Raw genomic sequence first — 282,622 nt, forward strand, 5'->3', positions numbered from 1 at the left:
TAGCTGTGGATATCTCAATGGCCTTTGTGAGTAATCAATGAGTTGTGTACCTCTTATTTTAGAATGATAAATAATAAATATTAGTGGTTTTACTATGGCTCTTAAAACAGTTTGAATTAAATCACAGACAGTGGCTTAAATCTGGAGCACTGATGTTAAGGATTCACTTCTTAATGCACACCGCCTGGTTTGGATTTTGCTCTCTCCTGCAGTTTTCTTTCCGCTCTTCCGTAAATTGCTTCTTCCTCTGCATCCAACCCCCATGCGAGGTGTATTGATCGTTCCAGTGCACTAATTATCCGGCTTGGCCTTGGATGTCTCTGTGAACTGCCTTTGATCGACACGTCTGAATGCCTTGAATCGCTGTTGAAAAAGGAGAAGGGTCCGTTGGTTAACAGGATATGTCGAGTTTAGACTTTTGATATTTGTAAAACAAGTGTGACGCCTCCTTAAATAACCCGTCTGATGAATCTGCAGTCACTTCCTGTATAAGCTCCTGACTTGGCTGATCAGCACCTCATTTTCTATGTATGTGTGTGTGTGTGTGTGTGTGTGTGTGTGTGTGTGTGTGTGTGTGTGTGTGAGGACAGTATATAGGCATCAGTGCATATGTGATCATTCTGAATGCATGTGTGTTTCTGTGTGCACGAGCATGTGCATGTGGACATGATCGCTGGTCAGTACTTCCTGCTCTGCCACCATCTGTGCCCAGGCAGGCAACAGGCCACTTCATACACTCAGCCGTTCCACACAGCCACATATAGATCTGTTTATGTTTGTTGGTTTAGCTTGTTTAAACTGTGAATATATCTTAATTTTACCAAAAATATTAAATATCTACCCACTATACAACTTTAATATGGTTGTCAAAGGACAGTCAATGTCAGTTATTGCTGAGTAATTAATATTGTTTTAATATGCACTGTGCACTTTTGAAAAAGATTAACGTTGTAAATTTACCTCCGCTTTTTTAAAGGTGATGTTTAAAGGCAGGGTTGTTGAAATCCTCTTCACTTCTCATTCTAACCGGATCAAACCTGCCTGCCTGCACCCTGCAGAGTAATCTAGTTCACAAACAAATAATATATAACAGATTATTGCTGAGTAACTTTAAAGATAATCTCGGCAAACCAGTTGATTTAAAGCTTAGTTTAAGTTTGAGGCCATGTTATTGAGGTATTTGAAATATATTTCTTGGATTAATGTCAGTTTACCTCCACTTTCCTCTCCGGTTAGCTTAGTTAGTTTAGCGGGAACAATGCAACACCGCAAGTTATTTTAAACATTATAATTGTTAGCTGAATGCTGAGTGTTTATTTATATTGCTTCCACTTTAGCAGTGCAGTCATAGAGACAGTTATTTTGTAATCACGTCCCTTTTTTGTTTGTTCATATGCATGTTTTCATCACCATTTTTACATTTAAAGATTTGCCATGAATTAAGCTTAAACGGATGAATCAATAATAATAACATTAAATCACAGCAAATGTTGACGCAGCAGTGAGCAAAGTGTCCGCCAACACTGGAGAATCCCCGAAGATAGGCTGAATTATACATGTGTTGGTATTACATTACAATTTCAGATTCATGCTCACGCTGAATTTATTTCCACGATTAGAATTTCAGATCCATCTCTGACTGCCAGGCATAATGATGGTAGATTGGGAATCAATACGGAGCTGTGGAGCGCGTGTCACTGGTGACCTTTGTGTGCGCTCACAGGAGCCTCAGCCGGTGACATTTTAAGCTCAAAGGTCCCCGTGGATTGGGCGGAGTGTAAATGACACTCTTGGCAATTTCTGTGTGTCTCTAAACAGCGGTCATTGTGGCAGAACGTATAGATGCACAGAAGCAGTCGGCAGTTACGTTCAGCATAAGCCGCAAGTGAAGCATAAAGCCCGTAAACACTGCACAGGGGTCAGAGACAGGCTAGTGAGGGACGCAGACATTGCAGAAATGAATAATTCAGTTGTTCAGAGAAGTGTGCAGGTCAGTGTCGTGAGCCCTGCTGAGTTGAAACATCTGTCTGCCTGGGGCATGGTGTGACCCCTCTGCAGCCCAGTCCATTGGAGTCCCTTTGCCCAACACCCACACCACCGTCCTCTGTTTGGCCCTGCCTCCTCTCCTCACCTGCAGCCTCCCTCCCTCTTTGCACACCAAAAGCTTCAGGACCATCTGCCAGCTCCTAGCAGGCCACCGGCCAGGTGCTGGGCACGCTGTCACCCCAGCCATGCCACAACAGCACTGCCTGCTGGGATCTGCCTCGCCGTGCCAACTGTTGCTCCTCATGTCCTCTCAATCCGGCCCAGAGACACTTTAATTAACCCAGGGACAAGCTGTGCTTAATAAAAATTCACCACGGATTCAGAGAATGTTTTAAATTTTTGATGAATGCAGATGATCTTTACTGAAAATATTCCAGCTTTCATCATAAACGGCTTAGTCACAACAAAACATTAAAATTCATGACTCAGCGAGAGCAGGGCAAAATGATTTGTTTCGTAAGTAAGATCACGTTAAAATTAAACTTGTTTGAAGGACACAGTGTGAGTCGGGGAAGAGCACATTAAATTTTGAGGCAGATCCAAATCAGATTATCTCTTATTTCACATTGTATAATACATTTTTTAACATTTCTCCAGATTTTCCCAAAAGAATTGTTAAATAAATGGATAAAATTGCACATTTAGGGGACTGATTTGAAGCAACTTGATTTTGGATTCTAAAGGACTGTTGGCGATGGTATTAACTCTCAATGTATTTCTAGGTGTGTTCCTCTATTCAGCAGATGCATGTTACCGCAGGAGCCACAATGATTTTGAAGTGAGTCATTAACCTTGTATTCAATAAAAATATAATTAGCTAGAAAAACATTTTTGTTTTGCAAAGTCTCAACTATAACGATAAAATATTCATACTACTTTGTCACAGGTCAATTGTCATGGCATTTCTTGTTTTCTTCCACATGGAGCCTGCACCCAGACACCCCGGCCTCATTTCACAGCTCAGTTACTAAAAATATATATGTACCACTTGCCTTGAGAGTGCACTAAACGTCCTTTATTGCTCTTTAATAATTGCTTTTCAACATTATTATCTTAATGCATCCTCTTTTATGGGTTCCCGCAGAAATACCATTTACTGGCACTCGGGAGCAGAGTGGCAGTCTTGGATTTGATGTATCTTGTCCCCGATGTCCCTGCTGCGACTCTCTGCTGTTTATGAGGCCTGATTCATTGGAACGCTTTGACCAGATGATATTAATAGATCTCCGTGCAGCAACGGCTCTCCTGTGTGTTAAGCTCGTAAGTATTATATCCCTGGACGAAGATTTGTAAAAAAAAAAAAAAAAAAAAAGGTATTGCCCAATCTGTCGCTTTTACTTTTCATTGCAGGTGTGAACAGAATCTGTCACCTTGAAGCTGACTAGGATCCTCTCGTGCACTGAGAGACGTGAAAATAAAATGCCGCACTCTGAACTTGGCCTTGTCCTCAAGGTCACAGTGTAGCTGCGCAAAGGGGGATCTCATACATAATGCATACAATGTATAGCATTCATTGCTAATTAGCACTAACAGGAAAGGATGCCCCCTGATTTCCCCTGATTTTAGTCTCATTTGCATAAATATAATGGGGCACGAGAGAGTGTAAAGCCCGATGTCTGTCGTCCCCCCGGGGGAGGGAGGAGGAGAGGTGTTACTGGGATCTGCTGCAGAAGTGATAATTGTTAGAGAGCTGTTATTCTGTCACCCAGACCATAATGTACACAGTGTGAAGAGAACAAAGAGACAAATGGTCGGTAAAAGTAGATTTATAAAAATGTTTACATCAATTAGTTTGGTTCCAGAGCACGGGTAACATTTACATGTTTATTCAAGTTTGACAGATGGTGATTTTTCATTGTATTTAATGAGGATACAGTGAGTAAATGCTTGTTTTTCGATAGATGCGATAGCAGCACCAGATGAATGGCAAGGCAGATGAGAACGGATTGAGATCTGACACCAGGGATTCATCTTTCTGTATAAATGTGAAAAAGGCGTTAATGGTCTCTTTAACAGATAAACTGCGAATCATATAAAGAGGGCTGAATATCGGTGATTGGGGAATGGAGGGGTGGCTTGTGGTTTGGCAGAACGCTGATCCATTATTCAAAGGGGTGGGGGCCTTAAGTGCCAAATTAATTTGTTTTTTCTTTCCAGTTGGACGGCTGAATAAATGGGCCGCTGTCAGTTGTGCAGTAAAGTGGTGTGCATTCATTTAGACGAGTGTGAGTGCCGGACTGGAGCAACACGGTTTGAGCGAATCAGAGCAGGCTGGTGGGTGGAAGCTGTGTAATTATCTCTGGCTCCTATGATGGCAATGATTGCTGAAACAGCCGAGTGGTCCCCGAGCACAGCAGGTGTGAGTGGCAGACCGCAGGATCTGTGGATTTGAATGTGACCGAACAGACATGTGCAGAGGTTTATTTCTTATCGATACATTGACACACTAGTGGTTTACTTGGACAAATCCCATTTCCTTTTATTCTCTTAGATTAAAAGGAAATGGCTTGAGCTTGATTTATTGCATGGTGGTTAATTTAGCCATGAAAATCTAAAGTCTCCTGAGGGATCAAACACCATAAATCACATTGGTTGTGTCCTAACATTTCAAACCTTGTGTCTGGCCTGTATTACTTACACCTACACATTCAATCACAGCATTAACATGTTTTTTTCAGTCATTTCTTTTTTTGTCTACAGACCACAGTAGATTGTTTTTTTAAGCTCTGTGATTTTTCATATATACGTAATGATTGCAGTGCAGTGTTGAGTGATTTTAATCATCAACTAAATCCATTTACTCAACCGTGTTTCGCTTCGCTGTACAACGATCCTGTAAACATTAGTGTTGACAGATACGTCATGGCACTGATTAAAACAGACCCAAGCAGATGTCTCCATTTTTTTTTCTCCTGTAAAATTCGTCCATTGCTTCGGAGCAACTCTGACAACGTGCAAATGCAGAAACACAGACATCTGCTGCGTTTCAAAGCACCAGTGTGTCTGTGCTTTGAAACAGCATTTGCTGCACACAGCGATGAATACTAATGTCGCCGGACCACATTTATCTGTCTGGTATTCAAAAAGATCTAAATGCTTCCCTTATTCTCTGTGATACAGAGGAAACTTTGAAATGTTCAGGACTTTCCGAAGCCTAAGTCAGCGAATATGACAGATGTTTGCAGAGAGATATGATTTTTATTGATGCTCTCTCGTAGCTCAGACTGACAGAGATATTGCAACTGGTTCATTTTCTCATTCTGAGTTCCTGTATCAATATCTGCTTGGGCTGCAGGGGCTCAACAGAAACATGTAATAACTTTTACAGAAAAGTAATTTTAACTTCCAATCTTAACACGGAACTTACAATATATTGCCTCCATAAAATGAACAAAATAGGGGTCTTTTCCTCGTCCGTTGTGCAAATAATCACCTGTGCAATGAGAGTTTTTTTTCTCCACCAGGTTACTTCAGCCTGACAGAATCAGAAGAAGATCTGTCCTCCTCTCACTGCTGTGTGGTGAGGACACTCTTCGTGATGATCAACACTTGCTCGGCCGACTAATGAGGTGGATTCATTCGGGGCAAAGGGGTGGGATGAACGTCTTTGTTAGACAGGCCTGCAGCCCCCTTCTCTGCAGCCTGCTCCCAGGGGAGGCCTCACAGACTGCCTAATTGAATCAAGTACACATGGTGCCTCCCCCTTCACTGCTCGGCCCCTCCCCGTACGAGAGGAGCGAGAAGGAGAGCTTCGGCTTTGATGCCTTTGTTCTCCTCAGAACCATGGACAGCGCCATGGGGCTGCGCTGCAACTAGTTGCCTGCTGCTGGATGGAGAGCCCCTTGCTCGCTGCAGCTCCTTGACAGTCGCTGTCTCCGCGGCTGCTCTCGTCACACTCTTGTGCTGAGGCTGCAGACTGGTGTGTTGTACTCTACATCAACGTAAATTACTTATCTCTAGACTGTGGCAACTGGCCCACTCTTAAGATCGAAACATTCAATACCCCATTTAATCTGGATTTGAAAGAAGACAGAGTTAAATCCCTGTAGTATGATTCATGTGTCAGTGTGCAGGTGGTGCCAGACAAGCAGAACAAACAAATGTTAAGAAGACAAAGACAGGACAGTGTGCCTGTGCATATCTTAGTGCCTCATATTTCCTCTGTGACTGTCTCTCTCAAACACGCCCAGGCACAGTCCACACAGCTCTGCCCCTCCTCGCAGCTCAGCTCCCTCATTTCAGACAGACTGGAGATTGGGGTTGCGCTTCAAGGAAAAGTCTGTTTAAGAGATGACCTCCAGATGCCGGGTTAATGAAGGATCCGTTTGAGAGCCAGGATTCAAACTGCAGCATTCAGAGGAGCAGGGTCTGTCTCTGAGCGGCATGCAGCCTCATCCTGATGTGATTTGATTCCTGTGAATGTCATGTAGTCGGTTTATTTTCATGATAAATAACATTCGTATACTACTATACCCTGTCAAATGTGAAGCATTATGAGCAATTGCTATAGATGTGAAACTATTTTCTACATTCTAGAGCGTTTTGACTTTTAACTGTAGCTTATGTAAATAGGATGAGTTCCTCCACCTACTTTCATCAATGATTAATTAGTCGCTATTCTGATAATAAATCATTTGAATCGGTTTAAGTTCATCAAATGTGAAGATTTGACACTTCATCACATGTGTAATTTTAAGGTCTGTAGGTTTTAGTCTGTTCATTAACTAGTATTAGAAATTATAATCAAGGTTTTATATTTTAGAGAAAAAATAAATGACTCAACTATAATCAAGTCAACAATCTGCAGATTCCTGATAATAGACAGTATATGAGTGAGACTCATATGTTTTGGCTGGACTCCCACTGCAGCCAATAACTGAATCATTATGCACTGCCAGGAAAGCACTGCTGCAATAAACTTGGGACAGATATGTCTAAGAGGCTAAAATGTAATTGTGGGGAATAGCTGGATTAGTCCGAGCGAGGTATATCCGCTCTTAATGATATTAGATGGGAGTCTGGAGAATTTACCTTCCAGCACACAGCGCTCATTCTGACGAGCCAGAGGGAAACTGAGATCATTGCAAAACCGACATGGACATGACTCAGGCTGCATCTGCTGTTCTGAAATGTTCGGTCGGATACTGAGAGTCTGTCATTTCAACTGAATCAAGGATACATAACCACTGAAGACTGACATTAATAAATGTGGTATTACCATATTATCACAATTTAAAATACTGATATCACTAATGGCTGTGGTAGAATAGTTTAATTGTTTAAAGATGAGTCACTGTCCAATCTCTTCCTTTTGAGACGGACCCAGAGGAGGAGGAGGAGGGGGCCTTTACTCATCCTGCAGGCAAGAGCACCACGCCCAGCTCGCCTCTCTGTATGTCCTCCTTCCAGACTCCCTGCGCTATTGTATGTGATGTCTTCACTGTATCTGTTGATGTGAAAGCTGCAGCAGCCCTGCATATTGCATACAGCATGTTCAAGCTAAGATTCTTGTGTTTGAGTAATATATTCCTCTGCAGATATTACTACATGCAATCGTCTTGATGTTGGAGTTATATGTTTTAAAGTACATATTGATTACAAATCTACATGGGCTTTCAAAAGTCTTTGACGGAGACTGATCAATACTCACTCTGAGTACAAATTTCAAATTCATCAGGCCTCCTTATGTGGTATTGATTTTGTGCAATGGCTGCCCAGAAAAAGAATCGGATTACTTTTTCCTCCAACAGTCAGAACAAACAGAGGTCTGATAACAGCATTGAGGCAGATCCGTCGGGCATTAATACTTCCACTCAGTCATTTTGCTTTATTTGACTGAAAGGTGTATAGATATAAATGTAAAGAAGCCCTTTGTGTGTGTCCTTTTTCCGTCTCCTTACATGTGCTTTCTCTCTGCATTCTATCATATATCTCCTTACGGCCAAAGGGAAATTAACCTTGCACATAATATTAGTTAGCATCGTATTGTAATTCTCAGTCATCTGATTTTCAAACTGGTTCTTCAAGGATCATCCCCACTCCAATTGTTTCAGCAGTAACACATGAGTGGAATCCTCTGGGTGTTTTGTTTTTTATTGGCAGGGCTGTGGTTCTCCCTGAAGGCAGGACCCCAGGTTCAGATGCAGCATAATATATGCAGTCCTACTCCACAAGAGCTGCAGCGTACAGTAATTTCCAAGCCCCCCCCTCCACCTCCGGCCTCTGCTGTGGTTTGAGAGTATTGCAGACAGAAGGGAAAGAATGTGTGGTAGTGGTCCTGAATAGTAATAGCTGTATGGGCCCTTTCCACACAGCTGTGCAGTTCAGACACAGCAGTGTGAGGATCCCATCACTGAGAAGGTCCCTTGAATCTCTGGCCCTAAGGGAAGTGTCAGTTGATCCACTCACAGGAGGGGAAATGGGGCCACAGTGACATCTAGTGGCTTTGTGTTCTCATTATGAGGTGTCTTCTGGATTGAGATCGGAAAGATAGAAAGAAGGATGGATACATGAGTGTGATGATCGAAAACACACATCGGTCTGTGTGACATGTGACATTTGTTTAAAAAGAATACATATTTTATTATGGTATTTCCTTCACTGTTCTTAAAGTAAAAGTATTTTACAATCCAATTTATGTGGATAGATCCTTTATGATCCCATAGGAGATGAAAATGTTTTAAGACAGTCGTGTCAGGACACTGCTGGTAACAAATTTGAATGAAATCTCTCTGTTTGAGCTTCTTTAATTGAAACTATTCAATCTTTTATAATGTAGAATCTGTTCTTGTTTGTTTGTCTTCTACTATCTCTCTATTCTCTGTTCTTTTTTTCTCTCACTGTTGTGATTTTCCATCTTTGTGTTGTGTCTGAGCTGGAATGTAGACACCCCCTCCCTATTATTTAATTTGTCCCAGAAATGGAAGACATGCTGTAACTAATGTAATCAAGAGGGGACACCAGGAGACACAGTCCAGTATACATATAAGTCTTGAATTGAAATGTAGGCAAAACCGATGAGATACACGCTGGCCTTGACAGACAAAAGCAGGAAGAGAGAGAAAAAAAGGAGCTCTGGAGCATGGCAGGCCTGTGTGGGAGGAGGAATCATGAACGTGGGCGGTTCAGTCTGACTCCAAATACAAGAGCTGAGAGCGTTAGAGACCTTGAACACTGAGGGTCATCATGAGCCAAGGCTCTGACGGCTGGAGGAACATGTCTTTATTGTTACTGTCACATGGAGAGAACAAGAAATCCTTTTTTTTCTCACATTTAATCAGTGTTTGTAATAAATGATCTGGCAAGAAGGAGCCTTTTATGTCAATTTCCAGTTTAACTTACCGCACAGAGCTGTAATGACCGAACTCTGCGTACCTCACCTCATGAGTCTACATCTACCAGACAGCGGAATCATTAAAACGGCACTTACAGGGTTTATTTGGGGCTAATTCCTCAGTTGTTTACCTCATTCTGCTGTTGCTCTGTGATAAGGGCAGAGTGGAGGATGGTGGGGAGCTCCTCTGCTCCTGCACGGCACCCAAAGTCGGGCCCGGCTGCTCTGTTTGAAGTGCCATGTGGAGGCCTGTATCTACACCCTGCAGCTGGAGCAGAACAGATTTAGAGCCGCTCTGTTATTCCCGCCTCAGCTAAATGTGTAACCCGCACAATCACCTCTGAATACAGATGTGCTGCTGCCGCCGCCGCACAATGAAGCCGTTCGAACGATGTCAGCTATTGTGTTACTTGCCTTGTGCCGCTCTAATGGCCTGTATCGCGTGTCCATCTCTGCAGGGCTGTCCCTAATGAAACCCTGCTGAATAGCTTGGCCTGGTCATTAAATATGTGAGCATTGTTCTGGACAGAAACGTTCAAGAGGTTAACTTCTCTATTCCGTGCTCTTATCTGATTTTACAAATGTGAATGATGCACCCAGACTGAAAGAATCTCGCCCTGTGCCTTCACTCCCCTCGGTCGATATGAGGCTAATGCTAGTCTTTAACCCCCTGATGGACCCTTGGCTAATGCCATTAATTCCTCACTGCACATGATAAATGGTCTCTTCCAAGGTTGCATAGAAGCTCTGTGTGATGAATGCATTGCAAACAGCCATCTTCTCCACAGCAATGTACACTGGAATGGATATAATTTATATAGACGTCATTGGGATCCATTGACCCTTTTCTGTATAGCTACTGTTTCGCTGACCTGTTCTCTCACAACTGGAATAATCTAAACATGTCGGTGGCTTTCACACACAGAATGTTATATGACGTTATCCATGTCCTACTGTAAGGTGCTGTGGAAGCTGGCATTTCCCTCCCAATTACAGCAGTTGACTGTGTGTGACCTCAGGCCCATGTTTTCAGGAAGGGGTGTGTGTGTGTGTGGGTGTGTGTGGGTGTGTGGGTGAAGCTTCCTGGGTGTTGACATCATTGCATCACTTGTCTGCCCTCTGATGTAAATTCAATCCCTGTCACCGTCCGGCCAAAAGAGCAATGATGCATTAGACTGCAGTGCGTGCCAACCACTCCCTCATCAATCTCCGTGGCCTTTTCACAGCCTCAGACAGAATAAGGCGTGCCGATCATTTTAAATATGTTTAATTCATTTAGCTTCGTTTGTTGTCTTGTTGTGTTGTTGTTCAGGTTTAATTTCAACACTGACATTGAATCATTTCTGCTAAACCCGTTGAAAAGTTTGTTGTGAAAGTTTTTCATCAGACACGCGACAAAACTCTCCACCTTTCCCTCTCGGGGGGGGAGTCCCCCTTGGGTACAAGCAACATTAGCGTTTTAATGTTCGACAGTAAGCTGGCTCCGGTAAATGTCAACTGATGTGTTAGTCATTAAGCTGTGGTTGTGTAGCATTTTGGAAAGGTCATGTGTAGCCAGCGGGGGAAAAGCAGCCACTGATACTGGCTGTACTGCGGCTGAGAGTGGCATGAACACCACAACCAGCTGTTAGCATCACAGGGCGGGTCTGGATTGCCTCAGTGTCCCATGAGGCTTGATCATACTTCAGTCAATGAAAACACTGGAACTGGAAAACAACAATCTTTTCATTGATTGGTTTTCTTGCATTTTATTTACATACTCAACTAATGTACAAATTATGAGTTTAGAGTTAAATGAACTTTGCTAGAATATTTCAGCCCTGTGATGAACTCGGACCAGTCCAGGTTGTAGCCGCCTCCCACCCAATGTCAGCTGGGACTGGATGGATGGTCGGATGGACGGACATTATAGCTCCACTTCAAGCAGCTATCACAGTGTTGTGTATATTTAAAATCATATAATTCATACTTTTCTGCAAAGCATTTATAAATATTTCAGTATACAATCCCTGATCTGTGCGGAACATATTTTAAATGTTGGACTTATTTTTGTAGTGAAGTATTTTTATGGGACTGGTACTATTACTTTAAGGATCTGAAAATAATCCTTTTTACCACGCCTGTGATAGACTATGCATCTTTGTGTTAAATTTTTTTCTCTGGATCGGGGGGAGATTAAAACATGACAATTATATGGCTTTTTTTACCAATTTAGCTATAGAGAAACGTGATGTTAGGCTCCTAATTAGTTGTATTTGTCACAACCAAATCATCTATTCAAGAGATTCAAACAATTCAATACTCCTCAATATTCCTGTCAAATAACCGAAATAATTTCGGTGTAAAGTCTGGAGGTTTTATTGCAGCTTTATCTGAACTGCCCCGCTGTTGTTGATCTGTGTGTTTGCACTCCCCGACCTCACTATTCATTATCTTCAGGGCCGACCCTGCTTTTACGTGTGTGTGCCATTTGTTTATGAAGTGTTGTGGTTCCACGGCAGTGTCACCGGAATTGACAGATGTTGATTTACTGATAATCCTTGGCTTTGCTCTCGGTGTGGAACTCGGAGGGAGTGGTGGCACTGGCTCTTCGCCTCACACGTCCTTGAGTCAAAGCTGCTTGTTGCCCTTGACACTCTCTCTCTCTCTCTTTCTTCCCCCCTCCTCTCTCTCTCTCTCTCTCTCTCTCTCTCGCCATATTTTAAAATCCTTTATACCCACAGTCCACTAACGGCTCACTGCAGATGTGATTTTATTCTGCTGACAGAGCACAGATGTGATTACAAACTGAGCATAATATCATTTTTCTCAAGGGAGCCCAGTGATTAAAATAGCTGATGCCTAAGGACACATTTTAGTCACGACTGGTCGAAACAACAATTATCTCAAACTCAATTTGACATGTATAAATGTTATTGAATCTTCAGCATGTTGCATCTCAATTATTACCAATTCCACCGAATTAGAATAAGAATGGAGAATTGCCCACGTACAGCATCTTTAATGTAGGTTTTTATTGTTTGGTGCATCACGTAGATTAGATTAGTGTTGTATTTACCATCATGCATAGATTTCAATCCAGTTAATTCATTTAACTTACAAACTCAATTTAATATGTGGTGGCAATTTCTGTGAATCAAGCACAAAGTCAAACCCTTCTTTCCCCCAGATTGAGACCCCAGGTGTGAGATCCCAACCATTTGTAAAGAGAAACCATAAAGTTAAGGCTTCAGAAGTCTCTGAGCAATAATCGTAAACCTGAAGTTGCCCTTTTGGAAAAACAATTTGGTTTGGTCAATCTTCCAAATACACGTCTGCTCATGCATATCAAGAGACTGTCCGATTAAATAAACACTGAATAATTATAGAATTAAAAAAATATATGAATATGACTGAATATCAATATTAATGAGCGGGCTTATCAAAAAAAGAACCATCTGTGTTTACATGTGTATAAATGCGGAACACTTGTCCTGCTGTTGCTTCTCTCATCTAATCCAATTATTGCTCGACTAAGATCTGCACTGTATCAGCACAGATATGAAAAACAGACCAGACAACCCACACTGCTTTGCTAAATTCCTGGTGACTCAGAGACCATCCACCTCTGTATCCTCCTTTCTGTTTTTTTTTTTTTTTTTATCTTTCAGCTTCAGTTGCTATCAGTTCTCCAACATCCCTTTTACCCCAGCGTCCATTAGCACACTACAAGTATTTCCGCTCGGCTTGTCGTGAGTAGACAGCGGCTGAAGAGACGGTAAGGATGCTGAGGCCAAATGTGGGAGAAAAAACAGGAAAAAGGACTGACGTCTGGGTCAAATGAAGGACTGAAGCAAAAAAAGAAGAAGTGGAGGACAGAAAAGGTGGGATCTGTAGAAGGGGGGCGGATGTGTAGAGAAAGCTCCTGGGAGCCGCCTTGCTCTGGCAGCCTAATTGAAGCTCTGTGTGGCAGGCGCCTCACAGCTGTCACTCCAATGAAGAGGCCATTTGCAGCATTTTGCAGGATGTGTGCTGAATTCTGATGATGTTACCTGGGGCCCAGGCCACAGACCTGGAACACCACTGACACACACACACACACACACACACACACACACACACATCCCTGACTCCTCCCCCGCTCTTCACTGATTACATGTAACAGGGTCAGAGCCATTCTGAACACGACCCGCGACCAAAACAGAACATGTGAATATGAATGATTGTGTTCTGAGGATTGTATAAATTTGTCAGCCGGTTTCATACATGTTAATGTGATATTAGAGTCCGCGGGAAGCGTTTTCACTTGCACAGGTTCTCCCTCGTTGGATAACATGAGAATATGTCTTCTAGCAGAGCACATAGCTGCAAGCACCCAGTGAATTATTCATCATGTATTTAAGCAGTCAGCTGTGGAAATATTTATACTAAAACTGAATAGAGAATGTTTTCTAAATGATTCAAACCATTTACTTTTTTTAAACAGATCCATGCACATGCTCATTAATAGGTCATTTGTTATGAGTATGATAAGTATGATACAGTTCAATCCCTGTTAAGGTTGGATCAGAACATACATGTATTGGCACAGTCTGATTGTGGCGTGTACATGTTTGAAAGATGGGCTTTTTAAGCATATCTTTTTTTCTGTGTCCAACAGAATATATCGCTAGTGAAACTACTGAAATTATAAGATGTTTAAGAAGTGAACCTTTTACCTCTCAAATGTTTAAAAAGAGTATTAACATCATTGTTTCCATTGATGACTGATGACTCTTCCTGGCTGCCCCGACCCTAATCATTAAGTCTCAGGCAGATCCAGTTCCATCAATGTTCGTCAGCCTCATTCTCCACCACTAATGAGACACCTAACCAGGGAGAGATATTGATCTATTGAGGGTTTTCCCATTAGAATATAAAGACGTGTACATAAACACTTTTAGCAAGTTTAGCTTTTCTTTATTTACATTTTATTCACAATAGGCCAAAAAAGCACTCACAACTAGTCGATTATTTATTTGCTTTAAGCTCAGTCGTTCAGAAGCTGTAATTGTCCTGAAAGAAGCACGTGGGGCGTGGATTTCAGATTATTCAATGTGGTTTAAAAAAGTTTATTTATCTTAAGATGAAAAAGAAACATTTATTCCGAAAAGGGCATATTTTATAGACATGGCGTTTTCACATGGAAACAACAAAAAGCCCTTTTAAAATTCAAATCTTGCTGAGAATTAATGAGTTGACATCAGACCCTAAGGTGGCAACAAATACCCGGTGGGAGCCACAGGTGCTGCTCAGCATGTCATTTAAAAAAATCATTAATCAATCCTCATCAATCTGCTTATCCAGGCCGAGACAGATTCAACCCGTCTTTGCTTCCATTGTTTGTCACATGCAGCTTCCAGCAATAAATATAAGGCCTGATTATATTATTTCTTGATAATGTAAACAAAGTAAAAGTACTCAGATTTTTTACTATAAAGCTTTACTTTAAGAAGCAGTACCACAGAGTAATAATACTCTAAACTCAGATTTGGACTAAACAACAAGTGCAGCGACAGCATCAAAATACACTCTAGGCAGCAAATGTGATAACATTTAGCAATTTGGTGTCAAATCTTGAGTTTTTCAGTTCATGGGAAAGGTCAAAGATACACAGATGTTTTAAGAAGAACTTACACCCTATGTGGGAGTCTTTAAATGGAATATGTACATATTACACACAGTTATACACACATATTATATAATAAAATACATAATTTAAACATTTTAAATGTTTACAACCTGACTGTACGATATAAGTTCATGTATCTCAAAAATGAGCTTAAACCTATCTCGAGCACATAATTATTTTCCATCTCTGCAGCCTGTACATCAACTCTTGAATGTGAAACCCGATAGTGCGTTTGATACACAACCGAAATCTTTTCCTCATGGGTCTGAAAATGTTGCTATGGTTTTTGTTGTGGTTACAGGTGGATCGTCCACACCCAGACATCAGTGTGGTGTTTATTTCTCCTAACAAGGACACTGACATTTTCTGTTCGATGAAGGCCTCTAAGAAGACCAAATCTCTGAGTGGCCGTGCAGCTGCAGTGAAGGTAGGGGCTCTGACTGAGTGGAGGTATTTGTGTTAGAACGAGAGCCTGTGGGAAGATAATAGATAATGACTCTGTTTCACATTGTTTCTTTGACTCCGTGCTACCTGGCAACCACGACCACTGACAGTGTGCATTGTATATGCAAGGCTCATACTTCAAGGACTATTGACTAAGAGCTCTCTAGATATAAAGTGCGTACTGTGTGCATAGCAACGTAACAGCCTTTATATCCCGGAGATGAAGAGGAGGAACAGGCCACATAGAAACACACTGAGTGATGTGAGGTCAGAGCTACAACATTTTTTGGGATGAAAGCTTTAATTTTCTGTGAAAACAGGGCTGCTGTGTTTAATGTTACCATAGAACATTTGTCCTCCCACACGGTTATTGGAAATTTCTGAACAGTTTGCTTCTCGGACACATTGCTGTTTGCTTGGGTTGTTTCGGCTGTGTATCTAACCCTTGTGTTTACTTGAAATTGGCTCTACTTCTATCAATATGTCGTTTTTTCTTTTTAGTATTTTCCTTTCATTTGACCTTATTAAATCCTAATATTTAGGAAAGTACTGACATGATAAACTTTACCTATTTCACAAAGGGAGATATCATGTAGATGAACCTTTTGTTTAGGTTCAATTAGAGAGAGGCAGTTGTCTTGTGGCAGAAACTTGGACTATGGGCAGAGAAGGTCTCTGGTTCGTCTCTGGTTCGACTCCACGGAGAGACAACAAAAGACGAACCTGGATTGATCTGTCCAAAAATCCAAGAGTCTCCCTACCCTGTCTAGTGCCCCTGAGCAAGGCACCTTACTCCCCCAACATCTGCTCCCCGAGCGCCGTACATGGTCGCTCACTGCTCTGTGTGTCCTGCACCAGATGGGTCAAAAGCAAAGGTTAGAATTTCCCTACCTGCATGAGTGTGCCTTTGCATGTCTGTGCATGTGTTTGGGACTAATTAATGCATCTTAATCTTAATCATCTTAATCCTAAAGGCCAACCTCCACAAGTCTGAACCCGGAGAGACTAATATGGGATTTGAGCCGGATAGAGCAGCAAACTAAAAAGTGCAAATACTTTATTTATAGAGCACATTTTTAACCAAAAATGTGTGTTTACTTCAAACAGAGGTCATGTGTCATTTATTGTGTGAACCCATATTAACAAGCAATTTTCATTAAATATCAGTATCAACATGGAAAAAGTTTTTGCTTGCTAGCTTTTGACACTGAGGACATTATTTCCTCTGCAGCCTCAGAAAGATGGATATCATCTCCCATCCCATGATGCCCTGGCACAGATCCTTCCTGGTTACCGGAGCCACGACAACGAAGCGAAGGCTGAGCTCCAAAATGCAACCCCACAGCAGCAGAGGAGAGAAGCTACACAGGCCAACAAGCCCAAGATAAACCAAACATATCATGTGCATCATCCACATAGACGGTGAGACAAACCATGTGAGAAACAGCCTCTGCATACATGGACACAATCTACTTTAGTGAGTCTCTTTTATTAAATTTGTCCCTGCTTCAGACCCCCACTGCATGATTTTGAGGGGGATCCCATCATGGCAGAGATCAACGACCTCCAAACTAAGGTGAATGGATATAATCAATACATAAACTGAATCAATCAGTGAGCCAATCCCCACTGTCAGGATTAATTAGTGAACAGGGAAATGGAGACCCTTGTGAGATAAGGCACTATACTGCCACAGTATACTGGGACACAAAATGGCAGCTCGTGGATCAGATTAACATTTCATAGAGGGACTGAGGGTAAAGTTGATGTGGTTTAAACATCTGCTGAAGTCTGAGACTGTTGTATTACATTTTCTCCTGTTGCTGTGAGCTTTTCTTCACAATCAATTCTTTACCACTGTCACCCTAAAGAATGGAACTGAAGAGTGGCCGGTACTGTAGCTTCACAGCGAGGAGGTTCCTTGTCCTAATCTCCGTTTGAGGGTATTTGCATGTTCTCCCTGTGTTCGTGTGGGTTTTTCATCGGGTACACCGTATTCCTCCCACAGTCCAAACACATGCAGATTGTAGACAGTTTAATTAGAGACTTTAAATTGATCGTGAGTGTGAATGGTTGTTTGTCTTTAAGTATCGGCCCTGTGGTTCGCTGGCGACGTGTCAGGGTTGTGACAAGCCTCTTGCCCAATATCAGCTGGGATTGGCTCCAGCTCCCTCCTAGACCCTAGAGGATAAGTGGTATGGATGGATGGACAAACAATACTGTTTAGATCTGAGGAATTGAATGAGATTGGGTTCTAACTGCATACATTTGTGCATACCACTGCATGTGCATGATGGTATTGATAACAGATTCCAATATTTAAACTTCATTCTTCAGTGCAGCTTCAGTTTGCTGCTCTTGGAGAGCAGTGGGAGTGTTCACCGGCAGAAGCACAGACACTCCTTTCTTTATTTTTGACACAGACTCATCACAGGGAGCCGTCTATCCCATCATGCCTGTGGGGGACACCCCTCGGTCTAACAGAGACACCATCTCATCTACAGTCATGATTGTCACCTCCCGCCTGCCCTTTCAATGAGATGCTCGATTTCACCATTGTGTCCCACGGGAGTAACAACCGCACCATCCTTAGATTGGAATCCCCTGATATATACCCCTACACCCCCCACATGCCCAACGTCATGCCGCTGCAGGACCCTGCTCTCAATTCAATTCTGTCTATTCAACTGGATGGAGAAGAATGTGAACAATGCTGACACACAACAGGCACACACCTTAAAGCAAAGCCTTGATAACCGTGTGGTCTCTAAAAGACCAAAACAGCTCTGGCTAAAAAGTAATAATTTAGTAATAGTATCATTTTTTATATTTATAATATAATGTTCAGAGCAAAATCGAAGCCACTCCCAGACTGTGTACAAAAGTTTTTTTCAATACAACAGAAAAAATAGGATCCAACGGTACTCGTTTATGGTACAAAAAAAACAAAAAGTTATTAAAAAGAGATATTCAAAGGGGAAATGGTATAACATGGTCTGCCCTGTCATATTTTATATTGTTTTAACTTTGTAAAGCACTTTTTAAATTTGTTTTGAAAAGCGTTTTATAAATAAAGGTTCAATATTTATGTATTATATTATTATTATTATTAGAGCGTGAAGATTCAATTGAATATTTGTTTCTTAATGAAGGGTAGCTTCATTTTACATACATATACACTATATGAGCATTTCTCACTGAGCCTTTTCAGTCAATACAATTTATGTATCATGCAAAGCTTTAGTTATTTTTTATAATTCTCTTTATTACATTTTGCCACATAGTGCAGTTAAATAATCTCACTTTGTGCATATACATTCCCTCCCACTCTCTTGACATTTCCTGCTACAGTTCAGCAAATGGGTTTATGCAAAATCCTCAGTTAAAGCTCCTGTGACCAAACTCCTTCTCCACAGGAGAGGGTGTTATTGTCCCTCTGGATTTGAGGAGCTGCTGAACACATTGTAACTCACCCTCAGACAATTGATTAACACTTCATGGATTAGTTATCTTTCTTTTTGGCTCAGATATGTCCCATTTGTAAATTATCATGTTATGTGCTTGTCCGAAACCAGAAGAAATCAAATCTTTATTGAGACCATGACTCGACTACATCCTCCTCGATTTAAAGATGGAGCTGAAGAGACATCTAGAGGTGGAGATCTTGTAGAACAACGAAACCAAACTGTGTTTACAGTCAGGCATGGGCCCTGTTTGATTCTTGAAATTTGTAGAAACAAAATAGACAAGGTTTGTTTATAAATGACCTTGGAGGGAAGCTGAAGCTAATTTGCCTGAAAGGGTAATTCTAAACAAGGCAGGAGATTAATTTACAATGTAACAAGTATCCAGCCCTTAGTGTGAGACTGACCAGCAACACTTCTCCATCAGGAGTTGGAGAACTATCGCTCGGCTGTGAGTCGGATGGCAGAAGACATCATAGCATTGAGGACACAGGTGGTGGCGTTGGAGACAGAAAACAGTCGGCTCCGCACCGATCTGTCTCTGCACCAGGACCTTGGCCGAGATCTGCTGGATGACGCAGACATCGCCGTCATGACCAAAGCTGAGATTGCTGACCGTATAGGTGAGCCACAACAGAACATGTAGGTAATTACTCAACCATTTATTTTCCAACTATTACTATTCCATGCAAAATAAATGACACGTAAAAAGAAGTAAAAATACCCGTAAAAAAGTTGGACAGTTTTCTTCCCAGCCAGCAGTTGCTAAAGCTTCCCTCTGTGTTGTTATGGTTTTAAAGACATTTTGTGGCACATGAAGTAATGGTGTGGAGGCTGGCCCACTTTGTGTTTGCTAATCCTTGTGAGTGTCTCTGCCCATGCAGACTGTGCCATTTTGTGATAAGGCAGCTCAGTTAGGCCACAGACCCTGATAAGCTCCGCGGGTATACATCCCTTATCTCCTGAAGGACATTTTGTGACCCTCGGTGAAAACGACGCTCCTGAAGGTTTCTCTGCTGGCATCCGAGCAGAGGGCCAACATTTAAGTCCATTCAAGACACAAAATCCTTTATATTTCAAAGGACTTATCAATCTGTATTTTGATGGTTTATCGTTCAAATGTCCAAGCCTCGAACTGAACATGTTTATCATTCAAAATATGAAATAGTTCCACTGTATATACATCTTACGTTAACTCTCATCTTAGATTTGATTCATTGACAACGTACTTTTCTCAAGTTAACACAATTCCAAAAACCAGTTCATTGAATGGGCACAAATCAGACGTAAGTGTATCTTCACACAGATTCATGCTTCAGAGTACGATTTGTCCTGCTATTCTTTTCAAAGCTTCTCTCAAATTCAAGCTGGCAAGTGAGACCAGTAAAGGGGCGACGCAGAGAGACAGAATCCAACAGCTACAGGATGAGCTGATCAAGGTTAGAACAACAAACACTCATAATAAAAGTTCAATTCAAACAGTTTGGTTTGATTCTTTTGAACTGTTTATGAAGTTTCCTACTTTACCTTATTTCCATATGTGTTGTGCAGAAGAACGACAGAGAGAAGGAGCTGATAAAACTCACCAGAGGTCACCAGCTCCAGCAGCACCAGCACCACCAGCAGCACCAGCACCAGCAACAGGAGGATCTGCAGCATCAGAGTTACGCAGCAAAGATGGCCACTTTGGAGACAACAGTGAAAAAACAGGAAAAGGTGAATAGTGAGCAACACTGTCTCTTCTGCAATGATTGATACTTACACGTTGTTTTTCAATGGGGAACACTTCTGTCTGGATTAAGTTTTTATTTGTGCTATCCCAATTTTCCAGGTCATTGAGAAGATGGAGAATAAATGCAGAGAGAAGAACAGACCAAGTATTGACAAGGGGCTGGTGATTGAAAAGCATAGAGGTGAGTGCAAAGGTTAAAATACACTCACAGAGCACATCAGTAGAAACACCACATGAATACTGGGTAGTGCCTCCCCTTGCAAACAACCTGAGTCGGTCGTGTTATCTGGAATCTGCTCCATCTCATCAGGACTGAATGAATGTTCTGCTGGACACAGGTCTGGTGACTGAAGTTCACCAAACACATTGTCATGCTCATGCTTCTTCTACTTTTTGACGTGGAGCAATATCATACTGTGGCCGTAAAGGATGCATATAGTTAACGGCAATATTCAAGGAGGCTGTGACATACAAACAAGGATTCATCGGTATTCAGGGTGCCATCAGACATACCATTACTCCATCACCACCACTTTGGACACAAGGCAGTGTTGGTGTTTATCTCGGCTGGTTCAATCGGTGTGCCTCAGCAGAGATTCAGATTCATTAGACCAGGCTTTTCTGGTCTCTAATCTTGATCGTTTGTTGATTCAGACCATTCGCCTCAAAGTGGATATGTTTATATTCTTTGATGCTTTTCTTTTCAATACTGCTGTAAATAATGGTAATCTGAGCTACTACAGTTGTTCTGTCAGCTCCAAACATTGTTTTTTTGGCCGGTCCTGCAGCAGGATTATGCAAAAACTAATCCAGGGTTAAACTTAAAGGTTAAGGTTTGGGCCAAGGAAGAACTCTTTAACCTTTGACACAGATCCGGATAACAGATCAGAGCCAGGACTCTTTTTTAAATAATTTTCTTCAACATATATATTGAAGAAAATATTTCATGGATCACGATGAAAACAATAACCAGTCATGTTTAGGAGACTGATATTTATGAGTGTGTGCAATTTGGTGCAGATCCAAATAAAAACTGGATATAGTGAATTTATATATATTTGATTTCATTGGGGGACTGTTGGGCCTTGGTGGAGCTTTCAATGTTTTTTTACACCATTCAGAGAAAACGCATGATTGGCCGAAGTGGATAATTGATTTACAGTTGGTGTATATTCACACTTGTCACATCTCTGTAGGTTCGACTGACTGCAGATCAGAAGACGTGCAGTCAGTCCTGGCAGCTGAAAACTCTTGTCTACATGAAGAGCTGGACAGGATTCACAAGCAGCCCTTCCCCGTCATTACAGCACAGGTACAACCACGGAGTCAGAGTTCAAATACAAGACTGACTTCAGCCCAGCATAAACTCTCCATGTCCACTAGAATGTGACAATATCTTAATTTTGTCTCATATCTTATATGTATATCATGTATCCCTCAGACAAAAGAGGTACTATCACTCAAGGAGAGACTGAGTTTACTTAATAAACTGGAGATTGCCGATGCAAGAGTCCAAACACTGGAGGCTCAGGTGAGATACTTTGGAACTAAATTACACGTTTTCATTAATGGTTTATTGCGTTTTTCACCTTTTGTTTGCATCTGTCACAGCTGGAGGAGAACTCTAAAGTGTGGGGGAAACAGAAACAGGAAATGTTGACTAAGCTAAATGAGCACAGGCACGGCTTCATCGGAACATCATCCTCCACAATCCTTCATAATGTGTCTTCAGTCCGTTGAGTGTAGATCCGCCTCCATTTTACCCGTTGTGCTGCATTTTAAAAGGTATTTAACATGGAATTATTTCCCCCAATGTTTTCTACTGCTTACAGATGAATGTATCAGATTCTTACATCAGCAAAACACACAGGAATTTGAAAAGTAAATTAAACATTGGGTGAAGGAATGGGATAAGAAATTTAAATAATAATCAAATTAACAATAAATTATATTTATAATAAATACGGTTTATCAACTATTTTCTTCATTTGTGATTGTTTGGGGCATTTACACCTGAAATAAAAGTACATGTCAGTACATTGTACTGAAATTCACAGACTACACATTTCAATCATTACTAAGTAATGTAAGTATAATACATAAAATTGCTTTATTCACCAGTTCAAATGACTGAGGTAATTCATACATGGAAATTTATGCTGTTTTCTTTCCTAATGCTTAATTCCTGCTTTCTGTCAACATATCAGATTGGAAGATTATATTTAGTATTTATATTGTATTGTATTATAAGTTCTTTACAATCATTTGTGATAAAGATCTACAAAAATTAACCTGACTTTATCACACTCCAAAAATGTTAAGTAAGTAAGTTAAGTAACAAATACAGTGTTACCGACTCGTTTGCAGTGGTTTCAAAGTCAATATAATAGGCTTCTCTGGTAAGATAATGAGTTCGAAGGTGCTCTGCACGTCCACGTGCCGCTGTTTCTCCACTCTGAAGTTCTCCAGCATCTGCAACAAAATAACGCAAATGGTCAATGTGATGTGTAAACGTGAAACAAAGCAGTCTGAACCTGCTCTTCATTCCCTGTGTGTCTCACATGGATGAGGAAGAGTTGCATCTCTGTCTCTGCTATTCTGCGTCCCAAACATTGACGGGGGCCAAAGCCGAAGCTGAGGTTTCTGAAGTAGTGCATCTCTGTCCTCAGCCAGCGGGACGGCTGATACTGCTCTGGACGAGGAAACACCTTGGGGTCTCTTCCCATCGCATAAAGTCCCAACTGAACTAAAGTCTAAACACAAACCAAAAAAAGGACACCAAATACAAAACATGAAATACAGTAAAAACTTGAGAAAAACATCTGCAAGATTATTTCTAATTCCCGCAGTCTCTTACCCCGGCTGGAATGTGATAGTTTTGAAGGATGACATCTTCTGCGATGTATCTTTGCAAGCTCACTGCGACTGGGTGTATCCTGAGGTATGAAAGTGAACATCTATTATCTTTGTGGAAGCGGATAACAGATGAAAAGTCAATATCAGAGCAACAACAGATATGTCGAAGTGGAAAATGTATTATTACAAATGTTAAATATTTATCCAAGATCTTATAAGTGGGTCTTATATCCAAATTTTTGTGACAAATGATGCTGTGATGTATTGTTGAATACGTCTAACGAAATCAAAGTCTTCTAATGCATCTTATGCCCACTGCCCTCTATCTCTGTAGTATCACTGTTATGCAACTATGTCAATCACCTCAGTGTTTCCTTCAGAGCTCCTTTAACCAGGGGAATCCTCTTCAGCATCCCAGTCAAGTCTCCCTGGCTTTCAGCACGAGCTGCGGCCACCTCCGCCCTCAGCTCCTCCTGGAGGCTGGGGTGCCTGGCCAGTTCGTACAGCGTCCACAGCAGCGTTATAGAAGTCTGAAATACATAGAAAGGGTTATGTGGTTTTAAAAAGTCTGGAAAGCGATGATCTGCTTCTCACCGTATCTACTCCTCCGGCCATCAGCTCAGTGACGCTGGCCTTGATGTCCTCGATGGAGAGCTTGTCCTGCATTAGAAGTCTGGCTAGGACCCCTGGGTACTTCTGCTGATTTCCAGTCTCCTGTCGCGACTGCCTGTAGATGTTTTGTATGCATCGGTCCGCTGAGGCAACAATGGGATGTAATTGAAATGTAAAGATTGTGGTTTTCAAATGACCTAACCAAAAACACTATGATATCAAAGCTAAATATACTTGAATGTTCATCCTGATCGTCCTCCGAGTCTAACCTTGGTTGAAGATCCCATCCCAAGCCGCCACATGGTCCCGCCACACCTTGGCTCCAACCAGTCTCAGCAGACCGGGGGGGATATACAGCATGGGTGAGGTAGTCTTGAACATGAGCGTGATGCAGTTAATGAAATGTTGGGCTTCAGGGTCAATGTAGTCCTGCATCAAACCCAGACGCTCGCCGTACAGCACCGAGCTCACCGCTGTGGGTGAGAGAGACAAATGATGTGAGGAGAAATATAATGGCACAAGCCTTCACAACGAGAAAAATACATAAATATAAATTGAGATTAAAAGATACCAGTCTTACATTCTAGTGCAAATTTAAAGAGATCTTGAGAGAGGTCGGTTGTCCATTTGTTTTGGCCACTTCGCTTTATCTTCCTGTGAACTCTGGCCACAAAATCCTGTCCGACTTCATCCAGCAAAGGCACAAAGTTTTCCATTATTTTGGGGGAGATCACCTCCTTGTTGAGAACCACTCGGTTTGATCTCCAGTCTTCTCCGTTCCTGTGTAAAGACAAGAGCGTTAACTCAAAACTAGCAGGGACAGTCTTATTGCATTTAATAAAACATGGATACAAATATCAAAACAGCTGAAATGATACAGTTAGAAGTGGATAGTGATGATACAACCTACTTGAGTAAAACTCCATATTTGCGATTCCTGTAGTCTCTGTACGCTGTCCACGCTTCAACATTCAGCCTTTTTGGATAATGGCCCTCAGCTTTGAAGAGGATGGCAGCGTCCTCAGGATTGATGATATTTACACTTTCATAATTACCTATTTTTTCTCTGACGCACACAAAGACAAAACAAGGGGTGAAAATGTCATAGCAGCTGGTTGTCTTTAGAAAATGTGACCTTGCAGAGGATTGTTGGCCACAGATAATCTTCATGAATAAAAACTGGTGCATTTGGACTAGGAACATTTCATACACTCACATTTCAGCCATTTAATATAGTTTCTTACTAATGACAGACAGTATATGAGAGCACTATGCAGTTATTTATACAAACGGCCTTGCGTTTTATACCTGTAGATGGGCCCAAACTTGTTGAAGTTTTGCACCATAATGCGGTGAAGGTTTCTGAAGCCATCTTGTTTCCAGAAGTTGTACAAGTTGGCCACTCCATTCTTCCACAGCCCAGGAATCTCACCGAAAGGCCTGACGACGCTGCCGCTCCCTGGAAACACCTCTTTGATCACTGGCACACTGCTGCTGCAGCGCAGGCCTAATGTTGCCTGAACTTCTCTGCAGGACAGGGGCAGCTTCACAGTTCTGCGCCACACACTCCATCTGGCCATCCTCCCAACAGAAAGGCTCACCCTGCTCTACCTTCAGCAGCTACTCCGGCTCTCCCAGGGACATAGGCTGGGCAAGGAGGCTGATCTAAACACTCACACACACCCCCTTGCTGCTCATATCAAGGTTTTTGTTATGCAAGAATAAAAATCCCTGCAGATCCAATTCCGATGTTGCTTCTGATGTGTTTGAGTCACTTTGGAGACTGAAGATCACAACAAGGCAAGTCAGGATCGGCCCTGGCACTATTGGAGACCTAGGCGAGAAAAGACATGAATGCTAAATCCTTCCTTCCATCTATCGTGCCAATTTGGCAATCCCACTCTGACAACGAGAAGAGACTCAAATCGCTTACAGTATTTAATATTATAATATTAAATAATAAAAATATATATCCTCAAAAAAGTACTTACTACAAATTTGGACCTCTGATTAACTATAACACTAATAACTATAACCAAAATTACCATATAGATAGTTAGCTAAGTTGAAGGATATAGAGTTATTGACAGTGTAGAGCAGTAGATCTCAACTGGTCTGGCTTCGGGACCCACCATCACCCCTTACTGACAAGCCGCGAACCAAATCAACGAAATTGTTCAACTTCTTAAAGGTATTTAATGAAAATGTGGTGCAGTTTAAACCTGAGATAGTACAGAATATCACAGTATGACTATGTCAACACAAAAAAGAATTCAACACTCAATTAGCTGCATTTTAATTAAAGACCAAAAAGTGCATTTTAAGGACACAAGGTACTACAACATACATAACGAAACAGTAACTTAAGTAAGTACTTAAATAACTTAAGGAGAGGAAATAGAAGGCACTATAAAAAATCCCCTTCAAAATAAAAGCACAGGATTTTTTTATTTTTTTTTGCCCAGTGTTGTGACTGTTCCAACAGAAAAAGACCTTCAAAAATGTGTTGTTTCTGTAAACAAGCATTTGCTTTGATTTATAAAGGAAGACAAGGTCATCACAGAAATTCACTTTAAAACAAATATAATCAGTGCACACATGAAAAGCATATATTTTACAGTTAAGTTTTAATAAATACATTGCAGCATTGTTAAGATCTCTGATTCTTCAGTAGATTTATGAGTTCCTCCAGCTTCATGGCTGTCGTAATGTCTCCCTGGATTTTAAGTCTGCCACTGGTGTATGCAGCATATGGTCGGAGTTCGCCGTGGAACATGGCCAAAAGGTCTCTGTCGCTCATACTCAGTGTCACATCTGGCTCTCGGCACAAGGATCCTGCACCAACTGCACCACTGCCTACAGATCACACACACAGAGTAACAGAGATATTTGATAATGTAAATACAATTTTTGTTTGCTTGATACGTTTACTTTACTTGGCTTACATTCAATTAAAAGATTTATCTCAATAACAATGATTACTGAATATTTACTACAACATATGAACCATTACCTTGGCTTAAATCCACAAAGTAAGTCCGATGGTGTCCATCTCCTGAGCTGATGTCAAACTGGAAGCAGGCCCCAACTCGGCAAACCAAAGATTCAGAAAGCAGGGGCTTTACCTGGCTGAGCAGCTCTTCGACACAACTTGAAGTGGACACAGCAGCCTCAGGGACATTGCTGAGCTCATCTGTAAATGTAATGCCGTCTTCTGAGGAGAAAAATTCATAGGTTTATTGTTCACGATCACTATACGGATACAGTTTAGCAGTTTATATAAAGTATTGTGTTCTGGGGCTAAACCTTGTTGAGGATGTGAACTCCCAGTACGGTTTAGAAAGTGCATGGCCAACTGCTGGATGGGGCCAGTGAGGCCTTCAAGTCCAGGCACAGATGGAGGCATGATGAGGGATCCAGATCCAGAGGGGTATTCTTCTGGGGCTTTCAGGAGAGAGCCTATAGTAAGCTCTACCCTGTCCACCTCCAACCCCCAGGGCTGAGTCATCTCATTAATGTCCATCTGCAGACACCAAGAAAGGATTAAAGTCTGAGCTGAATCAGTGAAAAGCCAGCACAGAGTAGCTTTGATGTTGTCTCACCCCAAGATATTCTCCCAGTTTAAGCCTCTGCGTTTGGATCTCCCGCACAGTCTTCTTGGCCAGGCTTTGGGTCAGAGCGTTCTGCGCCGTCATCCTGGTCGAGGTGTTCAGGTCCTGGACTGACACGACTGACAGGACAGGGTTCCAGATCCTGAACTGGATGTCTGCTCCCACTGACAACAAACCGTCATCTTGAGTGGCAACCTGCAACAGCAGAAGCACATTTGAATCAAAATGACAGCAGCATTTACTTTGACCTAATACTTTTAACATTTGCCACAATTTATGGAAAGAAACGCCAAAAATGAATCACTGTTTAATACCAAATAAATTGTTTGAGAAAATTTGGAACAGAGTGCCCAGAAGGAAAGTCTTACCATCATCTAAAAAGTGACATAAGTGACACGATGGTAAGTGAAGTATTTCCTTGATGAAGCTGTTATTGTGATATATTCTTATAAAAAAACTAAATGTTGGCTTGATCCTGGCATTTGCATTGACTTGCATTGACAACTGGAAGGCTAAGCAATGTGAACATGAGAAAAAAGACATTGAAATGCTGCTGACATTAAAGCATTGTCACATTAATTACTGGCAGCATGATGATACACCTTGAAGTATCACACACTAATCAGAGTTATCTCAGCATCTGATTACTCTCTTGACCCTCATACTGAGCAACAGTGTACCCCTACTGCCATCTGTAGGACAAAGTAAAAAATACACAACCAACGGAAATAAAGGTGTAAGTTGTATGAACCAACTCTATGCATCTATGTACATATAGCATCTATTTCACCTGTTTGGTTTTCAGGAACACAAGTTATTTTTGGTTGTTTACCTGGCAAGGAGGGATGTTGAAAGCACGGGTACGCAGGTCAACTTTCTGCCACTGGTCAATGAGAGGCAGCACAAGGACAATCCCAGGGCCCTTCGGAGGACAAACTCGCCCCAGACGAAACACTACCATCCTCTGGTAGTTAGACACCGTCTGCAGACAAGATCAGTAGCAGATGATTGGTTGCTTTTATCCTCAGAGAGCAATTGGACATGCTGGGGTGAGACTGATGAGGGGATCATTTCAGCTTACTTTCAGTACAAACCATCCTGTGATAGGGAAGGTCACAAAGGTGCCGATGTAGATGAGAAAGATGACAATCATGTTGCAAGTCCAAGAGATCCATCCTTGGGAGTTATCTTAAAGAGAAGAAACAAACAGTCAATCTAAAGTCAATGTTATTAAGGGTGTTTTCAGAAAACCAGTCGTGGAGAGAAATAAAAAATTGTTGTAAAATGCAATCTGCTGCTTTGAGAGCCTTAAGATTAATGACCCAAACTACATATACTATCTATATATCAATATATACTTAAGTGACTTTGATTTGGAGAGTATCAAATTTTACTTTGTTTTCCAAGAAGAAAGGGTCTTGTAAAACATTACACTACCTACTTGTCTTCTGAACTGTATTTCAGGATGTGACACTTTATTTAACTGCCTCATGTAGACATTTACAATCATATTAAGTACATTTAAATGTAGCTTGTGATGTGGCTCTACATATTTGACTCATAATATATCTAATGTATTTAGGGCCCGAGCACTGACAGACAGTGAGGCCCTATTGAAATTGAAAGAATTATTATTATTCAGGAGAATTAATTGCCTTTTTGAGGGCTTTAACATGCTCAAATTCTTACCAAAACTCGAAGAAACTTAGAAAGTAGTGCCAATTTACGTTTTTTTCTTTGCTTTTAATTTTATTTCATTTATATCATGTCATTATTTTTGTGGACTGCGCACCTTCTGCCCAGAAGTGAACTGCACATGGATACTTTTTTTTTCTTAATTTTTTTATTATATATATATATATATATATATATATATATATTGTTTTTTTATTTTTATTTCATTTACTTTGTGATCTTGAGTTTTCCTTTAATGAAAGAAATGTGAAAATACAAACAAATACACGTATACAACGTATATATACACACAAAAACACAAATATATATATATTGTATAAATAATATCCAATGTATGTTAGTTATAATATATTTTCCAAATAGCCTAATCGTGTGTCACTGTCACGGGGTTGCAAAACCAAGTGTAAATGGTGAGTTTGAAACAAAAACAGTGGAAACCTTAACATCTACTGTTCATGATAAACGGATATACACGGTTATTTAAAGAGCAGAGGGAACTCTCTCAGTTACTTAGATCTGGTTGTTTGATGTTGGGTGTTTTGGACGGTCATTACAGAACAATAACATGTGGTAGTTACCGGTGAAGTCGTTTTCAGACACATTGGGGATGTAGTCGTATGACAGTCCTCTGTGGGAGCTGCGCTGCGTGTCTCTGTGCACGAACAGACCCGGAGTCCTCACGGAGTCTCCCTGAGGCAGCGGCTCGTACTGACCGAACATTGTTATGTCGAACTCACGCTGTTTCTAATGCTGGGTCTCTTCGTACTGTTTACCAGCGGTGAATACGTTGTTATGGAGGCTTTAGGTCGTAGGGCTAAGCTAAGCTACTGTGACGTTGTTCCGTGTTTTGGTGCAGCTCTTCCTCTCGCTGTTTACTGACTTACCAGGCAAATCCGCTCACTACCGCCACCCTCTGGTCATGAAGTCAAGGGCAGTTTCCAGTTGAGGACCATATACTGTATGTATACATTTTGTTTAACATCTGAGGAGAAGAGAAATCACCCAGGGCCGCGGCACAGTATCCAGGAGCCATGTTTGTAGAGAAACATTTGATTCCAGAGAGTGAGACAGTCAGAACAACCAATGTTTGGTTTCTTATACTGCCAACATATCTCTGTAAGTTCTGTAATAACATTTAAATCTTACATTTTGGCTGTGACGTACAACAACATTGATAACTCTGTAATGGGTATAAATTAGCCCAAAATTGCAACTATACCAGTTTACGTAAAATTTCCTAAACTATATTTTCTATGTTCTGTATAGTTTATATTCTTTGTTGCAGCTTTATGTTTCGTTTCTGATGACCTAATAGATAAAATAAGAAAATGTCCAAAATGCAGGTTTCAAATAAAGCAAATACAAAATTTATTTAGGACAAATACATTGTACGATGTATTTTAAAGAAAAACATTTATCTACATAAATGATTTGCTAAATCTGTGAATGAAACATTTAAAAAGAATTAAGAAATTACCTTTCTTACATCAGCATTTCAGAAACCTTTACATGTATTTCAAATGATATAAAACGATGGTTGAGTTCCCAAGTGAGTCAATATCACAATGACAGACATTCTTCCATTTTAATTCATACACACTTGTTCCTTACCTACTGTCTATTATGTTGAGTTTAAAAACAAGTCAAAAGTAGGTGTAATTTATACTCTGAGGAAATTTGTTTGAGCTGGTGTATTGTGTTCTTCTAGAAGAGTTCAGCTTCTCTTGATGCTTGTTCAGTTTTTGAACATGTCGCACAGCAGCTTCTCCATGGGCGTGCTGCCGATCGTCTTGTGGAAAAACAGCCGCTCGATTTTCTCTGAGCTCACGAAGCGAAGCGACGGCAGCAGAAGCAACATTTTCCCAAACCTTGATGGACAAAGAGCAAAGTAGCGTGAACTTAATGTATCTATATTTCAATTTGCATGACAAGATTCACAGACTCCAGATGAATGATTGAAAATCTTTGCATGCCGTCAGAGAACAGAATCACAGCCCGCTCACCTGGTGCTCTGGTCGGGGTAGATTGAATGGATATGCTGACCCAGCAACACCTGCGACTGATCCTGCAGATTCTCCACCTGCTCTGGGTCTTTGAGGCTATGTGTCTCTGTTCCAGGGGGTCAAAAACCAAACATTAGTCACAATGTCCATTAAAAAAATGAAAATCGATCACTGGATGAACAACCCCTTACCTGGCTTGAATAGTACAATGGCCTTAAGGCAAGCAAACTCAGTGGGGTCAACAGCCAGGGCCTTGAAACGATTGAACGCCTCCTCCAGGGTGCTAAGGTCAGCGATGGGGAGGCCGATCCTGCTCTGTTGGGTCGGGGACAGATCAGGCAGAGAGAGGAGAGGACAGCTGTCCATGGGTAGAGACCACTGGATGGCACACAGGAGGAACATCTCACTCCAAGCCTCTTCAAGAAGAATCACCTGAAGAGATCACAAACAATGTCCCCTGTGTGGTAAGTCTTGCCACTTCAGTCATATGTCATTTTTTTCAGTAAACATATGGCAGTCCGTCTCACCTGGTCTCGAAATGGCAATTGAGCGAAAACCGGCAAATTCTTTGCCCACTTGACCGACATGAAGAGGAGCCTCGCTGATGTCTCATACACACCCTCTGAGCAGCTGGCAGTGTACGGGGACATACGGAAGTCAGAGGGAGTCGGATCTCTCTCTGAATCGTTGGTTGTCACATCGATATTCTCCTCCACTGCAGATTATAAAAAGAGAGTCAGTCAAATTAAGAGGCAATACTAAAAGACCATAATTCCTTTTTTGACTCCTTGTTTAACTCATGTAATCGCTGTACCCGTATGATCTTACCATCCTCGGGTTCCAGTTTTGCACAGGTCTCAGCCGTCAGCAGGCTGACCATGAAGCGGTGGCTGTTGTTGGGGTTGCTGCAGGGCTGTATGGAGGCAGAGGTGGTGACGGACGAGCTGACCAGAGGTCTGCAGACGGCCGACAAGTAGGCAGCAGAGGATGTGAGTTCACGTGTGGTGGCCAGGTGCTCCTTTTTACTGTCCACGCTTATGGAGTCAAGACTGACATGCGCTGTGCTCCTGGGCTGTCGCTCATTCTGCACAGCTGCCAAGGCGACAGGTAGATAGCATGTTATGATTTACTCTACATATTAAATAATAAATCATGTAGGTCAACAGTCAAAACTACAGGATTTATATATTTTACAGTCAATTGTTTTTTCTCACCATCTTTGTTCATGCCTGCCTGGAGACATTTCTTTAGTCGACAAGCTTGGCACTGGTTCCGATGAGCCTTGTCGACGGGGCACCTGCCAGTTCCAGCCTGACACCTATGATTTAGACAAATGTATCATTTTAAAACACAAAAATGTAGATTTGTTTTTCTCTTATTTACCCGAGCCCTCCTAAGATATGAAGCTTTATGCGTTGAGTCCAGCCCGCATCTCGCTCACCTGTATATGAGTCTACGTCTAACACTGCGCTTGAAGAAGCCGCTGCAGCCGTTGCAGGCGTAGATGCCGTAGTGTTTGCCACTGCTGGAATCTGAACACACTTGGCAAAGCAGGCCTTGGCCAATGGCTTTATCTGGGAATGTCATTGTTTCTGTCAAGAAAGAATACAAGCAATCAGTACTTTCATTTTCAGACAGAAAATAAAATATTAATTTAAGTTTAGGTTATTGAAAATTGTGTTTTTTCTACAGCTTATGTTGCTGATTATCTGTTTTGTCATTATTACTTTTTATCTTCAAACTAAACTAAAGTTAGGTCTTCATTTTACTGATTTTAAGGAAATCATATATACATTGTCATATCTTCCTATTCACGGTCTTCCTAAAGAATACACAGTAAACACAAACATTACGGACAACATCATCCTAACAGTACAATATAATAAATATTGATAAATGATAAACATATTACGATTGGCGGCTCACCTGAGTTCTCAGTTGCATCTGTGCAGTCATTGGAGATGTCCGAAGAAAACATGTTAATTCTGGTCCTGTGATCCTCCATTTTGAGATGAGTTCTAATAGCTGAACTTGATAATTAAAGTTTTAAGTGTCCTCTCCTGTACAAAGCGTATTTCTGTAGTTGCCTGGCTGAATCAAATCATTTTCTCAAGTCATGTATTGACCCAATGCAAAGCCCTAAAAAACAAAGAAATCGAATAGTTCAGATGTAGTTTCTTCTCAAGTCATGAGAGAGTAAACCTAAATTTACTCAGACAATCTTTATCTGGTGCTGACTTCCTCTCTCTGTGGTTTTTGATGTAATGTTGGGTCCCAGTTCGTCTTGCTTCTTTCTCTCTTGCTAGAGTGAGTGTGTGAGCCTGAGTCGTATGGGGGCTTTCTGGAGGAAGACAAGGAGATTAGCAACATGCGCTGTGTAAGCAAATGCTGATTTGCCATCCTCTTAATCTTTACTGTCCATAAGGATGAATCAATCAGTCACACCCCTCACAAGTATGACCATACTCCACAACAGGTGAACAATGGAAAAGCAAAATAATATATAGTTTCTTCTCACCTTCACTTCCAATAAACAACTCCTGATGGAAAAGACTGCTGCATATTGATGGTCGCCAGTGTCTCCTGATTACAAGTAAAGTCAACAAGTAATGTCACAAATTGTGTGCGACACAAAACATATTTTGTATGAATGATTATTATCATGAACAAACCTGAGGAGAGATGTTTGCCTGTGTATAAATAAAGATGCTTTACATGTTATCTAGCTTATTTAAAATCTGATGATGCTGGTTGAAACCATCAGTGAGTCCACGACTGCATCAACTTATCTACCTGTTGCTTACATTACATTACATGTCATTTAGCTGACGCTTTTATCCAAAGCGACTTACATTTTTAGAACACTCATCATTTTATGAGGGGCCATCTAGGGGTTCAGTATCTTGCCAAGGACACTTAGGCATGCAGATGGGATAGAGTGGGATTCGAACCGGCAACCTTCTTGTTGCAGAGCACCCACTCTATCCCCTAGGCCACGCTCTCCCCACTGAAAAATAATGTATATATGGTATTACTGCACAAAAAGATATGTCAATAGACTGCTTATTGATTATTTGTCTTTCTCCTTATACACATATGTTCCACACCATCCTATTAACAGTGTTACTCTGCAGTCTGTGCCATATTGGCCCTGTCAATGAAACTAATGGCCTCGGGAGCATTCACCCCAAATCAGCAAAGTAGCTTAACCTTCCGTGAAACGTGGGCCTCCTCCTGTCGGGGGATCACAAAAAGGGGGGGTGATGAGAAGAAAAACAATTAGTGCAGAGATTGAAAGACCAGCAAAGAGTTGACCCTTAATTCCATTCTTCGGCCATATGGTGGCTGCTCTCTGAGGCCTCAGTCGGGCTAATTACTGACCCGAGTACAATTTACTGTTAATAAGGATTTTCTCTCTTTCTTTTCTTACCTTGAGGTATTAAAACAGCAGGTCGCCACAAGGCAATGTCAGAAACATCAGCCGCTAAGCTTGCTCTTTTCTTTCCCCGTCTATCAAGCAACAGTCGTGGCTGAAATCATTACTGGAAGATGGGGTTCTGCTCTTAAATCAGACTAACAACCAAGACGCTGAAGTGACTGTCTGCATTGTCCTCTGTAGTTTGATTTCTATCACATTCGTAATCCCTATTAAGTCACACTTGATTTTAGGAGGACTGCTTAGTACTAAAACAGAGCTCTTTCTGTTGACTTAAACTGGTGTATAAAAGGATTACAGATCACAGGGGTGGAGCAGAGCCGCTTGAATTCAGAACATGTTGTCACAATCAAATGTTTTAAATGTGCCTTTAGCATCTACTCGTAATTTGAATTCTTTCCTCAGCTATTTTGTCCATTGGAAACGGTAAAAATCTCGAACTATTGCACATACCTCCAACCAAGGCCCAACAGTTTCCTTAAATTCAAGCTGCACCAAATTCCAAACACTCATGGATATCAGTCCCCTTAATTAAAAAAAAAAATTAAGATCCATGAATTATTCCTTGGGAAAAATGTGAAAATCTTGAAAAATACAATGTCAAAGAAAATGAAAAACAAAATCCTGGATCTGTCCCCTCTTCCTGATACACTACAGATGTTGATAAACTCTTTGTCTGTATTCCTGCTTGCAAAGAAACATACACACAGACAGGGGTGGAGGTAAGAGGTAAAATGCCCTTTTGCATTTCGTTACACAGATTGGGATGAGGAATGTGATGTGAAGTTAATGCTTAACAGACAATTATTCTTTTACCTTATGACTTGGGTTGATTTAAGAAAGATTTAATGTAAAATGATCTTGAACACTTCAGAACTTTTCTGTATCAACGTTTTCCGTTACCCTGTAAGTGTTTTCATTCATTATCGCTCATTATTTGTTATGTGCACTTGTTAAAGCTTGTTTGATGGACCATGGGATCACTGGTTTCAGCCAATAATGTTATAGATGTGTGCTTTATCTGTTTGAGTCTCACTCTGTCACTCAACACTGAGATCCACAACAAGAAGAAACCGCAACCAGAACCAGACTCAGTGTTGGCGGCCGTCTGCCTCAACTAGTTGTGGGGAGCAGAAAAAAATATTTTCTTCCACAACACTGTCTTTCACAGGAAAACAATTGCCTTTACATTGCACGGTCAATATATATACCTTCTCTGTTCCTTCTCTCTGATAAGCCTGAAATACATTTGACACTGACCTAAGCAACACTGAGTATTGTAATCTGGAGAACCATGTCAGATTACATAACACGTATTACTCACATGTCAGAAGGAGCTGATTATCTTGTGCTGCACGTTAGCAGACGAGATATTTACTTTAAGGTGTACACTCACAGGTCAATTCTGAGAAAAACAATTGGATGGTTTCATATAGGGTAATTTGTCACTGATAATAACTTAACACTTATATAATATAAGGGGTCTAAACAAGTCACACATAGTAGAGGTATCAGTAACAGTGAAACCTGTTGAGGACCTCCTTGTCTTTTTCTCTGATGTCTGACTGTCCAGGGGTCAGCACAGGTAAGATGCTGTCGCCATCAGAAAAATGCTGCATTAAGGGGGCAGGTGGATTACTGTCACGTTTCTTTATGCCTCATCCCTCCGTGTGTCCTACGCATGCAGCCAATCTTTAGCAGCCCGCTGCCATCAGCCAACTGGATGATTATGGATTTAGCTGAAACAATTGTGATGACAGAGGCCTGCGGGCGATTGAACACACGTCACCGGTAAAACCCCAGCTCAGTTTCTTGGCAGATCAGAGAGATCTCCCGTTCACTCGTCTGAGAGCCACTAGCCTTCGAGACATTTCGCATATGACAAACTTTTCACTGTAATCAATTGCAGCTCATAGACAGTTCATAGAGAGTTCTATTGTCCTTCAGACGATGCCCTTGAAAGCTAGTTCACATCAGTCTAAGCAGCTTTTTGATATAATCTCTTTGAATGTCAGCTTTTGTCAAAGAGTGAGATTAACTTTTAAAGTGGTCACTGTTCTTTTTAGACACAGGGGCGGGTGCCTCAAGTATCTAGGGCGTTACATATGTCATAGACAAGACGGTTTTATACATTTTGGTCCAAAAAAGGTCATTATTAATTACGACTTTTCATCACAATAAACGTATTGTTATTTTCTGTTTTTGCACAAAGTTCAAATTTAAAGTTAACCAAAATGAATAAAGGCGGTCAAATGTTTGAGCCGGATAATCCTCTTCCAGCCTTGTTATCAAGTCATGGCATAAGCTTCTATTACACTGCACTCAGCATGTCTATCTGATTCCAGGTCGCTGCAGAGAGTGGTTAACGGAGCTTTGTTAGGGTTAGCTTCAGCATTTCCAGTGCCCCCTCCGCCAACCCCCCAAGTTAGATGAAGAAGAAGGATTGAGGTGTCAGCACTATGGCTACCAGGGATCGCCCCGCCTTGCCATCTGCTGCCACTACCCTAATCCACACATGGAGAAAATCTCATGTCTCAGTCCACATCAAAGTCATGTCACATCATTTCAACAGGTAAATTAACATCGCTGAGGCCCGCTGTAGATCGAATCGCTGATGAAGGGGTCGGGAAGCTTATTTAGTTCTAGAAATAAAAGCTCTTAATCTGTATAGAGATGATGTTCCGAATCATTTACCAGAAATCTGACTGACTGCTTGAAGTCAATCAAGGTCCCTGAGTTACTCCCATATTAATGAAAATGTGAAAAAAAAAAAAAATGAAAAAGTTACAAAAATATATTGGATCTTTGTCCAGATCCACCAGAAATACATTAAACACAAAAGGTCAGGAAAGAACCCATTACACTTTGGTGAGGATTTGGAAAACATTGTGAAATAACATTTTCAACATTTTCCCAAGGAACAATTCATTGATATCTTGATGAAAGAGATCAGACATGTTCAGGGGACTGATATCTATGATTGTGTGAAATTTGCAGCTTGATTGAATTTAATGGGACTGTTGGGCCTTGGCAGAGTGTCCTTCTGGCTTATAGAGGTAAAGGGAAGGTATAGATACGAAGGCATATATTGCCGATGGTGTACATGAAGCATGTAACCAGACATAAATTAGGTAAATTAGAATGTAACCTTTCTGGCCTTTGGGGCAATCAGTGGTCGTCTTATTACATCTGACAGGGAAGTTATGTTTTCATCTGTGTTTCTTTGTCTCTCTGTAAATTAGCAGGATTTCGCAAAAACTACTGAAGGGATTAAGATGAAAAGTGTTGGGAGGATGTGGAATGGATTCGGAAAGTACACATGAAATTTGAGTGCGGCGGCAGATTCTTAAGCATTGTAAGATAACCTGTGTCGTTCTCAGATTTCTCAGAGAATGATTTATTTATTTAAAAAATCAGACATGTTTAGGAGACTAGGCTTGAAAACTCAGATCTAGAGAATTTAGATGTGTTTTTTTCCTAAGGGGACCGTTAGGCCCTGGTGGATGTTTGCACTCTCCTGAATGCCATTCTAGTTAAAGCTGTTCTTGTGTTCATTAACGTTGTCGTTCCCAGGTTGGCCTCTAGAGAGAGACAGACGCCTTCTGACTGTATCACAACAGTTTGTTTACAGGGTCTTTGCAGCAGCTGCTGAGTCTGACATACTGTTTGAGCACGGAACATGTATAGGTTTACATATCACAGTACAATCACCGTAACCACATATCCTGGGCCACATCCATGCTAATTTAAATCCACTTGCATTACACTTCTATTTGCTTGGTATATAAGAAGGTCAAAGCAAAATCAACATATCAATCAAAGAAACTGAAATTGATGCGGAAGCCCCCTGACCATAGCTTATTTTTATTTATACCAATATATTCAAAGTGATTTCCTGTTTTAAAAAAATACAACAGTTTGAGATGTCTGAAATACTTTTATTTGGTCATTTTCAGTATTTTTAGGTCATTTAATATAACATTAGACCAACAAGAGCAAGCTTTCAGCTGGACAAAGTTCGCAGATTTTGTACACGTCATCAAGTAGATACCTGAAAGTGATTCTGATGCTGCATAAGAAGGTTCAAATAAATTGCAGGTGATGGTGACACCACTCATGAAAACCTAAGAAAATATAAATTAGTTAACAAATAATTGAAAAACGTGTTGCCGTGACATCGTGAAGTTTGTTTGACATGCATCACGGCTACATCTTGCAAACTTGAGTGAATTACATTCTTTATACAGTTAGAAAAACAACGGGGAATGAGGACACTGAATGTCTGTAAAATGATTGCATTGACAGCCTTTACTGTCCTCTAGTGGTGATGCTAAAAACGTCTTTGCATTAATTGCCAAAAGGTTGTGCCTATCTTATATTTAACAGGAAATCAAGATTTGCCTTTAAATTATCACAGCAGCATAATCACAGCAGTTAAACTATAGCCACAGCTCATATGTTTTTCTCTTACTTTTGAAGGATGGGGCCCTCTGATCAAAACGGGGAAATCCTGGTTAAAATCACAACACACCGAGGCATTTAAATGATCTCTCACGTGTGAGCCTATACCAGCAGGAACAATCAGCCTCTTGCACTCTTTTGTGGATATAGGAATCAGGAAACACTGATAACACTTCCTTAAATAGTCTCATCTAATAGTGGATGGAGGCTTACATGGAATTAGTTTGGCAATAAAGTTCTTGTAGGGGTTTCCCCTCTGTAGCAGAGCGTCAACAGCTCAGATTGTCCTGGTGGATGAATAGAAATGGATACAACTTTCAAAATTTGTAGGGACTGTTCAAAGTGAGTTTCTTATATTGTGATATTGAGCTCAGAAATGTAATGCAGCTGATCAAGCCCCTTAGATAAGAACGATCTGTAGATATGGTGCACCTTGTTACCATTTGTAGTTTAAGAAAATCAGAACAAGAGCATTTTGTGTAAGATCACACAGAGATTATATGAATCTTTAGTAAATGTGGTTCATTTGGGTTTTTAATTTGTCCTTATTCTTGTGATTTTGCAAGACCAGAAAAATAAAACCGCAGGCAGGACCTGATTCCCTTCAACCTGGCAAATGAGATCACCCTTCTCCCCTCTGACTGAGTTGATGTGAGTCATTGGAAAACCCCTTGAATTACAGGAGGATGAGTTCAGTGTGAAAGCAACTTTGTTTTCCATTTGTATTAAGCCACTTGACGAAAACATTTTGGATACTAGAAAGCTGGGTTTCGTCTCATAAGATGTAGATTAAAATATTTGACATAGAAATTATAGCACATGTCCAGACAACTGTTTTTGCTCCTGATTATTTTACAGCTCACTTCATCTGGAGAGGTGCAACTCTGACAAGGGCTGATCATCAACAATGTGGCAATGAAACACCTTGATCACTATTGGATGCATATCTGTCTCTCTCTGTGTGTGTGTGTGTGTGTGTGTGTGTGTGTCTTTTAAATTCTAGTATGAACATTAGAAGTGATCTGGTGATATTTAGGAATGTACATTGTAAAACAAAGCTTGCTTTGATTTGACAAGTGTGTTTGTAATGTTGGCTTTTACAGTGGATCAATGGGCTTTGTAGAGATAACAGCTCAACAGTCAGTCAGTGTGTGTAAGCCTATACCTTCCCTAAAACCCGCAATGACACTAGAGCAGAGAAGCACAGCCTCGAGTTTGTGTTTTGAATGGTAGCTAGTAGAATAATTCATATTAATTATTATTAATTGCGTGTGAAATCGTTATGGAGGCGTGTCCGGGTGAAATGAAAAAGTTTTCCATGGAAATATCCTTCATCTTTGTGGAGTCTGGTCTCGTACAGTCCGGCTGACGTCAGGCCGCCGTCAGCGGATGACGCTGTGTCTCTTTGTTGGCTGAGCAGCGGCGACGTTTTGTTGTTGTTTCAGAGACAGCGAGCTCAAATCGTGGCAGCGGCAGCTTGTAGAGGCACTTCCGGTGGCAGCAGAAACTCCCGCACGTTGAGGCAGCTGTCACAGTTGCCACTGCTGTTCGTTCGGGGGCAGTTGCAGCTGCTGCCCTCTTGTTTTAAGGCAACTACCGGTTTTTGTGACTCAATCAGGGAGATTTGGACTAAAAAATTAATTCAGTCATAATAACTTTGTTACTAGGATGATAAAGCCCAACCAAAAATTACACATGCATGTGACTGGGGAGTAATGTTTCTAAGTGTCCTCTTAATTTGTAGGGTCTCATAGAGTTTTCACCTTTCAGACATAAAATCCACACTGGTCTCTCCCCATGTCCTACTCCATTGACTGTGAACCCAAGAGCAAGATATGCTTCCTCGTACTTCATTTTCAACTTGTTTTTTTTGTCCCTGACCGACTGCTGCACGTGAACGAGCTCTGATCTGGTGTCGTGTGTGTGTGTCTCTGAGAGAGTGAATGGGTGCGGGACGGAGCCCCGGGGCCTGGCTACGGCGAAAGAGCGCTTTGTTTACTGCTCCACCGTTAAAGAGATGCGGACGTCAAAACATTAGCTCGAATATAATATTAGTTCCGCCTAACATTTCCCCTTCCTGGTCACGCGCCACACCTGTCATGCCGCCGCACCACACCGTGTGGCAGCCAAAGCAGCTGCCTCTACAAAGGGTGGCAGCCAAAGCAGCTGCCTTTAAATCAGTGGCAGTTGGTGTTGACACCGGAAGTGCCTCGCGATGTACCGCTGCCACGATTTGAGCTTGCCCTTACTGTGTTATTTTCGCTGCAGCTGAAATCAGGCTCGGATAATTTTTGGTAGAGTTTCCCGTATTGTTCCTCGGTCGACATCCCACACACCGCAGAGCCTCTGGTGTGCGTGTCGCGGGTTCGATAACCACCCCAGGAATGGACTCAGACGAGGGTTATAACTATGAATACGACGACGAGGAGGAGGAATGTAGCGAGGACAGCGCCGAAGAGGAGCCCGAGGACGACACCCTGGAGCTCGGAGAGGTGGAGTTGGTCGATCCCGTGGTGGCCGGTGGGGATCGAGACGAATGCGGGGAGACCGGCGGAGGGAGCCATGGTCCCGGCGAGGAAGAGGAGGAGGACTACCGCTTTGAGGTTTTGACCGCCGAGCAGATCCTCCAGCATATGGTGGAGTGTATCAAGGAGGTCAACGAGGTCATCCAGGTGGGTATTTTGTTGTGTCAGTGGTAGGAAAGACCGGGGTCCAGGCTTGGCTGGAGCGTAAACAGGCCGTGGACGCTAGCTTAGCCATTAGCATGGCAGGAGTAGTTTACTTGCTGGAAGTTGGCAGTTTAAGTGACCCGATTTACTCAAGACGAAAAAATATATTTATTCCTAACATAGCCCCCCGTTTGTGTGCGGCTCCATTGAAACCAAGACGTGGAGCACTTTAAATTTGGACATTATAGCAACCATTTGTAAACCAATAGTGTTCCAGGAAGTAGTCTCATCCCTGCTGAGAAGTTGGCATTAACGGTTGCTAAGCTAATGATGGCTCACAAGTTAGCTAGCTTGCTAACTAGCTCACTGTTACCGTTTAAGTAGCACCTGGCTTTAAATGCATTACGCCGGCAATTAGGTCACTGCCAAGTCGGGCTGGGTGACAATTGAGGTGTGTTAGTCGAGCAGATTTAAACTGAACCTTAAGAAATGTACAGAATCGAATGTCCGTGGACGTTATTCCAGTGTTGGACGAAAGGCTTGGTCATCGAGTTGGTTAGCAAGTTCCATGCTAGGTGACTTGCGTTTATGTTAACAAACTATTTCATTGCGACTCTTCTAGTAAAACGGCCGGATAAGTGGATCGTAAAGAAGACATCGAAATCTGTTGGCCATTCAAATTCAGATTTGAGGAGGGGGGGACTCAATGGAGTCCTTCAGGTTGGCGTTTACTTGATGCCTCCATTTCCTTTCCTTTAGCTTCACTTGGACACAGAATAAAATGGAAAGTGCTCCTGATAAATCTGTCACGTTTGACCATTGTAAGAAATTGCGTTGCCTTCAGCGTGTATCACATACATGTGAGTGTCATCATTCACTATGAGAAGCCCATATAACTAGATTATATCAGTTCTGTGGAGACAGTGCAGCCACATGGGAGTTATTTCTACAGCAGAAACAACAGACATCGTGATTCTGCTATAAATAGTATTTATTTGTAACTCCTTGATTTTCAGGGTTTTTGAAATACTAACTATTAACAAAAATCACTGTCTGTGTTCTAAATCAAAGTTGTGAGTGTGGAATAATTGACAAGATAGTTAAATTCACTTGAATGTTATGTTCTGGTCTCTTGTGACTCTGCACGTGAAGAGATTTTGCCTTGTGTCTGAAAACGCTGTCAGGAAAGATAACTAAAGATCAACATCCCCACAAACTACAGCCCCTAAAAATCACTATGAAATTGAATCAGCACCTTACCAATTCATAACGAAAACAAAATGTACATTATAACATTTATTTCACTGCTGTCATATTTGATCAGTTTTAGTTTTCATTTTATTATGCTGTCACACTGTCATACGTTATGGATACATAGACACTAATGTCATTATTGTTTTTTTAATATCTTATTTAAACTCTAGATGTTTTTATATAAGTACATGAATCTCTGATAAACAATTACAAAACTGAAGGCTCTGAAGTTTTTTGAATTAGTATATTTCCTATTGACAGCTGCACAGTGAGAAAGTATTTAGTCATTTGAATTTATTTGAGGATTTGTTTTTATTATTTATAGTTTTACTGAGCTTTAACGCTAATAATCATTGGCAAACAACAGAAAACATTCAGCTGCAGCCTCACATTTTTAGCTGGCACTGATTGTTGCCTCATTGGTTTAAATTAGAAACGTGCTGGTGGTTTGTTTTATCAGTTGTAACTAATCAACTCGATAACGGGCCTGAATTAAACTTGTCTGTTGTCAGTCTGTCTGCTCTCTGCACACAGTTGTCACTACTTTTCAAAGAAGACACAGCCACCAGGCTGTTTTGTGGGTTCCATCTAATCCAACAGAGTGAAACATCTTAGTGTTTCACTTCATGCCACCGTCTGAGATGTCATTTTTCAAATATATATCATATGAACAAGTCAAGCTTGCAGACAAACTATTTCCTGTTACAACACACAGAAACTAGTACATGTATATGAGCATATGACAGCCCTGACTCAGAAAAATAAACATTTAACAGAAGCACTACTTGTGTTTCTCCTGCTGATAATTTTTCAGCTTGAATGGATGCCACAGAGAAAAGCACCAGCTCCACTCTCATCACATAGTCACACATGCAGGTCAAGAGTTAGGCATTGTATTTGTGTTGCTCCTGAACCACGAAACTGGTGGTAGGAGCATATATTTATTGTATCTCTGCAATATTATATGGACCTATAGTATATATGCCAAGGTACACTGATGCTCTTTTAGTGGCTCTTGTTGGCCAAGCACTTTACTAACTTACTTTATGTTGGGTTTTTCTTTTAATTTAAACTATCAGGAGAGAGTAGGTTTGCATAGTTAATGGTGTGGTCACTACCTAGTGGTGTAAATAGGGAATATGCAAATAGAGCACAAATCCACAAACTTAACTTTAAAATGTGCCACTTGCTAGCTCAACATTTCCATTAGTGATTTTCAACTGACTCCGGCTTCAGGTAGTGACTTCATTAATTCACCAATGCTCCGTATTCACTGCCTTCATTCGTGTTCACATAATACAGCAATATGTTAAGCCTCATACGCACTGAAAATACCTTGCATACAGTGTAATGCAATTGTGTTTGTGACATTATCTTTATTTGCAGCATCATCAGCAATAATTCAGGGCTCTACAGTATGGTGTGCTTCTTTAAAGGTGAACTATCATATTCACATTGTAGAAACAATGCGACAAATAAAAAATGAAATTTACTCAGGACTAGTTCATTTCAAACCAGAACTTGTGCAAAAATGGATCCGATGGAACCTTTAAATTAAATGTTGCTATTGACCTGGTTCACTTTAGTTTGTTGTTGCACTGTCAGTTCAGAATCCCTTGACTTTCTATTAGGCCAATAGCACACTCCCAAAAAGCTATTTATATGTATTTCCACTGCGAACAGAAAAAATATATCTGAAACTATACCCTGCAGGGAACATTTCTTTCTGTTTCATTTAGAAAATGTCTTCAGATGGTTTCAGAAAATTTAATTGAACATTATGTTACTTAAGAGGCTGTCATTTGTGATGGTTTAGCAATGTATTTTACTCTAATGAATGATGTTTCACATGTTTTTTTAAAGCCAAACATCATTCATGGATGAATCGTAATGTGAGAACTATTAAATCTACAACTATTATAGGAGATTTCATTGACTTAATTTATTGTAATGTTGGACCAGTCTTGACTAACAGTAGTCTTAATCGATATCTTACTTTGAGAGAGAGAGACAGATCATCATAGGTTCCTCTTTGTTTATTTCTGATCAATCCTTTTTCCCTTCTTCAGAATCCTGCAACAATAACACGCATCCTTCTCAGTCACTTCAACTGGGATAAAGAAAAGCTTATGGAAAGGTAACAATCTCTGCCTTACAAATTATAATTTTTTCCCCATTTTTGCACTTAATGCTTTTTTTAAATTCTGGTTTGTTTTTCATCTATACAGGTATTTTGATGGTAACCTGGACAAGCTTTTCTCTGAGTGTCATGTCATTAACCCCAGTAAGAAGCCTCGGATCCGTCCTCCAATCAACACTAGGTCATCGGCACAGGACTTGCCATGTCAGATTTGCTATCTGAACTTCCCCAACTCTGTGAGTCCTGTTATGACACTTGTATTACGCTGCAGGAGCTGAACGTTGCTCGGTTGCAAGTTGTAGTTTTATGATGAGATTAGGTTGAATTATCAGATGATTTAGCTTTTTTTGGCACAATAGCACAAAATATTTGCTTTTAATTTGTTTCATTTAAAGGGGTCCCCTAACTGACGCATTGTCACAGACCTTTAATCATATTTGGTAAGTTATGTGTTCATTAACCCATTATCTATTATGAAGAACCAGGATTATTGTCTTCTGACACCTGTGATATACAGATATCATTTAATTTAAAGGTACTTGATTTAACTCAGTATTTAATACTGTGGGTTAGATTTATAAACAACGTTGCGATTGATTTTAGTTCTAATGCTGAAAGTAAAGTATCATAAAGTTTTTTTGGACTTTAGCCTCAGGGAGTCACACCAGGAACCTCGCTGCTGAAGGAACAGCGAGGTTCCTGGTGTACCCATTTCTTGTGTTTATAGGGATGATAAAATTCTTTGATGATATCAACCAAGACTGAGCCTGTAAAGAGCTGTCTACCTTCCTGCTTTTTCAGTCAGGGTTACAATAGAAAAATGTCAAGGCATGTTTTTTCAATTACAAATGTTGAACAGTAAGTTGTTCCAATTGTAAGTAAAGATTATTAATACAAAAACAACTTTGAAAACGGTATTATAAGTGTTACATAACTGTTTTAAGTTTAATGCTTCTATTTCCCTCTCACTTGGCATTACCTGAACAGCTGTTTATTAGCAATGCTATACGATTTCAGCGGGAAATAGCAAATGATTGTCTTTCTACCAATCATAGCAAATGATTGTCTCAAAATTGGTTTAAAAAGTTATACAAGATTTTATGTGGACGTCTCCAAAAGTGCAGGGTGTCCATTATCAATGGGTACATACAACACTGTAATGTATGAACAGGTGGAGGAAATATCTGTTGAAAAAGCATTCTGCCGGAAGTTACAGTTTTCATTAAGATATATATATATATATTCATGTGCATCATGTTTTGAAGCACATGGTTCCCTCCAATGAAACACTCCTCCCTGTGGAAGAGCAAGAGGGTTCCTGGGAAACAATGTTATTAAATCCTTTATCAGCAGAAGAAGCTTAAAGGTCAAGGTAAAAACAAATCTCTACAAATGAATCAAATTTGTATGGTTTCACTCATATAATACTGCGTATTATCTCAACAAATATTTAATTTGTGTAGGAGCAGGTTTAGAATATTAAATTAGGTATAATATTTTTACATAGGATTATCCGTTTTTGTTATAAAAACAGTTTGTGAAAACAAAGCTGTTTTGTCAACTCAAGATACTTTTTCTTTCAATATAATCACTTCGACTATCCTGGTCACCAAAGTTTAAATGATTATTATAATGTGACGCCTTGTATGTCTTATCTGGAATCACAGTAGAGGTTTCTCTCCTTCTCTCTTACAGTATTTCACCGGCCTGGAGTGTGGACACAAGTTCTGCATGCAGTGCTGGGGAGATTACCTGACCACCAAAATCATAGAAGAAGGAATGGGACAGGTACCTACTGAGATGTACTGAGATGTTTTCAGTCATTTAAGTAAAAGCTGTCTGACTAATGATTTACCTGCTTGTTTTCTTCTCAGACCATTTCTTGTCCCGCTCATAGTTGTGACATTTTGGTCGATGACAACACAGTCATGTGAGTATCTGTTTTGTGTTGGTATTTGTTCCTATGTCTTTTGTCATTTTGTTCAGCAATGATCAGCACAGGAACATTAGTACGATTGTCCTTTAATTTGCATGCTGTGTTAAAGGAATATAAACTGTAAATTGGATTAATTTGAACCTGACGTTTCTCTGTCTTCGATCAGGCCACTGCTTTACTGCTTCACAGTACTTATGTTCAGTCTGTTGTCCAAAGAAACGTACCTCCATATTGGAAGCATCGACACTAATCTCATGTACCAGCTTTTAAGCTGACAGTAATTGTCTTAGCCTACATTCTGATCTCACAAGCTAGCAAGAGACCTAAACGTGCTGTCACTCATCAGTTAAGGGTGCAACATGCACTGACACACATGTTCCCCATGTCAACATATAATGTGCATGTTGGTCCGGAATTAGTAGCCTGCGTCCAAGCTCTTAGTTTTGTTATAATATAAAATGCAATGTTGGTGCAATGTTAACTCAAGGAAAAACAAAGTAGTGTGACTCTTTTTGGTTTTGTTTGTTGCATTGCTGTTAAGAAGGTGCAATTCAGAATAAAAGTTTTTTGATCAGTTATCCATTTTCTGTAATGATCTAATTGTAATTGATTTGACTTTTCTTATAGGCGCCTCATAACAGATTCAAAAGTGAAGTTGAAGTACCAGCATCTAATTACAAATAGTTTTGTAGAGGTAAGCCTTGATTTGTTGTTTGTCCTCGAAATGGATACGAAAACGATGTGAAAAACCTGTAAAGACATAGCATCCATGAAACAAAGTTTATATACTGTCTCATTACTTCTGTCTAGTGCAATCGACTGTTAAAGTGGTGCCCTGCGCCAGACTGCCATCACGTTGTCAAGGTCCAGTACCCAGATGCCAAACCAGTGAGGTGCAAGTGTGGTCGTCAGTTCTGGTACGAGAGTTTGTTTTAAAAAATTGTGTAGAAGACAATTGAGAAATGACAGTAAAAGTACTCTGCATTTAACAGTGATTTTTGAATCTGACTTATTTTTCTGATCTGTTGTTGCAGTTTCAACTGTGGAGAGAACTGGCACGACCCTGTTAAGTGTAAGGTAAGAGATCTTATCAGATAGAGCTAAACTATCTCTTCATCTTGAATTAAAATCCCTATTTGCTGTTAACATGATTATATCCTCTTCATTTTATTTATTTTGTAGTGGCTGAGAAAATGGATTAAGAAATGTGATGATGACAGTGAAACTTCAAACTGGATTGCAGCAAATACTAAGGTATGGAATCAACAAGGTCTCCTCAGATACTTGTTCATGACTGTAGAGAATCCATGCTATGGAATCAGAGAAATTTTAAGTGTGGCAATACTGAAATGAGCACTAAGGTGTTTTTAAAGGTTTTTAATCGTGTATTACAGTCAAATGACTTGTTTGATTGAATAATGTTCCAAGCTACCAGGCCTTAATTACTCTTTTGGACAAAATGTCCGACTTAGCGTCATTAAAAGTAAACATCTACTGGCCTTTAGGTAATTTTTAAGTATTTCTCTTAAATTCCTCTTTGCTTTAAGGGTTGTATATGTTTACTTTTCCAGATTTTTGTGAAAAAGAAATTGCTCTTGTGCAGATGTTTACAAAAATCATGATCCCCTCTCCTGACAGGAGTGTCCAAAATGCCATGTGACCATTGAGAAAGATGGTGGCTGCAATCATATGGTTTGTCGGAACCAGAACTGCAAAGCTGAGTTCTGCTGGGTATGCCTTGGTCCATGGGAACCCCATGGCTCAGCCTGGTAAGAACTGACAGCTTAGAGAGCAAATTAGTAAATTACTCTTTCCATGTTGGATTAAACCTCTAGAAAGTCTTGATGATGGTATTGTCACTTAAATTAAAAGCTTTAACTTTTGTTTATCACATTTAAGTATGTGGAAAATAGATGATCGCAGTACATGTATATCCTTCACAGGTATAAATGTAAATGGTCATGCAATTTCGTATCTTAATACATAAATGTAAACCAAGGATATGGTAATTTTTCTTATTCATCCTTATTTGCTTAATCAGCCCACTGTGGTTGTGTAAAACATACCAGGAGACTGCAGACCTATTTAAGTATTTAAGGAAATATGGTCTGGCTGGACTTAAATGAATAGTCAGCCACTTGGCCAGCAGCCAGTGTTTATGGAAAGCTCTCAACAGTAGCAATGTGCGTTATCCTGCAAAACATTTTGAATGGTCTTATTGTTTCAGGTACAACTGCAATCGCTACAATGAAGATGATGCCAAGGCAGCCAGAGATGCACAAGAGGTATTTAATGATCCTGAAAGACATATTGAAAACATTAGCACACTGTATCTTTGATGTATATTTGCTACATAATCACTTAATATCAGTGTGCAGCATTCAGTCTTATTAAAAACATGTAACTTCCATTTATAAACACAGATGCAGCAGCACGCTGCAAGTATTGTTTCCATCCTTCTGCACTGGCTCACACGTGCACATTCATACAAGAAATCCAGAAGAAATTTATACAATTTGATAATCTCCAAAACCATCTGTTTAAACTCATCAGTTCCTTTTGTACAAAACATTAGTACAGTGAATGCTGCTGCTTTGGCCTGAAATGACATTGATCAGCCACAACATTAAATCCACCTGTCAAATATGCAGGTCTCACCAAAGTACCTCTGAACTGTCAAAGAATTGAATGCACAAAATCTTTTAAGATGTATCATAGCATCAGATTTGAATCTAGTGAATTTGGAGACCTATCCAAGCCCAATCATTATGGCATAGTCGTTGCAGAGTGGCAGTGCAGGTAATCCTAGTTTAAGATGGATTCCCTTGCCATGAAGAGATTTAATTAATTTGAAACAATGTCAAGGTGGGTGGTACGTTTCAGGGTAACATCCACATGAATGCCACTACCCAAGGTTTCCCAGGTGAACATTGCTCAGAGCGTCACGCCGTGTCCGTCGGCCTCATCCTTTTTAGATTTTTTTCTTCCCATGGCGCATCCTGTTGCCATCTCTTCCTCAGGTAAATGATGCACCCCGACGATCCACATGGTGTAAAAGAAAATATGACTCATCAGACCAGGCCTCCATTGCTCAATGGTCCAGCTCAGCTCAATGTGCCCATTGTGCGCAATTTCGGTTGTGGACTGTTTTGCGGCTACACAGTGAGCTGCGATGCTATGTGTGTTCTGACTGCTTTCTATCATAACCACCATTTCTGCTACAGAAGCATTTATGTGGGATTTGACCACACAGGCCAGTCTTCCCTCACCATCTACAGCTATGAACCAAAGACTCACATGACTGTGTCACCAATTCATCAGTTGTACTTTATTGGTTGTCACATTTGCGAGGTACTGACTGCTGTGTACCAGAAACATCATTCTACACCTGACAGTTTGGAGATGCTCTAACTCATCTCGTGATCACAATTTGGCCCTTGTCACAAGTTGATCAACTCCTTACTTGCCCATGTTAATGCTTCCAACACACTAACTATAAGAAATGACTAATATATCCCAAAATCTAAATTGGTCACTTACTGCTTTAGTGCTTTGTGTTTTGTGCCTGAAAACATAAATGTCTGTTACATCTCCAACAAACATGGTTAACTGTCCCACACTGATAAATGATGTGTTGCCTGAAATGTTTGCCTTTTTAAAATCTAGATGTATAATTATTTATAGCTGGTTATCCAGTACCTGTGAGCTCGACTGGAGTAAAAGCTAAAATTTGGTTCCATACTCTTTGTGTGTGAGCAGCGTTCCAGGGCGGCATTGCAGCGGTACCTATTCTACTGCAACCGCTACATGAACCACATGCAGAGCCTGCGCTTCGAGCACAAGCTGTATGCTCAGGTCAAGCAGAAGATGGAGGAGATGCAGCAGCACAACATGTCTTGGATTGAGGTGCAGTTTCTGAAGAAGGCTGTGGATGTGCTGTGCCAGTGCCGCTCCACACTCATGTTCACTTACGTCTTTGCCTTCTACCTCAAGAAGAACAACCAGTCCATTATTTTTGAGGTATGAGCTATATAATATTCTTAAGTTGATAAGATTTATATTAAACTTGGAACTAATTCCTGTTTTTATACCAAAGATTCTGCCTCAAAACTTAACAAGGAAAGCAAAAGCTTACTCGTGAGGATGTAATTAGTGACCACACAAGGTTTGAAATTGATTGGTTGAGTGGTTATTGAGTGAATCACAATAATTGCCTCCAGAGATTTCTCTACTTATAGTTGGGAAAAGTAATGAAAACAATTTTATATATATCTATATATAGATATATATGATGACACTCTTGTTTCAGTCTTTTGAGATATAATTTTTTCAATTTTGGTCTAACTCCGATAACATTTTAATATAACAATTGTAAAACCACTTTTCATCACACAAAATGTAGAATTTTGCTACAAAGCACAACACTATTGCCACACATAACAAAAAATATCATCCTACATATTATTAGATTATCTTGCCAACATTAGCTTTCTTCTCGTCTTACTCACACACACTCTTGACTTGTTTGATCCAGTCCCAACATTTCTTTGTACAGTCATCATTTTAAAACAGATTATACCAGGATGTATACACATTTCCATTCATGGTTCTGCTCTGGCAGCAGATCTACTCCACTGGCAAAGACCAACACAGTCAGCTGATTGTTGGAGGGGGGAAAGGGAAGAAATGGGCCCATAGTTCCTGAAGTCTGAGCTGGGCCTTATGCAGGACATCATGGATTACTGACATTTCTCTAGTCTGTGTTCGGACATAAACCAATATTGTGTGTCACTTTTTGTTTGAACAGAACAACCAGGCAGACCTGGAAAACGCCACTGAGGTGCTGTCTGGCTACCTAGAGCGGGACATATCCCAGGATTCCTTGCAGGATATCAAGCAGAAAGTACAAGATAAGTACAGGTCAGTGACGGACGAATGGTTATCCACATCGTCCACTGTTTGTGCATTCTTGGACTAAAATGAGTGTCTCTTGTGTCTGTAGATACTGTGAGAGCAGGCGAAGAGTGCTGCTACAGCACGTGCATGAAGGCTATGAGAAGGACCTGTGGGAGTACATTGAGGATTGAGGACACATCCCAATGCAACGGACTCTTGAGTATCTTGACAAACTAGAGCGCTGATGCAATTTAACAGGGCAGCACTGGCCTTCTGCCGCCTTCCTTTGGCAAAACAACCACTTTTGCATCATTTTTCCTGGATTTGTTTAACAAAATCTTAAAAGTAAATTATATTTAAATAAAAGGTAGAGTAATAAAAAGAAAGTGTACTTCAGTATTGTTAGCAACAGAGTGGAGTCTTGGGCAAGCAGAAAATCCATCTTAAACAACTACATCTTTTTGGCTTGTATTGTAACACCTCCCCTGAACTATCTTATTTTCCTGTTTTTTGCTTGTGAATCCTTTCTGTTTTGATTTTGACTTGTTTTCCCATTAGTGTGAAAATGTTTTCAACACAGCTTTAATTGTCCTGGCCCTGTCTGCTATATGTGATGAGGTCCTTGTCTGGGTGGCTGAATGTTAAGAGGCTGATTGCAAAGGGGCAAAGACATTTCAGGGGAGTGGGGAGAAGAAAAAAAACCATCAAAAGAACAAAATGGCAAGTCTGTATTTTTCAATTTGTAAATAGTCCATATGCATGGAAGTAAAAGAGCAAGAGTGGCACGTGTTTGCATAATTTTTCAATTTTGAAATATTTATTCTTTACCAATATTGATGAAGGTGTACTTGCCACATAGGTTGAGTCTATGTGATCCCTCCACAGTTTGTGGGAGTTTGGTCTTTGGCAAGAAGGCATTCGCCCTATCATCCTCAGTCTCTTCAGAGCGATGCACAAGCTACACCTTATCAGTGGATCTCAATGGGGACTGATGGAAAGGATTTCTCTTAATTGCCAAGTGATCAGATAAAGGATTCCGTTTTACAGTACAAAGGAAAGGACGTACGCACCAGTTCTGTGCCGCTCTATTCTAACCGTTTGCTGTACCCTCTTAGATGTTGTTAAAGGTGTTTAACATTTAAGAAGATTACTAATTATTTGCAAGAGCCAAACTGAGTGACATTCACTCTTTTTTTTCTTTTTTTTTTCTTTGCTTCTTTCGTTTTCTCTTTTCCCAACATGGCTTGGAGTAGCCCTCTTAAAGCATAGCTTGCACCTTGGGGATTGAAGGAAGGTAATAGAATGTACTGACAGCACAGCTTTGTAGTGCGGCTTATTGGGCTGGATCACCGACAAACAGGGTCAGTCATTTTGCATTACTACGCAGGGAAGACTTGGACGGGACGGGGCTGACGATGGCCGCTCCTCTTTGAAGCGATCTCTAGCCTTGCAGTGAGACTGAACATTGCTTTAAACAGATCTACACAGATGGACTTGCGTGATTCTTTGGCAGATGAGGAATATAGGGCAAACTTTCAAAGGTTGTAGGACTGCTTTATAACGCTGATATGCTTTTGCATTAAAGACTGTATTATTATTTTTTTTCGCACATAGGTTGAGGATTCAACATTGAAATGTCAGTGCCCCTCCAGATTTTGCATTCTTCAGTGTGGTGGTTGCTCTGGTTGTCAAGCTCTCTGCTTGTGGATGCTCGTCCATGTCGCTTGAATATGGCAGTCTTCACAAGATTGACTGGAGGGGACATGTATACACAGGCACTGATACAAGTCAGGAGATGACACCAAAGTGTCAGCCATCATTAAAACACATCCTTTACCCCAGTGTCCGATCTTTGGGGTAATCTCTCGCAAATGCTTCTTATGTGTTAAAACTCATTATTTTATCCTAGCAAATTATAAACTGTATTGTTTATTTGAATAAATGTCATGAGAAATCTCGTTTTGGGGAGTACTGTGTGAGTCATTAGAGTAGGTTTTGTCTCAATCATATTAAGAACTCAAACATCCATGATGCATTTCTGCGCTATGTGTTTTGCGACTTTATGTTCTACAGAACTAGATAGTCTTCCAGAATAGCGTGAAATTCAATTGGTAACTTATGGAATCATTCAGATTTTTGGGCTAAAATGTTTGCTTGTTTTGCACCACTTTTACTTTGCAGATTGTACGATAAACAATCAAGTGGTTGTTTGTTTGTCACTTTTTTTCAATTTATTTTGTCTCAAGTCACAAACCAATGATGAAAGGAGCTGAATTGATGATATCCAAAAGATCCAAAGGCTCTTTTCACTAATCTGTCTTGCAGGTAACAGCAACTATCGCTACCATCATTAGACTAATAAGCTCTCCAGGGCTCGCTCTGTTTCATTGTGTCTGCTAGTAAATAAACATTTCATAATGATTGAATTAACAGAAGCATATACTTGCATTAATCCGAGACATCCAAAAACTTTTAATACTTTTCTACATATCTTTTCTTTATGCTATCAAAAGGTGTTTTATTTCCTATTAGTGTAAAAATGTGGGAGAAATTAGTTGTCTGTTTTGGAGAAAATATTAAAGTGCAAAAATGTTGCAAACATTGTTGTGGCACGGGTGGTTGTTTGATGATGGACACAATGCTTTTTGTTGTGGCAACAGCCATTTTAATTAAATGAAGCACTTTTGATAGTTTCTAAGATAAAAGGGTATTTTGCAACTCCAAACTTTGCCAATGGATGGGGACAAAGACAGTTTCTTTAAAAGGTAATGTTTACAGAAGGAACGGCTCTTTTTTTTTTAAAGTGCTTTGTCATTTACAGCATGACACCCACACTGATGTGGCGGAAGAGATTAAACTGACAAAGTCGTTATCTGTAGCGTGAGAAGTTAAACGTTTTAAGCTGCATAAGACTTAGTACTCACGCCACATTAACGGTTTGAGATAAGATCGTACGGTCATTGGTAACATCTGTTCGCAATATGTCAAATGTATTTTTGATTGAGACTGTGCAACATGGTTTAAAGAACGTTTGTAATGAAACTAATCAAATGTGTATTTGTGAGAAGCCGTGTCAGAGAGAACATGGAATCACTCCATTTATTTATAACAATTCAGTCTGCACAAGTCTTACAAAATGGTACAAAAATTCAAAATAAAATACAATGAAGTGAAGACTTCAGGTTCACAGTGATTAAGAAAAAACTGGGACATATCATCTCAGCAGCCTGCGTGTCAACAAAGACAACTTGAGCAAATCAGTACAGAATATCTGAAAGTCCGTCCAGCCTCAGTACACATAACCACAATCAGGGTAAAAAAAAGCTTTTGGCTATCACGACATTCAACACTGGCACTATTACTGTAAACCCATAAACACATGGCTTGCACTGTCTTGGCAGTGAATGTGGAGTTAGTATCTGTGACTGAAGTCATACGCAAAACTTCACATATGCTTTTATATATATATATATATATTTGAATAAGGGAGGCATGTTTTTAGTTTTTTTTTTCTTTATGGCTGCTGCCATTTCTGTGACAAACTTATTGGTTAATAAACCAGAGACACCGGATGAGTCAATGATAATAGTTTAGGAACATGATGTTACACATGTCTTTAAAGAAGAATGTGCCCGGTGGCTCAAAGTGACAAAGCTGACCTGCCAAAACAAAAAAATCCATTATCCATTATTCAGGAAGCCAATAAGGAAGACAATTTAAGGCTTATCAGCGAACAAAGCAATTTCGATCTGCACAATAACCAAAACAAAAGTGCACAGTGACATCTGTATGACCGAACTAGTCATCAATTTTTAACCAGCCTTTTTTATAGTCTATCAGCAGTTCTAAGTAGTACTTCCACTCTGGCTCGCTGTCATACCTGACCTCAAATAAAGTCTTTAAAGGGTTCGTGTTGGCCTCATGGACACGCAGCACCTCTCCACTATACCACACTTCGGATTTGTCGTCTTCTTCATAAAGATGGCGGATTCTCTTTCCCACCAGGTCTGGGTAGTAGATCCTCAGGGCCCTCTGAGCCCTGTGCACGGCCGAACGCAGCACCCATCGCCTCCTGTGCTCAGCGCTGTGGCAGGCAGACAAGTAGGGACAGTATTTGATCTTCAGGAGGGATCTATGTTTTCTTTTGGAAGAGCTGCTGAGGGGTCTTAAGGCGTGAGCTAAGCCACCAGTTCTCCTCGACTTGTGGGTCGCTTGGGGCGTCTTCTCGTCTCCCTCCAAACCCTGGTTTTTTGAGAGGCAAGGAATCAATGTCCCAGAGTCTGACACCGCTTGGTAGCGGGCCTTTTTTCTGTTGAGACCTTCGCTAAACATCCTTCTCAGTTTGAGAATCACGCCTGAGCAAGTCTTAGATCTAACCTGAGCCTTGGCTGGTACTAAAGACGGATGAGCAGGCTGCAGAACGGAGTATTGCTCCGTTTCCGTGTCAGTGGGAGACATAGAAATCTCGTCCAAGGTTAAAGGACACATCCATGAATTCTCAGATGGGGGACTCAGTGGAATTAGTGAAGAATCCGGCTCTGCAACCGCAGCGTCACTTCCTCTGTCCTTACTCGCTTCAGACTGACTAGCTCTCAAGTCTTTTTTGCATTCTTCTATTACATTCTTTACTGAGTCGCTTGTTTCTTCCTCATCTGAAAAAGTGTTGTCCAGAAACCTGCGCCTGGAGCTGCTCTTCACCCTGCTTTTTGTTGTGTTGGGGTTCAAATCTGGTTTCATTTCCACGTCCTTTGGGTTGCTCTGTGGGCGTGACTCTGGGGGTGAGGCCGGTGAAGTGCTGATGTCTGAATACACCGGGGCCTCCTCACTACCATCGTCTTTCTCCCCGTTGGCAGGCTCGTCCATATCTAATCCTGCAACACAGGGAATAAGGAGAAGTCAAATCATTACACAAATGTGCCACATGATTAAAACAACTTAATTTGCTGAGAAAACGGGAAGCGTTAAAGCTTGAAAAGAATTTGGTTAGTGCATATTTGGACAGCAGGTGAGAGAAGGACGTTCACACGCTATCAATAAAAAAACACCACGGAGATGATCACCAAAAAGCCAAGCTGCCAACTACAAAATCCTCAAAAAAAACACCTCAGCACAGGTTGACAAATCAAGCTTATTCTGCACAAGAGAACCCCGTTCTATAAATATCAGTAGATATGGTGACTGGATGGCAGAATCCCACACCGTGAATCACCCTTTCTGCAGTGTGAGAGAGAGAGAGAGAGAATAGAAGTCTGTGGGAGGAAATGTGGGGGGACTCAGCTTCCACAAGGGATGCCATCAGCCGAGGACGACACAGCATTGAGTCGGGGGAAATGTTCAGATACCACGGTCAAGAGCTCAAAGCATAAAGTCAGCACCGAACAGAAACCTGATTAAACCCAATGCATTGAGTAGTGATTAGCGTGTGCCAAACAAAATGAAAGCTGACAAAGGACATAAAGTAAAAAGGGTAAAAAGATAAAGGACAAGTCTGGCAATGCTCTACATTTCTCCCTGGCATCAAGGAAAGCACCGAAAGATTGAATTGATCCTTCTCACAAGTTGTGCCTGTGCAACCAAAGACAAACACAACAGGAGGCTGAATTCTGGTCCCATCAGAAGAAACGTCCTAATAGCCAATGAGAGTGAGCTGACCGGGGAAGGGTCACCAACCACAAGTTGCATACTTGTCTTTAGGACCAAAAACATGGCGGCCAACAGTATAAATACTTTTGTCTCCCGCGTCACGTGGACAGAAGAGAAGATGGACAAACTTTTCAATGAAAACCAAGAAGATCAGTTGGTGACATACAGGTACTCCGACCAATCATTTCATTGGTATTGAATGGAATGACTAGTTTGTTACAGTCCTGCTGAGGCCAAAGACAAGTTTATTTATTATTTGCTATCAGGACATGAAAAGGACCTTGACAAATAACCAAATAATAATAGGAGATTTTAAAATTGTCTAGTTTGCAACAGGCCTTATTTGCCTACTGTATTTTTTTTCTCCTGCAGCTTTAAATGCAAACTAACCAAATATTCAACCGAAAATAGTCAAAACAAACTAAAGATTCGTACGTTTCATTTGATTTGACTGTAACGAAGCAGAACACCACCAGTCTCGTCCTTTAAACTCAGCGCAGATGGTGAAACCATGATCACAATCTTCTGAAAACACAAAGGGCTCAGAAACGTGCCAGTGCTCAGTCCGATCCTCTGTGTGCTGCAGAATGTCACTTCCTTCCTCTTGTGCTATGGCCCAACAGCTGGACCCACACTCTGTACCCCTTCCCTCCACCCATCTATAACAATGTAATCATGCAGCCTCTTGTGATTGGTCATTGGCAGTGTGCAGAAAGGGTTTGTGCTTTCCAAATCAGGAAAAAAAAGAGAGCAAAGAACAGGAGATTGAGGGACAACAGAAACAAATTAATATACCTGGACCCTCTTTTGGACGTCAGGTGAAGTGGATTCTGTAAAAAATAAATGGATTTTATATTGAAAATGTGGGTATCGAATGAATATGTTGCTCTGTTCTTTACAAGAAATGGCCAGTAATGCAGAAAATGTGACTAAAAGGCAGCTTGAAGGAAAACTAGTTACAGCCCTCTGTCAAAATGTTTTATTCTAAAGTCCGGGCAGATCCCTAAATCACACCCAAAGGGGATTTCCAAAAATGTGCAAGGGAAGGCAGAACGCGCCGTAGTTTTGGCCGTCATGTTACACACACAGTGCAACAAATGATCACACTAAAGAGACACGTGTCAGGAAACAAGGATTTGTACGTGAAACAGCATCATATGAATAATTTCAATGTGTCTTGTGATCCATTATTAGCAACGTTAAGAAGAAAAGACAGAACCTTTAACTCATGACTTTTATCACTGCCAGTCTAATAAACATGATTTTACTGACAAAATAAGTTGCAGTCTTAACACTGAAAAGCAGGAGTAGATAAATTGTAGTTAAAAAAAGTTATTTGTGTCGGTTACGTAAATGTTTATTCTCTTTCATTTCCTGGCTCCTTCACCAACATTTGTTTGCGTCAGTGTCCAGGATACCCCAGGAGGGGTCATTAACACTGTTGATCATTGTGACATGTCTCCTGAGTGTGGCTTGACAGTACCAAGAGACCAAATGTCATTTTTACATCCCAGAGTGACATTAATATGGAAAATGGGCAAATTTGTTTTTCAAAAAATACCATTAGAAATTTCCATTCCTTTTTTTTTATTTTTTTTTTTTTTTAAATAGGAAGAAATTCAGTAACTCTTAGATGCACTTACCCAGGTGTTTGCAGACACAAGCATAATAAAAGAGGTTGACCACGTCAGTGTATATGTCAGGCAAGTGTTTGAGGGACATCAGTCTCCTGAGGCGGGATGAGCAGGCCCGTTTGTGAAGCTGGATGAGGATCTTCTCTTCGGACAGCGTCGTGGGCCGAAGAGCCACTTTGTGTTCGTGCAGGACCTGGTCGATGAAGCTGACCTGGACCATCGGGAACAGCAGCTCCTTCATCACCAGCATGGGCAGGAACACCGCCCCCGTCCGCATGACGTGCGGAAAGGGACAGAGCTCCTGGGTGGTGTACTCCTTCAGCCTCTCCAGGACCTCGTGGAGGGCCGACTTCATCTCCTCGTTGAGCCACACCTCTCGGGCTCTCGCGCCCAACAGACACGACACTTTCTGGACTTTGGTAGAAGTGGCTGCAGGCTCCGTCAGCGGCAACTGGGTCAACCAGTTTCTGAGATCCTGTTCTGCAGAGGCTGCCACAGACTTTGATATTAGCTTGCAGAGGGAGTTGTGTAACTCAAAGAAACGCTTGCGGACTGGCACTTGTTTTGGAATCATTTCAGTTTCTGGTTTCTCAGGTGGTGGTGGTGGTGGAGCAGGACTGGAATGTTTCATATCAGGGAGAATGATTCTGTAGCTGGAAAGTTTTAAACACTGGGGAGGAATGTTTTTGAAATTGAGCTTGGTCTCAGGTGGCTGAGGGGGAGGAGTGGATTGGGATTGAAGAGTGGCCACCTGCTCCTTCAGATCGCTTGCATCGCCATCAGAATACGAGCTCGTCGGTCGACTCAACTCAACGGTTTTCGACTCATCAGAAGTCTCGTTTTCATCTGCGACCGAGGCTTCAATTTTGGGTTCATCTGGTTCACATTTCTTTATCACCAACATGTGCCCACAGTCGGAAGAAGAATCAGCCTCTTCAGGCTCTTGTTTGATTGTGACTTTGATGCAGTCCTTCTGACCAACAGGAAACTCTTCTGTGTAAGATGGATCGACCTGTTCCACTTTAATATCATTCTGTTCGAAGGTTTCAACAACGGGCTTCCTTTTAGGTGTATCTGGACAGATCTTTGGGGGAACGGGACAGACAACAGAACGCTGTTCGTCTCCGTCTGACTTATTTGCTTTGAAGTCTGGCTTGGGCTCGGAGGACTGGACGCTTCTCACAGGAAATAGCACTTTAGAGACATGCAGGTACGCTTGGTATGGTGCCAGGCTGAAGACGGTGTCAATGACAGGCATAGGAGGAGAGGGAGTTTTATTTCCTGCTTGTACGTTCTCCATTTCCACCCTTTGTCGTTTCTTCATGAGTCCCGCTTCACATAAATCCCTCCCCTCTTCTTTTATTCTGACAGGTGGCGATGGATGAGAAATGTGTCTCTTCAGGCAACCTTTAGGAGCCGAGCTGCCTGAGGTAGACGTGGGCGCGTAGTCCTTACTTCCTGCTGCATTAGCAGGGGAATAAATAATTTGTCTGACATTGGCACTGTTGGTTACGGGTGCTTGGATGCGATCAGCGCCGTGACTGGGAGACTGGGGCCGCCATGGCGGCGTGGAAACAGGATGCTGCGTCGCCTGGGCTTCGCAGGGGGAATAGTCCATGAGTCTTTTCAAGCCACCAGGTGAAAGGAGGTGTGGGTCCATGTGCCAGCTGGCGAGCGAGGGGAAAGGTCTGTTCACGTTTATCATGGGAAGCGAGAGGCCAAGCTGGCTGCGACATCTGGTGGGACTGGTTAGATCCATGCCACGGTATGGTGAGTGAATTTGTGACTGGGAAACATGCAGGCTGCTGTTGGGACTGTCCTTATGGGGGTTGGCAGCAGAGGTTAAGGGGTGATTCATATGTTGTCTGGTTGGGGAGAGATTTATGCCATTGCTGTGAAAACTAGGCGATGCATGTGGCCTTTTTTGGGGCACTCTGATATGGCTTGTGTTTACATTAAATCTAGGGACTGCATAACACGGATAGTCGAAGCCCTGCATGAAGGAATGACTCGGTAAAGTTTCAGTGCTGGGCAAAGGAATTTCACCATTAAGTGACTGAGGCACGATGTAATGCTCTCTGGGGATCGAGCTTGTGTGTTTAAGAATAACAGGGACATCTCTCTGCTTACTGCCCGTGTTTTTACTCCGTGGACTGTTTTGTACCTCCTCATTTGCGTGGGGGTAGTAAAACACTGGGTGATGTGTTATCTGACCATATTTGGACATGGGAGAGCGTTCCCGATAAACCTCTGAGGTCATATGCTCGTATGGAGGAATGGAGGGGTATTGGCTGGGGTAGCCTCTAGGAGAAGACTGTAACCGCTGGCTCTGCTCGCTTAAAGAACCAAACAGAGTGCGAGTCGGGGTGCAGGGGTAACCGCTGTAGTTGGGGTCAATCCCAGCAGGCAATGTCCTCCCTGCACTTGGACTGTACGTCTCCACACTGATCCTCTTCAGTTGTTCAGCACTGGGATCAAACTGTAAGCCCCTCTGCTGCAGCAGCACTTCTTGTGTCTTTCTCTGGACAGCTGGTCTTTCAGCGTAGTGAGCATCACTTTGCATCCAGTCGTGCTTGTATACAGGGTTTGGTATCCTCGGAGAGCCATGCTCCACGCTGTACCGGTGCTCTATCACGCAGCCCAGCTCGTTACAGCAGGGCGTATGTCTGTAAACCGGCTTCGGGATTGCTAGGTAAACAGAGTTTTCGGATGGAGGAGAAGAATTCTCCCCTCCGCTTCTCGGTTTCCTCACAGCAGCTGTGGGGCTGCCGATCTCCGGACTTTTAGTGTACAAGGTAAAGCCCTGTCTAACTGGGCTGTGGCACAGGGAGGAAGCATGAGAATGGCGTTCCTCTGGAGAACTGCTGTCTTGCCTGTAAAATATGTGGTTTTGTCCCTCCATGCCAGAGAGGTGACTCATAGGACTTCGGCCATCCAGCAGCGAGGTCTTTGAGCTGCTCCAAGGTGGAGGGAATCCGGCTCCGTCCTTCCCTCTGGGGTCGTAAGTTAAGTAAGCCCTGCTGTACTGCAGCGTCTGCTTATCCAGGAAGCCAGGCATATGTTGTGGCTTTGACAGAACAGTGGTTGCTGTAGTCCCATCGAATAAAGGCATCTTGCTTTGAAACGCTGGGCCCACGCGGGTATGTATGGCCTGGCTGTTCATCATCTGGTAACTTTGCTGTGATCGTTCAAGGAAGTGGCTCCAGATCTAAAAACAGAAAAAATCCCAAATTACACACCGGCATAATTTTTTTTGAATGTTTTCTAGATAAGTTCAAGGAAATCAGTCTCTTGCATTAGCTGGGATACAGCCACGTCAGTAAACATGAGGGCAGAATCCATAACAGAAAAATAAACACTCATTGTTGAACTACTGGCTTGAGGCCTTTTCGCAACCTTGTGGCTTTGCATGCATCACACGACCGTCCTTATCAGTTCATACACAGTGGTGGTGAAATCCATCTATGTTCCCTTCACAGACACATAAGGTCAGTGATGGTTTAGTGCACAATTTAACGCAAAGAAAGGGACGACCTATTGTCGCTTGGAAGACATTGGTTGGATTAAAGAAATACCTGGGTTTTTCCTGGTTTCAATTTACAAAAGGTCATTAATGTCAGCTACATTATTTTCTATCAGCGCCATATAATAAAAAGGTTATGTTCAATGCAGTGGATATACATTTTTTATTCCATACTTTTAAAGATATATTCAATTATGTTTCAAATGACTAATAATTAAATAACTACGTGGAATCGCAACAAAACAGAAAGCGTCTTCCTATAGACTTCAATTCAATAATAGACTGCTGAGAATTAAAAAAATATGTAGCCCTGAAATGTATGTTTGTCTGCCATATGTACACAAAACTGTGTCTATATTATAAAGACACGACGATGACACTTACTTCAAATAATTCTCATGTACAGTTTTATGCAGCTACAATTTTGGTCCGGTGAAAATGACTTGGAATTTGTTATGAAATTCTTTTGATCAAGGTTCAATTTCACTCTGAACTTCTCACCTGATCATTTACTGGTCATCCTGTGCTGGTCCTGAGACTAAGCTGGACACTCTCTACTCTGCATTTCATTACCAAACAGTTCATTTGCATCGCACACCACTCTCCAAAGAAGTAACTATTGTTTTCTTTTTGAATTATTGTGCTGATTATTTTGTCGCTCATAATTTTCCAGAACACACTGTGGTGTCTTCTGATGTTGGTTTGTCTGACAAACAGTCTGAAGCCTAAAAGTGGCTGGAACCAGTTAATAGTTTTTGAAAACGATGAATGACTGTGCCAATAGCTGCTGATTAATTATCTACAGTTTTTTTTTGTCTCCAATTGATTTTCTCTGGTGCTTTAAACAAATAGTTGCCATGTCATACAATACCCAATACATTTATTTGCAATATCTAGAAAGTAAAATAAAATCATAAAAAGGAAATGTAACTTTTCTGAGCTAAGATACAAACGTGAAACCTTTCCACGACTTTTTCATCTCAAGTTTTCTCTCTTGTTGTGCAGCTGAAGTTATTATTAAAATGACGCATGTGTTAAGTCCTTATGACAAATGATAAATAGATGTTTGGGCTGCTGCTGCTGGTCTCATATTAGTCTATTAAGAAATTAGAATGTGTCAGACAGTACGGAAAACGGAATATTTGTTAAGGACTGCATTGGGGCAAGAGTCCATCCACGCTGACACATGTGTATCCCTGACTGTGCCCCTTCCATCTATTGATTTCTGTGATGTTTTTAATGCCGTTGTACAGCACATTAAATCTACCTCTGAAATGTGCTTTGACAATTAAACCGACTTATCCATGCTTATCTCCCAATTCTGGCTTTTCCCACGGGCACTTGAAGGCAGCGCATGCTATCTGACAGTGTGTCAGCTTGTAGGAGGAGAACTAAAGATGAGCTCATCACGTGATGAACTCATAACTCTGGCACACAAGAATCTGCAAGAACCGGCCGGGCAACCACCCTGCATAATGAATTTTGTGTTGTTAATATATTGGCTCCTCTCTGTGAAACTAATGCGATGGCCTGTGAGAGGCACATTCAAAAGGATGGCATGTGCCGATTCCAAATTCAGATCTCATGAGCATGAGAGCCAAATATGTATGAAGAGAAATAGCGATGATCTATTCGACACCTCTGGAGTTTGCTGCTCTGACAGAAACCCTCGTTAATTGTGAATCCAGTGTGATGGTGAGAACACATCAGTCCTGCCAGATGTTATCAGCTCATCCTGTTGACACCTTTCAGAAAAGTGAGATGGCTTATCTGCGCTCAGCGAAGACATCTGTGGCTTGTATGCGTGTGGAGGAAACTGCGCGCAAAGGTGTTTGCAACAGACTCTCTGTGTGTGTGTGCGTGTGTGTGTGCTTGTACGCGTGTGTGCGCGCGTGCGTGCGTGCGTGGGCGCCTTTGCTCCCAGTTCTGTGGAGACACGAGGGGCTGATGGAGACTTCCGAGGGCAAACCGTCCAAACGCACAAACCACGTGGGGGGAGGAGAGAGTGGGAACAACTTCATTTCCCTGCAGCCTGTCTCTTAAAAACGTGCAAAGCTTTAATCTGCTAACAAGCGAAGTGTTCCAGGTCCAAGAAGGATGTCAACAAGTTCTCATGAAATGGTGTCAAGCTTGACTCAAAATAAAAAACGGAACTTCCAAAAAGTTTCTTGTCAGCTTGTTTTGACAGACAGACCGACAGGTTGTAGAAGACTGTGGCGCGAGTGTACGAGCTGAGCAGGAGTTAAAAACACATGACAAGTAATTTCCTTAACAGTGTCAAAGCAAAGAAAGGGAGACAAAGATATCAAATATTAAAACCAGAAGAAGTGATTGCCATCCAAGCTGAGAAAGTGCCATTTTCACACGATTAGAACTGAAACCAGACTGTGCGTAAAAACGCAACCTGGAGTGGATAGAAATGTTTGCCACGGACGCATTGACTTCTATATTGAATAGTTCCACATGCTTTCCTGTTTGTTGCCCCCTTCTGCTCGTCCCCTCTTTCGCAATCTGCAGCAGATGATCTGCCTCACATGAGCGGGTCCGAGCGGTAAACCAAACTTTTCTTACCTCGCTGCTGTGACGCCAAAAGGTGCCTTCCACAAAGCCTCCATGAACCACCGCTGCTCGGGAGAAGAAGTGAAGGAAACAGTCCTACAGCCTGTGGTCCCGTGTCTGCCTCTGCTCGCCACACAGTGGACTGGGGTCAGGCCCGGATGCACCAGAAGAAGAAAAAAAGAAAAGTCCCTGTATAAAGAGAGAGCGAGAGATAGAGAGAGAGGCCTGGCACGGGTGTGAGGCTGGAGCGGCGCGTCCTGCGTCCACGCTGCTGCAGGAGAAGTTAACAAACTGAGGAGAAGACAAAAGGGAGGAGAAGGAGGATGGTCTTTGATCAATAGGCGGAGTCACACCCTCTGTCTGTTTTCTACTCATGTGATGTTTTTCCTGCTGCTTCACTTTCTCAACTGTATTGGCTCGATCCACTTCTGCGGTCGCCAAAACAAGGGATGACACATTAATGAGTCATGTTTATGATAATTCCTTGGCACGTTATACAAGTTGCGGGCTGTTGTTCTGTTTTTACAGGCTTTCCTGTTCCCGAACAATCTTCAGGGTCATTGTTATACATTGGTAAAACTAGACTTCTTAATAACAACTGATGGGATGTTACAAAGTACTTTTAATTCATCACTGTACTCATGCACTTTTTTCATGAATCCTTACTTTTCTTGGTTGACTTCTGATGGGGTATTGTTTACTTTTCCTCCATTGCATATATCAGCACATTTCTGTACTTTCTATTCCTCTACATTTTTACAAAGTATTGTGTGAAACACCTCAAATGGATCAGGCCATCACCAAGACTCTTAATAACACAACACAAGTCATCTGAAGCGTTCTTAATATTATGATATGAGTCTTGAATTAAACAATATATATTATGCACAGTTACTGATGTAGTAGGCGTTAGCAAATAGGCTAGTAGTATTTATACTTTTAATACTTTATATTTTAAAGCAAGTAGGGGAGAGTGGGGTAATGTGAGACACCACCTGTATCTAGGCAACGGAACTAATTTGTGGTCATGTGACCATTATGTTTGAAGGAGAAGTTGGTGCTGTGTACAAGTATGTTTTTTCACAAAAATGTAAAAGTTAATTTTCTTGCTTTGAATTATTTAAACTTTGTGTCAAAACAATTTGATTCAGGTAGACAAACTTATATCATACATGTTGATGAACTTCCAACATATAAAACCATGTGATTGATGCCAGCTGAAGATTAGCCTGAATTGCTAAGAGATGTTGTTCTTTCTAAAATGGTGGTTGTGGGGTAAAGTGGGACAGTGACTCACTTTACCCCACCATGAAGCACAAGTTAAATTTAGTCTTAAACATAAGTTAGTGTAATATTACATTACATATGTTTTATTTTTAATGTCATAAACATTGTAGAAAAGCTATCATGCCAAGAAACTACACCAGGAAGACAACCTCGGGCCAAACACCCCTCACAGAGATGGAGAGTGCAGCCGCTGAGGTCATGCAAGGAAAGAAGTCCTTAAGAAAAGCTGGAAGGGATAGAAATATTGATAAGACAACCTTCAAAAGATTCATAAAGAAACCAGAGAAAGGGGAAGTAACCTGGGTGCAGTAGCTGAGGCAAAGAGAATATTCACAGATGAGATGGAGGAGGAGCTTGCCAAACACTTGAAACAGCTGACCAGTTTCATGGCCTTGCTCCAGTTAAGTGCCGTGAACTGGCATTTGAATACGCAGAGAAAAACAATATCCCTGGCCCTGCCCATTGGACAGAGAAACAATGTGCAGGTAAGCTAGGGTGTGCAAGAGATCACATGAATCATAATAATCATAAATGTGCTTAATTGACCAAATCCCCATGATTCTGTTACTAGTCCAATATAAGTTTTTGAATGTGTGGTTGTTAATCTAGCTGTCATTTTACATTTTACTGATATATAATGTTAGCTCGCCCAGAGGGGAGCAAATGTAAAAAATGTCTCACATTACCCCGCTCTCCCCTACTTACATATTTTTACTCAAGTAGAAACGGTAATGTAAATCTTTACAGTTTTACTTGAGTAGATTTTTATTTTACTTAAGTGAAACGTTTGAGTACATGTTTCCGTCAATAGTCCCGTTTTGAAATCTGAAACCACACATAAATCCATTGGATCCAGATGTGACGATTTGAATTACTGATAAATCAAGGAAAGCAGTGGAAACATTTACGTCGCCATGTTTAAGAGATAAATAATAATTCCTGGATCTGCCTGGATCTGTTTTGTTTAGTTATAATCCAACTAACCAACAAACAAAAGGCCAGGGGTGAAAACATTACCTCCTTGGTGGATGTAACTATATTCTTACAACAGGAGGTCAGTTAAAACATCACCAAGCATCACAATGTCATCAGTGAGTTCCATTAAGATATCACTAGGACAAAATGATACATGGAAATGCTTAATACAACATCAGTAAAATGACATTCAGAAATATATCTTGATACCATTAGTTTGGACGCTGAATGGGCAGACACCATTATAAAATGACACGTGGGAAATGATTTAAAAAGGAGTAGGTTGAGAACTCTTCATTTCAGGTACCAGCTCACGGTTTATTCAGAGAACCTTACAAACTCCAACGAGACAAACTCTGCCGTGAAAGTCTTTTAGTCGTGTGGATACTGAAGGAGCAGGATTCTGTGACCCAGCATCATCACAAATATGACATAATATGATATCACTCTCATTCTTCCGCTCCATGGAGATTATTCTTGGGAATCAGGGTTCACAGCAGGTTTTAGATACATCCCTCCATTTCTTCATCACTTATCGACTCATTGTTTAGTTTAGGAACCTTGGACCCGAAGCTGCCTAAAACTGCACTTACACAATGACCTGAACCACACAATGACGCAGGGAGAAAGTCAAGGATTAGTAGTACACACATCTGTTGTGACATCTTAGAGAGAAAATTAATTTGAATAAATTCTGAGGACACGATCATGTGTTTACCTTAATTACGCCATCTATATTAATTCATTTAAAAAAGGGAAGAAATAATGAATAGAGATCGTTTGTATAAATGTAATGGTGCTGAAGGCTCTACAGCAGCTCTGACAGAGATTCACCATTTGTTGGACCCAGACTAATATGGTTAATAATTGACTTCATTGACCAAAGTTAAAATTAGGTCAGTCATTGCCTCAGTAGGAATGTGTTTTTCCTTTTTTTTTACCTCATGTCCCAGATCTTAGTTAATCCATGAGCAATGACACACACATGTACAAATCACTTTGTTTTTACATTTTAATAGAACTGGTAAAGTAGTTTAATAAGATCATGAACATGAGACATATTCAGTCCTAAACCTAAATTCTTCCACTTGATTCACTCTCTGAATGAGTTCATCTCCTGTTGCACTTGCATCATTCCAGTCCCTCTTCACCTGTGAGCCGGAGTCTCATTTACGTGTCCCGGAGGGGCTGCAGTAGTTTGGTCTAGACAAGTTGGTGGCGTCCATCAGTCCCCGTGGCCTCGCAGGGAAAGAGATGCTCATCAGGGGGGTTTGACTGAGGAGGGGAGGCAGGGACTTGTCCCCACTGAGCGCTCTTGCATCTCCCCCATTTCCAGTTACCATGGCATAAAGGCTTCAGGCGAACCAACACACGGCGTCGAGGGGCTAACAATATGCCGTATGGGCACAACAACACAGGTCTTCCAAAAAAAGCATGCTTTAAACCTGTACTGGGTTATAGTTAGTTTTAGAATTATGTTTTACAACTGGAGAGGAAAATAGACACAGACAAACAATGCTGCGTTCAAAGACACGAAAGTGAAAAGCTAGAGCCAGGGGCAGAAAACCACAGGTTCTCTATATTTTTTAGAAGCATAAATATATATATATCATTTCCTCTTTGCAACTGTTAAATGTCAAGTACATAAGAACTCAACTCATAACCTCCATTTAGCAGATAAAATATGGTCAAAACAACATATTTAAGAGTTCAGTTGGTTTATATCGTTGCCGTGGATGTGGAATAGTTGTGAATCAAAGATATATGCAGTTTCTAAGGAAATTGGTATATGACTTTAGAACAGCTTTATTCTGTAGGAGACAGTATTCATAACTAATGCAAATGATATGTAAACAACATGTAAATATAAGTACAATGTGTTATATGTTCAAGACACAACGCAATTTATTCATTCCCTCTCGTTCCGGAGGGAAGCCTCACAGTGTTTACCACTTTTATGTCAATAAAGTGAGCGGTGGTCACATGGGGAGAAGCGGCCAGTCTCTGAAGATGGAGTTTCTGATGAAACACTGTTGAACATTCCCAGAGGCCAGAAACTACACGTCGAGCCTTGAGACTGCTGAAGTTGCATCAGTCACATCAGATGCATGTGTACCTGAATGGGCACATATTGGCACAGAGAACAAGACAGCCTACATGAAGTGGTTTGCACAGAAGCTAATGTTAACCTAGGCCATACAGCAATTATTTGGTTACAAACAATGCATTTTTATGCAGTTTGTAAAAAAATCTTAATCTGGTAAAACGTTTTGTATTATATTTATCACTATGTGTGTGTGTGTGTATGTGTGCCTCAAATCTCTCATTTAAACCTTGTAACTATACAGTACACAATACAATAACCTCTGATTAAAAGCATTCATGTTTATACTGACTAACCCACACTTCCAGGTAACCAGGTGTGTCAGGTGTAATTTTTACTTCCTGCTATTGATTTTATTAATTATATTTCCTGACCTGAGATGTGCTGCTCTAACATTGTAGTTAGAACAACGATATAAATGTACCTTGTTCTCCGTTTCCCAGATTAAAACCAGATCACCTGATAAAATAAAGTTAAAAACATTTGAAGGTAGTGAGTTATGTGTGAAGCAGGAAGGCTGCTTTGTGACGAGCGGGAACTGCAGGGTTACTCTCCTCTTGTTCTTTTCATGTTGGGTCACATTCGACTGCATCTAGAATTTGAGGAATGCAGAACAACAACAAAAAGGTTTGATGGAGCTGGTTGGGATCATATTATCAGTGACAATGTTCAGAGATGTCTTGCAATAAATATTGTGTTTTGATAAACAGGAATGAAAGGGTCAGGAGAGAGGAGCAACATGTTTTGTCTTAGAAAGCACAGCCAGAGCCATATCTGCGGTTTTGGTGATTTGACTATAGTTGTGAGAACACAGTGTTTATTCCCATCATGCCCACCTTGCAGGCCACACACCCTCCCCCAGCGCTGCCAAGGCCACGGTGACACTCCCTCCCCTCATCCCCGTGGCTGACGTAACTTGCCTTTCTGGCCTCATTAGCAGAATCACACCTGCGGCAGCCAATCGCAGCAGGACAAATTATGGCTCAGGGTAGGATGCTTTTCGTTTTGCAGAGCCATTCACATGGCTCCATGTGCTGCCAGCTCCACAGCTCAACAATACCAAAGCCCCATGGGTTATTTGCAAACCAAATTTCTCCCCTGTTTACCTTGGAATTGGTGGCCACAGAGATACCGAGATAAGATATAAGAGCACAGGGAAAAAAGCGGAACAAAACTTTCAAGTTTATCCTTAAAGCCCCCTTTTAGATTTTAGTGTTTGCGAATGAGAAATTTGGCAGCTACGTTCTCGTCAACTGTTTTCGGTTTCATCGACAATGTTTGGGGGTTAATGTCTGGAGCTCTAGTCTAAAATGCATGTGATGCTTATCCTTCAAAGTAATAGGAGACATACCTCCTATAGCACTTTCAAGATTCAGCTCCTTTAAATGACACAGTCGCTACTCTGCTTTTTCTCACTGACACAATATAAACAAACCATTGTCTGGTTTGGTTCAACCTGCTCTCGTCTGTCTTCAGGTGACACAATCCAGACTGGTACGTTTCACTCTGTTAGGAGATGGAGTCTTTTCACATAGATAAACATGTCTAACGCTAATGTGAACCATTGGCTTCATCACTTTTCACCTTTGGTACTTGAAGTCATATTTGACTCTAAAGAAAAACCCTTTGGAAAATGCATCTTCCTCCAGGTGGTCCCTCTGTGGGATTATTTCTAAAATCAAAAGATGTCCTCCAAAAGGTATAACACGTGTTATCGGCACAGATGCAGTGCACATTTGCTGAACCACGGCTGAAATTAGCACTGCAATGGTCACTGAGGCATGCGTACCTCAGTCAACAGTTTTGATGTGTCACTGCAGTAAGGCCCCTTCCTGTGAAACTGCCTTAAGGGGCCACCTAACGCTGCTTCCCCTTCTCATAATTAACCCCATAGGCACCATGACGGCAACGAGGAGACGTTGTTCACTATAAAATGACATGCAAATGCATTTAATCCTTTTTTTATAATGACTAGATTGCTGAACTACACCTGCAGTGTGCGACGCAGTGAACATTTGTTTGTCTGCACACTGCAGGATCTAATCTAATCTCATAATGAAACACGAAAACAGTGCATTTTGCTATTCAGGATAGACAAAAGAAGATAAAATGTTCACAAACATGGCAGAAACTTTGTAAACAGTATTTTTAATCCAATGTTTTGTACTTTACTTTAAATAATGACAACATTTATATTCATCCTTCTGTTATAAAAGACACAATTCCAATGTGAAAGCTATAACCACAGTGACCATAACTGCATTGATTATTTCTGTATTGATCAAGCTTCTTCCAAGGAGCACATTACTCCACACACTTCCAAGGCACTGGTTCCAAACCAACTTCTTTCAAGGTGAAACAAGGATGACATGCATAGTGAACATTCTTGGAGTTGGAGTGACAAGACAGATGTGTGTGGCAGACAGACATTTAGACTGTAAACACACTGTAAAGGCCAAAACTGCATTTCTCAGCTCATGTGTGTCAGCTTCATTAAGTCATCAATGAAATTCTACTTTGTATACAGAAATGGAACATCACACAGTTTAGTGTAAATTAGGGATAGACATGTCTCTGTCGAAAAGGGGAACAACGAAAGAGTCAAAGATATGCAAATGAATGGCCGTCGGCTCACGCCATCGCAAGAGGACAAGTCTTGAGATAAAGTGGGGTTTTGAAGACAGGTCATCGTGGTGACTTTGAATTGGTTTTTGTTGACACGTTACTGCAACATGACGTGGCGTTCAAGCGTTCTCAGATGACTCATCTGTTCTCTGAAGATACTGCTTCACAACATCGACAATAGTCGACACCTCTGCCATGCCGCCTTTACCTGAAACGGGAAAAGTGAAGAATTACTGGTTCCACCAACAGCTTCTGCAGAACAAATTATTCCAATGATGATGCAAGCCCTCGTGCACGTTCTCCACACTCACAAACACACTTTGATAAATACATATATTACATTCTGAACCTGCGCAGGGTTTCCATATCTCTAGGTGTGTGTGGTGTGTTTTGATAGAAATTACCAATGAATCAATGAGACAAGGAACCATGAAAACATTGCCTGTGCCAAGACTTACACTTACACTGCTAATAATAACTTTACACTCGCTGTTGCTTCAAAGTAAAAGGCTCCCAGTAATTCCCAATACAGAAAACTTATTTCACATTAGAAATTGCTCTAAGTCACCACTGAATATGTTTGTTGATATATGATTCTTAAATTATTTTTTCAATCTTCATTTGCCTGCATGTCCATATGATTTTATTCAGAAGAATAAGTGTTTTTCATTACTGTGGTTTTTGCAAGCATTAAAAATTGGTTATGATCCTCCATGTACAGGTTGCATTTTTCGATGCATCACCACAAAACATATGACAAAGGAATTTACAAAACTGCTGGAAATATTCTGGCCAGCAGAAGTCTAGACCTCTTTTCCAACTCGTGTACTTTGCTGTTCCTGGAGTCTCAATAGTTGGTCAAACGAATTTACTGGAGACGGTCATAGTTCAATGCAGTAGAGATCATTCTCCCACAAGCTGTAAACCCGAGCTGGTTCGGGAACCCAACTGAAGACTGAGCTTCAAACCTTCTGCTTATATTGCCCTCCCTCGTCTCTGCTCTCATCCTTTCAGCCAATCAGGGGGTGGGTGTCTCCACCTCCTTTCTATTTTAAAACATCTGCCTTTTCTCAAACATAATAGAATCATACTTTTCTAAATTGAATTTGTCTCCCCAAACAGTTTCACATTGGGTCGATTCTTATGGAGCAGCGATCGTCTTGGAGCGGCGTCTGTTTCTGACTTTATTCGATTTCAAACAGGTCTAGCTGCATTTTATCAAAATTATTTAATATCTACTATAATGGATATATTATAACATAATAATGATCTATGTATGGGCTTAACCTGTGTGATGGGTGCTTGTCATCAATTAGTGTAACAAATAATCGATTGAACATGCTTCGCTGAATGGGTGCAATTCCTTTCAAGAGGGACAGTCCCAATGGCTGTTTTTATTTACACAATCTCAATGGTCATAACCAGTGTTTGAGATGCTTGTCAAAGGTTTTTCTACAAAAAAAAACGATTGCACGTTTGAGAGACACCCTTGAGATTTTCTTCTTGTTCTAATCAAATACAAACGATAACAAAACCAGCTAGTGCTTTGAATGGCTTAACCTGTCAAACTATAAGAGTGATAAACCGATTTCCATCACAATATCTAGAGATTAAATTCATATTGGGGTGGGTTAGACTAAAGGCAAGTGTGTCAGGCTGTGTGCCAAAAAGCAGCAGAGAACACAATATAGTTCTCAATTCTATAAGAAGACAAAAAGGAAGTTTAGAGGATGACCACCCAAAGTGGTAACACACCCTCTGCGCAACAATCTATACAGAGCACATACCAGGTTAAACACATGTACTCTGTCACACCAAAATCAGAGCATTTATGCTGATTATTTAAATGCAGGCTGAAAACAATTGTAAGGATAATTGACGTCTTGTCGACTGCCAGTTAATGAGTTGCCATTTACGCTTGTTTTTCTTGTGTGTAACATTCCTTCATCTCATTTTATGAAGTCATGTGACCGAGGACCGCAGGTGACAGCCCGGTTGCTCTGCCTGCCAAAGGCCCCAACCATGTGGTGAGCACTCCTGTGGTCAAACCAAACAGGGGGAAGGGCCAAGAGAATTAGGTGCACTTCCTGCCATGTAGCAGCGGAAGGCTCTTGGATCACTGAGTCTGGGTTATGAGAACAACGGAGTTTGTATCTCATGATAGACAAACCTGATCGAGGCACACCTTACAGAGACTGAAAAGTTCCCATGTAAACTGGGCGTGCACACAAAAACTGTCTTGAAGCAATTCTCAGTGGAGCAGCATGAGTGTCGTCTATATCGCACGTGTAACCACACCCAACGGACGGCATCGCAATGTACAGTCCCCCTAACGATCACACAGAGTACATAAATGCAGCCAAGGGAGAAGTTCAAACACTGTGGAGGAAATAAACTTGGCTTATTTAATCAACAGCAACATGGGGAAACTACCAGTTTTGAAACCTGTTTTTATACAAAAAATGCTGCTGCTTCAAAATAACCACACTGCACTCAGTTAAGTATACAGATAAAAAAACAAATGTTTGTGTCTGTATACTTATCTTGTTATACAACTTTTGTCTATGCAGTTCTGCCTATTTAACCTGTTTACTCACCATTGAACCATGGATGTCGTGGTTAAGGACTATTAAACTATATAACACCTTGTTATTTTAGGACTATAACTACTTTATACTATAACTACTTTACTGTTAAAGTAACAATAAAATCTATATTAGAAGACTACAATGCAGTTACTACCTCCGCCAAGGAGATTATGTTTTCATGTTTGTTAGCAGCATTGCACAAAAACTACAGGACGGATTCCAATGAAACTTGGTGGAAGGATGTGATATGGGTCAGGGAAGAAACCATACAATTTAGAGCCAGGTTTTTGCTTTCTTCAAACATAGTGAGATAAGGCTAATAAGACTGTTAGGCCTTGGCGGAGGTAATTAACATTGAGGTACAGAGTGTTATTTGAATTCAAACTGTTGCAGTTAAACTACAGATGGAATATTGTTTGCATTCTAATATATTTTTTCCTTAGTGTTTCCTTGCATTAAAACTCACCTTCATCCCCACACGCTAACTTCTTAAATATGCAGGGGATTTCCACATATCCAAACTCTTTCAGCCTGGAAACCTGCTGGGCTGTAATGGGATGCTGCCACATAGCTGTATTCATCGCAGTGCAGAAGAGGAGAGGGCGATTGGTATCCCAGGCTCTCACCACACACGTCTGCCAATAACAAACACCAATCAGAAATCAAATACGATAAATAAATATTTGCCATTATAATTTGTAGGTAAGCAGATACAAGTTCTCACCAGCAGATTGTCACAAATGCCATTAGCGATCTTTCCGAGAGTGTTGGCATCCAGGGGAGCAATGAGAAGAAGGTCTGCCCAGCGCCTGAGCTCAATGTGGAGCACAGGGTCAGATCTCTGTGCCCACAGCTACAACAGAAAAAAAGCTATTACCCACAGAACTGACCAGAAACGGACTTCCTCACGTCTTTCATTGAATGTATGAGCATTTAGACTTCAGAGTTTCTCAATACTTCCTGTCCTTTGTGGCTGTTTCACAATTATCTGTAGGCTCAGCATCTGAAAAGCTGTCAAGTCACTATACTGGACAACTGGTGCCACACTTTAATTCACTCAATGTGGTTTCGAGTGTGGGATTAGATTATAATTTAATTTCACGAGCCTGACGGGAGCTTCAAATAATTTAAAAATGATAGATGATATATATAGCACATCCATTCATTTTGAGATTTAATTAAAAATACAAACGGAAAAACTATCAACAATCATGTCTGAGGACTAATGGATTACTAGGATATTGAACCAATTTGTTACCTCCCACTCCTCCTGGTCACTGTAGATTTTTACAGAAATGTCTGCAGGGTTGAAGAAGTGCTTGGCATGCTCCGTAGTGACGACTCTTACTTCCACCTTAACCATAAAACAAGACATTGACAGGGTTTACATTTTTATTTAGCTGTTTCTCTACAGGGTTGAGGATTTACAACTTAACATACCATATCACATTTCTCACAGAATTGTGGGGTTGGATGTGTGTAATAACTCTGGGCACCAAGATAATCCTTTCCTATGATATCTCTTGTCTGCCTTTAGGGAATATCTTGGAATTTGATCAGTTTTGATATGGACTATATGGACTCACAAACCATAATAACAAGACTGTCATGCTGTAGTGTGGCTGCTGTGGTTGTATTTCTGCTCCACAGATACAACACCTCCATCTTGTGGTTCAGATGTGGCAACGTACAGGACAAGCTGAGAAGCTAAGCAGCAATAACTGCAGACACTACAAAGCATCTGTGAGCTGACAACAATGGCTGATCTTGCAACAATTATGCACAGTTTGTGCATATTCAATCAAATCTTTAAATGTGTAAAAGAATCTGCTTCGGCAATAAACATGTTTGATAAATCAGAGAAAGTCTCAGCTGTGATTCATGACATTAAACCTCATTTTATCTATTTGGTGAAGCACTTTGTGATCTTTTTTGTTAAAATAAATTATTTATTATTATTTTATATGTCATTGCAAAATGAACTGTTACTAAACAGCCACAAGGGGGCAATCATAATGCTTTGGCTTCACTTTTGAGAAGATGTCATGTCGCCTATCTCATGTTTGATTAGCTGGGATGGTAATCAAACATGAAGTCAGGAAGACAGACACTTAGAAACAGAGACAGGCGTAAAACAGACAGACAGACAGACAGAGGGGAATATCTCCTCTTACGGAGGTAACAGATATGGAGCCGCTCACCCCAGAGAGCTGGAGAAGCTGGGAGACCAACAGAGGCAGCTTCAATGATGCGACGCTTCCGGTCACAGCAACAAGTACCCGGAATTTCCCGGGTGATTTCACCAAATCAGTAACTTGCCGAGAGCCATGTTCCTCGGTCTGCATGTTGGCACGTGGAAAACTAGACGGACTAGAAGAGCTCGGGCTGTGTGGTGGTCCCGTGAAACCACCTCCACTTCAGTACTTCCGTAAATAGTCGCTGTGACGCGCGCGCGAGCACGTCGCTAGGCTGACGTCCGGTGAGCGCGCTCGTTGACAGAAGCTCCGTGCTAATGAGGAGTTAGCATGAAGCGAGGAGCCTCCATTCCCCTCTAACTCCACGGATCCCACGATGCCGCTCACACCGCTCGTTAACTGGGCCCAGCGACATGAAGACATCTACCTGCGAGTGGAGCTGACCGACGCTCAGGTGAGCGGACCCGTGTTCGGACTATAGACTGTGAATGGAAGCGAGTGCACTGCTCAGCTGGAAGGCTCTGAGCTACAGCTCTGCCTTATGTCTCTAAGAGGAAATATTACACTGTGTTATAAACACACACCACCGATGGTTTTGTGTGTGGTTATGCGTGCGTGCGTGCGTGTCTGTGTGTGTGTGTGTGCGCGCGTGTCTGTGTGTGTGTGTGCGCGCGCGTGCGTGCGTGCGTGCGTGTGTGCGTGTGCGCGTGCGCGTTGAGTGTGTCAGTCAGTCAGGGGTCAAGCTGGTTAGCATGTGTCAGTTACTTCCACAAGATGTTCTCTCACTTCACACCCCAGGCTGAAAGGAGGAACCGCCTCCAGTACATATTTGTATTCTCTTCTCTTCTCTAAAGGCAGGCATCATGTGGTAGAGTTAGTTTTTTATAGCACCATATTTTACTGTGCTGTTCATTATACGTGATCCTAACCAGAGCCGAAACAGGGTTAGTTATGCTAGGAAATTGAGTGTCACTGATATTGCTGGTTAATATGTTGCTATTGTAACCTTGGTTTGACTTATCTGTCTGTTGAAGGTTTGATTATTATCTATGTTCTTTGGTATCGCGCACAGGAAGTGTCATGAAGTGTGAATTCTCACACTTTAGGAGGAAGTAAACTTGTCATGTGTGTCTGTCTTTGCAGATTATCGATGTCCATGTGCGGGAAAATGTTCTTCTGTTCAGAGGTGAAATATGTTTCCTGTACATCTGACTCTACAACCAATGTGTAATTTTTAAGTGTAGTTGTGTCACTGCTCACGTGTGGTGTTTTGTGTGTAGCCCAGGGCAATGGAGCAAAAGGACAAAATGAGTACGAGTTCAGCCTGGAGTTTCTCTCCCCAGTAAAGCCAGAGGTATGAGCCCATTTTTAAAAGTGTTCGTAAACATGTAGTGTACTTTCTTCCTAATGATTTCTAATTTAGCTGACTGTGCTCATCGTATGACCCCCTGTGCTCAGGTGAAATATAAGTCCACCCAGCGGCAGGTAAATATCACAGTGCTGAAAGAGCAGCGTGGCTGGTGGGAGCGACTGACCGCGCAGGAGCGTAAACCTGTCTTCCTGACACCTGACTTTGACCGCTGGCTGGAAGAGTCGGACGCAGAGATGGAGATCCGTGAAAAGGTGATATTAAAGTTGTATCGTGGAAACATCACCATGTGCATTTAGCAGCTTGGTTTTTTATTAAATAGCAAGAGACTGAAGGTTTGTGTAAATGTGTTCTGTTTTTTTATTATGGAAAGGAGGAGAAAAAGCACAAGCTGAAGGCTGCGAGGCATAAAGAGGAAGGTGAATACAAATATTGACCAAAGGGAATGTCTCTGTTATTACGTACAAAGCCTGATACCGGTTTTAATGAAAACCTTTTATTTCAATATCATTTGCAGTTAAATTGTGTTTATGTTTATGATGTTTTTATTATTTGCATCAGGCTCCTGTCATATCAAGTTCCTCTTTTCTAATGTTACAGGGTTTGTCAGTCTGAAAACAGGATATCTGTTTCTATATAACTTGGTGCAGTTTCTCGGTTTTTCATGGATCTTTGTAAACATGACTGTACGCCTTTTCATCTTCGGAGAAGGTGAGAAATTGTAACGCTAAAGTCTTTCGTTATTTCTCCTCCATTGATCAGTTACTTCACAAAAACCTGGCAAGACCATTCATTTACATGACTCCTCTCATTCCAGAGTCTCTCTACGACACATTCAACTCCATATCGGACGTGATGTTCTTCTGCCAGGTCCTGGCTTCAGTAGAGGTCCTCAACGCTGCTTTTGGTGTAGTCAAAACAGGCATTGTTCCAACTCTTATACAGGTATATGAAAATGTTAAGCCTCATTCAAATTCCCCGGAGGGAAATTCAAATGGCCTCACAGATGTGCTGCAATTCATTTCTAGAGTGAGGACAAATGTTTTAATTCTTTTTTTTTTTTTTTTTTTTTTACAAGGTGGTTGGAAGGAATTTTATCCTCTTCATCATTTTTGGTAGTTTGGAGGAAATGCACCACCAGCCAGTCGTGTTCTTCGTGTTCTACCTGTGGAGCGGCATCGAGATTTTCAGGTAGGTCAGCGCCTGATCGTTCATGGTGAGCAGTCATGTAGGGTGGAGCCGTAGGAATGACTGTTATTTTCCAGTCAGAGTCTCAACACACCGGAAACAGAATCCAGAAATCCTCTAAATGCTCCGCTTACTGAATTCTTTCTCTTTAATGTCATGTAATGTAATTTGTGGACAGTTACCAACTATGTGCTTTTAGCATAGATTCTACCCACTCAGCAACATTTGCCTCTAAACAAAACCGGTTATGCAAATAATCAACTGTTGACACAAGAAGCATTGTCAGTAAAACCGTAATATGTAAATTCAAACTGCAGCTTCACATCACGGCCAAACAAAGACTCAGCTTCACAGAGGAAAGGTCAATGTCTACCAACCAACAGACATGAACTGTTATCTCAAGGATCAACGTGTCAGTGACCAACATTATGCTACATCATCATGTGGATGGATTCTTGCAGCACGACTTGTTTCCTGCCTAAAACTGACGTGATGTTTTAATCTCAGGTATCCATTTTACATGCTGGGCTGTTGTAATACCGAGTGGGAAAACCTCACATGGCTGCGGTACACAATATGGATCCCACTGTACCCACTAGGTGTTCTAGCTGAAGGTGAGTCTCTCCACATCTGTCAGTTTATGTAATTCTCCACAAAAACAAACCGAAGGTAATCTCCTCTCCGTTCTCATGCAGCTGTGGCTGTCATACAATCCATTCCCATCTTTAACGAGAGCAAGCTCTTCAGCATTCCTCTGCCCAAGGCCATCGGCACCTCCATCAACTTCTCCTACGTCCTGTACGTTTACCTCGTTCTCATGGTGATGGGTAAGTCAAAACATTGTGTAAATCTTTCTACAAATATTGTGTTCTTATGTCAAGACTTATTGGTTTGATACCAACCTGTTGGTCCTTCGTCTTCCTCAGGGCTTTTTATCAACTCTCGTCATCTTTACAAGCAGAGGAAGAGGCGTTTCCGTACCAAGAAGAGGAAATCAAATTGAGACTCGACATCAGTAACTGTCCTCAAACGCCTCGGCTGCCTGCTTATTTCTGAAGATATCTTTAAATGTTCCTAACAAACGATGATCCCGTCCTATCAGTGATGTTATGAAGATATCTTCTGATTCCCAGCTTGTTTACGATGGATAAAATGACTTCCTTTATAGTCCATGTGAACTTTGTGATGGTTATTGAATATTTAATTCTCACTTACTGGTTATTGATTCTAATAAGAATTTAGTAGATTAGTGAAAAGCTGTAAGCCATAATCTTTGATGTCCTATATTAATGTTTTTTGTATGTTAGTGCAGTGGAATTTTTGGTTTAATACATCGCACAAAGCAGTGATCAGGATATCCTCCTGTCATCATCTGGTTTGTGTATTAATGAAGAAAGCAAAACAATTCTGAAGTATTGTATATGATATTATTTCAGATTTCGAATGCATCCCACAAACCTCAGGGAAAATTACACTGGTGACTTTTAATACAGAAACAGTCTTGTGTCCCTTTTGCTCAATGCTAACTAGCTATGAAGAATTCTTATTTGTATCCCAACCTAATTCTGCTGATCATGTGATTTAGAAAGTAAACATTAACGGTCACGTCTCAGGTTTCCTGTAACTGTGGCAGTTATTCCACACTGAATACAATTTAAATGTGTGTCTTGTTTGTGAAAAAATATCCTACAAACTAACATGTAAAAAAAGTATGTACACTCAAATGTTTTTACAAATACATCATTATCTACATTTTTGCCATGTTCAGAGTTTCTGTAATCCATCAGGACTCGTTTCCAACATCCAGGGTGCAGCAGGTGTGGCCTCCTCGTGGTCCACACAGGCTGCTGTATCTAAGTCCATCATCACCAAGTCACATGTGGTTTAGCTGGAGAAGTCTGTATGCATGGGGGCGATATTCTGATCGAAAGCAGCATACTGGGAATCCCCAGTGCTCGCCAGCTTGAGCTGCTGTGCGGCGTGGGAGAGCTGGAAGGCAGCGTCAGGATGGGCCGAGTCGGGCAACATAGTGCACTCTCTCTCCAGCAGATCAGCCACTCCCTTCAGGAGCTCCCAGAAACCGAACGCCAGGGCAGCCTTCCGCAGGCGGTTGAGCTCCTGACAGGTTCAAATAAATAACGGTTATTTACATTGTGAAGTTCAGCTGGGTTTTCAAGCTTGAGCAGTTTTTATTCAAACCTACCTTGTAGAAGGTTTGAGTTTTATCGGGTAATTTTCTTGCATTCCTCAGAATCTTCTGCACATCAGTCTGTAGAATGAGAAATAACCCACAAAATGTGTGTAATAATCAAGCATTATAATTGAGACTCATTACTGTATCACATCATGATGAGGCAGAGATGAGAAAATTCTTATGTTAACAACTTGCGAGAGGTTAGGTCATCAGAGCGGTTGTTCAGTAACAGTTAACGGTGAGAGCGAAAATACTCTGAGAGGACAATGTAGCACCATATTCATTTGTTTTAGGGGTTATTACATTTTACCAGCGACTTTCCTCATGTGAGGTGTCCGTAGTTGATTAATACATATGAGAACTCAGACATGACTTGTGAGTAAGAATTGCCCAGGCTCCACTGCAGAGAGGTCATGCCTGTGATTGTTACAGACTGTGTTAGACAGCTCGGTATTTTCACACAAGAATCTGCTTGTTTGTCGAAAAATAGACAAGATACATTTTAAACTTCTTTAATTCAGTGACAAGTTCCACACAAAGGACCTTCTTTGATTCATTTTGTTGCGGACATTTCTTGTCTGGGCTTAGTCATTACTGAATCAGGATGACTACAACCAAATCCTACCACCTCAGACTGACCTCTACTACATTCTTCACACCATAAAACCCCCATTGCGGACATCAAACAAAAACAAGGGTAATCCCAAAAAAACGTTTAACCTGAAAAAAAGAGATATATGACTGACGCTGTGTATTACTCAGATAGACCTGATTTAAGGGGTCAAAATAAAGTGTGTGTGTGTGTGTGTGTGTGTGTGTGGGGGGGTTATCAGACAGAGATATCACAGACTCGGCCATGAATCCACATTCCATTTTGAATGTCTGAAGCAAAGAGATAATGTTAAAACTTTCTATAATTTGTTTAATATTGTTTTGTAATTGTTGTCAAAAGCGAGTGTTACATCCATATGTTGCTTAGTTAGACTTGTCCCGGCTCAAATCTGTGAATATATAAGCTGCAATGCATTATGGGAACCCTTGCTCTTAATAATGGCCTCTACAACGACTCTAATCTTGGATATTATGTTATGAAATGGTATTCTCTCCCAATTCTTATAGAAGAATCAAAAGCCACTATTTGTGTCACTTCTCCAAAGACAATAATGCTGTGATACATCAGTGATTTCAGTTTACCTGTAGTCCACTGGCCTTTATCCACACAGTAACGTTCTGGGCATAGCTTCTTTTGGCCGACGGCTGCACGGGAAAGGGACTTTTATCATCCTCTCCATAGGGATTTTCAGGAGCCTCTGAAATAGCAGAGAAGTTCTGAACTGTGAAATCTCCCGTATCGCAATCAAAGCAGCTCACCTTTGTTCTACAACTGTGTAAATCATTAACTGCTTGATTGTGAACACAAATAGTCCCTTAGGAATAGGCAGTTTTAACATGAAAATACAGTTTCACAATATTCCAAAATGTCATAGTACTACATAAAATGATGCCTTCAGGAATGATGATGTTTATGAGAAGTCTGCTAATGCGTTGTTCTCCCCGGTAAATCTGCAGACAACGTTCTGTTTCTTTGTCTGCGACAGTTTACCTGAGATTGGTCCCAAATATGAGATCTTGCCGAGCCAAGGCAGGGGCTCTGAACCAGGCTCAAACAGTGACATCATCAGATTGGATTTCTTCTTACTGTCCGCTTGAGAATACAGCATACCATACCACTCTGGCCTTGGGAGAAAACAAATTGATTTATTCATGAAAATGTATCAACTCTTTTAAAATTCAAATGGAGTAAATCTTGCGAGTATGTTATATATAATAATTTTTGTTGATTCTCACCCCAGCTGGACCAGCGCCACCATTCCCTCAACTTTCAGACTGCCGTGTAAAAGGACACAGAAATTGGGGCTTTTTCCTGCCATCTGACTGGCAGAGGGTTCCTCCTCAAGCTCATCTGTGGCTCCTGTGCCAACTTCATCCACTTCTGAAATAAAGCAAAAATAGGACAGGCTGCTAATAACATATGATCTGACATGTAGTGTACTGAGCCCCTTGATTTTAGTCTTTGCAATAAAAAATTATGTGTATATGGTAAATATGACTGGTAAACATCAGACAATATGCATCTGCTTCGCACACTATTTTAAAGATTCTTTTCCAAAATGTATTTATTCAAATTTTTCTGGTGCAGTATCACTAGTTTATTTGCAGTTTCTCCTAGTTCTTCTTTTAAACGTTTATTACTGAACAATCTGAGCTAACACTGGATAATACCAATTTTGAAACAAGAGCTTTTGAGTGTGGAGGGTTTACAATGCAGGTGAAAAAAACAATTAAAAAGGGATCTGATGATCCAAAGGGCAAGACGTACAGCGGTTTCCTATATGAATATTAATAAAGTAATGAAAGTGTTCAGCACAAACCTTTGTTTACAGCAAAAGGCAGGACCAAGTGTCTGGATATAACAGGAGGACTGGCAATATCAGCAATTTCGATGAACCCCACAATTTCCAAATCTGAAACATACATATGAAAATTACTTTGTAGAATGATAGCTTATTCGACTCTAAATGAATAAATGTGAAGCCGGCTGGGTACCTGTATTGACTGCTCTTGGCATGGGCTCCACCTCATCATCCACCACAATAGGCTCAGGTCGAGGGAACACCTGAACATCCGACGACAGGTTCCCACAGTGCAGGACCGCATGGAAAGGAGAGTATGCATAATCAATCAGCCTCCTGGAGATAAACAAAGATAAAGTGTTATAAAAGAAAAAACATGATATAAGTTAATTTGCGCAATTATATCATACCCAAACATGGCCTGTACACTCTTCATGCAAAGTGGTCCCTCCATAGTGAAGATCTGTCCATCCCCACCACTGAGGCGAAGGAGTTCCTCCAGGTTGTCCATGGCATCAGTCATCTGTAACTGCAGGTGCACAAGACAGGAAGTTTCATTTGTAACAGCAATCCAATGTAACGCATGATTCCAAAATTATACAGAGATGTACATTTGAAAAACTGATCCGCACTGGACACAAATATTAGAAATCTAACACTGTAGACATTTTAATTAACCATCAACATAATGTGTCACTATATAAGTACTAAAGGAATACGAAACATTTACAAAATGCTCTCAATGATCAGATTTTGGCTTGCTTTAATAATTTAGTCATCCTACTCCACCATGCAAACACTGTATTGTAACAAACAGGATTCAGTGAACTAATAGGATGTGCAGATCTTATCACTTTCATCCCAGTTCAGGGAAGTACAATCAGTTTGTCGTCAGCTAATTATTAAAACAGATGAGATGACACATAATCACTATAGTCTCAAGGAGTCACTGACATTTCATAAACACATTCATGAATACTATCATCACTCTTTCTGATTCTCCTTCAAACATGGGGCTTGACAAAACTGACAAACTAACAAAGACTTTTTTATCAACATCTATAATATTTAGGATTTAAAGACCCAGTATAGGCCGTCACTTTAGATCCTGTTTATAAGCAGCTGCTTCAGGATGCATGGTTTCTGATCAAAATTCAAACTGGTATTAACCTTACTGCATTTGGATAAAGATGCAAGTAAACAGAAAAAACTGCTGAACAGGAACCCTAAACAAGGTTATCAGTACCTCTTCTGCATTAGCCACACACATGATGTACAGTTTGGTGGGGAAAGGGAAAGGAAGGGGGAACTTCTTATCATCTGCACGGTGCTTCAGTGTTTGGAGAGCGTGGCGCAGAGAACCCTTTCCAATACCAAGAGATCCATCAGTAATCAGCATCAACTAGAGGTCATCAAAAAGAGGCATACAAACGGAGATCAATATTTGTAGGGTTTCTTCACATTAAAAGTTAAAGGTTCAGTGTGTAGAATGTAGTGACATCTAGTGGTGAAGTTGCATGAGGCAGCTGAATACCCCTCACCCCACCCTCCCCTTCCAAACATGAAAGAGAACCAGTGGCAGCCTTCAGTTGTCATAAAAAATGGTCATAAGGTGTTTAGTTTGTCTAGTTTTGGCTACTGTGAAAGAAACATGGTGGCCTCCGTAGAGAGGACCTGCTCCCGACATAAATATAAAGTGTTTAAATATAAAGGCCCATTCTAGAGTAAAAAAAACAACAATTTGTACAATTAAGATGAAACGCACAGGTGAAAATATCACTACGATTAGTTTAAAAAAAAGAATCTGGCGATTGATCCCTTTCACCTAAATCTTACACACGGAACCTTTAAATGTATTATGACCATAATGAATTAAATCTATGACATATGTCATGTTGACGACAGATATGAAGTAATATCAGATCCTATTACTTGCACATCCTCATTATTGAAGAAAATTAATGTCTAATAGAGAAAAACCCTTGAAACAGCAAGTTATCTCTTTAAACTACAGTCAGAGACGGTAGGTATCCATAGTCTTTCCCACAATCTGAGCGTATTGAGATAAATTCTGACCAGGTTGTTTGTAAACTAACTAATCATTTTAATGTTGATCTTGTTTGATATTTTATAACAGCCTGCTAACATCTTTATCATTGAGAAAGAACTACAACACATGTGGACACTGAACACTGTGCACGCCAAAAACACATTCCTTGAAAGAAAATATGGCATTAATGATGGTTAACATAATTTAGACCTACCTCAATGTATTTCATACCTACTATGAAATATTTAACATATTTAAGACTTTTTAAGGCCCAAAGTTTAGTTAAAATTTTAAACAAAACCTCATGGAAACACCGCATTACTACTCAGAGGTCTGATGAAAGAGAGCTTTCCAAAGTACCTGACAGGGACAGGCACTGCCCCACTCCTGTTGGACAACGTTACTAACGCCTTGAAGAGCTGATTCCACGCAGGTCTTGTCATAGTCTTCCAGGCTGCCCAGAGCCTCCTGCACAGAAAAGGACATATTCAGTAAATATTCCCTCAAAGCTCAGGTGAGAGAAACCTTCTTTTTGACTGATTGGGGCTCACTTTACCTGCAGTGTATTGTAATCTCTGGTGAATGGCACCAGCAGCTCCCACAGGGAAGAGAAGGCCATCAGAGCCGTGAACTCCAGACGGTAGTTGGAGGCCATGTGTTCAAACAACATGTTGAGTCCGTGCACAGCCAGGTTCTTCCTCTGGAACTCCTCGCTGCCATCCAGTGACACCGGCCGTGTCATGGACAGAGACACGTCCATCAAGACGACGGTAGGCATGGCTCGCTGCTTATACACTCAAAACAATTCAGCGGACTTAAAGTGGCCTCCAGTGTGCTCCCACTGAAGGAAAAGACAAGAAGACGACAAATGTGAGAACATCACAAACACTGACGTCAATAAGCTTCTCATAAATTTATCGCGATCGTGGATCATGTTGGCAGCTGATCACGGACTATGATTACAACAAGACTGCTTGACATATACTCCCCAACTCACATATTCTACCATTACTGACAATAACTCCTCAATTCATTCTTCTCAAAGATGTTGTAAATACAGATATGATGCTGATATTCATAGTTACACGCAGCATTTATTGCACTTCCCCTGGTAATAGGGTTGTTTGGGTAGTTTATCCTTACTGTAAAGAGTCAACGACAGAGGATGTCGCACTTTGTTAAGCCCAATGAGACAAATTGTGATCTGTGAATATGGGCTATAGAAATAACATTTGATTAATTGAGAGATAATTGAAATGAGCAATCGTCAGTTATCTGGCTTATGACGCCACAGTAGCGGTATCAATGTCACCGACATGACAAAACAAACATGTAATGACGTTCACAGCTAAAACAGTGAAGGACACATCACAGCGGAGAGCTAGTTGCTAATTTTCGCTAGCGCCCTGCAACAAACGCCCAAAAGACCAAAGTAAATAAAGGCTCAGTTCCTATTGAACAAATATAAGAAAATAAACAGACACAAGCCTCACACTTTGTGTGAACTTGAATTAGCAGAGAGTCAAATCAATAGATAGATTAAGACATATACATGCCATTCAGTGTTTCGCTCGCCATACACTTCTGTGTTGTGCTGAAGTGTGCAGCGCAATATCCGTCCGGGCGAAACACGTGTGCCGTTTATTATAATCATATGGTACCTATGTGAGGAAAAGCTCATGTTTGTGCGCTAAGAGATTTACATAAAAACAATCCGGGAGTATCATCAGTAATTTAAACAATACTTGTGTTTACTCGTGCACGTTATCAGTTTGAGTTTAGGGTTTGGATGCTAGCTCATATTTAAATGTGATGTGCTGGAAAAACAACTGGTCATCGAAAGAATAAACAACATTTTTTTCTTTTCAGTTCAGGGAACATCGGACACGAGCATCAGCCAGTCGATCTCAGCCCTGGATATAAAAAACAATATCTTGGATTGTTGTGTATAAAATACAAATTAGTTGATGAAGTTTGGCCACTTGTTAAAGGTAAGACAGAGCTCACATCGTTTCTGTGTTTACTGCTGTAAATGATAAATAACATAAATAGAGTAAAGGTCTGTCAGGCTGCAGAACCAGTGTGAGGACAAGACTCTGTCATAATCCCTTAAGATTTAGGACTGAGATGATGCATCTGGTGAAGTCTTGAAGAGATTTTTGTTTAACTTGGATCTGGGATTAAAGTGCACTCTTTTTTTATTGCTGTAGCTCTCATGTCTGAATAGAAGAAGCTTGCTCCATCTGCCGTATAAATGATCTCAATTTCAAGCAGTTTTTTTTCTATCCAGGGATCGAAGGATGTAAAAGATCGGTCGGCTGAAGTTTTGGAGTCTTTTGCTGCATGCCCTGCCTGTGAGGAAGCTGGCCTCGAGCTCATGTGTGTATGTTTGGGAAAATGAATTGTGCAACAGGAAAGAGACTGAAGCTGAGCTGGGTTGCGTTTCTCCTCTCTGGGGGTTTCCTCTACCAGCTGACCACCAGTGCCAGACTCTACAGGCCTCAGATTGGAGAGGACCACAGTTCAGCAGAGGCACCGGTGCTGGAGGAACCTGCCACTGCAACTTATGAATTAGAGCCCACTGATGAAACGACGAGTGAGGTGCAGGTAGCGAAACATCCGAATACAACAACGTCAGATTTGAAAGCATCCACCCCCACTGAATTTCCACCAGTGACAACCACAAACCAGACTTTTGTGAACTGCATCTACCTGGCCCCTGAGCCTCCACCAGAGACCCTTGCACCAGCTCCAGCAGCTCCTGGTGAGGCTCCACATATACGAGGAGAATACCCTGAAGATGTTTTTACTATAGCAGACCGCAGACGAGGCTGGGTGGCCCTCCACATATTTGGGATGATTTACTTGTTTGTGTCACTTGCAATTGTGTGCGATGAGTTTTTTGTTCCTGCTCTGGGGGTAATCACAGACAAGTTAGCCATCTCTGATGATGTGGCAGGAGCCACCTTCTTGGCAGCTGGAAGATCTGCCCCAAAGTTTTTTGCCTACGTCATAGGGGTCTTCATCGGCCACAGCAACGTGGGCATCGGCACGATAGTTGGCTCAGCAGTTTTCAACATTTTGTTTGTGATTGGAATGTGTGCTCTGTTGTCTCGGGAGGTTCTTCATCTCACTTGGTGGCCACTCTTCAGAGACGTCTCCTTCTACATACTCGCCCTCATCTTACTTATCATCTTCTTCCTGGATAATGTCATAATGTGGTGGGAGAGCATGATGCTGGTGGCCAGTTATTGTCTCTATGTGATCTTCATGAAGTTTAATGTGCAATTAGAGCGGGCCTTCAAGAGCCAGCTCCACAAACACAAGAACATCGCTGTGGAGGAAGCTAACAAGGTGAGCACGGCTGTGACAAATGTTGTTCAGGTCTAAAATCAGATGGAATGCATTATTTTCTATTTACCATATTCATTAACTAACAATATCATTGATTGTCATGTACTGGGAGAAATGTTTGGAGAAAAGTTAGTAGACATTTGAACAAAGTTGATATACATATATTCCTTGTACAACTCTGACTCATCATGAGAACAAAGCTTTGGAACTTTTAACACACTATGTGTTTTTGAAAGCAAAATGTCAAAAAGATATAACTACTTTATTATTCCTGATCATGATCAACTCACCAAATGTCTTTTTCCTATAGGGTGGGTCAAAAGACTGTGACCGTAATGATGAAGACGAAAAGGATAAAAACAGTGAAGATTCCAGTGAAAATGATGAGAACGAAGTGACAGTGAAAGAAGAGGAGAATGAGGATAAACCTCTGTCTTTAGAGTGGCCTGACACGCCACGTAAACAAGCCACCTACCTCTTCCTGCTGCCCATAGTCTTCCCTCTGTGGCTCACAGTTCCTGATGTTCGCAGACAGGTGAGAGGCACAGACATCTCTGGGATCTTCTGTTGAAATTCAAATACCTGAACACTGTGTGTTTTTGCTTTGGACCAACAGAAATCCAGAAAGTTCTTTGTGGTCACCTTTCTGGGCTCCATTCTGTGGATTGCTGTCTTCTCCTATCTCATAGTGTGGTGGGCACATCGGGTCAGTGGAGGTTGTTATTCTCATAGGTGACCTTTTCAATGAGTTGCCTTGTTTTCTGCAGCAAAATCTATTTTATTTTATTTTATTCTATCATAGCCTGTACTCAATTTTTTCTATTTTAAATCATTGTGTCCAAAGTCCTTCAGAAACAGTGTATCCTATAGGTCATATTAAGAGTGTGTCCTGGCTGTAGGTTATATTGAAGACTGAATTTGATAACAAATTCGCTCCTGTAGATAGGAGAAACCATCGGCGTCTCACATCAGACTCTAATCATCCTGGCTTCAGCGACGTCCGCCCCCCACCTCATTACCAGCGCGATAGTTACACGTAAAGGTCGTGGTAACATGGCTGTGTCCGGCTCTCTGGGCAGTAACATCTTTGACATCACTGTGGGGTGAGCTCTCATAGTCACGACTAGACTAAAAAATGTATCCTGATTAACCTACAGCTGACAGGTTTCTTCCTCCCTCTGTCTTTCTCTCTGGGTGTTTCTGTCTGTTCCCCCTGCTCCATGTTATTCCTTTCACAAGTCTGCCGGTCCCATGGCTCCTGCTCTCATCCATCCACAGTTTGGCTCCAGTGGCGGTCAGCAGCAATGGGCTCCTGGGTGCCGTGACACTCCTCCTCCTCCTCATGCTCCTCTTTGTCGTCATCATTGCGTCCTGCAAGTGGAGGATGAATAAGATGCTGGGTTGCATCATGCTCCTGCTCTACTTCATCTTCGTGCTGTTTCATTTCATTGTTCAGTAGCTCAATATTAACTTGCCCCTTTCTGTATTTCAAAGGCCTGAAATCTTCTGTGCATGTTAAATCATATCCGCTCATGACACAGACAGATGAAAGTATAACTTCTCCAAAGGCTACATTTACCATAATGTCCAAACATATTATTATCACATTACATCTTGAATCTACTTCTGCCTCGGCACACAGACGCCAGCACAGTTTAATTCAGGATTAGCCAATAGGAATGCTAGATATGAGCCAGCTGGTCACTGCCAACACAAAGTGCCTCGAGTGTCACTCTCTGCAGCCGGCAGCGTTATAAAGAAGACAACTCACAGAACTCTACACTGAACTGTTATTTCTCCTCTCATCTTAGACCTCTCTGCTCTGTGATGTAAACCTATATGAAACATAGTAGCTTCTAGAGGAGACATGTTTGTTCCTCTTATGATTAATATTAAAGATTGTATGTTATATTTTTCCAATGAATATGTTTATATTAGAAAAAGATGACCACCTGCTAGATTTTGTTCATTTGATTATTTTCACATGTCCACATGCAAGTTGAGAAACACACACTGCTCACTTGAACATTACTGTATACTGTCATATAAATAAATATATATATCTCTATCAAATATACATCTATAATTAAACATATTATCAATATATTCGATTTTTGATCATTCTGTTTATTTTTGCCTTTCATGGTATATTTCATCTCCCTCTCTACAGCATATATTTTGCCTATATCAATAATTAAATTGTTCACTTTCTCGCTCTGTAAACTGCTTTGTTTGGGTTTTTTTGTGTGATTTTTTTATATTTTTCATTTCATAATGTGATGGAAATCTGAAAATACAAGAGGCTGGAACATCAAATTTGTCTTTGTGTATTCTAATAGGGGCTTTCTGCAGAAAGGATCAACACAGAGTCACAGGGATCTCAGAGTGACTAAGGCTGTTTGTCTGAGCCAGTTCATATTGGTTCGGGTTGAAACAGGAATCCAAGCACAGCAAAACTGATTTATATGTTTCCTTTGGAGAGAGAGCAGACATAAATTCAGTTCTTTGAAGAGTAAATAAGTGTCTCAGGTCATAAAAGTTCAGATCATAAACAATTCAGGTCATAAAAGTATTTAGACAGGTCTGCAAAAAATTACTTTTCATCTACAAAATAGGGTTCAACTACACTTCGTTTTTTTCCAGCACAGTAATAAAACCGGGGAAAAGTACAAAAAAGGATCATATTTGATCCGTCTCATTGTCTGCATATTAAATTATTTAAAACTATTGCTTTTGCCAAGATTTAAATTTCTTCATGCATGATGTGTATAAATCATTATATTTTTATATTGAAATTAAACAATGTTCAAAATTGAGGTACATGGTTTTAGTGTGGGCAGCACCTGATATTCACAATAATATTTCCATGTAAATGCTTGTGCAGTGCAAATTATGGTAGAAGTAGGAATATTACATATCTTTTTCTACACCCAAGCATTTTCTATATAAATAGGGTCTTAATTTAAGCCATAGTCCTTATCTGACACACTAGTCCTATTGTTCTATCATCAAGTTAGAATATTAAGAGCTGCAATTGATTATAGTTTCTGTTGTAAGTCATTTATCAGGGAACTTATACTAAGTTATACATTTATCAGGGAAGTTAATAAAGAGTCAATTTCCCATTTCAAGTTGCCATAACCTAGAAAGACATCTTTGTTATCCTTCTTTTGTCTGATCAACCGTTAAACAGTTTGTCACTGTGTCAGATTACAGAAAAGGATTTTACTCAATAGTCGTGCCTATGTAATACAACAACATCGAACCCAAGCACCACTTTCATTTTGTGCTCAATGAAATATTACTATGGTAGGCTCACGATAAAGTGAGAGTGAGACAATGCACATAATCCTCTTAGAAGACCTCAGGTATTAGGTATTATGCTGATCCACTGTGAAGACTTGTCCTGTGTCCTACATAACCCGGTGGCCACTGTTTGCAATAGTTTGGACTTTTGCTAGTGCAACAATATCCAGCTCTAGAAATCAGATTTTTGGAGACTTTTGCAAAATCTTCAGTCACTGGTAAGTCTGCATTTGTCATTAAACTATCATACAACATTTTCTGCTTATTTGAATCATCACACAGGTTTTATTTCTCTGAGCATGTAAACATTGACTTTGCTTGGTGTTGTAGTTTATTTACTTGAAGTTCAGTTGTAGGCTTACACATAAAACCATGACAAATTTAAATAATATAGTAGCTTATCTATGAAGTGCATTGCATGGACAGTTCAGATGCTTGGAAGCATACATGACTTATCTATGGTGCTTCCTTTATTTTGTTTATTCTTTACCAAGGAGTCGAGGATGTGGCATGAATCCGTCCACCGTAGTTTTAAATCCAGTCACCCCATGGTGTGCTGGGGAGCGAGCAGGACTTGTTGTCTACCAAAGCCCATTTATGCAGCTTAATTCGTCATAGCCAGGACCCGCGCTGCTTTGCAGGACCATGCACTATACAAGAAGGAAGAGGCTGCAGCTGAGCCGGGTGGTGTTTCTCCTCTCTGGGGTTTTCCTACTCACCCTCTACCAGCTGACCATCAGTGCCAAGCTGTACGAGCCCCTGACAATGCCTCAGATTGGACAGGACTTTGGAGAAGGTTCAACCGAGGAGGTTGATGAGGCTACAGTGGAGACTCTGGTGCTGGAGGAACCTGCCACTGCAACTCATGAATTAGAGCCTACAGATCAAACGACGACTGAGGTGCATGTAGTGAAACATCCGGATACAACGACGTCAAATTTGAAAGAATTCACCTCCACTCAATTGCCACCACTGACAACCACAAAACAGACTTTTGTGCATTGCATCTACATGGCCCCTGAGCCTCCACCAGAGACCCCCACCCCAGATCCAGCTCCTCCTTTCACCACCATCACTCCAGCTTCTCCTGGTGAGGCTCCACATATTAGAGGAGAATACCCTGAAGATGTTTTTACTATAGCAGACCGCAGACGAGGCTGGGTGGCCCTCCACATATTTGGGATGATTTACATGTTTGTGTCACTTGCAATTGTGTGCGATGAGTTTTTTGTTCCTGCTCTGGGGGTAATCACAGACAAGCTAGCCATCTCTGATGATGTGGCAGGAGCCACCTTCATGGCAGCTGGAGGATCCGCCCCTGAGCTTTTCGTCTCTTTGATAGGGGTCTTCATCGCCCACAGCAACGTGGGCATCGGCACGATAGTTGGCTCAGCGGTTTTCAACATTTTGTTTGTGATTGGAATGTGTGCACTGTTGTCTCGGGAGGTTCTTCATCTCACTTGGTGGCCACTCTTCAGAGACATCTCCTTCTACATACTCGACCTCATCTTACTCATCATCTTTTTCCTGGATAATGTCATAATGTGGTGGGAGAGCATGATGCTGGTGGCCAGTTACTGTCTCTATGTGAGCTTCATGAAGTTTAACGTGCAATTAGAGTGGGCCTTCAAGAGCCAACTCCACAAACACAAGAACCTCGTGAAAATCATTGCTGTGGAGGAAGCTGACGAGGTGAGAACATGATCCGTCGCTTTTTGTGATGCCTCATATATATTTGCTGGCATCATTGATTTAGGTGTTTTAATGTTGTAAACATCAAACATTGCAAGAAAAAAGATATACACTCTCAAATGTGAAACCAACACATGCACTCATGTATAATCAAAAACTGTTTGTTACTAGAATAGAAAACCATATGAGTCATCACTACACATCTCTCATTCGACCTGTGGAGTCATGTACAATATATGTCAGGAGAGTGAGCAGAGGCCCTGGTGAACCAAATCTAATCAGCTGCAGCGAACTAATCCTCAGAGGAGCTCCAGCTCTGTGCAAGCTGTAGCATCATCATTTGCTATGTGTGGCTCTGGTAAATGTGATTGAGGCTTAATTTACAAAAGGTAAGCTCCAGCATTTGTGAACACTATAGTTTACTTTTTGAACCGAGTCCCTAATGAACTAATTTAATTATCTATAATATAGTAGTATTACAGATACTATTTTAATGGGGTATATGGTAATTTACCAAAATTGTAGTCCATCAACATTATTCAAACATCTGTTTTATTGTCATTTAACACTAGTTGGTGTGAAATAGCAATGCATCAGATTATACTGTTCAGTTTATACTTAAAGGTCCAGTGAGTAGGATTTAGGTGAAAGGGATCTATTGGCAGACATTTTATACAAAATAATCCTAGTGATATCCTTAGTGTGTAATCATCTAAATTGTAAGGATTTTTGTTTTCGTTACCCTAGAATGAGCCTTTTTTATAATGAAAATTCTTTGTGTTAACATCGGGAGCGGGCCCTCTCCACGGAGGCCGCCATGTTTTTTTATACATACATGCAACTACACCACTAGATGTCACTACATTCTACACACTGAACCTTTAAATGCCTTTGGTCTAGCTTAACCAATGAATGATTATCACTGACAAAACATTTTTACATGCAGACAAATGGGAGCGATGAAGACAATGCTCCTCCTCTTCAAAAGGACAAGAAACGGTTAAAGGTAAGAAATCAGTCCAGCATTCAATTAACTAATGTTCATTATCTTTAGCTGATGTTTTTAATAGCTTCTTGTAAACCTTTCTGCAGTCCCATTTATCTTAGCATCATGCTCATAAGCAATCATCCATCACATGCAAATGCACTTGTCGAATGAATTGACAGGGCTGACCTCCACTCTGCCAGGATTGTCTAACAGTGGTGTGTCCCTGTTACTGCCAGTAGCTGTAATGACCTCAGGTGTCTCTCTCTCCCCAGGTGAGGCCGTCCCTTCAGCGAGGGGGAAGTTCCGCTTCATTACACAACAGCACTATGAGAAGCACCATCTTCCAACTCATGATTCACACACTAGACCCTCTAGGAGAGGGTGAGTACCATGTCGCTGTGACAACAAGCCAGATACTTAACTATGTGTCTTTTCAACTGTTCTTATGACTGTCGGATTAGCAAAGAGTCCTTAATGAAGGCAGCACTAAGTACAGATTGGTACTAAACAGATGAATACCTCTGATAATCTATGGAGGGATCCACTCCAATCATATGTATACATATGTATATATATATATGATTCATTTTGGTTGTATCAGTTACAACACAGAGAAGTAGGAAGATATTGAAGTTAAATCATTGTCTGCACTGTTTTTCTCCCAAAGTTTTTTCCGACAGACTTTTAAAGGTTGCTTTACGATGCATTGATCATATTAGAATCATCTCTCAGCAATGTTAACGTTTTACTGTTTTCTGGTCATGGTAGAGAAAACCTCTCTCTGCCTGTGACCGTGGCCCCTCCGTCGCATCCTTCAGGCCTCTGGGCATCAAACTAGCACACTAGTCTGTACAATCTGTATCGACCCAATCCTCTTTATCTGTTGTGGAGATGCATTAAAGCAACTGTATAAATATTGTGTTGCTCATTTAACCTAACCTAAATGTGCTGCACAACAAAAATACACTAACACAGTGGTTTCTCATATTTGGTTAATATGAGCACAATTCAAAGAAAAACAAGCTTTGACTCAAGGTTTAAATGCTGTGAATATCATAATCAAAAAGAATGTTTACAGTTTCCCCCTGGTCGACCATGTTCTGCACAGTAACTAGCAACCTTGTTTTTTCAGTGGTGAGAAGAATAAAGATCCGTTCACTTCCTTTGATGAGCAAATCTTTCTTGTCGTAGCATTGTTCCCTGATGAATTATGCTGCTGGAGTTGTTTCTGATGTTGAACTGCTTGTGTTTTACTTTGTGGTTAATTCATGATCGCTGTTGTGACGGATTCTTTGTCCTCCATGTGTCACTGAGTAACTGCCATCACCACATTATTCTGAGCGTGTTTCTGCTTGTTTGATTGTTCGTAGGGAAATTTATGGATAAGGCTGAGACTCTGAATAATGTGGCCTGCCGGAAGGAAGACAACAAAACTCAAGACAAAAGTGAAGGTAACATGGAAGCATCCGCTGGTGATACGATTCATGAAGCTTTCAGATTCTGTTTCTGTCTGCTATCTGTGCTGTTGCTCATTAAACCATAGAAGGATACGTCTATTAAACACTCCCTCCATTGATGTAATAAGATAACTTTGTTTTTTACGGCACAGTTTTGTATTTCAGTATCTTTCAGTACAGTTTGTTTCTCCATAAAGACCAGTCCTGAAGTTAAATGATATGGGAGTTACTTTAGATAGCGGACTGAGAAGCTTGAGGGAAACAGACTGAATGTTTGGGATTTCTTTTGCAGATGGTGGAGGAAAAGCTGAGCAGACCAAGGAGCTAGAGGCTGTCGAGAACAAGGAGCAGCCGGAGGACAAGAAGGTACACTCCAACCACACCATGGTGATTATCACACAGCCCAGGAGTCAGTCATTGGTCCCTGGAGCTGCAACTTATAGCAGAAGACCTCTTTGGGCTTCTGTGTTCTTTTCAGGAGGATGTGCCGGCAGGAGACGATGGGTCAGGGGGATCGGAGGACTCTGACAGTGATGACAATTGCAGCGATGAAGACAGCGGTGAGTCCAGTGAAGAAGAGGATGATGAGGAAGAGGAAGAGGCAGAAGAGAACGAGGATGAGCCTCTGTCTTTAGAGTGGCCCGACACGCGACGTAAACAAGCCACCTACCTCTTCCTGCTGCCCATAGTCTTCCCTCTGTGGCTCACAGTTCCTGATGTTCGCAACCCGGTGAGATACACGCACATCTCTGAGATCAGCTGTGGAATCTCAGAGGTCTGTAGACTGACTGGTTTTGCTTTTACAACAGAAATCCAGAAAATTCTTTGCAGGCACTTTTCTGGGCTCCATTCTGTGGATCGCTGTCTTCTCCTACCTCATGGTGTGGTGGGCCCATCAGGTCAGTTACTCAAAACATATCTAACATTTTTAAAATGAGATTTGAAACACTTTCTGCTGCATTTTTAAATAACAAAACATCTTCCATATAAGTTAGTGTGAACTTTTTTTTGTATTTCTCAACAATAATAAATATTCATGAGACATTTAGGTATTTCAGACGACAATCCATACACTACAAAGCTCAAGCAGGGGCTGTGTGTGTGTGTGTGTGTGTCTTTGTGAGGCTTGATCAGTTAAGTACAAATCTGGTTGGTTCGGGTTATGAAATCTGTTTTGTATTAATGAAAAGTTGTCAGAAGAAAATACAGTTTGGGTTCCTCTAAAAATCTCAATCCATAACTATGACCTGAAAGCCTGTGGTCTGTTCCTGTAGGTGGGTGAGACCATCGGCATCTCAGAGGAGATCATGGGCCTCACTATCTTGGCTGCAGGGACGTCGATCCCTGACCTTATAACCAGTGTGATTGTTGCACGTAAAGGCCTGGGGGACATGGCCGTGTCCAGCTCTGTGGGCAGTAACATCTTTGACATCACTATTGGGTGAGAACCAGTAGGCTGAAAAACAGTTTTCTTAGTCTTTAGTTTTTACCGCTTCTCTCATTCTGTCACTTTGTTTTCTAAAGGCTTCCGGTCCCCTGGCTCATTTTCTCATCCATTCACGGTTTCGCCCCTGTGGCCGTCAGCAGCAATGGGCTCTTCTGTGCCATCGTGCTCCTCTTCCTCATGCTGCTCTTTGTCATCATCTCCATTGCGTCCTGCAAGTGGAAGATGAATAAGGTGCTGGGTTTCACAATGTTCCTGCTCTACTTCGTCTTCCTGGTGCTCAGCGTGATGCTGGAAGATCGAATCATCATCTGCCCCGTCTCCATCTGAACAGAGGTTCTCCCTTTTTTTCTTAAACGACTGTGAACCTTTACATGCATGGATCTACATATCTGAAGAAACTACAGAAAGCGGCTGCTAGTGACACTGGTCTCATTCTCAGCAGAAGTACATATCATTTACTACAACATTTTCTAGACCTTGTTACATTTTCACTTTAAGTAAAAATGGCAGCTTTTACCTTTTCTATTCAAATCAGGAGATGTAGATCTACTGTCTTATATAGGGCAGAATGTGCAGTGCATGTATATTGTACATTAATAAGACACATTTTTTTTCACTGGTTATGAAACAGCATCCACAGAAGGGAAATAGAAATCTAGAAAATGGTCACGTTTTGGAAAAATGTAGGTTTCTAAATGTAGATTTTGTATGAAATACAAGTTTACACTTGCTCCAACTACTGTTTTATAACATTATAGAGAACGCCACTCTTCTTTCATTCACATCAGATTTTAAAACAAGAATAATCATAGAACATATCCTGGGGAAAGAAATAACTTTATATCCATTAAAAAACGTGTTTATTCATAACTGAAAGCAAAGTATAGATCCAGACAGATTTATTTTAGGTACAAAATCATACAAATTAGTATCTGTGTTACAAATGATAAATAATACGTCATAGACATCGTGTAAATTGACAAATAGTGTAAACAACATGTAGACATCGATCGATGTTTTGGTCATCAGTATTTTCTTGATTCTGGTTACAATTTAGACAGTGGTTAAAATGCAAATGTGCCCCAGTGGGACTGGTGTTTATTCCCAACACAGAGCTGCATCTAATCCAGCATCGTATCATTATGAGTAACTGTGAAGTTCAGCTCTGAGCTGTGCAGCTGCATCACACTGAGGACAGCAGGGTATTTATAGTGAGAGACAATATCAACACAGTGAATAAACACACTCATTGTTGAGCGTGCTCTTGAATCAGGGAAGGTCAGAGCTGTCGATCACACTTAACACCTTTGACACATTAACAGTTCTTTAGATGCTCAGTGCAAAGAGTTCAGCATTGTCATCTGCTATTAACCTTTTTCAACAGTCAGTTTTATTTTAAGTAGTTAAAATGACCATTAGCTGTGCACTGTTGTCCAAATGTCTAAAACTGACATCTACAACAGAGTGAAGATCAGAAAAAAACATTACAAAATACTAGAATCAAATACTCTGTACAATTTCATAAATCTGTTACTAGGTCAATACATGAATCTCTATCAAAACGTGTGTTGATTAAAGCAACAAAAACTTGTATTTTATTTGTCTGATATAGTTTGATTGTACCGTTTTTAAGGAAATTTATCCTTGATGGTCCCATATAACACAAATTATTTATTCTTCATTAAAAAAACAAGGTATTGCATTAAAATTAAACGTAAAGTATAACTCCCCTTTTAGGCTCTTTTGGTACATTGTACAAAAAAATATACATGAATAAACATTGTGCAAATAATTCAAATTAATTGAGTTCTCCCTTTTTGAATTAGAATTTCTGTTTTCAAATGTTTAGATATTTAAGTGTACTCAGGCATATGGACATGACCCTGTCGGCTTCACAAGATGCAGAGATCAGGAGGAATTTCTTTGCTTTTAGTGAACTGCATGTAATGGAAACATCTGACAGCACAATGAGTCCTGCAGCTGCCAAACAGAAAAGTCACTTAAGTGTCGGCTGCTTGGCCACAGAGTCACGTTTCTGAAAATGAACAGCGAGAGCTCATCTCGTCAAAGTGCTTTGTAAAAACATGAATCTCTAAAAGCTAGGTACATACTGTAGACACACACGCACGCACGCACGCACGCACGCACAAATTGCACAAACACACATACTCAACAACAGTCTTAACAAGGTCACCAGGACCACTGAGAACTTTGACAATGTGATCATATACTTTGAAATAATTACTCACAGCTTTAACAGGAATTAAAAGTCATAAAATAGACTGTATATTAACTGTATATATAACTGTCTATAGTTATACTGAAAAAACAGTGGAATTTCAAGTATTTACAAACACAAGTACTGTCCCATCTTGTCTCTCAGGGCTAACAGTAGAAGAACCTTGGTGCAGTTGCTTTACATTAAGTGTAATTCAGCAGTTGTGCTTTAAAGAGCTCAGTGCCTCAGTCAGGTGAGATGGTCCTGAGTCTGAAGATCAGTCCAAAATAAAAGAGCAGAAAGAAGAAGCAGTGACCAGGGTTGAGGAGGAAACATCCTGGGAAAGAAGAAGGGACATCATTTACAGGCTGGGCTCCCTAAATGTTCTCCTGCACTCCATGACCCCTGGTCCAGGGGGCCGGTCGCAGTTGTGCGTCAGTTTAACCAAGTCTGGTGTGAGGCGGTCGTATGCCAACTTGTACTCCCGGTCAAAAGCATCTTCAAAGAGACATAAGTTAGTAAAAAAATCTGGATATAAAATTCACTTGGTTTAGCATATTTGCATTCTAGGACTTAACTTTTTCTAAACAGCACAAACAACCATGGACTGTATAAATAAAGGTGGATGACACGTCTCCTCTGAGAGTGCTAGATCCAACGTATTGGTGAAATTATAATGTTGGCCTGCAGGTGGTGCTAAAGTTTAAGTCAAGCGATCACCAAAAGTCATTCAAATTCTGTCACAGGGTACCGTTGATTTCTGTACCAAAGTTAAAGGCAATCCACCTGATTGTTGTTGAAATCTTGAACAAAGTCCAACAGAAGGACATTACCATCCCATACACTAACGCAAGGATACCAGGCTTTTAAACTTACCTATATTAATGTTGTTCTTTCCCAAAGCCACTAGAGCAAGGAACAGTAAATCTCTGTAGAGGCTCCTGTTTGGGGAAAAAAAGAAGAAGCAGTGTTAAACTCTCATGTCACGTCATCCTCCCTACTTTACGCTGACATCTAGATTTCCTCACCTCTGTCTCTTGAAACCCAGCTCCGGCCCCAGCAGCTGGAGGATCTGACTCATGGGCTGATAGACATCACTCTTCTTAGTGCTCCTCACAAAACCCTGCAGTAGCTCCACAGTGAAGAGCTGGCCCTCCTCACACAGCCCCGAGCGAACCAGGGAGTTGGCACCTGCAACGCAAGAGCGATAAAAGTGTCGCTCATCAAAGACCCGCTCCACTCATTCCCCAAGACTCAACTGTGAAGCTGAAGTATTCATGGGTTTCTAGTTACTTCATATGAACGATCTTATTTGCATGGAAATATCTGACCTCGATGAAACTCTACAGTGTTACCATCACAGTCTGAAAGTTATTATACCCTCTGATTCATGATGTACACCAGTCTGTTCGAGTCACTGCTGATAGGACTTACAGTGTGAGTTCCACAGGACGTAACAGGGTTGAACTCTGTCTTGGTGCAGCTTCAGGTTGTCCCACATAATCCTCACAAGCACCTGCTTACTGTCGTCTGATGAGACGCTGGGAGGAGTCTGAGGAGAGGAAAAGTGCGGAGGATTAATCCCTTGTTCTGGAACTTACGGCCCTGGTGGGCAGAACTTTAATGCTGTTATAGCGTTGAAATGACTTGTTTTTGTTAGTTTGGGGCTTTTTTTAGCAACTTCTGACCACTAGGAGTCGCCAATGTTAGAAATGTTCACATCCCTTACAAAAGTGAAGCCAATATATTTTGATTGCCCCCTGGTGGCTTGCTGATGTATGGATTATAAATCCCATCCCCCCATGTTAATAAATGGGACAATGATCAAACAAAAAAGTGATGTACTTGTTCGATAACAGTATCTGAAAGATGCTCTCTGTCATTTTATTTAGATGTTAAAACGATCAAATGTTTGCATGCCAGCTTTAACATAAGTTATATATATATTAAATATCCTATTAATTATATAGATCCCCATAACAGCTGTAAAAACAAGTTGTGACTAAATGGTGACTATATTAAATGGGTCAATCGAGAGACAGATATATGTTAGTGAGCTTAACAGACTTATTTACCTGGTCACCCTGGCGACAGTGCTGGGAGGCCAGGATAAGAGCCGGCAGGATACTTGGCAGCTCGAGCCGTCTGAAATACCACACAAGGTTCCAGAAGACAATGGGGTGTTGGTCAACAACACTCAGGGAGGAGAGGGCCTGGTCGCCCTCGTTCACCAGCAGGCTCTCTAGCTCCTTCCACAGAACCAGAGGGCTGAGGTAGGGCACTGTAACTGGAGCGGAGGATGGCGCTGCCTTACCAGCACTCCCACTGCTCTCCTGTCTCTGCGAGGGAGCTGCAGATGACTGAGCCGCACAGTCAGTCATGGACATTTTGGCTTCAGGATTGAGTGATGCAGACGTGTCCTCCTCTATAACAGGATTACTTTCTTTAGAGGACCTGAAGGAAGACACACCAGTTATCTTTTTAAAGAGGCCTCAGGGATAAACGATGTCTGGTCAGGATGGGAAAGTGCTAGACAGCAAAACAGACACCAGGGATGGATCCAATGGTGGGGCAAGCAGAAGTCTGTCCTGTCTTGTTTTTAAATAAACTAATTACCAACAACACTAACAAGAACACGATGTGGCTGAAAAGGGAACTATTTCAAAATATATTCATTGAAATGTGGCTTTGCTCAAAGCTTAAGAGATATCAGTAAATAAGGTCTGGGGCACACTGGACTCGGAGTGACTGCTGAACAACTTGGTTTTCATTACCACACCAGCTGCTGCTGGGGGAAGTCATGGAAGTCGTGCTGCTCTTCTAGCTTTCCGCTGTTCTCAGCAGAATAAACAGTGAATCTGATCTTTCACCACAGTTTTGATGCTCTGTCTAATATTTCTGTAGAAATATCTGTATTATCTTTTAAATATGTCGCAAACGTAAATGTTTGCAACACTTCCTGTATCTGCTTTCAAAATGAAGGCACTACTGCGTTTCTGTTGACTGATTCCATTCATTTATAAAACAGCATAGCGGTGGTTCCACGTCCAGTGGCCTTGTGCGTGTTCCTCCCCCCATTGTACTTGTCCATACTCTTTTGTTGTGTGTAAAGGAGGGATTTACCTGCTCTTTGGTCTCAGATCTTTTATTTCCACGTTGAGGAAAGGTAGGAAGGCCGTGCCGCAGAAGGGACAAGTGCTGTTGAGGTTTGAGTCGTTTGCCGTCCAGCCAGCCATGATCTCCTCGTCATACACCAGACAGTCACAGGTCTTACAGAGCGAACAACTGGACATCTGCACCTACAAAGAGAATCATGAGAATGTGGAAGAATTCGGAGGCAGTGCAGAGTCTTAGTCACTCTGAAGACCAGTCTCTAATAAGGGATTTCCATGAGTGAGTAACTTACCTCTATGGTATAATTGGGAGAGGGCTGGAAGCGGCTGGTGTCGGGGGAGGAATCTGGAGTGTGAGGAGTTCTAGAGGGAAGTGCCAAACCACCTGGATATGATGGAGGATTATATAATAAGACACAGAAAGGAAAAAGCTAAATGCAAGATTTATCAAAAATATCAAAGCTGTACAAATCTCAATTAAATTAAAGCAAGAGTACAAGAGTGAAACAAACCAGTACCCTGTTTCTCAAAGTCTGCAATCAGTTGGAGTGAATCCGTGTCTCCCATCTGTGTGCACGTGAGTGTGCATGCACGCGGGTTTGCTCACGTGTACGTGTTTAGCATATAGGGCCTGTGGCGGAGGGCAGAAAAGCCCACACACTGCAGCCATCTTGCCTGCTGGCCTAGATTCCCAAATAACAACACCCAACTCTTCCCATTGCTGAGTCACACTCTCACTCTAATTTGAGTTTGGTGAGGTTATATGGATTTTAGGTGTTTTACAGGGAACCAACACAATGTTTCATTTCAACTACATCACAGAACGGATATTTTGCCAGTGTTCGGACTTGATTTAGACCTGTCATTACACTTAACAGCACTTTTTCTAGTAATTCCAGTTTTATAGGAGACTTAAACTGGTTTTAATGGATGTTGTTGGTTTTTAATATTCCCTTTTATGATATCTCATTCATTTAGTTTTGTCTTGCTTTGTTGTGTGTTGTTATATTTCCATCTAATTTGTAAAGCACTTTGAAACCTTGTTTGGGTAAATCCTACATAAATTAAGTTGTATTATTAGTACTTTTCTAATGGAAACAGTTTGCATAACATTTCTGTGTACATGGTATATGTATCTAATCGCAATACATGTAATATATGCAAGAAGGTGATTAATCGGCCAAGAAATGACTGAAATGATGTAAAAACCAACCAGAGAAGGAGTTGTGTCTGAACACTCTGTTGGGTGTGCTGGGGCTGCTCAGGGTAGCGTGGCCCACAACCGGGCTCCTCCTGAGTCGGGACATGCTGCCGTGCTGGGGGGACGTGAAACCATCCGGGTCCAGGCAGGAGTCACTATCGAGCAGCGAGGAGCAGTCGGCCTCCGCTGACGTCAGAGACGAGACACTGATGCGGTCACAGTTGGAATCCTGAAGGAAAGAAAAAGAGTCATTAGGGACACAATTTCACATCGTCTACACAGAAATGTTTGTGACAAAAGTTGCACTGCTAACCTGTGTCAATGAAGTCTGGGAAGACAGACGAGAGTAAAAGCGGCTGGCCTTCTCAGCCACGCCTTTCCCTGCCGATATGACGCTGCTTTTGAAGATGTCCAGTGTCGGCGTAAAGAGAGAGTCCATGGAGAACGATGAGGTGGAGGGAGTGGGTGATGAGGGCGACACCAATGAGGAAGGCCTCTCTCTGTCTATGTTACAGATACCCAGAGGAAGAGAGGGCGACGGTCTCAGCCTCTCCTTGGATTTGACGGGCAGCGGGAGGTGCGTGTTGGAGCGCAGTAGAGTGGAGGGTCCCGGTGAGGTGTGAGGAGAGGAACTGGATCCAAACGAGGGGCTGGAGGGGTTCCGCAGGTCCATGGTGGGTGTGCGGCTGCTCGGGGGGCTGCTGCAGCTGCTCATGTACGTCTCAATCTCCTTAGCCAGGTTGCGGCGAGTGGTTGGCGTGCTGCAGTCGTCCTGGTCACACTCTTGTACAGTCTCTGTCGCCATCAGTGACAGGGGGTCAAACCCTGTCTGTATACCTGTCCTCCTCACAGTCCCGGCACTGAAGCTGACGCTCCTCTCCACGGAGACGTCTGACCTCTCCACGACTCCGCTGCAGCTCACACTCCTCTCCACCAGAGGCTTGTGTTTATCAGTCTCCAGCTCCTCCTCTTCTACTCCGTGCAGCCTGTCAGCCGCGAGGTGTTGCTGCTTGGCTGAGCCCAGATGAGGCACACTGAACCTCAGGGTTTCCAGTCCATCAGACAGGTCGAGAGATTTTGGCCTCTCTGTCTGTGACACAGCTCCACACAGAACGGTGTCGCCTGATGGACTCGAAACCAGCCTGCTGCCATTACCTGAGACATCAAAACATAGCAAAACTTTAATCTCAGATACACTGAAAATCTGTGGAACTGTTTTACACCACCATCATGGCCTTATGTCAATCTTCTCTCTGGATAAAACTCACCTGAGTTGGCGTCTGGGGATTTTGAACTTTGAGTAGAAGTTGAAATGCTGCTGCTGTTTGGAACCTCGAGCTCCGTTGCTGGAGAATCAGATCATATCAAATTGTTAATGATATAATACATACTTCATACTTCAGTCATAAGAATACATAAATTGGCATTTAACATAGAAAAACATACATTTTGTCACTGCAAAGGCTTAATTACTACATTTAATACAGAGCCTTACTGAATTGGATTTTTTGGGTGTCAATGCCATAATTATGTAATAAACATGTTCTAGACAGATGTATAAGCTGATATATCTTGAATAAGAAATTAACAATGACTCAAGATGCCAGTAACAACAAAGAAAATCAAGAAATATAACTATAGGCTTGATATTTTACTGTTTAACTAAAAACACCTATAAATATAAATATACAAAACACATATTTTCTACATTGTTTATTCTGTAAAATAAAAGTTTTAATATCAGCAAACGTAAATGCAGACATGTCTGTGAAAAGCTCATATTGACTGATATTATCATCTAATCATAGTGATGGGGCTCTATAAGATATTAATGTACAAAGTGCTATTGTTTGTTACAATGAAAAACTATAGCTGTGGGGCAGAGGTGGAGAAACTGGTTCCTTATGGGACGGGTGTTTATCTTAAAAACCAGACAAAATAAATCGGTCTATTATTTTTTGCTAAACCAGTTTTCTGGTATGTGATGACTGTTGCTCATGAGGACTGGGACAGAGAGAAAAGCCTGTTATTATTTAAAACAGGATTTGAAAACAATCCTGTCATGCACCCAATCAGCTGCTTATGTAACACATTTATCCATCAGCCGAATCTGTTTCTCCAAAAAACAAACTAAGTGTATCTGCGAAGCGACGGGGAGAGAATACATTACACCCACTCTGTGAGGAGATGCACAGAGAGTAGTTCATAATGCCGGCACTGAGCAGGGATTCATTTCTGCAGACACGGTCACAATAAGTGATGAAGATTAGAGAGAGCAGCTAATCCATAACTCACTGGACTGCCTCGGCCCTTTGTCTTCTCCCGGCGGCGTGCTGTCGCTCTCCCGGCCGCACATCCTCTCCTCCTCTTTCGAAAGGGAATCGTAACCTTGGTCTGACTGTCCACCTGAAAAAAAGATAAGGGGACTTATTCCTCTGAAAACCACTGAGATATTTTTTTCATACTTCCTCTCGCTTTTTCAATTTCTCTTTCACAAAGAGCCAAGCACAAAGAAAAACTGTCATATAGTCTCCGTGGACCGTTTTTTAGGAGACAGCTGATGTGAGAGTTTTTTCTGAAAGCTCCTAGCACACAACACTCCCAGAATAGAAAAGCAGGAGTAGCAGGAGAGTGAAAGAGGCTTTGAAAACTTGCATCATAGCCACAAGGTCAAACTGCAGGAAGAAGTACAGAGCAGCTAGCAGGTCTATGATTATGTTGAGTATCTAAGCATGCTATCACTGCTGGGATCTGTGTATCTACAGTACACCGGTCATCATGTAAGGCAAAGAGCAACGAAGAAACCATGTCACCAAGTTAAAGTATTTTTATCCTGAGTCCATGTGTAATAAAAGAATAGGGAAGAAGATCCACAGCTTTTTCTGCCGCTGTACAGTAGGGACGGGAATCGGCAGGGACCTCCCGATACGATCCTATCACGATACTTAGGTGGCGATACAATATGTATTGCGATTCTATGGGTATTGCGATTTGATATTAGGATTTATTTTGGTTATTTATTTATTTATTTTTAATACTGGACCATGGAAAACAGTTGAATCATACCTTCAAATACAACAGTCAAATTCACTAAGAGCTTTAAAAGTTATCAATAATCAATTTAGAGACTGCCGGGTAGCCAGTAGAGAATATAAATAAAAAGGTGCCCTATTATTGTATAGTCCCTGTCAACTGCACACAAACTGACAGATTAAGAAATGTATACCACTTAGGCTATTTTTAAACAATAAATTAAAGGTAAATTAAATAGAATGAATAAAAGTTTACTTAAAATATAGACTTTGAAATAAACAAAAAGTAGGCTATGCATCACTTTTGTTTGCAAGTAGGCTATGCAAAGCTAGTAGTCAGAACAGTTGAGTACAGTGACATTCAAGCAGCTACAAAGAGGTTTAGTAATGATGCGGCTCGGGGTCTTTTTATGTGGTTGATCGAATTAGATCTAACAGAAAGAAGCTGAGACACAAGCAGCAGCGCCGACACAGTCACAGTGACACAGTTTGATTAAGAACAAAGCCGGGCTGCTGCCTCCTACCTGTACTGAATCCGTCATCACTGGAGTCCATTTTGGTGAAGTCGGTGTCGATGGACGTGCGCTCGGCAGAGTCATTAGTACTGTCCAAACTCCCGTGACTGACGGTGTCCAGATCACTGCCATCTGACGAGAGAGGAGGAGAGGTTCAAGCAAATGACAGAGCTCCAGCAGGGTTAGGAGACCGGAGCCCAGCTGAAAAAGGAGCACTTTACAATCACTGAACCGAGAAGAAATCATTATCATCCACCACAAAGAAACAGGGAGGCTCTGAGACCACATACGAGGCAGTCACCATCATTACTCCTCATAAGAAGGAATCAGAGCGCTAAAAGGAGGATCAGAGCGATGAATGACTCACATTAAGTCACATATCATCAGGTCATAAATAACAAATAATTTGCATGCTACTCAACATGATCACGCGTCTCTTTCTGGAATGCTCTTTGTACATTGCAGTATGGTAAGAATGATGTTTTCATTGGAGCCCCTCAAACTCATACATCATCATGGTCATGACAGTCTGGGGGCTGCTGTGGGAATTAGGGATTGACATGAAGAGCAACCTGTGTGCTGAGACTGGGGAGGAAACCGTCTTCACACACTTTAATTAACGTCATTACAGGAATGCAGGATGGGAACAATCTGCTGCAGGAGGAGAGAGATGGGATGAACCTTGTTATGAGACAAGGAAAGCGATGACTGCACCCCCAGGATCACACCCGTGTTGATTCACTAAGCACTACAGGAAGTAAGACAAGCTCCTGTCAGTCTATTATGACTGAACTTAATGCAAACCCAATAATTAGGAGCTAAAAAGTCTTGGAGTTAAAGTCATTTTAAGTGTGGGGTATTAGGGGAGGATGAGCCATTTAATTCTAAATCCATGATGCTCATATCTAATTTTCTGCGCATTTCCAAGAGCTTCAGAGAGAATTGTAAAGCTCCTTTCCCGCTTTTGTCTACAGCGGGAATGGATTCAATCTGCGTTCACTCCCTGGTCAAATGACTCGGCAATAGACAAAGGGTTTTAATCGGCTCTGATCGGTAGTGATGAAAACAAGAAACCGGGTGAACACGCTGATTTGGAAAGGTGGCCAGTTCTCAATTGTCGGTGCGCCCGAACATAACGCACAGGGGAGAGACTTCTGGGAGAGGAGTCTCCATTTTTGGCGGGTTTGTCCATGTTAAAAAATCCTGTGTATACTCGCTAACTTTATAAAGTAAAAGAGGTATAAGAGGCATATTTCAGATTATAATAATCACAACATTTGTGAAGGGAAGCCTCGAAGTAGCCACTTGCTAAAAATCTATTTTTTCTAGAAGCATATTTATCAAGATATTTGCGGAAATTATGTGACAAAATAAAAAATATCATACAAAGTATATCTGAGCCAGGACATTGGTCTTCTCACCTGAAAGCTGTGGATCTCTGTGTGGAGTCGGCTGTTTTCTCCCTGCCTGCTTGAACTGGAGCACGCCGAGTACCACGTTTCTGAGCTTTCCCCACAGGAAGTAGCCTCCTCTGGTGGTGGAGGGCCACGTGCTTTCCAACACCGCCTGGAGCAGGAGCAAGCACGTCATGTAAGAATCATGTATTTTTAATTTCCTATTATTTGCAGATGCAGTTTATATCAAGAGCACACACCTTGTTGTAGTAACCATAGGTGATGGCATTGGGTTGGACTCCTGCCTTTTTCATCTCAAACAGAACCCTGACGGCCAGGACAGGCTGACTGTACTGACCACACAACTGCAGCAACACACGGTAACACACCTTTGACAGAACACAACAGGGATTTCATATTAAAGAATGTGCGCAGTGTCTTAAAATAAATAATCATTCATATCATTAATACGTGCACTGTGCATGTTGATTTAGTTTGCTACCTCATCGGGAGCCTGCAGCTTCTTCTCCTGCATCTTCCTCAACACGTCGTAAGCCGTGCGCAGAGCGCGCACTTTAGAGTGACAGGTCCCGACAAATCCCGGCAGGCAGATGAACCACAGGCCGTAGCAATGACTCAGCAGACACTTGGACCACATCTGAGGTATGGATGAGTAGGTCTTGGCCATCCTCTGAGCCGATTTGATCTCCTGAAATTAAAAAGGAACACATTAAATGCACAGATGATTCATTTTCTACAAGACACTGATTTGCATTTTATGTTCAGATTCACACCCCTATTATCCATCACTATGAAAGATGAGTATAGCAGTAAATGAAGCTTACTGAAATAATGCATATACAATTTATCTATAATTAAATGGTTGCAAAACAGCAGAGGCTGATTAAAAAGATAAAAGCAAGGGAAGTTAATTCATATATGGAATGTCTTCTACAATTAATCCCCATTCACCTTTAATACCAAGTAGAAAGCGATTATCTATCACTTTATTATCAGTATATGATGCTAATAATGCATTATTTTTTGTATGTGTTCTTAGAAATCTCGCTGGTCACACGGCTGACCTGTTTGGAGCGTCTGAAGATGGCCGTGGGGCTGGCTGGGCTGCTGTGGCGAGAGGCCACGTGGGCTGATGGAGGGTTTTGTCCCTCCAGTGGCTCCAGGAGCTCAGCGTTCAGTACAGGGAACCCAGAGTAGCTGCAGGGAGACATTAGGTACACATACTCATATCTTGTGACAGAAACCGAGAGAGACATAATTCCACTTCAGAAAAGTCATGCACAGGCATCGCAGTATCACATCCTGGAAGCTCGAGACCCAACACAAGTGTCCAAAAGCGACTTGTTCCAGCTCAATATAAGTGCACAATACTGTTTTGTATCTTTTGCTAAAGAGACTGAGCCACAGTGTGGTACCTATAGCAGAGGGGATACTCCTCTCCCTGTGGCAGTGGAGGCAGTTCCGGGGGGTTGACATAGACCGTGTGCTCGCTGCGGTGGGATTCATCCAGTTCGATCAGCCGGGTGTCCTCTGGCCGCTCACTGTCCATCTGGTTTGAAAGAAAAACACACTTTCATCAATACGTTTTCATCTTTGCTCTTAGCCGCTTGGAAGATCTCAGGCATCTGATAATGGACGAGCTCTCAGATCAGATCAGACACCAGGGTCACTGAGGACAAACAGATGTCCCTAATGAGTCCATCAGCATCAGAAACATGGCCCGTGTCCCGAGGATGCTGCCAAGACGGGGACTTCAGCCTATGGATCTTCTAAGACTAAATTAATCCAGGCTGCAGTGACCTGGACAAGATGCCATGCTGCTCCCAGGACATCATTTCACTTTACTGCTTTGGCAGCGATGCTCGATACTTAGCTGCCACATTTGCTCCATTTCAAAAGTGACCAACTGATTTGCTCTATCCAGACGAGTGTGCAAAGACCCACTACTGTCTGCAAACAACAGCACCAGCATGAAAGAGGAAAGCAGAGGTAAAGTTTACAGAGTTTACAGAGATCCTAAAGCCCTGATATGCTGATGTGCAGTCGCTTGGATCATCCGATTCGATTACCAGGTCTGACGTGAGCTTTAGATAAAAACCTGAATATTACAGCAGCAGCTGAAAAGCTCCCCAGTGACACCACGTTACAACATTTGTTCCACTCAGCCGAGTACATGATTCAGTCAACTGACTGTCACTGACCCGTTTGCCCTCGCTTCCATTTCACTCTGCGTCTCTCCGCTCGTTGCCCTTCCTCTTACACCCAAGAGGTCTTTCCCAATCACGCACTTGTTGTCGACCTCAGCATCAGTGACGCTGAGTGAATCAATGCTTCCACTTCTCGATAACAACCGCAGCGGCCATTCATACAGGAGCTCGAAAAGGTTCACGCAGGATGTAAATGTGACTTCCTGATTTCACAAGTTTGCAAGCACACAGGTTTTTTTGGAAGGGAGGGGGCGGTTTTGTCTTTTTTGTGGGTGTTACAAAACAAATGATTCAACCTCTAACTGAGAACTGAGCAACCAACCCACAGAATTTCAACATCTCAACTAACAATTTGACAAACAAGCCTTATTATTGTACATGACAGTTCACAGAGGTCAGGACAGTGCACAGAATAGGAAACGCAGAAATAATGAATATCTCACAGTCCTTAACTCTCATTCTGGACAACCTCACTGTGTGGATCATTCTAATGGCACCTGGTTCAATAACGCAAATCGCTGACACAGACTAAAGCACATCCTCACATTTAAGACCTCTCTACTTTTAGCTTCATTCCCTTTTAACCTCGCTGTGATTAATCCATTAAGAGTACACACAGAAATGCGGAGCTGAGTCATGCTGTGAGGACAATGGAGAATTATACCCGATTCCATTACTGAAAATGTGCAAAAACATGCACGCAGTTAGCACGGGCTCTAGCAGCTTACCTTGCCTCCACTGGTGAAGAGCTACCAGGCAGCGATCAGGACAAGCAAAGCACCAAGGGAAACGACAAAGGCAGGAAATCAGAGAAGAAGAAAAGACCAAGAGAAAAAGAAAAACATTTTAAAGAGCTGAAAAGAACAGGGGAAGATTATGTGTTAAAAGCTTAGTGCTGAAGGGAGATATTGGTCTGTCAGGTCCTTTTTATTAGTTCCCACTATTTGCTTATTGACTCTTTCAAATTAAATGAGGACCTCAATTATAAATATTAATTAAGAGGACAACAAGTGATTTATCGTTTTGCTCCCGTCCTCAGCATTGTATCTGCAAATGGGTGGAGGCCACTGCAGCAATTTGGATCAATCAGCCCAAACTGATGATGAATTAGCCTCTGGGCCCAGACATCATCTTTCGTTTGTTGTACACAGTCCGACTACCAACAAGAGAACGTTGCTCCACACAAAATACAAACAGCAATACTTTTTGCAGCTGTTTTAAATCTAGACAAAAGCTCTGTTAGCAGCGATCTGTACATAAATGCAGACAAAATAAATAGCTAACAAAATTCACTTGCTCTCCACACGGACTGTTGACAACCAAAGCCTGCGCAAACATGACTGGTCAAAAAGTTCATAAGGATAAGTTCGTAAAAGTCGGACGAGCTGTGGGCCTCACCTTATCAACGCACTCGTCAAAGAAAGCCAGGCTGGCGTCTTTATCACTGACAAAGGAGCACTCCTCTATGAAGCGGCTGAACATTTGAGTCTTGATCATCAGGGAGTAGAACCTCTGGTGGGAGCGGTCCCTGCTCTTCAGGAAGCCTATGAAACAAAGCATCTTATGAAATCATTCACACGAAAGGTGGACATTTATCTCGCAGAGCTGTTGAGAGCAATTTCATTTTACAGGACGCAGACCACAGGAAATTAATTCTGTGCTGTGCAACAACCAGCTCTCTGCCGCGCCGCTTGCATAAGAGCCCACAGATGTGTGAGGACATTGTGCTGTTATTCATGGCTGTTCCTCTCGCTTGTCATCCAAGCCTATTTTCCACAGAGGCTTAAGATAAATCACCAGAGTCATTACAAAAGTGATTTAGGACGAATCTAACCCCATGACCGACCGAAACACTAAATCACACGAAGGCAAGGCAACAACGCCCTGTCAGTGTGCTTTATGATCATATATAATAAAACATGTGACAGACAGGGGTGCCTACCTTGCAGGTCAAAGAGGGAGCTGGCGTCTGTGGTCGTCTCAGAGGGAGCTTGGGTGATGGGCAGCAGGTAGGAGCGGTAGCCTCGTAGGATGGCCGCCATGAAGCGCAGGAAGGCCTCCTGGATCTCCAGCTCCAGCGTGTGGAGGCTCTTCCCCCCGTTGAGCTCACTGTCAGTCACTGTGTGCTCTATCTGCACATCATCCCGGCTCACCTGACCACCTGGAAGCACACAACCATCTCAGGACATGAACAACATGGGAACACAAGCTATTACTACAGTTAAATCAAATCAGTGCTTAAGCTACTTGTTTGGGCTATAGCCAATGTTAGCACTCTTTCCACAATGGGACATAAGATGGGCCCGTTAAAGATACAGCCGACGTGTTTGTTTATTCTTTTATTGGTGCAATGAAAAAATAGACAAAGTGAGATATAGAAGACGTTTTGGCTAACAAAAAGTAAGACAAAAAATTATAAATAATACAAATTAAAATAGACAGTTTGCATAACAGAAGGGAAGTGTATGTTGTGGGTAAGCGATAGACCAAGTGATATAATTGTTATGGAATGGAATAACTTGATGTTCACATTAGCGGTGCCAACATAATCACATTTAGAAGGTGTGTTTAGCATGTAAACTGAGATAAATTGTAAGCATGCTATGCTAATTAGCACAAAACACAAAGCAGACCTACAGTGGTTAGTGGGAATGTCAACAGTTTCGCAGGTATTTGGTCAAGGCAGTGGACCAAACTTAATTATTTTTCTAATCTAAACTTTGATCTCAATTGACCCATCCCCGTCAGTTTAAAGCCTAAATCGAATCTGCTACTTAAATTAATGGGGCCGAAGCCCCACACTTCAACATAATTTCAAGTCGTTTTTGCATAATCCTGCTAACAGACAGCCAAACAGCAATGAAAAGATGGCCTCCTTGGTAGAGATAATCTGCTGCAATCAAAGGACTTTCTTTTTCGAGGATATTGATATTTAACTGTGACGATGACGAGGCAGATATTTCTATTTTCTCTTCAAACAGGCAACATTAGCCCATAGCTCTGCACTGAAATTTGAGTAAATTGCCTAAAGCGATTCTGGGAATCACAGTAGATGACTAATTGAGGTGTAGTGAAAGACTCAATTACACGTCTTCCATAATACCTCCTGGGATATACTAAACATTACAGGGTTTTTTTAATGTAACAATGTAAGGATCTAATGAGTTTTCCTGTAAGATGACTGTGCAGACTGACTCAACAGACTCAAGTAGCCAGCCTGAATTATTCATGAGAATACATATGGAATGACACAGCATCAGACGGGACTCACCCTCAATGAGCTGCTGATAGAGCTTATTCAGAGTGTTCAGAAGATATTTACAAGCTCTCCTGGGCAAGATTTTCCAGGTTAAAGCCTTCTTGTCTTCTTTTCTGAAAGCACAACATATGGTCTTCATTACATGGGAGGACAGTGAAGAAACATTAGAAAATGATGTGAGGAGGGAGATTCATTTACTGACATGAGCACCTACAATAAAATTACAAAATAGCTTTATAAATGTGGGAGAAGAGCGTTTACCACATGTGCTTTTGTGTATCGTGAGAATATTTCACATTCCAACTCTTATCGTTACATAAGAGAGGCTCTTACTGACAGATACCGATAACCTTGGCAGGGAACTTTAGTTGTCAGACCAATAAAAACCTAAACCAGGGGAAGAGGATTTTTGTTTGGATGTCTCAATGTAGAAGAGGGCCATCTATCAGGGAGCAGCCACAGTTAGAAGTCACGTACTGGGAGATTGTGTTGGTGTCCAGATCCACACAGCTGATGTCAGACGGGGGCACGTAAAGGTCAAAATATCTGGAGTCCAGGCCCACGATGAAAGGACAGGGAGCGCTGAGCACGTCGGCCAGGGCCAGCGGGCACAGAGGGATGTAGGGGCACGGCCAGTGGAAGGGAAAGATCATCTGAAAAGGGAACAGACGTGCATCAGAACAATGCAGCAACAAAACTGCAAAAATACAAAAAATTCAAGTGGTTTTGAGACATGGATTTTGGAGATTTTCCACAGAAATGTCCCCCAGCTTTTCTCTGGAGGTTATCCAGAGGTAAGTGCAGGTCTGACATACACTTTAAGCGAGCTAGCCAGTAACTTTCCTTTTAATGAACATTTCGTTAAAAAACATTTTTCAGAAGTAATTGCTTTTGAACGCCCCTAATACCCTTAGAGGTTCTCCTTTGATGTGATTATGGGTGATTCATCGATGCCACAGTCCTGCCCTACCTCATCCACCATTGTAACTATAATCACATTAAATACCACCCACTTTATTATTGTAAGAGATGGAAAGGAAAAAAAGAACAAAGCACTTACAGACACAAGGGCCTCGGTGACACTGGTGAGTACAGCCGGACGCAGGGAATGAACCAGGATCTTGTGCTCTGTTACAGCCAGCACCAGCAGAGTGGCGGCATTTTTCGGGCCCAGATTCAGCAGCAATGTGGAGAGGCTTCCACCACTAGCACACAAACACACACGCATTAATAAAAAAAAACCTTCCAGATAAAGAAAAACAAACAGGGTATGTCTTCATATTATAATTATATATTTCACTGATGTTTCCCCACCTGAGAGGCAGCGGAGAGGAGACAGGTTGGCTCAGTATCAGGCTGTCATGTGGAGACAGCTGCAGAAGAAACAGAAGAATATTACAGCATAAGTGGGAGGAGGATTTTCCCAGTGAGTATAGCGTGTTTACAGATATTAATGTCAAACCGGGTAAAGCACTGAAGAACTGGAGTCTTTACATCACGAGACAAACTCACCTGCACGAGGATGCGTGGTCTCTGAATGGAGGGGAATGGCACATTTTGCATGAACTGCGAGATGTGTCTGGAAGTGAGGAGATAAAAGAATAAATGAAGCCCAGCGACACTAAGAATTAACCAGTTTCTGATAGAATTAAAAACTTGCTTACTTTTCAATAGGCAGAGCGTGTGGTCCAGAGATGGAGTATCGGTAGAGGAAAGTGAGGAAGCTCCTGAAGGACTGGAAGAAGGGCCAATGGGAGAGCAGACAGATGCTCTTGTTGCTGTAAACACTTCTGGTCTCGTCAGGTCCGAGGCCAGAGCTCGGCAGGCTGAGCTGTGAGCGCTGACGCTCAGACAGGTTCTCCTCTGAGAAGGGCTCATAGAACTGGATGGCTGCTCCGTACACCTGCACATAAATGGATTAAGTGTTGATTATATGTACAATCTATTCAAGACATGTACATGCGTGCACACACACACACAAATACTTCAATCTAGCTGCTTTCAGATATGCATTGAACTCTTGATATTCTCCTCAGTTTTCCCAGAAGAGCTGTTTGCAAGAATGCAAATGTCCGTGTCAGTTGCTCTCGACATGTTAATGTTAATGTCTGAGGGAGTCCATCTAAAAATACAGCAAGAAATTGTCTGGAGAATTCACAGCGAGCGAGTGAGCGCTTTGATGATATTGCGACAGAGGCAGAACTGAAAATACCAAAAAGAATATCTTAGGATGAAAAAGAGAAGCAATGAACGAAGAAGACGTAGACGAAGAAGTCAACTTGAAAAGAGATTCGAGAGCTTTTGGCCATAAGGTGTCGATGTGCTGGTAACAAAAACACATGTTATCCGCAGCTGTCTCTTTTATGGTCTACCCAGACGTCACCTCTTGAACATTATCATGTTTTGGTGAAAGCCTCTGACCCAGACCATCTCCTGCTTCGATACTCATATGAGAAAGGCAAAGTCAGGACAATGTCCAGTTTCTGGACATCCTCCAGACTTCATGTGTTCAAAACTCGGCTTGAGACTCAAATCAAAGTGTAGTGAAAGGACCTTTGAAAGAAGTTATTCAGTGTAAAATGTCTTTTCGGAACCGATGATGAATTTTCATCATAAATCAGTGAAATCATCCTCAGTCCCTTGAAGTGGATCCTCCCAAATAATTAAACAAATCACACCAGGCATGAAGCGCCAGGAGACTCGCCTGCAGACTCGAGGCTGCAGGAAAGAATTGGGCACTGAGTCATTCAGCATTTAAAACTTCTGCGAGCCCAAGTGGTGCATGATTTATCCATTATTCAAAAGATGAGCTGCAGAAAAAAAAAATCTTTTATGCTGCAGTGCTTTAAAAGCCGACCGGGCGGTGAGTATTCCAAACACATCCTTCAGACAATTTCTGATTCCAGGTCGACTTGAGAAGTTGATTAAAATAGAGTGCTATTAAATACCACTGCAGTTCATCAACAAACTACTCCATAAGGGATACTAATGCACAGAGAGAGGCAGAGGGGGCGGTAAAGATGGAGAGACCGGCTGAAATGGAGCAATTAAGGGAGGATCTGTCCGAAAAACAGATGCCAACTGTGTGTTAATGGCTTAATTATTGAAGTTTTAAATGATCGCGAGCAGGACTATCAAGTAAGTGGTGGATTTATTTGGCGATATCGACATTCCAGTTTGTGTCGTTTCTGTGTTTTACAAAACAGCCATAAATAAGTGAAAGAGATCAAGGCAAAGGAGCACAGATGCTGTTGACACCCGTGTAAGTAGGTGGTTCTACCTTTCCTCCAGAGGCCCCCGTCAGCACAAAGGTGGAGAAAACAGGCAGGGAGTGTTTGGTGTGTGCCGGCCAGCACTCGACCGTCGCCCCCATGGGCAGGCAGAACATAGGCACTGACTCTGGCAGTGGGAAGGACTCGTAGTCCTCCTCAGGGTACCTACACAGCAGACCTGGACACAAACACACATACAGTATAACATATGAACGGGCAAGATCATATGATGATAACTGACACATCCACAATACAGACTCTCTCACACTAGTTTACCTGCTTTGTATGCAATTGTGTTTGCTTTAGCCAGAGATTTCTTATAACAAAGGTAGACTGAGGATCCCCACTGGAAGAGGAGAAAAGACACAGGACATCACACGTCGGTAAAATCCTAATCTTTGCACATTAAACATAACTGTCCATGAAGCTGTGTCCCACCATGCTGCTGTTGAGGTTCTTGTCCACCTTGCAGAAGGTGTGGGGGGGTATCTCCCCCTTGCCGGGGACGATGATGCAGACATCGGTGACAGCGAGTGAAGTGTGCGGCTGGCTCTTCGGGGCGCGGCGGTAGGTGATGTAGATGCGTTGGGAGGACGAGTTGCTGATGTTGGCAGGACGACCTGAGGGCGTGGTCTGGACGAGGTGACATCCAGACTTCAGTTTCTCTTTCCACTCGTACAGAACACTGAAACACGAGTTTTGAAACAAGACATTCTTGAAAATACATATTTTACTGGAGAGTTTTGATGAGGTATCCATTGAGGTGATGTGAGACTAAAGGATGTGTTTAAGAGCAGATTACAGTGACCCTAGGCCGAGAGGTGATTAGTGGTGCTGGGCAGAGTATAGGGTCAGAGACGCGGGATTATTACTTACCCAAGATCTGTCAGTGGAGGCTTATCTCTGCCTCGCTTGAAGCACAAGAAGATCTGCGGGCCCCTAAGGCTGGCTCCATTGAGCTCCGCAGACAGGCCTGAGGGGGTGCTTTCCACACAGGTGAAACCCGGGGGTACCTCTTCGCCCAGGGACCGGATCACCACCGCTACGTCTGTGATGGGGGCTTTGGGTTTAACAGATTTGGTACCGGCATCGTCAAAGTGGAGCTCCTCCTCCAGAGGCTTGCATGAGTCGGTGAGGCCGGCAACCACAAAGTAGTCGGCTACACGAGGGCCTTTATCCTCCATTATTTCCCATTCCCACACTGTGGGCTGAAGGTAGAGAGAGAGAGAGAGAGAGAGAGAGAGAGAGAGAGAGAGAGAGAGAGAGAGAGAGAGAGAGAGAGAGAGAGAAAAGAGAGCTTCCATTATGCATTTGAAACATATTCCAGAGGTGGTGCAGCTTGGAAAGAGGAAAATGGTCCTTTGCATCAGAAAAACGGACCTGGCTGAGCAGAATGGGCCGAATAGGACTCCTTTAAATTCACTCTTTACAAACGCATTGTTTGAATTATCTCGCTGCTATTGAATTAAACATGGGACTCATGAAACATGTCAATTACATTACATACATATTCCATACTGTGCCAATAGCCAGATATAATGGGAGCATCTGGAAGCATTTAACATGCATTCCTGTCTGCAAAAACACCATATTTCACAAAGAAATATGGGCGGGCCTAAGACCGCTGACCTTGCTATATGACCTGACTGATTATGTAAAGTAAAACACATGCCTGCGTGGAAAGGAAAAGTACCAGAATATAATTGAGAGTAGAGAACTGAAGAGAAGGCGGAATACTAAAAGCTTTTTAGGGGCTTAAGCGAGGTGATATTCCAAGCGTGTGTATCATTCTGCATTAACAATGTTGTGGTAAAGAAAGGTGTGGAGCCGGCGCCTGTGAGTCAGCTTGTTACAGCTTTATCACAGAGCATGGAGCCCGGGAAGCCCTGTGAGCGCCGGGCCAGCTCGTGCTCCAGCTGAAGAGCTTGCTTATCTCACTCAGCAGTTCCTCCACACTCACCAGCAACCTGATAAACAGCTGCCTGCTATTTGCCACACTGGGATATTGAGGGAGTTAGAATAAAGTTACCCCCGCTCCTCCTCCTCCTCCCCCTGCGATATACATGTGTCGCTTCTAGGAACCATGGCACACCAGAAGCGGTGACCGTATCTCGTCCACTTAGGACCTTGGCTTTTAACTAAGCTAAGGGATCTGTGCTGTGTTCCTCCTCAGTGGCCGTATGATGTGACAGAAAGCTAAGCACTGCTTACGGCCTTAGAGGCAGACAATGGCCTTTAACATTTGGAGAAAAAACTAAAAACCTCAAATAATCAATAGTAGCAAACACACTACAGCTTTTCCAGCGTCATGCTGAGGGGTGAGAAGCTGCAACTGGTACAGCCAGAGAAGGATTTACATGAATATCTGAGCATAGAGGCAGAGATATTTTCAAATCATAACTCATCATCACCCATGTTCTCCTCGCAGAGACTTTATTAACAATGCTCCCTGGTAAGCTCACTGCAGTTTGGATGCACGCTATTTCTACTGTTTTGAGGGGTACAAGCAAACATTTTAAGTTGCTTAATTATTTGGTTTAAGTTACTAGTCTCTTTTCCAAGACTTTGACAAGGCTATTTTTACTCAGCAGACTTTAGTTTTTAAACACTGATTTGTCTATAAAGGAAGATATATACTTCTTCTGTAAGAATAAGTGGTAAAAATAATGGATGGATGGATGGACGGACAGACAGATGGATGGACGGACAGATGGATGGATGGATGGATGGATGGATGAATGGAAGGATTGACAACTCATACTACTGTAACCACCAATGCAGCGGTATCATAATCATTTGAGTCCATGCACTATACTGTACATTTAGACAATTTGTTAAAAGGTTTACAAACTCTTCATCCCTGTTTGAGCTTTCACAAGAATTGACACGTTAAGACATTGATTATGACAAAGAGTCAGAATTCTATTTTATTATGGGACCTAACAACCACACAACATTAAAGGCCCAAACTATCCTGCTCATCCACTTTTCATTTCTCGTGACATAACTAAAAAAAGAAATCCCTGCTCTCAGTAGGCACTGCAGGGGTGCAGCTAAATATACAGCTGTTGGAATCGCAGTTGTGTCGTACAATGCTTGGAAGGTTCAGGATTAAATATAGATGTAATCTCCAGCTCCAACTCACACGACATCCACTGCGTCTGTTCCTCCCCCTCAACAGGAAGACGAGGCCTGGCTTAATATCTAATCCTCACCATAGCAACAGTATTAAAATTGAACCGAATATTTCTCCCTGCGATGCTGAAACGAGCCGAGGACGTTGCTGTGGTTCAGAGTTGACTAATTTGGGCTGCGTCGTTAGCACGGAAGTTTTCTTCTCATAATTTCAGAGCCTCGGAGAGAGACAGAGAAAACAATCATTTAGAATAACAGCCTTGATATTAACACATACGTCCTGAATATGACAAGAACACCAGTTTCTGTCTGTGTTTGATGTTTTCTGTGTCATCGGTCTTTATGTTGTGTTGACCTGGAAGCTCCTGTTCCCTTTTTAACCAGCAAAGCTTTTGTGTGTGTTTTCCATTAGTCTCTGAGGTGGGTACTGATGTAGGCTGCTCTAGAGGGAAAGGTTACTGCGGCCAAGTGTCTCCTTCTGTTTTGTCTCTACACTGCATCCCTGTTGTTATTGTGTGTATCGATAGGAAGACTCATCGGCCTCAGTGACCAAAACATCCAAAACAAACCTGATTCTACCAGATTTCCTCATATTTTCTACCTTCCTACTATCACACTTAATGCGTGCGACACCATGTTACCACAACCCTGGAAGTACTACACAGAAGAACTGCAATTATTTCATTAACCACACTTTTCTTCGCACAAATAAGGACATGGCGGATTTCCTCTTTTGCCAGCTTCCCCCATTCACATCCACTATTGTTGGTATGAGTCACCTCTGACCGGCAGCTTTGCAAGAATTTCTTCAAAACTTGTGCAATGTTGTTCCCAACATTTACCCCCTACAGGGAGCCACAAAAAAGTCCCACACTGTCTTAAAACACTACGCATCATATTCTGTATATTTCCAGTAATTAACATATTACAAGATGCCTTTGGTCAGAGGACTTATGAGTCAGTTTCCCTTGTAGTTCAGCTGAACATTTTTTCTTTCTATGAACACTTACATTTAATTCCAATGGATTTAAACAGTGCATGTCCACACAGAGTTACTTTGTTAAAATGGAAGCGCCAAAGGGTTTGAGGTTAAATTTGGATGAAAACTACACAAAATGAAAAGCTGTCCTTGTTTTTATTGGGTTGTGATTAGACTCAAGGCAAATGGGAGCTTTTGTAACTTGAAACAAAGTAAGTGCTTGCAAGAAACTTGCTTTACTACATTTCCCCCAAAAGAGCAGAAGTTCAACCATAAATCCTTTTGATTTGGTGCTTTGCAATAAAAGCCTTCTGACTTTTGCTCTGAGCATCCCAGGCTGCTGGTCAGGCAGACAGCCTGTGCTAAGATTATGGAGGGCTGTGTTAACAGCAGGGGAGGGTGGGCAGTCTGATCGTGTGGAGGGAACCACCACAACATTTCACTCAGCATCTGTTCCCTCTTAGCCATGAAGACAACCCTCACCCACATCAGCCATTTGCATTCCTCACATTTGACAGGGGGGTGGTAGGGGGACCCTGCGGGCTGCCTGATGAGGAAACCACACACGCCCAAGATAAACACAGCAGAAAGATGAAGAGGGTGCACAAAGGTGCGCGTGCTGGATATTAAACACTGGAGGAAGCCTGTGTGATGAGCTTGCAAACGGTTTTGAATTGTTTGAATTGGCACAAAGAAAGCGTGCGGCGATAAAAACACAGCTGACCTCAGCGAGCACAATAATACAGAGCGGTTCTCTCGCATCACATCACAAGAGGCCATCTTACGAAGCATCTACGGGATGCAACGAAATAAGCCTGCGATTGACTTGAAGTGACCAATGCGCGGACGGTGATGATAGTCAACCACACACAGGCAGTAATGATATTAATCATTGAATTATTACTGCAATGCATGCAGCTGTATGGAGAGATTTATAATGGTGTTGTTTTAATTATAATAACCAGCAGCCATTCAGCATTAAAATGAGATTTCACATGATCCCGTTTGTAGAGGGGATCAGCCGTCAGCTCCAATAAAACCAGAGTCACACAATATTAAAGACACGAAGGGAAACCACTTCATTATACAGACTGTATGTGTGTGTGTGTGTGAGTGTGAGCGTGTTTTTAAATCTACTCACATCCCAGATTCACGACGATCACTCTGTCGAACACGAGCTGCGCGTAACCTGCAGGTTCCTCTCGATGAGAACGATTCTCTGCGTCGTCTCCTCTTTGATTTCGATCTGTCTCCTGAATGTGTTCTCATAAAAAGAAGGACCGCTCTCAGTGCGATGGACGCGCACAAGCAGCCTGTGTAGTGGCGAGCTGCGCTTGATCCAGACCTGCGCTTTCACGTGACTGATTACAAACGTCACTGACGTCACTGATGACGCTGCTGGCAGCTGTGACAGAGGAACAACCACTGCAAGCGGAATGATTATGAATTAAGAAATATGTTGGGTATGTTTTACCATTAACTATGGTGAACTAAACCATATTTTTGATTTTTCTATAAACCACAATTATTGTTATTATAATAATTATTTTTGTATTATTATTATTATTAGGGCCCGAGCCGTATGGTGAGAGGCCCTATTGAAATTTTAACGATTATTAATATTTTATTTTTTCCGTCAAATTAATTATCTTTTTGAGGGCTTTAGCATGCTCAAAAGGTTTTTAAAGTTGAAAATTTCCGTATTCTGGAGTATTTGGAAATGGGCGTGGCAAAATGGCACAACAGCGCCACCTGGAACCCAGCCCCTAGGTTTTCACATAACCGATTTTTCACCAAAATCTGGACAAAGGTGTATTGTGACTAATCATGGAAAAAAGCCTCAGGGAGTAATATGAAAAACGCAACATGAAGTCCGCAATTTTGCATTTAGTGGCAATTTTGGCCATATTCCACATTTTTACTTTGACGTACTTGTCCCAGGTCTTTCATCATGTCTTCATGTTGCTATCTCACTCACACTACAAGTGTGTATTAACAGCCCCCCCTTGAAGATATTCATATGGTTGTAAGGCTGTGTGGCCGTGGCGTGGTGTCAAAGTTTGATTACACACCATCAAACCCTAACCCTATAATAACAAAAAGCCAATTAATTTGGCTGAAAAAGTTGATTATCCTTACAATTTCAATAGGGCCTCCCTGTCTGTCAGTGCCAAGGAGCCATATCAACCTTACCAATAAGGATACTCACAATGTTTCCACTTTACTACAACTACAACTATGAACTGTTTTCTTTGTCCTATTCACTCATGACCCTTGAGTTAAGTTAAACTAAAACTGTACAATATCTCTAAAATATAAAATGATTGAAAATGGTACCATCTGATAAGAAACTAAGTTAATAGAATGTTTTTTTTCTGCAGATATGAATATTTCAGTATTTCAAATGAATTTGCTTAATTTTTTTAGGCTTTTGCTAAAAACAGATGAATATGTACAATGCTTCTGCGCAGGAGGTAAATCATTGTTAGTTTTTTTAATTAAATGTATAATAACAAAAAGCCAATTAATTTGGCTGAAAAAAATTGATTATCCTTACAATTTCAATAGGGCCTCCCTGTCTGTCAGTGCCTGTCAGTGTTCGGGCCGTAACTACTTACTTTTATGTGAATATTACTTCTACTACTACTACTACTACTAATACTAATACTACTACTGCTAATCTGAGGAGGACTGTTTTAGACATGGTAAAAGTGGTGCTGTTTTAAATGTGCATCCTTGTGGTATTTTGACAATTTTTTTTACAGACATTTCATTAAGACCCCAAGGAGCCATATCAACTGTGGTAAATGGGCGTAATATGTCCCCTTTAAAATTCAATAGGGCTTCCCACCATTCGGTGCTCGGGCCCTAATCATTATATTTCAGTATATCATCCTCTGTTCTTATTTCGGTGAGAATTTGTGTAGAAAGTGCTAGTCTTGTTTTCCGTGCCGGCCCTGTTTGCGTCTAATCTGCTATCGGGGAAGTTAGGAGACAAGGATCATAAGCAGCAAGGATGGTGAGAAATATGAGGATAGACATAAGATGGAGATACAAGTCCTATCTCCCTTTAGTCGTCATGGGGTATGACTCAACAACAAGACGGACAAATAATATCTGTAGTTTTCAGCCGCCATCGTAGTAGTCACCTCCCCCAGTCTGTCCCCCACCACGCCACAAACTACCCCGAAACTCAAGACCAGCCAGGTGAGATGACAGCTCACCAAAACTGGGATGAAAAAGACTGGAGGTCCGGACAACATGGACCCCAAGGTCTTCAAGGTGTGTGTGGAGCAGCTGTCAGGTGTGTTTTTACATCTATACAACCTCTCGCTGAGGCTTCCCAAGATCTGGAAGATAGCCTGCATCGTCCCTGTGCCCAAGGCGGAGCGGGCCAGTGACTTTGGACAGGTCTTTTTAAGATCGTCTCACCGCACCTCAGGCCCAAAAATGGAAAAATTGCACATGAACACAACTCTGATCCCATCTCTATATTGCCTCTTTTTTTTTTTTAAATAGCCTTGTGTATATACAGAATTACCCCTACTTTTGTATATATTTCTACATTTATTCATATTTTTTGTTTTACTATTTTTCTTGAGCTGCTGCTTTCTTATTGACATAGACCTGCAGTGAAGTAAACTGAACATCTAGTATTCATCTTAACATCGTCAAGGCAATATAAATTCCAGCACTCTATCACAGACAAATAAATACACTGGTGGCATAGTGAGCAGCTTTAAGAAGCACTCAATATCGCCACTCAGATTTCCATGGCTGTTCCTAAACAAAGGTCAAGAAAAATTCTTCACGTTTATGTTTCCTTGAAAAACACACAAAATCTGTATGAATTAGAAAAAAGCGCTGTCTATATCTATCTAGATATAGATATAGATATCAGTGTCTGTATATTTGTATTTGCGTGTGTGCAGGCATACAGCTGATTAATGTCTGTTATGTAGGGATATGGCTGTGTAAACTTCATAAATGTTTATATTGATAAAAAAAAATCTATATCCACAAACATTTTATACAAGATAATAATATGTGATATATATATATATATATAGAGTCTGACATATGCATACCTGGAAAACCACGAGAACCAAACTGGTGGTGCATGCACAGGCCTAAACTGTGGTTCCATGACTCTTGCATGTTTACATCTGGAACCGTTCTACGGCTCTGCAGGAGGATGTATATGATACACTTTCTTGTGCTGCTGTGTCATTTGTGAATTTCCTCTACGGAGGATATATTAAGGTAAATCTTATCTTACCTTATCTTAAATACATCAACATGTGCCAGACATTTTATGTTTTATTTTTTTTAATTGGTGTGAGACTATCATTGTCAATGATCAATCAATGAATCAAATTTGATTTGTATAGCCTATATTCACAAATCAACATTCATCTAATAGGGCTTCAACATTGGTGTGACATCCTCTGTCCTTAACCCTCAACAAGAGTAAGGAAAAACTACTAAAAACCCTTTTAACAGGGTAAAAATACATAGAAACCTCAGAGAGAGCCACATCCCTAACCCTAAACCAATACTATTTATCAAGCAGTCCTGCTGCAATAATAGTCTATGGTCAGCAGCCAGCAAGATCGTGATCCTCCATCCAGATCGGATGACACTATAGTCCACAGTCATTGTCCACTGCCGCTTATTGTGAGGACATTATTCTTTTTTATGATGTTGCTGGGGGATGTTGGCGCCGCTGACTTCTTACACCTCCTTCACAACCCCACAATGTTGCGGACTCTACCACAATGAAGCATTCTCTGGTTTCTCTGTCTTCTCAGGCAGCCCTGTCTCCTTGGGTTTGGGATCAGGTAAGACATTGGAGAGAACATCTTCCTCAGTGAGCTCAGTTATGGAAACATAAGGTTTATGTCTTTGGAAGACCTCATCAGCAGTAACCCTGAACTTCCTCAGATTTTCTAGGAGAACATTCTTCTTCCTCTTCTCCTCCTGGAGCTCTGTGTTTAACTTCTCCTGTTTGGTTGCAACACTTTGGCAAACCTCGTGATGAGAAGCTTTGAGATTTTTCAGCTCTTCTTGGAGAACGTTTTTCTTCATCTTCTCCTCCTGGAGCTCTGTGTTTAACTCCTCCTGTTTGGTTGCAACACATTGGCTGACCTCGTAATAAGAAGCTATGATATTTTTCTGTTCTTCTTGGAGAATGTTGTTCTTCCTCTTCTCCTCCTGGAGCTCTGTGTTTAACTCCTCCTGTTTGGTTGCAACACATTGGCTGACCTCGTAATAAGAAACTATGATATTTTTCTGTTCTTCTTGGAGAATGTTGTTCTTCCTCTTCTCCTCCTGGAGCTCGGTGTTCAACTTCTCCTGGTTGGTTGCAACACTTTGGCAGACCTCTTGATGAGAAGCTTTGAGATTTTTCAGTTCTTCTTGGAGAGAGTTGTTCTTCCTCTTCTCCTCCTGGAGCTCTGTGTTTAACTCCTCCTGTTTGGTTGCAACACATTGGCTGACCTCGTTATAAGAAACTATGATATTTGTCTGTTCTTCTTGTAGAATGTTGTTCTTCCTCTTCTCCTCCTGGAGCTCGGTGTTCAACTTCTCCTGGTTGGACGCAACACTTTGGCTGACCTCGTAATAAGAAGCTATGATATTTTTCTGTTCTTCTTGGAGAATGTTGTTCTTCGTCTTCTCCTCCTGGAGCTCGGTGTTCAACTTCTCCTGGTTGGTTGCAACACATTGGCTGACCTCGTAATAAGAAACTATGATATTTTTCTGTTCTTCTTGGAGAATGTTGTTCTTCCTCTTCTCCTCCTGGAGCTCTGTGTTTAACTCCTCCTGTTTGGTTGCAACACATTGGCTGACCTCGTAATAAGAAACTATGATATTTTTTTGTTCTTCTTGGAGAATGTTGTTCTTCCTCTTCTCCTCCTGGAGCTCTGTGTTTAACTCCTCCTGTTTGGTTGCAACACATTGGCTGACCTCGTAATAAGAAACTATGATATTTTTTTGTTCTTCTTGGAGAATGTTGTTCTTCCTCTTCTCCTCCTGGAGCTCGGTGTTCAACTTCTCCTGGTTGGTTGCAACACTTTGGCTGACCTCGTAATAAGAAGCTATGATATTTTTCTGTTCTTCTTGGAGAATGTTGTTCTTCCTCTTCTCCTCCTGGAGCTCTGTGTTTAACTCCTCCTGTTTGGTTGCAACACTTTGTCTGACCTCTTGATGAGAAGCTTTGAGATTTTTCAGCTCTTCTTGGAGAATGTTGTTCTTCCTCTTCTCCTCCTGGAGCTCTGTGTTTAACTCCTCCTGTTTGGTTGCAACACATTGGCTGACCTCGTAATAAGAAGCTATGATATTTTTCTGTTCTTCTTGGAGAATGTTGTTCTTCCTCTTCTCCTCCTGGAGCTCTGTGTTTAACTCCTCCTGTTTGGTTGCAACACATTGGCTGACCTCGTAATAAGAAACTATGATATTTTTTTGTTCTTCTTGGAGAATGTTGTTCTTCCACTTCTCCTCCTGGAGCTCGGTGTTCAACTTCTCCTGGTTGGTTGCAACACTTTGGCTGACCTCGTAATAAGAAGCTATGATATTTTTCTGTTCTTCTTGGAGAATGTTGTTCTTCCTCTTCTCCTCCTGGAGCTCTGTGTTTAACTCCTCCTGTTTGGTTGCAACACTTTGTCTGACCTCTTGATGAGAAGCTTTGAGATTTTTCAGCTCTTCTTGGAGAATGTTGTTCTTCCTCTTCTCCTCCTGGAGCTCTGTGTTTAACTCCTCCTGTTTGGTTGCAACACATTGGCTGACCTCGTAATAAGAAGCTATGATATTTTTCTGTTCTTCTTGGAGAATGTTGTTCTTCCTCTTCTCCTCCTGGAGCTCTGTGTTTAACTCCTCCTGTTTGGTTGCAACACATTGGCTGACCTCGTAATAAGAAACTATGATATTTTTTTGTTCTTCTTGGAGAATGTTGTTCTTCCTCTTCTCCTCCTGGAGCTCGGTGTTCAACTTCTCCTGGTTGGTTGCAACACTTTGGCTGACCTCGTAATAAGAAGCTATGATATTTTTCTGTTCTTCTTGGAGAATGTTGTTCTTCCTCTTCTCCTCCTGGAGCTCTGTGTTTAACTCCTCCTGTTTGGTTGCAACACTTTGTCTGACCTCTTGATGAGAAGCTTTGAGATTTTTCAGTTCTTCTTGGAGAACGTTCTTCTTCCTCTTCTCCTCCTGGAGCTCGGTTATTAACTTCTCCTGTTTGGTTGTGTGACTTTTGCAAACCTCTTGATAAGAAGCTTTGATATCCTCCAGCTCTTCTTGGAGAGAGTTCTTCATCCTCTTCTCCTCCTGGAGCTCGGTGTGGAACTTCTCCTGGTCTGCATTGGTGTACTTTTGTATCTGCTCCAGCTTTTGCTCGGTTTTCCTTTCTCTGTTAATGATCATTTCTTTCATCTTTTTCTGTCGAAACAGCTCTCGTTTGTGCTCCTCCAACTCTTGGCTCAGATGGATCCGCCAGTGGTACTCGATTCTATGGTAGGCATTCTCCTTGGCCAGCAGGTCTATGAGGTAGCTTGTTTGCTGACTTATATCAATAGAGTTCTGCAGAATCATTGCTGGGTTTTGAATAGTCCCCACGTTTTGGTGAAAAAATCCTTCCATCTCTGGTTTGATCTATTAGTTTTAAATAGAAAGTTAGAAGTATTCTTGACAGATTTCTGATTAAGTAGGAGTTTATCCCCTTCGTCTTATTTAGCTATAAAGGACCTATCAATGGAACCTCTCAAATCAAAGAGCATGATCCTTCGATGTATAGAACATTGAACGTATCTTTAATCTTTAACATTAAAGATGTTTTGTGATCTTTATGAGGAGTCCTTTTCCTTTACATGTACATTTGGGTCTCTTTATAACCTTTTTTTTATAGGACATGGGCTTAGTTGTGAAATGGGGACAGAGAGAGTGGGGGACGACATGCATTAATGAGGGCGGGCTGGAGTCTAACAGGCGTCTTTGGGTTGAAGGCTTTCCTCTTCGGGGCAGCAAGCTCTACCAGGTGGTAGCCACCCCATGCAAATCAGTGAAAATGTAAAATAAATCTTTTGTCTCACAGACAATGAAACAAAACTGTGAATCCACAATTACTGCTGGTTGGAAATGTCTTAAATATGCCCAAAATATTACATTGGTAAAACCAATTCTTAACCTTCAAACAGTTCTTTGAATTTGTGAGGAGAAGCTAAATGTCCTAATAATTATGGTAATGGACCAAATATTGGCCTTCAAACTATTGATAGCCATGCAGAAGTTTATCATAATGATGAATCTGACCCGCGACAAACGAGATCCCTTGAAATTTCCACAGTGGAGGAGGCAGAGTGATTTTCAAATAATCAATTTCTCAATTCTTTTGACAATAATTCATTGAAAGAAAAACCCGTCAATGATATGAATTTCTTTAATTTATCATCTAGAGTAGCAGGGCTGTCATCTGATTGGCCAAATATATTGACACACAGAGTGTGAATGCTATAGCCCATTGAACACCATTTATCGCAGTTTTTGCGCATACACAAACTTGGGCTACGTTGTAGCACTAACGGGGCCGAGCACAGGCAATTTCAAGCCTGTTGCGGTCGGTGAAGAGAGAGAGCGAACGATGACCAAGTGCGAGTCTCCGCATTGCATGCGTTTTCTGCTCTGTGGCCAGGATAAACGCTTCAATTCCTGTAGCGAGCAGGTGGCGCTGTGGTTTTTCAGTCATGATGTCTTTGTGGATGTCATCAGGTCTTGAGTCTTGTCTCACTTTTGGACTTGATTGGACCAAATATGTCTTGGTCATACAGAATTGAGAAATTGATTATTTGAAAATCAGAGATATGACGAAGCGGGGGTCACGTGATGGCGGCGAGCTGAGCGGACGTTTTTGTCGGAGCTCCGTGCCACTCGGTGCTAATTTACCCATTATCCTGATAACATCCAGGCGCTACAAGACATTTTTGTTATGAGCGTGATAGGCTATGTCCTTGGAAAACTTTTGGCCACAGTCTTTCGACGAGATGGGAAGAACAAGAGGTAATAAGGATAAAAAAGACCCCCGTCCGAGCCCGGCGACGACACACAAGATGGCGACCTAGCCGAGCCTGATTCCGTGGATGGACTTGACCCTGCCCTTGCTAAAGCTCTGAACGTAATGACCTCCAACATTATTAAAGTTATTGAAGAAAAACTCGGTCCTTTGGCCGAGACTATCCGCAAACAAGCCACGGAGATCCAGGCAGCTAATGAGCGGCTAGATGAAGCAGAGGCTAGACTATTTGCGGTTGAAAACAGTACTGCACTGAATACTTTTGTCATTCAGGACTCTGAACAGTCCCTTAAATTTGCCAGGCAGAAACTATATGAGTTTGGGGACAAACCTGGTAGATAGCTTGCTAATCTTGCCAAGAAGAGGGCAGATTCTCAAAATATTGTCTCTATTATTGATTCTAATGGTGTTAGATCATTTGATACTAGAACTATTAATAAAAACTTTGCATTATTTTACTCCCACCTATATGGTTCTGAACAGCCTGACAATGCCTTGTCCCTTATGCGTCAGTTTTTTGTGGATTTAAGACTGCCCAAAACTACGATTGATCAAAAATTACAACTAAATGGCCCAATTACTAGAGAGGAGGCGCTACTTGCTTTGAAATTTATGCCGTCCGGTAAGGCCCCAGGGCCAGATGGGTTTGGCTCAGAGTTTTATAAAGAGTTTAGTGGTATTCTTTTAGACCCTCTGTTGTCTATGCTCAATCATTCATTTATGAATGGGATTCTGCCTCAATCCCTTAGGGAGGCCAACATCTCTCTCATCCTTAAAAAAGGAAAAAATCCGGACAGCTGTGCCTCTTACAGGCCGATAGCCTTACTTAACTCTGACCAAAAATTGCTCTCCAAAATTTGGGCCTCGCGCTTGGAGAAGGTTCTGCCCCATATTGTCAAGGAAGACCAAATAGGTTTTGTCAAGGGCCAGAACTCCTCTGATAATGTGAGGAGGCTCCTTAACCTCTTCAACTAACTCAGAACTGCAAGGACCCGGCCCTCGTGTTGTCTCTCGACGCCGAAAAGGCATTTCATCGGGTCGAATGGTCGTATTTATTCTACGCTCTGGAGGAATTTGGCCTAGGTGGCAATTTTGTGAATTGGATTAGGGTTCTATATAACACCCCGACGGCAGTGGTTTTGACTAATGGGCTGAGATCCGATAACTTCCCCCTTCACCGTTGGTGATAAGGAAGACAAAATTACTTTATATGCGGATGACATTTTGATACATTTATCACAGCCCCAAACTTCTGTTCCCTGCTTGATTGAGGTCATTACGTCATTCAGCGCTTTTTCAGGATATAAAAGTTACTTTGCAAAATCCAAGGCCATTCCGCTGGGGTCATTAACATGTGTTCCAGATATGGCTGAGCCCTTCCCGTTCCGCTGGTCTCCCACCGGTTTTGTTTACTTAGGAGTGCATATAACACCCACTTTTGGTCAAATGTTTAAGTCCAATTTCCCCCCCCTATTGGATGCTATAAGGGCGGACTTGGACCATTGGGCTCCTCTCCCTCTCTCCTGGCTGGGCAGGGTTGCTCTTATAAAAATGAATATCCTGCCTAGATTGCTGTACCCACTGCGAATGATCCCTATCTTATTATCCAACAAGGTTATCAAGGTGCTTGAAGGCTGGCTAAACTCCTTCATTTGGAGCAAAAGGAAGCCCGTCTCAAGATGATAAAACTTCAAATGGCAGGTGGTGATGGAGGGTTAGATGAGCCCAATCTTAGATTTTACCAACTGGCATCACACCTGCGGGTGATTGCAAGCTGGCACAATTGTGACCCAGCCTCGATTTGGCACGATATTGAATCCTCTCAGTCACAGTGTCCCCTGTTTAATCTATTGTTTGTGAAATATCCTGAATCTGTTAAAAAATACTGTTCTAACCCTGTCACTCTTAGTACCATCAGAGCCTGAAGATCCATTCGCTCTATAGAAGGCCGGGCTCAATTATCGTCTCCTCTCATTCCCATTCTTGACAACCCGGACTTCCTGCCAGGCTGTGGCGATCAGGGCTTTAAAGTCTGGAGCACCCAAGGGCTGAAGAAAATGGGTGATCTATTTAAGGGCCAGACTTTGTTATCCTTTCAGCAGTTGCAACAAAAATTTGGTTTATCCAATCAGGGTGACTTTTACAGATATTTACAAATTAGAGATTTCATAGTTAAAGACACCACCTTAATGACTAATAACACCACTTCGTGTGTGGAGAGGACCTTGACTCTGCAGATTAGTAAGAAATGTATTGCTGTTTTTTACAGAGCTCTGAACTCTAGTTCTCCTCTTAACTCACAAACCACCAAGCAAGCCTGGGAGAAAGATCTAGGCGTTGCCATAGATGATGCTGACTGGCGGGAGGTCTGGTCTCAGGCCATGAACATTTCTGTGTGTAACCGCACCAAATCCATACAGTTCAGAGTTGTGCATCGCACGCATATAACACCTGTTGTCAAGAACAAAATGGATTTTAATATCTCCCGCTCTGCTGGAAATGCAGATCTGAGACTGGTAGTTATGTCCACTGCCTCTGGTCGTGTGTGAAATTACAAAGCTACTGGTCTAGTATTGTGATTGAACTGACTGGTATCTTTGGTGTCCCAATACGGATGGACCCTATGTGCCTGATACTTGGTCTCCCGGAGGGTAGGATCACTGACAGTAAACACAGGAGACTTTTCAATATACTGTCTTTTGCTGCTAGAAAGAATATTCTGCTCTTCTGGAATAAGAATGTTGTTCCAACGAAAAAGTCATGGCACAACATTGTGATGGACTGCATTCCCAGTGAATACATCACATGCATGGTTCATTCAAAAATAGACTCCTTCTATAAGGTCTGGGACTCTTATTTGCAGCATATTGGGCCCACACTGTCATCCTCCTTGCTTAGTGGATTTCAGCCTAGCCTGTCTCTGTGATTATGTCTTAAGTATTTACGTGCACCTTGTGGCCTTGCTATGTTTGTATGCTCTGTATTGCCTTGTCTTGATGTGGGGGGGAGGGGGGGGAGGGCTGGAAGATGTGCCCAATGTCATTTATTTTTATTTTCTTAATTATTTTGTATCGACTGTACCCACATGCCCACATTTGTTTTTGTTTTTTCCTTTTCTGTCGTGTCTGAGCAGTTCTGTATGTTTTGTGTTATAAAAAAATGTAATAAAAAATATTATAAAAAAAAAAAAAAAAAAAAAAGAGATATGATGGAGCCTCAAATCTCACTCTGCCTCCTCCACTGTGGAAATTTCAAGGGATCTCGTTTGTCGCGGGTCAGATTCATCATTATGATAAACTTGTGCATGGCTATCAATAGTTTGGAGGCCAAATTTTGGTCCATCACCATAATTATTTAGCCTGGATGCCAGACGAATTTAGCCCCGCCCACAACATTTCTGGTCGGGCAGTTCGGTCTGGAGTCGCTCCGTTGAGGAAAAATTATGCCCGACCGGGCCAATCAGATTGTCAGGGCGGGCTTTATACGATGATTGACAGATGATCAACGGTAACGTAATCAACCACGTCATCAAAGTGCCCTTGGGTTGAATTTGTTTTCAACAAACATGCCTGCCGCTGGAGAGCTGAGATGTGTAGATGCTGCCATTGAGTCTGTTTTAGAAGACATCGACAGCGCATTCATTTTGAAAGAGGAACAGAGAACGTGGAGGCGACGCCAAAGCAACACGCTAATCCCTATCGCCCCGGCGCTTGGCTGTTCACACTGGACACTGAAGCTACGCTGAACCCCGGGCAGCGCTAATAATATCACCCGTTGATCCAGTAGATCGCTGCACGGCTTTGTGCCAGGCTGCCTCGCGGAGCTTCAGCCTCCGGTGTGACCGGCACAAATTTTTAACATGGGAGTGGATGGGAGCCAGCTGTTATTTAAGGCTTGACGCTGCGCTGAAGCGTCCGATGTGAACCCGGGTAAATAACTCACAATGCGTTGCTTAGCATACGTCACATACTACGTTGCTCTGATTGGTTGTAGGTCTATCCAATTTAGCGAAGAGGAATTTGACTTCCTGGTCAGTTGAAACACGCCCCATAATCACAGCCCAATGGAGCGGTCTCAGACTCACATTCTGACTAGAATTGTGAGTCTGACAACGTCAGGCTAATAATTATTAGGACATTTAGCTTTTCCTCACAAATTCAAAGAACTGTTTGAAGGTTAAGAATTGGTTTTACCAATGTAATATTTTGGGCATAATTAAGACATTTCCAACCAGCAGTAATTGTGGATACACAGTTTTGTTTCATTGTCATAGAATCGAGTACCACTGGCGGATGCATCTGAGCCAAGAGTTGGAGGAGCACAAACGAGAGCTGTTCCGACAGAAAAAGATGAAAGAAATGATCATTAACAGAGAAAGGAAAACCGAGCAAAAGCTGGAGCAGATACAAATGTACAGCAATGCAAACCAGGAGAAGTTCCACACCGAGCTCCAGGAGGAGAAGAGGATGAAGAACTCTCTCCAAGAAGAGCTGGAGAATATCAAAGCTTCTTATCAAGAGGTTTGCAAAAGTCACACAACCAAACAGGAGAAGTTAATAACCGAGCTCCAGGAGGAGAAGAGGAAGAAGAACGTTCTCCAAGAAGAACTGAAAAATCTCAAAGCTTCTCATCAAGAGGTCAGACAAAGTGTTGCAACCAAACAGGAGGAGTTAAACACAGAGCTCCAGGAGGAGAAGAGGAAGAACAACATTCTCCAAGAAGAACAGAAAAATATCATAGCTTCTTATTACGAGGTCAGCCAATGTGTTGCAACCAAACAGGAGGAGTTAAACACAGAGCTCCAGGAGGAGAAGAGGAAGAACAACATTCTCCAAGAAGAACAGAAAAATATCATAGCTTCTTATTACGAGGTCAGCCAATGTGTTGCAACCAAACAGGAGGAGTTAAACACAGAGCTCCAGGAGGAGAAGAGGAAGAACAACATTCTCCAAGAAGAACAGAAAAATATCATAGCTTCTTATTACGAGGTCAGCCAATGTGTTGCAACCAAACAGGAGGAGTTAAACACAGAGCTCCAGGAGGAGAAGAGGAAGAACAACATTCTCCAAGAAGAACAGAAAAATATCATAGCTTCTTATTACGAGGTCAGCCAATGTGTTGCAACCAAACAGGAGGAGTTAAACACAGAGCTCCAGGAGGAGAAGAGGAAGAACAACATTCTCCAAGAAGAACAGAAAAATATCATAGCTTCTTATTACGAGGTCAGCCAATGTGTTGCAACCAAACAGGAGGAGTTAAACACAGAGCTCCAGGAGGAGAAGAGGAAGAACAACTCTCTCCAAGAAGAACTGAAAAATCTCAAAGCTTCTCATCAAGAGGTCTGCCAAAGTGTTGCAACCAACCAGGAGAAGTTGAACACCGAGCTCCAGGAGGAGAAGAGGAAGAACAACATTCTCCAAGAAGAACAGAAAAATATCATAGTTTCTTATTACGAGGTCAGCCAATGTGTTGCAACCAAACAGGAGGAGTTAAACACAGAGCTCCAGGAGGAGAAGAGGAAGAACAACATTCTCCAAGAAGAACAGAAAAATATCATAGCTTCTTATTACGAGGTCAGCCAATGTGTTGCAACCAAACAGGAGGAGTTAAACACAGAGCTCCAGGAGGAGAAGAGGAAGAAAAACGTTCTCCAAGAAGAGCTGAAAAATCTCAAAGCTTCTCATCACGAGGTTTGCCAAAGTGTTGCAACCAAACAGGAGAAGTTAAACACAGAGCTCCAGGAGGAGAAGAGGAAGAAGAATGTTCTCCTAGAAAAACTGAAGAAGTTCAGGGTTACTGCTGATGAGGTCTTCCAAAGACATAAACCTTATGTTTCCATAACTGAGCTCACTGAGGAAGATGTTCTCTCCAATGTCTTACCTGATCCCAAACCCAAGGAGACAGGGCTGCCTGAGAAGACAGAGAAACCAGAGAATGCTTCATTGTGGTAGAGTCCGCAACATTGTGGGGTTGTGAAGGAGGTGTAAAAAGTCAGCGGCGCCAACATCCCCCAGCAACATCATAAAAAAGAATAATGTCCTCACAATAAGCGGCAGTGGACAATGACTGTGGACTATAGTGTCATCCGATCTGGATGGAGGATCATGAAAAAAACCCTGTTAAAAGGGTTTTTAGTAGTTTTTCCTTACTCTTGTTGAGGGTTAAGGACAGAGGATGTCACACCAATGTTGAAGCCCTATTAGATGAATGTTGATTTGTGAACATAGGCTATACAAATCAAATTTGATTGATTGATTGATCATTGACAATGATAGTATCACACCAATTAAACAAAATAAAACATAAAATGTCTGGCACATGTTGATGTATTTAAGATAAGGTAAGATAAGATTTACCTTAATATATCCTCCGTAGAGGAAATTCACAAATGACACAGCAGCACAAGAAAGTGTATCATATACATCCTCCTGCAGAGCCGTAGAACGGTTCCAGATGTAAACATGCAAGAGTCTGAACCACAGTTTAGGCCTGTGCATGTACCACCAGTTTGGTTCTCGTGGTTTTCCAGGTATGCATATGTCAGACTCTCTCTATATATATATATATATATATATATACATTTAATTAAAAAAAAACTAATAATGATTTACCTCCTGCGCAGAAGCATTGTTCATATTTTTCATTCATCTGTTTTTAGCAAAAGCCTCAAAAAATTAAGCAAATTAATTTGAAATACTGAAATATTCATATCTGCAGAAAAAGACCATTCTATTAACTTAGTTTCTTATCAGATGGTACCATTTTCAATCATTTTATATTTTAGAGATATTGTACAGTTTTAGTTTAACTTAACTCAAGGGTCATGAGTGAAAAGGACAAAGAAAACAGTTCATAGTTGTAGTTGTAGTAAAGTGGAAACATTGTGAGTATCCTTATTGGTAAAACTGAAATGTTGCACAAAACTGGTGGTATGTGAGGTGAGAAACTTGGTCTGTTGTCCTACTCTCTACTCCCCCCATGTGGCGATCAACCTGACTCAAACAGTTTTCTTACAGACGATCATATTTGAACAGCCGCATAGATGTATGCATTTTGCAGTGTCTTGTCTGATTCTGCATTAGGTTCATATCTTCATCATGAACGGTATCTGTGCTGCAGCTTAGTGGAATAATCGTTCATGGCGATCATTAAATCAAAAGTGTTAGACATGGTCTCACCTTTACAGAGATCGAAGAGGTTGTAAAGTGAGGGAGGACTTTTGATGAATAATAAGAGAAATGGCTGGTTGAGTGGAATACATCTATGAATCATGATTACCGCTTGAGCTTAGAAGCTCTGGTTTGCTAAAAAGAAGAAACATATAAATCCAAGAGACAACCCTGAGTCTGAATGATAACTTCAATGCTACAAATTGATTGAAAAGGCAGCAGCAGCCAACACTGTCTGAGTTTTAATTTGACTGCGTGAGATTGGAACATGCACAGATTGAAAGCCCTCGACTTTAGTCGTCAACGTCCGGGCAGAATCGAGGTAAAATCATCATCTGCTTTTTCTTTAAAGGCTTTTTCATCACAAAGAGAGGCTGTCTGCTGTTTGAGATGTGCAGATGACAAGGTTATAAAATGCAGACAGGTCCAATTACTGAAGACTAAATATGACTTATACGAATTCAATCAATCTTTCTTAATTTTCAATGCAGCTTTCATCAGAAATTAGAGCTGGTCATTGATTTATAGTCAGTATTTTTAAGCCACTACATTAAATTCAGAGGCCTTTGATTGGGCAAATTAAGAGTTTCCCTTTACCATCATCTCATGGATGGTTTCAGCACAACCATGATGGTGTCATGTGGAAAATAAATATATAGACAGCACCATACATTTATATAACATATACTATTCTTCCAAGTAGCTGTGACTCGGGTAAATTGCCCTGATGATACGTGCAGTGTGTGGATGGTATATAAGTTCTGCATGACTTTGTGTGTGAATGGATGAATGGGACCTATGCGGTTTTTAAGTGGTTGATAAGATTGGATATGTGATTTCTAAATATTGTCCATATACCTTAAGCTCAAGGCCGAATGAGAATGAGTTTCCCCCTCACAGAGTTAAAAAACATAGACTTTTCTATTGCTCCAGAAAGCCTTTATGGTTGTTACATTAAAATAAATGTTATAATCTCCTTTGGGCGAGACTAATCTGGATTTTATATGTGCATTTAATTGTGCAAATATGAAATATTAAGATCCTGCAGGGTTTTGGTGTTTGAGTCTGACTAAACTACAAATAGCAATTCAGCAGATGCCTCCAAATCACCTCCTGATAATTATGGTTATTTTTTCCCGTTTCCATATATATCAAGATCACTAAGTAATAATTCGGTGTCCTAAAATAACTTACTACTTGAAAACCCCTTGTGGTGCCATTGAAATAACTAAACTATAAAGCTGCCAAAGCTGGATATGTGATTTGAAAGACAAATATTAAATGTGAAGAGGTTTAAGTCACAAGAACTGGGCATCATCTGGACCTGGTTTTCAGATCCTCAGTGTGGAGCATCTGCTCGGTTGAAGTGGCCTGATAAAAAGCTGAACTGCCTCGAGGGTGTTTGTCATTATCTGACTATATGATCCCTGAACCTTGCTGCTGAGAGGAGCATGACACACTTTGATCACAGCGTAAAGCTCAGTGTGTCGCTATAGATCAAACAACAGACAGATTGTGTGGGTGTTCACTCACATAACAAGGATAAAGTCATGATGGAGCCTGGGATGAGGCCTGTCGATAACTACAGCCCCTTTCACACAAATGAAAACAGAGTTTTACAGAATGTTGAAGACAGCCATTGGCTTTTACTTCACCAGCACGTCGGACATTCATTTGCACTATCACAACAAAAGATTGTATTCGTTAGTCTTGTTGAATGCAAAATTTACAGAACAGCATTTATAGAGCAGAGAAAACACAAAGGAGCTCCCATCTAACACGTGACAGACACAGAGAGATTCTTTGGTTTTTATTCAGGATATCCCCAAGCAATTAAAGACAATTAAAAAACATAATGAGTTGTATTATGTATTATTCTACGGTCAATGTCACAAATGTTTAGCTTCCTGACAGCCTGGTGTATGAAACTATTTCCGAGTCTGGTGGTGCGGCAACAGAGGCTCCTGTACCTTCTTCCAGAAGAAGGTACATAGATGGTAGATAGAAAAACGGCTAATAAAAGTGTTGAATAAAAACTATGAAATAGATTAAATTTTTTTTATATAAATAAGTAATAATAACAAAATAGACAAATAAACAGAACTTCAGATAAAAGAGATATAGTGAGAATATGAGCTGAATTTGCCTATAGTAAGATTGGGCTACTTCTTTAATATCGAAAGAACCATAAATTGAATTAACATATGAAGATATTTATTTTAATAAATAGATAAACAAGGATCCACCAGTTGATTAACGACGATAAAAAAAAATCAGGTCCTACCGAGATTTGAACTCGGATCGCTGGATTCAGAGTCCAGAGTGCTAACCATTACACCATAGAACCACGTGATGGTGAGAGGGTATCAACTCCTACATAACCTTAACCAATGACAATCACGTAACCTTTGAATGGTATTTGTATGAAATTTGATGATTTCATTAAACACCGCGGGTAAAGTGAAAACACAAGTATAATCGGTCTCAAATGGTCCTCACTGAATCACTCTGCTGTACACAACCACTGCCCCCTGCTGGAAAACAAGAGGCATGGCAGAGTTTATCCCTGTATGCATGAAGGTTGTGTTTTTAACAGTGGCGGCTCCTGACAAATTTCTCAGGGGGGGCAATTGTTGCGATGATGGCTAAGATCCACGGTACAATCAGATTGTTTTCTGCTTACCTCATCGAACAGCTAAATGGCAACATCAGACATCGACTGCATGTTCTATATGATTTTTTTGATACAGCTAAATCAAGTTTATAGTGAATGTTAACATGCTTTTGGCTGATGAATGAACTATCCCACTGTGGTCATCTAACGGTACATTTTCATCTACCATTTTGCCTCCTTAAATACCTCGGAAAGTTAAAAGAGACTGCTTTACAATAAATCACAATACTCTTTCTCCATCTGATAACATTTATTTTAAGTGCAGCAGTTGTGTTCTGATTTAACAAAAAATGGATGTTAGCATAGCCTAGTAATTATAATATTTACAGTTCTCATCACACAACTTGATGACAGCATATATAAAAACTAGTGGCATAGCCTACTCATTGCAATATTTACAGTATTCCTAAAACAAGAATGATCCAAGGTGATAATCAAAACATTGGGTGCTATTTAACAAGAATTTACCCATAAGACACATGTACATTACAAAGCAAACAAAAAAATTGGCTAATGATATGCAATTAATACAGCTATTTCCAATTCAACATTTGAGTAGTGCAACAACACAACAACATTAAAACAACATTTCTCACTTGTATTGAAATTTTGCTCGTCTCTCTTTCAAAGCAGCAAAGTGATCAATGACCCTCTCATTAAAATCAGGCATGTTCCTGACTAGTTCCCTCTCCATGGAAAGCATGGCCAGAGCATTGAGACGATCCTGTCCCATTGAGTTTCGCAGGAATGTCTTGATTCTCTTTAAGGTCGAGAAACACCTCTCAGCTTCAGCAGTTGTCATGGGAGTGGTTATGAGGATGTTCAACAGAGCCACAGTCTCAGATAGGGTCTCGTGGAGGTTGTTCCTCTGTAGAACCTGGTAGAGTGCCAATGCACCACTGCAGCCCTTGAAATCTGGACTCTCGTAGATAAGGGACAGTTCAGTCTTGAGCTTCGCCTTATTCAGCATGGGGTATGCCTTGGCAGTGGTGTTCAGAGCCTCATCAGGGAACACATGGGAGTACTGCTCAAACAGGTCTCCTTGTAGCAGCGTTGCACTCACAAGGTGGCTTGTGAAAGAGAACCTCTCGTTTGCATGGCCCAAGATGGTGTCACAGACCTGTCAAAATAAAGAGAGTATATCACAAATTGGAAGTACACTATGAGTTAAAAACACTGCCACCATCCATCCTTGAATGTAACTGTAAATACAGAAGGGGTGATTTTTTAACACTAGGTTCCAGAGGCCTTAAAAAGGAGGTCTGCATGACTTTAGAATACAATACAGTAAGGTATGCAATGAAGTGAAGTGAGAGAAAAATAGAACAAAAAAAGAAAATAAACAAACAAAACTACAAAATCATCTACCTCCTTAGACAGCCTCTGCTTGTCTTGCTCTCCCAAGGCCCTCCTTTTTCCTGTAGTTCCTGCTGCTACTTGCTGCTGCTCTGGAGATGAGCTCTGGTCCCTGAAACCGACAGACAAGGAGAGTGTGTGTTAGTATATGAACGTATTCAGTATGTCAATGCAATTACCTACAGTTCCTGTCTTAGAAAACCAGTAATAATAGTATGTTTTGTCCTGTTTTAAGATCTCCTATACGAGCCATTACAGAGCCTATATTAAAAGGGAGTTAGGAAAAAGGCAAATAATATAGTTTCCCTGAATATGAAACGCTGCCATCAGGCAGAAGAATGTGTATTAAGATGCAAATCAAATCGCTTAAAATGATAATTTGTTCTGGCCTCCATTAAGCTGATGCAATAGAACGTGCAATAGAATAATGTGCAATAAATAGGAAAGTACTTAACTTTAGCACTCATACTTTAGCACCTGCACCTTATTCCCAAGTTCAAGTGCAATAGTTATAGTTAATAGTTTTTAATGAATCAATCATTCACTGTGCCCAAGACAGATTTCCCCATGGTGACAATAAAGTGTAACTTATCTTACCGTATGGCTTGAACACTGCTTGTGAAGCTCTGCAGAGCACGTTTGATGAAGACTGCATCAATGTCCTTCTTCTGCAGCTGTTGGTACATAATGTCAACGTGAGGCATGATTTGATGAAATAGATGCAGGAAAAACTTGAAGTCATCGTCCTGCAGCATCCTCAGGTAGCCAGATGCCTCCCTCACTGTGGTGCAGTCAAATGAGCCGTCTGTGCTGATGGCTTCAAAACACTCTATGAGGTCATCTAGGTTCTCATAGACTGTGTTCACGACCCTGCTGTTGAAGTTCCATCTTGTGGCCGATGCTCTTGGCAGCCTTCGTGCAACAACCTGGTCGAGGATGGTGGTGCGTTTGGGTGACCGACTAAAAAAACTAGAAATGCCATTCAGATCCGAGAAAAAAACCCTCACTGCTGGGACCTGAGAAGTGGCTTGCTGCATGATCAAATTCAGCTGGTGTGCATAGCAATGTAAATAATGTGCATTTTTGTAATGCTCTCGCACTTTTTGCTGCACACCAGCCTTCTCTCCTCTCATCACATTGGCCCCGTCATATGCTTGCGCGATGAGTTTACCCCTCTCTTCCTCGGTGAATAGACTGTTCAGTCTCTCCATAATAGCAGTGGCAATCGAGTCAGCCGTTGAAGACGAGAGGGGGACAAACTCAAAAAAACGCTCTTGAACAGCATGGCTCCCATCAATGTATCGCAATACCATGACCATCTGAGTCTGAGTCGAGACGTCCGTTGTTTCGTCAGCTTGTATCGCAACGAAGCTGGCCGACTTCACCTCCTCCGTAATGCGTGCCCTAATGACAGCTGCCATGCAGTCGAGCAGCTCATTTTGGACGGTCTTGGATGTGCCTTTAAAGACGGTGGCCGTTTTTAAATGCTCCTCAAAAACTTCATCTAGGGATGCAATAAACTGTACCAATCCTCGAAAAATTCCGGGGTTGCTGGATCCCTCGCTCTCGTCTCGGCCTCGCAAGGCCAACTCGAATACACCGCAGAACTTAACACCGTCGATCAGGCGGCCCAGAATGTGGCGATTTTTTCCCACCTCATCATTGTGCCGACGCAGTGCTAGCCTGTAGCCATCGTCCAACTGCGTAGCAATGTTGACGCTCCCAAACGCTGACAGTTTTAAGCAGCTGTCAATGTGGATCCTCGATGCTTCATGCTTTTTTATTTTTTCGGACAGATGATGCATATCTTTGAAACCTGTTGTAGTCCAAGGTGTTTCCGTGGTGCAGCCATCAGGGTGGATGAGGACGCAGGGGTAGCAGAAGAGTCCGTTGGCTAGCTCGCATCCTGCTAGCCAGTTTTTCCTCTCGTACCAGCACCGCGAAAATCCCCTGGTGTACGACTTGCCTCCTTTCTTTGATATTTGTTTTATATTTAAATTTGGTCGGGGTGGTCCTAATTGTTTAACAGCCAATTTTTCCTGATTGCTTCGACGACTAAATGGTAATTCTCTAAATGAAATGATGGAGTTGCTCTGAGCTGTAATATTCGCCATGACGATCGTGAACGTGACTGCGGCGGCAGCAAAGCACCACGTGACGTTCACTGTAGTGTACGTATGATATGACGGAATCACGTTAGTGCAAGCACTCCCGGAACCCATAGAGAATGCATTGCAGGGCTTGCAGTTTGAAAAAAAAAGCTTTTACATGAAAGTCAATGAGAGCGCTGGGGGCGATTTCCAGGCAGGCTGAAATCGCCCATAGCGCTCGGTTGGTATGAAACACAACTGCTCAGAGGAAAACAGGCTTAATTTTTTACAAAATGTATTGGTTAGCATCATTATCACTAAAAAATATATACATATGATATATTATTAAAAAAAAATATTAGGCATATTATCTTTTTTTTTTTTTTTTTTTTTTGACTCAAGGAGGGCGGCGCCCTATCGCCCTCTATTGGCCGGCCGCCCCTGGTTTTTAACGTGTGTTGCTTCACTTTAATGGACAATCTGGTGAAATGTTTGGGATATTGAGCTGCGTTACATTCATGTTACTTAACACTGAAACACAAGGTCGTCCATTCATCTCCACTCAAGATGTGTGTGTGTGTGTGTGCAGACTGCAGAGTGTGTTCTCCAGATGACTGAACACCATGTTTGAAATTGAAATGTTTTATAACAAGGCCCACTGAAGGCTTCTGTGACTGTAACCAAGGGCGACATGACATACAAGTGAGACACACCAGATAATAACTTCTTTCACAAGGAGACTGTAAATTCATGAGAGGACCTGGGGTTGGATTAATATTGTCTTTCACGGCCATAAACTGGGTAATAAATAATAACCCCTGTGTAGGCCCCTGTCATGGAAAATTACAGGTTTATGTATGTGAATCTATCAAAGATATATCTGCATACAATACCTGGTAATAACTAATTCTATTCACGTCTCTTCAGTGAATTCATCACCAGCACCTCACCACTAATGTCACCTGAGGAGGCGAGATGTCTGAAGTAAGTTTTTCTCAAAAATAAAAAATACCATTGGAACAGATAAACATCTATATGTACAGCTGCAATATCATTTCACCTATAGTTGTGATGTTGTTGACCTGAGGGTAACTCAAGCAATAATCTTCTGTCTGTTTCATACCGAAAAGAATCCTCTCCGGAGACCTCAGATTTGAACCAATGTGGAAATAACTGTGTAATAGCATCACGTGTGCAACCTCTCTAATTTAGACAGAGCGAATTTTTTTATATTTACTGATCCAGGCAGAGGAGTGTACTGTGGAGCTTACTGTGCTACCAACAGCACTCCTTCTAATATCTAATATCTTCATGTTTGCCTAATGCTGTGCTCTGCTTCAGGTCCATTACATCCTGCTGCTCCAGTTTGCTCCCATAACCCAGATCCTCACCTGCCTTCCTCTCGTGTCAGTCTCTCTACACATCCTGCTCCATCGTCCATCCTGGCTCAGTCACTGAAAACCCTCCCCTTTCCCCTTCAGCTACAGATCTACATGTGAACTTTTTACCTTCAAACGTCTGAGTCAGAATTAAAATCCTGGTTACATCCTGTCAGGATTCATTTTATGCCTGAAATATAAATGTGTTCGGAGACAGCTAAATTAGAAATGATGGCACAGATGTGGCCAGAGGAGGAATTACGAATCCAGTATTCCGTAACAGTTTAGATTTACATTATTTGATGTTGCTCTGCAATTAAATCTGACCAATCATTTTTCAGAATGGCTCAACAATCAGTCAAGACAATTTCAATTCACAGTGACCCAGGAACAGGAGTATTCATGTCTGAATTTGAACAGGAGTCGTGGATTTGGTCAGTTTCCAGGGAAATGTCATGCTGCAGGGAAGCGTCTGATTTTCACAGCCTGAACACGTTTTACCTTTTCATCTTCTGTCCACATCTCAATCTGACATCTCAGAACTTTAACAAAATCCCTGTTTGATCTCTTTCTCCCTGAGTGGTGAGGAATCACACAGTTTCAGAGAATATTGAACAAACGGCCCCTAAATGTAAATCTCTTTGATTGCTCCCGCCGCTGATGACCTTGTCTCTCCCTGTTCCTCTCACTCTCTCTGAAGTACTTAAACTTATTCAGTCCATTAGCTCCGTGACTTAGTGGCTGGATTTCCCTTCCGTCGGGCATCACTCAGGGCTTATTGGCCGTCAGCTGGGCAGCGTGTTCATCAGCTGTGGAGCTAAAAGATCCCATGAACCAACAAGAACCAGAATGAGGGAGCTTACCCCACCCCCCAGAATCAGAATATCCTCACTTTCAGTGGAGACAACTTGTTAAATAATCACTTACAAATCTACTGTGTAACTACGCTCAGGCTTCATTACAGTTTTTACTGCAAATGTCAGATCCCTGAACCAAAACATTGCAGTTATTTGACATACTGTAATATTTAATTTGTTCTCCTATTACATGTTTCATTGCTGCGTGCATGTGATGTCACCCAAAGTCATATTTTTGTTTGCAACCTTGCATGGGGCGATTTTAAAGAGTGTTGTTTAATGCAGACCTGATGGACAGGTTCATAGGGAAATTAAAGAATAACTTAACCCCTCCTAGAACCTTTGCTGACCCCTGGTGCTTTAATCTGTGTACACGCAACAGTGATGAACATGTGTACTTTAGGACCTTGTGACATCACTGTTAGTGTTTGTTATGACGCTGTGCATGTGTCAAGCTGCCGTCTCATTGATTTGAAAGGTGGCTTGGTGTTGAACAACTGCAGGCCCAAGAGCAGTTAATCCTTGTGTAATGCGAACACTATTTCTGTTGTTTATTTTTAACGATGGCTGTGATTAAAGTTTCCGTTGTGATTAACTTCCCAAAGTTGTACAAATCTGTTGGAATTACAAACTGCTGCTTAGTGTTTTCTGATAAACACATCTGATACACAGTTGATAGGTGATAACACACTACACTACTTCTTCGGCTGGATTTCCGTCATCCAATTACATTGTCTCAGCACTACCAACAGCACATAATGTAGGGGTGTAGTTTTGGCACAGCACTGTTATCAGTCTGAATCACTTAGCATAACAACACAGCATGCAGCTCCATGTGTGAATTGGTCCAAAATTATGTGTGAGTGTTTAAAGTGTGGACGTAGCCCAAGATAATTAGAAACTCAATACCGGTGGCACCGTCTCCATGTGGGAAACCTTTCGTTTAAAATGTATGAAATAGGAGGGAGATTCGGAATAAAGTATTTCACAAATGTCCAAAGATCTGAAGAAAAACTTCACATACAATCACAAAGGTAATAGATCTTTGAAAACGAATCGTGCAGTTGACCCCTCTCTAAAGTGACTGTTGAAGGCGACTCATTCATGAATCTGGAAGAAGTTTAACAAAAATAATGTGATTTTCCACATAGGCTCAAAACACTGATATTTTGTAACAAGGGCAGAAGTAGGTCAGAGATAGTAAACACTCGATTATGGACTTGCATAGAATGTGAGTGGACTTCTTCATCCACCAGCATCACTCAGTCTTGTCACCATTCATTGTGTTGACATTTTAATATTCAGAGCATCAGATGAAGAGAGACACGTCCCGTCGAGCTGTAAATTCATTAAAACTCATCTTCCATCCCTCCAGGGTATTAACCTGACTGAAGCAGATTCTGATGGCAGAGAAGGCTTTTAATTTGAAATGTATGTACCAAAACAACAAGCAGCATTGATATGACAGCAACTGGAAAAAACCTTCTTGGGAGGAAAAACAGTCACAAAGTATGATTCACTGTCACCACACTGGTCAAAGATGGTAAGAGATGATGTCCAGCACTAATGAAACGCTGATCGGACATCGATTGTCAACATGTTATTGCTTCTACAGAGGGTGAAATGGAATTCACATAGTGAATTAGTAAATCCAGTTTAATAAATAAGCTAATTAGCCTGATACAAACATAAAAGTTTTTTTTTTTTTTTTTAAATGGACTTTTTACATATGGTTACCCTTTGTAAATACTGCACAGGTATCTGTAGGTCTAGAATTGGTCGGGTGAAATCTTATTTTAAATTTACAGTCTGACAGAGAGAGAAAGAACATGATAGATAAGTAACTTCAAAAACGGTTCACAAAATGACACAGATCATCTCACAAGAAGATAAATTGTGTATTATCTACATCAGTGGGTATCCATTATCTGATCATGCTCATCTTTTTTTTATCCTAGTGTCACATTGATAAAGATTCACCATCACTAATATAAATCAATAAATAAACAATTAGCTTTATAAATATAAAACATAAAAGGTCAAATCAATCCCCGTCTCAACACCCAATATTTCAAAAAACTTAAAGACATTTGCAAGAAAATACTTTCACATAGAAATCAACACAAGATCTGATAACTTCATCAGTGTGGGGCAAAATCCAAACTTTAGACCTAGTGTGTGTGTAATATGTGTGTTTGTGTGTGTGTGTGTGTGTAACTGAAGAACACTGGCGACCTGAAAAAATCTCTGGATACACTGGGCGTCAGTACCTCCGCCAAGTATGTTATCTTTTCACCCATTTGTTTGTTTGTGTGTAAGTGAGATAAAAAAACTACTGGCCAGTAAGTATAAATTAAATATCCTGATTTCCATCATTTACCTGATTCTGAAAATATTCTACAAATGGAATGACTTTTAAATCCCAATCTCTGCGATAACAGCTTTTAATTTTGTGTCTTTTTGACATTTTGTTACCTATGCCATGGCGTCTACGTTTTCACCCCTGTCCCTTTGTTTCTATGTCTGTTTATGAGCAAGATTAAATGAAAAGTAATGAACGGATTGACACAAAACTTGGTGGAGGGATGTGGTGTGGGAGGAGCTCATCAAACCTTGGTGTGGATCCAGATAAAGAGGGGGATCCAGGATTGTTTTCACCTTTTTTCTGCTTTCTTTAACACTGCAAGATATTCCTCAACATTTTCACCTTTTTACCAAAGGAATAAATAATGGATCTTGATGATAAAAATCAGGAACATTTAGGGAAACGATCTCTATGACTGTGGAGTTTGGTGCAGCTTGATTGATCTTAAGGGGACTGTTGGCCCCTTGGCGGAGATATGAGCTCTACCGAGGGATATTCTAGTTCCCACTGCAACTTAAAAAGAATCTCTGGCGTGACACAGATCACATTGGAATCATCAGTGTGGCCATAACAGAATGAAAATGAATAAAGGACCATTACAATATTTCATTATTTATCCATGCTTCATCACACTCGGTTCACTCTCACCTAGGTTTCCATGTTTAACATTAAGAACAGCGTCCTCTACTATATGACTGAATGTTTCTTTACCTCAGAGTAGCACGCAGTGAAGAACCATTAACTCTGTTGTCTCTATGTGATAAATCCCTGCCTGCTTTGATACGGTCAAGGTTTCTGTACCTTCCTTCCAGTGGAGGAAATCACTTTATGGGATATTATGAACACTTGGCTGCCCTTGAATAGTAAACCTAGAGCATTGGGCCAAAATGAGTCGGAGTATAGCTCTCTCACTGTAAATAATCTCTCCAAACAATCCATATATGCCGCCCTTGATGCTGTTTGGAACCATTATGTTCCGCTTCAGGAGGTCCATAAAGAGGCCGGGCAGCAGTTTGAGCAATCAGTTTCTATAAGAAAATAAAACGGACGGATGGTTCGCTGGTGTGTGGGACACTCTTTCCTCCCCCTCCCTCCTTCAGGGCAGAGAGACAGTGAGTGAGGGAGCCAAAGAGAGCAGGGTCCAAGAGGAGCAGTGGCTGTCCCTTCATCTCAACATCTCAGTATCTAAAATCAAACGCACGGAGACAGAGGGAGGGCCGTTGGTTGAAAGTTGGCTGAATGCTGCCTGGATGCCGGTACGCTGTCAGGGCCCGGTGCACGGTGAGCCCTCTACAGCAGGGAGCTGGGGCTCTCTGGGGCTGGAGGAGGTGTGTGTGTCGGGCTGTGACGCATGGGCAGGATGTCGTAGTGGCTTGGGATGTGGCTGCCGCGAGGAAGGTCGTAGGGGCTCTGGGAGAAGCCGGTCGCCATTCCATTGGGTCCCTGCAGGACGCTCACGGTCGGCTCTGTGATATTGTGGGAAAGAAGAGCGTAAAATAGTCAAAGTGTGTTACACTCGAGTTGCTTTCAGGCATGCACTGAGCTCTGGATAATCTCCTGACATTGTCAGGAGGGGCTGTATGTGAGAAGGTATATGTTCCATTATGAGGCTCCAGACTTTTTGTTTCTCGACCCAGACCCCTGGAAATGACCCTGGTTAATATCTTAATGGCCCGTTCGAGTCATTTCTAAGAGACGAAGGTGTCAAGAGAGGTTTTAGTGATAAGAACCGATGCCTGTGTTGAATTGCATTAAAAAACAATACAAAAAAAAGGTGACCTCTGAAGAGGAATTAATATGTATTCATATGCTCCAGAAATGTTTCTGTAGTTAACATTTCTGAGAGGAGAATATCCCACTGCATTGCGCCGACATTCTCTGGACCTCATGTCTGAAAACGTCTGGAGAGTGAAGGGCACAGGCCAAAGAAAAAGAGAGAAAGTGGAGGTGCATGCAATAGAGAGGCAGCTCACACTTCCTCTTATCAAGGCTTACAAAGTCTGTGCAGGCTCCCAGCAGGGGGGGCGTGACCAGAGAGGCCATGAGCTGCAGGAGCCCGCCGAGCTCCACACGTCACAGCAACAACACACTCACCAACATCATAGACATTCCTGCTCGCACTGCCCAGGAGGGTGGCAGTGCCTCCAAAGGGCACTTCTCGGTGGGAGGGGGACTTCATCTCCACATAGCTGCTCTCTGTATGCTTGCAAGCGAGCCCTGGTGGGTCTCTAATGGTGGCGTATGGATTCTCACTGTTCAGGGAGCAGGAGCTGTTGCTGCACATGGAGCCCTTGATGTAATCTGCAGTAGCCACGACACAAAGACATATTCAGCATCAGCAAAATTGAGGAGGTCGCTCGGTTATAGTTGTGGTATTTAAAGCTAGATGGTGATATTGGACCAAGAGTTCAAGACGATGTCACAGTGCGGCCGGGAGAACGGCAATGAAACCCGTCGCCAGCCTGAAGAAGTTGTTCTTCTTCTGTTTCTGACAGGTGACTAATGGCGGTATATAGTAATCACAGTAAAAAGGGGAGAGAGTGGAAGACTCGTCTCATCCATAACAGTCTCATCAGCCTGATAAGAGGCCTCATTAGAGACCACAGCGACGCGCCTTTAGACCCCGGGTCCCTCACATTCACCACCCACTGCAGTGTGGGAGACAAAATGACGGACCAGGCACCGAGCCACAGAGAGCAATTACCCTTGGATCAAAACCCCAGCCCACCATGATCTTTGTCCAGTGGGCCGAGGGTTTCTGCATAAATCATAGAGAATATAAGGACTATGGCTTTCTGGGTCTCGGAGAGGAAGGGAAACCAAATAGGGAAGCATGTGTTATTGGTGCCGGTGAAGCTGATTCCACACTCACACACACACATACACGCATTGTTGCTCTAATTAATTATTTACCTTTTCTCGACCCTCTCTGTGTCTGCGTCTGTGTCTCCCCCTGTTGAACATCTGCAACAAATGTCAAAACATGAGAGTCAGGCATCTCACAAGAATTCCCTTAATGTGCAAAGGTTGACAGGAAATATCTCATTAAAGCACAGCGCCATTTTTTTTCAGGGAGAATATGAGGAATGGGAATTTGAGGCGTTATTGAATGTTTCACTCGCTCATTACCACGTTTTCCCCCCAAGGCGTACAAGCTTATATAAACAATTGTGGTCATGATGGTATATTTCCCAAACAAGAAATCACGAATAGAATTCAAGTCTGTTTAAGGCTACAGCAGTGCTTGCCAGTGTGATTGATGGGCTTTGTGCTTCCACACCGAAATGGGAAAGTACAAATCAATGAGCAGTCTGACTTTTAAGTCCGGCATGACAAAGCATTAATTGTAGATATTTAGATTTTTGCATGTGGTGTGGCTGTAACGATTCTTTATTTCAGAACACAAGCATATTTTTTAATCTCTTCCAGTTTGTTACCACCACAAATCAATAGACCATATGCAGGATCTGTGTTTTTAAAGTGTAATCTTAGTAAAACCTTACCTGAATACCCTCTAATTACATTTATAAAAACTGTATTAACATTAAATTAAGGGTTGCAAAACAAAATGTGGTCATAATAGGACATTTTTGTTTAAGTAGTCAACAGTAATATCTATCCATTAATCATCTGTACCAGTGGTTCACAAAACAGGGTCCATGGTCCGCGAAAAGTTTCCAGATTCATCCATAAAAATGACCATGATATACGTGTGTTGACCTGTTGAAAATATTTTCAATACATACTAACATCTCCCTAATACATCTGTCCGTTGAGATGTGAGTTATTAATATGTAATTAAACGATCACACTTAATGTTCCATAATCCACGGAGCCTGAGTGCACTGTTTGACCCAGTGCAAGTCATCAAAGAGAAATGTGCAACTGGGGGGAAGTGAAAGAAGAGTAACGAGCTCACACTGACCCGCTCTCACCTCTGCTCCACTGATTTCTCTGTCCCACCCGCATATCTTATCACAACCGGAGCAAAGGTCACGTCTAACAAGAGAAACCCCGGGTTCATCGTCATTCCCAGCAGGGTAGCTCTGTCCAGGCTGACGGCAATATAAGGCTTGCGCTAACGACACGTGCGCTTTTGCCCTTGAAGTCAAACTCCTATATACCGGACAGTCCAAATTCACAGTGTATGTGTGGTGTGTCATGACAAGAGAGAGGAGAACCGACCTAGGTCGTTCAGGTTGCAGTAGGCTCTCCACTCGGAGCCGTTTCTGCTTTTCAGGGTGCTTGACTGCGGAAGGAAGAGCACAGTTTGGTGTTGCTTCATTCTGTGGAACGTTACTGTAGAAAATTGTACGGAAACACATGGGACTGTCATACTTTGAGGATCAGGGTACCATCCAGGTTGTTGGAAATGGTTGACACAACGTTACACTGGGCCACAGTGTGATAGCTGGGGTTGGCGAAGCACTGGCCGCTGCCGCTGCCGCTGCCGCTGCTCTGGCTCGGATTGACTTCTGCAGCACTGGTCCTCATTGCTACAGTGCTGCCACACTCTGAGGGTTCAAACGACAGCTTTAGAAAAGTGAAAAACCCAACGTGTGTCCTTGTGCATGAAATATTTGTGTCTACTATCTTAAAAGTACTGATATGGATGGACAATTTAACACGTATTTTTTTTACCGTACACTTTATATAAAGATGGACTAGCTCCCCTTAAGTGAAGCCAAAGATAAAACCCTGCCTCCTTCATGTTAGTGAATGTGACAAACTAAAAAGTCAACAGAAAGAGGGTTTCTGTCATTTTAGGTGGCTCATCACACTATCCAAGAGCTCAATTTTCCAATGAGTTTATTTAGTTATTTGATGCTATGAAAAAAGGGTGATAACTGTTATAACTGACACTTTATCATTGAGAACTGGCGACCGCAGCTCCGCCCCCTGATCACTGCCCTGCAGACTCTGGCTCTCACTGCACAAGATGACAGCTTTCGTATCCAAGATATTTTAGCTTCATCTCTGGATAGTAAGAGAAATTGGAGTCGGGGCGTCCATCTTTATATGCAGTCTATGGTTTTAACCTATATAAATTAAATAATGAATGAAATATATATATTTAATTAGAGGATAAATGTTTGTATACCATTAATTCATGGTAAGTAAGTCTGTAAAAGCATCTTACCGGACAGGGAATAGTCAGTGCTGGTGATGTGCATAGCCTGTGTGTACGACACGCTGGGCTGGATCTCATGACCTTTGTCCCTCTGCCTCTGTCTGTACCATACAAACAGACTGAGCATGGCCATGATGATGAGGAGGAGGAAGATGATGCCCATGACGGCCCCCGCCGAATGGCGCTCCGAGCCTCGCGCGGGGCTAATTTTGGTATAGGGGTTCAGCTCCTCCATCATCAGAGCTGCTACAGAGAAAACGTAGACAGTGAGTAGCTTAAACAGCACGTACACATCTGCACTCGAGTGACCATACACTGGAGAGCCTCCATCGTCTCCATCACCCCTCACCTTGATCACAACGGATGCCTTTATATCCGGCGCTGCAGTAGCACGTTCCAGTCACATAGTCACAGGTAGCATTGTTCAGGCACTCACACAGCTGCTGGCAACCATATCCAAATGTGCCAGCAGGACACTCTGCATGGGAGAGAGGTGCATTACTAAATCCATCAGAATTAAAGCACTTCAAGAGAGAGAGCCAAAGTGTTTATAGAACACAACCACACTGCCCACAGGGTAATTTGCACAGAGCTAAAATGCGCTGGGCCTACTCAACTCTGCTCACAGCTCGTCCCGATGAAACCTGTTCGGCAAGCGCACTGGCCAGTGATGTGGTCACAGTCCGCGCCATTCTGGCAGCGGCAGACCTCAGAGCAGTCTCTGCCGTAGAATCCTGAAGGACAGCCTGGGAGGGATAACATGTAAGGGTGGGAGGTTTGGATAGAAAAAAAAGGGAGGGGACGACAATGTAAAGAGTCAAGGTCATATTGAGGGAACAGGAAAATCAATACCATTCTATCTCAGCATGCTCAAAAAAGGACATTGAGATGAGTGGAAATGAAACGTTTCCTGGTTCAGCAAACAATGCATTTATCCTGTTAAGGTAACATAGAGGTGGAGAGAAACAACAAGACAAATGGAAATAGTAAGATATGAAAGACAAAAATCCTTTAAACAAATCTTATTACCCAGCACAATAACAGGAACGTTGCCCCATTAAAAAAGAGACGTGAATAAACCCCCTTGGGGTGATAGATAATGGGATTCATATTAGTGGACTGATGTTGATGATCTTCATTATTCTTGGGTGAATGACTGGAATGTATAATAACAAAAATAATGAAGTGACCATTAGTTTTATTGTGATGTTGCTCCCTCTAAAATAAACTTGTAAATGAAAACCTAACATCATCCAGTTGTCTCTGCGAAAACCAAACTTGTTTTTCATTTGTCATCCGCAGCAGTTCGGTTGCACCGCCAGTAGAGGACAGTGTGTGTCTACTGACTGGATGTAATGAGACTCACGCTGGGTACAGTAGAGTCCGGTCCAGCCGGGGCTGCACCTGCACTCCCCGTCGTAGGCACTGCACTGGGCGCTGTTGTGGCAATTACACGAGTTGAGACAATCAGGGCCCCAGTGCCCAGAGGGACAGGCTGCAAACACCAGAGACAAAGTCAAGCTCATGGTCACACACTCCATGGAACATGAACACCTACCTGAAGCACATAGAGAAAATGCCTAGATATTCTCCAGACTTACTTACATACATTCAATAATCCACAGTATACTTTATACAGGGAATCCAGTGTTATAATCCCTACAACAAGCCCATAGAAACTGGTGTCAGGATGAATAACCCAAATTAAAGCAATGGTAAAGCATGCGTGAATCTGGTCTCAGGTTAGTTTCCCTTTGAGCAGTTAACACACACATCAATTTCCCACTGCATGGCTGCTCAAAGCATTGCTCATGATCTTTGGCCTACAGTGCTGTGAATCAAAGAGCATAATGCATTACGACAATCATTTAAACAAGCTGTGTTCTACATCTGCCAGGGTGGTTCATTAAATTATTCATGTGTGTGAAGGTAAGTGAGAAATTAGGAGTGGAGACAGACAATGAGAGAGGAGAGAACAATAAGAGAGGGAATTCGGATACAGGGGAGAAGGAGAGAGGCCGTACCCTGAGAACAATCCTCTCCTATCCAGCCGGGGAAGCATTGACAGGAGCCATCGATGGGGTTGCAGGTGCCGTTGTTGGTGCAGAGGCAGATCTCGGCGCAGGCCCTCCCATACCTGCCGCTCGCACACACTACAATTCACAAACGACAAATCCCCCTTTGAGAAAAACAACTCTCATCTCCATATTATCACACACATGCGGCGACAACATCACACTTGGATCGTTGCGAACACTTTCACATAATAAAACTCATTCTGCGAGAGGCTTTGTTAACACATTCCTCTAAATGATGCTGTTGTTCTATGTGAGTGTACATGAAGTGAAGTCGTCTGTAGACAAAACGAGAAGTCGATCACAGCCTCCGGTGGCACAACTGCCCCATTTCCACGCACCATGAGTGATGTGCCACAGAATTAAAATAGACCATGTACACAGACCGCTGTATGCATTTTTTATGAAATTAATATTTCAATGCTCCCTGGCACTATTCAATAAAACATGTAATTTCCTATGAAACCTCCATTGTGTTTTCTTGTTGGACCGTGGGACAAATTGGACCAAGGTGTATCTGAGCACCAGGATCAGGGAGCTGCAGTGCCAGCACATACATCAAACGGTCTCGTATAAAGAGAATCAGAGAAGGTAGCTGGCTGCAAAAAGGATGGGTCCAACTCATTTTCATGCGGGGTGATTTTAATGATTACATTTCAACTGGCTTTCCCCCGCTTTTTGAGAGCTCTTTCAAGCTCCTTCAAGCAGGTTGTCATTAGGCCACGAGGCTGGCTCCCCCGTCCTGCTGCTTCTGGAGAATCGAGCCTCCACCCACCAGGAGAGCTTCATTAGGCCGGGGGTTTGTGTTTGTGTGGACGGAGGACGAGCGAGGACGCCGGTGGGGCTCAACAAGAGAAGAATGTGCGTACTGTTGGCCACCTTCGTCCCTCATGGCCATCACGCCCGCTCACCGGTAATTACAGTCCAGACAAATTAGGACCGGCTCTCGTTATTTCTCTCACCCCCCCCCCCCCTTTCCTTGAGCTAACCTATTAAACTTTTATTTGTAAGACATTGCTCAAAGCAATGAAAGAGAATTCCATAGTCCCACTGCTGCTTTTCTGTAATTTCTTAAAAAAAAAAAAGTAAATTATTAGACATAAAATCTACAGTATATTGTAGGTATCTCTCCTCAGCAGTGATGCTGGTTATTTATGCACTTTATGGCCAATGATGATCAATATTTGATAAAACACAAATGTTGATTACTACAAAGAAAAATCACAAAGAAACATTAGCATTGCTTTATTTCCATTCTTTATCAATAAATATGCAAGCATCTGATAATGGGTGTCTCATATAAAGAGCTTAAGTTACTGATAATGGCACCTAAAAAAAATTATGTTACTGTGAATTTTTAAATTAGATAAAGGAAAAGTATGGCCCGGCTTTTTTCTGAGCTAAACCAAGATACATAGAGAATGAGCTACATCGTTAGAGAGACACTATCATTACTTTGTATCCATTATCAGTTATCAAACATTAGATGATAAAGACAAACCTTCTGAAACATATACATGAATTTGTATTCATATAGCACTTTAAAAGCCTTACTGGCCACTCAACATGACACCTCAGCATGTGGACTGGTGATCTGGGATCCAACCACCAACCTTCTGGTTAGAAAAACAACCAGCTCAAACTCCTGAGCCCTTGATTGCCGAAATATCTTCCATTTAAAATGTATGTTGATTTAAAAGGACACAAATGTATTTTAAAAAACAACCCAATCAAACAAGTTTGGAGCTAAAACCGGGAACTGCACAGAGGTAAGTTTTATGCTTTCTGTCAGCCACGTCTTGTTACCTGGTTAAAACATTACAGAATACCATTAAAAAGAAACGTTTGCCTGGCTGCCTTGAAATTAATTAACTAATGAATGAATTAATGGTGTCTTGCCTCCTCGTGTCTTTGTCTCCATGTTTGTGAAAAGCTATTTACATGCACCTCTTTTTGTAGAGTTAGGACAAGGCACAGATACATTACTTCATGTTTCCTTTGTCTGAAAAAGGGGATCTCAGCAATATTCTGGCTCCTGTTGAAGCTTGATCTTGTTTTAGTTTTTCTCATTTCGGTCGGTCTTGTTCGCATTGATAATAGTCATTATTCAAAGTTTCAAGGCTAAGAAGCCAGAGGGAGAGGCTGCAGGTCGTCACTTGATCTTATTAGAGCCAGTAGGCACAGTGAGGAATAAAAGACAACCTGCAGACGTCTTCACAAAACACTGTTACTGAGAAGGTTCACTATCCTGCTAATAAAACCCAGAATATTAGGAGATATTGTAGCGAACAGCACATCATAACTTTTAAAACTATACAGTACTATACTAAAACTATACCAAACTACACTGTAATGTATAACGCATCATTGCCTTATGTTTTTATAATACAGGCAATTTTCCTACCATCTCAATAAGATTTTCGTATTTTATGACAGGACAAAATGCCAAGACATTTTCAGATATGAACTGTACTTTACCATTTGCTAGCAGCAAGAACAGAAACTTCACAGTGAATGAATTTGACAGTTAGTGAAACTGCAGGGAAAGGTCAAAGGGACACTGAGGGCGACTTGCCTTGGTTGCACAGAGAGCCGGAGAAGCCGGACAGGCACTCACAGTGGCCCGTGATGTGATGGCAGGGCCCGGTGCTGTGGACACACTGAGGACACGACTGGCTGCAGCGGTGCCCGTAGAAGCCCGGAGAGCAGACTGTGGCCATCCGAGCGAGGCAGAAGGGGGGGAAAGGGAATCAGTTGACAATGTTGGATAAGACATTATATAAGAGATATATAGTATTGAAACAAAGCATGACAAGAGTGATCAAGGGAGTACAGCAAAAATAAATCATGGCCCAGAAGAATTAAAAGCAGAAAAGGGTGGGAAGAAGTGGAAAAGTCAGTCTGTATTGTAATCACTTCATTTCCTCTGCTTCCAGAGATGGAATACTTAAAGAGTTAAGAGAATTGTGAAAGTCTGTTTTATATAATATCTTCAGGGTAGCTCTATAAATGTCAGGAAACACACAACTGTGCGTTAATAACATAAATTTTAATGAAAGAATGTGAACCATTAAGGCGTTACACAGATAATTGTGCCAATAATTTACACCAAGACTGTGCAACCATGACTAGGCTGCAATTATTATTAAAGCATATTTTATTTCAGTACAGCGAGAACCCTAAAAGTCTCTGTTATGTTGTTCATATCCGGCTACAATATCATTATTCTCAGGAGTTTCAGGTATTTCAGGAATATGAACCTGTTAGGAACTGACAACGACACCCTGGGTTGTTGTTTGACAACCTACGTTTACCCATTTTATTTAAAGCAGCGGGTGTAATACACTTTAATCAGCCAACGGAGAAGCATGTAATCTTTCAATTTAGGTTTCAGCAGCAAAACCAGAAAATCTGCAGATAAGAAGTTTTAACCTGAGGAGTCATCATTTCCTCCAAGGACACACACACACACACAGGCTACTCTGTTTTAAAATGGTCTCCTTCCATATCATTTTTGCTCCGTATCATGATTAATAGTAAAATGCAAATTAACTACACAACAGCAGTCAGCAGAGTCAACAGGCAAAAGATGTTATTGCTCCTCCATGTTGCGTTCTAAACCGTTAGCTGAGGCCTATGTTGCTTGTTGAGCCTGACGATTCAGCAAAGGCTACATCGTGACCAAAAGGACCCAATCAGCAAGTATATATGTTAACACAAACGTGGTCGTGTGGACGAGGTCAGCCTCACTCTCTAACAATCCTTACATTCTGACTGATTTTCACAGGTTGTGACTTTAAATTTCTCTTCCAATCAGGGAGCTCATCACTCGAGAGTGGCTTCAGACGGACCTCATTCACAAACCAGAGATGGCTCTCCCAGTGAGCACGCCCTCTGATGAGCCTTGGGTGAAGACTGCGAGTCTCCCACTGAGAGTTGGTTGTCGAGGACAGGGTAGGGGGTTCAAGTGTGTGTGCATGTGTGTGCGTGTGTGTGTGTGTGGTGGGCTTGCTGCAGGAGTAAAGGCAGTGTTATTAAGTGATAGCATTGATGAAGGGTTTACACTCAAGTAGGTAAGACCGACAACAAAGTGCTTCTCCTTGGCAGGCTTCAATTCTTCAAAGATCAGAACAAGGTCAGTTCTATGATTGGGTTCGTTGCATCACCGCTCGCAGTCTCGTGCCAGTGTTGCTTAGAAAAACAGGAGGAGAAAGAGGAGGAGAAGCTCACTTCGTTTGCAGGAGGTCCCTCTGTATCCAGGTGCACACACACATGCGCCGTCCTCTGGAGAGCAGGAGCCTCCGTTCTGACAGGAGCAGGTGACTGAACAGTTGGGTCCCCAGAAGCCTTGTGGGCACACATTATCACAGTGGATTCCTGCAGGCACATCACAATGACGGATATTCACAGAGAGCACACCAAGAAGGAAAGACTGGTGTGATGAAATATCCTAGATAGTGTGTGATTTGTAAAAAAAACAAAAAAACACATCATCACAGGAGAGCATTCACAGAGTCTGATCACAGCAGTTCTGTGGAGGGTTATTCACCCAGCATGGATCCTGGATTGATTTTAGTCAGTGTGTTTGTGTGTGTGTGTGTGTGTGTGTGCGCGTGTGCGCGTGTGCGTGTGTATTTTAGTTCCGCCCACCCTTTCAATTCAGTTTCCAAATGTATTTTATTTTTGATCTGACTGGGGCTCCCTGCCAGTGCACTGTGTTGATTAACAGGGTTGGGTCTCCGGAGAGGCCAGGCTTGTCTGCCATTCTCTTTCAGCAGAAACAAGGGTGGTGTGCACAGCCGAAGGGAAGTACTCAGGCTACAAGAGCGCAGGCTGGAAGTGTCACTGTGTGTTTGGGCGCAGCTCCAAACCAACAAACGCAAAACACAGCATCCGTACAAGAGCTCTCGCTGTGCACATGGATGCATGAGCACATCCATCGGAGCATCACCCTCTGCCACACAAAGAACAACAACTAAAGAATAAAAATCATATACTGAGCAGGGTTATAAAATGAAATAGATCGCTGCACACACAGACAATTACACACATGCACATTGACACAAAGTCACACACAAGCGTTCAAACTCGGCAACCTTTCAAGCATCTGCCTGTAGTTCGCAGCCTCATTTGAAATTTCCTTTGAGTGAGAATATCTGAGAATGGTGTGGCCATTAAAGCAGCATTAGTGCACTACCTTTGAATTAAACCTGGTCTTAACTCTGGGGACCAATGCTATACAGTAACCAGGGAGCCTCGATGCTCGAGTGAAGGAGTGAGCAGAGAGGAAATGTTGGTGCTGATGAGGAGGGGGCACGGCAGCAGTGATTTAGTAAGAAGCCAAGAAAGGGACTTCAAAAGGAGGGCAAGGCTTGTGCAAGTGTGTTTGAGGTTCTGCTGGGCCAGGCAGAAGAAAAAAAAACACACACACAGCAAATGCCTTTTACTGTCAGAGAACGAATGCGGACACTGCAACACACTTCTCAGTCTAATGGTGACAAACAGAGGGGCTTTGGATGCATGGTGAGGAATAAGAAGAAGAAGAAGAAGAAGAAGAAGAAGAAGAAGAAGAAGAAGAAGAAGAAGAAGAAGAAGAAGAAGGAGAAGAAGGAGAAGAAGGAGAAGATGAAGAAGCAAGAGTGAGAGAAGCCAGAACTGAAGTCTCTTCAAAAAAGGAGGCTTTGCGCTGAGAAGTGCCAGAGGTCCCATTATCCAGTTTGTGCAGAGTGAACAGAGCAAAGAAAACCTCTCTCTCCCTTTATGCGTGTATACACACACACATACACACTTCACCTGCTCTACAAAATGGACCATAGCATCTCTTCAGAAATAAAAGTCTTATTTAACGCAGACTGGTACGAAGCCCCTGCATCGAGTGTTTACTCACGGAGCCGTGTTTTAAATCTTTGTTGGCTGATGTCAGGCTTACGACAGTCCAGCAACAACTGTGTGGGTCACAGGCGGCTTAGCCACTTACCCGCACACACTCCTAGAGTCAAGCTTCTTGACAGTTAACACAAACCCCACAAAAGCGAGCTGACAGCAAAGAAGATGGCCCTACCAACTCTGGGGCGAGAGCAGGCTCAGTGATACGATAGTGTTTACAACTTTTTTTTATTTATCAAAGTGTTTCTGTAAATAGCCTTTTTTTTTATGAATTCTACTCCTGATTTACTCCTGTGACAAATCCCATATTGTCCTCCCCCCAAGGTGCTCTTTCCTTCAGAGAGTCTACCGTCAAGCCTGGAGAATTCAAATATGAATGTGTTTGTTGGGCCCACTGGGCTGCGCGCTGCCCCCAGCCCTGCACCCCGGTGACTCAATTAAGGCTGACAGATGGTGCCGACCTGTGCAGGATTCAGAGCATGAGAGCCCCGTTTTGCCAGAACCGCTCTTGCAGATAATAAAAACCCACATTGTTTAATAAATGCCCCGAGCTCAGGAGGCTGAATGGAAGGGGCTCCTGAGAACTCGCAGGCTTGACCTTTCCTACCGAATCTATTCCTTCCCTGGCTGCACCTCTCTCCGCCCAGGCACAGAGACCTGGTGCTCAGCTAACCCCCTGCATTTGACATTCAGATGCGACGCTTCCTTTTTTAACATAATGATCCTCGCCCTCGCTGTGACATTCACTCTTCCCTCCCTCCTGTTCTTTCCCTGTATGCAAATGTTTGATATGACAAGAAACAAAGTACAGACATATGTTCAGGTAAGAAAAAGTGAGAATACGGGTCTAGAGGGGATCAGAGTTCAAACAGGAGAGCCTGAGATAGAGCGAATCCTCTAATGAATAAATATGGCAGCAGGTTCAGTGAGAATTCACAACAACCTGGAACTTTAAATGAAATAACAGAGCGGAAAATAAAAACATCGTAAGGCTGCGTTTGAAAGTCTTGAGAGCATTCTGGGCCAACAATTTAATTCCGTCTCCAAATATTAATCTGGTGAATCACATCAGAAGTTGTGTGTAACCAATAATGAATGCAACATGAGCATGACTGCATTCCAGCATGCAGTCAAGGGAATTAATTGAATGCACACTTCTGAACCGCTCTCTTTCACGTACACCTTCGGCTCAGTGGCAAAATAATTGGAACACTTAACTAACAAAACACTGCTCAGACTTTTTGTAAAACACTATGAAACGCACACCACAACAATAACTGTCTATTTTCAGCGGTTGGGGATAATGTTGTGTACATGTTACTACTGCTTTGGAGGTCCACTTTATACTTTAGAGAACGCAGTACTGACCTGTCCAGCCGGGGTAGCAGCGGCAGTAGCCACTCACTGGGTCACAGCCGTCAGCGTGGGTACAGTCACAGCGCTCACGACACTCCAGGCCATAGGTGCCATCCTGACAGTTGTATAGATTCACTGTGTTAAAGTTTCACGTGGGAACAACAAGTTGGACTCACGCGGCATTCTCTCAGTCAGAAGTCCGACTTACAGGACAGGACTCGTGGCAGTGCTCTCCTCTCCACCCTGGAGAACATGTGCAGATGCCATCCATAGGGTCACATGCTGCCCCGTTGCCACACAAGCATGTTTGGTTACAGCCCAGACCCCAAGTGCCGCTGGAACAGAGGATGGAGCAGTCCACTCCCTGCCATCCTGGAGACAGAGAAAACAACTGTACACATTAGTATTCAAGATTTATGGATATGGTTACATTGCATTAAAGTTAATAATTTTACACAGATTGGAATGATTGTCAAGTTTAGTGACTGCAAAGATTCCCAACCTTGAATTCTGAATCCTGAAGATAAATCTGAGTGGTCGATTGAATGGACAAGATTCAAGGGATGTGAAGGAAAGAGATGATAAGTATTTTACAAAAGTCCTGTTATTTGTGAGGCTCTGCTAGGGACTAGATCAGACCTCGGTTCACTCTAAAATCTTATTACCTTCTGGAAGGATTAAGATGAAATGTTTGTACAGGTCTGGAGAACTACACCTTTTGCCTGGTGCCACCACAGGTTTGATGTGTGTGGTTCTGATTTGTTTGGTTGAACACTGTGTTATAAATGTGTTGATACTTAGTAATGATTATGAAAAATGTCAATACTTTCACATGATAAACAAAGATGTGTTAGCACTTAGCTCCCTGCACCACCAAGCCCAAAAATAGGTAAAGCCTGAAAGAGCAGCTAGCATGGCTGAAGACTCTTGGTCTTATTCTGATATGTTTTTGTTGAAATAATCATTTAGTGGATTTTCTTTCTATCACAGCATACATGGAGAAAGAGATTGTAAACAACAGCTGGACTTGACCAAAGGATGTTGCAGTTCATAGATGATGCTTTTATTTAAGAATTGAGGCTTTGCTTTTCTTCTGAAATACAATCAACTTTCTTCTCTTCACGACGTTGAGCTCATAACTCACATCTGAAGGTCATCACAAAAGAATTGTATTTGTATTAATATCATATAGATGTTGACTCATTTGGCATTGCTCACACTGCCTGTTTGGTATCATATATCGCAAACACATTTATGGATGAAATGCATATCACCAAATGTCCCTTTAAGGTCCAGAGTGTAGAATTTAGTGACATCTAGTGGTGAAGTAGCATGTTGCAGCTGATTACCTCTCACCTCACCCTCCCCTCCCAAACTCAAAAGGTGTTTAGTTTGTCCGGTTTGAACGACTGTGATAGGAACCACTCCAGATGTGAATATAAGGTATTTAGATATAAGGGCCCATTCTAGGGTAAAGAAAACAACAATTTGTTCAATTTAGATGAAACACACAGTGAAAACATCATTAGGATTAATTTATATTCAGTTTCTGCCAATAGATCCCTTTCACCAAAATCTTACACACTGACTAATTTTAGGAATATACATTATTCATCAAAAAGAAAACTGAACATAACAAGGAGATTATAGGTCATAAGGCATCAGGGGTCATCTGGAAGTTGTGTGTGATCTAGAACTGTATAAGAACCAATTCATCTTAAATTCAAGTACAGACTGCAGGCTAACTTGGCCCATTAATATGTATGTATATGCAAGTGTTCAGGAGCTGTTAAACTCCACCACAGGACGGTGATACTGCACCTTCTCTGCAGACACAGGAGCCATCGACAGGAGAGCAGGATGCATGATTATGGCAGGAGCAGGTGGACATGCAGCTCGGCCCATAAAGACCAGGGGGACACACTGTGGCACAGTCCTCACCCTGTGGTATAAATAATGCAAAGTCATGAAGCATGGAATCAGCATGCCAATAAATGCTGACTCGGGCAGTCCTAAAACAGAAATAATATAGTCTGAGCAGATGCAGACAGAGAGACTGGGACGGTTCACTGCACGTAACTATATCTACTGTAACTATACCCGTTATATCTGTATACAGGCTGAGGAGAAAAGCAGTTGTTAAACTGAATGGATGTATGATGGTAACTGAAGTTCAAGAAGCAGGGCGACTCCTGATCACCCCACGCTAACGCCTCCTAGCTTCCAATTATGCAGTCAATATAATCTGACAGCGCCTACTGCCAGCCACACTTTGCCTGCAGCAACCCCGCTCCACCCGATCTCTCCACTGCCCCTTCATTCTCTCTCTCTTTCTCTCTCTCCCTTTAGGTGATTCCCATGGGGGGATAAGTTTCCCATTTCAATCAGACAAAATCAAACCAAGAGAACACACATCCCACTTCCATCCCTTAACAAGCTGCTTTCAAGTGTCGTTTTGTCTAACCACTTGTACGCTACCTCCGCCAAGGATGTTATGTTTTCATCATCGCTTGTTTGTAAGTCTGTTAGTTGGCAACATTACACAAAAACTACTGGATGGATCTACACAAAACTTGGTGGCAGGATGCGGTATCAGATCAGGGGGCAGATCTAGGAGTTTTTACACTTTCTTTGACATAATACATTTTTTGTTGATTTCTCATATAAAATGTGTGAATAGTACGACATATTTAGGGGGTTGGTTTCAATGAGTGTCCACATTTTGGCGTAAATTTGTAAAAGGGGCTAATCCAAGCATTTTCACTTGTGTGCATTTTCTACAGATTTTCCAGAGAATAATGCTTGAGTAAAAAAGGTATGGTTAGGGGACTAATAGTGCTGAGAGTGAGCAATGTGGTGCAGATTCAAAATAAATCTACATACTGAATTGAAATGTGGTTTTGGGTCTTGGCGGAGGTATGAGCTCTACTGGGTGCCATTCTAGTTCATTAACACAATAATTTCAGCTCTAAATAAACTTGAGCGGTAATTCTATAGATGTATCCTCTGCAGCGGAACACCAAGAGCAATTCAATTCTAGGATGGAGCACTCTAAAGCCTCGCTTATCACCTCACAGAGCAGACTTAAAGCCTCCTTATATCCCAAAGGACACAGCTGACGGCCGTTAAGTCATGTCATTGTCCCCCCACTGGTTGGGTGAGCCTCAAAGTGAAGCTCTTCATAAAAGCAACTGGTGGTCGTGTACCATTAGTTACCTGTGATAGATGTAAGAGCCAAACAAATTCCATGTTAAGGTGGAAGGACAAAGACATGGAACACGTGGATCCGCAGCCATGCTGGTGCAGCCTTTAGCCTTCGCATTAGAGCGAGCAATCTGTTAGAGTACATGGAGTACTCCTTCCTTGTCCTCTGCAGCCGACTGTAATTAGAATTTCTCTGCTTTAAAGGCTGAGCACAGCCCACCTCCACGATTCTGGTCCTTCCCTAAGCTTGAGATCACAGCCGGTCTATGGATCCCCACATCCTCCTTTCCAAACCCTGCCTTGAGTGACAGGTGACACAATGATTTAGAGTTCCAATTAGTGGCCCAGAGGAGTCCTGAGTGGCTCTCGCTTCACTCACCAGAGCACTGGGGGACTGCCGGCTGCTCACTGCTCTCATTATCATTTTGAACTCAGTTTAAACAGGAGACAGGAGGAGATGTGCCAGCGGACGCCGGGGGCAGAACACACATCTTAAAACATCTCTCCTCCCCGTACATCACATGAAAGTGTGTGTCTGTGGATGAAATTTTTATCAATCGGTTGCAATAACCTTTGTTCAGCTGCAAATGACAGCTTCAAGACTGCTAACAATAGCAGTTCAGTAACAGTGGTTAAGTGCGGGGAGAAGTTCGACCAGCCGGGGGGGGGCTTCGGCCTGTCTACACAGCAGAGGCAATTTACTGGTGACTGGACTCATGGATAAAACGTCATGCAGCCACAAATGACCACATGGATTTTGTTGCATCCATGGCTGCGTCAGACTCCACTTGGTTTAACCCTCAAGGCGCAGAGACCAGCGGTTGGTCTGCTCTCGAGAGTGGGAAAGGCAGCGCTCTCGTTAGCCGACTGATTCATATTCCTTCTGAGCTGTGAAGGATAGAAGTCTGTATGTGAAGAATCATTATTAATACACGGGCTGTCAGTCCATCGCACGAGAGCAGCAGGACCTTACATAACTATACAGCCGAAGGAGGCAGCAACCAGACCCACGCCTATGTGAGACAACCAGGTCATCCGTGGCCAAGCTGATGCCTTCATACCTATTAGTATCTTAATGTGATAGCGGAGGATTTGTATCCCCCCTGAAATCCTCTTACTGACGCAACATTGATCAGCCTGTTACCTAGTGAGACTAGTGGCAAGTGGCACCGCTAATTACCAATCAGTCCCACTCCTTAACAGTTCGTCTAACTGCTGCATGAGCGACTGCAGTTAAAAATTCATGCAAGCGAGACAGAAAATGAACCTCTGAACCTTTCGATGAGGCAAGAAGAAACCCAGAGAGAGAGAAAAATTAGTTTTTTCTCCCGTCTGCAAATGCAGACTGGAAGCCATCGCTTATGTATTCATATTCCGGATACTGCAGTGTCAAGAGAATCTATATAAACTGTCGACATTCGGGGGGGGGGATGCGACTGTGAGTACATGCTGCAAATTGCAAGGGACAATGCCTGAATAGGTAACATGTAATCACTTTGTCCCAGTCAAAAAGAGCATGTCCAATTACTAGAGCTAAATCAAGCGGGCAGGAGCTCAGCCTGCTCCAACACTTTGCTTAGTTTACCCCCTGACGGGGCTCCAGAACAAAGATGCAGCAGAAAGGCTTAGTCCTATCAGTTGTCCCCTGCAGAAATTACTTCACCAGTAATCACGGCCCGACACCATCCTCAGAAAAGATTTAACAATCCCACAGCGTGATAATGATCGACAGGCTCGCACGTGACAAAAGAAAAATACACGCCTACAGGTAAAGAGCTCTGATCACAGCTCTACAGTTCTAACAAGCCACCAGTGTTGCTTGCACAGCAGCTTGGTTGTAAGGGTATAAAAAAAAACTACCAGGAGTTTTCACCTCCTCTCTTTCACACACAACACACACACTTACACGCACACACACCAATCGTCCATATGAGGTGTGTCTGTTCCCATCTGACTGCCTCCTTTCCTATCCAGCTCCTGCCCTCCAGGTCTGTTTAATGGGTCTGGCAACCCTTCCAAGCAGCCCGCCAAAGAGAACAGGTGGAGCAAATTAAGACACAGTCTGCGGCCGCGCTCGGTAGCTCAATTCACCACAGTGCTCCGATGTAAGACACAGGCAATTTCCACTGAAATGTAATGTTGGCAGAAATGTACCCTACCGGTCTCTGTTGCTCTTATACTCCAGATTGCAAGACAAGAAGTACAATGGCAAAACTGATTGAAGTCGCCCAACTAATTTGACAGTTGTAAAAGGGACAAAGTGGCTAGAGAAAGAGAAAAACGACTAAAACAGAAACATATATAGTTCAAAGATTCAATTTGCTCCCAATCGTTCCCGGAATATAGATCCAAACACACTCTCTGCTCGTTTCTCTGATGCTACAATTAAGGCATATCGAGCGTATTTATAAAATAAACATGATTGAATATTAATGTCTGCACGCAGCTGCACCACAGAATGAATCATTTAGAAAGGAATTTCTTGTGGAGCATCGGAGCACATCCATTATGAGACAATAATAAAACATCTCAACCTGCTGCTGCCTGCCTATGTACAAAAAAGTAACACTGGGAGAACTTCCAGCACGTTACGACCACAATGACACAAATAAACGGCCACAAATCACGTGAAGCATAAATCACTGCTACAACCTTTTAGAGTAAATCTCACACTGTGGGTGAATGAAGCGCTTCATAGCATGTGTGATATGAGACCCCCTTACTGGACTCTACTTAAATCGTTATTAAGTAGATCTGCTGAAATTGTAACAAAGATTGCAAAGCGAAATAATGATAATTTAAAAAGCATCACAGAAAACACGAATTAATCAACAATGGCTTAACAAAAAGAAAAAGTCAAGTAACCAATAGCAAATTTAAAAGTTTAAACACCAGAGATTAAATTACAATAGAGAGTAAAGTGTCAATTTTAAAAAATGATTTAAACACAAAGGCCTGGATATTTTAAGGACTAAGGTCTTTACTCGTTTACTCGTTTTGAAACCTCTTTATTTCTCCTCTCTTGTCTTATGTTTCCCCCCTTTTCATTTTTCGTTCTTCTTCTTCCTTCAGTAAATGTTATCGGCTCTGTGTTTAATTATGCATCATAACTCTGCTGACATTCAGCACGATGGACTAGGAAAAAAGGTATAGATGTCATGAGACCACGAGTCCACATAAGGATAAAATAAAAACTAAAAGAAATAACTGTAAAACTAGTCACTTCTTAAATATCACTACGATGAGACCCACTGACCCATGTACAATTAAATAGCAGCAAAGTTAGATGAGACTCACCATGAAGCCAGGGGCACATATACAGGCACCTGTGACCGTGTGGCAGTCGGCTCCGTTGGTGCAGCTGCATGGCAGCATGCATCCCTCGCCGAAGTATCCAGGCGGGCAGGTCTCATTACAGTAAAGCCCGGTCCATCCTGCTGAGCAGCTGCATTCACCAGAAAGTGGGTGGCAGCTACAACATAATGAGAAAGAAAGATGGGACAACAGCGGGGAAGAAAAAGAGATTCAGCTCGGCAGAGAATATCAACACTTGATTCCTGAGCGGGGTCAAAATGTGAGGTCTGCGCCGACAGCAATTCATCCATCTGTGTGGCTACGTGCTTGCTCCTGATGGATGAGATGTCCCGTTTCTCCTTCTTTCTGTAATGACTCCTACGGTCGGTGTGCAACTCCGGACGGAATCTGAGCATTAACATTGCATTAACTATGAATGCGGCTGAGAAAATTATGGATGAGGCAAAGGTTGTGATTAAAAGCTAACTGGGTGACACGGCTAAGAGGCGTCCAGACTTCACAATGAGAGCTGGCTTAGCGCTCAGAGGAGGCAGAAATTGAGTTGGAGGACTCTTTATACAGTTGCAGCTGCGGGGGGTTTCACATCAGGGCTTGGTCGGAGTGAGGCTGTGTGTGGCCTTGCACTGATGTCTCACTTACCTCACAGTGTTGGTGGAATTGCAGGGGCAGTACTTGTCACAGATGAGGCCGTAGAGGCCCGGGGGACAGAATCTCTCCTGGCAATTAGGCCCTTTGAATCCAGTTTCACATAGACAGGCTCCGTTGATATGGTGACACTTGGCTCCGTTCTGACACTCACACCTCTGGTTACACTGAGGCCCGAAGGTGCCCACAGGACAATCATCCTGACACCTGTGGAAATTTACATCCACTGTGCTATAAATTGTCTCGAACAATGCCATGTGCAGCATATAATTCAAAGCCAGGGCTTGAAACATGATATTGAGAAGTTTAACACTTTAAAGGAGCTGGAAATTATAATCTGAGGAATAAGAGCTACAAGATTACACGATGAATCAATTAGTTGAGCTATTTAGAATATAAATGAAATGTTTATTTGATCATAAACTATATCTGGTTCCAGCTTTTCCGATATAAAAATGTTAAAATGTTCTCATATCACCATGAATTTAAAATCAAAAACTAAATTAGAAAAACAACCTTCAATTGTTGGAAACCTTGATGAGTGCTATTTTAGAATTTAGTAGGTCACTTGTTAAACTAAAAACATAACTGTCGACATTGAAAATTCACATTCCCATTTGAAGCCTTTTAAAATTCAACACATTTGATATATTTTTCACCTATAGTATTTTTAGTGTAGGCCTGACAATATGACATATTGACAAACTTTCAAACAACAATTAGTTATGGTGACAAAATTATTAGTTGAATTGCACATGTAACACACAATATCAACAAGACTATTATTTGATTCTTACATTTTTCAACTTTTCTGCAGCTACTGTAATATAGTAAAAATTATTACAGTATTAACAGTATTTTTTGTTCCTTCATTGAAATAACAAATATTTAATTTAAAAAAAAAAAAATCCTAAATCCCAGGCTGACAGTCAAATTCCAACAAGAACATGAAAGAGCACAGAGCTCAGCCCCCGGCTGTCTTCACTCAGGACGTCAGTTTCTCTGCAGGATGAGACTTAGTGACCACACAACCACAGAGCCTAAAACTGCAGAGGAGTTTTACAGAGTAAGACTGAAAAGGGATTTTTTTCTTCACTTACATATACTGTCTTAACTATACAATCCTGGTGGACTATCGCTCTCAGGGGTCTAACAAAGCTATTACAAATAGCTCAATTACATTATAAAGCGGTCCAGTTATGTTTCATGTTTAAATTACCCTGGCTTTAGTTTTATCAGGGGACTGAGGTATTACTATAGGAGACAGGAGAAGGTGGGGGCTAACACAATCTCAGATTATTCCTGGCAGGTTAATTCACCTGCCACAGACAAAACGTATGAGGGCAATTTCACAAAATAATAAAGTAAAGGAAAGGTCTCGTCGAGGAAGTGTTTCCATCCAAGAGACAATTAGTTTAGCTGAACTAATAAACCCAGGCTGCTCTGGGGCGCTCTGGCAGGCATGGGGAACTTAAAAGATCTGTGGATTTCAATGAGGCCTTAGAACAAGCCCATTACTTATAATTAATGAGCGGAATCCAAACAGCATGTAGGCCATGGTTAGATCAATGGACGGGCTGGGAGCTGAGAAGGATGACGGCCGAAGACATGAAACCTTGCCGGCCAGTGAGAAGTATGAGATTAATTAGACATAGACGCTCATATTAAGAGCTTCCCATCCAGCCTCCGATGGACTAATGGGCATTTATGAATGCTCGTTTCCTGTTGAGTCTGAGATTATTCCTGCCTTTACTCTCTTTTAAAAGATCATCCAGGTTTGACTTATTAGGAAGTCAACAAAGAGAATAGGTCAATGAGTGACTGTTTAATGTGTGACAGTTGGCATGAAACCATCCCTTTTCATTAAACACTAATATCAATAAATCATGCCATTGTCTGACCTATTTTAAAAGTGAAAGTAAAAAACTTTGCATGGAACATTTTCAAAGGCTTTGGGTGAATATGAGCAGCGTGCCTGCCAGGGGTGTCAGCTGCGTACCTGCGCCCACTGAAGCCCGCTGCACACTGGCACTGCCCCGTGATGTGGTCGCATACTCCACCGTTCCGGCACGAGCAGTCTTTGCTGCAGTTGCTGCCGTACTTGCCAAGAGGGCACGGCTGGGCACAAACTGAACCCTGAAATGAAACAGCCAAAAAAGGTATGAAGAATCTGTGGCTAAACTCATTCGCTATATATCAAAGTTTGGATAGTTTACTGACCGCTGAGGTTATTTGTTTCTGGCACGTTTCACTAACAAGGACCACGCCTCAACAGTATGTGACTAAAAGGTTTGAAGGAGAAATTAATGATTGATTTAAGGGGTTGAGGTGAAGGTGTGTCTCACAGGTTGGTCTGGTGGCCGGGCGGAGGTATGCACCAAACTGAATGAGAAGGAATGATGGAGGGTAGGATGAAGGGGGGAGAGGATGAAGGGATGAGGGAGGGAGGGGGGGTTGAGAGGATAAAGGAATGAGGATGGGGATGAGGGAAGAGAGGATCAAGGCAGGAATGAGGAATAAAGGATGAAGGAATAAGGATAGGGATGAGGGAAGGAAGATGAATGGATGAGGGTAGGAATGAGGAAAGGAGGTTGAATGGATGAGGGTAGGGATTTAGGGAAGGAGGATGAAGTGATGAGTGTATATGGATGAGGGAAGGAGGATGAAAGGATGTGGGTAGTCTTTTTCCCTTTTTCTTTTCTTCCGACTACTTTTTCTTCTCTTCTTTACTCACTAGGGAAGTGAAATGGTGGGCTGAAGACTTTGAGACAAGTGGAGAGTGATGGGCACATGTCGACTGGACAGGCGATGGCAGGTGTGGTTGAGGCATGGCCCTGCTCCTGAACCTTAGTCAACTAGTTCACTTCATTTGAGAGAATTTAAGAAATAACCTAAACCTAAACCCTGCTCAAAACAACAACATCCAGGAATAACAGCCTTACACCCCAAGCCCACAAGTCCTTATCCTGAAGTAACACTTTCTAATGTAAACTGTGGGTGGCAGTGTTCACTTGACATTAATTTGTGCACTGGGGTTAAAGAAAACATAATCAACCTCTGGAGTCAGAAGTTTTTCTTGCAAGGTGCATGGAATTTCACTCTCATTTATAATTGAACACGGCGTATTGATCTTAAGGTTGGTGTCAGCATGTCAGTCTTTGCGTGTCAGAACAAACTACATTACAGACCGACACGTTTTTTTTCAGAACAACAACAATATTCAGCCTTTTTCTTCTCTCCTGCCTTTGCTCTTTATTCCTTTCCTAACCTCGCTTATTATGTGACTTACCGTCCACCCGGTCCGGCAGGAGCAGTCTCCGGTGATGTGGTGGCAGGTTCCTCCATTCTGACAGGGGCAGCGCTGCTCACACTGAGGCCCGTGACTCCCGGAGGGGCAGCGCTCTCCACAGCTGTCACCGCACATGTCAAGAGTTAAATGTCTCAGACACATAGCTTGTGTTCGCCTGCAGTTCTTTGCATCAACGAAAAAACACTCACCAAAAACCAAAGGGGCATTTTGTCACAAAGAAAAAGTCAAAGGAGTAAATATGCTTCGGGTACTCACAAAGCCCCCGAGTACCCCGGTGCACAGATGCACTCTCCTGTCTCATGGTTGCAGGTGGCACCGTTGAGACACTGGCAGGGAAGTTGGCACAACTTGCCATAGTATCCGTGCTCACAGGGCTCCTCACAACGCCATCCCTGGTACCCATCAGTGCAGACACAGGCGCCTGTGATGGGGTTACACTTAGCCCCATTTTGGCACTGGCAGCGATTACTGCAATGAGGTCCCCAGTAGTCGTTCTCACAACCTGCAGGCACAGAGAGAAGTGGCATCAGACAGGGAAGAGTGACACAGGAGAATTTCCGACAGTAATTACGGAAAGAAAAAGGTCACTCAGAGAGAGAGCATACGAATGCACGTGTAAATTCACTGATCCTTTAATTATTCTCTACAAAAAAATTGGAAAATAAGTTTTGCAAAGAAAAATAAGCCAGGATCCTCAAACTTTTCTGACCCATTCTACATCTTTCCACAAGGTTTTATGTAATCCTGTTTACTAACAAACAAACAAACAAAGGCAGATGAAAACAGCCATGTAATAATAAGACAAATGACCCCCAAAATAATAATCACTGAAATGAATCCTGAATATTACATTGTTTATCATGGGTCGTAAATATGTATAAACTAAAATATATTTTTGTTATGTTGTTATTGTTATATTTTAAACTTTAAATGCTACTTTCTCAAAGTGCTGCGTAAGCTTGATGTTCTTGACATAATTTTCCGCTCATGTCAATTTTATTCATTTTCTATCAATTCGATGAAATGTCACTGTTTTAAAAGTCATTATACATTGAAGTCATTGTTCTGAGAGCCAGAGGCAATAAAGTACAGAGGTCCAAAGGATTGACAGATAGTCTTCGTCGAAGAGATTTATTTTTAACAATAATAAAAAAAACTGTATATAATAATAGAACCTCTCATCTTGAATCCACTTTCTATACTGCTGAGGGTCATTAGGTGCAAGACAGAATCTGAGCATGACTTGAGCAAAAACTGGAGAAACACCCTCCAAAGGCTGATATCCATCACCGACAACCACTCATATTGCATTCACAAACACTGGAAGAACATGCGAACTGCACACAGCGAGGATCTGAGCCAGTAATCTAATTGAGACTGTGTGTATAACCACTGAGCCTGTTTCACACCTACAAACACTCCTCTATCCAGCATGTGAAAAGACGAATATAAAAGAGGCAGCACTGCAGAGCAAAATTAACGTCTCCTGCCTATATAAGTCTGCCAAAACATCAATCAAGCTGTACCCAGTTGGTGTTTCAGGCAAGAGAACGAAGAAAGCTGAACTATACATCATTGAAAGGTTTTCAGTTTCATAATTTTCTCGTCCAAGAAACTTCTCCTTGTCCTCGTCCGCAAAGACTGCTAATGCTAAGAGCATGAATAAATGGTTGCAGCTGTGATGTCTTTGTCACCAGGGGGAAGAAAAATATCAAAACATGCCAACAAATACTCAGTCACCACAACATCCTACTTTCAACACCCGTAGACTGTAAGAAGACATATGAGATGACATCTCCTTAAATGTGAAGCCAAATCACATGGATTGCCCCCCCGGTGGCTGGCTGTAGCATAGCCCATAAACCCTGTCTCCTAAATGTAAGTGGGTGATGGACCAAACAAACAACATGTGAAATATATTTTTCACAAAAGATATTTAGGTAGTTCGTATTACACTGATGTTTGTCAAGCGTTCATGCGGTAAGTTTGGTTTTAATTAGTTATTTGATGCTATAAAAACCATGATCGACAGCTGAGACTGACTCCTAAATGGTCGATTGTATCGGCCAGACGTCGATACAGTGGTTCTATTCCACTATCACTAGACTGACTGTGCTGACTCTGGCTCAAAATGACGTCACCAGCACAGGATGGCTGCACGGTCTCCTGGATATTTTAGCTTAATTGAAAGGAAGTAGACGCAAGTCATCCATCTTTATATACAGCTTTCAGTTTAGCTCCATTCACTCCAATTCTTTAAGGACGAGCTCGACAACTGCTCTCTATCGCTGACAGTTTAGGTACAACAGCATTAATACAAGGTGGACAGGTACTCCGACAATATTTGCTATTTTTACAACCATGCAGCTAATGTGTTAGCAGTGACAGTAGCCTTGTTACTTGGAGTATTTTCACTGTAGATTGATATTCAATATTTACTCCCCCTTTAGTTAACTGTGTATTTAGGAAGTTACAAAGATAACTTTGATGCTCTCCCATACTCAGCAGCTAATACAAGCTTTTTTTGCCTGTCACTGGTGCTTGATGATCAGCTAACAAAGGGTTCAGCAGAGGTTGAAGGCTGACAGTAGACTACTCTTATCCTGTCAGCTTAGATATAGACTACTTGATTGTTTTGTTGGTAAAATGACAGAATGAAGGCAACACGTCAAATGTGGTGGAAAATGTCCACCAAGATTTCCCAGAGCCCAAATCTTCAAACTTTTTTATTTTATTTGACCAACAGCTCAAAAAAGATATTAAGTTAACAATCAAAGACGGATACAAAATGTATGATTTTTCAATCAGCAGTCATTTTATGACAATTTAGCTTTAAATATACTTTGATTATCCATTGGCTTTTTGATTAATCCACTCATAATTTTTCACTTTGCGTAAATCATATAGCAAACTTGTGTGAACTCTGATTTGGCGCTTTATGCAGCCTAGCCACTGAGTTATTAGATCCAGTGTTAATATCAAAATACTTTTTGGAGGTTAAATGTGTTTGTTTCAAATTCCCTGCCTTTCTCTAACTGGAAAATGACTAAAACTCTGCATTATCAAAAAATTAAATGCAACAGCTGAGAAAAAAAATTGTTATGTTAATAAGAAACTTGCAAAGAAATATACTGAGCCAGAGTGAGTCTATGTGATGTTGACATACAACATCTTAGAGAAAGGTCTTAATAACACCCTGAAATTAATCTGCAAAAGGGAAGCAAATGTGCAAGCTGTTCACACCTCTAGAGGGAATAGCCAAAGAGGAGTTAAAGTTTAAGAACACAACGAACGAGATAGTCTTCATACTGTTTGTAACAGTTTGATTCTTGGACGTCTTTTAACACCTTTTTCAGGTTTCTGCTGTCAGCTGTCGAAATGTCCAGGAGTAAAGTAAATCTATACGTACCGGAGGCAGTGAGATTGCTGTTCATAAACACTCACTGTTGCAATTCTGCAAAATCAACTTTTAACTGACTAATTATAGTGAACCTGTTCTGTGGAGAGTTTCATTTTGATGGAATAACACCTGGATGAGACCAGGTTCATCCTCGGTAACGACTCTGCAAGTACCCCAGAGCTGTCATTGCTCAGTAATGAGGAGCAGCAAAATTTGTCTTCCCAGCTTTATATTAGTATTGGCACTGGAGAAAATTTGTTAAGTTATATAACCTAACTGCTTTACATGGGTTAGCATAAATAGCTCAGTGACATTACTAAGTGGGCCCTAAGGGGATGAGGTAAAACAAGCAATTTCCACATTCCTCAAGGGATGGGTCTTTTAGAATAACTCAATAGGCCCCACTAACTACAAGAAAATAGCTAATCCTCAAGGTTAAATGAACAACCAGCTTTTATGTGGAGAACAAGCTGCATTGAGCTGGGGTAGTGGGCTGTCTTCACTCTCACCAGGGTCCTGTGCTCTCAGGGATCTAGTGGTGATTTAAGTGATTGGTAAGGTCTTATATGTCTCTCCATCAGCAGCAGCTGTACTGCCTCACATAAAAGCACAGCTTGAGGTCCAGACCAGCACAACAACCAGGACGGTGACCATTGCACTATTGATTCTCACATCATCGCAGACCCAGTTGTAAATGTAAAGACGCTACGCCCTCTCCTTGTATGCTCGCTTTGTCAGAGCTCTCATCAGCCAGAGCGAGAGCTTAATGAATCCCGTTTCATTCTTTGCAGTGAAGCCTGTTTTTCCATGGGCGCAGCTGGAAGATGATCAGCCTTTGGCTGGTAGAGACAGGTCTGCCCTGAAGGGGGTCCCGAAACACTGGGCGAGTGCAGTATTACTTCTTGCGGCTGGAAAGACTAGAGGCCACATTACAGGGCTCACATTGATTTGATCTAATCTGCTCCCGGCCTCAAGCCTGGCATGAACAAGTTCCCTGAAGGTTGAGCTGCTGCCACGCAAACGACCCAGGAACATTAAATCGGAGGTGTGTGCTGGCGGCGGCGCTAATGGATGAGCGGTTTAGCTGCAACTTGGTTCAGCAGTGTGGAAGTACTCATCAGAGCTCCCTCGGCTGAACAGTGGTCCCTCAGCACAGCAGAAAAAAAAACAAGTAGAGGTATCATCAACTCTGGTTCTAGCCTCAGACTTGACCATATTTAAAGAGGTACATTTGTTGCTTTTACATTAATAATTTAGAATATGATGTTAAAAACACACAAAGTGTCAGAAAAATCTATCCAACACTTAATTTGCAGAGCTTTCTGCTGCTTAGAAGGAAATGTTACTATTCAAAGTTTTTTAAACCTTCTTTAGCTTGCAGTTAGAGGCCTCAGCACATTGAGAGCAAAGCCCATTATCTCCCTGTCTCTCTCCTACACAGAGGCTCTCAAACTTTACCCAGCAGTCTCTCACTTCCCGGCTTTGACAGCATTTAACTGTGATTAAGGAGTCAGAGATCATGATGAGCTGTGGGCAAAGACAGAGAGACACAGCAGGAGAGTGTAACATGTAGCATGGAGGCATCAGCCTCAAGAGAGTCCACTTAAATTGTGTGAGGCAATGAGCCCCCCCCCTCTGGGTTATGGTGTGTAAGCAGCAAATCCCACACAAGTCTGAAACTATGGAGAAGCTGCAGTCCAGCCCATTAACGGGTCTGGTCTGGGTCAGTGAGCCCTAACCAGAGGAAACGTTCACCAGCGAGCCACGAGTCTCCCAGCTCATAATACATAACAGATAGAATGTGCATAACCTCACACACGAGGAAAGGTCCAATCCCAAGGTGCTAATTCCCTCGGCTGGAACAAAACAGATCAAGTACCGACAGACGGCAAACTTCTCAAGGTGATGTCCAAAGTCTGGGCTGAGAGAGCCTTCATCATAGTGGCGCCGAGCTTTGAAGTGTGCTCAAGAGTGGGCATGATCAGGGGCTGGCTGCAACAGGATTAAAACCGAACCGCTTTCAGCAGCCGACTGCATTCTGAAAACTCTCCTGAACTTGGCCTCTTCAGCAAAATGTTTGTCACTGTGCAGTATGAGAGGGGAGAGTGTGGTGCCACAGAAAGCTGCCGTAAGCTTCTCAGAGCTAAATTTAAAATGAGGTGCCCGAGTCGAGCTCTTTAAACATGTAACATCTCAGTTTTCTTCATTTATTCACCAGGGGCAAAAGAAAACTTCAATTAGAATCAGGGCTGCACTGGTATGAACCACTGGATTTAGCTGCAGCAGAAAAGTCACTCGCTGCTTTGCCATCTCTAAACTGGGAAAACCATTACTGCGATTGGAATATTTGGCTCCCAGCCCGACTTCACTCGCCTGAGCAACTCACTGTCACATAACTATTATTAACACACACTGTCGACACTTGAGGAATAACTTAACTCGCACCAGACATTATAGACAAATTGCCCCGGCTCCTGAGAGTCTCTTACTCATTGCTTATGTTGGCTGAGACGTCTCATAGAGGCGTATTCACAGAAAACACAAATGCAAAAGCAACAACACGATTGGAAAGCCACATATAGGAAACACAACCACAACAGAAGTGAGTGACAACGGATATCGACCATGAAATGTGCAAAATTACTCACTGCTGTCAAGTGAACCACCGTTTGTGAAACCCGGACAAGTCAGTCGAAGCCTAAAATGAAATATTTGTCTGAGGTTTTATCGTACAGGTGCACTCTTCCTTTTTGGATGCTTCAAGCATTGTACTGTATCACGTCAAATAGAGAAGCATCTCATTATAAACAGTCATTATGACATTACATTACATCATGTGATTCCATTAGCTTCAAAAAAGCGAAACTACAAAGTGGTACATGTAAGTGTAACATATAAGTGCAACTTGACTTAGATCATCTTCTTGACCAAGGTGTAGTCGACAGAGATGTGTTTTTAGCCTCTGGTGGAAGATGTGTAGACTTTCTTCTGCCCTGGTGTCACTGGGGAGCTCGTTCCACCATTGAGAGTGAACGGGCTGGGGCGTTAGCTTTAACCAATGTCCTGCACGGTACACCAGTACGAGTGTCTTGAAGCGGATAAGGGCGGCTACTGGTAACCAGTGAAGGGAGCGGAGGAGAGGTGTACTGTGAGAGAGCAGTCCCTTGTTCCATTGTCATCATCCATTGTCACTGACTTCCCTTGTGGTTGTGTTTGTGTTGTTTGGCTTTTTCATGCGGGTTGTGGCTTTAGCTTTCATGTTGTGGCTGTTCTCTCATCAAAGTGTTGTCACTTTTGCATTTGTGTTTTGTTCGCTTGTGTGAGTTCGTCTCGGCCACCGTACAAACCAGTGTGACACATCGGTTTGAGGAACCGGAGGAGGAGTTGAGGAGCAGCTCTTCTTCAGAAGTGTTACATTGTCTCATTCATGAATTGTGCAACTAACTTTGTTCTTTTCTTTTTTTTTTCTTTCTTTGAAAGATCAGTTGTCAAATTACAATTCATGACCAGAATTAATACAGACAAGTCACTCTTTCAAGACAGCACGAGGAGACAGGCGTTCTTTAGAGCTTTTAAATGTTAAATTATCATTTTCTAAAGAACAATGAAACATTTCCGCCTGCAATTTAACTGACATGGGAATAAAAAATATTCTGCTCTTCAGTCACTATGAGCTATTTGTTACAGGAAGTATTTATTAGAAGAAAAACGTAGCTATTAATCACATCTCTCTGCCTTAATGAAGCAGACGAATAAAGTGAAAACAGAAAGAAACTGGTACCAGGGTCTTGAAAGAAAGATTGTTGTCCAGAACAGTAGCTGCATTTGCATTGGGTGACAAATGTCTCTCAGCATCGTTAAACCTGCGGTTGCAAAAGCTGCCAATACGCTACAGGACGGCCCCCAAGCACTGTCCGCTCTATCTGCTGCTGACACCCATTTCCCTGTTATTTATTAGTCCTCAGCAAAGCATGATAACAGCTTACATACATCCCTGTGAGCTTGAGAAATGAATTTCGAAATATACAGGAAAAAAAACTGCCAATAGTCATGGGTGCAGGTCTGCTGAATTGGAATAACAGTGTGCGGCTGCTTTCTGCTTGAGGGCGTGTCGTTTGTCCGGCCCTAATTCATCTTAACCGAGCCCCATGTGTTCACATCCCCCTTGGGGAATAAAGCAGCACAGGACCAAGCCCACAACGTTACATAGATACTCTCTCAACAACAGAGTTTTTTTATTCCCCCAGGAGAAGGCTGACTGAAAATAAGAAGTAACACAATCTAAACGTCGCCCATTTGGAACCACAAAACTAATGAGTGAATAGCTTAATTCTTTTAAGACTGTGCATTACTGATTAAAAAGCCTGACCTGGTTGTTTATCCTGAGGAGTAGGATCTGATCATTTGTCCAACTTCTCTTTAGGATGTGAACCTGGATCAATACGGGTGCTGCAGGTGCCAGACATCTCCTCGCCAGCGCCCCTCTCAGGTGGTCAGAGGGGCTGCCGGTGGCCAAACGACAGGTCATTTTGCACTTGATGCTTAACATGCACTTGAAGGAGATGCTACCTAAACAGGGAAGCGTCTTTTTCTGATAATATTTTTTGTGTGTTGAGCTGTGCAAGCAGACTGTGAAAGATGCCTTCGCCTCAGCGCAGTAAACCAGTCACTTGCTCAACTGAACCTGACATGACTTCTGGAAGAGCAAATTGTTACACAGCCCACTGTTCCATCCAATTAATAATTTACCCCTCACCCTGTCCTGCAGAAAACAAATCATTTGCTCTCTTGCCACAAGACAACAACAAAAAAGCAATCACAGCAGAGGTAGACATTTATCTACAGTGCATACCGACACACAGGGGCTGGGGTAGAAACTATAATAGAGCCACGACTGTAGTGCATCACAGACGTAACACACGGCAGTAGTACATCAGTCAGGGGCACTGACACGGCTGCTCAAAAAACAATGTCAACCTGATAAAAACAACTGTTAACACACTTAATTTGCAGACATTGATTTCCTATTTTCAATTATTAATTCTAATTAGGATGAAGCTGAATGTGTCAGAGGGCAACATTAGTCGATGCGAAGGGATGCGGCCAAAGACTACAGACTGATGGACGCTCCTGTAATGTCAGTCGGGGCGTACTCATCATTTTCATGAGGAATTTTCCTCGGGGGAAAATTTCCTGATTCCTGTTTTTCTTGTGTGAGAAAAACAGGAATAACCAAGTACATGTAACTTTTAGGTATTTTTTACCAAACTTTTATTTGAAGTTACTTTATACATTATACATATATAACATAAAGTCACTCAATAAAATGTGATAATTTATAAAAATATTATTGTGTCAGTAATTATTATCCAATAATATCAGCCACAGACAGGAGCCAATTCGGCATTGTGTCTAGTTTAACATTTGAAACACATTTTTTTTTATATATTTATGCTTTTACTGCTTTTTAAAATTTTAAATGGAAGACTATTAATAGCCCTTGGTGTTTATATATAGCATGACATTACAACATTAACTAAAATCCAGCACTGCAGGAAAATGGAATAACACCATTGTTCATCCAACACATTTAGAGAAGGTGCGTCCTCGGATCTTGAGAGGCTTGTCTTATTATTTGTTTATATACATGCTTCAATAAAAACCTACATAAGCAATACAAAAAGCTTATTTATCACTGTCTGCTCTCTCGTCAGTCTTTCAGTTTGAGTGCAAGGCTGCAGAGTGAGGGTCTATTGTTCAATTAGAAAAGTGTTCTTAACTAAACCAGACAATGCTGTTAAATTAGTACACATGGTTCTAATTAGTGCACCTCTATGTGCATCGCATGACTTTAGTCCTGTACCACAAACACACACACACACAAACACACCTACAGAGTTTAACTCATTCCACTAACAGGTTGAGACTTATTGTAAACAGATCTGTATGAGGAGCCTTTTATTTATTGCGTTTATCTCCACGAACCACAGGAAGACGCAGCCATAGGTTAATTTAGGACTTGCTATCGTGGGGGTGCAAGCTTGAAAGAGATTCTTTAAACCGGGTTTGTTTTAATATCAAGGTGGGGACATCAATTATCTATGTACATGCCAGGCTGCTGCACCGAAAATAGTAGGTTTTAAAAGCAGGTTTGTTTTGGGCATCATCAAACATAACCACACAGAATCAGCAGCAGCTCAGCATGCCACACTGTACAAAAAACATAACATCCTGCAGCCTGCAGCGGACGCACAAAGACGTTCACACTCACACACTGCACATGACAGAACACACAACAGAAAAGCATAACTTATGAATTCATTATTAATTCGGTCTTTCCAAATATACATGATAGTTTCCAATGTGATGTTTGTATTCCACAATTTGAATTATTTCACAACGTAAAAGCATGCTTACTATCAAAATCAAGTTACTGGAACAAAATGATGTCGACATTAGGCTTGAGAATATTTAAACAATCAAACAATATAATTATTATCAATAATGTGGACAAGTCTTGAAGTGCAACAAGTAAAATAACAGTCAATGCAAGAAAGAACACAACTGAACTTTTATTTTAATAAACTCAACTTTTATCAAATTTAGAAATTCAAACACAACTAGAAAAAACATTGAAGAAGATAAAAGCCGAAGACCTGCACATACACATATAATTTAAGTTGAAATCTAAGCTCCAACAGTAAATAAAATGAGAATTTTCACAATGGAAGTTGTTTTCGAAGTTATGATGTTTTCTGTTTGTACGCCAATGACTGTTTCCCACCGCTGAGTGTTGTATGAGCAAACAGCACTTGTCAGTTGTTGACTCAGACCAATGAAGTTATGCATCTAACATGTCACAACGTATGGATCCGTCCCTCACTGTAAACACAAACATGATTTAGCTTAAATACGGACAATCAGCGCGCCTACCCACCTTCTAAATTAATCACAAGAACACCGACTCGCATACGCACACACACACACACAAATAACGATAATTGCTTTTTAATGATCTCACATTATGCTAATTCTAATCAAGGAGCCATAAATCTTACAAGGAGTTTCTACCTGTCTCACCACCAGTCATGCCAAAAGACTGACACACTGGATTATACTTATGTGAGAGAAGTTGAGGCAAAGACTTTTACTGGCATCCGTCTACTTATTATAAACTGCACTCCTGTGCATTGGAATTATATTAACCATCAAGAAAGAAGCCGGAAAGATCTATGTAACATCCAGAAAACAATTTTTCGAGCAGAATTCTGATATTTATTTAAAAACTGACTAAATGTGGTACAGCAGTGTGTTTAACAGCCTACTAAATTAACACTGGATCGTGTGAAATATTCAAAAACCTGAAAAATAGAAGTTGGAAAGCCACAGCAGAGCGTTCTGCTCAATTAGGTAAGAAGAGCTCCGGCGCTGGATGGATGGATGGCTGGTGCAATATGAAAGGACAGAAAGAGGAAAACATCTAGCCTTTGATTTGCATAGAAAACTGTAGATTAAGGGGTTTTCTTTTATACCATCATCTCTCCAGGATAATGCAGACACTTTGGAGACTTCTCACCCCCCGAAAAAAGGAAATTCTCTGAGTTTGTTTCAAATGAACTGCTGGCTCTGAAAGCAGTGTTTTTCTTCCAGTCTCTGAAACTCTCTAGGCCAATGAAGTATTCTCCCACGATTCTCAAAGTCAAAGCGAAGTGAAAGGTATACAACAGCAACTCAGGGATTACTGTGTGTATATGTAAGAGAGAGAGATGGAGAGGATAAACTGTAGTTATATAAATTGGACAGTTTAGAAATTAATGGAGCCTTCTGGAAAGAGCAGGAGGAGCCAGCCCTTGTCACTGTGAAGCATATATCCTGATTCTACAGCCGACATGACATTTACTATGAGTGAAGGAAAAGCGTTTAAAATGTTTAAAAAGAGCACAACAATAGATTAAATCACTGGTCACTTTTGATTAAACTGAAGTTGTCTCGTTTGAGGACAAACAGAAGACACGAGAGAGAAAATTTCCATTCAAAACCTCAAAAGACAAGGACCGGTGATATTGATCCATGGACCTTAACCCTCTTTTTGTTCTGTGGCGGAGGGCGATTTTGTCATTCATACTACAGTATGCCTACGCCGGCAATGGAAGTGAGTCCCAGAATCGTAATACGCGCTAATGTTTAAAGTGTGAGGCTGAGAGAATCACACTGTGTCAAGTTTCTTTGCAAATCTAATTTCTCAGGGAAGATTCATCACTTTGAGGATACGGGTGCCTGAATCTGTAAGTCAGCATTTTTCTCACTTTTATCCATCTTAACTCAATTGAGAGGTCTTAATGAAGTGCACACAACAGGACATGATGTACTCCTATAGCTCTGCTTTTTCAGGACAGACTTAATATTGCAATGGGCTACGAGACAAGCTCAGCTGCTCCGCAAAACAAGACGACAACATTAGCATTGACCTTGTTTTCTTTCTTGTTGGCTTTACAACTAATTTTGGATCAGTTTCTGCACCACACAGATTCGATGCTTATGAATGCATCCTTGTGTCTGGTAATGATTACATTTCCTCTAAAATTTCCTTTGATCCTTATCATCCAGATGCCCTTTTGTCAATGTTTAAATCCCAGGCTACATCTCTTTGTTCCACTTAGTACCTCCTAGCTATGTGATAGTGTCTTTTCGCATTTCGTCCTTTTCATTTTTCCTCTGTGGCAAAAGCCACCAATTTAATTGAATTTCTGGGCTTTTAATGTCTGCATTACTCTAATCACAGACGAGGAGAGTAGAGTTGTTTATCTCGACCTTGGTAGAATTAGCAGAGGGTATTTGTGGAGACGTTAATGCTTTGGAAAAAAAACAATGTATTCTACAAGATCGCAGCCTAAGCTTTTATTGATCAACTAGTCAAAGGTGCTTATAGATATTCAAGACACTGACGTGCACTCGGGCATCAGGGAGAAAGTATGTTCTGGTATCTACATGTAGTAAACTCACTAAAGACACACAATACAGTGAGTCAGTTTCACAGATCAAAGCTCTGTGCGTAATAGAAAACAATGGAAATGTGAGCGAATACATTTTATATGAGTTGACCCGGTTTCCAGTCTTTTGTCAATCTGCTTTGTGGCTATATAATATTAAGATATTGGAGATAGAAGATTCATCAGTCCACTCATCAGTTAAAAGATATGGATGCCATTAAAGGAAGGTGCAGGGCATTCTGCTATCTCACACAAACAACATACAATATAACCTTCTGAGAGGGTGGCACAACTGCAGGCGAGGCAGAACACAGTGGAATGCAAAATACAACCCCAAATACCCTAGGGCCCAGAGGCAAATTTGATTAAAAGTTTGTTTTTCTTCACTCTCAACAAACGGAGGAGCTCGTCGATGCGGCACTGACAGTTAATTGGACTTGGCAGGGCCACGAGTTCATTCGTCAGCATTGTGTGGGGCTTGCCTAGGAGGAGCAGGACAATCGATGTCCCTCAGGACGGCCTGTAATCACTGCAACACTCCAATGAAGTCCAGGGTTAAACATCAGGAGATTGCAGGTGCACCAGAGGATCTGAGAAAGACTGCTAATATGCTCCCACTCCCAAAGCAAACCAAGGACACTGCAACACAGCACCCAGAAGGCTGTGATTATCTCTAAGAACAATGGTACAGCCCAGGATGTTATTCTGACTATAGTTACCACGAGCACAATGTCATGAGAGATGATATTTGTATCTGTTACAAATATTGTTAAGAATAAACTATGATGACTTTCAAGTGCTGAACCAGTTGTTTCCAGTCTGAGGTTTAGGAACCCAACAAAGGGTCACACACTCACGCTTGAAGGGTCGAGAATGCATTGACTGGATATAAAGATAAAAATATCTTCAAAATAATATTCTAGCATTAATTTTTCTGTTTTGTGAATTATTGGGCATTTTTTGGCTTTTCTATTTAAAAAATTGCTCAAACAAAACTAGAAAAAACTATATGAGTGGTCGGTAAATGAAAGTGATTATAGGGTTCACAACATTGATTTGTTTGTGTTGAGCAAACCAGGAGGCAATTTGTAGGGGGATGCAGGGGAATATCATCCGCTTTAAACCAGAAACCCATCCCCCTTAAACAATCTGTCAATACAGCCTTGTACTGTGAGAGAGAGGGCTGCGTGTACACAGAAGAACTTGTGTGTGCAGGTAAACATCCTATTGTTAGTGCTGAGAACTACATCGCGGGATCTGCAGTTTATTTTCAAAAGTTGAAACCAAATGGTAATCCTGCCCTTTGACTCGCTCGCCCTCTCTCTCCCACTCTAACACACTGACTGTTTGTCAAAGTCAGACTGACCATCAGCAGCACTGTGATAAATCCTATATCCGTCAGTGGCCATTGGCCGTTGCCATCCATAAAGATTTGACTGGCGGGACAGAATAATTTTTCCTTTTTTTTAAACTGGCCGATCACTCCAAAAGTTAATTATCCGGAAAAAATATTACTGAGTAAAAAACACTCGCTTTTTACAAAAACAAAAAACCTCCTTGAGAAAACCATATTTTCTGCAACATGGATTACTTTTCTTAAATATTTGTATTTTCATCATGTTTAAGAGAGTCGATTTAACTAAAGAAAAATTTAGTCTGAGGAATTTAGAGGGACTTAAACTGAGCTGAGTTTAAAAACTATAGCAGCCTAAATTCAATGTGCAGGATTGTGTCTACCACACACTGAACTGTTGAAAAAATAACTCATCAAAGCCAACGGTCAGTAAAAATCAATTGAATCTCCGGAAACAAACTTCATAAACACAACAATGTCCCGACAAAATCAAGAGTGACTTATAGACTGTGAAAGGAGCCTAAAACGTCTTTGTTCTACATTAGTATTCAGGAGCTATCTTATCTCTCTAAACTGTTATCATAGCATTTCAGTTATTTTAGACACACTGACCTTCTCTTAAGGACAGGAGATAAGGCGTTTTAATGTCCTTATTAAATCAAGCCATCTATGCAGAGTCTCAGAGAGGGTTGGTGTGTTCCAGGAGCTCCTCCCTCCCTCTCTCCCTCACTGACTAATGACAAGCATCACATTGATAATGACTAGTAGGACTGAATGTTTTATTGTACCAACCATCACCACAATGTGTCATGAAGTGCACCAGCTTTTTGGGCTCAGGTTGTGTGTGGAACGGAAAGCACACTCTCTCTCTCTCTCTCTCTCTCTCTCTCTCTCTCTCTTTCTTGTTCTATCTCTCTTTTAGGCATCCTACCAAATGTAATGGAGCAGTGAGCTCTTGGGGAACAATAAATCCTGCTTAATGGGATGTTGCAAAATATCTTCAGCGCCGACAAAGTCAATCTGTATACTGAGTGACTGAGGCTTATATGTACAGACAATGTTAGACGTATGCACATGTAGACTCACTTCAGATGTAGGTGAGTCTATATGTGTATGTATGTGTGCATATCAAACCAGCTTAAGCATGATGCAAAACCTTTGCAAAAGAATGTGTTGGTCACTTCCTGTTACAAGATGTTTCATGATCAGCATTCGTGTGTGTGTGTGTGTTTGTGTGTGTGTGTGTGTTTGTGTGTCAGCGAGAATTGGACTCCCAGCTTCAATGTGTGGACCACAATTCATCGGCTGGACTTACCATAAGTCAGTCTGCACGGTGATTCATGCCACATATAAGTCGGATGAGTAACTGAAGATATATACGGGCAACGATCTGAAAAGCATGTTGTCCAAAACACATCCTGTAGCATCTCTGTCAAAGTGACAGCAGTGACGTCCACATTCACATGGTTCAGTCTGTTCTGTTTAACAGCCAACAGCTCTCTTTAAATCAATGTTATGTGATCAATTAATATAATAGTCTTGGTGTAATGTTTAAGGTATGTGTTTATTGAGAACTACAATCTACCCACTTTACAATATCAAACTGCATTCTACACTTTAACATGAAATTAGTGTAATAACTAAGGATGCACGATATTGATCGGTCAGATATAAATTATTACCAGTATCGGACATCATGTGAAGCAAGTTAACTTGAACTAGTGCAGTCCCCTTTCTAAACATGCCTGTTTGTTTGGTCTGTGGTGACGCTGGTTGCAGTTTTCTATCTGAAACTGTAAAAGTGACCTGCTGAAGATGAAAGACCAGCTGCAGGAGTCTGCAGTCTGCAGGCCCCTGAAGCTGTGACACCACTGCTGCACAATGAGCTGTTCACCTGTTCAGTCAAAGTTCAGTGAAGATTGACTCAGCATGCACAACCCCGAGGATTTAGCTGTCGCTGTCATGAACGCCCTGTTGTCATCATCGACAAGGACACTTAGGTTGATGAGTCCCAGCCGCTGCCGATGCAGAGAGCTGGTCTCAGCTGGAATGTATTACTTAACCAAATTCAACACTGCACTTCCATGGGCCAGAAACAATTCAAAGCAGTGGGAAGCCGATAAGATGAACACTTCTTGACATATGCAAGACACACAGATACATATTTCTGGAAGACGTAAATGGATTCAGCCAATCCAAGGACGTACAGCAGCAGGTTGTCATTAGAGGGGCCTTTGGCAAATAAGAAATTGCAGGGTAATACCACAAACCCCAAACCACAGCACCTTGCCAAATGATGCTGTGCTGTTGTCCAGCTAAAGCTCAGCCCAGCTCCACTCTGGATAAACCAATAAAATAAGTAGAAGTAATTACTTTGTAACATGAATGGTTTACCTCACAAAGTTTGAAACTGAAGTTAAAAGTGTTAACTTTTTAAAAGTGTTAACTTTTTAAAAGTGTTAACTTTCAACTTCCGTTTTTTGTTTGGTATCTGATGAGATTTTGTGGATCCTACTGTATGCCTCATCAATACCTGATGAAATATATCCACTGGACAGCCGCTCATGTGGTTTTAATGCAGGGCTGCTGAACACACACATGTTATGGGTAAAGTTTGAACTTCCACACTCTCCAGTCCATCCATATGATATAGGGTCAGAAAAGAGTTGGTATTTCAATGGATGTACGTTTGAGAAAAATAAAGACTGTCACACACTCCTCAGTGAATAAACCTGCTGCACCGCTCCCCAGGAGCCCAGTGTACTACAAAACAAAGCTCTGTCAACGCAGGAGGGCTCCATGGTCACACACGCACATACAGAGTATTAAGTGTGCTCCATGAGGCTCTATAGATCAGACCATCTTCTGTCCCCTGGAGAAATACCATCCTGGACTCTTTGATCTGTCAAAACGAATGAGGCAGTCAGCATCGACTGTTACAAGCAGCAAGGATCCCCCTTCAGAATGATGCAGTTAGAATATTTATAGTTCTCCCAAAATGTCTCCCTCTACAAGCCTGTATAATGAGGAACCCAATCGATTTCGACTTCTTGTTCTGATGTGGGGAGCAAATCCCACTCTTCCGGTTTTTGTTTTTTTGTTTATGGGGCCATAATCTCAAAAGAGCGAGCTTTTACACAGATATAGACATTCAGACACACACACACCCACCCACAGAAAAATGTGATTATGTTTATTAATGGGGAGCGATGTTTTTTAGGAGGATAGTACAAAGACATTTGGAGTGATGAATCAACATCTGTGTTAGCATCTCCGTCCCTTCCAGTGTAATTCACACTCTCTTAGTCTTTGACAGCGATGCCTGTCAATGTCCTGCTGCTGTGGGATTGAGGAGGAACCATCTGGCTGACATGCACGTCTGAGACTAATGTGTAAGTACTGTCGACAGGTGCCAGAGGGAGTCCTGTTTTCCTTTTTTTTTCTTCATGCCAAAATGAAGTTAAACTGTTCAGATTTGTTCTAGCTCCTCTTTCACATTACATCTACGCCTGTTGGGGCAAGAAAATGAGCTAATGAAGCTAAAAGAAATATCTGCCATCTCTGCTTGACCCCGACCAACTGATTCAACACAGCGAGTTAAAAAATCCTAATGAAACCAATCACTGATGTAAAAACCCTTAATAATGAATAATCTTACTGTTATATTTGAGAATTAACATGAAATAAGTAGAAGTTAGATCGCAGGGCTCAAGCAATACCCCAGAAACAGGCGTTCCCAGGACACATTCATCAATTAAGCATGTGTATGTACAGCACCCGTAGCAGAGGCTGGCCTCCCATTTGAATACATTAGGGAGGAATATGTTACCTCATGGACCAAGGCTGACCGACCACATTAGATTTGGCTATTAAGTGTGATAGATTTCCTCTTGGAACACAAAGGATGCTCAGTGGTTAACAAAGCTAAACTACTCCCTGGACTTTTCAGATGCGTTATCTCGGTGGCATTGATTCGCAGCATCTCGGAACAAGTGGGCGAACATTTCCTCCACAATGAGGAGAAGCACACTCTGAGAAGGCACAGGGAAGAAATGAAAAAAAGAAAAAGAAAATCAAACCTCCATATTTATGCACAGCTCGCTGCACAGGCGGACATGTCATTATCCAACTGAAGCACATGAAATCAATGATAGTGCTTCAATGCACATAATATCTACCAAGTGACGGCAGTCCTAACTAAATATACCTTGTTCATACAACTATCTTTATCGGTGTCTGCATTTGAAAGCTGTTATTACTGTTGTATAAAGTGACCCCGTGTGCCTGGCTCATCAATGCGGATTCAATCACGAGTTCTAGACAGTATACGAAGATGGCGGCAGAGGGGCGAGGTCATCCCTCTGCAACCCTAGAAAAAGCAAAGTCTACTTTTACACCAAAGAAACTCATAAGACTCTGAAAACACAGCTTTCATTCAATAAACTCAATATTCTACAATGATTTCATTGCACACTATATCTCACAATGTAGGCTTTTAGAGCAACGTGTACCACAACCAATAAGTTCACTACTTTTGTAAAACACGATATTTCAGCAGAACAAAACAATATTGTTCAGACACATAAGCAGAGCTCCATCGATCTGAACATCCTCAGCAAAGATTGCTGCTTTCTCTATTATATTGAGCCTATGGTTTTACATCATATATTTCAGGATGTATATAGACTGTGTATAAAGGTGGATGACTCGTCTCCACTTTCTCCCACTGTCCATGAATGAAAGAAAAATTATCTCTATATCTCGAGTTTGTACAGCAGCGATCAGGGGATGGGGCCACAGTATAAAGATACACGCACTTGACCAACTGTGAGTCACTTTCAGCTGTCAATCATTTTACCCGGTTTTTATAGCATTAAATAACTGATTAAAATCAAACTGATCTGTAAAAAAGAACACTTGAACAAACATCCGTTTGATAAGACATACTTAAAATGACAAGAAAATCACTTAGACTTTTTAGTTTGGTCCATGTCCCATCCATTAATATGGAGGAGACGAGATTTATGACCTTTACTTCAACCAGCCGCCGGGTGAGACCAATACGCTCCTGCTTCACTTATGGGGAGCTGCCACGTCGACCATATTTATATACAGTCTATGCTCAAGTACGACAGATGTGACGGAATATGAGAGTCCCCGAATTACTAACACTTCCCCATGATTAAAGATGAGATGTAGTAGCCAAGTTGTGAATATCCCTTAATATGCCATGATATGGTGTGTATAAATAATATATATTATATTAGATATATGAAGTATTTTCCACAGCCAAGCCGAGTGTACCGGGATAAAGAATTCTATTAAAGGATTCAATATTTTAGACTTTTGATCTAAGACCCTGTGTAAAGCCTGTAGTATTTTAAGGATTATAATTCTACTGACAACAATGTTTTTTAAAGACAAACCCAAATAGCAAACTCAGCAGCACACACAAGACAAACTTCATTATATACAAAACAAAAACAAGCAGAAGGCAAAGCAACAGAAAACACAAGCACAGCAGTGAAAACATTAACACATGAACCGGTACATGTCACCACACTCTCTCATTGTCCTCACGAGCTTTACTCATTTCATAACATGAGATCAGAAAAAAATGTTAAAGGGCATTAGGGTTCGCAACCACGAAACACAGGCATTAGGGCAATCGCACCAACCGACAGCAGCAATTAATCATTCATCGCTCTGCTGAGAGAACACAGCCTCCACACTGGCTGCTCCAAATCCACATGCGATAGATGTCGAACGAGACCACATTTGAAAACAACAGTCAACAACAGGCGGCGTCCTGTAGTGCTGTTTTATCTTTGGTTCATATCCAACAGTGTGTCCTTGAGATGAGTCTAAGACGCCCCAGGACTCCATGCAGGTCACAGGGCAGGTCTGATCTCAGTGGGACGGTTGCCTCAGGCCGAGAAAGAGGATGAGATGTTTTTCTGTCTACAGCAGGTGGACACCAGCGGGGGAAAAACAGGTGATATCTTTCTTCAGCCTTCACCAGCACTCTCCCGACACAACACACTGAATCCCTCCTGCCTTTATCTCCTTCTCTTTTCTGGCCACAAACAGTCCAACTCCTTTACTTTCTCCACCTGACCCATATACAAAACTGCTTTCTGGTGGGTGCTGCTCCAGAAACATGGTCCAAGCCTTTGATGCGGCTCCAGATCACAGGCTGAAAGGCTGTCACTTCAGCTTTCGGCCGCTCAGCATCCCACGGTTGGGCTTCATCTCCAAGCCTTGGTGACACACTTTTTATTTTATCACACATCCTTTGTCAAGCGAGCGGCCATCTCTGCCCTCTCACCAGCTATCATATCAAAGAGCTGACTCTTATGATGCAAAACCAGATACTGAAACACAAAATCTACCACAGGATTGATTGTGTTTGAACCACATAAATTGTAATATGTACTTTTCAGCCCATTTGAACCATAACATGACAGTCACATACACTTACATGAATTCCATTAAAGCTTGCATCAACCGTCAGTGCTGGGTGAGAGAACGATTTACAATGAAAGACGAAATAAACATGCAGAACCATTTACACTAAGGAAAAAGAGTACAGATTTAATTAAAAAATTGGCACACATTGCTCATTTCTACAGATGAAAGCTCGTAAATGAAAAAGCCTGGAATCATGCCTGGTATGGAAATCCAAAGTTATGAATAATGCCTCTGTCTCAATCATCAAGTCTATTTTAATAAGGCGGATTAGCCTAGCACCTGAAGGCTGAAAGGCACACGCCGCTGCACCCCTAACCAACCAAGAGCAGGACAAGCATCTCGGGGGGGCCCTGCACTCAGCATCCTCCCCGTAGGACCCTCACCATGTCTACTGGGAGCAAGCAGAGGCAAACAGCTCAGGCTTGTCACTTAAGCCCATGAATCCACCTCCATTGGACCGGCACTGCAGCGAGCGCAGCTGATTTACACACAGTGGCTAATCAGTTGAATTGCTCTCTTGCTAATGAAAACTCATAGATCTATACAATAACACTACTGATTTCATTTTAGCTTCCATTACTCATTCCTAAATATGCAATAGGCAATGAGAGTTAAATGCTACTGGGACAAGTCAGGTGGAGAAGTTGGGGTCAGGAAGGGTTGAGTCCGTCCAGAGTGGCCTTGATCATTGCTATCTCTGTCCTGACCTGAGAAGAAGGGCCTCCTGTTTGCACATGCAATATTTCACTGTAGACATAAATATCAAAAGGTATAAATGGATTATTTCCTCCTGGCTGGCCCCAGTGACGCTCCAGCATTTAGCTGATTGCAGGGTGGATACATTTAACTCCATCCGCCCATCCTGCTCTGGAAGCTGAGGTGAACCCAGTCAACATAAAGGCCACCGCCACGGTTTGTTTGAGCTTGGCAGTGATTCATCCTTCCACTGAACAAGTCTCCGGCACCAGTCTAATCATGATTAAGACCATAACAGAGAACCGTGTAGACACAGGGGGAAGCAACCATCCATCCATCTGTTACATTCATCAAGCAAATCATTTCCACTTCCAGCAAATGAGAATGAATTCATTGTGACTTACCTGTTCCGTTGGCTATGTTTGCTAAGAAGAGAGGATACAAAGCTGAGCAGCTTTGAGGTACATGTACATTGAGGCAAAACAGATTCACAGCAAAGTCTTATGGACTACCTGGCTGTGAACACCGTTAGACATAGCATAAATCTAAATGCATTGTAGGTTTAGAAACAAAGTGCACTCACCACTGGAGCAGTCCAGCCCGCCCCATCCGGGCTCACACTGGCATGTATCCGGAGACACGCAGCGCCCGTGGACACACTCCTCTGTGCACAGTGCTGAGACAAACAGAGACATTCCCTCATCAGAGCAGTGCATAACAAGTGTAAAACATCATTACACCACCGATAAACAGCATAATAAAAACCACTAAGATAACAGCTCAAAGATAATGGCCCTTGAGGTTCAACACTCAGGTTCTCTCCAATGCCTTCAAGTTACTAAATCTTAGTTGTGGCTCTCATATTCAAGATCCAGTTTCTCTACTTGACACTGGACTCAGTTATTTCTGAGGAGATTGAGTCTTTGGTCAACATCTTGGTTTATCACAGAGCTTTACTTTGCACAATGAGCTGTTATCAGCAGGCTGAGCTGTGAGGGAACAAGCTGTAAATCCCCTCTAATTTGATCAGCCAGTACTTTGTCATACGGTGATGCTTTAATGTAGCTGGTCCGGGCACTGCAGTGTTTACTAAGTGTGCAGTTTTCTTGATCATTCATATCGAGCAACACGGCACCCGATTGATTGGGTCGACATTAGTATTCATGGGAGCGTGTTTGCATGAGCTGGAAGTTTGGTTCAGCTGGATAATAAAGTGACCTACAAGGAGTTTTTTTGTTGTTTTTTTCCTACAGAGCTAGTTTTGGGTGTGAAGGAAAAGTATCACAAAAGCACTTAGCATGAATAAATCTGTGGCAAGGGCATTTGGCCAGCAGAGTTAAGACATACAGGCTCTTATCTGAGGAAGGAGACAGTCAGGCCCATACAACAAGAGAGAGAGACCCCGCCTGATGGGAATCAGGAGTCCACTTGGCCTTAAGAGGAATGGTACACAACCCAAGGGCAGTGGGAGAGACAATCTGTCCTCTTAACTGATCAGACCTCATCCAGCACTCCATCCAAACTGTGCGTCTCTTGTTTACCCTGTTCACCTGCGTAGAGGTGCAAGCATGGATTTGTTTTTGCCCCTGTCAGTGTGTGTGTGTGTGTGTCTACAAAACAACTCAACAATACATGACTGGATTTCACCAGCATTTCACCATTTCACTTGGCAGGTGCATATGCAACACATGCAGAATATCTATCGCTCGTCTGATGCTTCTAAATGTTTTTGTTTTATGATAGAGCGTGAAAAGAGGGGAACAAGAACCCCATCTATTTAAACACCATAAGCCCCTAGGTGATGTTGCAGCTCTGTGTGCAACACTATGGAGCTCATTCTGCAGGCAGAGAGAGAGGTCAGCAGAAGCTGGCTGCAGGCCTGGACAGTGCTGCTATAGATTATCACTCAATCAGGCTTCGATTAGGATCCACCGCCAGAAGAGAGATGTAGCGGGTAAAGGAGAAAGAGGAGTGAATCCCAAACACTCACAAGCCGGGGATAATCGCAGAAATGCTCCAGAGGCAAAAATGTTAAACCAGAGATTGAAAGATAATTCAAGGCAGATTTCTAGGCATCAGTTCTCTGACAGGAAAACTGTCTAATTTCAGTAGGACAGCAGAAAGACAAGGAGGAAGAGCTTGAACATTTGTGCTGACGAAGGTGTGACATCGACTACCTGTAATCAATGAGTCCACAGTATGCAGAGTATTCAAAGGGAAGAGGAGACGAATTCAATGTCACCATGATGAGATGATTCGTTTGGTTTCAATCAGCGAATTCTGATCAGCGAGAACAGGGAAATGCAAATGTGTCACATCCTTTAGGAAAAAAAGAAATATGGAAATGAAGTTTTGAATATGGGAGAAAGGATAAAGTGCACCCTTCTCCTGAGATCTGAACCGGTGTACTAAAGGGATGGCATAATAAAGTAGGAGGTAGGTCTTTCATTTTAATTGAAATTCATGAATCACTCTGCTTAACTCACGTCTAAGGAATCTGTCGGAAAATTGAGTCTTTCATCTAGATAAAAAGCTCATCTAACTCATTATGCAGAGGTGTTATCAGAGCAGGGAACAATGGAGCTAATTGGTGATTGTCATGCAGTGTTAATACATTTCATATTCTTACACAGTCAAACTACAATCTCTTAAAATGTCAGATAAAAGAGATCTTCATGGGGAAAAGACTTACCAGTACAATGCTGTTTATTTATGGTTTATAACAGTGGTGTTTAGTGGTGCAAAATGAAGTGAAAAACCTGGAACATTACTGTGATGGCGGCTGAATCATTTCAAGAGCGATGTCTACGGAACATATCAAACAACTCCCTCCAAAGCTTCTTCCACATGTCTCCATCGTCTGGCACTGAGAAGATTTATTTTAAAACTGTGTCTTTGAAGCATTAAAAAGAAAAAGAAAAAAACGCAACAAAGCCGAAAATGAAAAAGAAATCAAAAGCTCAGACTCCCTTTCTGAAGAAAAAAAAAAATCTCATCGTCTTCGCGATCATCAAAACCCAAATGTGAGATGTGCTCACGTATCGCCGCCTGAAACTTTATCAAAACCCAACTAATTCTGCCACCGAACGTCATTTCAGAATTAAATTCCGGCGATGGACACGCGAGAGTCATGGGGGAGACATCTGGAGTAAATGCTCTGCTAGAAGGAGAGGACTCACAGCCCTGCAGAGACCGCCAGCCTCGGAAGATATTACAAGCTGTTGTCATTCGTGAGCTCCTCTCACTTCCACAAGCACAATCATAACAATCATGCTTATTGGGAGGGAAACAAGTTCTTCATATCCTCGACGTGGGCTAGTTACAGTTAAGGTAATAAGTAATGACATATCATAGGTCGTAGAATTAATAAACACCTCATGTCGCAAAACAGTTTTACGTATAGAGGATTGCTCCGGAAATTTGAGACCTCGCATATGAAGATGGTATTAAATTAAATAACAAACAAAACTAGAATGGCACATCCCCGCCAGGGCCCAGCAGTCCGCCTAGTGTGAACTATGCTTAAAGCTCTGTCTGCAACAACCAGCCTGACGAAGGGGGTGAAGGTACATGTAGTGGTAACATGCCCCATGATATGTCGTTAATCGGCTTGGTTAGTGTCTCTCGGATGGGTTTGGACAAAACAATGAGGTCTTTACAACTGTTGTCCACTGAAGTGTTTCACCTCCTCCAGCTTGATGTGTCATTCTGTAGCAGGATGACACAGAAGAGCCGGAGGATTAAACATAGTTTGGTAAAATATCTTGAAGTAAGTGACATCCCCGTCGTAAGAGAACTGGGCTTTATGAAACAACTTTTAAAATCACTATATGAAAATCTGTATTGGGATCTATACAATAAAATATCAGTCTATAAACATAGCAGATTTTTTTTTAAATCAGCCTCCAGATCCACACCAAATTTAATGGATTCTTTCTTAGCCCCTGTCCCATAACTCCATCAAGTTTCATGGAAATCTCAGTTGGTTTACTATAATCTTGCTTACAATCAAACCAACCAACGGGCAGGGGTGAAAACATAACCTCCTCGTTGGGAGTAAAAACATGCGTAAAGATTATGTCGGTGGTTTAGCGTCTCCCTCTGTGCATCTGTGTGATAATTTGGGTTCATTCAAGGTCTGCACGTCCCCAGCTTCATTAGCCACTCTAGCTCTCACTAGAGCTACAGTAAGGGTTGATGATGATAATAAATAAAAAAAACAAAACAGAAGCAGGATTAAAAGGCAAACACTCTTCAAACATTTCTGACTTTTAATGAAACAGAATTTATGGAGGAAGCTACTGTAAACTGACAATACACAAGGGGGAGGGATATTTTGCATTCAGTGCACAACAAAATGTCCGGAAATAGACGACTTGAGTAAAATTTGGGATCAATTTACTTCTCACAGAAGGGGGCGTCCTTTGGTCGCTACATGCAAAACAGCTTTGGGAGTACAAATCTCTTAATCCTGGTAGTGAGAGTGCTCGGATTAAAAAGGGTGGAACAGTTTGCAGAGACAGCAGAAAGCAAACACTGCCCTCTTGGCCCCGATCAACGCAGTCCCCCCACTTAAAGGGGGCCGGGCTGTTCTGTCACCCTCAACTCAAAATTATATCAAAATAAAACCTACTGTTCCCACAGCGAGGGAGGCCACACGTGAGAGGCACCTCCATTTTCTCATCTTCACCTGGTTAACACCCTGGAAAGACTATAAATGAACAAATACCTCTGCTGTCAGCCAAATGGTTAATGAATACATTATTGATCAATCTGCTCCTCCCTCCTCAAGACCCCTGATAATCACACCAGCTCTTATTCTTGGCAGGCTGGTTTCCCGGTGCTCTGCTGTCCGCAGGCGAGTGAAGCCATATAGACAAGGACAAACACAGCTGTGGTCCAAGAGAAAAAAAACACATGGCTGCAGTCAACGTAGCAGTCACTCCCTCGTGCTGCAAAAGGATCTCGGAAAATATTAAAATGTGAGTCTATTCTCATTTGAAAGAGAATAAAACATTAGTTAAGGCGAGAATATCAAAAACACAGCTCTCAGAAGCTATGTGTTCTGTCTTTATTCGGCCAAAATATGCAGTTTGATGTGTGCGGGTAAAAATAGAATTGATGACCGTTAACGAAGCCATATAAAATGACAGTGAGGGATTGTAATCAGCATATTGCTATGGTCCAATTTCCATGGCTTCTGCTTCTTTTATGTTATTGAATTTCCAGTGTAGTTTTTATGGCGGATGCTATTACTACTCAGTCTGTAACTAGGGCCCTCTTGGCTCGTTAATTTTTCTCATTGTTATATAACTTCAGTTAGATGACTCCTGTGGGAAGAGTAAAGCTGGGAGCAGGGTATGGTGTTAAACTCTGTTCCTTTATGTTAAATCACGCTCAATCGTCTTGAAAATGAATAAATTCTCGTGGATTCTAGAGGAGGTTGTGGTAGAATGTCATCGGACGCTTGTGATAAAGCGGCCTGGCAGGGAGTTGTAAAGCCGCTGCGCTGAAGGATCAATCCTAATATTTACTCCTTTTCTCTAAGACATAACCTGAAATGTCATCAGCGACAAAGGAGTTACTTACGAACACACAAGTCTCCGCTCTCAAAGTAACCAGGGCAACACTGTGAGCGGCGTCTATACATGGTCCTCACCCCCCGCCGGTAAGCCGTCTTATAGCTGATCCTGGAGAAACAGACAAAGAGAGGGCGACGTAATGCAAAGAGCCACCCTTTCTAAAGGGTAGGAAAATGTTACCTGTACTATAATATTTTCGTTTTCATGGGCAAGTTTATAAAATAGGACCGAGGAAGAAGAATTAACACCAGTGAAATTTTGTGTAAAATACTCACAAAATAAAAGCCAGTACTTTATCTCAATTCTCATTTGAGTAATCAGAACATTTATTGTAAAATGATTACAGTCTGATTCTGGCTCATTCTCCTTCACAAGAACATTAACAAGTATGTTTATTGTGACCTTCGTGGACCTGGATGTGGTTTTGGGGGACAGTAAAGGTCGATGGCCACTGATGTAATAAATGTGGGGACAAGACTCTTGTAAACGTACCTGTGCCTGGTGCATTTAAACCAGTTGAGGATGTCCGTGCACCGGGTGTAATAGATCTGATCAAACGGGTGAGCGTAGGATTCCTGTACAGTCACTGCGTAGCTGAAAGACAGAGGAGTACATTTACAAGTGGTCGAAGGAAGAAGGGACTTCAGTAATATACTTTTTTCCATTTTATGCTGCTTTATACTTCAGCTCTACAATTCAGAGGGAAATAGCATGCTCAAGTTTACACAATAAATCCTCTGACTTATTTCACTTCATCTATCTCTCACCCACAGCTTCTAGTAACTTTTCAGATAAAAATTTCACATATATAAAATTTAATTAAAAGCTTTGTGAAACATTAGTGCTTCCTGACCGTAATGGCATGTGAGTTCTTATCAAACTGTGGTTTTATCTGGGGACCACTTGTCATAAGTCGTGAGCTGTTGCTCACAGTTCCAAAAGTATATCGCAAAACTATTTCAATTAAATCTGGATTCGTTTATTGTGAACCCATCTACAGATTCATATTTTTCTTCTTCTATTATTAATTGATGTTGTGACTTCATGCAATTAGTCAGAAATTCCAAATTATCCCCAAAAAATGATGTCACTTGAATCTGTCGTTTTTGGGATCTAAATATACTGATGTTATAATCATAATGAAATGTTAGTGAGTAATATAGATCTTCATGGTCCTTGGAATTATTTGAAATAAAAAAACAGCACACGAGTCCCTTCATTAGATACTGTTCATATAAAGCTATAGAATAACTTTGATATGCAAAGGAAAGACTTGAAAGGGCATCAGGTGATTCATGTTATTGATATATGCAGCCAGCAGCAGTTTGAGAACCTCAAAGCCATGAACACTTAGGAAATTTATTTTGATGCCAGCAAAGTAGAACCATGATACCCAAGTACCTTCACCTTGGTCAGGCAATAATCCAGATCATTTATCTTCACAGCTTTCTTTCCACCCCTTTGCATCGAGGAGAGAAAATTATTCCTCCTTATTTCTCAAAAGTGACACTGGCCAGCACAACTAATAATTATTCAGGCTCTATGGCTGTCATGATTGATTGGAATGAGAGTACACTGATCAATTTCCCTGCGTATTTCATTTGAAGCTGCAACTCCTACAATCTCTCAGTGCTTGGCGACTTGAGCCGTGTGAGATCGATACTGCTGTTTGGACTTTGAGGATAGGTCTGGAACTTTGGTTAACACTGTGCTTGTTGCAGGTACACAGGGAAAAAAGTTTGTGGATCGACAATGTCAGTTGGGGGAGCCGGTGTTCTCAAACAACTGCAGATTCTCTTTCAAATCTAAAATTCAATGTCCTGAGGTAAACACAAGAGGATACACGCTCACCTCTCCCAGTGGCTGCAGACATTGGGGTCATCTGGGTTCAGACTCCATACACCAGGGGAGAAGCCCAGGACGAGGACCAGGGCCAGCGGGGCAACAGATGACCCCATCCTTCACAGTGAGAGGGTGACAGGAAATAAGGATAAATAGCTGAATGGATACAAGGAGCCTCTCTCATTTTGACCTTTTCAATAAGGACTTAATTGGGTGTGGAAGAAGTGCACCTATGGTAATTCAATACTATTTAGAGACATAGTTCATCATTTTGGGAAAAACACTCATTGAACTTTTTCCCGTGACTTAAAGAGAGGTTAGATACCATTCTTATATATCTGTGCAGTATGAAACAACAGTCAGCAGCTGGTCCGACTGTTTAAGAAGATGGAAGACACATCTCACAGAAATGAGGCAGAACAATCTTGGATACAAATGCAGCCGTCTTTGGCTTATATGGCGTCATTTGGAACCAGATACTTTGCAGGAGTGATGGAGGGATAGAGCCAAAATATCAAGGTCTCAATTTTACATGCGTCCAAACAATCATAAGTCTGTCTCAGCCGTCAATCATGATAATTCACCTGTTTTTTGTAGCATCAAAACTTAATTTTCGCCTCTGTGCAAAAAAGTAACAAACCAACCTCCAAAGATCAGATGTTGAATTAGTGAGCTTGACAAAGTGTTCGGCCCTAACACAACTGCTGACATACGCACAGTAAGTTTTAACTATGGGCATGTGAAAAAGCTTCACTTGAGCGAAAAAACTTATGTTGTCATTTCATGAAATCTGCTTCATACATGTACAGTGATGAGAGGAAACAGGAACACAAGGACATGGACCAGAATTCATAAAGACTTCAGATATCAGTCAGAAGTTCAGGAGTACACAAGTGTCACACACCGTAAGTGTAAACTTTTCTAGCTAGATTATAGCTAACTGTGCAGTTGGTCAATTGGATGTTTGGGACAAATAAACTGCACAGTTGGTTCAGGTCAAATTCACACAAATGATGCAAGGTGGACATTTATTTTGGCTTTCTCTCTGAACTCATTGAGGCACAGTTTGTTTTCCAAAATATCAAGCCGTTTTCTTAAGGGAGGTATAAGCTTGTGTGGATTTGAGCAGTCCCAGATGAAAGATGACCATCGTGAAAGATAGTGGCAATATCTTCGCTCATGGATCCAAAATGGTGGCCCTGTGAGAGAGGATTAAAGTTGGCTGGTGTCATAGCCCTAAGATCAAAGATAGCCTGGGACAAAATTCTGACAGTGCCACATATGAAATGACACATGCTTCTTTTCCCTACAGCCCACAGATAACAGGGACCATATTACCCACCTCCCTGTCCAACCTCCATGCAGGTTAGGTTAATTGAAGACTCTAAATTGCCCATTTGAATGTGAGTGTGAATGGCTTGTTTCTGCATGTCAGCCCTATGATGCAAAGGGGACCTGTCCAGGGTGTAACCACCTCTTACTCAATATCTACGTGGATCGGCTCCAACCTCACGGCAACCCTTAAAGGATAAGAGGTATAGCTAATAGAGGGATGGAGGGATACGTGCATCTATTGCAAGTACTCAGTCGTTGCTTAGCTCTATTGTTTATAGCAGCGCAGATGGATGATGCACGCTAAAGACGTTTTATAAGTGTAAATTTACTTGTGTTGTTGCCTATGATTCGAAAGGGGTTATCATCGGAAAGTCTTCATGCATCAGAGTTAATGTCTTACCCAAGTTTATCAGATCCACATCACATAAGTGTGATTTGCAATAAACGCGTATGATTGCTGACCTCTCACTGTCTGTAGGCAACTTCAAAGTGCTTTTTTATGCAGCCTAGGATTATCTAAATATATACAGCATTTTAACATTTGCTCTTGGGTCCATCTCCTTCAGTGAGACCTTCAAAAAGCCACATGTGTGCTCTAGGGGAGCAGCCGCGGGATTGAGACCTCCGTGTGACAGTGACTGAGATGCTGATTTGCTTAGAGGTTATTTCATTAGACACACAGGCAGAGCAAGAGCACGTATAATGATGGATTCGGCGCATGTTCAGGTCATACCTGAGTAAACCGCTGGCCAAGATGAAGACTGTATGGATAACTCACTCACACAGCATATCGCATAATGTAGGTTTTATGCCTGGACGCCATTAACTGTATCTTATTTATAGTGCTCGGTCTCTGGACCATGAGCGTGTTGTGGCCTCTGGAGAAAACGTGCACAGTGTTGTATCATTAATGTTGTATTATTACCAACAAACACAGGAGAACGAATACAAAATAACTGACTCCTGAGTTGTCTTTGCAACTGTGCACAGCTCAGTGTGTTGTGATTGTGCGTTTGCGTGTGTACATGAGCTTGTTTGTGCTCTGCATGGGCTTCGGGGGGTGTAACAGTGGATGGGTTCAATATTTCTGAGTGACTGTATCCAATAACACCGTCATTCACATGTTCAGCTAATCTTCTGCATTGATAGCTGCATGTAGTTCACTCACATGTGAAAGAAAATCAATCAGGCCTCCACTTCGTCTAAGTAGCAGTTCGTCTGAGCAGGTCGAGGTTAAAGTCACGTTCATTTCCTTAACAGGATGGTTAATCAAGATGCACACATGCTACAGGCAACAGCTGCTTTCATATTCAGGCCCTTCTTTAAAATGATGCTGGTAAAATAATACAAGGGGCCCTGCTTGATTGACAAGAAAGATTGTATTGCCCCTGGGATAATATCACCACTCTCTGTCATTTCTCTGAACAAGCAGAATAACTTGTCAGCTGCATAATGTCCCATCGCTCAGAACACGTTCATAAGTTATACTCTGATAATGGTGTTTTCCATACCCACACCTGAAAATGCATATCACATGACAACTCATGTCCTATACACGTAAGCAGTTGTATCATTGTAAAATTTTGAATCAGCAACACTTGTAATTAATTCTCCATGTTGTGTTTTACACTGGTAGCCGAGGGTAATGCTGGTTGTTCTCTTCCAGAAGGGGGTCATGTGATAGGAGCCTGACGAATCAGCTAAGGCCACGTCAGTACCATTAAGACCCAATCAGCAAGCTGTTATGAGTGTCTACATCTTAAATGTTAATTTCTGCCCGTCCTGACTGAAACGCAACCCCAGAGTTTTAAACTTAAACGGATCTAGCAGGGTTTCCAAACTTCTCAACCATAGCTCTAGAAGGTGGAGTAGTGTGGACGGCAGGCATATCCATAGCAGAGTTAATGCATTTCAAATGAAAACGTAGTAGTGTGGATGTAGCCTCTGTCACAACACTGCACCAAGAGACCAGCAGGTAATAAAATGAAGATTATCCTGAATATTTGTCAAGATGAGGTGAAGCAATGGGTCTTTGTGAGTGATGTTTGTGAGCAAACTTAGGGCTACAGAGCCCTTGAAGAGAGACACAGTGATGGATCTAATAGCCACAGGCACGTGGCCTTAAACTCACCTAATCCTACAGCCTGTGGTACCTGGTTGTTTTGTGGATGCTGAGGAGGCTCTGGAAGCACAAAGTGACAGAAGTGCCGCTGTGTTCAGACGCATACACTCGCTGCGAAAGGTGATGACAGGTCGCGGATCTATGGGAGAGAAGAAAAATAATGAGCTTATGATGACACATAGAAGACACGTTCCCTTCCTTGCCCTCGCACGCATGCGTGCACACAAACTCATACATTTCTTATGGGATCGAGAATCTCAACAGGGGTATAGTTCACAAAACCTGCTCTTGAAAGGCCAATTTACTCTGCACAGCCTCCACATCCGACCACACAGTTTTTATTCCATTTTCCAGTGTTGCCTCCTACCTTGTATCGACGGACACACTAAAGTTACCCACATGAATAAACGCCTACATTAACTCAAGAGGGGCTCATACAATGAACTCTGTTCACACTTCAAACACTACAAGTGGCTTGTCCACAATGTGACAAGATCGTGTTATCTGTTCTCATTAACAAAGCCTACACAAGGGTTAGTGCGATGATAATGCAGGCGTGAAAAGAACATTGATGTGTTTATCATCATTCTCACTACACTGCTCATAATTAATCCCCCAGAAGGTCAGAGGGCGGGTTTGAGATTCTTCTGCCCCTCATTTTCTGTGAATGATGAATTAAGATGTAAACACAATCTAAACAAAATAATGCGCCTGGTTTTGTTCCTTGCCAAATAAATTATTCAACTTTTTTTTGTTGCATGTAAACTGTTGCTAAGGCCCAGCTGGATGGATACAGACAATACTGGGGAATTATTGAAGGTGGAATCATTATGTCTAATAGGGGGCTCAGATCAATCAGCTACAGATCGTTATCGGCCAATCTTCTGTCTAAATAGGACAAATAGTCTAAATAGGTCAAGGAGGTTATGTTTTCACCCTTGTGCTTCTGTTGGTCTATTTGTCTGCAGGAATACGCAAAATACGACTGAACAGCTCTTGCAGTCTACGTCGTCTCCATGCGTAGTTACATTTTTGGGGAGGTGCACATCAGGGCACGGCGTATGGGTCTGTGTAGGGTACACGTCTATGTGTAGGCTACACACAGAGAAGCATGAATTGACCTTAAGGGGAGAAGGAGAACCTAGTTTAACAGCTCAGTCAATCATTTAAACAAAGACAACACAGCAACAACAGCTACACTACAGCAAGGATTGAAAAAATTCAACTCAAATATCAGCCCAAAATCATGGAATTCATATTCCCTGATCACAAGACGAAGGGTTCAGACAACTCATGTCCTACTTGGATCAATGCTACACTCTGCCAGGTCATTAATATTTCACTGATGTATGCCTGCTGCAATTATAACTCTGTATATACATGTCAACAGCTTTATTATGAAGGACAACATCAGAGCTTTACTGATCCTCTGAAGAAAACCGAAGAGACTGACCATGGTGTATAAATTTCACAAGCTACTGGAAGTAGTCCAGTACAGATTTTCTGAAATTGAATCCAAGCACCTGTATACCATCAGACAGCAGTACATGATTTCTGAAAATAAATACAGAGATCAGCATCAGCCGATACTGTTTCTAGCTATCTGTGATTCATAAATCCTGAGTGTATCACCCTTAATGTCTATTGCACTCATACTTTCTGTTTGATATGAATAACCAGACTTAAATTGACCAGTCTCCAGAGATGTGATCAAACAGCAAGCAAATACACCACACTGCACTATCACTACAACAAGCATGGCTTTATAAATAGAGAATAATTAATATTTGGATTAGTGTTTTACATTCAGCAGATTGGGTAAGAAGCCTCTCCATTGTGACCCATTTTCACTCAAAACCAGCCACAGTAAAAGTCAGTTTTTGCATTTCGCTCATGCTCAACTAAAGTAATAATGAAGTTCCTAAAAGATGCAACAAAGCATTTTTGCTTAATTTAAAACCCCTTCAGATTTGTGAATTTGGCTTTGACATGTAGGTTTTTAGTTTATAGTTTTGAGCAGAAGCTCGATTGGACAGATTTTTTCCAAGAATAAATCAGGATTCAAACTATAGTTTCCTGGGTACAAGTCCTGTGTTTGACCCATTCATTAAACACAACCTGCCTAAGACAAAAAAAAAAGTCCACTTGTCTCTCAGGGCTTCCATACTCTATTTGTAATGAATAGAAAATAATTTGCATGCTGTGTTTACTTCTTGAACCATCGTAATCTACATACCCCATGGAGGCAACTTTCATTTATCGTCTCATGTCATCAAGACTGCAACAAAACTGCTACTGTTGCCAAACTGTGAAATCAAATATTCTGTTCGGGTTGCCACGGATGTGCCATCAATGATTTGAATGTACAAATATGTACATTTTGTGACAAGGGATCTTTCATCAAAACAATGAAAAAATACCTAGTTTGATGACGTCATTAGGCAGCATGGGATCATGGGAGTTGTTGTCTTTACCATCATTGCGGATGAAAGTCTACCCAATGCGACTCAGGTGTAAATCATGTTCACGGATGAGTTAATGTGTTCAAGTGTTTTGTATTTTATGCAGCGAACACAATGCATAATCATGATCTACTACCAGTGCACAATACAAACAGTGGAAGGTAAAAACAGACAAATGAATAAAAAGTGAGTTTGAATATCGTTGGAAACATTTTGGATAGAGCAAGTGCACAAGTCAACAAAATATATATCATCGGTCTGTTAGCCATGTTAGATCTGGTCACAATCTATGTCCACTGAGAGATTTGTATTGAGCCTTTATAAATCTGATATAGTTTTTTATTTCCCTTACAGAACAGATTATTAATTTCCTGCAATGTGGATTTCATTTGATTTTTTTACAGACAAAAATAATCCATTTGGTGGACTGGGTGAACGTCTGTTCATTGTTGATTCTGCATACAACATGTATGAACAAAAGAGCCCTGCATAAGACAGATAAGTCCGATCGATATGACACTCCTCACTCGGGGCTCTCCTGTATGCCTCCTTCCTGCATCTGCTGACATCCGGGAAAACAGTTTGTTTCTGTTTCCACTTCAAACATGTTCACTTTGCACCGAGCGAAAAATCCTCCAGAGATCGTATTCACCCTAAATGAATTTCTCTCCTGGTCCTTTGATTACTGCAACTACGAAACCCCCTCAATAGATGTGCTGCAGCATCTGATTGTGCCGACAAACTGCTGAAATAGCTACATTTTTTAGGCCACTGATGGAGACACAACTGAAAAGTACAAGATGCTCGCTGTAGAGTTCAGGTGTGTGATGTAGGATATGCGAGGATAAGGACTTCTGACTCCTGACATGAGCGCAGCCTGGTTAACATCGGACAACTGCCTTCAGAAACATTGACACTGATGAGACAGAGCCACCTATGTCCCCTAGGCTGCCTATCAGCAGAGACATCTGCATGATTAAAGCCACATGCCTTTAGTGTGTGACTTATTAAAGTGCGATGCAATTAACCACCCCGTCCCCTGGCTGAACAGCTGATGCACTCTCCCGTGAATGATGCTCAGCAGGCATGACTGACTGGCGCGAGTCAGCAGCTCACCTCCCATCGATATATCACTGCCGCTTCTTGGGCTCATTTTATTCTTCTTTCTGCTCATTCATCACAATGCTTAGTTGTAAGTCGTGCTCGTGTTCATCTACATGTACATAATGGGAAGCAGTCAACAGAAACGTTTCTTGGTATTGCAATCTTGTCTGGAGCAGCAGAGAGAATGCCTGATCAGTTGTGGGCTTCTGCACGTAACATGCCGTTGCGCAATCAGCCCATTACCCCTCTTCTAAATTCAAGCTGAGGGCTCATATACAATTTTTATGAGAAGTCTTCCGGCCACTCAATCTACTTTGTAATCACTACTGAAGGATTCCTGGAGCAACCTAATTTGGAGTGATCCAAAGGTTACAGGTGTAACCACGCAGCACAGAGTGCCAATGAGATAAGCCCTTCCACTGGCCATCCCTGTCTGCTGCTGGAGGCTATGAGTCATTAAGAGTCAGGCCTCATTAGAGAGGTCATGATGTGCTGCATCATAGACACCATCTCCGCTGGTTTCAGCCAAATGCCTTCGTATCAGATGGGTTACAGCCCAGGAGGGGAAGACATGCTGTGGGGGGGCGTGCAGGGCAACATAACAGCACCAAAGTAAAAGCTAAATCCTGATTCATTGAATTCTCTGCCACAAGTTTCAACCATGAATAGTGAAGAAATAAATGGTTACAAGTACTGAACTTCAATAAAATCAAGATTTATTGATATAATATAGTTCCAAAATAGTTTCAGAGGTATCTGAATATTTATATCCCTGCTGACTGTGCGGAGAATTCCCATTAAGCTTTAAAAGTCCTGTTTTCACCCTGCCAATATTTGGCACCTTTTTTTATCCAGCACAACATATGATCAGAAAATAAATTCTTCACTTTTCACATAGTATATCAACAAATTGGAAGCAAAACACACAAGACCAATCACATGATATCATCACACCGGTGTTATTTCAGACTCTTTACAGCAACATTGTCCCTCATCAGTGTTTTGTCTTTATTTCATCTGATTTCTTCTTTTATTCCTTTCTTCACACTCATGACTTTTAAAGGGACCCCACACTCGAGTCGGCCTCAGGTGGATTGAAGTCGTAAAGCCCAAGAGGGTATTTGACGTGCATTATGGGAATTGCAGTAATAATGACAGCATGAAGTGCAGCCAAGGCAGCGATGTCTTACACCTGATCCCAGTAAAACTCTACTGGTGGGTACTTTACTTTTCATTACACCTCACTGTTTAGGAAAACTGTTTTCCCAGGACACTGCTGAGGATGAACTTCACTCATAGACTGGACACTCTGTGACCATAAGTCTACTTAGTTACAGTTATGGACTTGAGTAGCTGAACTCATTTGTGGGTTGAACTGCAGGACACAGGATGGCCAGAGTTCAGATTATTTTATACAGGACAGGAGGAACATTCCGTCCTGCTATAGCCGTGGGCAATTTTTTCTTTTGCATATGACTTTCAGAGCTGAGAGGGAAAACGGACAGGAGAAAGATCTGCAATATTCATGGTATTAGCATGTACCTGTACAACGGCCATACGCATGCAGTTCATCACTTTCCCATAAAAAGTGCAGAACTATTAAACAACCTCACCTCACAGGGTGTTCCTGATACTGTGCTGTGTTACAGAATAAAAGACCAACAAGTGTGAGTATTGTAGGTGTGAACTATATAAAGACATATTATAATTTGATTGATTGAACATTCACTTTATCAGTCCTAGTCTGAACAACCTGATTTGGGCCTTTAATTGACTCTTGGCCGTCTCTCTGATTAAGGTGGAGATACTGATTGTAAAAATAACACATTTATCATCAGAAGGAAATTAAATCAATGGGCAGAAAATTAACAGGGTATTATTTTTGAAATGACTGTTGCATGAATGTGCAATATATAACTTTGGCTGCTCGGGCTCTTAATCACAACAATAAAAAAAGACCTTGTTTGATGATGTTGTGAAGCAGAGTGGGCTCATGGAACTTGTTGTCTTCATCACCTTTGCTTTATGAAAATCTACCTGACACTACTCAGGCATAAATAATGTTCACGGATGAGTTAATGTAGTTTTATTTACATTATGCAGCAAACCTCAATGAAATATCATGATCAATTATGAGTGATTAATAGTGGAGGGAAAAAACGGCAGCTGGCTAACTGGCTAGCAGCGTGTTTTTACATGTGTTTTATACATTGTTAGCCCACATAGTTATCGCAGAGATGAACAATATTTCAGGTGAAGCGGTTTTCATGCAAATTTCAAAGGCAATTACATTGAATAAAGCTGTGGATTTCTCTGGGTATGAAAATTGTTGGAAACATTTAAATTGGTAGATACCAATTTTTTACATTTTAATAAAGAATAAATAACAGAGAAATTGAAAAATCTGAAAACATCCTAGGCTTTAGGAAATAATATATTATAATCAAAATAATCATGAATACAAGCAATTTCAAATTGACCAGAAATGCTAGTATAAAATTATTTAGCTAAGTTATATTCTCATGTGCTCCTTCTTCAAACCTCATCATCTTGTTTGCATTGTGTTTTGGTTAACCATCATAACCATGGTGTTGCAAGTTACTCTTCCAACCGCTGATTAACTTATAACCATCCGACCCTCGGGCGACAGCTCTGCTGAAGTGATCAGACATCACAGATTTAAAACCTGTTGTTCTGCAGCTGCTGCACCAGACCATCCAAGAAGTTTTCTCATGAAACTATAAACACAGCAGAAACTCTGGCTATGATTTCCACCTGGACAGCGAGGCACCTGGGAAAATGCTTTGCGTCGTTTAACAGGAGCTTAATTCTGGCCACATGGTTTATTCATGTGGCGACTGCTGATATCACGACTCTCATAAATCACGCAGTGCGGCATGCTGGACATCCATGCGCTCGGGCAGGGCTCACTAATCTCAACACCATCTTTCATCTGAATAACCTTGCCTTACCGCGGGGCAGGCCAACACCAGACACAGGCCATTGGAGGGAGACTCTCCTTGTACTTTTATTTCTTTCATTCTGGACACAAAGACTTTTCTGCAGCCTCCGTCCGGGCAGACAAACACTGTCCCGCACGCTCCCAGTCAGGAGGCTGAGCCCTCTCAACCGAAGGCAATAATGAGAAAATGCTTCACGGACATCAGAGGAACTAATCTAGTCTAACATTAGCTTTATGAATGTAGAATCAGACACACGAGGGAGCAGAGCAGCAGAGCCAGGCGGGCCATCTGTTCAGAAGTGGTTCAAAGAAAGCGCAGAACATTTGATTCAATGTGAGTAAGCATGATCATCAAATATAGATAATGGAATAGAGCATATAGCAACTTTGCCCTGAATTTAAATGTGTTTTCTTTCCCAATTGTCACGCATAATCATTGTTTCTGTAATTAATTGGATTGGGGTTCCGATTCACAAAGCAGCAGCAGCAGCAGCATGCAAAATCAAAAGCATGTCACCAATTACTAGCTTCAGGCCTGCATTTACTGTAGGGAAACTAATTAGAGAAACAACACCACTTAATGAACCGAAATAATAATGTGCCTGATGTCACAGAGCTCTGCCTGCTGCTTAGAATAGCCACCATGTTTCACCCCATGCTTCTGATAACAAACCCTGGGCATCATATTGACAGCCAAATGTGTTGCGGTGCCCTCTGAGCTACGTCTGTCCTCTCAGCCCTGGCCCCCTGCTGCCGCCAGTCGGGAGCGCCCGCACAGGCTCCTTCCCCGCACCACTAAGGATCTCCCTCCCAGCGCAGACAATTAACCGCCCTGTGACTGATTGTGAGTAATGAGAGCTGCTGGAGAACAGTTGGATATCTTTGGACAAATTAATGTGCGAATATTAGCCTGTTGAACCTTCTGCTCTCTCCCACCAGGATCATTTTTTTAGAGGAGAAACAGAACTGAACCACTCTATGTTTCTACGCAGCTCCCTGGTCAAGGAAGAGCAATCACAATTATCATGCAGAATAATCAGGTAGGATGGTTATCACTGCGTTTCATAAAGTTTACAGCTTCTGCAGAGCTATGGGGAAGGACTCGGCGGAGGTGAAGGCGGGGACAGAAAAACAAATGAAAAAAAGGTGGAGGCAAGAAGACACTGAGCAGGCGAGTATAGGAGTGCTATAGCGGAGCAGCTCACCATGAAATGCTGAAACAACAGCACGGCTGCCAGGGCAATTTTACACCCCAATAGTTTCACACCTCAGCCACCAACCGCTTCCAACTCTGAACCTTGTGTCTTCTTTGTGTCTTAATTTATTTTGTGTCAATGTCCAAGATGTGAGAAGCCAAGCAGTGAGAAACCCGTCCCAAATGTCGCCGAGTAAGCGGCGTGTGAAGCAGACGAGGGGCGAGCAAAGAAGAGAAAAGCCCACCGCCCCTACCTCTCTCTCCGTGCAGAAAATCTCTGAGGTCTGAACCACGCATTCACCTGACACCGCACAGGAAAACCTATACGTCTTCCTGTATCAATACATTTGTGTAAAAATACTCCATTACTAGTGCAATTAATAGAAAATCATATCCAACTTATGTAAAATTCAAAGTAGATAAACACATCAAAATGTACTGAAAGTGAAAACAGTTTCTGTGGTAAAATGTCTCCATGTGACTGATTACATTATTACATTGATTATTGTATGTGGCATAATTAGAGCAGCATTTTACGGTTGTAGCTGATCGATGTGTCGTTAATGTTAATTACTTTTTATGCGCCGTTTAGTTTAGTTATAGGGGTCGAGGTGATTCCAAAGGGTTTAAAGAGTTGATGAGAAATGGCAAAGAGGAGAAAATTACATTTTGTCTCACAAATTTTTAACCTTTTTTCCAATCTTTGTTGTTTTGTAAAATAAGATAATTCAAACAACTATTGAGATTTAAACCCAGATGACATGAATGCTGGAAGTCAGTCAATCAAAGTAAATGAGGTACAACATTTGTGACTTTTGTAGTAAATGAAAGGCCAACAACATTTTACCTCTCAACAACTGCAGAAACCTCATTGACATTGGAAACATGATTAGGATTCATATTATTCAAAGCAGACAATGTCTTATGGGATCATAGAACACAAAAGTATAGGAACCAACTGTTTCCTCTTTAACGTGTTGCATTTTCTAACCTCATCATGCATTTTAATTTATTTGGAATTTTTCCATTTGGCAGTCAGATACAGTTAAAAGATGATGGAGTAAAAAGAATATTTTTACCTCTGAATCTGCTAAATCATAGAAAGGAGAAGCTGTGGGATGTGTCACGTGAACAATGTGTGTGATTTGTATTTCTCTTAAAATAACCCATCAAAATAAAGTATAAAGTCTACACCAGCAGCTACAATATCTCTACCATCCCTCTGCAGATCAGTGGTTTAGCCCCTCTGCTAGCATGGCACATTAACCTTGTGGATCGCTAGTCAATGACTGAGATAGGAATGATGTACCACCATGATTATTAAATCTGAAAATATGCTCCCGCCGCATGTTAAGCCCGGCAGTCGTGCAACCAGGTGATCTCAATTTGGTGAAATGAGAGCTCCATCAGCCGGATTTGCATTAAAGATGTATGCCCAACTTTTGCCACCATGACCTTTTAAACGTCCTTGAATCCACTTGAGCGAAATATGCCTACTTCTACTGAATGCATTAAAAAAATGAACAAAAGAGTGGAGTGTTCGCGTGTGTGTGTGTGTGTCGGTGTGTGTGCGTGTGGCTCTGTCCAACTTGCCCGATTAATTCAAAAAGGAAAATGATGTGACAGACTGAAATGAAACCAAATTATAAAACCCAACATGCATTTTAAAACATAGGGAAGTCATTATGTGTTTGTTTGTACCATCATTAGGACACCGAATATATCAGCTGCAGTGCTGAGGTGAATTCTTTATAAATCATCTGCTTCATTAGAGGTTCACATTGTTAAAAGTCGTCTGCAATTCTCTGTGGTTTGTAAAACTAGCATTTAATTGTGTCATGTATCAAAATAGGGTAAATATCGCCATGCAATCCAACATGAATTGCTAAATAATAAAATATAGAGTGGAATTATGAGCCAACAAACAACATGTACTTCAAACCTGTTGAGAGTTCATGTTGTGTGAGTACAACTGAAACTAGAGTGGCACTCAGTCGAGTCCTTTCCTCTCCCAAGGCCCAGAAGTCTGTTTATCAAGACAACATTTCATTTCACTAGATCTGGATTGTTTACAAAATTAAACACACACTCAAAAATACCAGTCAACTAAACATGGTTGATTTTCAGAAAGTTACATTAATTTAGAAATTACAGAAAATGTTGTTATATGTTTAAGAAAGTGAAGGAAAAAAATTCACCCCCTGATGCGAATGCTGACAGACATGAACTGGCTTTTTCCTTGACCTGTACGATATCCTCCCATCAAGTTTCATGGTAGCCTCTTCAGTAGTCTTTGCATAATCTTGCAAACAAACAAATGGCTAGGTTGAAAAGATAACGTCCTTCGTGGAGGTGTATGATATCCTTCATGTCAGTCCTGCTTTCTTTCTATGGCTTGAATAACATCACAGTTATCTTTGCCATCTCAGCATATATACATTAATATACTGTGCTGTGCTCTATATAAATGTACTGCAAACAACCTTATCAAAATAAGAACGGCTTTAAAATAAAAGCTATATCTTGCGCTCAACCTTCACTTGGTACTCTTTCAGCCGCCACTCCATTATTCTCGGCATCCTCCCATCCCTGTGCCAGGTAGCACAGCCCCATGCTGGAGCTGGGGGTGCCAACTATTTGTGCCTTGACCTTCTGCTCTCTGGACAGGTCTTAGTGTGAGAGCATCGGCTGCGAGGGGCCAAAGGATATGGGACTCTCGGCTGGCTGGTGCATTATGCATGAGACGCCCCTGTTGAGTGGGCAGTTATTCAGCATCCAAATCCCAGATGTGGTTCAATCTGTGCTCCATTCACTGTCCTGACTGCTGACTATTGATCACAATGTGCACGGGTGCTGAATAAGCGCATGGGGCTTTATGTTATAGGGCTCGAAGCACCTCACTGATAACGCAAAGATCCATCACCCAGACGCTGGAAACGGTCCAGAGGTTTGCTCGCCAGAACTGATCGGACGTGCTGACAGGAGATGCATCTACAACATTTACAACAGGCGCAGCGCAGCGTGTGACGGAGATGTGGCAGTAATGTGTGAGGTGTCAGGTAGAGCCATGCAACCCAGCAGCGGAGATTGTGTGTGTGCACGTAAGCATTTTCTGCGTTTGAATCAAATTACACTTCTGCAGAAATCTGCTGAAATGTGATTATATTTATACTGGCCCATGTACACACACAATGAGCTTGACACATATCGGGAAACGGACAGTGAAAGAAATACTATGATGAGGTCCCTCTCTGAAAAGGGGCCAGAGGCGAGGTATCACATTAACAGACAGTGGAAGACAGTGACTCGTTTGTCCACTTTAATCATCGGTCACATAAACAGGCAGCTGAAGGTGGCGCGGCCGCGACTTCCATCCCGTCTGCATTTGTCAGGAGGATCCTCCTTCGTCATCAGTCATGTTGTAGAAGGAATGTGAATAATAATGAACATGTCGGCTAAACCTTGTGTGATATACAGGACTGACGGTTTTCAACACCGACGTATTAATCTCAAGGGGGAACATGTTCAGGTCAGCATTTTATATGAAGATCAGCGTTAATTTGACCTTTCAACGCTCACACAACAGGTCTCTCTTGTTAGCACATCACACTTCTGATTGAATATGGTTTCAACCTGAGGAAACAATCTGAGGAGTAGAACCCATGCAAAGTTCACACCACTGGAAGCAGTTTAAATTTTTATAAATCATTTATTTAAATTGGCCTGATTCTTTGATCGATGAATTATCTTTGACGTAACATTTCATGGGACTCTTATGAAATAATTCACGTTGGCTTGGGCAGATTTTTTTCAACACTTAAAAAGACTTTAAGAGCTTCCAAGTACCTTTTTCAAGCTGTCAAATTACCATTAAATATTAAATTGCTGCATGTTTCTGAGATGACCGTATTTCAGCCTCAGTCCTCAGAAGATAAAGGTTCGTCAAGATTTGAGATGCTCACTGAATGTCTTTGGCTCCGCTACAGTGCAAATAAGTGGTTAACTCCTTTTCAAAATCCACTGGAACAAAAGTCAGTTCAACTCCTCGGCAGACGGCAGTGAGTAAACTGTGCGTGCAAAAGCCTCTACCTGAGATGGAGAGCGGATTTTTCGCTGTCTAAGGCATAATGATGAGTAATAGCCTTATCAACAAAGCCCAACACAGCCCAACACGCTGATACCTTATCACCGCTCATCTCTACGGCTCATGGGTTTCCTGCATCTCCGCTGGAAAAATGTGTCCTGCGGTTCCCTGCGCTGTAACTGACAGCCTAGTCATGTCAAAAGAATCAGGCTTCACGTCCTTTCACGAGACAAGTGGGGGAGAGTGTCGGCTGAAAGCATATGCATCAGCGGTATTTGCAAAAAGTCACCAGTTTCCCACAAGGGACATGCTTGTCATTAAAACAAACAAGAAAAGAACTGATGAGTGCATTAATCAGAGTGCGGCGGAGCATTGCTGGTGGTGGTGAGCTGGTCTGCGGCGTTTCTCCCCAGGAGTGGATACACCTGAGGAAGGGGAAGGGATGGGATGGAGGGGATGGGATTAACGCAGCTCCACGCCCCGAGCTCCTGTATCTGAAATCTGCCTGAGCTCATCGTTCCTGCTCCCTCGCTAAGAGGCTGTGGCTGGAGGCTCAGGCAATCTATTCCCCCCGCAGACTATTGGCTGACCAACATCAATGCCGTGCATTGTCAAATTATTAATTAAATGCACGCAAGCATAATCAGGTGCAGACATTTCCGGACCTTTGGGACGGCTGACGTAGAATTAAGGCTGAATCTAAATTGCAGATTCCCTCCTACTTTTCCAATGTCAGCTAGCCGTGCTGTTTTTGGAGCAAAATCTTGCACCGTAAAAAAATGTAGCTTTATCACTTTGCAGTTGTTTGTTGTGATGCAAAACATGCACGGCCACGAAACTCCAGACACAAAAAGGGCTGCAACAGATCGGTGTCTGCAGGTTAACTTCAGATTATACAGTACAGACTGCAGCATAAATATTATAACATACACAGGCAGGAGAAAATATATGGGTGGTGCTGGGTTACGTTGGTTTCATTCCCTCTCCATAGCTGTGCAAAATGTAAATGCCACAGCTTTAAAAAGTGAAGTAAACTCCAGGTCCCGCCGCCGTATATTTCATTAACTTGTGTTAATGTAGCTGCTGTGGCTCCAGGGTATTTGCTCAATGCTGAATGCACTTTTGCTGAAATAATAAGATCTATCAGTCAGCGCGAAGCAAAAACAGCTTAATTTGCAGAATAAAGGTCATTGGAGCTGTTACTTTTGTTGGCTTTAAATGGAGAATAGCGTTAAAACCAAAAACTCTGGGAGAAACTCTGCCTTGGAATATTACAGTAGACATGACGGCTTCACTTGTACATCTCAAATTTAGTGTCAACTTTGTAATGCTGAGCTGATGATTAAGATTTGCCCTTGTGAACTGGATCCAACCCACGTATTATCCCACAACACACTGACAGTAGTGTATATACCAGTCCCCTGCTGCATGGAGACTATACTCACACACACAGCCAACAACATGTCTGACATGCGGAGAAAACCCCTTTGAGAAGCTGAAAAGTGGTTCGGAATGTTTTAATTCACATGTGATTAAGAGATTATTGAGCCTGCATGGGTCAAAACCAGGAACTGATGAAGAGTTAATTACATTTATTGAATAATTAAAGAATGAATCAGTGCCTCATCTGAATCAAACAGATATGTAAATCATACGTACCGTTTTTCTTTCATGAGGTCTAATTGACAAAGTGAATGGTTTTTGTAAAATCAAATTCATGCCATGGCAATTTCTCCTTGCTTGCCGATAGAATGTGTCCTTGGGAAGTGAGAAACCCCGTCAGCCTTCCACAGCCACACACTTTCATTAATCAGCACTAATTAAATGTATTGATTGGGCATAACATCAGGATTTCCAGTTGAAAGGGTTTACTAGACTGTAAAGTGCAAACACACACACAAAACAAACCTTGAATACAAGAGCCACTTATGTGCCCTTGAAGGATTGGGAAAACGAGACAAAGATGTGTCTGCTCACTTCTCATTATACGATGTCTGATTTCATGGCGTCTCCGTGTCTCAATGGAAACGTCTTCGGCGTCTTTACCGAGAGCTGAAGTCACTGAAGCTAAACCCATCGAGCGTCGGATTGTTTTCTGGGAGCTTGACCTCTCACAAAGATTTTATGAAACCGCTTGAACCATCCTAAGCCCCGGAGGAGCATAACAACAACAGCCTATAGATCATATGTTTTAATGAATAGCCACGTTACTAGAAGGGGGAATAACTTTAAAGCTCACTAAGAAACATGTTACAGTACTTCTAAGTGCATAATATATTATATCCCAACAGACTAAAACTACTCTAACTGCAACGTCTATACAAATTTATCTGTCTGTTCATTTTTTTGCATTATAGTAAATAAACCTTGTGTGCATAATATCAGGACGAGATTGCCTCCTGAGCTCGGATGCTGTTCAAAAAACACTATGTGAATACAAACTTAATGATATAGAGTTCATCAGATGGGGATAAATAAGAAAATTGTCTTATTTCTTACGCTTTATGGTGAAAAAAACTCTAAACTCACTGGATTGGCAGCAAAAAATGCAAAAAGCAAAGTGGATATTTGGATTTTGTGAACGTGGAAGTCACACGCAAAAGGAAAAGGAAAATGTGAAAGATTGCTCTGAGGGACGGGTCTGGAGTCACAGCTGGCTTTGTTTATCCCTTCATTGCATTTAAACTGCTCTCATTGTGCAACTGCTCATCCTCCTTCTTAATATGAAGCACCCTGTAATTGTGAGTTAAATGCGAGTTTGCATGATGAGCATCATCTACCTATTAGTTCAAACACGCTGCGTTTGTGTCGCTGTCTGGAGGAGAAAAGAACACAGGACGTCAACGCTGAGAAGTTATTGAGCGCAGTAAATATGGTGCCATTATATACAGAGAAATAAAGTCATCAAACGGAAACACAAAGCAGATCGTAACGTTCGCAAACCTGATGTCTCAGCACACTCTAAGTGTCAGTCTCAGGGTCAGAATTAAAGCTGCGCCGCTGTAGTGCCAAGGTGCATTTATAATAAATGACTCTATGACAAATTGCTATAATGCAGGGAACCCATGCAGCACATCGGGCTACAATGTATGCAGCTCCAACACAGCAAAACAAGTAGTGTGGTTGTGTGTGTGTGTGTGTGTGTGTGTGTGTGTGTGTTTGTGTGTGTGTGTGTGTGTGTGTGTGTGTGTGTGTGTGTGTTCACTCGTAATGTGTCTGCCATTGATTTGATTAAAATCATAGATTTTACAAAAAGGGCCTCCTGGTCTGTTTATTATTCCACAAAGGAAATCAACAGCAGTAACGATTTCATTATAAAACCGTGGTGCAGATCTCCTCAATGACTAATAGACTGATGCAAGTTGAATCAGCTGCTTTAGCTTGCACTCTGTTGTCATCTAGTGGCACAGAGATGACACAACGACGCAGGCGATGTGAATCCGCACTCCGGACTGAAGCAGAACTGCTCATCCCTGCTGCTGGATTCACTCATCAACCTCGACTTTGGTGGATAACAAATATATATTTTAAATCCTTGTGGAATAAATTCATCCTTCACAGGGAAAACGATCGGGACAGTGGGGCTGTGCAGATGACAGTTGAACTGATGTTAAACTCAGTTAGAATTTAGACGGTGGTCTGGTACAGCCATCAAAGTTATCGGGAAGCGAGGGCAAAATATCAGAAATGTGAAATGACGACAGTTAATTTGTAATTTCAACTTAAAGGCCAGGGAAGCAGTTCAAACCAGCTCGTGCATCCTGCAACATCCCTCCGGATCATTATCATTCACAGCGAAACAAGGCTTGCAAATCACGTTTTCAGGAACTAATGGGCTAGTTCTCCAGGTGGAAAATGCAGCCTATGTAAAAAGAAACACACACAATCGCACACACAAAGGTAGCAGCAGTAGATCATCGAACTCTCCGGCGTGATAGAGCCCTTTCCTTTTGGCACAGCGCGCACATTTCCCCGGGATAGACTCGCCAATAGCCTAATTAAATAGAAAGCACAATTTGTCACATCAGCCAGCAGACAGCAGCAGCTTCCCACGAGCCACGAGACCGCGTCCTCATTCCAGACCCCCCGACATCCAACTTCTACTGCGGCCAGCACTACACAACAACAACACAACAACAACAACAAAAAAACCTGTGTGACTGCACAGAGCTGTTTATCACCATACAGACACACACACACACTTGCACACGCACAGTGTCCGTGGCCGCTGCGGGTCTGAACTCACCACTGAGGAGACAAGAGGTTTAAAGTTGTCGTCGAGAAAACAGAGACACCGGCGGCTCCGGTTCGGTCCTCCATCGTTTCACCAGAACTCACACAGGTCGCAGCAGGTGGAGTTGGTGCGCGAGTTCACACCGACATCGTCTCTACTGACACACGGCGCCGCACAGGGCAGTCAGGTGTGTGTGTGCGAGAGAGAGGGAGAGGGAGAGAGAGAGAGAGGGACCCGCCGCTGCTTCCTCCCTCTCCTCTCTTCCTCTTACTCCTCCTCCTCCTCCTCTTCTTCCTCCTCTTCCTCCCCTTCTTCTTTTCTCTGGCTCAAGCGCGGCCCACTTTAAACTCTAATGACGTCAAGCCCCCCCCACATCACCCCCCATATCCCTGGACCGTGCACCCCTTTACACACACACACGCACACACACACACATACACACACACACACACACACACACACACACACACATTTGTTTGTACTTCTGTCTTAGTGAGGACACTCGTTGACATAATGCATCTCCTAGCCCCTTACCCTAAACTCAACCATCCAAACTAAATGCCTTACCCTTGCCCTAACCTTAACCTAACTCTAATTGTAACCCTAACCCTAAAACAAAGTCTTTACCCTCAATCTGCCCATTGAAAAAGTGAGGACTGGTCAAAATGGACTCACTCTGTAGGGTATATGCTTGAAATTGTCCTCACAAAGATATAAGTACAGGAAAATACACACAGGTTTGCATAGCTATCCTTATAAGATCTTTATATTTGCTTCCATTCAATGTCCACAGCCTAACCAAGACCGTTAAACATGATCAATTAATTTCTAAATTTAAACTTAACCAATAATCACAATTCACATCTTACTACTAACAATGTCCAGGACCTCAAAAATCATGTTTTTTTCCTGATAAGGACTGGTCTTCGGTCCCCATAATGTCCTGGGTCGTGTATTTTTGGACAGGCTTGTCACAGTAACCTGAATTCAATATTTTGGACAAAAAGCTTGCAAAGAAAAAGAGATTTAGGCTCTGAAAACAATGGGGATCTCTGTAAAAACCCATGTTTTGTGTCATTAGGACCAAGTTTTTGTCCCCATGAGGTCTACTGGGGAAGGGCAGACAAAATGTCCTCACTTTCCCAAAATGTCCTCACTTTGCCAAAATGTCCTCACTTCATAAGATCTATGCTTAAAATGGTCCTAAAAGTACAAGTTCACACACTCACACTGACATCTTATTTCAAAATAACTCAACAACATTCCAACAGCAACGTGGACAGGGACCTTCACAGGTGCACAACCTGGAGATAACTTTAAAGAAAGAAGTATATATAAATGGTTCTTATTTATAAAGCAGCTTTTCTTAATAAACACTCAAAGCGCTTCACACTGCAGTTTTACTATCGACGCATTAACACACACATATTCATACAATGTATCTTTTTCTGCAGAATGGCACTCACGCACTGCCAGCACAGCCATCAGGGGCAATTTGAGGTTTGGTTCGGTTCAGTGTCTTGTCCAAGGACACTTGAGCACATGGAGGAGCTGGGGATCAAACCAGAGATGTTCTGATTAGTGGTGATCACGCTCTATCTCCTGATCCAAAGCCACATCAATAAAATATATAGATCTTTCTTTTTTCCATTTCCATAACAGATTTTCCGTCTGCTTCCCATACCTGGCTGCAACATTTTAAATTATATGATTTGAAAGGGGGGAAATTGCCTGGAGTAATTATCATAATTACATCCTATATTTTTTCTGTCAGGGTGATTACATCAACAAATTAGTTCTCCTCTGAAGCAGGATTACATATGTATATATACATATACAGGCTGATCAGGTAGAATAAGACTTTGCCTCAGCATGCAGGTGATCTTTAAAAAATCCACCTGTACTGACATTTCGTCATCTGCCTATGACGGATTTATGCCACAGTTTAGATAGGAGGTTGATTGATAGCAGAAGGGCTTTTCATTTGTGAACCTGAGCAAGGTTTCTAATCTTGGCATTGCTTGGGAAAAAACACCTTTTGCAACCCTGTTGTTTTCAATGACAAGATTTGCCTTTTGATTTTTTTCCACATGGAGGATTTGGAACCTGCAGTTTCTTACAATGACATTTAACAGAGGTGTGTTTCTCAGTGGTAGGGGTCAGAGGGTCTCGACTGTAGTGGACAGACCTTTTAAACTAAAGGTTCCGTCTTTTATTGAATGATTGGTACATGAAAAATAATAGATTTCAGCGATAAGTCTGGTGCTACGTGTTGTTTTTGACCAACAAAAAGGTCAAAATGACAAATTGACACCACTAACAAGTATCTTTGTCTTATTAATCTTTATTCATCTCTCCTCGTTTATAATATTAAAAACACATCAGCAAGCCAAAATTTTGCCTTGTTTGACATATTCCTTTAAACAATGAACATGGGCACTGTAGAGTCCACCCCACACACACAGTCCTGCTATATAGCAAACAAGCCATAGAGAACCAGGTGCATATTAGTCCACGGCATAAAGTCTATGGTCCCCGGCTGAAAATGGTCCCCAAACAAATGCATAGATGCCTCCAGTGATATTTTCTGAAAAACAGCATCCACCTGTTTTAGAAGAGTTCAGAGCATTTCATTAAAAACAGAGCTATATATATATTTGTGAGCCATTTGTAAGATGAACATTTTGCCTCAGAATGAAAGAACTGAATGATGGACCAAAACAGAAAGTGTGTCTACGCGTTTGTGTGTGTGTGTGTGTGTGTGTGTTTGTGTGTGTGTGTGTGCGTGCATGCGCGTGTGCACATGCATGCATGGTTGTTCCTCTCTTTCTCTCTTATGAAGAAAGAAGTGCTGTTTATTGGATTCTTTATATTTCTCAAGATTCAAAACTCACTTAATTCAAGACCAACTACAAAAAAAGTGCACAGTACAACAAAAGGACATTTCATTCAGATCTCGGATGTCCTTTAGAATGGTTGCCTGAGTAACTTTAAAATCTTTCAATAGTAAAAAATAAATACATAGATAAATGTTGTATAAGACATTAGGATATAACTGAATGAAATTACTCAAGTTGAATAATATGTGATTTTTTATGAAAAACCTTTGTGTTCCAGCCTTTAATTGACTTCACCTGAAATACAGTTTAAAGTCAGGGAGAAATAAATTAATCTTAACTGCTTTGGTAATCAATGTACCTCACAAGCATGGATTTGAAAAATGTTTAAGTCAGGCTCTGAGATTGAGCATATTCATTTTTAAATTAAATATTGGAAGTGCCAAGTAGTTTTACATCACCTTAGTAAGAACTATGAGGGAGAGACAGCCATTTAAACTTTTTTAGGTTAAAGTTGGACATTCATGTGATTTTTCTTGGGAAGCTTTGTGTCAAATAAAAAGCTCACACGTGACTCAGGATTTGCCGTTTAGATTGAAATGAAGTCGAACATGCCACAGCCTGACTGAGAGTGTGTTGGGAGTCTGGGGATGTACAAAATCTTTAGCCACATGGAGAGGCGACCTCAGCATGGTGGTTCTGTGAAGGGACTTGCTTTATTTGCCAGATGAGGAAAACAATGAGAGCTGCTGATTCATGACATTGTTGATTCCATCAGTCATATGTTCAGGTGTCTATCATTTACATTCCTCAGTACCATGGCCCTTTTAAGTCAACTCATGTGGAACAACATGACCCATTTTTCTCCAGCATCTATCTACCAGTCTGTCTTTTATCTTCTGTGTCATTATTTTATATCATGCTGTGGTCGGGGCCATGAAGGGTAAAGCCTTGTTTATACACGTAAAGCACAGAGGCATTAATGGTCAAATCGTTGCCCCTTGCATAATGGTCCAACCTCCCAGTGGGCGTACAAAGAAAATAGTCAGTGGATGAAGACACAAGAAAAGAAAGACAGCACTTGAAACTACAAGGACACTCAGAGAGCACCAAGGTCCAACAGTCCCTTATGAAACCACATTAAAATTCACAAAATCTGGATATTTATTTGGATCATCACCAGATTTCACACACTCATAATATGCCTGATGTTTTTTTTGTCAAGATCCATGAATTATTCTCTAAGAGATAAAGAATACAAAAACATTTCTGGACCCTCCGTATCTGCACCTAAATTGAATGTGTTTTGCCCTGACCTATCTCATAGTTTTGTCAGTCCAGTAGATTATTTTTTATCCTGCTAAATCACAGATAGAAAATTGTGTCTATGTGAAATCTGGTGAAAATCCAAATATCTAGTGAATTTAAACGTGGTTTTATGAGGGGTGACGGGCATGAACACGACTGAGCACCCTTCTAGTATGAGCGAAAAATTTGTACCCGTATTTTTTTCCCTTTCTTTATCATTTTTATCATTGAGGCGAAGGATTGTGAATGCTGTTGATGTGCTTCAAGTCTGTGGACTAAATTTCTTGTTTAGCAGTGTCTCAGGTCCTAATTTAAAACAGGAGTCTTTACAAATGGATTTATTTGTCTTTGTTATTAAACATCTGACTTTAGCTCTGGATGGTACCTGCGTGCATTCAGCTGCAGCATCAACTCTGATTGGATGAGCACAGAGGTGTCTGACATTTCACTCACATAGATTCAGTCGTGTTATTCCTGGCTCGTGAAACCACAAAGTAAACATTAATTCTGTTGTTCTGAAGTTCTAATTATTTGCACTGCAGTAATATTTGTTAAACTCATTTTGTTATCTTAATCTACAAAAAATAATAATCTGCCTGAATGTTGAGTTAAAGATAAAAGCAATCTTTATGGTATAGTTATTATTTTTAAATTGAGAGTAGATGATTCTGATAACAAATGTTGGTTTTGCATTAATGAGCATGATTGTGATCAGGAAGCTCCCAGCTGTCCTGTGTTGCCCTCTCCTGTTGTTCAGTATAGCAGATAACCTGAAACCCAGGGTGTGACGACGCCTGGTGGGATTCACATAAACCAGGATACTGAGGCGTGCAAAGACCATCCTGTCTACTGATGGATTCTGGAGCCATGCTGGCCCCATAAAGGACTCATGTTCAGGGGAACCAACATTCTGGCCATTTCTGAATCTATACATCTTATTATTAAAATTTTATGTATTTTACAGTGATATCTATCCACAACAAAGAAACATGTTTGTGAGATTACTAACCGATGCTTTAGCTTTTTTCAATAAGGGGTTTTATCATTTTTAATATAGGCCAGTTGTTTGCATTAGAGTTATATTTCCATTAAAGTTTATGGGCATTTTATTCTGGTTTAATTTACCATCTACGGTGAATCAATATTTATTTACTGCTACTGAATTACAATGTTTACACTAAACCACAAAATAATGTTTAACATATAAGAAGATTTGATTTCTTATTTTGACAAGGATCACAATCTGCCATATATGAGTAATTTGACTGATGACAAGACAATAAGAAAATATGGATCCTACGGCAGTCTATGTGTAAACAGTTCTTAACATAAAAAAATGCGTTGAAAGGTGATGGTTTCATGAACTATTATTCTACCATTTGATAATTTGGTCTCTATGTAAACGTGCTGTGGTAAGAAGAATGGTTATAACCTAGGAAAAATATTTAAGGTGTGTTCCAGTACTTGAGCCTTAATACACCCATGCTCAAATAGACACGTTCAAATAGCTTCTCTAGTCAAGCACTATGGTCCAAAACCACAACTTATCCACTTTACTTCAATTCAAGATGAGAAAAAGCAGCAAGACCTCACAAATGAGAAGCTGGAAATATTTGACATTTTGAATGAAGAAATACATAAATAATTAAAGAGTTATCATAAGAGCTGCACATTAATTTTTCATCAATTCACTAAGTAATACACTCATCAGTTGAGTTCTGTTTTAACATGTTTTTGTGTGGTTGAATCTTAAACAGTCATATCGGGCTTTGAATATATACAATCTAAATTTGAAAAGTTATTTATAACTACATGAGTAACTGGAGTCAAACAAAGCTGTATTGGCCATGTGAATTGTGGAATAGAACTCAAACATGGCATAGATTTTGAAATATTCAATCCAGGTGCAAGATACTCGACTCTCCTTTGAAATACAGTGATGTACTCAGTTACTTTTTAATATTGCAAACAGATAATCCAGGGGGATACTGTCAGTGTGTGTTTGTCATAAACTTGTGCAGCTAGTCCATTTATTTATTTATTTATTTATTTCACAGGAACCTTTTCTGCCTCAACAGTCACATTCAGTTCATGATGTCCTCTGTGTGCTCCTGATCAACCACATGTGCCCAAATGTAACACAAGAAACTGTTGCCTTTAGCTCAGTTTTAGCTCTATCACAGATCCACCTTCTCATCGCAAATGGATGCTGTAGATTATGGTGTTTAACCAGGCCAGTGCAGAGACAGTTTGGGGGGCAGGTGCTCAAACCAAAAAAAGGACACCCATCGCCATAATTGTTTATGAAATTAAAAATAATAATAATAAATAAATAAAAAAACACAGTAGGATGTTTGTTAACAAACTAACTCAAATTATCAAATTAATAAATAAATTAATAACAGGCAAAAACAGACAAAACAAGGCAATATTGAATAACCAAATAATATGTTGATGTTAGGGTTAGTGATGTGATGGGCTCCTCTGGACCAGGTAGGGTTACTGATTCACCCTCATCTGTTTTACAAGTTGATGGCCTGATCCAAGATAAAAGAGAGCTGCTACCCTGAGCTGCTTGCTGCAGTTCCCTGTCCTTCTGCTTTTGGAGTCTCTTTTTTCTTGGCATTATGCTGCAAATTTTGTAAATGAGATAAATCAATGTTGTGCATAATTATCAAGAGTGACAAACATAATCTCTATAAAGCTGACAACATAGTACACACACATTTTTTACTGTTTTCTGACAGAGTTGAAGCATAAGCAGCATTACACTAATAATATACCATAATATACCTCACAAGACTGTCATGTAGCTCAACCTAACTTTCATTTCAATAATTACGATTTTAAATTAAACAAAACTAGTGAACTTGTCTAATTTGTAGAACAGTCAAACTACCTTAAGTTATCTGTCTGTCTGTCTGCCTGCCTGCCTGCCTGTCTGTCTGTCTGTCTGTCTGTCTGTCTGTCTGTCTGTCTGTCTGTCTGTCTGTCTGTCTGTCTGTCTGTCTGTCTGTCTGTCTGTCTCTCTGTCTGTCTCTCTGTCTGTCTGTCTCTCTGTCTGTCTGTATCTCTCTCCCTCTCTCTTCATTCAACATAACAAACGTCAGTAAACAGCTGGACAAGGCTTTGAAATCACTGAGTTTTTGTATATTTTTTAGGAAACGTCTGACCAGTTGCGACGTAATGTTTTCAGTGGCGCTAATGTTGTCGTTCATTTATCACCAAACAACGTCGGGGGATTGCACACCAACTGTCATTACCTGTTTGTATGATCCTGCAGGCATTGTTGTGCAAGTTAACACCTCTCATGAACTAGTTCAGTTCCTGTCATAGTTTTAAGGTGGAAAGTGAGAATGAAAGACTTAACTTGTTAAGTAAAACCTTATCTATCACTACCCCTTGCCTTTACTGTCGAATCTTTATCAGACAGTGTGAAAAAATCCCTCTCTGCTTTCTCTTGCCATCTGTATATGAGACCGAGAGCTGTTGTGTTGCAGGTATGGCCTGCCCCTTTAAGGAAAGTTTGTAGTGTGTGACGTAGTGCACCAGGGTATTGTGGGAAAAGAAACTAAAAGTGTGTTTATATAACGAGAAGTGACTGACCACCTAGAGGTGATGCGAGTGTCGCTCCTGCTGTATATCCGAGAAATAGAGTGGCCTCATTCCAAGTAAAGAAACATCTCCTCCTCCTTATTCACGGAGCGGTCGGGATGTCTGGTTACTGGCCAGACAGCGAGCCATGATTACCAGTGACAGGGGCGGCTCCTGGTACAGGCAACTTAGGAGACTGATTTATCATGACGTGACACATGCAATGTAAAAAAATACATTAACGTCACACCATCATCCTCTAACCCCGGGGACGCACCGGAGGTAGAAGCGCGAAAAGCAGTCTGCCTACTTTGGCTGTTCGCACCTGCGTAGGTCAGTCACCTGTGAAGACCAGCATCATTTACCCCAGAACCAGCACGGAGAAATGATGATGATAATGAAAAATGTAATATAAAAAAAAAATATATAAAATTAAATGTATATATTTTTTAATTAAATGAAATTTAAAAAAAAAGAAAAAAAACTCCATTGCGCACATCCTGCGCAGAAGCCTACTGTGCACCTCTGCGCAGAAGTCTATTGCGCACATCCTGCGCAGGAATTGCGCGGGCAGTTTTTTTTTTTTTTTTTTTTTTATTAAATGTTTTCCTGTTTTTATATGTAATTAATTTAAATTTACATAGTGTAATATATTAAGCAATTAAAAGGAGAAATCCTTCCAATTTTGAGAGTTCAGTATATTGGCAGCTAGGATATGGGAAAGAGTGGGATTCATACCCGGGTCTCTCCTGTTGTTAGGCCGACGCCTTGCCTGACTAGGCCACACAGCCTGATGAAACATGTGGAATAATATTTTCTAATTTACTACATATATCTGACAGCCTTACTTAAAAGTTACTTTTATGTTTTTGGCTTTTAGATACTGGATGATTTAACATACTTTAAAGACCTATTGTTAGAGAATAACTTTGTCTTCAGACGCCTTACAAGAATCACAGTCTGCTGTGATGTCCTGAGGCTGCCCCCTGCCTGCTTGGGTTCCTCTGCTGCTCTAGCTGGGTTTGTGCAGCTTGGGATGAACCAAAGTTGTCCATAAAAGAAAATCTTGAATATCCTTCAAAGGCAATTTGATTTACAACCAGTAATCATCAATTGACAACAGAGAGAGTAATTTGTATTCTTAAATATTGATGAATGAAGAAAAAATTGGGCTCCAGCAGAAGGGCACTTTTCTCATCCAGGACAAAAGGGCCATTGCTTGAGCACCACTAGGGGTCCATCTGTGCACGTGCCTGTGTGTAACAAATAACAAATAATACAAATTCCTCTCCTGAAGCATATTTTTTTTCTTTCCTTGGTTATTTAATTTTTATTTAATTTTTTTCTTATGTGTTTTTATGTTTTATGTTCATTTTATGCACCTATATAGCAAATAAAATTCCAGGTAGGTGTAAACCTACCTGGCAATAAATTCTGATTCTGATTTGTTTTCTCTTGATCCCTTTCAAATAAGAGCTTTAAAGAATAGCTGCTCATATACTGACAATAGGTGAGTAGTTGATGAGTAGATGTGTAACAGTTACAAAGCGCGCACACATACACAGGGCTTTACACTGACTTTCGTTGATTTCATTTTTAGTTTTTTCTTGTCGGACCCTAACCTGAAAATGTAATGATTTACCTTACAGGGACATCATTTTTGTCCCCATAAGGAAGACAAGTCCCCATAATGTGTAAGCAGATTTAGGTCCCCACAACAAGAGAAATACCTGGACCACACCCACACACATACATGCAAGCTTGCAATGAGGGGACTAACAGCAAAATGGGGACAAACAGGAAAACACATTTTTATGTTGCATTAACATACACAGAAATAAAAGAAGCATCGAAAACAATAAAAGGGATAAAATATAATAAACATTAAAATGACTGCATGCAAACAGTATTCAAGCACAAAAAAAGGGCATGTCAACTCAAGTGCAAGTAAAGTGAGCGTGTTTTAGCTTCTTATTAGAGCCAGTTATGGTTGAAACTGATTTTATATTCTATTACGTGATCGTTCCAGCAGGGGGCAGCATAGTAGCTGAATGCCACCTATAAGGACGACATCAGGGTTAGGATAAGATCAGAAACAGGTTTTGTGAAGTCACAGTGAACTTGACCTTTAACTTTTGACACACCGAATAGTAATCAGTTCATCCGTTAGTTCAACTTAACTCTTGGACCAAATTTAAAGAAATTCTCTCAAGGCATTCTTGAGATATTTTGTTCACAAGGTCGGGACAAATGAACAGACCCTAAACACTATACAGCTAAACATAACAGCTGTCAGTGTGCAGAAGTGTGAAGTCCATGGACAAAACCAATAGAAAAGAGTTAGAAAATATTCAGTATCATCATTTTATCAAATGTAATAATGTCTGTTACATTACTACAACACTATCCCCATAGGTGCAATGTATTGAAATATAGAGCAAATAAAATATAAAGTGTATTGTACTCCTCTCACAGCATTCCCTGCCTTTAAATCCCAAACGCAAACCAATATCCACTGTACTTGCAGCCCTTCATCACAGGCTCATAAGTTGTGAGCTGCAATTTTTTTGTTTTTTTCTTATTTCCTTGCCCTTTAATAATCATCCTGCAACAAGCTGTGGCAGTCGAGACCCCCAGGGAGAGAAACCAGCGGTGTAGATGTTTTATGGTCCGTGTGGGAGACCAGGATTGTAGTCAGGTCTGATATGCTTGAGCGGCCACAAGCCAATTTGTCAAAACCAACTTAGAATTCACACGGTTCCTGTCCATGGGCCCCAGATAGGACACGACCAATCTTTCCTCTCTGTCAGTCCTGGTTTATGAAGAAAAAGATGATTTTGGCAGCAGGATGCTTTCGGTAAACTGGGCACGGCTCAGTGGCCTTGTGTCTGTCAGGACAATGTGTGGAGACTTCAGAGCAGAATGTAAAAACGGCAGGCAGTTTTAAGTTCCACTTTATATCTAATCTACATTGTGCTGCTATGCTGACAGCTGACACATCATTAATTAGAGAGAGTGACTGTCTCCTGTCTCATATCTATTTTTTTGTTTCGACAGAGGTCAAACAACCAGACACTGTTTGAATCTAAAAAAGAAGAGAATAGATTATTTTATTAAAAAAATGATTACATCAAAAATTTGATGGACTATTTCTTTATTTTGATATTCATTCATTTGATTGCTACAGTCTAAAGACATTTAAATGCTGAGCAGGACATTGGCGGGGAAAGATAAAATGCAGGACGTCGGAACACATAACTCTTGAGTTCAGAACTCTCGCACAATATGAAAACAATCATCAAAAGCTTATTTTAATCCTCGGAACAACCACAGCAAGCATCAATAATAATGATAGATACCCAATCTGTATGGGGACATATAGAGGGGGTAGGATTTTGCTGTGAATGAAATCAGATGCTGAAGCCCTGGTGATTCTGGACTGAAATAAATAAAAAAGAGGCAGAGCATGTACAGGATGTCAGAGAGGGTGATGATAGCCTGAAATGTTGCGATCATTTTACAGGGCTGTCTTCAATATCTGATTTTCTGAGTAACTGATAAAGAAAGGAAAACGCTGGAGGTTTGGATTTATGTTGAGCAGTGTTTGAAATTGTGGAATAGCTTTAAATTAACGTTCTTAAGATTTTACCTCTTTTTAGAATAGAATAGAAAGCCTTCATTGTCATTGTATTATGACACAACTGAGTTTATAATGCCACTACACTTGGTGCATAGCAACATGTCATATAAAGGAAAATACACATTTGATACACATTGCATATAATACAGGCAGATATAAAAAAAGAATCGGTATTATAAAGTGCCATTGATTATAAAATGTATTCCGTCCTGATCATGTATGAATGATAATGAATCAATATCATGAAAAACCTTTCAGATATAATTTACTGACATCAAGGAAGAATGTGAACTACCTGAAACACTGTTAGATTTAAATAATACATTTTAGGATGGTGATGAACATAAATATTTATGAGAACATAATGGTTGGACAACAGATCTGGAATACAGCATATTATCATTCAGCTTTATCCTTTTTTGGGGGGCTCTCGCAATAAGTATGTAGTTTACTCAAATTTTACATTGCATTCGTTATTTAATTTATATTCAACATTGTATAGAGATATACTGTCGGCTGCATAGTCTAGGACTTTTCATAAGAAGGGAGTTTGTGTATTGGGCGATCTTAAGGTCAGAGACGTCCCCACCTTTGTGCAGGAGAACCTTTCCACAAAGCTGGACTCCTCCCTGTAAAAGAGTCGGATTCAAGATATGAGATAAATATGGACCGATTAAAGGGAAATTAGATGAAGACGATAACTGTCAAGATTATCTGGAGTGTGTTATAAATGTCAACTGAGCTTTGTAAACTTCACTACTCACAAAACAAAAAAATTGAATTCAGGGGAAGCTCACGTATTGAGGACTCCCTCTTCTGGACAGATTTGGTAACTGACTACAGTGGAATCTGCAGACACATCATATTTAGGCCATTAGAATAGAAATGGTGATTAAAAGCTTCAATCAGAGATGATCTTGTCAGTACTGGGATTTTTATGGAGCTGTCAGTTGATTGATGATAATTTTATTTAGATTTCCCAATCACACCAATGCAGATGTTTCTTCGTTGCCTAAAGGTTCCCCGGTCGTAATTTGTAGCTTTGAATTTACTCCAGGTTTTGTTAGCGATAGAAAAAATGTTATCAGGAAATTAACAAATGTTTTTATAAATTCTGATGGTCACATTATTAAAATGATGCTGTTTAAGATAAGGAGAAATTGCACTGTCTCTGACACAAGCAACAGGACAATGATAACTTAAGGCAAAGGCAAAGGTATTTATAAAGGCTGTTGGTAAGTTTGATATAAATTACTGTTTGCTAAGGAGCACCAGAACTTAGGTAACTCTAATGATGAATGCATGACCTTTATGTGTATAAGAGTATTTTCACATCACTATATTGGTCCTTTGCCTTTAGTTAAATCAATCTAATATATATAGTTGAATTTAGTTTAATTGATAATTTAATGTATATTTAAAATGATTTAAGTTAGATTAATTTCATCTATTGTTGAATATTACAATATATATATATATATAATATATTAAAACAATTATATTTTGTATATATTTTTGTTTAACATGATTTGCGTCAGTAGGAAAAGGTGATATGGTTTTGTAAATTAGCGTAAATAAGTATTTTAATTCTAAAAAGCGATGGGATACCAGGCTGCATATTCAGTGTCTAAACTCAGACAGTACACATTTTCAATGACATCTTTTATTTGTGCTTTTTGTCATGAATAATAAATGCTTATTTGTTATCTAATTATTGTCTTCAATGGTTATTTATTTTATGTCCTCAATCTTAATCCTGTTGTCCTTCACTGACCTCTGTTTGTTTGTTGACCTGTGCTCATATTGGATGTTGTTTGTGGGATCGTGAACGGGGTTAAGCTGCAAATGAATTGACCTCCTGCTGGAGGAAAACATGCAGGAAGGAAACGTCTCCAGGAAGTGAACATGAGCAATATAATGATCTGTTGAATGCAAAATCGATCTGGTCGAACTGTTCCCTCCATCCCTGCTCCATCCTGTGCTCTGTTGTTGTGGTTTCTACATTGTAATGCCACCCATGACCAGCAGAGGGGAGGAGTGTGATATTGTGACTTCTCATCATTCACATTCACCATCCGCCCATTAATAAGAAGAAGGTGTGTGTATCCTCCGAGCTGCTCACTTCCTCCCTCACAGCCCTGATCTCCCTGTGTGCGTGTGTGTGCGTACGTGTGTGAGTGTGTGGGTGCGTGGGTTGGTGTGTGTCTGTGTGTGTGTGTGTGTGTGTTGGTGCTACTCGGCTCATCCGTCCACTCTGGTGCTGTAGTGTGTGTGTGTGTGTCTTCTGTGTGGAACATGCAGAAAAGAAGGAAGCCGGAGCCGATCCAACTCAACCCGATCCCGGATGGAAACACTATCAACGGCACCGGAGCCACGGAGTGAGTGACAGCGTCCTTCTTCCACCCACACACTGGTCGATCATCGATATCGGATCGATATCAGATTGATGCTGTATGTGCTGTAAAGGCCAACGACAGCTGACAGCAACATACACTGTGTGTGTGTGTGTGTGTGTGTGTGTGTGTTTGTGAACTTCGGTTTCACGCGTGTGTGTGTTTGTGTGTGTATACCAAGGTTTGCACTAGGGCTGCAACTGATGATTTTCATCTATGAATAATTGATTATCCAATTATCATTAGATGTCAGAGCCAAGGGTGAAAATCTTCAAATAAACAGCAGTAAACTAGAGAAACAACAATAATATGATTGTGGATTTATTAGTCACTGTTTTTATTTCAATAAATTTAGTAATCACCTCTACCTATATGACCACACATCTCTGAAAATAATAAAACATATTCATAACCTCAAGTGAACATCTTCAGACAGTATTGTCTATTAGACAAATTGTCCAAAACAAAGATATTATTACAAATATTTGTGTTTGATTGTCTTTAAATCAACTTATCAATGAAGAAATCCTTTTTTCCCAGCACTTTTAGCTTAAGTTGTTTTTGCATGATGTGAATTAGAGAAAACCAGCAAATCATCACATACAAACAGCTGAAACCAGTAAATTGTTGGCATTTTGTCTTGTATCAAATGACTGCAAATGGTTAATTTATTATCAGATTTTATATCGATCAATTATTAATTTCAAGCACTAAGGATATTTGGCTGCTGAAATCATTATGACTGCACTCGATCGTACAGCTTCTTGAAGCCAAACCCTCATAAATGCACCTTGTTACAACAGTGATGCTCCAACATGGTCCTCAGGTTGTCTCTTCATTGTGTCCTGGCCGTGTGGGACGCTCCATCGCTCTCACTGCACAGTGTGTGTGGACAGGGATTAGTGGGATATGGACCTCAGCAGAGAGGCAGCATGTAGAGGGGTGCTCCTGTGTGTTGTAGAAGTTTTGTGTACTGGCCTGTTCCCACCAACCTTTGACAAAACACAGTAATGGAGACGTTAAACTGTTGGGACACGGTGCTCTAGTTGTCAGTTCACAGAGAAGCGCTCAGTCAGTCCAGCAACAAGCTGCATCAGATGAGATGAGCATTACATAACATGTCATCCCCGTGATGGCTGCTTTTCTAATGTGTTGTAGAGGCAGAATACTTCATTGTTTCATCATCTGATCAGAAGCCATTTAGTTTCTTTTGCACTCAACTGCGCAAAATCGAATAAATATAAATTCCATTTGTTACTTTCTACCATTACCGATATTTCAAGTTCATTGTGCTGCAGCCAGGACATATTTCATTTTTTTCTTATTTTCCTATTTAATGCTTGAAAACATTTTATTATTATTTTGGACATACACATTTAATCAGAATCAGGGGATCAACTAATCCACGGAAAAGGAATTGCTTCATTCAGTGACAGAAATGAGTTGACACCACCTGACACGTTTCTTTCCTTTTAAACTAGAAATTAAAGAGAGACCTTCCATTAACATGAACTCACTTAGATTTATGTCTACACGTGAAGTATCATAACGTGTGTGTGCTAGCACCGTGGCATTCAGACTGACATCCTGCCGACAGTAAAGTCATGCAGTCTGGTGTGGCTCAGTCCTCTTTACCATAAAAAGTCAGTTTTCTGTGGCTCCATACTTCAGGCTGTGAGGATAAAATCCAGTAATGGTAGATGTCAGGTCTGCAGCTCTTGTTCCCTTATATGGTATAAATCTAAACTTTGACGCGCCCACAGGAAAAAGCAAAAGAGGTCAAATTTGCTGTAGTTGCAAAGCACTGTCAGGTATTTTAAGTAAAATATAATTTGTCTTACAATAGTATGTTAGATAGTATTTCCATTGTCTAAATCCACTGACCAAATATCAATATTGCAACATACATGCAGTGAGTGCGTGTGCATGTCTGTATGTGTTGGTGTAATGTAAAATTTCAGCTTTATAAGCGCTGTGTTTTTAAGAACTATATCTAGGTATGACCTTCAGTATAGACGACAACTATTCCAGCTTATTTAAGACCCAGATGAAAAATCAATCAGTCAAATTTTATTCGTACACTCCATATTCACAAATCCCAGTGAGCCTCGAAGGGCCTCACAAGATGCAACGTCCTCTGTTCTTACAGAGGAGCTTGCGACAAGTTCCTCTCGACAAGAGTGAGAGAAAAAAACCTTTTAGCTTTTGGGGGGAAGTCGTAAGTGACAGAAGTGCAATACATGTCAGGTGTAACACAACACATCAACAAAATAACAAAGGATCTTTGTCAAGCCTTTTCAGTTTTACGAAGGAGATGAATCACTGCTGTGCTGGTGTCTGTGGGCTCAAAGATGTGGTTTGTATATCTGCTGAATCACTGACCACAGCATTCCACTAGTATTGTCTTGCCAGCATCATGGCCAGTATCAATAATACAATATTTTGTGAACAGCTTTCATTCACGGTTGGTGCTCTCCTACAGTATCCCACCTTTCAATTGGTATATACAATATCAATATAATAGCTTAATCTAATAAAAACCTACAAGTTGTTTTGAATGCAGGGCAGAGAAACAGCTCATGTTTCAGAACAGGCACTTAGAAATGATCTGGACCAGCACACTGGCGGTTGCATAATGTGTGTGGATGAGCTCAGTGCGATGGACGAGCCTCCCACTGAAACCAGTCCACTCCACACTGCAGAGGAGGATTTGCCAGTCCAGTCCGCCAAATGCTTCCTCAGTGGGCACTGGCTTGAAGCCACAGGAGAACTGTTGAGTGGCCCACATAATGTCATGTGAAATTATGAGAGGGACAAATAAAATTAAAACAACAAGATCTGGAGAGCCTTGTTCAAGCTATTTGCTACTACTTCTACTACTACTACTAATAATGTAGATTTATATAGTGACTTTCAAGGGACCCAAGGACACTTTACATATTTAAGGTAAAAGTACATATTTAAGGTAAAAAGACGGCTGGACAAATATCTTGGATAAGATCCTACTATCACACACATCCATACTGAATTAGATCTGTCTCTAATCTGTAGGGAATTAAATAATCTAACCCTCAGAGAGTTTACTATTTAAAAACCATTGTTATAATGTCTTTGTATAGGCTGTAGAGGCTTAATTCAAATCCATGAGTAAAGGAACCGCAGCTTGTGATGCTGAGGGTTAGGGTTAGTTCATGCTTTCATCGTGAAACATAAAACGATGATATTTATGTGCATTTTGCCTGATTTTCTCATCTCAGATTTTATAAGGGGAGAAGCTAGAATGATACAGCCATCTTTTTTCCTTGGACCCCTAATGAAAGCTCCTTCTGCCACGCTCCTGTCTTCTGATACTAAATCCATCCTTCATGATCAATACTGTTGGGTCTGGTGGTACAGCAGAGGTCTGAACTGCAGCCTCTCAAGCTGATCTAGTTTCATTTATTTCATTGACTTATAACACGTGTGATGTCCCCTTCTTTCTCGCGCTCAATGGCGAAGAGGCAGAAATATTTCATCGCTTGTATTTAGCCTCTGCTCGTTGTGTGGATGAAGGCAGAAAGGGCCAGTGCTGCTTCGTGCTCTTTTCCTCTTACACCTGAAGGACGGAGGTGTGTGTGTGTGTGTGTGTGTGTGTGTGTGTGTGTGTGTGTGTGTGTGTGTGTGTGTGTGTGTGTGTGTGTGTGTGTGTGTGTGTGTGTGTGTGTGTGTGTGTGTGTGTGTGTGTGTGTGTGTGTGTGTGTGTGTGTGTGTGTGTGTGTGTGTGTGTGTGTGTGTGTGGTTTGCAGTGTGCAGCGTCCGTACACTCCCTCCTCAGCATCTCCATCCTCCTCAACCTCCAGCTCTTCAGTCGACAAAACGCCCACGCCGCCCACACAGCCAGCTCAAACTCTGCACCTTGTCTCCATGGATATGCAGGCCTGTTGTCAGGAACACAACCACTTAACCCTCTCTTTGCTGCGAGCTGGAGCCGCAGGGAGGTGAGCGTACTAAGCTCTGCTGCCATGGCTGCTCTCTGCTGAGTCGTGACAAAAAGGAGAATAGGAAAAAATACTTATTATCACCAGATGATTGTTATATAATATAATCCAAACATGGAAGCATAGCAAGACTCAGTGACTGCAGATGACTGACCGTACATCAGATTAGTGTTCTGTCTGAATAAGAATACATGTGCAGACCTAAATCATGCACGCTTATGTTTGATTCATTAGTCATTTTCAGGATGAAGTATTTTTGTAATAATGATTATTTGGGGGCCTTTTTGATTATTTTAAAGGTTCAGTGTGTTGAATTCAGTGACATCTAGTGGTGAAGTTGCATGTTGCAGCTGAATACCCCTCACCTCACCCTCTCCCTAGGTAAATATAAAGTATTTATTTAAATATAAAGGGCTCATTCCAGGGTTAAGAAAACAATAATTCATACAATTTAGATGAAACACACTAGTGAAAGCATCATTATTTTATATTCAATTTCCCTTTCAACTGAACCTTAGAAACTGAACCTTTTAAATGCACAATAATCTGTATCTTTTTAACAGCAAGAAAGGAACACAAAGTTTCACAATCTAATCAGTTAAAACAACCTAACGGCTCATTATATCCTCACAAACTTCATGATAAACACTGTCTTTGCTGCAGTGCGTCGTGTTTGGATACAAAGGAGGAGGAGGAGGAGGGGGAGAGGTCAAAGAGTGGCAGGTGAGCAGAGTATACGCCACAATGGAGTAGTCAAGGAAATCCATCACCATGACAACAGTGCCAGGAGAGCAGCGTCAGTGCTCAGAGGAAGCTCACACTTCCTCACAGCACTGACGCTGCTCTGGGATCTGTGAGGGAACGAACGCTGAACCACTCCCTGTCACACGGTTCTGCCTTCCAGCTGTGGTTTCTGTGGTTGCCAGCAGCATGTGCAGCAGTAGCTGACACACACTCAGCCCAGTGTTCCCTCTGAGGAATCACTATAACATGTACATGGACACACAGTGGGTTACCTCACATCTCCTGAGGGAACCGACACAGAGCACCTGCAGAACCGCTTTGTGAATGAACTCAAGAACCTTTCATTTAGGAAAGAACACGAGTGACTCATCCCTCTCCCCCGTCTCCTCTATCTCTCTTTGTAAGAACGAACTTGGAGGCTCTGCAGAAGAAACTCGAGGAGCTTGAGTTGGACGAGCAGCAGCGGAAACGCCTGGAGGCCTTTCTGACACAGAAGCAGAAGGTGGGAGAGCTGAAGGACGATGACTTCGAGAAGATCTGTGAGCTGGGTGCAGGCAACGGAGGAGTCGTCTTCAAGGTCTCACACCGACCCTCCGGCCTGATAATGGCGAGGAAGGTACGCTGTGGCCCTGATGGTCAGTCATAGGTTGTGGTTTAGTGAAAACTCCGGGGGGGGGGGGTTGCTTTCAGAAAGATGTAGAGATGTTTACTCTAGTATTACATAACTACATATTGGGTTTGTTTTCCTCCCAGCATGTCGGACAGACAAAGATCTTAATAGAAATCACTGTTCTAGGAGTACGATATGGAATACAGGTGTGAAACCTTTTTTTTTCAAGAACAAGGTATTTCAGTTTGAGGGCAGGACTTATTGAATTGTTTTTTGGAGAGTGTTGACAGACACGGTGCACAAAATAATTCAAGCACAGATATAAACAACAAAATCCAAGAGCTGAAGCAGTCCAGGAGATCCGAGTACACTTGCGAGCGCCGACCGCGCTCTTGAGTAATAACAGAGGAAAACAAACCTAACGGTGACAAGTGTGTCCAAAAATACAAGCACTGCAGTCTCTTACGTGTAATTTAAGTTCAAATATTAAAACGTTTTCCTTCCAGCTGATCCACCTGGAGATCAAACCAGCCATCAGGAACCAGATCATCAGGGAGCTGCAGGTGCTGCACGAGTGTAACTCCCCCTACATCGTGGGCTTCTATGGAGCTTTCTACAGCGATGGAGAGATCAGCATCTGCATGGAGAACATGGTACAGCTCTTTGATTAATATTAATATGGCTGCTAGTGCCTGTTTCTCCAACATGGGCAGTGAAAGAAAGTAATTAGACTTTACATTTTTAATGATTAGATGCTGAGGATCCACATCCATGTTTGTCTCTCTTGTTGGTTGTAGGACGGCGGCTCCTTGGACCAGTCGCTGAAGAAAGCAGGAAATATACCAGAGCAGATCCTCGGCAAAGTCAGCATCGCTGTGAGCAGCTCCTAATACCTCCTCCTCTCTAGTGTTGCGCTCTGGTTGTCTCATTACAGCTATTTTTGTGTTGTGTGGGATATAAGACTGGGAGCATAATGATGCATTGGTAGCCCTTTGCCAAAGAATATATGCATTAACTCTGCTCATATGCAATATTTGTCTTTCCAGGTCATTAAAGGCCTTGCCTACCTGAGGGAGAAACACAAGATCATGCACAGAGGTCAGTCAGTAACGTACTTAAATATGTTGGAGGTAACATACGGTTTGGCTCCTTTTACCTCACCTTTAAACACTGTAAACACAATACTGAAGGGACGGACACCTGGCTTGTGTGCTAAAACATATATTAAAAAAGTTAAGTAAATCTGAAGCTTTGGCAGGATGAGTTAGTCGAGTGGATTTCCTCCAAAGGTACAGCCGCTTTCTCGACCAAAATCCATGTAGTGCTTCCCTGTGGAGCTGCAGTGCGAGGACAATAAAAGAGGCCATTTTGTAATGACAAGGCTGTAACTTTGGAAGATATCCTTTGGATTTATCTAAGGCAAACTGCGGATGCCTCACACAAGCTTCAGATATTATTTTTTTGCACAGAACAGACTGGATTTTGTTTGCCATCACTTAAATTGAAAGCACATGAGGGGAAGATATTGTAATGGTCAGTATAAGCAGGAGAAATAATTACAGTGGGCTGTAAATGAAAAAGTCCTGAGCATGGCTTTCCTCCAAGTTACTTGAGGCAAAGTGTGCAATGTCACTTTATAGTCATTCCCTGTTTCAGGCCCATGGACACGGTGTTGGCTGCTGCCTGTTGCTCCCTGCTGAACACTTACCCACTGTGTTCGCCTAAATGCTGCATGTGCCTCTTTCAGATGTCAAGCCTTCCAACATCCTGGTGAATTCCCGCGGTGAGATCAAGCTGTGTGACTTTGGAGTGAGCGGACAGCTCATAGACTCCATGGCCAACTCCTTTGTGGGCACTCGCTCTTACATGTCTGTGAGTTTACACGGACACACTCATCTTTCCCTGCTCTCTTCAGTCAGCCATGAGCTTTTGAGGATTTTTGACACAGACCTGATCTACTGTGTCAAAGTATTTTTGACATGTGATTTATGTGATTTTCTACAACACTGCGTTCAGACTTGACCCAAGGAAGAATTCCTTAAATTATGTAAAAGATTCAGGATATTTTTTCCACTTACCCTAAACATTGCAAGGGTGTTTTTCTATGTTTTTCTTTATTTGTAATAATTCATGGATCTTTATGAAGAAAGTAGTTTTTTACTGATATTTGAGTGTTCACAATTTGCGGTAGATCTGAGTAATATCCAGATTTGTGGTTGGACCTTACTATTTATACATTTGTAATATTTTATCCACAAAATATGAATTGCAGCACTAATTATGCTTCTGTTTGTGTGCAGCCTGAGCGCTTACAGGGCACCCACTACTCTGTTCAGTCGGACATCTGGAGTATGGGTCTGTCCCTGGTGGAAATGGCCATCGGACGCTTCCCCATCCCACCACCTGATGCCAGGGAGCTGGAGCAGATTTTTGGCCTCCTGATGGAAGGAGAGCCAGCCTCCGGCGAGTCCTCACCAAAGCCTCAGCCTCCTGGGAGACCAGGCAGCTGTAAGTTCGATGTAACACTGGAGAACACTGAATTTTCACTGAAGTCTGATAAATCTGTATGTATCAATAAAAGAAAGAAAATAATTCGATGACCTTGAGTGAAGTGCAATCAACACATTGAATTTTTCTCCGGCGCAGCATACGGACCTGAGAGCAGGCCACCGATGGCTATATTTGAGCTGCTTGATTATATAGTCAATGAGGTGAGTGTTTCTCACTATATCACCACATCTTGACTTGATTAACATGCCTGTATGTGGTGCCAATTCCTTCGCCTGCAGTTTTTTTTATTGCCTTATTTTACAATTTACAGCCTCCACCAAAGCTGCCTGGGATATTCAGCCCTGAATTTCAGGACTTTGTGAACAAATGGTAAGAAGAAGTGTTTCACTGCTGTCACACACCAGTGGCTAGTCCTCATATAAAGTCTTGCCATCTGGTGGTGAGAAAATGCATTACACTTAAAGCTTTATCATCTCTCCATTTCAGTTTGATTAAAAACCCTGCGGAGAGGGCCGACCTCAAACAGTTGACGGTGGGTGTGCATTAAATTCTAATCATTAGTCTTATATTCTTTAACAAGCTCACAGTCTACCACTCACTCCTCCAGGTGCATCCCTTTATCAAGCAGTCAGAGGCAGAGCAGGTGGACTTCGCCGGCTGGTTGTGCAGCACCATCGGACTGAATCAGCCTGTGACGCCCACCCACGGCACAGCAATGTGAGCCACCATTTTCCAAGGTCCTCCATTGATTGGATTTGTATTATGGGTAAATTGTAAGTTTATATCGAGTATTCAATTGGTTTAAGTTGTGTGATCAATAGTTCTATATTACGTGTACAAACCTACATGCCAAGTGAAATTAACTCTGTGGGCGATATGGCAGGCCTGTCTGAAAAGCCATCTTTTTATCAAATATGTAAATGTTAACGCTGCTCAACCTTTGTGCTTGATATTCCTCTTCGCCTCAATGTCATTTCAGCACCAAAAGATTCAAATCTTTTATGTTAAATGTTGTGAAATAAAATTTTGAATGACAACTCATGAATTTGAAATCCTTGTTTTATTATTACAATTCTTTACAGGCTTCTTCTTGGGTTTCAGCATCTTGGTCTTCAGAGGATTCTTCTTCAGAACTCTGCGGTTTATCTTCTTCCTGTAATGACAATAAAACTTATTTTTAACTGTGACCTACTAAAAAACAAATTTTGAAAAAGCCCAGCTCGTCGCTCAGAACATCTTTTATTATCAGGGTTCAGAAACACGGAATAAAAAAATCATCATAGATGACCAGACATGAAACATTTAAAACTTATAAACTAAGTAGTGCTTACTTTGGTGCACAAAGTGCTTTCTGGATCTCCTCACTCTTCAGAACTCTGGTTGATCTTCTTGCTGAAATTACAATAAAACCAATTCTTAACTATGACCTACAAAATGACAGTTTGTAATGAGCCCATAGCGTCGCTCAGAGCATCTTTTATTATCAGGGTTCAGAAACACGGAATAAAAAATCATCATAGTTGACCAGACATAAAACATTTAAAACTTATAAACTGAGTAGTGCTTACTTGGTGCACAAAGTGCTTTCTGGATCTCCTCACTCTTCAGAACTCTGGTTGATCTTCTTGCTGAAATGACAATAAAACCAATTCTTAACTATGACCCTAAAAAAATAACAGTTTGTAATGAGCCCAGCTCGTCGCTCAGAACATTTTTTATTATCAGGGTTCAGAAACACGGAATAAAAAATCATCATAGTTGACCAGACTTGAAACATTTAAAACTTATAAATTGAGTAGTGCTTACTTGGTGCACAAAGTGCTTTCTGGATCTCCTCACTCTTCAGAACTCTGTGGTTGATCTTCTTGCTGAAATTACAATAAAACCAATTCTTAACTATGACCTACAAAACGACAATTTGTAATGAGCCCATAGCGTCGCTCAGAGCATCTTTTATTATCAGGGTTCAGAAACACGGAATAAAAAATCATCATAGTTGACCAGACATAAAACATTTAAAACTTATAAACTGAGTAGTGCTTACTTTGGTGCACAAAGTGCTTTCTGGATCTCCTCACTCTTCAGAATCCTGCGGTTGATCTTCTTGCTGTAATGACAATAAAACCAATTCTTAACTATGACCCTAAAAAAATAACAGTTTGTAATGAGCCCAGCTCGTCGCTCAGAACATTTTTTATTATCAGGGTTCAGAAACACGGAATAAAAAATCATCATAGTTGACCAGACATGAAACATTTAAAACTTATAAACTGAGTAGTGCTTACTTTGGTGCACAAAGTGCTTTCTGGATCTCCTCACTCTTCAGAATCCTGCTTAGGTCTGTGTTGGTCATCTTGTGCATTGGGAGGCTGAAAGAAGTGACATTGATGGCATGTTAATGAATGGAAACAAAATATGAACAGGAAATGGACCAGTCTTAAGTTACCAGAACTCAGAACTTCTTTAATATCACAGAGATTCAAAAACACGGACCATGAAGTGAAAGCTCATCACTGCAATATGTTCCAACATCAGTTTGATTTGTGCCACAGGGTGAAAACCTAACTTCATTACTCACTTGTAGCCGAGTTTAAGGGAGGCGGGTTTACGCCAGGTGCCATACAGCTCATCCAGCTTGCGGAAAGCGCTCTCAGTCCAGATGCAGAAGCGTCCAACTTGACCACCAGGGGCGAGTCTCAGGAGGTTGTTTGTTCACGTTCTGCAGAGTGATGCCTGCAGATACAGCACAAGCAATGATTTAACACAGGCTGATGGGGCATCATTTTTAATCTATTCTTAAGAGTTTCATGAGTATCCATTTAAAGCTATAGTTAATGCCAATTGACATGATTGAAGGAACAGTTCAGTTAACACACAACTGACTCATTCTATAATTTAAACATTGTTTGAAGGACAGGTGTGGTGACATCCAGGATTTTCGCTTCCATCTTGAACTGATTCACTTCTTACCGAAACGTCGTGCTTGAGGATGGCATTACGTCTTGCTGTCTTGGCTTAAGGGTTCAGCTTGAGCATTATCCTCAAGTTCTTCAGAGGATTCTTCTTCAGAACTCTGCGGTTGATCTTACTGTAAAACAATAAAACCAATTCTTAACTGTGACCTACTAAAAAACTAAGTTTGTAATGAGCACAGAGCGTCGCTCAGAACATCTTTTATTATCAGGGTTCAGAAACACGGAATAAAAAAATCATCATAGTTGACCAGACATTAAACATTTAAAACTGAGTAGTGCTTACTTTGGTGCACATAGTGCTTTCTGGATCTCTTCACTCTTCAGAATCCTGCTTAGGTCTGTGTTGGTCATCTTCCAACTTCCATCTTGGTCATCTTGGTCGTCGTCTGTGTTGTTTTTATATTGTTGTTTGTAAAGTGCACCAACCACACCAAGGCAATTTCCTGTATGTGAAAATATACAAGGCAATAAAAAGAATTCTGATTCTGATTCTGATTCTTGTGCATTGAGAGGCTGAAAGAAGTGACATTGAAAACATGTTAATGTATGGAAAAATCATATTAACAGGAAATGTACCAGTCTTAGGTTACCAGAACTCAGAACTTCTTTAATATCACAGAGATTCAAAAACACGGACCATGAAGTGGAAGCTCATCACTGCAAACTATGTTCAACACCAGTTTGATTTGCGCCACAGGGTGAAAACACAACTTCACTACTCACTTGTAGCAAAGTTTAAGGGAGGCGGGTTTACGCCAGGTGCCATACAGCTCATCCAGCTTGCAGAAAGCGCTCTCAGTCCAGAAGCGTCCAACGTGACCACCAGGGGCGAGTTTCAGGTGCAGTTTTTTCACGTTCTGCAGAGTGATGCCTGCAGATCAGAGCAAAAGCAATGATTTAACACAGGGGCTGATGGGGCATCATATTGAATCTTTTCTTCAGAAGAGTTTCATGATTATCCATTTAAAGCTTTAGTTAATGATTTTAATTGATGATTGAAATGACAATTCAGTTATCAACAATTCTATAATTTAAACTTTCTTTGAATGACAGCAATGTTACTGGCTATACAACTAACATGCAACATTCTCAGTGAACATCAAACAGACAAGATTGTTGCTCTAATAAGCCAATATAAGGATATAAATCAAGTGATTATATGATTTAAGCTAAATGCAAAGAATATTGAGACAATGCTCAGTCTCAACAGTCAATCATACCTGTGATATTTCCGAAAAGCTTTGGTGACACCAGTCTTGGTTCTAGATGATGCGCTGCCCTTTGCGTTGGATCGTTGACGGTTCTTCATCTTACACTTACCAGTAAGACGAATGCTGCTTTACTTGATGAACATACCCGTACACCGGGGTGTTGTGCAAAGTCCTTGGACTGCTGTTTGATGGCACATTTTACTTTCAGTGATGATCATATTTACTTTACAATGTTCAGCCTCACTGCTGTCAAACACTAGTGGCTTGTCCACATTCAAAACGTCTCTCCCTCTGGTGGTGAAAAGATGCATTACACTTACAGATTTATCATCTCAACATTTGTTTGATTAAAAACCCTGCAGAGGGCCGACCTCAAACTGTTGATGGTTACTGTGCATCAACATTCTAATGGTTGTTTTTCCTACTCTTTAACAAGCTCAGTTTCCCCCTAACTCCTCCAGGTTTCATCCTTTTATCAGGCAGTCAGAGGCGGAAGAGGTGGATTTTGAAAGCTGGTTGTGCAGCAACATCTAACTCATTCAATCCGAGATGCACACCAACGGCACCAGCTCCACCATTTTCCAAGGTGCTCTATTAACTGGATTTGTATTATTGGTAAATGTATGTGTATATTGAGTATTCAAAATCGGTTTAAGTTGTTGGATCAATAGTTCTATAGTACTTGTACAAACCGACATGCCAAGTGAAATTCTTTCTGAACTCTTATAGGGAAGGCCGGTCTGAAAAGCCATCTTTTTATCAAATATTTTACTATAAACACTGCTAAACCTTTGTACTCGATATTCCTCTTTGGCTCAATGTCCTTTCAGCACCAACAGATTTAAATCCTTTAGGTGAAGTGTTTTGAAATAAAATGTTGAATGACTCATAAATTTGAAATCCTTGTTTTATTTACTCAAGCCTGTTTAGTATAAATTTATGCCTTGACTTTTTTAGGTGCACCCTTCCTTGCAGGCTTCTTCTTGGGTTTCAGCATCTTGGCCTTGATCTAAAGGAAGAAACAATGTTTTAGTTACAACGATGACATTTCAGATTTTCGCTTCCATCTTGAACTGATTCACTTCTTACCGAAGGGTCGTGCTTGAGGATGGCATTACGTCTTGCTGTCTTGGCGTAAGGGTTCAGCTTGAGCATTATCCTCAAGTTCTTCAGAGGATTCTTCTTCAGAACTCTGCGGTTGATCTTCTTGCTGTAATGACAATAAAACCAATTCTTAACTATGACCTACAAAACGACAGTTTGTAATGAGCCCAGAGCGTCGCTCAGAACATCTTTTATTATCAGGGTTCAGAAACACGGAATAAAAAAATCATCATAGTTGACCAGGCATTAAACATTTAAAAACTTATAAACTGAGTAGTGCTTACTTTGGTGCACAAAGTGCTTTCTGGATCTCCTCACTCTTCAGAATCCTGCTTAGGTCTGTGTTGGTCATCTTGTGCATTGGGAGGCTGAAAGAAGTGACATTGATGGCATGTTAATGAATGGAAACAAAATATTAACAGGAAATGGACCAGTCTTAAGTTACCAGAACTCAGAACTTCTTTAATATCACAGAGATTCAAAAACACGGACCATGAAGTGGAAGCTCATCACTGCAATATGTTCCAACACCAATTTGATATTTGTTACAGGATGAAAACATAACTTCATTACTCACTTGTAGCCGAGTTTAAGGGAGGCGGGTTTACGCCAGGTGCCATACAGCTCATCCAGCTTGCGGAAAGCGCTCTCAGTCCAGATGCAGAAGCGTCCAACGTGACCACCAGGGGCGAGTCTCAGGAGGTTCAGTTTGTTCACGTTCTGCAGAGTGATGCCTGCAGATACAGCACAAGCAATGATTTAACACAGAGGCTGATGGGGCATCATTTTTAATCTATTCTTAAGAGTTTCATGAGTATCCATTTAAAGCTATAGTTAATGCCAATTGGCATGATTAAAATGACAGTTTAGTTAACACAAAATTGAATAATGCTTTGATTTAAACTTTGACCACTACATAAGTGCAGCCGTATATTTTGTGTTTGACAGTACAGTGCTACTAGCTATACCACTAACAAGCATCATTGTCATCAGTGAATATCAAACACTGTTCGTGTGATAGGTCAATATTCAAAGAGATAAAAGCCAAGTGATTATATATTGTTTAAACCAAACTTAATGCAAAGAATATTGACAAGTCATCACACCTGGGATATTTCTGAAGGCTTTGGTGAGACCAGCGTCTTGGTTGTAGATGATGCATGGCCCTTTGCGTTGGATCCTTCGCCGGTTCCTCATCTTACCCTTACCAGCACGCATGCGCTGAGAGGAGTAGACCTAAAACACCACATGTACAATGTTATTTCATGTTTGAGAAAAATACCAATATATAGTCTCTATATTGATCATACAATGTTAATGCTCACAAATCATTCAAGCTAAAACTTTGAGTATATTTTTCCCTAATTATATACATGGTTTGGGTACATCAAATAAATAAATCTGACTTATCACCTTTCTGAAAATCCCACAATAGTTGAAACCTTAAATCTTTTCACTTATGGTCCAAGTAAAATTACCTTCTTGATATCATTCCAGGCTTTAAGCTTCTTCAGCAGGAGCACAGCCTCCTTGGTCTTCTTGTAACCCTCAACTTTGTCTTCCACCACCAGTGGGACCTCAGGGATTTCCTCAATGCGATGTCCTAACAGAAAAAAGAAAAATCCATATCAACTAAAGATATACACACATTGGTTGTGACTTTCAGATTCAGGTTTTAACAACGCTTGCTCAGAATTTAAGGAACATCAACACCGAGTGACAGCTTAAAGACGGCAGGCTACCGTCACCGTTCACTGGCTCAGACGCAAATTACACCATCATGGCAAGTTAAGCATTTATATCTGCCCAAAAAATATTTGCTGCAATATTTTAATGGTTCTCTATGCAATACTTTGGCTAATACACCAAAAAAGTTTACTGGATGTTACCTTTGGACATCACAAGCGCAGGAAGAGCAGTAGCAGCCAGGGCAGAGCAGATGGCATAGCGCTTCTGGGTTGTGTTGATCCTGCGGTGCCAGCGGCGCCAAGTCTTGGTTGGGGCAAACATGCGACCTCCACGACACATCTTAACCATAGTCAAGGAGGTTTGACAACTGCCGGAGTTTAATAAGTAATTCATGTAAATTTTAAAGTATTCTATACTTGCTCAGACTCAATGTTCGTCAGCCATCTGTGCCAGCATATGACAGTAGGCATCTGTCACTGATCACAGAGTAAGTCGCAAATTACACCATCATAGCAAGTCCAAAATTTTGTCTAAAGTGGCACATTCATTGATACCAAAGCAAGATAAAACAGCAAAGGTTCTATTGTGGTCAAAAGGATACATTTCCGAAAGCTCCCTGTCCAGATCGGTGAGTACCACCACCTCTCACACGGGGGATACGGGCCACAGCTCTTCCTGTACCCCAGGACTCGGCGCTGGTCTGGTGACCTGTAATACACAATTACACATCTAAATCACTAACACATTTTGCCCAAGAAAACCAACAAGCTAATCATTGTCAAACAAGTTGGTCCAGGATGCCACACCAGTGTAATGCAGTGCAATACTCACCGGCCAGTCCACTGACGGCATAGGGCTGGCGGCTGTTTTTGCGCATGTTGGTGTGAACAAAGTTCACAACATCAGGGCGGATTGGAGCCTTGAACACGGCTGGCATGACAACATTTTTGCCGGAAGATTCTCCCTTCTCGGAGTACACCGAGATCAGGGGTCGGGCACAGGCCTAGGCAGCAGAAAGGAAACTAGTGTTAAACTTCAGCTACATGTTTAGCCCCTGGGATCAATAAAGTATACCTGATTCTGATTAATTTGAGGTAAACAGTAATATGTTGCGATCTATCTTAATGAATGAGTATTGCAGGAAACGTATTGAGATTGCAGGCCCCAGGACAGCTGGCACGTGAAAACGAACTTATATACAAAACACGGGTTTAAAAAGTAATGTTTTATATTAAAACCCCCTTTTTACCTTACGTTAACAGATATGGTCACATGTTACAAGTCAGGCTCATTGATGCCACGTATTACTACAAATGACCGGAGAACAAGGTTTCCTTAGCTTAGTATGCTAATGTGACATAGCAAGCTAATCTTGACATAAACCTTTCATTAATAACAGCGACTGCTTAGGGCACGAAGAGACGGGCACCAGACCCCGGTTACTTTATTTAATAAAACCAGCCACCGTGAACATGTGTGGTAACTTCTGGTTGCTTGTGTTCGCGCTGCCACCGAAGCCACACGTGGAACTGCGAAACTGAAGCGACTCGTCCAAAATGGCTCCTCGTGTTAGCTTAGCTAGCCGGTAGCTGTCCACGTTCACGGCTCAATTAAATCTGAACTTAAACGCAAACACGGACAGACCGTGCGGCCATCTTCGCTAAGCAAAAACGCCGACTTGAGACATGGGTATAGTGAAGTATGCTGAAAAAAATATGAGCATAATTCTCACCATTTTCGTAGGATAGTTTTCGGCTCGCCGGGGAACACGCTCCACTCACGATGGCGGCCACAGAGAAAAGGAAGTTGGTAAAGCTCCTTGAATCATTTATGCCTCCGCCTCGCAGCATACTACTTCCGCCAAGCGCGTTATCGCGACTATACTTTCCTTGACCCTAGAGAAGACATGTGACAGAACTTAAATCAGTGCATAACATAATACATATGCTATTTAGTATTATTCAAGCGCCTGGTTTAAACAAAACTTCCAACGTTTGTTGCTGCAGCTGGGACTACTTCTTTACTCCATGTTGGCGAAGGCGAGGCGTAAAGACCGAACTACTTTCTTAACCAAGTGCTTTTTTGGCAGGACATTTTTTTATTTGCTTACATTTTATTTGTATATATCCCATAGTGTGTGTACCCTTTTCAATACGTATATATTAATTTATTTTCTGTATATTTAAAAAAGACAGGGTGATTACCTCTGACCCCATGACGTCAGAGTTTGAGAGCGGGCGCGCGAGAGTCAAAACATCAACATTAGCAGCGGAAAGTTTATTGTCGGTTTGAGTTAAAGTGTTTTGAGCTCGTTCCTCTGCTCTGTCCGCAGCTCTCTCTGTGACGGGAGCACTGTGGTGTTATCCAGCCATGAGCTCTAAGGTGATATCCAGCGCGAAGGAGTTCTTTAATATTCTCCGGTGAGTTGTATCATCTAAAACGTTATTAACGTAGCTTATACTTTAGCTAACGTTGACGTCAAGTTGCCGCTAGACAGTTAGTGACGCATTAAAACACTCGCTGAAGTGAATTGGTTTCTGTTTTCAGATCTCTTCAGGATGAGGAGAGCGACCATCCATTTATACACGAGGTAATTTTATTTTGTTGAATGTCAAACCTGTCACAAATCAGTGTGTCCGCCCCTGAAGTCCCAGAAGATTGTGTATTTGATCTTGTTAAGATATTATCTTATGGGAACAAGTTATTATGCTGTAGTGCACAAGATATGTATCTTTTGGGATCGTCATCTATTTATTTATAGAAGATGTTTGTGTTTTAATCACTGAGTTGCACACAGTCAACACATTTTCACCATAACATGGAGAAAATTCAGCTTATCAAGTTTTATCTTCACTTGGGAATGTCACACAATGAAGCTGTTCTACACAGAGACACAGGATCGTCGGGAATCATCTGCTGTGCATACTGCATATCTGTTTCAGGAGGAAGTCGAAATATTAAAGACGAATGGAGACAGAGTTGCTGTGGTGAATATGTACTGTGGTAACCAGCCGGTTTTCATCTGTCAAAAAGCTGTGAGTACCGTTAATGCATTAAACAAACCTTTTGTCTGCAAGGCTCAGAACAATGTAACATGTAAATCAAATTAAAAATTATTTCAAAATCGTGCATCCGTTGTTAAAGCATTGGATGTAACTTTTGGACCATGTTTTTCTTTCTTTCTTCACAAGGTCCCCAAATCAAGTGAAACTGACGATGATCAAATAACTGATTATTCAAACTGCGCTGGTGATGATGCTGATGATGCTAGTTTGCTTAAAACAGACCTGGGACCACAGCCACTCACAATCATGAAAGCAAGGTAATCAATGCTAAGAAACTTAACATGAAGCAAGTTCAAATAGGTTAATCTAACATGTGTGTCTACTACACTGTAACTGACGTGCCAAAATGTTTTTTCACAGGCAGTTACTGTCTTGGTACACATTAGCTCAAAATGCTAATGTGTCAGCTGTGGACAACAAGCCTGCGTTAAACCCTCTGTGGGTGAGATGCGACATGTCTGATCCTGCTAAAACCACCTGGTTCGGGGCGGAGACAGTCTGCATCGGCAGTAAAGTATCTGGTGTAAAACTATACTCCGTGACCTGCAAAGGTATAACTCATCAGTATTAGTGAATATTTGTTCATTATTAATTCCTGTGTGGTCTTGATGCTGCTTAGATTTCGTTTCATTCTGACTTCAATGTTTTCAGGTGCAGCGATAGATAAAAAAACGTTCATTACCTTAGATGAGCTTAAACAAGAGCACAAGAAAAGGCATCACCCCTCCTCGGTAAGTGTGCAGTGCACGTCCTCTCTTTTCAGTCAGTGTAAAGCAACATTTCTTCACCTACATCTGTCTCTACCTCTAGATGGGAATTAAAGGCAGTGCCAGGTTCCACTTGTTCGGCTCCACAGTTGTTGAGAACACCGTGATTGAGTCACAGAGCAGCGTGACAGTGGATTTCAAATGGAGTCACGTGGAGAGTGTCCTCGAGACCCCACCGCTCTCTTCTACAGCTACACTGGTGAGCTGCTTTTAAACTGAGAATTTTCTCCTCCTCTTACATAAAATACTTTTCATACAAGTCAATTCTTTATCATATTTCAAAATAAAGTTTAGAGTTTTTACAAAAAAATGATTCTTGTTGAATATTTGTTCACATGCAGAATATCAAAGTTACCAGTGGAGACACGAGAAGCCCGGTGTCCCAGATGTACAGGGAGTTGGAGTTTCTTCAGGTTTGAGTCTCAGTGATCTTGAGATGAGTGACTGAGCATCAATACACAAGCAAACAAGTGAATAAATCCGTTGTTTCAGACTCTTGCTGATGGTTTGAGAACTGGTGAGACTGAATGGATGGAACCGTTGGAAAGCACATCAGCTGTAAATCTTACCAAGGCCTACCTAGCAGGTTTCTATTTTCTTATATGAATGCACCCTTAGTAGGATTCACCACTATTTACAGTCTATTACGCAGATGTCTTTCTTTTTACTTTATTCTTTCAGAGCTACAGAATACTGCAACAACTCTAGAGGATCAGGCTCCAAACACAACTGAGGTATGATTGTATTAAAACCAACAGACCTTCCTATACTGTATTCATTTCAGAATATAGTAGCTTTCCGTCTTCTTCATATTTTCTTAAAGAGCACCAAGATGAAGTGTGGGACAGACACTCCCATCTTCAACTTCTTCGAACGAGGAGATTTAGATTTTGTGGAACAGTTGTGGGTTCGCATGAGAAAGAGTGAGTCCTAATCAAAAAATTATTTGACGTTACGTTATAATCAGGCAACAACAATGATTTTCTCCTGTTCTTTTCCATCTCAGGTGTGACTTCATATCAAGACATTGGAGACTGTCTAAAACTCGTCATCGAAGCCCTGAGATACGGAGACATCAAACCATGGGTATGGGTGGATGCAGCTTCTAGAAACTGCTTTTCACCAAGAAAATAGTGGAGGTTGTTGTCCGTGAACTTTTCTGCTTTGTCTTGTGTCGCCTCTCTCAGATTCACAGAGACAGCAACAGCTCCCTCAGTAAGCTCATCCTGCAGTCCTACCACCGGCAGATCGACCACGTGTCTCTCACAGGAGTCACACCCGTCCACATGCTGCTGGAGATGGGTTTGGACAAGATGAGAAAGGACTACATTAACTACCTCATCAGTAACTACTAACTTATCTTGATTCTCGGTCTAAATCTGTCTGCCTCTCCCAGGGACGTTATGTTTTCACCCCTGTCTGTTTGATTTGTTTTCATGTTGGCTTGTAAGCAATGTCACACAAAAACAACTGAACAGGTTTCCAAGAAATGTGGTGGTAGGATGTGGTATGGGTCAGTGGAGAACCCATTTGGTGGATAAGGGGGTGGATCCAGGAAAACCTTCATCACCTTTTTCCAAATTTCCCCAGACATCTTTATTCATTGATCTTGATTAAAGAATTAGGGACATCTCGATGAATAATATCTATGAGTGTTGATATTTGCTGCAGCTTGATTGAATATAAGGGGACAGTTGGGTCTTGGTGGAGGTACGTGCTCCACTAAGTGCCCTTCTAGTCTTTATAGTAATAATTATATAACTGGATTATAATCAACAAGCTCAATTTTTGCTTTGTCATTCAACTATTGTTTTTTTTCCTCAGCTGAACAATTGGCAACTCTAAACCACTTGGTGAGCTCATCTTTTACTTTGTATTGCTATTTTGAAATGACTCTTAAGGAAATACTGACTTTGAGTATTTAACTCTGCAGTGTTTCTACCTGAGCACTGAGGTTGATCTACAGGAGCAAGTGATCCGACTCAGAAAACTGCACCACCTGCTGGAAATAATTGTGACCTGCAGCACGTTTCTGAGTCTGCCCTTCGACCGCCTGTTCCTTCTCACACAGTAAATAGAGTATATTGTTTTTCTCCTGTAGGAGAATCCAAAGTATGTGATTGTATTGGTGACATGCGGATGAGATAATTGAACATCTTGTGTCCTCTCCTCTTGCACAGATCGTGTTTGCAGCACTATAAAACAATCCCATATGACGAGGAACATGAATTCAAACTCCAAATCAAACCAGCTCTGATCAGCCATTTGTACCAGAAGTAAGACGCGGAACCTTGTATCTGAAATTTGTAAATGACTTTTCAATATTTGCCTCCTCATTTATGTTTTAACAAAAACTAGTTGTTTGTTTCAAAAAGTGTCAAAAACAGATAGTGTGACTTCTGTGACTGGATTTTATCTCACCACTTAGATTTGGTATCAATACGCATTTTGTCCACTTGCACCACTGTCTCATCTTTAATGATCCACAGAGAGCAGCCGGTTCTGTGGGGAGCCGATGTTTTCAGCGGCCAGGGTCCTCGTGAGGTCAGAACATCGTTACAGCTCAGCGATAGACCACTGGTTGATCATGTCATGCTTGAAACAGGTGATTTTCATGCTTTGCACCAAATATGTTTTGCTATTCTTTTTACGAGTAGTACACCCCCCACCCACCACACACACACGCCCCAGGTAAAGCAATGCTAACTATTTTGTTTCTGTGTGTCTTTAGATTACCCAAATGGAACGGTTAGCGGGGACAGTGAGGATGACGCCTTGTTCTCCACCATGGTGTGCTGCAGTCTTGTCAACTTTGCATGAACTTACACAAATAAACAACAAAGGAGGTGTTCAATTCATATTTGATATTCTCTTTGTTGAAATATCAGACACACTCAATTTAAACCTATATCGAGTGCTATAGGTCTTTCTGTTAATATAATGTACTTTCTTGTTAACTTTTTTCAATGCACAACTTTCAGTCCTTTGTATATATGTTCTTTGACCCTGTCCTTGCTTTTCTATCTTTATTATTATAACATCAGATGATTTCTTTTGTATCCAATAGAGCGCGTTTGTGGAGATTGCTTTTCGCTGAATAATTCCCAGTTTCAACCAAATGAAAACACAATAAATCTGCAGTTTATCAGGTGTTTGCAATGGTCTTATTCCACAGCAGTTTTAATAAGAGAATCCAACTTGTTACACGGCTATTCACACAGTGTGAGTGTCTGGAACTAAATTAATTATCAGCTCAACCAATGGGTTTTAACAGCAAACACTGTTTACACGTCAAATGAATGAATTCTATCATTCTCTTCTCATCAGTTCAAATAATGCATTTATGTTCACACATGTCCATTAAAGAGATGATGCATTTACAAAAGGAGTGTTTGTGTTTTCATATGTGTGTCGGTGTCATTGTAAACATGCACACTTTCTAGTTCCGCCGCCGCAGCAGGAACATGAGGAAGATGGCACTGAGCAGAATAGAGAGGGTGCACACGGTCGGAACAACAATCTCAGTGACCATCTCCATGTGGCTGGTCAGAGGGTCTGCAAACCACAAAGCACACAAATGCAAACACATTAACTCACCAGCATTTGTATAATGTTCAGACACGTATGAAGCGAGACAACATGCTCAAGCACAGCACTCAAAGGGTTAATGTTGTTTCCCCCTAAATCAAATCACCCTCTATGTAATTTGCAGGTGGAATGAGTGATTCCTTACCATGTATAAGTCTTAGAATATTGGCAGCAGTAGTCCGCTGTTCCTCTAATAAAAAGAGAGAAATGACTCAGAGTTGATTAACAGCACTTTAACCCTTTGAGAGCTGCATGCAGCTCCTGGGGAATATTTCAGGAGGCAGCGTTAGAACCACAGCAAAATAACTCTAAATCCAATCTTTTCTCTGAAATGCTGTTTATTGTGAGCAGTCATCAGCAAACATTGCTGAATCCTGTTCCAAAAAGTCATGTTGACTTCATATTTTCTAAATTTATTTCACTAAATCAGACAGTTTCGCTGTTAGGATGTGTTTTCAGTAAATTTACAGTTCTGCTATATGGAAGTCCACTGATCAGCCCAATTTTTTTTAAGTTTTAGTCAAAGCAGGACTGTTATTGGTTCCAAATTAGATTTAATCACATCAGTAAAACTGAGCACCAATAAAGAGATAGTTTTCACTGTTTACGAGGAGTATAGGCTTGTTTGAAAGGCAGGTGTAAAACTGCAAGGGCACAACTCTGTTAGTCACATTTTAAAACACAATCACAAAGCAAGAGGAAGAAATAAATCAAATCAACGGAAGACAAATACCAAAGTTCTAAACTTCGTCATGCACTGGCCAAACCTTTGGCATTTCTGCATGTTCCTTGGATTTTCTTCTAGCTGGAGGGGCAAACAAAGAAGATATCTCAGATATTCTGTGGCAAATTCTCTCTCTTATATTTCCAGAATAAACTGATAAATTGGTTTTCTGGGGTGCTCCAAGAACAGCGACACAAATTCAAGTCAAATTATATTCAAATTATCAGTATACTTTACTATATTCAGTAGTTTTTGATATATTTAGGGCAGAATCTTTATTTGTTTACCCCAGCTAGTTGTTCACCTCTGATGAATTGTTGATTAGGTCGGGGATGCTAGAGATGAACTTACCTGCTGCTAAGAGCTGGTTGCTAGAAGAACAGGTCTCAACTGCCTTCCTCCTCCAGTTCTCAACCTGTGAAGGGTTAGCATGCAATTACACATCATTACTGACATATATATGTGACATACATAGATTGTTAACCACTTCATCTACAAACCATCATTTCAGATTAAATTAGTTCAAGTGTACGTATCATTTTAATTGTGAAAAAAGGATTAGAAGTAGGTTTGCAACCTTTTCTCTCACCTCTCTCTGATTGGGAAATCCGTTGGAGCTGATGATGCGTTTGTAGAACTGAACAGAAGCTTTGGGATAGCGAGGCTTGTTTTTATTCCTGAAGTCCACATAGTACAAGCCAAACCTCTCGGAGTAGCCCTCGTCCCATTCAAACTTGTCCAGCAGGGACCAGGCCGTGTAGCCCTTCACGTTGACCCCGTCCTTGATAGCTGAGCGACATCACAGGGAGCAGACAGGTTGGATTAGACGCGGAAGGACAGACCTAAAGAAATAGGCTTTCATTTAATCGTGTTGTAAAATATGCATGAGTTCACTGACCTTTCAGCATCTCGTTGATGTAGTCTTTGAAATACTGTATCCTCCAGTCGTCACACAGCTCTGTGCACAACATCTTCTCAGAGACCCCATTCTCTGTCACATAGATCGCTGGGTTTCCATACTGAGTCTAAACAGGAAATAAATAAGGATTTGGTTGTGGGGTCAACAATCCTGCTGTGCTTCCTTTACTCTACATTATACACTAGTGGTTACCTTGACAAAATTGAGCAGGCGCCTGAAACCCCAAGGCACAGAGTAGAGCCACTCTGACCCGGGGTCGGGCCAACGTGGGTCCACCAGCTCAGCCAGGTCACGGTCGGTGAAGTAGCTGCTGCTGCTGCGGCCTGACGGGTTGTTCTTCTGGGTGATGTAGCGGGTGGTGAAGTGGCCGATGCCGAGGAAGTCGCAGGTCCCCTTGATGTAGCTCTTCTCTTGGGGGGAGAAGGTGGGCAGGCGAGACGTCCCGAGGCCCTGCTGCGAACTCTTCCTTCCTGCATCACAACCAGCGATCACTTCATTGCACTAGAGACCCACGTGATTTATTCAGGATTAACTGCTCACAATTCGACTCACCGATAAAGTCTTTCATCACTTGGGGGTAGTCTCCGTGAAAGACTGGCGTGGCGAACCAGCCCAGGTAGAACTGGACGTATCTCTCAGCTGCTTCGATGTCTTTCTGGTTGCTGATGTCCACCGGCTCTCCCCAGTCCCCGGACAGAGAGATGCCGACCTGACCTGCAGAGGAGGAGAGCAGCTCACAGCACTCACACATACTGAATCAAGACAATGTGCTTTACTCTCAAAGCTCTTGTTTACCTTTTTGCTTCGCCCTCCATTGTGTATCATAAGTGTGCCACACTTTGGCATGGGCCTGTGAAAAATATTTATTGTTTTTAGATATCATGGTTAGCCTAGTGTCTAATTGAATATTGTTTCTGCATTCATATACCTTGATAATGTGGTGGGCAGCTTTGTATGCACCAGTTCCTCTCAGCCTCAGTCCTGGAGCGTGCTCGCCTGTCTCATAGCCTTCGACTGCTACTGACTGTGGTCCAGAAAAGTGTGCAACAATGAGGCATGCCATAGAGTAACTATTAAAAAAAATGCTTTGAGGTGGGTGTTTATTTTGAACCTACCCACGGATTGTTGAAAGTGATCCAATACTTGACTCGGTTTCCAAATCTTTCAAAGCACAAGTTGGCAAATTCATTGAAATGGTTGACCATGCTTATATTCTGCCATCCGCCGTATTTTTCATGTAAGACCTAGAAAAGCAGTGTTTAGAGAGTTTAGTGTTTCGGTAAAATAAAGTTCTGCAGCTAAATTTGCGGCTCATCTGTATTTTGCATCCAAACCTGGGGAAGATCCCAGTGATACAGAGTGACGATGGGAGTGATGTTGTTTTCCAGCAGCTGGTCAATCAGGTCACTGTAGTACTGTATTCCCCTTTCGTTGATATGGTCGGCTGAAGATTGTGATTAAAATCAACATGAATGTTCTGATTCAGCTGCTTGCAAAGAAAAACCTCCTGAGTTGTAAAGGGACTGCAGTGACTCACACTTTATGCCGGTGGGGAAGAGTCGAGGCCACGAGATGGAGAAGCGATAGTGGTTCAGTTTCAGCTCCTTTATCAGAGAAACATCGTCCTGGGTAACACACAATCACAACGCAGTGAGACGTTTGTTTTACATTCCTCTTCTTCTGTTCTCTCCATTCCCCCCCCCCCCACACACACCTTGACTCTGTAGTAGCCCTCACAGGAGGAGTCCCCTGTGTCATTCTGCTGGATTTTGCCTTTCTTGTGACTGAACACGTCCCAGATGCTCAGTCCTTTTCCATCTTTGTCCCAGGCTCCTTCTGTTTGATAGGCTGAACTGCCGGCACCCCACGAAAATCCTACAAAATACCACGATATCACCAGTTACAGAATAATTCAAATGAACTGTATCTATAACTGCAAAAGGTACCAAAAAAAAGAAACAACTTGGGCGTACCAGCCGGAAAAGTGCCATAATAGAAGGAGCCGTGGTCGTTCTTTGTCCAGTCGAAGTCCTCAGCCGCAGACAGACACAGCACCAACATAAACACATGGCACACAGCGAATGCACAGCGGGGCCGCATGGTACTTCTGAACCTGCAGCACTGTCACCGTCCGATACTCCTCCAGGTCCCTCAACAGTCGTCTGCACACAAACAAGGGCCTTTCAGCATCAACTCATGGAAACAAGTTGCAGGATATCCAGGGCACAAAATACACAATGCTTACAAACCTCTGTCCTGCAATTATCTAAAATATATCATACAATCTCACTGAACGTTCTGGAAGGGTCCAACCTGATGCTCTACGAGGGGTCCACGTCCCTCAGTGCCGAGCCAAATGCCCCCTATTCAAAGTCAATGGAGTGTGAGCTCAACTTGCTGAGGCAGACAGATCCCACACAAACTATGGTTTCACCTCTGTAAGCAAAGTTGACGTTAGACAGGTTGATATATTTACGCTGCACCATCACAGGACAAAGGATGGACTCTACCACACAAAGAGACCACATGCAATACACCTAACCTGCGTTATTTGACGGTTAGAAGGAAATGTGCAGTTCATTTTTGCAGAGTGAAGATTCACGTCCATATTTACATGCTGACAACTTGGAGAGTATCGACAGAATTAACTTGAATTTCCATTTCACGTGTCTACACATTAAATGTTTACCTTATAATCTAATCATCCTGAAATGGTTGTGATGCATAAGATTTGAACTGATACTGCACAACGATCAAAAATAAATTTATATAAAACCAATGAAATAAATTTGTTTTTTTTTGGTCTCATTGTTCTCCTGCAATTAAGTCTTTCATTTTTCTCTGATCATATTTCCATATTATCTGATTCACAATATCAAATGTACAGACTATGATGTAAACCAGCCCGTGTACCTTAGGAAGAATTCATTTGCAGAGGGTGTGCTGAGCCTGTGTGGTGGGTGTGTGGGAGCCCTCCTGGAAGAGCAGGGCGCGTGTAGAAAGCTGAATATATCTGTTGGTGCACTCTCTATTGTATGTTGCACCACCGTTCTCCAGAGCGGTCCCTGCTGTCAGTGTGAAAGCTGGCCTCATTGTGGGGCTCGCTGCATTGTTTCACATGTTTAGAAAAATGCTGAATGGTTGGCGAGTGGAAAGTGTTGGCACTGCATTACCCATTGGCCTGGGTCAGATTAGGACAGATTAATGTACAGGTGTGACCTTAACAGAGTGTCTGAGAGAGAAACTGAAAACAATATGTCCAAGACAGGAAGTCAACAAACAGTAAGTGAGATCAAAATAAAGAACTTTGCATTGTCAACATACACTTCTCAGGATTGTGCAAAAATAAATTGATGGTCCAGTTACAGTCACAATTACTGATTAACAGATTTATCCGGTTTTCATCATAAGTCAGTGTTGTGTGTCAGAAGTCAGGTTCTAGGTCTATACTCTGAGAAAAGAGTGATGTTGGAAGTCTTTCAGAGATCAGGAACAATAACCTACGTCTAAGTGGTAGAATAGAGTTTGAAAATCATGACTCAGTTTATCAGCACAGTATCTTCGTCCCGACTGTCCTTCCACATATTTCATCTGGGCCCTAAGGTTTATTCACTTTAAAATGGACACCAAGTTCCCAAAATGAAGGGATGATTTATTTAGCATGGCTGATGATCATGCGATATTCTCCGTATGGATGGATTAAGGAACTAAGTTGGCGTTTGTCCCCGAGGTTATTTAGATTCCTGCATGTCACAATGATTAAATTCATCTATCTTATTCTTATGGACGAATCCAGTCTGCCTCATTGTTCTCTTGACCTCTTAATTAACCTCTATGCTTTCTTTAAGTGTCTCAAAAGAGAAGATATCTTTACATTTCAGGATATGAATTAAGTCCTTTGTTAACCGTAGTTTATAAGGGAAACCTGTAATTTGTGGATGATATCTTTCTATCCACACAGAAGTATTCATTTTAAGATCAGTCCAGTGAACACTATTCAAAACATTTTATTTTGTGCTTACAATGATAATTTCTTCCATAATACATACACACTATATTCTTATATGGCCCAGCCATACATTTCATGCTAACAGAAACATCTCAACATCTGATTCTGAAGTGAACTTGTTCAGTCTCTTATCTTTAGCATAACATATTCACTAAGCTATTAAGCATCTAATAACACTGTCCGACTGCATTTCAGTGAGACAGGTCTCAAGGTTTTTCACAAAGTTTGACACATGAATTCTGACATGGTTTGAAATAAAGGAAATGAAATCAGGCAAAGGAGAGGATACTGTTACGGCACGTCATTTCACTGTAACTCACTTCATCCAAATAAATTAAACTTACCAAGTGATCATACAAAATAGGTGAACAAAGAAATTGCTGTATTCAGAGGTGCAAACATAGAAGCCCCGTAAAATGCTGCGGGTCTCAGTAATCGTCTTCATTCTCGTCCTCATCCTCCTCAGGCACAAATCTGAGCTCATTATCATCATCTAATTCAGCTTCCTCATCACCCTCATCATCATCGTCGTCCTCTTCTTCCTCCTCCTCGTCCATGTCATAATCTACAGCGGCGTTCAGTAGCAGTTTGGTTTGATTGATTTCGCTCTCATCATCAAGGTTAATTTGAACCTGAAATATAAAACAAATCATTAGTGACAATGTAAGTCTACAACTGTTAGCTAATAGATACAGACATGTTTGAAATAAAGTTCTATCATCATATTGTATTTTACATTATTTGAGGAAAAGCTAAATTATGGTATGTTAGTAGCAGAATTCAGAGACGTTTCTAATTCTGAGGTAAAAATGTCCAACACTCTTCAAAGTGATCACAAGATGTTTAGTTTAGAAAATGAATTCCATCATTTATGTCATTTGGTCTCTGCATTGCTAGAACGCACTGGAAGAATCTGATTATTCCAATGAATAAAAAAAAATCTATAGCTCAGCAACTAGCCTTTTTAAATGCTGGCTGGCAATATTAAAACATCAGAGAGTGGCTATGCACTCTACTTATTTAAAGTTTAAAATCTCAAACATGGCAATTTTACACTGGCTCCACATAGACATACCTCAACACTACTACCAGGCAGCCTTTCCTGGATCTATCAGGGATGTTTGTGCATTTGTATTGGTTTGTTGTTCTGCTTATTGTGTAGCACTTTGTTAGAGTGTTTCTTAAAGTGCTACATAAATAAAGTTAACTTTTTAACAATAAAATGTTACCTAATTTTGTATTCACCATTTCAATTGTTTTTGCATGGATTTAAATGTATCAATTAGGATATCCAAACTGTAAAACATCTCTAGCAAGATGGTACAAAAGCATAGTGTATTGGTCGATCATGCAAATATCAACCAATACCAAACTCAAATGATCAATACTCAACAAACATGAGAAAGGCTATTGGTGAGAATATATAGACTGATCTATGAGCACTTTGCCAGGTTGTTCATGGTGAAGGCGTTTACCTCAGGCTCTGGGGACAGGCGTTGAGAGGCTCCGTCCTCTTCCGATTGAGCGTTAATGATTGATTTCAAGGCCCCTTCTTCAAACTGAAACACATCGTGAACACAGGATACATAAACACCGGGTATAACAAACATTGACCCCCTCTATCCTGAACCCCCACTCACCTTCAGTCTGTTCAGCTGGTCTTGTAGCATCACTTTGATTTTGAGGAGAGTCTCCTCTTCCTTCTTCAGCTCCTGCAGACGGCTGTGCATCTTTGTTGGTGCTGCAGCAGTCAGACCATTCCCTCAGCGCTGAAGAAGGAAGACATCATTGATAAGCGACACAGTAACATGCCATTTTATTATTTAAACTTTGTTTTCCATATAAACTAATCTGTTCGCAAAGTGGATCGGGGTGGAAACCTGTCAAAACCTACCTGTACTGCAGGTTGTGCAATACTGCCTTGTGTGTATATAGCATTATTTATACTTATATGATATAATATGTTTACTCACATTTTTACTTTCACTAAATGTTATATTTACATTATCTTATCTTAAGTAAGTATCTTTACAAAACACATCACGTGTTTAGTATCCTAGTCCAAACTGTGTGGAATAGAATTAGAGTTCCTTCACTATTTCACCTACTGGTTTATATTATGTACACTACTTTATACTTTATAGATTTAGTAGAGTTAGTCCTTTAGGGAGTGATATGTGCCTGACAGCTTGCTGCAGTAACACAAGAATTTCCATCCATCCATCCATTGCTGTTTACATCTCCAGAATGAAAAATTTCAATTTGAAAAGGCGACATATCTGCTTATCAGCTACAAACAATTGTAAGTATTTAGAAGTGCTATATAGCAGTGAAGTTAACAAAGTTATGAACAGATTGGTGATAATCTTAACAGTAGCACTGCGTCCATTAAATAAAGGTAAACACTTTGTGTTGTTGCTTGCTGCTAGCTGCTAGCTTGCTGCTCTGGAAAAACTATTTGGCTGACTTGCGGTCCCGAGAAATGAATCGTTTTCCACAGTTACACATGAAGTGAGATTATTACCTCTAATTATAAATCCAGCGTAAACTCCATATCAATGTCGAGGGCGGTAAAACATAAAAAAGAAGGAGCTTCCGACTGCTTTTAATTAGCTGCGTTGCTACAGGCTAAAGTTTGGGTCCTGCGCTTATGATGTCATATCCGGGTCTTCTTCTTCTTCTTCTTTTACGGCAGCTGGATTCCAGAATGTTGCATTACTGCCACCTACATGATTCATTCATTATGCCGTTAGCTTATATCCGTTGTCCAGTCAAGTCGTAATTAAAAACTTAAAAATACCTTTCCTCCCTTGTGCATCTGTACATTCTAAGATGCTCCGTACACTGCTCCTTACACTGCCCCCAGCCCGTCCTATTCCCTGAAGATAATCAATCATTATTGGTCTTACCTGTACAAATTCCCCAAATGACATAAGTATGTGTTTTACTGTTCTTCAAGTCTGTGAATTTTAAAGACTTTTATACCACAAAGAGCACAACTCAATTGTGTTATCAATTGTGTTATCACTTTTGGTAAAATACACCTACATCTGCTTCGCCATCATTCTTCAGGCTAAGTCTAATGCACAACTTTGTATTAGTGCTTCAGTTATTTACCCTTAAATCTCTATTATTATGTATTATGTATGTTTATTATATGTATAATATACATCTTATACTTCAAAAATATTGTTTTGTCAACATTTCCATTGGTAAAATGAAATTTTTTTCATAGTTCTGGTGGCGAATCTTTCATCTCACTGCAGTGAACTTATTCTTGACTCAATTTGACTATAGTCATACAGTCAATGTCCACTGCTGCTTTCAGGATCCACCATCAGCTGCTGTCTCAATTGTGGTCCACACCCACTATCAGAGAAAAAAAAAAAAAAACTGTTAATAATAATATACATTGCGTATTATTTATCCAATTATATATTAAGTTATTTGTGTATATGTTGAGTGTGTCTATTTGTGTGCATTTTCTTTCTTTAAAGGAAAACTCACGATCACAAAGTAAAATACATTACATATGTTATAAACCAAACATGTACAGTCACGTCACAAGCTACATTTAAATTTACTTTAAACGATTGTAAATGGTTTACGTGAGACGTGAAATAAAAAGTCATATCCTGAAATTCTGTTGAGAAGATGAGTACGACCCTTTCTTCTTGGGAAACCAAGTAAAATTTGATACTCTCCAAATGAAAAATCACTTAAGTATATATTGATATATACATAATAAATGTAGTTTGGGTAATTCATCTCACGGCCCTCAAAGCAACAGATTTAGATTGTTTGTTTCTTCTCTTTAAGATAACTCCCAAGGATGGATGTCCTGGACTTGCAACATGATATTCATCTTTCTGATCCACATCGGCACCTTTGTGACCTTCCCTATCATAGGATGGTTTGTACAGAAAGTAAGCTGAAATGATCCCCTCATCAGTCTCACCCAAGCATGTCCAATCGCCCTCTGAGGATAAAAGCAACCAATCATCTGCTACTGATCTTGTCTGCAGATGGTGTCTAACTACCAGAGGATGGTAGTGTTTCGTCTTGGGCGAGTTTGTCCTCCGAAGGGCCCTGGGATTGTCCTCGTGCTGGCTCTCATTGACCAGTAGCAGAAAGTCGACCTGTGTTCCCCATGCTTTCAACATCCCTCCTTGCCAGGTAATCAACGAAACAGACTAAATAACTTATGTTCCTGAAAACCAAACAGGTGAAATAGATGCTATATGTACATAGATGCTTAGAGTTTGTTCATTCAACGTACACCTTTATTTCCGTTGGTTGTGTACTTTTTACTTTGTCATACAGATGGCAGTGTGGGTACACTGTTGTTCAGTATGAGGGTAAAGAGAGTAATCAGATGAGCTCAACAATGTCCCTCAGGCAAGTTGTGATGAAGAGATGCTCAACCAGGTAACACTCAGACTCATGAAACGTTCTTTTGTCAAGTTGGGGCTTGTTTCCAATTTGACATCAGCTCGGGAGATGGACAACATCACAGTTACTTTGTCGATTTAAGCCAAGATAATGGTTCATATGTTGTTGTAAACAGTGTTGTATCAGATCACACATAAAAATAAGTAGGTCAAAGTTCAGTTCATACAGATGAAAATAAACTAGTTCATGTTCATAGTAAAACGTTTTTCAATTTTGAACCAAGTTCATGGTTGTAAAAATGAACTAGTTCATGTTAATTTATTCAATTTAGTATTTTATGATTATGTGACAAACTTACGTGATGTACATAGTTATTAATCAAAGGTGTTGGGCCATGTATGTGTGTGGCTTTGGTCACTTTTACATTGAGTACTGACTGGGAGCGTCTCATCTTATGTTGTTGTACTGAGCGCGCACAAAATGTTGACTGGTCATTTTTCATGATGTTTAAATGTAGCCTCATACACTCAGGAGTGAAATTAATACAAAGTAATCTTCATATCCTGATCAGGTTCTAATACCCACGCGGGCGAGCCAGTCTCCACTCCGAGACACAATGTCAAATTAACGCCCACTCATTCCATGGTGCACATTTTCTGCAAACATTACGTTACGGACGAGCATGGTCGGTTTCACCCTTTTCCCATCTCAGAAAGAGAGGGAGATGCATGGAGATGGAGCAGAGCTCCAGAGTTCAGGGTTGTAGGGACCGTGGCCATTCATAGTTCTCCATAGCTCTTCATTCAGTTCGGATTCCCTCAGCTCCAAGACTCAGGGACCACATTTCACACAGTGTCACCAAGCACATCCACCATGGCTTAACTGGTTAAAAAATGAAGAGAAAAATAACATTGCAAGCCCCGAGACAAGGGCAGTTAGGCCTAGAGCCAAGGGCAAAATGTTTACCACAAAACAAAATAAGACAATGTCATGTCCCCTTAATCCCTACAGGGGGACCTCACACTCTTCGGAAAGGGAACAATTCCCTTTCCAAAGAGTGTGACAGCCCAGTGTCATGCATACCAGTGTCCCGCATATGCAGTTAACCCGTGGGTGTTTTCAACTATTTCTCTGGGGTACAGACTACAGTTTGCTATGGGTGTCAAGATGACGGCCAAAGCGACCCTTTGGGGTGTCAGGCAGGGTTGTGAATGGCACCTGTGACTAGAGGCTGGCTCCTTCTTAAATAAATGTGTTGGATCTGTGTGAAGTATTCAGGCTCCAAAATATTTCATGCACCTTATTCAGGGTCATCATGTTTTGTTGAAAAAATACATCTCCAATGTAGGAGCGTACATCAACCTCCAAGGCAGCTCTCGATTGCTGCAGTTGCAGAAGATAGCTCGGAGGATAATAATGTGGGGCAGAACCAGGGTGAAGTGTTGGAATAGATCCGGCAGAGATACGGCCGGGCAGTTGTAGATCTCTTCGCCTTGCAAGAAACTCTCAGTGTCTTATTTTCATCCCCCTGTTGGGCATGAAGGCACCCTTTGGGGTGGATGCTCTGGTGCACCCGTGGCTAAACGTGCTGTTATATGCATTCCCCCCTCTTAGCCTAATCTCCTCCACCCTAGACAGGGTGACGGAGCAGAGTTTGATGCTAATCGTGATGGCCGTTAAACATTGGGTGACAGAAATAATACAGATTCTGGCAGGCGAGCCATGGCCCATCTCCATTCTCAGAGATCTTCTGTCCCAGGCACACAGAAAGATTTACCATCCTCTCCCAGACAATCCAGCTCGCTAGGCTTGGCCCTCGTACCTGTTTTCTGCAGAACTACCGATGCAGGTCATTGACACCATCCAGAGAGAAAGATTCTCCCCCACGACCCGTGTTCTTTACGAAGGTTAATGGCGGGTATTTGAGGAGTGGTGTGATGCACGGCACACAATCCCTTATCAGTGCTCAGTGGTGGTTGTGTTGTGTTCCTGCAGGAACTGGTAGAGAAAAGGTAGGCCTTTGCGACATACAAAGTGTACCTAACAGCCATTTCAGTTTGTCATGTGGGTTTTGGAGATACGCCTTTGGAGGAACATCCCTTCGTTGGCTGCTTCATGAAGGGTACACTCTTCAAGCTCCCAGTTTCCAGGCCCCTGGTTCCTTTGTGCGATCGGTCAGTGGTGCTGGATGCCCTCTCTAGTCACCAATTTGAGGCTATAGAGTTGGAGGACATGGAGTTTATGTCACTAAAGACTGTGTTGGTCTTGGATTTGACTGCTGCAGAGCAGGTGAGTGATCTACAGGCTTTGTCTGTACACACCTCCTACTTGCAATTTGGCCCGGGACTTTCCAGGGTCTGCTTACGGCCCAAACGTGCCTTCAGTGGTGGTGTCAGCCTACAGATGTCCCACAGTAGAGCTGTTGGCGTTCCCCCGCCTCCATTGTCCTCAGGGGAGGAGAGGGAACTTAATAGACTGTGCCCTGTGCAGGCTCTGCATGTATACATGAGTAGAACGTCAGGGTTCAGGAAAGGTGATGAGCTGTTTGTAAACTGTACTACTCACCATTAGGGAAAGCCATTGTCCTTCCATAGGCTGTCTCCCTGGATAGTGGCGGCTAGATCCCTGGCTTACATTTGCACAGTTATGTAGCCATTAACGTAATGTTTGGAGAAATTGCGCACCGCAGCATGAGCTGGGGCTAGTTTGTCTCTGTCTTTCGGAGTGGAGGCTGGCTTGACCACAGTGCAGCAGCCTATAGCAATTTGACCAGGTGTACACAAGGTAGCCTATTTAGCTAATAAACGTCTTTTTGCCAGTTAGCAAATGCCCCAGTGGCCCTCCTCCCCTCCAAAGTGAGGTTTGAAGTGGCAGGTGTCAACTTTACTGCACCAGGAAGCCTAATTTGTAACAAATGTAGTTCATGGTGTTAGTCTATCTCATAAAAACACAAGGGTCAGACTACTGGAAAGCCAGTAGTGGGCCTTGAAACCTGCCTGTGCTTGCCGTATCATCAAACTGTGTGCAGGCAGCTAATGTGCTAAGTATAAATTCATGCTGGCGCGAATGAAGGAATGGGTTTCATTTTAAGTACAACAGGAGTAAAGGGTTGGCAAACATATTATGAGAAGAGTTTTTAATTTTTTTTATCCAGATTTAGGACAGCCTCTGTGGGAGTTTGAAGCGTTTGCATGCATGTTGCAGAAGCTGGGATCATATACACGCCACAGAAACACCAAGGGTTTCCATGCATGCTCGGTTTTTCAGTGACTGAGCAGCCCTCCATGTTTATCCAGGTAGCCAACCTCCGCCATAAGCAAATATGCTACAGCCTTGCACATTACCTCCAAAGCATGCAAGTCCCCCCCCCCCCCCCATAACACCGAGAGTGAACGAGCAACACAGATAACAAATTCTGTGAAAAGGTAAATAAATCACAGATGGAACTGATTGATGTGATTAAGATCTAAAACTGCTCCTTATCAGGCTTCTTAAAATGTTTTAGAAGAACCCATTAGGTTCTTTATAGAATTCCTCGACTAAGTCTATCCAGATGTGTGCATTGGTAATCACAGTACCCAGGCACAACTGGAGACCAACAATGGAGGCCAGCCAACAGGAGAAATACCTGTCTCTCAAATACACACACACACATACACGCACACGCACACAGACACACACACACACACACTACCACACTCACACACACACATGCAAAGCATGAGGTTCTTCAAATTTGAAAACAGATTCTCTCTGTTATTGTGCTATAGCATATGTCATTAATCTGTGGTGAAATTATTGACCTGAACCATTAAACTGTAAGGGTGCATCTTATCCAACAAGCAACATTATTTTGGTTGCTTCATGGATTATAGACTGGGTGCTGCTTAACAATCCTGAAACCAAAATATACTTAAATTGTTTTCACCAACATCGACTTGCAGGCACACAGTGTAGTCATGGCCTGATTAAGACTTTATCAGGATTCAAATTAGGAATATATTGCAGCACATTTACCCCCATTGCACATGTGTAAATGTTCTTCATGGCCACCCAATCTGTGAAACTGCACGGATTCTTATTTAATATATATTGTTGTTGGATTGTATGAACTCTTTTGGTAATTTTACTTTTACCTGTGTTTCCTTGTTTTTCAGTTTTGTTTTCAATCTGTGTTTCATTCTGTTTAGATTTGTGTTGAATTTTGTATTTTCTGTTTTATTTTGAAATTCTGTTCTCCCTTGTGGATCTGCCTGCTTCCTCACTCCTACTATGTGGATCCACCTGCCCTCTTCAAAAACCCTGACAATGTTCTCTGTGCTCCAGGTGAGAAACAACAGTTCCACGCAGTGCGACCACTGAAGATCCAGCCCTGTATTACACACAGCAGAGCAGCTGCCTGTACTACAAAGCAGGATTTTCGGAAATCGGGGTAACTCTAGGTTTACTTCCGGGTTTTCAGTCCTAAATTGCTCGTTCACTTCTCATTGGGGCAAATCAATTAAATTGGAGATGAGAGATCCAGCTGTAAGCACCGCCCACTGGTCAATCAATTCCTTTGAAACACGTCAAAGGTCTTCAGAGACCCTTGTTTGTGTTCCTATTTTTCTAATGTAAGAGTTTGCTCCTCATTTATGAAATATGAGGCTCTGCTGTCAGTTCAGTTTCCCATGTCTGTGATTGGTCATATCGCAGTAAACAACGCCCCTTTTATTTGCACACACTCAGATCGTGATGAGGAAAACCTGGGTTGACTTACAGAGTTGATAACCAGCTTTGTGTGACCGCTTAGCCTCACTGTGTTTGTTAGGTTAAGTTCAGCTGGATATAGCTGGTATGTTTTACTCGCTTGTAGTACAGGCCCCAGGTATCTGATACTGGTTTGATACCAGGTATTTCTGTAATTACAGCTGGGGTGGAAGCTGCTTTTCTGATTTAACCAAGAAATGAATATACTATGGTAGTATACTACTACTATAGTACCATAGTGCAACGTTTATGTCAAATGTATTCCCATATACTCTGACTTGTTAAATCTGAATTCTTGAATTTCTTAAAATGTAATCAAAACATTAATTCAAACCATATTTTGTGAAAAGATGTGGTCATTTGCTTCCCGTAAGTTTAGCTTCAACACAGCAGTTAACATTATCCTTATCCGTATGTTTTTCCAAAATGCTTCATGATCTTTATGATGAAATAAGGGATGCTGTGATATTTGGATATCTCATCTTTTCTTTGTTTAGCTGCTACCTAAGGAAACCTGCTAAGGAAATGGTTAAGAATGGGAATCCATTAAATTTGTGCCAGTTGACTTATGGATTAACTTACATTTCATTACAGCACTGTGCATTTGCTGTGTTGTGGAATTGGACCATGTACAAGAACATTATTGTTTTGAAGGCCAAGCACGTACGGAGTCTTGGGAGGCTGAAACTTGAGCTGTGTGTCACTGTAGTAGAGACCTCAAGGATTTTGGGGTCAGACGCAAAGGTGCTCTGAGGCCTGCGCCCCACTATCGCAGCTGCCAGCCTCCTGGCACAGACGTGCGAGGCCCCACTGTGGCACGGGGGTTTTACTTGGAGCTGGTTTCAGCAGCTTGGAGGTGGCTAATACTGTACAGTTATCACTCTCCTCCTCGAGCTGCACAGTTGCTTTCTCCTTGTCATCACACAGACTTGGTTGCTTCTACATTGCAATTTCTCCCCCGTCAAAGCTCTCCATGGCCAGGCTCTGAGCCCGTTGCTGAGGCCCGGTGGCAGCTGAGGCCGCAGCTCAGGCGCCCTGCGTACCGCTGCGAGTGGTGGTCTGCAGCGCTTCTGCAGTGTTGGAAAATGCTCCCACTGTCTGCGGAATGCAGCATAAGGCGCGTTGGATGAGGGGCCTCGGAAAAGGCAGAGAAGGAAAAGGGGGTGGGGTACACAGAGACAAGGAGGGAGGAGGGGGAGACCTTTGAACAGTGCCGTCAGGAAGTTGTGACTCAATTTTCAATTGGAGCAGTAAAACAGAGAGCAAGAGCATGGAAATAGAGGAGCGATGAAAGATGGAGAAAAAGAGAAGGATGGCGATACAGATAGTATGTTTGGGCCTAAAATTCGCAAGAAAGCAGAGGTTTGTGAAATCAATGGCAAGGTTTTCCATTAGTTTCAAACTTCTATTTTCACACTCTGCATTATCCAAAACAGCATCTGTAAAACAAGACTTATGGTGAATTAATTTGAAGTGAAATTTTGATATCATTCTATTCGAGTCTGTCAAAGCTCACTTTTCCACTGGTTCATCCAGTTTCTGTATTGAATTGATTCTTCTCTCCCTCTCAATCCTCTCATATAATTAATTTCTTTGACAGTAAATATTTAGCATTTTTTGGGGCTCATCATCTGTGGCTGATTTTCTCCTCCTGGTGGACCATAAGAAAAATCTGTTAAGTTTTTACTGGCCAGCTCAGTCTCTTTACCAATCCTCTCTTTGTGCCTGTCAACTTTTATCTCCGCCAGGAGTCTAGGTTTTCAACTGCTTTAGTTTGTTCGCTTGTTAGTTACCAAGATTATAACTACTACTGAATTCCTTGGATGGGTGGGCCATGTACCAAGGAAGAAGTCTTTAAATATTGGTCCGGATCCGGATCTTTTTCTATTTCTTAAATGTTTACATTTAAGAGTCTGTGTAATTTGTTGCAGATCTAAGTAAAAATACATATCTGGGGAATTTAAATGTGGTTTCATAAGGGGACTGTTGAACCTTGGTGGATATATGCACTTTATTGAGTTTCATTCTAGGTAAAACCAATAATTTGTCCTGTGTTAAGGCCAATACAGTCTCTCTTTTCTTCAGAGTAGTAGAGATGTTTTAGCAAAGTTTCGTTGTTTTGGGTTCTAAGCAAAGGGCTTTGGCGCTGTGTCTTTGTGTAATAATGGAGGGAAAACCCTGGTCAATGGGGTCATGAGTGACTGTGGGATTGTGGGTTCTCTTGCAGTGACAGTTGATGAAAACCAGCAGTGACGATACGTTGTCACTGGTTTGGAGCTCCCAGTCTGAAAAGAGTTTTAATCTGAAAGATGATTCTGGGGCCCTAAATTGCACTTTTTTTAAAGCTCACGTTCTGCATGACCTTGATGCACTACAGGTCAGTTCATTTGTAGAAGGCGATGGGAAAGGTGGGGGTGGCTGTTTCAGGATGTTCCCTCTTAAGCGGTACAGTGAGGTAGACAGGAGCCTTGGGCGCCAATGAAAGGAAAGGACTCATGAGGAGATGCTTTGTTTCCAAGGAAGTACCTCAACCTTTACATTTCCCGTCCTGTACTCCCACAAACACACACACACACACACACACACATTCATGCACATTGGCACATACACACACAGTGGGACAGATATGTATTGGAGTTCATTCATTGTAATCAGCACAATGTTCTGCACGTACACGGAGACAGAAAGATATGGATGCATACTTTGTTGATTACATTATGTGGTTAAAAATAACCCTATAGACCATCACACCCTTGCATGCTGTATACAGTATCAGCAGTGAGTGTAAATCATCGACATGTAAGTGAAGATGTCGAGTAACGGTCCAATGTGCATTAGTTCTTGACGCATCGAAACCGTTCACAATAATCATTCAGATGCTTAATCCCATCGGACACACTGTCACCGGATCACAGAGGATGATTGATAATATTGTTAATCACCAGATTATCCACAGCAGTATGGTATGATCTACAGTGTGGTTTTTGTCTATCAACACTTGCGTGTGTATGTATTTGTGTAAGCGTACAGCTCGCTGCCCGCTGCAGCTATGATGCCATCCTCATTCGTCAAGCGAGCGTAGTAAAAGCATTACTCCCTTGCCCAACTGGAAAACCTGATCATGGTTGCCGTCAGCAGTTTATTATCCGAAGCGTTGGCATTCCAGGACACACACTTGATTGAGTGTCCTATCGCTGACAAGCTCCGGAAAGCGTACTTGTCCCGTGTTCCGATTTAATTTCAGGCTGCTCATGTGGCTTTTGTTTGGCTTTTGTTGAAATGATCTTCCCAGAGAGAAGGCACATTCATTTCAATCAGAGCGGACAGTGACAGTGTCGTGGAGGTCTGGTTCTCAGAAGTACGTCAGGAAGCATGGAAAACTGAAGAGACTAAAAGCTCTGGCAGATCCTGGTTGTCAGGCAATCCAATGAAACCACAGTAACAGCCTGTTGATTTAAGTTGGACTAAATGGAGTGAGCTTCTTTATGTCGCAGCCCAGGGAATGCCTCAGATCACGGCATGAGGTTTGGGCCCTGATATGATGTGGTTGGGTCAGGGACGGCGGGGGCGAGTTTGGGGCCAGGGCTGAGGAGAATACTTCTGTCACAGCTGAAATTTGTAAACTAATTGACCACCCATACAGAGCATTCCTCTTACTCTGGCTTTTTTCTCGAGGCCCACAAACAAACCCAGAACTCGAGAACACCTCCACCAGACCAGGCCATCTGACTGTAGTGTGATTAATTGCATTTTCCCTTTTCCTCCTTCTCCCCCCTTCATTCTTTCTTGCTCACTCTCTCGCTCTCCGGAGCCTGGTGTGTTGGTCTGTGTTGTTCGCCTTCCCCCTGTGCCCTTGGTTAAACATCCTTGTAATGTCGGAGCAGCCAGAAGGAAATCCACCATGTTTACCTTTTCTGCTGTCGTTTCTTCTTTCCATAATGATTCATTATTAGTAAGTCCACAGGCTGGGTTTCCTGCCTTGCTGAGCCTTTTCAATGTCAAATATCCAAATGCCTACAAGATGTGGTGAAAGTGTTATGGAGTAGGTCAGATTACTCCCATAGGAGCTGGTTGTGTGATCATGACATAGCAGCGGCTAGCGTGTAATCAGTGTTTGTGCATGTGTCATATTCTAAATGTAATGTGTGAGACCGATGTTTTGCTTGTTTATTTGCAGGTTGATGTTAGTTTGTTGCAGTTAGTTTAGCAGGTTTATGTTTGCTGGCTGACATCGCAGTTGTTGATGTGAGACTGAGCTGTCATTGTCATTTCATCTAAAACAAATATTGACTAGAGTGGTTTGGCCATTCCTTGAATTCCTTATGTAAAGACCATTGAACAGGCACTGCACTCCTGACTTTCTCCTGTATATCCTGACTGTCTAAAACTAAATGCTACTCTCCTGTTTGATACCTCAGCCAAAGCCTTATCGAGGTCTATCACCTTTGCCGAGTTTATAGTGACATTGAAATAAGTAGTTCCATATTTTTGGAAATCTACTGAAGTTATAGTGAGAAGACAGCTCAATTCTTAAGAATAAGTAAGTTTAGCTTTAAGACTTGAAAAGGGGGGGGGGGGGAACTGTTATTCTGCCTAAAGGTAATACAATTTACACACATTTTTTTGTTAAAGCTTTCTCATGATTACTTAATGGCTTATTTGTTTAATCGGCATAAAAACATGAACGTGAAGAAGCACGCAAGGTGCAAAAAGTTGGTCGAGCTCATGTAAACACAGCAGGTTGTGGATTTAGGATGTATTGGATGAATTCTTGGCTGTGAACGATAACTTCATAGTCATTGTTTCTGTTGATTCTTCTCATCGACCTCTTGACAGAAATTGAATGATTATTGTCGTTTCCCAAAATGTAAAAAAAGCTTTTATAAATGATTTCAAAGACTGTAGCACATTAGCTCCAGCAGAGATTAGTGGAGTCCCTTTCCATGCCATCCTAATGATTGTGTTATATTTTGAGTATCATTTCGTTCCTCTCTGTGAGGTCCATGTGTATATGAGGAGGTGATGTCACCAGTCAGCTGTGAGGATGGCAGCCTAATGGAGGTATAAGGCAGAGCCGGCCCATTGGTTGGAGGAATGTGTGAACACAGTGACAAAACCGTTTATTTTCAGGCACTTCCACAGTGAGATCTAGCACCCACAGCCCAAGTGCAACCCAAAGGAAGACGCAGCTGCGTGCGAATGTTGCAGCTCCAGCCGCACTCACTTTGTTCGTTCGACATGAGAGTGGCCGTGATCTCAAGGAACATCATCCATCTCGTTAGATATTCTGAGTGCACAAACTGAGACATTCCAGACATGCAAACTGCATGTGACAAGTGATCGCCCTTTGGGTTTTTAACTTTCGCGTGCTGCGGCCTTCTTGGCACGGTGAAGAGGGCTTAGAGCCGAGAGTTTGTCCCTCACTCTTGCTCTGGACAAGTCCTGCTGTGGACTGTTATGTTCGAGAGAGCCCCAAGGATGGGGCGATGATTTAATATTGACCTTTTTGCCTAGAGGACAGAGCGCACTGACGGTACCATAAGGACTGTGTGTCACTTACTGGACTGTTTACTGGATTAAATCAGCAAAACAATTCATATCCAAGGCACTGCACAAAACAAAGTTGGCTTCGTTTTAGTTTCAAGAAGAGAGGGGTGAAAATAGGGGTGATGTTGGTTTTGATTGGACTCCAACTTTACTCCAATTTCTTCAGTGGTCGCATGAAATATGTACTTTTTCAATTGAGGGGCGCTACATGTTTTAAAAGGCATCATAGAAGCCCACTGATTTCTCCATTTCATTAAACAGGTCTTGCAGTGTGCCATAGCTGATGTCATTCTACAGTTTCCTGTCATTTTCCAGCCCGGGCACAGATCCACATGCCCTTCTCCAGAGTCCATCAAGTCAAAGTCTGACATGATTGATTCTTTTACACTTCATTTGGAGCATTCATCAAAATCTCACTGAATCATGAAACTTGGGCTGACTAGTGTCCAAAGTAATCTAACCGCAGCAAAAGAAATACTCAACACTCGTGGGACATGGATTTCCCCAGGATCAGAGGATATTTGTTAATTCAAAGACAAAATATCTGCCGCATTGAAAATTTCAAATTTTTTGCATGAGTGACTCAACATTTTGGAGGATTTTCATTTTGCTCACAAGTCTCTTTTGTCACCAGGACTTTAGAAGGAGGAGAAAGTGTACTTCAGTGTTTTTCAGACCGCTACATTTCTTTCTCCACAGTCATGTATTAGGTTGCTTGATTGCAGTTGAAGTCACAAGCAGTTAACTTGCCCCCCCACCCCCACTCATGCTTTCGCTACACTCTGGTGCAAATGGAGATTACTGCCAGAAAAAGACGGCAGCAGATTTAGCAAGAATGCTTCCAAGATCTTAACTATACTCCTGTGTGTGTGTGCGTCGAAGATTGCACATGTTCCTCTCTGCATTTGTGCGCTTGTGTGTTTGAAGTCGTGTTAGCACGAAGATCATAATCGCAAATGTCGTGAATGACCAGCTGCGGCGTGTCTGAGACGTTGCCTGATTAAAATCCAGACATGTATGGTTGAGGAAAGGGAGTGGATGTCCTCAATGTAATTTTTCTGTTTTAGCAGCTTATTCAATATATTTAAAGAGGTTTTCTCATAAATAATGATCAGGGTGGTTCTGCAGCTTAAATTTCCATGGGTACCGACATACTATTTACTCTACATTGTTGGTTGCAACAGGAAAAGTTAATGAATTATGGCTCGTATGTGCCACATAGGAGTGTTTTCATCTTATTTTCCCATAGCTTGGAAGTAGTCCTGCACGGCTGCGGGTAACATTGTGGGACGAGGGAGGAAGTGTTGTGGAGGGGCTATGAGGGTGCTGCTAGGCAACGGGGTGGGCAACTTGACGTAATGAGCGTGAGGCTCGGGAGCTGTCTGCTCAGTGTTCCAGGTCCTGACGAGAACAGACAGGCTGGCCTTGGACGGCCTGCATGTAGCTGCCACCACGGCCACCTGCTCACAGCAATCATCACCAGTGCTCCGGCCAGCCACCGATACAGCATACAGACCCAATTAAGAGCTCTGCATGTCCCCCTCCAGCCAGCCATCACTAACACTCCTGCAAGTCTGACAAGGCTGCCTTTTTTCCCCTTTAGCCAATCTCTAATTAACGACACTGGTAGTGGTGAGGCCGGGCTGTGCAGAACTGCTGAAAGGGGCCTGGGACACAGCTCGGGTAATCAGCTTAAATACAGGTTTATTTCCTGCCCTCTATGCCTTGTTACTTCCAGCAGAGATTGCATTCTTTTATCTGTTTATCTCCAATTTCCTCTGACTTGTAACGTGTCTCCCGGACCCACCGTCACCCTCTCTTGGAGCCAGATTGGCTTCTCCTGGGAGATGGTTTCAGAGCAGTGATCAGTGTTAGTTTTGGCAGCACAGCTCTCAACAACATCTCCATCTGTTCGATTACTGCCACACCACCTCCTCTTCCTTCACTCCCTCGCTTCACCAAGGGCTCTGAAAGACTACTGATCATCTAGAGGATCAGAGATTGTTACATTGATACATGACTTTAACAAGATCATTTAATGAGTTATAGTTTTGTAAGGAAAGCATCATATTAAAGGTAAAGATCAATAACAAAGCTTTGGTCCTGCAACCGGACAACTTCAGATTTTAATTTGTTGGGGGGAAAATAAGGGAGAATATTATATTGTGAAATGACCTCATTACCAGCGCAGGATTAAGAGAGTGTGTTCCAGCCGAGAGCAGAGGAGGCGGAGGAATTTCCTTTCACTGGGGAGGTGTTATTGTTGGAGCCCTGTGCAGAGTCGCTGGATGAAATATCCTCTTCCCCCAGTTTGGGATTGACACTTCATACAAGAGCGCCACTATTGATTGCGGGGAATCACGCCAAATCATGTTGAGCAATTCAGACTAAAGTAATATAGACTGACACATGTCTCTCATGTCTGTTGCGGCTTTTAATGAGAGAAAATTGACAATCACACAGTTTTCCTCTGGTCCAGAGATTTCTGCTCTTATACTTGGATGTCATTATTAATAGGATTTGCTGATAATGATTAAGTGTTGTACTCTATATGACTCCTTGTAAACTTTATAAGTTGGCTTGTTGGCTTTATTTTCTGGGTGTTTGTCCTGCTCTGTTCCCAGAATTGAGATTGAAGGGGTTCCGAAGGGAGGACAAATGTGAAGCGCGTTTTTTTTGTTTTGTTTGTCACGAGAGGCTTAAAACATAATCATGTTGTTACAGCTTTCAGGCAACATATTAATATTTAATCAGATTTCAGACATTTATTATAGCACTGTTGCTTTGACATTTTTGCATTGTTGGACTTCAGCAAACTTTTGTAAATGTTTCAACTTCTCTGGTGAACTGGTGACTTTAAAATTTGTTTAACTTGTTCACCGAATGCATCAGAGCCTTACATCCCCTAGAACCTGAACAGTTGAAGCTGTTTGGGAAAGGAACAGATAGACAGCTCAGAGGCTAAGCAGCAGAGGGTGCTGTTTATCAGAGAGGGGTGAACCGATTGCAGCATGTTTGTAAAGAATGAATGAAAACACCCTGATGTTTAAATGATGGAAAATATTTGAATATTGGTTTTCACTTTACAAACGCAGTAATTGCAGCAGTCAGAAAACGACTGTCTTCACTTTGCTGTGTCGGACATTCAGTTGGAGGATGTGATGGGTGATGTATTAATTTGAGCTGGGTAAACCCACGTCAGTGGAGGTGTTAGCTGACAAGCTTCAGGTGCCTAAATCAGAGGAAACCACTTGAACAGCACCTGGAAACACCACTCAGGTGAGACACCATGCAAACAGACCATTTCCTGTTCCTCTGAAACACACAGGTTGGCAGCCTGCACCAACTCCATAATTAATCTTTCCATCACGTAGGTTTGTTCGTTGTGTT

At 41.6% G+C, this 282,622-nt stretch overlaps 20 protein-coding genes and 6 non-coding genes across 35 annotated transcripts; 7 read left to right on the top strand and 19 right to left on the bottom strand.

Moving 5' to 3' along the window:
• The first annotated feature begins 7,140 nt into the window (after positions 1-7,140).
• Positions 7,141-22,409, top strand: ccdc33 (coiled-coil domain containing 33). The gene is made up of 12 exons (XM_062389712.1): positions 7,141-7,182; positions 7,363-7,470; positions 15,331-15,456; positions 16,705-16,895; positions 16,986-17,049; positions 19,365-19,560; positions 20,288-20,376; positions 20,489-20,653; positions 20,769-20,850; positions 21,866-21,981; positions 22,111-22,200; positions 22,281-22,409. The coding sequence occupies exons 1-12, from the start codon at positions 7,141-7,143 to the stop codon at positions 22,407-22,409; spliced, it is 1,398 nt and encodes a 465-aa protein (XP_062245696.1).
• A 222-nt stretch (positions 22,410-22,631) lies between these two features.
• Positions 22,632-25,868, bottom strand: LOC133955487 (cholesterol side-chain cleavage enzyme, mitochondrial). Its single transcript, XM_062390346.1, has 9 exons — positions 25,446-25,868; positions 25,048-25,203; positions 24,718-24,917; positions 24,407-24,610; positions 24,120-24,280; positions 23,889-24,055; positions 23,527-23,605; positions 23,231-23,422; positions 22,632-23,141 (listed from the first exon to the last, which is right to left on the bottom strand). Exons 1-9 carry the CDS (start codon positions 25,715-25,717, stop codon positions 23,019-23,021), a joined length of 1,554 nt encoding a protein of 517 aa, XP_062246330.1. The 5' UTR covers positions 25,718-25,868; the 3' UTR covers positions 22,632-23,018.
• A 548-nt stretch (positions 25,869-26,416) lies between these two features.
• stoml1 (stomatin (EPB72)-like 1) lies at positions 26,417-30,304 on the bottom strand. 2 transcript variants are annotated; one of them, XM_062390349.1, is made up of 7 exons: positions 30,022-30,304; positions 28,830-28,936; positions 28,581-28,730; positions 27,740-27,943; positions 27,444-27,660; positions 27,151-27,348; positions 26,417-26,993 (listed from the first exon to the last, which is right to left on the bottom strand). In XM_062390349.1, the coding sequence occupies exons 1-7, from the start codon at positions 30,161-30,163 to the stop codon at positions 26,788-26,790; spliced, it is 1,224 nt and encodes a 407-aa protein (XP_062246333.1). In that variant the 5' UTR covers positions 30,164-30,304; the 3' UTR covers positions 26,417-26,787. The 2 variants fall into 2 exon arrangements, with proteins under 2 accessions (XP_062246333.1, XP_062246331.1); XM_062390347.1 differs by having other exon boundaries at positions 27,151-27,351.
• Positions 30,305-30,822: 518 nt separating this feature from the next.
• On the bottom strand, positions 30,823-34,078 carry nr2e3 (nuclear receptor subfamily 2, group E, member 3). Its single transcript, XM_062390350.1, has 9 exons — positions 33,965-34,078; positions 33,373-33,787; positions 32,888-33,038; positions 32,661-32,764; positions 32,275-32,538; positions 31,974-32,161; positions 31,638-31,878; positions 31,447-31,552; positions 30,823-31,311 (listed from the first exon to the last, which is right to left on the bottom strand). The coding sequence occupies exons 2-9, from the start codon at positions 33,449-33,451 to the stop codon at positions 31,179-31,181; spliced, it is 1,266 nt and encodes a 421-aa protein (XP_062246334.1). The 5' UTR covers positions 33,452-33,787; positions 33,965-34,078; the 3' UTR covers positions 30,823-31,178.
• Positions 34,079-41,545: 7,467 nt separating this feature from the next.
• Positions 41,546-54,196, top strand: arih1 (ariadne ubiquitin-conjugating enzyme E2 binding protein homolog 1 (Drosophila)). Of its 4 annotated transcripts, none has more exons than XM_062390164.1 (14): positions 41,553-42,015; positions 45,336-45,403; positions 45,495-45,642; positions 47,102-47,194; positions 47,281-47,336; positions 47,970-48,036; positions 48,153-48,259; positions 48,377-48,419; positions 48,525-48,596; positions 48,981-49,111; positions 49,570-49,627; positions 51,099-51,362; positions 52,150-52,262; positions 52,345-54,196. In XM_062390164.1, the coding sequence occupies exons 1-14, from the start codon at positions 41,728-41,730 to the stop codon at positions 52,427-52,429; spliced, it is 1,593 nt and encodes a 530-aa protein (XP_062246148.1). In that variant the 5' UTR covers positions 41,553-41,727; the 3' UTR covers positions 52,430-54,196. The 4 variants fall into 4 exon arrangements, 3 of the variants coding, with proteins under 3 accessions (XP_062246151.1, XP_062246148.1, XP_062246149.1); XM_062390165.1 differs by having other exon boundaries at positions 51,102-51,362; XR_009920870.1 differs by lacking the exons at positions 52,150-52,262; positions 52,345-54,196 and adding an exon at positions 49,766-50,504 and having other exon boundaries at positions 41,546-42,015; positions 51,102-51,225.
• Positions 54,197-55,311: 1,115 nt separating this feature from the next.
• Positions 55,312-65,890, bottom strand: c6h15orf39 (chromosome 6 C15orf39 homolog). Its single transcript, XM_062390163.1, has 4 exons — positions 65,610-65,890; positions 59,525-62,723; positions 58,677-58,711; positions 55,312-57,109 (listed from the first exon to the last, which is right to left on the bottom strand). Exons 2-4 carry the CDS (start codon positions 62,679-62,681, stop codon positions 57,104-57,106), a joined length of 3,198 nt encoding a protein of 1,065 aa, XP_062246147.1. The 5' UTR covers positions 62,682-62,723; positions 65,610-65,890; the 3' UTR covers positions 55,312-57,103.
• A 6,202-nt stretch (positions 65,891-72,092) lies between these two features.
• On the bottom strand, positions 72,093-77,571 carry ppcdc (phosphopantothenoylcysteine decarboxylase). Its single transcript, XM_062389443.1, has 5 exons — positions 77,378-77,571; positions 76,435-76,530; positions 75,901-76,029; positions 75,643-75,811; positions 72,093-72,796 (listed from the first exon to the last, which is right to left on the bottom strand). The coding sequence occupies exons 1-5, from the start codon at positions 77,519-77,521 to the stop codon at positions 72,708-72,710; spliced, it is 627 nt and encodes a 208-aa protein (XP_062245427.1). The 5' UTR covers positions 77,522-77,571; the 3' UTR covers positions 72,093-72,707.
• Positions 77,572-77,683: 112 nt separating this feature from the next.
• On the top strand, positions 77,684-81,680 carry hacd3 (3-hydroxyacyl-CoA dehydratase 3). Its single transcript, XM_062389442.1, has 11 exons — positions 77,684-77,825; positions 78,515-78,557; positions 78,652-78,725; positions 78,830-78,994; positions 79,114-79,159; positions 79,341-79,451; positions 79,558-79,685; positions 79,819-79,931; positions 80,436-80,542; positions 80,624-80,755; positions 80,855-81,680. The coding sequence occupies exons 1-11, from the start codon at positions 77,748-77,750 to the stop codon at positions 80,929-80,931; spliced, it is 1,074 nt and encodes a 357-aa protein (XP_062245426.1). The 5' UTR covers positions 77,684-77,747; the 3' UTR covers positions 80,932-81,680.
• On the bottom strand, positions 81,342-88,204 carry ints14 (integrator complex subunit 14). The gene is made up of 12 exons (XM_062389441.1): positions 88,143-88,204; positions 87,143-87,427; positions 86,947-87,054; positions 85,783-85,938; positions 84,947-85,065; positions 84,730-84,872; positions 84,555-84,647; positions 83,971-84,115; positions 83,726-83,859; positions 83,317-83,432; positions 82,132-82,197; positions 81,342-82,046 (listed from the first exon to the last, which is right to left on the bottom strand). Exons 2-12 carry the CDS (start codon positions 87,362-87,364, stop codon positions 81,813-81,815), a joined length of 1,536 nt encoding a protein of 511 aa, XP_062245425.1. The 5' UTR covers positions 87,365-87,427; positions 88,143-88,204; the 3' UTR covers positions 81,342-81,812.
• Positions 88,205-88,318: 114 nt separating this feature from the next.
• On the top strand, positions 88,319-92,046 carry LOC133954629 (sodium/potassium/calcium exchanger 1-like). Its single transcript, XM_062389044.1, has 6 exons — positions 88,319-88,577; positions 88,877-89,940; positions 90,251-90,475; positions 90,557-90,646; positions 90,883-91,043; positions 91,180-92,046. Exons 2-6 carry the CDS (start codon positions 88,972-88,974, stop codon positions 91,397-91,399), a joined length of 1,665 nt encoding a protein of 554 aa, XP_062245028.1. The 5' UTR covers positions 88,319-88,577; positions 88,877-88,971; the 3' UTR covers positions 91,400-92,046.
• Positions 92,047-93,353: 1,307 nt separating this feature from the next.
• Positions 93,354-99,159, top strand: LOC133955524 (sodium/potassium/calcium exchanger 1-like). Of its 2 annotated transcripts, none has more exons than XM_062390392.1 (10): positions 93,354-93,464; positions 93,741-94,938; positions 95,885-95,944; positions 96,199-96,307; positions 97,297-97,377; positions 97,676-97,770; positions 97,862-98,113; positions 98,193-98,282; positions 98,658-98,824; positions 98,908-99,159. In XM_062390392.1, exons 2-10 carry the CDS (start codon positions 93,892-93,894, stop codon positions 99,155-99,157), a joined length of 2,151 nt encoding a protein of 716 aa, XP_062246376.1. In that variant the 5' UTR covers positions 93,354-93,464; positions 93,741-93,891; the 3' UTR covers positions 99,158-99,159. The 2 variants fall into 2 exon arrangements, with proteins under 2 accessions (XP_062246376.1, XP_062246377.1); XM_062390393.1 differs by having other exon boundaries at positions 97,676-97,749.
• A 653-nt stretch (positions 99,160-99,812) lies between these two features.
• On the bottom strand, positions 99,813-124,467 carry dennd4a (DENN/MADD domain containing 4A). The gene is made up of 31 exons (XM_062390391.1): positions 124,318-124,467; positions 119,939-120,270; positions 119,501-119,747; positions 119,339-119,408; positions 119,071-119,240; positions 117,455-117,693; positions 117,303-117,369; positions 117,105-117,163; positions 116,851-116,995; positions 116,268-116,443; positions 115,803-115,903; positions 114,474-114,692; positions 113,930-114,075; positions 113,260-113,280; positions 111,740-111,873; positions 111,389-111,521; positions 110,806-111,012; positions 110,564-110,692; positions 110,331-110,475; positions 108,919-109,041; positions 107,658-107,768; positions 106,631-106,708; positions 105,676-106,517; positions 105,375-105,591; positions 104,455-104,546; positions 104,172-104,347; positions 103,124-103,502; positions 102,483-102,600; positions 102,077-102,239; positions 101,925-101,989; positions 99,813-101,546 (listed from the first exon to the last, which is right to left on the bottom strand). Exons 2-31 carry the CDS (start codon positions 120,244-120,246, stop codon positions 101,410-101,412), a joined length of 5,217 nt encoding a protein of 1,738 aa, XP_062246375.1. The 5' UTR covers positions 120,247-120,270; positions 124,318-124,467; the 3' UTR covers positions 99,813-101,409.
• A 17,211-nt stretch (positions 124,468-141,678) lies between these two features.
• trnaq-cug (transfer RNA glutamine (anticodon CUG)) lies at positions 141,679-141,750 on the bottom strand. Its single transcript has one exon. It is a non-coding gene; the product is annotated as a tRNA-Gln (tRNA).
• Positions 141,751-142,306: 556 nt separating this feature from the next.
• Positions 142,307-145,918, bottom strand: LOC133955668 (zinc finger MYM-type protein 1-like). The gene is made up of 3 exons (XM_062390627.1): positions 144,031-145,918; positions 143,446-143,545; positions 142,307-143,197 (listed from the first exon to the last, which is right to left on the bottom strand). Exons 1-3 carry the CDS (start codon positions 145,653-145,655, stop codon positions 142,670-142,672), a joined length of 2,253 nt encoding a protein of 750 aa, XP_062246611.1. The 5' UTR covers positions 145,656-145,918; the 3' UTR covers positions 142,307-142,669.
• A 3,254-nt stretch (positions 145,919-149,172) lies between these two features.
• Positions 149,173-201,622, bottom strand: megf11 (multiple EGF-like-domains 11). Its single transcript, XM_062389234.1, has 22 exons — positions 201,547-201,622; positions 196,541-196,633; positions 175,302-175,548; positions 175,026-175,146; positions 173,736-173,872; positions 171,731-171,943; positions 171,074-171,248; positions 166,394-166,514; positions 164,781-164,944; positions 164,585-164,687; positions 161,561-161,707; positions 159,906-160,040; positions 157,280-157,408; positions 156,622-156,750; positions 155,873-156,001; positions 155,605-155,733; positions 155,265-155,501; positions 154,463-154,638; positions 154,310-154,373; positions 153,038-153,088; positions 152,219-152,425; positions 149,173-151,590 (listed from the first exon to the last, which is right to left on the bottom strand). Exons 1-22 carry the CDS (start codon positions 201,605-201,607, stop codon positions 151,415-151,417), a joined length of 3,144 nt encoding a protein of 1,047 aa, XP_062245218.1. The 5' UTR covers positions 201,608-201,622; the 3' UTR covers positions 149,173-151,414.
• Positions 201,623-236,388: 34,766 nt separating this feature from the next.
• Positions 236,389-245,534, top strand: map2k1 (mitogen-activated protein kinase kinase 1). Its single transcript, XM_062389526.1, has 11 exons — positions 236,389-236,636; positions 241,778-241,988; positions 242,489-242,635; positions 242,780-242,857; positions 243,029-243,080; positions 243,730-243,854; positions 244,283-244,490; positions 244,629-244,693; positions 244,804-244,862; positions 244,980-245,025; positions 245,101-245,534. The coding sequence occupies exons 1-11, from the start codon at positions 236,554-236,556 to the stop codon at positions 245,212-245,214; spliced, it is 1,188 nt and encodes a 395-aa protein (XP_062245510.1). The 5' UTR covers positions 236,389-236,553; the 3' UTR covers positions 245,215-245,534.
• Positions 245,532-247,807, bottom strand: LOC133954939 (large ribosomal subunit protein uL4-like). Its single transcript, XM_062389528.1, has 9 exons — positions 247,752-247,807; positions 247,464-247,581; positions 247,072-247,226; positions 246,779-246,862; positions 246,538-246,600; positions 246,300-246,361; positions 246,062-246,121; positions 245,825-245,885; positions 245,532-245,646 (listed from the first exon to the last, which is right to left on the bottom strand). Exons 4-9 carry the CDS (start codon positions 246,853-246,855, stop codon positions 245,532-245,534), a joined length of 438 nt encoding a protein of 145 aa, XP_062245512.1. The 5' UTR covers positions 246,856-246,862; positions 247,072-247,226; positions 247,464-247,581; positions 247,752-247,807.
• LOC133956015 (small nucleolar RNA SNORD18) lies at positions 246,942-247,012 on the bottom strand. Its single transcript, XR_009921053.1, has one exon. It is a non-coding gene; the product is annotated as a small nucleolar RNA SNORD18 (small nucleolar RNA).
• Positions 247,808-248,060: 253 nt separating the features above from the next.
• LOC133956013 (small nucleolar RNA SNORD18) lies at positions 248,061-248,131 on the bottom strand. The gene has a single exon (XR_009921051.1). It is a non-coding gene; the product is annotated as a small nucleolar RNA SNORD18 (small nucleolar RNA).
• Positions 248,132-249,568: 1,437 nt separating this feature from the next.
• LOC133954938 (large ribosomal subunit protein uL4A) lies at positions 249,569-253,363 on the bottom strand. Its single transcript, XM_062389527.1, has 10 exons — positions 253,205-253,363; positions 252,304-252,475; positions 252,074-252,180; positions 251,673-251,811; positions 251,262-251,386; positions 250,890-251,019; positions 250,361-250,517; positions 250,068-250,151; positions 249,769-249,889; positions 249,569-249,688 (listed from the first exon to the last, which is right to left on the bottom strand). The coding sequence occupies exons 1-10, from the start codon at positions 253,205-253,207 to the stop codon at positions 249,617-249,619; spliced, it is 1,110 nt and encodes a 369-aa protein (XP_062245511.1). The 5' UTR covers positions 253,208-253,363; the 3' UTR covers positions 249,569-249,616.
• LOC133956014 (small nucleolar RNA SNORD18) lies at positions 250,231-250,301 on the bottom strand. The gene has a single exon (XR_009921052.1). It is a non-coding gene; the product is annotated as a small nucleolar RNA SNORD18 (small nucleolar RNA).
• Positions 251,470-251,569, bottom strand: LOC133956017 (small nucleolar RNA SNORD16). Its single transcript, XR_009921055.1, has one exon. It is a non-coding gene; the product is annotated as a small nucleolar RNA SNORD16 (small nucleolar RNA).
• LOC133956016 (small nucleolar RNA SNORD16) lies at positions 251,890-251,987 on the bottom strand. The gene has a single exon (XR_009921054.1). It is a non-coding gene; the product is annotated as a small nucleolar RNA SNORD16 (small nucleolar RNA).
• A 349-nt stretch (positions 253,364-253,712) lies between the features above and the next one.
• zwilch (zwilch kinetochore protein) lies at positions 253,713-258,540 on the top strand. Its single transcript, XM_062389771.1, has 18 exons — positions 253,713-253,892; positions 254,020-254,062; positions 254,415-254,507; positions 254,664-254,794; positions 254,898-255,088; positions 255,189-255,268; positions 255,348-255,503; positions 255,646-255,717; positions 255,797-255,890; positions 255,986-256,038; positions 256,128-256,227; positions 256,311-256,390; positions 256,492-256,648; positions 257,129-257,157; positions 257,238-257,374; positions 257,485-257,580; positions 257,794-257,909; positions 258,036-258,540. Exons 1-18 carry the CDS (start codon positions 253,843-253,845, stop codon positions 258,122-258,124), a joined length of 1,767 nt encoding a protein of 588 aa, XP_062245755.1. The 5' UTR covers positions 253,713-253,842; the 3' UTR covers positions 258,125-258,540.
• Positions 258,541-258,718: 178 nt separating this feature from the next.
• On the bottom strand, positions 258,719-262,871 carry lctlb (lactase-like b). 5 transcript variants are annotated; one of them, XM_062389773.1, is made up of 15 exons: positions 262,785-262,871; positions 262,509-262,697; positions 262,250-262,410; positions 262,073-262,160; positions 261,870-261,979; positions 261,651-261,779; positions 261,464-261,559; positions 261,331-261,385; positions 261,088-261,249; positions 260,728-261,005; positions 260,515-260,641; positions 260,206-260,405; positions 259,968-260,031; positions 259,038-259,082; positions 258,719-258,859 (listed from the first exon to the last, which is right to left on the bottom strand). In XM_062389773.1, exons 2-15 carry the CDS (start codon positions 262,633-262,635, stop codon positions 258,744-258,746), a joined length of 1,758 nt encoding a protein of 585 aa, XP_062245757.1. In that variant the 5' UTR covers positions 262,636-262,697; positions 262,785-262,871; the 3' UTR covers positions 258,719-258,743. The 5 variants fall into 5 exon arrangements, 4 of the variants coding, with proteins under 4 accessions (XP_062245757.1, XP_062245756.1, XP_062245760.1 ...); XR_009920845.1 differs by lacking the exon at positions 262,785-262,871 and adding an exon at positions 259,626-259,697 and having other exon boundaries at positions 258,771-258,859; positions 262,509-262,752; XM_062389772.1 differs by lacking the exon at positions 262,785-262,871 and having other exon boundaries at positions 262,509-262,752.
• A 1,653-nt stretch (positions 262,872-264,524) lies between these two features.
• Positions 264,525-267,229, bottom strand: snapc5 (small nuclear RNA activating complex, polypeptide 5). The gene is made up of 4 exons (XM_062389778.1): positions 267,069-267,229; positions 266,185-266,313; positions 266,020-266,103; positions 264,525-265,176 (listed from the first exon to the last, which is right to left on the bottom strand). Exons 2-4 carry the CDS (start codon positions 266,272-266,274, stop codon positions 264,973-264,975), a joined length of 378 nt encoding a protein of 125 aa, XP_062245762.1. The 5' UTR covers positions 266,275-266,313; positions 267,069-267,229; the 3' UTR covers positions 264,525-264,972.
• Positions 267,230-282,622: the final 15,393 nt, after the last annotated feature.

The sequence above is a fragment of the Platichthys flesus genome, chromosome 6 (assembly GCF_949316205.1).
Source record: "Platichthys flesus chromosome 6, fPlaFle2.1, whole genome shotgun sequence".
Lineage (NCBI taxonomy): Eukaryota > Metazoa > Chordata > Actinopteri > Pleuronectiformes > Pleuronectidae > Platichthys > Platichthys flesus.

Excerpts from the sequence above, each read along its gene's own strand:
- ccdc33 (XM_062389712.1), top strand. The coding sequence starts at position 7,141 with ATGGACATGACTCAGGCTGCATCTGCTGTTCTGAAATGTTCG. Across the intron at positions 20,377-20,488 it reads TACAGGATGAGCTGATCAAG|AAGAACGACAGAGAGAAGGA; the intron begins GTTAGAACAACA and ends TGTGTTGTGCAG. Across the intron at positions 20,654-20,768 it reads CAGTGAAAAAACAGGAAAAG|GTCATTGAGAAGATGGAGAA; the intron begins GTGAATAGTGAG and ends CCAATTTTCCAG.
- LOC133955487 (XM_062390346.1), bottom strand. The coding sequence starts at position 25,717 with ATGGCCAGATGGAGTGTGTGGCGCAGAACTGTGAAGCTGCCCCTGTCC. Across the intron at positions 24,056-24,119 it reads TGGCCGGAGGAGTAGATACG|ACTTCTATAACGCTGCTGTG; the intron begins GTGAGAAGCAGA and ends TATGTATTTCAG. Across the intron at positions 23,423-23,526 it reads ACTATCACATTCCAGCCGGG|ACTTTAGTTCAGTTGGGACT; the intron begins GTAAGAGACTGC and ends GTTTGTGTTTAG.
- stoml1 (XM_062390347.1), bottom strand. The coding sequence starts at position 30,163 with ATGTTCGGTCAGTACGAGCCGCTGCCTCAGGGAGACTCCGTGAGGACT. Across the intron at positions 27,944-28,580 it reads TCAACATCCCTCCTTGCCAG|GTTGCCACTCAAGATGACGG; the intron begins GTAAACAACCAA and ends CTGCTGTTGCAG. Across the intron at positions 27,352-27,443 it reads GAGTTCACATCCTCAACAAG|AAGACGGCATTACATTTACA; the intron begins GTTTAGCCCCAG and ends TTTTCTCCTCAG.
- nr2e3 (XM_062390350.1), bottom strand. The coding sequence starts at position 33,451 with ATGGAGGATCACAGGACCAGAATTAACATGTTTTCTTCGGACATCTCC. Across the intron at positions 31,879-31,973 it reads AATTGCCATTTCGAGACCAG|GTGATTCTTCTTGAAGAGGC; the intron begins GTGAGACGGACT and ends TGATCTCTTCAG. Across the intron at positions 31,553-31,637 it reads CATTGTACTATTCAAGCCAG|AGACACATAGCCTCAAAGAC; the intron begins GTAAGGGGTTGT and ends CCCCTGGAACAG.
- arih1 (XM_062390164.1), top strand. The coding sequence starts at position 41,728 with ATGGACTCAGACGAGGGTTATAACTATGAATACGACGACGAGGAGGAG. Across the intron at positions 42,016-45,335 it reads AGGTCAACGAGGTCATCCAG|AATCCTGCAACAATAACACG; the intron begins GTGGGTATTTTG and ends TCCCTTCTTCAG. Across the intron at positions 49,628-51,098 it reads CAGCCAGAGATGCACAAGAG|CAGCGTTCCAGGGCGGCATT; the intron begins GTATTTAATGAT and ends TTTGTGTGTGAG.
- c6h15orf39 (XM_062390163.1), bottom strand. The coding sequence starts at position 62,681 with ATGATGAACAGCCAGGCCATACATACCCGCGTGGGCCCAGCGTTTCAA. Across the intron at positions 58,712-59,524 it reads TTGTGTCTGCAAACACCTGG|AATCCACTTCACCTGACGTC; the intron begins GTAAGTGCATCT and ends TATTTTTTACAG.
- ppcdc (XM_062389443.1), bottom strand. The coding sequence starts at position 77,521 with ATGCAGACCGAGGAACATGGCTCTCGGCAAGTTACTGATTTGGTGAAA. Across the intron at positions 76,030-76,434 it reads GTGACCAGGAGGAGTGGGAG|CTGTGGGCACAGAGATCTGA; the intron begins GTAACAAATTGG and ends TTTCTGTTGTAG. Across the intron at positions 72,797-75,642 it reads GTTAGCGTGTGGGGATGAAG|GTAAAGGCGGCATGGCAGAG; the intron begins GTGAGTTTTAAT and ends TTCCCGTTTCAG.
- hacd3 (XM_062389442.1), top strand. The coding sequence starts at position 77,748 with ATGCCGCTCACACCGCTCGTTAACTGGGCCCAGCGACATGAAGACATC. Across the intron at positions 78,558-78,651 it reads AAATGTTCTTCTGTTCAGAG|CCCAGGGCAATGGAGCAAAA; the intron begins GTGAAATATGTT and ends TTTTGTGTGTAG. Across the intron at positions 79,160-79,340 it reads TGCGAGGCATAAAGAGGAAG|GGTTTGTCAGTCTGAAAACA; the intron begins GTGAATACAAAT and ends CTAATGTTACAG.
- ints14 (XM_062389441.1), bottom strand. The coding sequence starts at position 87,364 with ATGCCTACCGTCGTCTTGATGGACGTGTCTCTGTCCATGACACGGCCG. Across the intron at positions 84,116-84,554 it reads GCCTTTTGCTGTAAACAAAG|AAGTGGATGAAGTTGGCACA; the intron begins GTTTGTGCTGAA and ends GCTTTATTTCAG. Across the intron at positions 83,433-83,725 it reads ATATTTGGGACCAATCTCAG|AGGCTCCTGAAAATCCCTAT; the intron begins GTAAACTGTCGC and ends CTGCTATTTCAG.
- LOC133954629 (XM_062389044.1), top strand. The coding sequence starts at position 88,972 with ATGTTTGGGAAAATGAATTGTGCAACAGGAAAGAGACTGAAGCTGAGC. Across the intron at positions 89,941-90,250 it reads CTGTGGAGGAAGCTAACAAG|GGTGGGTCAAAAGACTGTGA; the intron begins GTGAGCACGGCT and ends TTTTTCCTATAG. Across the intron at positions 90,476-90,556 it reads TTCCTGATGTTCGCAGACAG|AAATCCAGAAAGTTCTTTGT; the intron begins GTGAGAGGCACA and ends TTGGACCAACAG.
- LOC133955524 (XM_062390392.1), top strand. The coding sequence starts at position 93,892 with ATGCACTATACAAGAAGGAAGAGGCTGCAGCTGAGCCGGGTGGTGTTT. Across the intron at positions 94,939-95,884 it reads CTGTGGAGGAAGCTGACGAG|ACAAATGGGAGCGATGAAGA; the intron begins GTGAGAACATGA and ends TTTTACATGCAG. Across the intron at positions 96,308-97,296 it reads ACTAGACCCTCTAGGAGAGG|GGAAATTTATGGATAAGGCT; the intron begins GTGAGTACCATG and ends GATTGTTCGTAG.
- dennd4a (XM_062390391.1), bottom strand. The coding sequence starts at position 120,246 with ATGGAGGATAAAGGCCCTCGTGTAGCCGACTACTTTGTGGTTGCCGGC. Across the intron at positions 111,874-113,259 it reads TCTTCACCAGTGGAGGCAAG|ATGGACAGTGAGCGGCCAGA; the intron begins GTAAGCTGCTAG and ends CTTTCAAACCAG. Across the intron at positions 103,503-104,171 it reads GATCTGAGACCAAAGAGCAG|GTCCTCTAAAGAAAGTAATC; the intron begins GTAAATCCCTCC and ends GTCTTCCTTCAG.
- LOC133955668 (XM_062390627.1), bottom strand. The coding sequence starts at position 145,655 with ATGGGTTCCGGGAGTGCTTGCACTAACGTGATTCCGTCATATCATACG. Across the intron at positions 143,546-144,030 it reads AGCAGTGTTCAAGCCATACG|GGACCAGAGCTCATCTCCAG; the intron begins GTAAGATAAGTT and ends TGTCGGTTTCAG. Across the intron at positions 143,198-143,445 it reads AGCAGAGGCTGTCTAAGGAG|GTCTGTGACACCATCTTGGG; the intron begins GTAGATGATTTT and ends TTATTTTGACAG.
- megf11 (XM_062389234.1), bottom strand. The coding sequence starts at position 201,607 with ATGTATAGACGCCGCTCACAGTGTTGCCCTGGTTACTTTGAGAGCGGA. Across the intron at positions 171,944-173,735 it reads GCGGGCTTCAGTGGGCGCAG|GTGTCAGGATGATTGTCCTG; the intron begins GTACGCAGCTGA and ends AAATTTCCACAG. Across the intron at positions 151,591-152,218 it reads CAGGAATGTCTATGATGTTG|AGCCGACCGTGAGCGTCCTG; the intron begins GTGAGTGTGTTG and ends ACAATATCACAG.
- map2k1 (XM_062389526.1), top strand. The coding sequence starts at position 236,554 with ATGCAGAAAAGAAGGAAGCCGGAGCCGATCCAACTCAACCCGATCCCG. Across the intron at positions 241,989-242,488 it reads GCCTGATAATGGCGAGGAAG|CTGATCCACCTGGAGATCAA; the intron begins GTACGCTGTGGC and ends TTTTCCTTCCAG. Across the intron at positions 243,855-244,282 it reads GCACTCGCTCTTACATGTCT|CCTGAGCGCTTACAGGGCAC; the intron begins GTGAGTTTACAC and ends GTTTGTGTGCAG.
- LOC133954939 (XM_062389528.1), bottom strand. The coding sequence starts at position 246,855 with ATGCACAAGATGACCAACACAGACCTAAGCAGGATTCTGAAGAGTGAG. Across the intron at positions 246,362-246,537 it reads AAAGCACTTTGTGCACCAAA|CAAGAAGATCAACCACAGAG; the intron begins GTAAGCACTACT and ends TTGTAATTTCAG. Across the intron at positions 245,647-245,824 it reads AAAGCACTTTGTGCACCAAA|GAAGAAGATAAACCGCAGAG; the intron begins GTAAGCACTACT and ends TTGTCATTACAG.
- LOC133954938 (XM_062389527.1), bottom strand. Across the intron at positions 252,181-252,303 it reads TGCCGTCAGTGGACTGGCCG|GTCACCAGACCAGCGCCGAG; the intron begins GTGAGTATTGCA and ends TGTGTATTACAG. Across the intron at positions 249,689-249,768 it reads TCCTCAAGCACGACCCTTCG|ATCAAGGCCAAGATGCTGAA; the intron begins GTAAGAAGTGAA and ends TTCTTCCTTTAG.
- zwilch (XM_062389771.1), top strand. The coding sequence starts at position 253,843 with ATGAGCTCTAAGGTGATATCCAGCGCGAAGGAGTTCTTTAATATTCTC. Across the intron at positions 255,891-255,985 it reads TACCAAGGCCTACCTAGCAG|AGCTACAGAATACTGCAACA; the intron begins GTTTCTATTTTC and ends TTATTCTTTCAG. Across the intron at positions 257,581-257,793 it reads ATCAGCCATTTGTACCAGAA|AGAGCAGCCGGTTCTGTGGG; the intron begins GTAAGACGCGGA and ends AATGATCCACAG.
- lctlb (XM_062389773.1), bottom strand. The coding sequence starts at position 262,635 with ATGCGGCCCCGCTGTGCATTCGCTGTGTGCCATGTGTTTATGTTGGTG. Across the intron at positions 261,780-261,869 it reads ATCACTGGGATCTTCCCCAG|GTCTTACATGAAAAATACGG; the intron begins GTTTGGATGCAA and ends CTGCTTTTCTAG. Across the intron at positions 261,386-261,463 it reads CTGCCCACCACATTATCAAG|GCCCATGCCAAAGTGTGGCA; the intron begins GTATATGAATGC and ends TATTTTTCACAG.
- snapc5 (XM_062389778.1), bottom strand. The coding sequence starts at position 266,274 with ATGCACAGCCGTCTGCAGGAGCTGAAGAAGGAAGAGGAGACTCTCCTC. Across the intron at positions 266,104-266,184 it reads ACCAGCTGAACAGACTGAAG|TTTGAAGAAGGGGCCTTGAA; the intron begins GTGAGTGGGGGT and ends GATGTGTTTCAG. Across the intron at positions 265,177-266,019 it reads GCCTGTCCCCAGAGCCTGAG|GTTCAAATTAACCTTGATGA; the intron begins GTAAACGCCTTC and ends TTTATATTTCAG.